At 36.8% G+C, this 234,527-nt stretch overlaps 19 protein-coding genes across 29 annotated transcripts; 11 read left to right on the forward strand and 8 right to left on the reverse strand.

Annotated features, from left to right (window-relative positions):
* Window positions 1–16,436: 16,436 nt before the first annotated feature.
* On the reverse strand, window positions 16,437–18,163 carry LOC121733286 (signal recognition particle receptor subunit beta). The gene is made up of 5 exons (XM_042123502.1): window positions 17,935–18,163; window positions 17,681–17,847; window positions 17,411–17,550; window positions 17,141–17,272; window positions 16,437–16,757 (listed from the first exon to the last, which is right to left on the reverse strand). The coding sequence occupies exons 1-5, from the start codon at window positions 18,041–18,043 to the stop codon at window positions 16,547–16,549; spliced, it is 759 nt and encodes a 252-aa protein (XP_041979436.1). The 5' UTR covers window positions 18,044–18,163; the 3' UTR covers window positions 16,437–16,546.
* A 140-nt stretch (window positions 18,164–18,303) lies between these two features.
* LOC121733284 (pyridoxine/pyridoxamine 5'-phosphate oxidase-like) lies at window positions 18,304–20,531 on the forward strand. 3 transcript variants are annotated; one of them, XM_042123499.1, is made up of 6 exons: window positions 18,304–18,350; window positions 18,767–18,807; window positions 19,015–19,171; window positions 19,332–19,431; window positions 19,621–19,880; window positions 20,238–20,531. In XM_042123499.1, exons 1-6 carry the CDS (start codon window positions 18,304–18,306, stop codon window positions 20,401–20,403), a joined length of 771 nt encoding a protein of 256 aa, XP_041979433.1. In that variant the 3' UTR covers window positions 20,404–20,531. The 3 variants fall into 3 exon arrangements, with proteins under 3 accessions (XP_041979433.1, XP_041979435.1, XP_041979434.1); XM_042123501.1 differs by lacking the exon at window positions 18,304–18,350 and adding an exon at window positions 18,377–18,444; XM_042123500.1 differs by lacking the exon at window positions 18,304–18,350 and having other exon boundaries at window positions 18,673–18,807.
* A 345-nt stretch (window positions 20,532–20,876) lies between these two features.
* On the forward strand, window positions 20,877–23,901 carry LOC121733289 (pyridoxine/pyridoxamine 5'-phosphate oxidase-like). Its single transcript, XM_042123507.1, has 5 exons — window positions 20,877–21,115; window positions 22,259–22,418; window positions 22,536–22,635; window positions 22,725–22,984; window positions 23,709–23,901. The coding sequence occupies exons 1-5, from the start codon at window positions 21,097–21,099 to the stop codon at window positions 23,872–23,874; spliced, it is 705 nt and encodes a 234-aa protein (XP_041979441.1). The 5' UTR covers window positions 20,877–21,096; the 3' UTR covers window positions 23,875–23,901.
* A 75-nt stretch (window positions 23,902–23,976) lies between these two features.
* On the reverse strand, window positions 23,977–26,232 carry LOC121733283 (histidine protein methyltransferase 1 homolog). Its single transcript, XM_042123498.1, has 4 exons — window positions 26,020–26,232; window positions 25,117–25,329; window positions 24,700–24,863; window positions 23,977–24,428 (listed from the first exon to the last, which is right to left on the reverse strand). Exons 1-4 carry the CDS (start codon window positions 26,072–26,074, stop codon window positions 24,039–24,041), a joined length of 822 nt encoding a protein of 273 aa, XP_041979432.1. The 5' UTR covers window positions 26,075–26,232; the 3' UTR covers window positions 23,977–24,038.
* A 2,082-nt stretch (window positions 26,233–28,314) lies between these two features.
* Window positions 28,315–31,537, forward strand: LOC121733287 (proteasome activator complex subunit 3). 3 transcript variants are annotated; one of them, XR_006036540.1, is made up of 6 exons: window positions 28,538–28,570; window positions 28,789–28,926; window positions 29,252–29,461; window positions 29,781–29,996; window positions 30,305–30,446; window positions 30,823–30,952. XR_006036540.1 is itself a non-coding variant. In XM_042123504.1 (5 exons), exons 1-5 carry the CDS (start codon window positions 28,470–28,472, stop codon window positions 30,964–30,966), a joined length of 729 nt encoding a protein of 242 aa, XP_041979438.1. In that variant the 5' UTR covers window positions 28,315–28,469; the 3' UTR covers window positions 30,967–31,536. The 3 variants fall into 3 exon arrangements, 2 of the variants coding, with proteins under 2 accessions (XP_041979438.1, XP_041979437.1); XM_042123504.1 differs by lacking the exons at window positions 28,538–28,570; window positions 30,305–30,446 and adding an exon at window positions 28,315–28,490 and having other exon boundaries at window positions 30,823–31,536; XM_042123503.1 differs by lacking the exon at window positions 30,305–30,446 and having other exon boundaries at window positions 30,823–31,537.
* Window positions 31,538–35,198: 3,661 nt separating this feature from the next.
* LOC121733282 (coiled-coil domain-containing protein 34-like) lies at window positions 35,199–38,248 on the forward strand. The gene is made up of 4 exons (XM_042123497.1): window positions 35,199–35,797; window positions 36,247–36,493; window positions 36,931–37,077; window positions 38,044–38,248. The coding sequence occupies exons 1-4, from the start codon at window positions 35,294–35,296 to the stop codon at window positions 38,103–38,105; spliced, it is 960 nt and encodes a 319-aa protein (XP_041979431.1). The 5' UTR covers window positions 35,199–35,293; the 3' UTR covers window positions 38,106–38,248.
* A 1,086-nt stretch (window positions 38,249–39,334) lies between these two features.
* On the reverse strand, window positions 39,335–65,295 carry LOC121733281. Of its 2 annotated transcripts, XM_042123496.1 has the most exons (19): window positions 65,232–65,295; window positions 53,246–53,406; window positions 51,720–51,851; window positions 51,228–51,407; window positions 49,896–50,270; window positions 49,113–49,809; window positions 48,710–48,843; window positions 48,327–48,485; window positions 48,036–48,214; window positions 47,811–47,943; window positions 47,611–47,725; window positions 45,347–45,421; window positions 45,144–45,271; window positions 44,844–45,053; window positions 44,159–44,363; window positions 43,857–44,008; window positions 41,664–41,873; window positions 41,105–41,312; window positions 39,335–39,346 (listed from the first exon to the last, which is right to left on the reverse strand). In XM_042123496.1, the coding sequence occupies exons 1-18, from the start codon at window positions 65,248–65,250 to the stop codon at window positions 41,133–41,135; spliced, it is 3,444 nt and encodes a 1,147-aa protein (XP_041979430.1). In that variant the 5' UTR covers window positions 65,251–65,295; the 3' UTR covers window positions 39,335–39,346; window positions 41,105–41,132. The 2 variants fall into 2 exon arrangements, with proteins under 2 accessions (XP_041979430.1, XP_041979429.1); XM_042123495.1 differs by lacking the exon at window positions 39,335–39,346 and having other exon boundaries at window positions 40,962–41,312.
* Window positions 46,063–47,503, reverse strand: LOC121733087 (arginine kinase; the record flags this gene model as incomplete). Its single annotated transcript, XM_042123191.1, has 1 exon — window positions 46,063–47,503. A coding segment is annotated over one exon (1,371 nt), but the record flags the coding sequence as incomplete, so codon positions are not given.
* A 23,592-nt stretch (window positions 65,296–88,887) lies between the features above and the next one.
* Window positions 88,888–92,342, reverse strand: LOC121733273. The gene is made up of 6 exons (XM_042123490.1): window positions 92,333–92,342; window positions 91,990–92,170; window positions 91,687–91,802; window positions 91,508–91,565; window positions 89,851–91,362; window positions 88,888–89,063 (listed from the first exon to the last, which is right to left on the reverse strand). The coding sequence occupies exons 2-6, from the start codon at window positions 92,105–92,107 to the stop codon at window positions 88,933–88,935; spliced, it is 1,935 nt and encodes a 644-aa protein (XP_041979424.1). The 5' UTR covers window positions 92,108–92,170; window positions 92,333–92,342; the 3' UTR covers window positions 88,888–88,932.
* A 241-nt stretch (window positions 92,343–92,583) lies between these two features.
* On the forward strand, window positions 92,584–97,889 carry LOC121733275. The gene is made up of 7 exons (XM_042123491.1): window positions 92,584–92,738; window positions 93,454–93,560; window positions 93,761–93,934; window positions 96,134–96,211; window positions 96,722–96,835; window positions 97,156–97,209; window positions 97,737–97,889. The coding sequence occupies exons 1-7, from the start codon at window positions 92,627–92,629 to the stop codon at window positions 97,887–97,889; spliced, it is 792 nt and encodes a 263-aa protein (XP_041979425.1). The 5' UTR covers window positions 92,584–92,626.
* Window positions 97,890–99,108: 1,219 nt separating this feature from the next.
* Window positions 99,109–101,987, forward strand: LOC121733218 (putative gustatory receptor 59f). Its single transcript, XM_042123401.1, has 4 exons — window positions 99,109–100,038; window positions 100,323–100,391; window positions 100,916–101,005; window positions 101,928–101,987. Exons 1-4 carry the CDS (start codon window positions 99,229–99,231, stop codon window positions 101,985–101,987), a joined length of 1,029 nt encoding a protein of 342 aa, XP_041979335.1. The 5' UTR covers window positions 99,109–99,228.
* A 3,662-nt stretch (window positions 101,988–105,649) lies between these two features.
* On the forward strand, window positions 105,650–111,923 carry LOC121733197 (interferon-inducible double-stranded RNA-dependent protein kinase activator A homolog). 2 transcript variants are annotated; one of them, XM_042123368.1, is made up of 8 exons: window positions 105,650–105,829; window positions 106,338–106,535; window positions 107,001–107,154; window positions 107,343–107,460; window positions 107,736–107,866; window positions 107,978–108,138; window positions 108,447–108,581; window positions 110,937–111,923. In XM_042123368.1, the coding sequence occupies exons 1-8, from the start codon at window positions 105,827–105,829 to the stop codon at window positions 111,183–111,185; spliced, it is 1,149 nt and encodes a 382-aa protein (XP_041979302.1). In that variant the 5' UTR covers window positions 105,650–105,826; the 3' UTR covers window positions 111,186–111,923. The 2 variants fall into 2 exon arrangements, with proteins under 2 accessions (XP_041979302.1, XP_041979303.1); XM_042123369.1 differs by lacking the exon at window positions 108,447–108,581.
* A 2,005-nt stretch (window positions 111,924–113,928) lies between these two features.
* Window positions 113,929–130,249, reverse strand: LOC121732930. The gene is made up of 3 exons (XM_042122960.1): window positions 130,244–130,249; window positions 116,168–116,896; window positions 113,929–114,863 (listed from the first exon to the last, which is right to left on the reverse strand). Exons 2-3 carry the CDS (start codon window positions 116,887–116,889, stop codon window positions 113,963–113,965), a joined length of 1,623 nt encoding a protein of 540 aa, XP_041978894.1. The 5' UTR covers window positions 116,890–116,896; window positions 130,244–130,249; the 3' UTR covers window positions 113,929–113,962.
* On the reverse strand, window positions 118,124–170,512 carry LOC121732929 (probable ATP-dependent DNA helicase HFM1). Its single transcript, XM_042122958.1, has 16 exons — window positions 170,443–170,512; window positions 169,577–169,706; window positions 168,010–168,181; window positions 167,113–167,285; window positions 166,180–166,330; window positions 165,166–165,300; window positions 164,827–164,947; window positions 161,682–161,755; window positions 161,254–161,355; window positions 141,531–141,762; window positions 129,542–129,684; window positions 127,831–128,015; window positions 121,231–121,328; window positions 120,741–120,970; window positions 118,764–118,999; window positions 118,124–118,371 (listed from the first exon to the last, which is right to left on the reverse strand). Exons 1-16 carry the CDS (start codon window positions 170,510–170,512, stop codon window positions 118,254–118,256), a joined length of 2,370 nt encoding a protein of 789 aa, XP_041978892.1. The 3' UTR covers window positions 118,124–118,253.
* On the forward strand, window positions 141,851–143,375 carry LOC121732931 (dynein regulatory complex subunit 2-like). Its single transcript, XM_042122961.1, has one exon. The coding sequence runs from the start codon at window positions 141,890–141,892 to the stop codon at window positions 143,255–143,257; it is 1,368 nt and encodes a 455-aa protein (XP_041978895.1). The 5' UTR covers window positions 141,851–141,889; the 3' UTR covers window positions 143,258–143,375.
* LOC121732934 (cuticle protein 10.9-like) lies at window positions 149,787–158,899 on the forward strand. Of its 2 annotated transcripts, XM_042122967.1 has the most exons (4): window positions 149,787–149,858; window positions 154,502–154,603; window positions 157,948–158,175; window positions 158,455–158,897. In XM_042122967.1, the coding sequence occupies exons 2-3, from the start codon at window positions 154,502–154,504 to the stop codon at window positions 158,161–158,163; spliced, it is 318 nt and encodes a 105-aa protein (XP_041978901.1). In that variant the 5' UTR covers window positions 149,787–149,858; the 3' UTR covers window positions 158,164–158,175; window positions 158,455–158,897. The 2 variants fall into 2 exon arrangements, with proteins under 2 accessions (XP_041978901.1, XP_041978900.1); XM_042122966.1 differs by having other exon boundaries at window positions 157,948–158,899.
* Window positions 170,513–173,954: 3,442 nt separating the features above from the next.
* LOC121732932 lies at window positions 173,955–175,853 on the forward strand. Its single transcript, XM_042122962.1, has 4 exons — window positions 173,955–174,156; window positions 174,242–174,536; window positions 174,709–175,239; window positions 175,362–175,853. Coding segments are annotated over exons 1-4 (1,134 nt in total). The 5' UTR covers window positions 173,955–174,154; the 3' UTR covers window positions 175,668–175,853.
* A 134-nt stretch (window positions 175,854–175,987) lies between these two features.
* LOC121732933 (geminin-like) lies at window positions 175,988–178,402 on the reverse strand. Of its 3 annotated transcripts, none has more exons than XM_042122965.1 (5): window positions 178,296–178,402; window positions 177,998–178,119; window positions 177,734–177,874; window positions 176,938–177,064; window positions 175,988–176,206 (listed from the first exon to the last, which is right to left on the reverse strand). In XM_042122965.1, the coding sequence occupies exons 2-5, from the start codon at window positions 178,114–178,116 to the stop codon at window positions 176,102–176,104; spliced, it is 492 nt and encodes a 163-aa protein (XP_041978899.1). In that variant the 5' UTR covers window positions 178,117–178,119; window positions 178,296–178,402; the 3' UTR covers window positions 175,988–176,101. The 3 variants fall into 3 exon arrangements, with proteins under 3 accessions (XP_041978899.1, XP_041978897.1, XP_041978898.1); XM_042122963.1 differs by having other exon boundaries at window positions 178,293–178,402; XM_042122964.1 differs by having other exon boundaries at window positions 178,264–178,402.
* Window positions 178,403–179,638: 1,236 nt separating this feature from the next.
* On the forward strand, window positions 179,639–200,637 carry LOC121733237 (inositol polyphosphate 5-phosphatase K-like). Of its 2 annotated transcripts, XM_042123432.1 has the most exons (10): window positions 179,639–179,854; window positions 179,938–180,057; window positions 180,543–180,768; window positions 183,843–184,018; window positions 188,509–188,751; window positions 191,255–191,408; window positions 196,749–196,904; window positions 198,297–198,440; window positions 199,054–199,246; window positions 199,889–200,637. In XM_042123432.1, the coding sequence occupies exons 1-10, from the start codon at window positions 179,841–179,843 to the stop codon at window positions 200,077–200,079; spliced, it is 1,617 nt and encodes a 538-aa protein (XP_041979366.1). In that variant the 5' UTR covers window positions 179,639–179,840; the 3' UTR covers window positions 200,080–200,637. The 2 variants fall into 2 exon arrangements, with proteins under 2 accessions (XP_041979366.1, XP_041979367.1); XM_042123433.1 differs by lacking the exon at window positions 196,749–196,904.
* The last annotated feature ends 33,890 nt before the right edge of the window (window positions 200,638–234,527 follow it).

Below are 234,527 nucleotides of genomic sequence, written 5' to 3' on the forward strand. Positions count from 1 at the left end.
TTCACTTTATTCTCTACCCCCAGCTTTATATTCGAAATTGTCAATACCATAATTATTTCTAGAAAACTTGGTCCTTTCATAACAAAAAGTTTGATAACCGAAAAATTATCGAAGGTGATTTAAAATTATTGTCCTCATGCTGGGCGCCTTGAAATTCAGGAAGTGGACAAGAATTCAACACATTCATTTTTTAGTAACGATATCCTGCTTTTCTTCTGACTATTTAATGTTTTGATAATTTCGGTATATTTTATAAGTTAGTTTCTTTACGTATTTATGACAAGTATTTTATATTGTTAAAGTTTTATTTGGAACTTGTTAACTCCAATATTTTAAAGTAAGGAAGAAACAAATCAATGATGAATCAGGCAGCGTCTTAGCTTCTCTACCATTAAATGAAAAAAAAAATTAAAATCGGTTTACTTTTTAAAGAACTATACTGCCACATACCTCTATTATAATATTATGAAATATTAAATGTATGTTTTTTACATGAAACCTATCGTATATAATATAGTTCCTTAGTTTATGTATACCTGTAATAATATATATGTATTATAGTTTCTTAGTTTATGTATGATTCTTTGGAGGTTTGGAGCGCTGCTCGGGTTTCTGTGAAAACTTAACGCTCTTTTTGATAATAGAGGAAGTATATGTAATTGTACCTGCAGGGTATCGTTTATAACATGTTTACACGACGTAAGGGCCCTCGTATGTGCACATTATATTGACAACGGCAATCAATCTGTCAAACACAACCGTAATTTACTTTCATTACATGTTTTAAAATCAATATTCCTTTGTTTGTTGTTTTTTAAGCATTTTGCTTTACCTTCCTTCAGATTTACATAATGTATGTTAAGATTATAATCTACAATTTCCCTTGAATATTATTACATAAAAGGGTACTTAAGTATATTTGATGGACAAAATAAATAAAATTTCAAATGTAGTTAATAACAGTAACTTTGATAAATATTATTCTATCACTTATTCCGCCCATACATCTAATTTGGGGTCTGTCCATCAATGTCGTATAAACAGTGCAAAATAGACAAAACGCCGTCATGATAATTAAAATTATAGAATTGGATTCCAAAAAGCAAGTTTAAGGACAGCATCATATTAAGCAGATACTTAACGGTCACTCTAATGCTAAGTACTCACATACGGTTTTGCTCGATAGTTTTACTCCAAATTGAGCAATAACCACCGTGTGGACCGCCAAAACTGATGGCTCGAATGCTCGCTTCGAACCGGCTCGATGGAATTAAATATGTCAAATATGTCATTTCCTTCGAGTCGGAGTAAAACTATCGAGCAAAACCATATGTGAGTACTTAGCATTTATACTGATTAAACCATAGATGACTTAGGCACTTTTGTAAACGTTTCATTACTTAACAATATGTTCGGTGAGAGTAGACAGGCAGGTCGATAACACAATATTTATTGCATTTTCACGTTTCGTGGAAATATCGCCATTATGGCCGCACTCGCGCTGGTCACATTACGAACCACGCAACTTCACACTGAAGATTTAAGCACTTATTGTATAATGATTGTTATTTATATAAAAAATAGCCCATCCATCATCATTTACACCGCATTCGACGTAGATTAAGGATCACGTTCGTCGTTTCCTGCTTTTCTTCGGCGATAATTATCTGACGGTGAACAACTTTTGACAATAAGTAATAAATCACACATTAACGACATTATAAGAACTGATAAGTGATAAACTGTTATTGGAACGTTTTTATGTTTTTCAAGAATCTATTGTTTTTGCTTAGTTGGGTATTGGCACCAAACCTAACACAGCTGTAGTACCTATCTAGTTACAAGCGTAATATCTGCCTCAAAATTTTAATGCAGCCATTTGTCGCTCCTGCAATGGAATGAATCCTATGCAGGGCATATATTTGTCAATGTATTTGTGTAAACTGCATTTCAATAACTTGTAAAGTAAAAAAATGTTTACCTGTTATGGACAGCTAGCAATGAAATAGATCTTCTGCAAAACCCATTTTTTACTTAACGGTTTCACTTATCTTTTACATTGAATGTCACTCAACTCTCTACACAGTACATATTAACGTACATATAAGTGCAGACTAAGGTTTCCCTTTATAGAAAAAACCTTTGCCACTGGCAGCTAAAAAAACAATATAACAGCAACATCATTGTAGTGGTAAACACTGAAGTTAAATTTGGAATTACAATTCGAATCCACATCCGGGGGTCGATCAGGAATTCTCATCACCTCCAAAAGCGATCACGTCCTTCGTAAAAAGGGCCTTCGAAAACTACTTTTTCCTGCCCGCATCAATGGGGAACTGAATGGATGGATGGCAAAAAGTAGATCGCCGCGTGTCGCCATTAGTATGTGCGGCGAAGGCCCAATGTGAGCATTAATTTATTGGTGGGTGTTGAATAATGCAGGCCCGGCGCACGCGCAGTCCCGGTAGCGGCCGCCAGATTTATGGGGACAGTTACATGTACAAGAATTAAAGTTACTTTAATTTGATTAAAGATATGTTATATTTTAATTGATAGCTCTGTTGGCGATATTACAGTTAAGAAGTTATGCTGATAACATTACAGTCCTTTTCAGGATTCATTAAACTTTAATGTGTAACAGTTAATATAATATTATGTCATAGGTATAGGAGATTTTTTGTTTCTGCGCTCTAAGTTAAACTAGTAGGAGAGAGCGATCATTTTTAAAAGGGGTTGCAAGATATTTTAGATCAAAGCCTTTTCAATCAAAATTTATTTTGTCACAACGCAATTTATTTTTTTATAAAAATCGAACCAACTGATTTTAGCCAGGATACGTTCTGTTTTATTGCACTAATCTGTCTTATTGCTATTGTAGAATAAATTCTGCTATACCGAAAATATAAGTACCAGGAAAATAACATCAATAAAGTTCCGAAACCACAGACCCGTTACTTCAAAATAACGTTAAAAAAGTTTACTTCATTTCATTAAAATTTCAGTAGCAGCGAGACGTGAAATTCGACCAATTTGCAATATTCGCCGACAAAAAGCTGAACGGTAAAGCCGGGTACATACAGACAGAGCCTACCGGAAAATGAAGTCTTTTTTGTGGACGAACTCAGTGTGATGAGTACGAATGTTTGTTACTAATTACTTAGATATATTACCATGAAGAAAAATGCTTAGAATGTGCATGACATCTATTAATATTGTTACGAAGGCGCTGTTTAGATAAGATACAAGTTGGAGTAATTTTTGAAGGCGAATAGCAGGACAGAATCTTACACCAACATTGAAGGAACCTTAATGTCACTTGCGATTGATCGTATTAAATCTACGGCAAAGAAAATATTACAATAAACTTAATAAAAAGTAAGACACCTTTGTTCTAGACGTTGTACTAGGAACTTACAGTATTTTTTTATGAAATAAGGGGGTAAACGAGCAAACGGGTCACCTGATGGAAAGCAACTTCCGTCGCAAGGGTAGGGGATTAGGCCTCCGGTAAACTCACTCACTCGGCGAAACACAGCGCAAGCGCTGTTTCACGCCGATTCTCCGGTCGAGCCGGCCCATTCGTGCCGAAGCATGGCTCTCCCACCTCTAAAAAGTACCTATATCTCGTAAAAGCATCCAGGTTAGGTTGCGTTCGGAAATTCTGCTGTCATTCTTTACCCTCTTAATTTAGCTCTGAGACTATTAGATTAGGGCACAGAGGAAAGTATACTCTACTTTCTATATAGGCCTCTGATTTACATTGCGCGTGGTAGCCTCAGTATGAAGCGCGCTTAAGGTACAGCGCAGCGTTGGTGCAGCGAAATTTCGATAAGCCAGGAGCCGCGGCGTGGCGTAATCAGCCCAACTGGATATTTATGTCCCTCTGGTGTGGTATTAATTAAAATACTCGCTCGCATCTCCCCACATCTCGCCCCCACATACCACAATCTGTCACCGACATTTGTAAACGGCTGGATCCGATAAAAACCGAGATATTGATTTTATAAAATATCGGCGCCGATGCTTACGCGTTGCGATAATTTTGCTGTTGGTGAAGGTTTGTTTTTCCGCAGGAGCCTTTTTGTGCGGAGTTTCGAGTAAAACATTTGATGAAAGTTTGTCATGCACAATGGACTTTCATGAGCAAACTTTTTTTTTGATGGCAGGTTGTGGTAGCCCTGACGTCACTGCGACTCATGAGGATCTATTGTGACTACGACTACGATGATGATGTTGATGATGATGATGATGATGAGCAAACATATGTAGATGGATACTCTACACATTGATAACTAAGCGATACACGTACAGCTATTGGTCCATCACTGGCCAAAGAGATGCTTTAAAGAGATTTTTCACTCACTTAAATATATACTATTAGTATCTTTTTTTTGGCGCATATACGGTATACCCTACTGCAATATACCACTTTGTCCTGCCGCCTATATAATGTTAAATGTATCTTTAAGCCGCCGGTACATAAAAATAAAACTTACAATTTGCTTCAAGACTTATTGCGCGGAACTCTTGGAACCATTAACTCGGCCACTCCACTCCTCGACCATTAATGAGTGTAAATAATAGTGATTGTGGCCCCGTGATGGACAACTGTACGGAGGGACATTAATTTTTGCACTTTCAACACTTTAATTTTCTACCATTTTTCCGCAACACGTAAACTTAATGTATTGGCACTTCGTCTTGTAACCCTCTAATTACGTTTGGCTTGAGGTGCTACTTGTTTTGGTCAAGAAAACCTTATAATCATTTTATCATACGTTGGTGATTTAACTGTATAGTGACAAAAATAAAGAGTACTTATATAATAACACCTTTATTGACTTACTGTACTTACGATATGTCAAACTTTCGAGCTAAAACTCTATATAGTTGCGTCGCTGTGCCGTAGTTGGGTCTTAAGGCGAGGTCTTATCTCAATCCAAAACGATAACCTTGCACACAACCAAAGACCAAGCGTGTACGCATCGCAATAAGATTCATTTTAGGTTAGCATAAAATTGTAGTTTCTAGGGGCGGATCTTCTCTATTTTTCATGTGTTTTTAAATATCTTTCAAAATAAATATTTAGAAAAAATATTGCTCGCTTCAGACTTAAAAAAAAAAAGATTCATTAACAATATATATATGTACTAAAATAAAATGTAAGAACTTATTTTTGTTAATACTTATACAGTGTGTAACAAAAATAAGTGATAATACTTTAGGGTGTGTACGTGTTCCTTGTAAAGAGTTCACTGGGAGTAGCAGCGCTGAAAGGCGAATTTTTTTTTTCACTTTTGTATGGGCAAGGGCCCGAGCGTCACGAGTTTCCCCATACAAAAGTGAAAAAAAAAATTTGGTCTTTTAGCGCTGGTACTTTCGAACTCTCTACAAGGAACACGTACACACCCTAAAGAATTATCACTTATTTTTGTTACACCCTGTATTTCGATGACAAAGAGTTTTGTCGGAGGTGAGTTTCAAAGTCCTGGCAAGAACATCGGACAGTATTTATCGGGAAAACGCTTATTTCGGCAACACGAATTTTCATGCAACGATGTACTTAATTGCTTGATATTTGGGTATGTAGATAGTCCCGAGGAAGAATAACAGACAGTTTTTATCGGGGAAATACTAACTTCCGCAAAATAAACGAATTTCCAAGCGAAAATTTTGATACGTGGGAGAGCCATGCTTCAGCACGAATGGGCCGGCTCGACCGGAGAAATAAGTACCACGTTCTCACAGAAAACCGGCCCAATCCCCTACCCTCCCCTATTACCCTATTCCCTCTTAAAAGGCTGGCAACGCACCTGCAGCTCTTCTGATGCTGCGAGTGTCCATGGGCGACGGAAGTTGCTTTCCATCAGGAGACCCGTTTGCTCGTTTGCTGCCCCCTTATTTCATAAAAAAAAATTAGATAGATTTTTACCAGAAATACCAAACTTACCAGACGTAAGGTATCAAAGGTCTTAGAATGGCTAGAATCAAAATAACGATGTACAGAATTTCACAATTTGCACAATCGACAAAAGTGACCAAAACTTTAGAATTAAAGTTTTGGTCACTTTTGTCGATTTGCCTTTTTCGCCATTCCTTGAGTATTTCACATGTATTTTTTTTAATGAAATAAGGGGGCAAACGAGCAAACGGGTCACCTGATGGAAAGCAACTTCCGTCGCCCATGTACACTCGCAGCATCAGAAGAGCTGCAGGTGCGTTGCCGGCCTTTTAAGAGGGAATAGAGTAATAGGGGAGGGTAGGGATGGGGAGGGAAGGGAAGGGAATAGGGGAGGGTATGGAAGGGAATAGGGTAGGGGATTGGGCCTCCGGTAAACTCACTCACTCGGCGAAACACAACGCAAGTGCTGTTTCATGCCGGTTTTCTGTGAGAACGTGGTTCTCCGGTCGAGCCGGCCCATTCGTGCCGAAGCATGGCTCTCCTACGTATATGTGTATACGTATGTATGTTTTCGTGACTGTATATAACTACTAACAAGTATATCTGGCCGGTTATAAATAAAATATGACGAACAAAGGGCCCGTTTGCATGCGACTGACTGACTGACAACGAGACCTCATTAAGTCACCGCGTATCCATACACTTGTTTAAAATAAAATTACTATTGTTCGTATCAAGGGACATTCCAATTTACCATATTCGACTGCACTTAATTTATCCGTTTCTGAAAGGTAGCGGGGCGGTGAGTTAAAAGAACTTATTTTTAAAATCAATCGTATGGAAATGGTAGGTTGTAGGCTTACGGTCTTGTAAGTATAGAATTCCAAATTTAAATAACCACGACAATTAAAAGAGCAAACACGTAATTGACCCTGATGACCTTATGTTTTTAATGTTATTCAGCAACTATTAGCCTGGAGGCAGACGTTCTTATTTCAATAACTAGATTACGCCCGAACTCCATGTCTGTTATGGCAATACAGTCTGAAAATTGTGACGCGTGAGTGACAAGAAAAATATATTTATAACTATTTTTCCTCGTATTTTCTTATGAGAGATACCTAAATGTATTACTTAACTTTAGTTTAATAAAAGGTTTGGCAGAAAATATATGCAATTTGTGCCAAATTCTTCATTCAATTAAAGTTAAATCTCTCTTAATGCGGCTGTTACTCATAAAGATCCTGTCAGATTCCGAATAGACTCGAGATCAGTGATACTCAACCATTTTTCAAACTGGCCACAAACACGTTTTGGTCTTGGTGTCGCGGGTCGCAAGTTGAATATAGCTGCTCTAGATGATGCAGCTTTACAATTCTGATTAAAAATACACCTAGACCCTATCAGTATTCTATCTGCGCTACCATGTAATTGTGGCATGGTATGTCTAAAGCTCTTCTACGAAAAACTTATCCAGGACGAGATTGCAAAAAGATTCTCCAAGGTCGTCACTATAGAATAAATATTGAAGATGAGTTGAAGAAATTGACAGTAATTACGACGACGGCTTATGTATATTCAGAAGCCGGGAGTGATAAAAACTTACCCGCCATGATAACTAGATTTTGACGACCTTAAGGGGATTCCACACCGCCATTTTTTCCATACAAACGTTGTCCCCTGTTTCCTCCCTGGATAATGCTAGTAGAGTTATAATTTTTTTCCTGAATATTTACGGCCACTAATACAATGTCCCTATGTTTTCTTTTTTTTCATAATTCAATTATTAAATAAGATATGAACGTTCAAAAACCCAAAAAAATGGCCAGATTTTCCGCTGTGTTCAAACGTCCAGAAAACAGATTTGGCTAGATTATACAAAAAAAAGCAAAACATAGGAACACAGCTCAAGCCTTTTTTTAATCTTTAATGAAAAAAGTACTTAAATCGGTTAAGTTTTGGAGAAGGAATCAGGGGACAACGAATCGTTGATTTTCTGGATTTTCTGCAGTTGTCTCTATCGCGTTCTGCGGTATAGGCTTGAGGTAAGGGAGACAGCTATAGATATTACACGTACTTTTTTTTCATTTCTTTAGCCCCTGGTGTATCCTCTTAAGCACAGAACTACAGCCCTACAGAAATATTTTGGCGCGTGGCAAAAATCACAACTAACTCATATAAATAGGGCTTTTTGGTGCGTGACCAAAGTCAGAACGCAGATATGTTTTAAAATGATGGTAGAGGCCGTTACATATCATACTCTTCTCAAGTCTCTGCGTCATTCTATTTTTTTTTCTTGTGATTGGATTATGTATTATCAAAGGTATTTTAGGTGATACCAGTTTGCATCCATGACATTCCACGAGCCAAAACATCCTTGCTTTCTTTTAACGTCGCGGATTGCACTTGTATTATATGTGAGATGAGAAATTATTTTCTGTATTATGTGAGACGAAAAAAATATTGTAATCAAAACTACGAATAATAAAAACTAAGGAAACGTAACTCCAATACTTCAATCGTTTTGAATTTGGTTCATTTTCGCACACTAAAACTAAATATGGCAATATAGCTACAAAACACTACATCCAAATTGACAAATTAAAGCCGTTGACAATAATTGTCACTTCTATAATTTTACACAAAATTTTTCTATGTATTCGGGTTACTTTTTGCATAAAGTATGCATGTATTCGGGTCACATTTTGTAGAATCGGAATTTTTTTTGACACAGTTACCCTTAGTTTTTATTATTCGTAGAATCAAAAGTATAAACGAAGAAATTTTGACAGGTATTTTCTGCAGAAACAAAAGAAAATATTTTTAGTAGGCGTAGCTCTATAATTATTGTCATTAGATTTTATCTACGAGCGCTACGCATTGGCGTAGCACCCTCTACGACTAGAACAGTTCACGTGTTATAAATTCTAATTCATGCTAATTATTTATGATGCATGCATTATTTTTTGATTATAATGTATTATTCAAGATCTTTAATATAATATAGTGTTTTACTTTCATAATTATCCGTGTATAAAAATAAAAAATAAATCGTCTCAATTTCGTAAAAAAATCGGACTTTCTTTGCTCCCGAATCCAGATGGCTGATTAGACCGGTTATTTGTCAAATGAAAATGACGATTATTGTTTGGAACTGGTACAGGCGGCGAAGTGACAATAACACATCAATAATTCATCGACCGTAGTCTGTAGGTATTGATTCGCAAGAACGTGCCTCAAATATATTGCAGGCAGATGTGCTGTTTGCTTTTTTCTAGCCAGCAATTAATAAAAATCGTATAACTCATCTTTGTTTCAAGGGTGTAGAATAACTATTAAGATACCGCTACGGGCCGTCCATTATTCACGTGAGACCTTAAATCACCAAATATCACAAAGTTGAGACTTGAGGCCCTCAAGGAAGATAAGCGTGTACGGACTACGGTGTATTTATTTCCAAAAGTAAAACACATATTACAATATTTTGATTTTACAAGTTTTACCGTTGAATTGACTATGCTAAAAGCTTATTTTTTATTTGAACTGAATAATTTAGTTCAGCCTTTCCCAAAGTGGGCAATAACGCCTTGTCTGAAGGCTTAAAGAGAGGCGATGCGGGACCCAGAAAAAAAATGAGGGCGTTCTGCAGAGGCTTGGGGGGTGATTTGTTTCATCTGGATGCATTTTAAATTGAAACAAGGGGAGCGCTAAAATACAATCTTTTCTCAAAGTGGGCAGTAAACAAAATAAGTTTGGAAACTTCTCAGAATGTATAAAAATACACGTTATCTCTCTGACTACCCGTCGCTCCCTAAACATTTACCGCATCCTCAGAAAGGTGTCATTTTTTTTAAGTTTAACGTGACTAATGGAAGGCTCCTTCCCGCGCTGTTTTTGAGGTCGTTCAGAGTTAATTTACTTTGGAGTTTCAGCAAGAACATCCTTAAATTGTCACAAAAATGACGTAAAAGTAAAACAGCATAATAATAAATTGTCTATATTATGATTTATGCATTAGAGCGACATTATTGATCATCGTATCGGTTAATTCGACTGTCTAATAAACCTCCAAGGAAAACTAAGTGCCGTTAAATCATTATGGTTTTTGTATGTGTCTGATTTAGCATAATATAATTTTTGTATACTGTGTTGTTTTACTCTACATTTTTAATACGCAGCTATCACAATAACAACTGAACCACAATCCGCAATAAACATTCTTACCGCCTTAAAATATCCGATTCAATATACAGTTGACTGGTAATAAAATATTGCAAATGACACATACAAAAACCAATGGCATACTTCTATAAGTTGGGACACAATAGGACTTGACTATAGATGACCAGCCAATGGACGAGCAGAGTAAAGGACGACCACTGTAGAGGCGGATCATACGAGTATTCACTAGTCGAAAAAAAAAACAACTTCACGATAAATGCATTCACCGAAGTTTTTTATCCAATGCCATCCATTATTGTAGGAGTTTCAGCATTTAAATATGGAACAGGTAATGGGAACAAATAAAAATTATGTTCATAACTTATGAGTTAGTGAAATACTTAAAAAACTTCAGTTTTTGTTACTTTGTTATTGTTAATCCACAATTAATTACTAAATTACTTAATTATTATATACATGTGAAAGTGTGTCTGTCTGTCTGTCTGTCTGTTACCTCTTCACGCCCAAACCACTGAACCGATTTTGCTGAAATTTGGTATGGAGATATTTCGAGTCACTGGAAATGATATAGGATACTTTTTACCCCGAAAAAATGAACGGTTCCTATGCGATTAACGGGATTGCGGGCGTCATCGAGTTTTTCATAAGTGACCTACTAATTAAGTAAGTACTTACTTACATCTTGTGGTATAATATATTATTGTTAATTAAATACTTAATAGCTATAATATAATATTTTAGGCTTTAACCGATTTTTATGTCCTTTGTGACTCCGCCCTACGCTAGAAAAACAGATTAACCCATCAACTGCCAAGTGGCCTGCGGCACCCGGGCTGACCCGGGTGTCGCATAACAATTGACAATCTATTGTGTCTGAGATTCCCACGATCGAGGTATTAATTATATTACGATACATAATTAGCATTTGCATTATAACCAACTATTTAGTAATCTGTGATATAAATGAGACTCAAAAGTTGAACCTAATTAAGTATACTTTCTTGTTATTACCATTATAAAATATTGCTTTACTTTACGAGAAGTTATAGAGTCATAGCCCATAGGTGACGATTAAACACAACATTTAAATAGTTTTATTTAGCTCTCGGATTCCTCTTATATAAAACATTACCTACTAGATTGGACAATAGTAATAATCTATTGGCATTATTAAGAAAGTAGTTAACCTACTTTAGAGAATTGCTGTATCTATATAATTCTTTGTAATATCTGTATTCCAGGGAAAAGAGACTAGGTGGAGACTCTAGTCTCTATTCCCAAGAATACGGATCTTCTGCTGTCCTAACAACGTTTTTCTCTTGAATTATGAAGTTGCCAAGCCATTACCGCGAAGTTATGGCAACTATGTAAGCAGCGAGCTATTAACTAAAAAACCTGATTTAATTAGCCGTTCATCTCGGCCGCATAAGGTTGAAAATGGCCGCATATCTCGGTAATTTATAAAATTATAAAAATATACATCAAACGAATGATTTTAACCACATGAAAGCTGCCGCGGAATGAAGGTTTGCTCCACAAAATGTCACCAGGGAGCCGACAAAGAGGCTGCGCCTGCGCCGAGAATTCGACGGCCTCTGCCATCTTGAATGATCAGTTAATTGTTGAGAGTGGGAAGATGGCCGGCGTGCTCGGGCTTAAATTAATTTGTTATTACTCCCCATAAACTGAAACTACATTCCTGCCACGCTAAGGGAGGTTTTTGTGATAAGATTTGGCTTCGCTGCAGACGTTTTTGTACCCTCGTCATAAATACTAATGGAGTATACACCAGTTTGCTAATAATGCTCGACAAACTCTGTTTTTCCATGGAAATGATAGACAAAGTGTGAATGACCATTGGCCGTCGACAGTGACGGATTAACCCTTAATCAAATTAAGTAATTGCCTAGGGCATCACATCTGAGAGGGTACCAGAAGAAGGACAAAAAACATCCGTCCTTAGGGCATCATGTCTTACCACTCTCACTTCACCAAAAACCTCACCAAAAAAAGTTTCTAAAAAATAACGAATGTTTTTAGGTGGTAAAACAGATTCTAGGGGGGGAGGGTACACAGACATGGATTGCTTAGGGCATCAAGTAGTCTTAATCTGTCACTGGCCGTCGACCACTATTAACATGATTATCTTCCTGAAAAAGAGCAAAAGTAAGTCTATGATTGGTACTTTAATTGATCTATTGGCCTTAAACAGCATTTAAATTCCATTAACATTTAAGTAGGAGCATTAAGATTTAAGTATTCTGCGCAAGGCAAGATTTAAATAATCCTCTTACTGGCTAATAAGTATAATTGAAAACACTGATCGCAAACATAAGGATGTATTTAAATGTTAATAAAAGTACTAACTTGCATAAGGAAAGCGACTTAAGCCTAAGGCATAGAACAGACAGGGTAAAAATTTAATGCTATTGTAAATTTTTTTACGGCCAGTACATTAACTATGGGATCGTCATAGAGATTTGGCACTGGAGCCTCAAACAGGTTGAGGCAAATAAGGTCAGTATTCCTCACATGAGTAAATGAGAGCAGTGGCCAGTGGCGCAGGCCACTGGCCGAACAGTCCATAGACGGCCACAATTTTATAATAAAAAAAAAAACCCCAAGGGGTTCAAATAGGTGATGAAAGTTTGTATATAATAATACTTCTTAACGCGAGCGAAGCCGCGGGCAAAAGCTCGTCGCAGATAATATGACAGAGAGTGAAGACAGAAGACTACGTTGCGCGTCGGCGGAAACAAACTGCTACAAACTCTTCCCCTATAAAAGACACATAAGATAAAGGCTCCTATCACCTATGGAAATAACTGTATCAGGTTTAGCATAGCAACCATCGATGGCAACAGCAAAGAGTATATAAACTACGTAACAGGCAACAGAAGAAATATGAAAACGAAACACTGACAGATTCTAGCGACAAACCTACATATTTTCATTGTAATTCTGTCACTTCTATGCTAAATGGTCATAAGTTGTCTATGGAAATATCGAAGCGCTAGTGTGCACTCAACCTTACTCGTGAATATTGCATATCGGCGTGCGTTCCCATTTGTTGATAAATATTGAAATTCGCGTCCCCCCCCCTGCGGCAGGACCACACACCGCGCTGTTTTACCGTTCCACCGCTCACCTGTTAATAAGGCTTATCTGCATGCGCCGATTAATTTTTAATGCTAATTACTTGTCAGATCGTACTGTGTTGTACAATATTGTTATGGGGCATCACGCGCGGCGGCGTCTTCTTAAGGATATCTCGCAATTATAGCCCATTTTTGTTTTGTTGCACCTGCTATTTCAGCAAATTACTTTGGAGTGTGCTAACTAGTATTTAAATAAGGTCGATATAGTCTGTCTTTTTGGTCTTTTACCTCTTGACGCCGACCTTAACCGCTGACTTGGATGGGCATGAACATTGGACACACTTTGTGTCATGCAAAGGATATCTATTATGATAATTTATACTGACGTAAAATGTACGATTACTGGCGAATTTCTGCATGAACTAAGTAAGTTGCGGACAACATGCACCATTATGACTATTCAGTATTCACTTTGACACAATAAAATGCTTATCACCCTACCTGACGCTAATGTTGCATTTTTACCAAATCATATTCATAGGGTCACCCCATTTTACTCCCAATGAAGCATACTTCATTAATAACAATGCATATAAATACATCTAATGACAAGTTCATGAATATGCATAAATGCACCTTGCATGCATGACTCGTGCATGCGAACACAAAATATTGTGTAACCCTTTCATCATCGAACTTCGATCAATAAAATCGATTAATGCCGAATATTGATAACAATATGCAAGTTATGAATATGCAAAAATAACAATTAAAAATATTAGCTTTGATTTTAAGATATTGCACAATCAATGTACGATCATTAATTTTTGTCGTGGGAACATAAAAGTACTGCAGAGCACCTGGGTTTTTTTGGTTTCGATCGAATGTCTTACCCTACCATTAAAATTTAAACAGCCTTTGCTCTCACTAACGATAAAGGGTGCAGACTGCAGAGCATTACTTGCAAAATACTATGTATTAGAATGAAGTAGCTAAGCAGGTAGAAATTCGTTAATAATAAATTCCTGTCGTTGCTATCGTATTTACGCTCGCGTAAGTTGCTATATCGTTCTCTCAGGCGCGGAAAAATATTTTCGTAAACGAGTGAAAGAACTTATAATTGTACTGCGACTCACGATTGTATTATGTAGATAATGTTATCTTATGGTGCGTAGCTTGTTAAGTACTATGCAATTCTATTTTGCCGAGTTTTGAAGTTAGGGTTCCCACACAAAATCGCATCGTAATTCGTATTTAATCTCATTTTAAGAGGAGTCCACACCGCCCTTTTTTCCATACAAACGGCGTCCCCTGTTTCCTCCCTGGATAATGCTAGTAGAGTTATAATTTTTTTCCTGAATATCTACGGCCACTAATACAATGTCCCTGTTTTCTTTTTTTCATAATTTAAATATTAAATAAGATATGAACGTTCAAAAGCCCAAAAAAATGACCAGATTTTTCCGAGGTGTTCAAACAACCAGAAAACATATTTGGCTAGATTATACAAAAAAAAAAATAGGAACACAGCTCAAGTCTTTTTTAATATTTAATGAAAAAAGTACTTAAATCGGTTAAGTTTTGGAGAAGGAATCAGCGGACAACGAATCGTTGATTTTCTGCAGTTGTCTCTATCGCGTTCTGTGGACTGCGGTTATATAGGCTTGAGGTAAGGGAGACAGCCATAGATATTACACGTACTTTTTTTTCATTTGTCTAGCCCCTGGTGTAGCCTCTTAATTATGAATTTTGTCGCAGATATATGCGATGCGAATTCGCAGTTATGTGTGGGAGCTCTTACGCGCATCGAATGCTCGTTTTTTCTGGTATTTTTTAACACTGAGCGTTTAAATTGTAAGAAAATAATTCTAAAACGAAGTTTTAATGACTTATTTAATCTGTACATCTACTGCATCGTAATCGAGCCGAACGCTTCGCATACACGGTCAGTACCTATTCATAAAACTCCGAATTATTTTTGACTATGAAACGCATGCAGACATTAAATCGAAGAATTCTGTTTTATAGGGGTTCAAGCCCACTTCGAGCCCCATTCCGACGAAGTGAACGATCTATCGTCAAATCTCAATTGAGGAGCGTTTTTGCAAAGCGAAATATCTACCAAAATGTTTTTTTTCAGTATGAGGTTTTTAGTGTTTATTTCTTTTTCGGGTAGGACTTAGGTAAAATTTATTCTATAGTTGTTTTAAAAATACAGGTACCTACATATGTACATGAAATAAAATACATTTTTTATACCAGGCTCTTTATTAAAATCACTAATTAAAATTACGAATTTTCACAAAAGCGAAATATCTGCATTTTTTTTCTTAACATATTTTATGCGTAACTTGTTTTTATTTTTTATTTAATGTAATAATTTTATAGCAGTGGCTCAAACTCGTCAAATTCACGTCTTATGTTCCCTTCACCTTTTTTCCTGGTTTTTCTTCCACGATTCACTTCAATCACAGGTGAATTGTATTCAATTTCCGCCATTTTTTCGATATAAGAAAGTTTAGAACACTGACCTAGCACGACAAACCAGTGTTGCCAGACGGCCAACTCGGTTTCTCCCCAAGTGTTCCCCGAAATCCCCCCAAAATTCGGGATTTCAAGAAAAATCCCCCCACAAATTATAAAAGAAAAATTTTGTTCATTATAAATGGGAATTTCACAAATGGATACGATGAATGTACACTATTTCTGCAATAGCGTCCAATCTTTATAGAATCAGCATCTTCGCGAGCTCCTTGATCATTTTTGTGGTTCCGTAAGTCGTAACCAAAGGGTAAAAACGGGCCCATAGTACTTAGATTTGGCCGTCTGTTCCCAGATTTTTTCCTCCAACAATCCCCCCAAAAAATTGTTTCCCCCAATTTTCCCCCCATCACCTAAAAAAACCCCCAAATTTGGGGGGATTCCCCCTAATCTGGCATTACTGCGACAAACGATTGACAAGTCACGACTGGTAGTTATTTCCCGCCTATTTCAAAGTATTGCCATTTTATTAAAAACAAACAGCTAATCAACTGAGCAGATATTTCGTTTTGTGAAAAATATTTACTTGTAGATATTTCACTTTGTGAAATTTCTTCATATTCGAGTAAGATTACATGAAAAGATATTACGTTTTGTTGAAATTCGCTTTTGTCAAACAATAGATCCCATATGAAAGAATGCAAAAACGTCAAAAAAAAAAGTACCAACTTTTGGTAGATATTTCACTTTGTGAAAACGCTCCTCAATTTAAAAAAACCTCTTTTTATTAGATTTTATTATAAAAAAGCTTCACAAAATAAATGCAGAATATTTGTTTTGAGTCTCATAAAACCTCTTTAGAGTAATTATACGAGAATAAGTATTACAATTTTGAGATCCACTCTTCCAGAGCTTTCATGTCTGTGGGGTTTTCATCATCTCCTGTGCTAGCCGAGCTCTCTGCTATGTCCACACGGCAGCTCAGGTGAGAAAATTCAAAGTCTCTGCCCATCTTGCCCAGGAAACTTGCGCTGCTTGACTGTGATGGATCGACTGACTCTAGTTGACTTGATTTGGTCACTCTAACCAGGTTGCTGAAATAATTGAATATTATTATTTATTACTAGAACAAACATTTAATATTTCTTTACTAAATAGTTCATTACAAATCTTTCATTTACGGTTTATCATGTTTAACACTCAGGAAATAAAAAATTATTGCATTATATAAACTATTTTCTTTAAGCTTTCTTCAACTCGAATTATTAAACACCAGGGTACCAAATTTCACCATAATCAGGTCAGCAATTTTACTATGAAGAGGTAAACCCACACTTTTACATTTGTACAACTTTTGCATTGGAGTAGACAGTAATAATGTGTGTTTGGTATAAATTGATATAAGTGACATTCATTTGATAATACAATCTTGATTGCAAAGAATTTTGTACCTACATAAATAATTTTAGAAACTTACATTTCTTTCTCCAATAAGTTCTTAATGACTTGGCTGCCTTTTGCCATGGGTTGGTCTTGCTTGTTGCACAGGATTAACAGCGGAGGACTGTTGCTTTGTACAACTGGATCAGCCAGAATTGTGTACAGATATCTAGAAATAATAGAAGGAAGTTACAGTAAAAGTAATTATGGTAAAAATAGATATTATTCAATACATATATACTGTATTATGATAGTTAAATATTGGTGCCCAAATACTTGTATTACATGGGAAAGAAGCAATACTTACTCGGCAACATCCCTTATTTCCTTTTGAATGGTGACAGAGTCCACAACATAAACAATGCCTTTTGCGCTGCTTTTATATTGATCAAAGAATTTGTTTCTCAATCTTTCTTGGCCAGGCAAATCAACAATTTTCAATGTGTTCTGTAAAAGAAGAAATGCTTATAGAAATTGTCTCTGACTTCGGCACTATGTGACTACATAAGCAGCTGTAATAATGATTGATGAAAGTTGTATGAAAATTAACAAAATTTTAAGTGAAATAAATACATACATTGGATGTAATATACTCCTCGATATTTTCCCGCATAGAAGTGAATGTTTGTCTGAATTGAGAGTATGTTAGGCGAACAAAAAGTAAAGTTTTGCCAGCATCTGAGAGCCCTGTGACTAAAACTGATCTTCTAAGATGACGACGACGCGAAAAACACCACCAAAACACTGAAAATTACAAATATAAGACTAATTTAATACACAGTATATATAAAAATTACATAGATACGTAAATCTTAACAAAATATAACTTGCCTAGGGTAAAAACGAGAACGATCACACTCAACAAGGTTATGTATCGTGGATCATTAAGTACAGGCTCCGTGTGAATTTTCTCCTTTATAACTTCTGATTCGGATTCCATAATGTAATTAACAATAAGCTTTTATCAACAAATTAAAATGAAGCGCACAAAAGGGAAGATAACAATTTTTATTGTCATCAATTTTTGGCCTCAAATCAAATAGAAGGTGATAGAAGGGTCACCTGCCAACGTCAAGCCAACGTTGCATTGACAAATGACATTTGACGCACAGCTGTTTTGACTTTTGACTATGGTTTTGACACACATCTGTTTTTACTTTTTAGTCTATGACTCAAAGTCAAAGAAGAAAAAGAAGATCAATGCAAAAAGTGAAAATAATGCTTACGAGAAGATTAATTCGGAAAATGTAAATAAGAATAATTTTAAACTATATAACATTCCGATAAATAGTTTATAATTATTGTAATTAAAAAATAAACACAGGAACACCTTAGTTAGAGGTATTAGTTAATCCAAAAATCTATGTTGTAAGGTTTTGCTTGACTTTCATGAAATATATTTTTTGTATCTCCGACCTTCGTTAAATACTAAATAGTAATTAATTCGAAACATCTAGAATATTTGTCGTGTACAGCATTAACGTGATTGCGTACAGTAGTTTTTAGATAATATTTGAAAGTTCTAAGCACTATTAATTAAAGTTACTTTATAGTATAAAATACTTGGTACTCTTGGTAGTTTCTTGACGTCTCTGTCTGCTAAAGCCCGTACAGTACGGTATTGAAATTAGGAATTTTAATTTAGTTTTAAAAACCTTCACAGAAGTTCCAGTCACTGCTGCAAAATGAGTATCGATATTGGAGGTAAACTATACAATACAGTTAATCATCTTATTTCATCTTATAAAGGCCATGACTTAAAGCTTACTTGGCATGAAAACAAACATACCAGGAAAGGGAATTCGCAGTTATTGTTGGAGTTCACCAAGCAATCTTAAAGTTTTATGGAGCCTATAGCTACAATAATAATGATGTGTTCATTCATTTATTCATTAAATCTTTTGATTACAGGTATGAGAATAAGGTACAAAGATAAAGATGAAACATTCCTAGAGAAGCATTTAGTGTCCAAGGAGCCGTTTGGGCAGTTTAAGGCATGGTTCGAAGAAGCTTGCACAAGAAAGGAAATCTTAGAACCTAATGCTATGTGTTTGGCTACAGCTACCAAGTAAGTATTGCTTGTGATGCAACATCATGCAATGTTTGTCGTTCTTATCTTCTTATCATAAAACAAATATGTTTTTCCTTGTCAATAGTAGTAATATTGTATGAATAACTGTTTTGTGCTAATTATGTATTCTAAATGAATTGTTTAAAACATTTTTCAGAGATGGAGTCCCTTCTTCAAGATTTGTTTTATTAAAAGGGTATGGTAAAGAGGGTTTCAAGTTTTATTCCAACTATGGAAGCAGAAAAGCTAGGGAAATGGTAAACTATAGTTCTATATATTTTCATAATATGCTGCTTAGGTAGAAGATACATATTATTATTTCTAATATAGAATTTTGATTAATACTATTGAAATCTATGTTATACTTGCTTTTAATGACAAAATGTCTTAAATTAATGAATATAATTATTATTTATAAGGATAACATATTTGAATTAAAATTTCAGGAAGAGAATCAAAACGTGGCAGCTACATTCTATTGGGAAGTACTTAACAGATCAATAAGAATTGAGGGTGTAGTGGAAAAAGTGTCTGAAGAGGACTCCGTCAAATACTTCCACTCTCGGCCAGTCCCGAGCCAGATTGCCGCCTGCGCCAGCTACCAAAGTACCCCAATTGAGTCCAGGGACGTACTGTGTGAGAGAGAGAAAGTCCTGGAGACCGAGTACATAATACCTGGGAAGGAAGTGCCCAAGCCAGCATATTGGTAATTAAGAACCTATATTTTTTTCTCATTTTGTGGGTAAGCATGCGGTTTCGGCGTGATCTCAATTTGCCAATAATTTGGATTGTCCAATGTAGGGCTGTGTAGAATTATTAATTAGGATGTGGCTCTTAAGCAAATTATTTTTTGCAAAAAAAATTATTAAGTTTACATAATTATTACTAACTAGCTGTCCCGGTGAACTTTGTGTCACAAAAACCTTCCCTGGACTTCTATGAATATCTTAAGACTAAAATTAGTCCAATCCGTTCAGCCGTTCTCGAGTTTTGTGCTTAGCAACACATTCAGCGACTCATTTTTATATTATAGATAATCACTTAAGTTTTTTCTTTATTCTAGGGGGGGATATATTATTCGTCCCAAAGCTGTCGAGTTCTGGCAAGGACAAAGGGACAGACTACATGACAGGATCAAGTTTAGAAAACCAAAGGATGGGGAGGTACCTGATGGGAAATTGTTACATGAGGGAGAGGATGGATGGGTTTATGAAAGACTTTCACCATAGTTTTCTCAGATGCTAAATCATTAATCACAAAACTTTTTTTGGGTACAAATTATAATTTATTATTTACATACTTGTTACTTGATAATGTAAAATGTCTTCCAAATACTTCCAATATACATTTATGGATATTACAGTTTTTAATTTTCTGTCCTCGTTATGTAATTTCATAAGTTTCAGTAGCCTTAGCCACAACTTATAAGTTATGTAATACATAATATTATGTAGAGTGTAGACATAGTAAGTACACAGCAACTTGTGATGGTAATCACAGTGTGTATTTTAATTTTATGTAACATATGAATGTAAGTTACAAAGTTAAATAACATCAGCAAACATGCATTCAGGCATGAATTCTTTACCCTAGCTTTTTTATTAGGGAAGGCAAAAGCTGAGCTCATAGCCATAAACGAAAATGTAAAAAGTTTGCTTTGACAAGATAACTTGAAGATAACCTTAAATTGACCTTAAATTCATAATAGTTTCGTCAAAATATTTGTCTTGTTTGCGGTTCTTTTTTTCTGCTAAAGTTCTAATCTTAGAGCCAAGAACTTTTTAGCTAGTTCACTTTAAATAAAGTAGCTATTATTAAATTCGCCTCGACCAAAGTGTATTCACTGTGCACTCTGCCGCCTATATTTAGCTTATGCAAATATTCCAGGGGTTTTTAAACTTTTGTCTACTGCAGATTGCAGAATGAATATCGACATTACGAGTGAGTATTTAGATTTTATTTTTATACACATACTTACCTAATAGCCCACTTATGTTATAAACTGTCTTAGATACTATATTATATAATTACTAGCTGTTGCCCGCGACTTCGTCCGCGTTAGCATAGTAGATCGCATCCCTAATAATTATTTATTGTACAAAAATATTCAATATACAGAATTGACTTTCCTACGATTTTATTATATTATATAAGTAGATGTTCCGCGCGGCTTCGCTTGCGTAATTTAGGAATTTCACGCAACCGTACATTTTGCAGCAAAAAATAGCTTATGTCCCTTCACGTGGTCTATTCTTCATGTTTGCCAAATAACATAAAAATTGTTCCAGTAGTTCATAAGATAATAAGCAATTCCATATAATTTCCCCCGTTTTTTCCACATTTTCATCTATTTCTTCGATCTTATTAGTCTAAGCGTGATAAAATATAGCCTATAGCCTTCCTCGATAAATGGGCTATCTAACACTGGAAGATTTTTTTCAAATCAGACCAGTAGTTCCTGAGATTAGCGCGTTCAAATAAGCCCTTTCATATAATTTCCCCCGTTTTTTCCACATTTTTCTCTATTTCTTAGCTCCTATTAGTCATCTTAGCCTGATAAAATATAGCCTATAGCCTACCTCGATGAATGGGCTATCTAACATTGAGAGAATTTTTCAAATCGGATAAGCAGTTCCTGAGATTAGCGCGTTCAAATAGGCCCTTTCATATAATTTCCCCCGTTTTTTACAAATGTTCCCTGTATTTCTTCGCTCCTATTAGTCTTAGCGTGATAAAATATATCTTATAACCTTCCTCGATCAATAGGATATCTAAAACTGAAAGAATTTTTCAAATCGGACCAGTAGTTCCTGAGATTAGCACGTTCAAATAAGCCCTTTCAAATAATTTCCCCCGTTTTTTCCACATTTTCCTCTATTTCTTCGCTCCTATTATACTTAGCGTGATAAAATATAGCCTATAGCCTTCCTCAATAAATGGGCTATTTAACAGTAAAAGAATTTTTCAAATCGGACCAGTAGTTCCTGAGATTAGCGCGTTCAAACAAACAAACAAACTCTTCCCAATTATAATATTAGTATAGATATAATAATCTATACCTACCTTTTAATAATTTATTTACAGCTTTGAGATCAAAAAATTATAAAAGTAGAGATGAAGCATTTTTGGAAGAGAATTTAGTGTCTAAAGAGCCATTTGGCCAATTTAAGGCATGGTTTGAAGACGCTTGCATGAGAAAAGAAATCTTAGAACCTAATGCTATGTGTTTGGCTACAGCCACAAAGTAAGTATTTCTTTAATTACATAAGTAACTAAACTAGAATCAGTAGTTCCCTCCAAATTCACGTTGCTGATCAAAATATAATTCACATTGCTGTAGAAAATATGTTTTTATCAACAGAGATGGAACTCCTTCTGCAAGATTTGTATTATTAAAGGGGTATGGGAAAGATGGACTTAAGTTTTATACAAACTATGGAAGCAGGAAAGCTAAGGAAATGGTATGTTTTTTTTTAATGACGATTATGGATAAGTAGGTACTCCTCTTGTACACAATACCATTAGTAATGAAACTTAAACTGCTTTCCAGGAGCAAAATCCAAGAGTGGCAGCTACTTTCTATTGGGAAGTCCTCAACAGATCCGTAAGAATTGAGGGTGTTGTGGAAAAAGTGTCTGAAGAAGACTCCGTCAAATACTTCCACTCTCGGCCAGTCCCGAGCCAGATTGCCGCCTGCGCCAGCTACCAAAGTACCCCAATTGAATCCAGGGATGTTCTTTGTGAGAGAGAGAAAGCCCTGGAGGCCGAGTATATGATGCCTGGGAAAGAAGTGCCTAAGCCAGCATATTGGTAACTAGTTTTTTTTAGGATAATGATTTGTATATCGTAATAGGGATGATGACAAGGTCAAAGATTAGCGAATTTTGTGAATAAAATAAATAAATCACGGTAAAAAATAAGTGTTCCCAAAATTTCAGCTTGATAGCATTTGTATTTTTTTTGTTATGCGCCTTCAAAGTTGGATATTCAAGTCGATTTTTTTTTCAGTTAAATTTCTTAATATTTGTATACAATTCGATAACGCAATTAAAAGCAACTTTTGTTATGAAACCACTTTCATAAACGCAATGTTTAATATACCTGTCGAACAAAGTTGTCTCCTCGTACAAACTACGAAAGACTGACGTCATACTTTCGTAGCACTTTGTATGGAGCGTTTCGGGCAGGTCTTTTTTATGAGATATTTGAATTGTCATATCTTGGTGAATTTTTAAACTATCAGAGTCATTCTTTCAACGATGTTTCTATTTTTTAAGTGTCTTTCAATTACCGATAAGAAAAAAAAATAGTCATCATGCCTAGACGTTCCACGCGGCTCCACCTGTGTAAACAATGTTGTTGCGGAAACCGTACATTTTCCCTCAAAAAAGTAACAAATGTCCTTCCGTGTGGATTTTGTATTAAATCACATAAGAGTTGGTCCAGTAGTTTGTGAGATTACCGCGATCAAACAAACATACCATGCAGCTTTAAGTTTTAAGTGTAGATTTGAATATAATACTGTTTGTTTCAGGGGTGGATATATTATTCGTCCCAATGCTGTTGAATTTTGGCAAGGGCAAATGAGTAGACTTAGTGATAGAATTAAATTTAGAAAACCAATGAATGGAGAGGTACCTGATGGAAAATTATTACACAAGGGTGATGATGGATGGGTTTATGAGAGACTTTCGCCGTAGCACACTTATTAAATTAAAAAAATATACTTATTTTTTAGGAATAATATAATATATTGTATTTGTTACCCAAAAGTATATAAATATTTTATATGTTCACTTATTAATATTTAAGTATTTTTGTCATTTATCACTTACTTGAATTTTATATTATACAATCACTTTTTTCATGATCTTTTACATATCTTTAATATTTCTCTTTGAATGCCACTGTCATTTTTCCAAACTACTTCACAACTTAGATTGGAATCACTAACAGCTTTCTCAAATTGTCTCACACTGCCCCCAACACCAAAATAACAAGTTTTTGCTGCTACAAGAACAATACCATTGTCACTTATTCTGTTTTCGAATAATCTAACAAGTTTTTCATAGTTGTCAACATTATAAATTGTCTCAGAAGTTAATATTATATCAAAATTGTCTTCAAGTTTTTCATTAAAACTTTCCCAATCTCCAGAGTAAAACTTGCACATGTCTATACTATATTCAGTATCTTCTTCCTCGGTGTTCAAAAGAACATTTGGTACTGTAACATTCTCAATTATTTCTTTATTCTAGAACAAAGATATCTTGTTTTAGGAGGGTCTGATAAGAAAAGGATATTATGATAAAACAGTATATATTTAGTGTATACTAGCTGTCTCGGTGAACTTTGTGTCACTTTAAAACCTTCCCGGAAAAATTAGCCCAATCTGTTCAGCCGTTTTCGAGCTTTAGCGTTACTAACACAATTGAAAATGCATTTTTATATATAATAGATTTATAACAGAATATTTACAATATAAAATAAAATTATTCCAGCAATTAAAAAAAATGTATACTTACATAATCTTGGAAAGTGACTTTCGCTCCTTTTAGTAGAGAATAGATTCCTAGTATTCCTATTCCACATCCCAAATCCAAAACCTTGGCTCCATCAAAAGAAATTTCACTGTGTTCTTCCAAATATTCAACTAAGTCATATGTACACTCCCACAGTTTTAGTCCTCCTACACAAAACCAATTAACAATTAGCTTTTAAATTGTATTTTCCAGGAGACACTGATTTTAATATGGGACAATAGATTAATAATAATATTTATTATATTATGTGTATGCAGATGGCAGATCTATGTTAGGGACCTATCAGACAGAGAGTGGTCACACATTCAAGCTGTCTGATAGGTCCCTTGGGGGTGCCTTTAAAATAGATTTCTCTGATGAAACATTTTACATTGGGACATTGAAAGCTAGTCAACAAACCTTCATATTTCCCAGGAATGAGGTCGCTGTGGCATCTTTCAGCAAAATTAACATCTTTCCCAAGAGTCTCATCTAATTTTATATTTGTTATATGACCTATTGTCACATCTCTGCACATAAATATCTTTGCATACTTAATCATTTCATCCCAACCTTCGATTTGCTTCTTTGGGATGACTTCATTGCTTTCATACCATATTGTTTTCTTGGTATCTTAAACAATATCTTTGTGTATAAAAATGCGGTTGACAAAATGCTCGCAATGGGTGTTAAATGTCTTTATATATTTAAACATTTAGAAACCAATCCTAACTCTATAAGTAAGCAACATCAAAACAATATTAAGTACCTAGTTTTAATTTTTTTTAACCCAATAATAATCTCTCTCATATAATAATCTCTATTACTTGGCAGGGAATCACCTGTTTAACGCCTCCGTGGTCTAGTGGTTAGAGCGTCAATCTGGGCTCCGGAGGTCGTGGGTTCGAATCCCGCATTGGAAACATGTTATTTCCAAGTTTGGTTAGGACAATGCAGGCTGATCACCTGATTGTCTGACAAGTAAGATGATCCATGTGTCGGATGGGCATGTAAAAAGTCGGTCCTGCGCCTGATCTCTCGCCGGTCGTGTCGGTCTTCCGTCCCACTGGGTTATGAGAGTAAAGGAATAGAGTACTGCGCACATACTTGGGCACTATAAAATCACTCCTTCGTACCTGGTCTGGTTTCAATGAAACCGGCCACCGTCACCGAAACCGGTGTGGGGAGTATTATTATTATTATTACCTGTTTAAGAGTTACTGCGACTAAAAAAGGTTGACCGGCTTCATAGGACAACGAAACTAGGTTATAAAAATACATGGGCGTGCATTGTTTTTTGTAATGTGTCGTAAGAGTATTTACCTGATGTTTCACTTTCATTATTATCACCTGCAAAATTAAATATAAAGGAAGACATTATATGAACTGAGCTGAGAGTTATTATTTACAATGTTCTTTACAAGTGCAATGGTCTCCAGAACTGTTTGTTACAACTTTGCTAGAGTGTGTAATTGAAGATGTTTGAAATTTTTACACAAAATTTCTCTTATTAATCAAAGTTTATATTAATATTCAAGTCAAATTAAAATTATTGAAATATTATAGTAAAAACGAGGTTATTGTAGAACATAAATTATAAAATGACATGTTTTTGTTTTTATGTCACTTGTTTGTTGTTAATATTCTTTTTTTTTCCTATGGTACTTCGGCTATAAAACCATGGCCAGTGTCGAGTAAATGGCGGGAAACAATGTTCTAGTATAGTTATAAAATTTTGAGCATCGTTTTCATAATTATATAGTCAGGTCTAAAGTCTAGTCAAAGTCTAAGTAAAAGTCAACACAGTCAAGGAGTCAAGTCGGTCGATTTAGTAAAGTGGTAGACGCTTTACTGAAACTTTCGATGGAGTTTTGGAGGGAACACAAAATAGCACGTGTCTGGTTATTACATCACTTTCCTACACTTGTGCATGAAAACGAATATCTAATGGTTAATATCCTACCCATATTACACATTAAAAACCCAGTTAACACAATTTTAGGAAAAAAATACAAAAACACAATAATAAACAACATCACTCTTTCACATTCCCGGTAAATCTCCTTTTCTTCTTCCTCCCGGCACGCGGCAATGAAAAATTTTGGAAAAATTGTACCAATAATGCTACGACTGCACATGTGACATGCGTCTATCGCCCGAAATCCGAATGTTATTTATATTTATGTACTAGCAATCGGTTCAGTAGTTTTAGCGCTGTTGTTTCTGATATCTAAGTTGGTAGGTGAGTTATTAACTAATAACGTGTATAACAATCGAAAGAATCGAAAAACCCGCCTTAACATCGTACCACCTCTTATAGAAATACATATGAGCAAGCGATAGCGCGATCTAGGCGACTCTTGGCGCCATCTGTTATGAGTTTTTGAAACTAACTTAATTTGAACAAAATTACCCATTTTCACCCCCTTACAACCCTTTTTTCCAGTTAAAAAGTAACCTATGTCCTTTTTAAGGCTTTAGACTATCTGTGTACAAAATTTCATAACAATCGGTTCAGTAGTTTTGGCATGAAAGCGAGACAGACAGACAGGGATACTTTCGCATTTATAATATTAGTATAGATATGGCGAAGCTGCATGCGTTTTGTACGCTGAAAACTTATCGCGATTCGTCATTCGTGATATACCAGTTGGACCGCAAATTGCGTCTTCCCTGTTTTGTAAAGTGCGAGGCTTAAACTTGGGTGGGGGTGCTGCTGATAAAAAAGAAATAGTCGTGTTCGTTTCATTTTTCAACTGCGCATGTGCAGCTTTCGCGCATGCGCAACAATAGAAATTTTCATCATCATCAATCCATCCTAGGACACAACATTTCTTTCTTCAACGTAATAATTTTATTATATTTTACATTGTTTAATACATCTAACTTCTAATACAGTCCACAAGTTTAAAGTAATAACACAAACAAATGACGGATATATCGCGCATTCGATCGCGCGATGTATCGCACCTGTCTGCGGGAGTCAATGATGAAATACTCAAAGCAGATGTTACTACCGCGCGCGTAGTGAAGATTCAAATACGGCCCAATTGGGCCGTCTGTCGTTTAGTCTGCATCGAGCGCAGTCACGAACGTGCCGCGTCTTGTCTTACCTAAATAAATTTAAAAAGGCGTCGTGCCCGTTTCGACAATGTACCAATTGTGACTCAAAAAAAAAAAACACATGGAATCTCTTACCACATGTCTTGATTGCAATAAATACCTCGATTATTTACATTTTCAATATTTTTTTCGAACAATCTGGAAAAAATCGAATTTTTGTCATGAGCTATGGCGAAGAAAGAGACAGCGATACGATTCGACGTTTAAAAATAGAACTGTCTCTTTTATGTAAATGGTTTTTCGTATCTTTTGTTTCACTTATCTGTCAAATTTGTCAATGTTTGCAATTTTGAATTTGAAAATTGTTCTGAAGAGATTTAAGCCGGAAAATAGTATGGACGTAACAGATCTGTATAATATGTAGAATATCATTGGCGGGAGCCCTTATATTCAAATAATTCATATTTCAAAGGTGGATATGTACAGTGAAGCCTAGCCCTAAGTTATTTTTTTAATGTCGAGTATTTTACGAGGAAGTAGACGAAGAAAAAAAGTAAATTAATTTCAAGAATCAAGATCAACCACAGTCCACACGAGTTGTTGATAGTTTAACAAAAGTTTTTGTGAGAAAAGTTTGCGGATTAAACCGCATACTTAACAAGAAAGTTCAAGCTAAAGAAATAAGTTATTCAATACAATTATAATACACAATGACAGACGTAGCGAAAAAAGTGAGTTTTAGATTCTAATAAGTTCTCTTGTCAAACTCCAATTCTGTGCATAATATATGAAAATGACCCTCTCGTGTGTGGTAATTATATTAAAACCAATCAATATCATATTATTTTTCGTTTAAAATTACACATTGTATCAAACGCAGCAGAATTTTTTTTAATAACGTTGACAAGTACCTACTTAACGCAAAACATAACCTCAACGAATGCGGCCATAATACTATTCGATACTTTGAAATGACAAATTAAGTGTCATCGATTCAAGATCAACGTAAAATTTAAGAAAATGTTTCAGGTCCAAGATTACAAAGACTCCCTCAAGCAGAAGGCTGAGCATTTAATAATAAAAGGATTCCCAGAAAAAATCGTCAAACTAAATGAACTCTTGGAGACGCCACATTTTCAGAACCGCGATCTTTCGGATGTCCACCAGGTAACAAGTCAATAGTTTCAGGTTTTTTGTATTAATTCCGATTGAGTTCAGTTTATACTTGTGAAATAGTGAAAGTCGCAAGAAATACAAAAGAATTATGATACAAAATGCATCTGGACATAAAAGTGTTACATTTTTAACAATCTGCTTCACAGGTGATTGTTATATTGTGCTTATATTTACATACATATTATTTGTTAAAGTCATAGCTATACTGAGTATAACTGACGAAAATTAAGTCTACTCTCAATTCTCTTGCCAATATTTTCCAAAACAGAACAAAACGCAGCTGAAGAAATAACCAGATATAACTATATATTTCCAGGACCTAAACATTCCAGTGCCTCCACCAGCACAACCTACCAATGAACCGAGTGCTAAGAGGCCTCGGGTGGATTCCACGGAGAACAACACAGTAGAGGGCACCAAAGTTTACGCCCTGCCCAATGGCACGGTGCCCTGTAATAAGCCCCTGAGTGATCTTATTCACCTTGTCAAACCTCATATTAGGGAGCTAGTTGAGGATTCCAACCTTGTAAGTACACAAATCAATAATAATAAATAAATAAAATAAAGAATCTTCATGCAAATAATTATTATTTGCATGAAGATTCTTTATTTTATTGATAATAAAGAATCTTTAAACCTAATAATACATGATTTTTGCACAGCAAATACTTTTGTTACTCACATAAGTCCATAAATAATTGCTTTAATAAAATATTCTTTTCTATGTTTCTAATTTTTTGTCGTCTTTGAAGACTGTCATACTGCAAAAGTGGACAAAGATTAGTTTGGCAATTTGTATAACAAACAGAAACTGTACCTTACACAAGTTTTTTTTTATTTTCTAGCTTAAAATGTGGATTTCATTTATGATACCAAAAATTGAAGACGGAAATAACTTTGGTGTTTCGATACAAGAGGATACCCTCGCTGAGATACAGTCGGTGGAGTCGGAGGCTGCGGCGTTCTTTGACCAAATCTCAAGATACTTTATTTCGAGGGCAAAAATTGTGTCTAAGGTTGCCAAATACCCTCATATTGATGACTACAGAAGAGCTGTGAGAGTAAGTATTAGTTTTATCAATTGTGTATTATGAAGTGGTGATTATTTATTATAACTGGAAGAAATAACAAAAATGACAATAAAATATTATGAATACCTACGCTATCACATGTTTTGGCTACATGTAATTCTGGAGTAAAACTTTAAATGATAAAGAAAAGCTTGAACATATTTAATTGATGATTAATTAAGGAAGAATGCTGATATTTCTGAAGCTATTAAATGTGAAAGCTATATAAGATGTTAAGTCTTTAAAAATTTGTTAGGCATAAAATTATTATATGTATATGTCAACACATATTATTACAGTCTACGAATCTACATCAACGAAACAATTCCGAATATTGAAATTAAAATAGGTTTGCTATCGCCAATGTCAGCCTGCATATGCTGAAAAGCTGGGCTGGACATATTGTAACCGAACTGAAAACCATATCTACAGACACTTTTGGTATGTGAAAAAATTCTACACAATATAATATTGAAAATATAATACTTCTGAAACTTCATTGACAGAATTTACCAGAAAAAGGTTTATCAGAAAAGGAGTAAATGACAAAATGAGACCCACTGAGAAAATCACATTTGTAGTCATGCCACTAATTTAGATAATAATCAAAGAAAAAATGTTTTTTTAAAACTTCTCAGTCTTACGTCTACGTCTTAGTCATTTTCTGGTAATAATGAACTTGTTTGAATAAAGTTCCAAATAAACAGAATAGTAACAGAATTTTTCCCCTGTTACATTACGAGTCGACCCTACATATTTTCAAATTTTTATACAACTTTGTACATATTTGTAATCCTTAAATTGTAATTTTTTTCAGGAACTTGACGAAAAGGAGTACCTATCTCTATGGCTTGTGATGTGTGAAATCCGTAACCGCTACTGTTCCCTACACGACATAGTGATAAAGAACCTCGAGAAGATTAAGAAGCCCCGTTCCTCGAACGCAGAGTCGTTGTATTAGATGTAAAATTTAATTTTAGGGACACAAGTATGTCTTGTGTATTTTTTAATTATAATATAAATTTTTCTGTTTCTATTCACTAGAATACACAATTCTCAAATTATTACAGATAAAAACATAGATATTATAGCCAAACATTTTGTGAATCTGAACTTAATTATATAATATATAGTTCATTTTGGGACATCGCAGATGACAGAAAAGTCTGTCGTCTGCGATCTCCCTTATGCTGTAGAAATATTACAACACTATCTTCATTAAGTAAACAATATTCTGAATCATTATTTCATAATTCGTTTTTAATAAATTGATTTTGCTTATATTGACTTTATTTTCAAGAATAGTACTCTGCAATAGCAAGTTTTGGTTTCTATTTATGCAAGCACAAATTAGGTTTTGTGAGAGTCGAAATAGTTATAAGATATTCTTTCATATATTTTAACTAGATTCAAAATCGAGTGAAGAGCAAGAAAAATTAAACGCAAAAGACATTAATCTGATAGCAGTTATATAGCAAAATGTTGAAATTATTGAATAATTAACAGGATATTATTTTTAATCATTTTAGCCAATCCAGATTATCATTATAATATTCAGTTTGTTGGTTGTTAATTTATTTTTGTAAAAGTGAACGCAGATATAGCCGCAACGCTCACGCCCACTCATACCCTTGTCGCTGCAGCCATCTTTTTACTTAGGCTCATTTTAGTATTTTGTCGACCGCACGCGAATTGTCGGCGTATGGCCCGAGATGTATGAAGCGTTTTTGAATAACGCGCAGCGGTCTGCGCTGATATTTCATACATTTCAGAGCAGTCAACGCGACGCTAAAATCGGCCTTACTGATGTATGTAGGTACTATTCGAGAAGTTGATTCAGGCCATCAGTATATAAATAAGTCTATGATTCAGGCAGATGGCGGATCTGCCGGCCGTCTGCGTAATTTGGTCGCTTTGTATCAAAGCCAGCTGACAGATTGCGACTTATTGAATTCACATAATAATGGGATCGTTGACAGACCCGTAATTTGGTTGGATTATGATAATCCAACCAAATGACGGGTCTGTCAACTGACTATGAATTAATTTGTTCGATGTTACGTACAATCAAACTTTATAATAATGAAAAAGTGCGGCTATATCTTCCTTCACCTTAAATGTACGTTAGAAATAACATCTCTACCTACTTTGCCATGTATATTCCAAGTGAGAAACAGTAATAATTTATTGCCTATGTATTAAAACAATAAAATAATAATTCCATAAATGTGTTGTTTTATTTAAATACATACTTTATAATTGAAGATTTATGATTGTTAATTGTAGTAAGTATCTACCTATACTGTACTCGGCGAAACATGGCGGTAGCGGTCATTGACTCCCTGTCAAAAACTTGTCATTTTCTTTAAGAACCATATTTTAAAGTTAATATACCTAGCGGAATAGAGCAACAATCTCGAGCTGTCAAACGTAACCGAAATTGGTTTTCATCTGTGTGAAAAATATGTGTACGTAGGTATACACTTACACAAGCATGATTGAACATGAATTCTATGAGATTAAATTGTCAACGTGCGGCACGTGCCGACTGGACGTCAAAGAGTGCTGCTGTCATGTATCACACGTCTCTTTTTACCACGCAGTGTTACTGATAGCGACATCTTGCTCATGCCTTTGTTTCTCTATTCCGCTAGGTTAATTAACTTTATGATTGACAATGAAGTGCTGAGATGTTGTCAATCGCGGCTTTGTATATTAGTACATAAAAAATTACAAGTTTTTGACAGGGAGTCAATGACCGCTACCGCCATGTTTCGCTGAGTACTGTAAAAGCAATATATTGCCGTGGTATAACAAAAATGCCGTTAAGTGACATTTGGTCGATTTTCAGGTTTTAACTGTACCTACATGAATAAGAAAAAAATTCTCTATCGACCTATTTAAGCGGTTTTTTCATAAGTTGAATAGTTTCGGAAATAATATTAATGAAAATGCCGTTATATTACCCTTTTTTGTGCATGTAATACGCTTAAATGACGTTAAGTCACATTGGGAGTCAATATAGCCGCTAATGTTCATTAACTTGTATTTTTATTATACTTTTTTCTTGTGATTGTTTCACTAGATTGCCGTTATACGGTATTTTGTACACTGTAAAGTGATTAAAGTAGGTACTTTAACTATTTTATTGTTACTCTTTTTTAATGCAGGTCTATATGTTTGCTAAACAATAATGCCGTAAAGTGAAAAAAAATAGACTTATATGTGACACTAACGAGTCTTAACGGCATTGCCAAGCCACTATAATAATTATAAAATAAAGAAAACTATTGATAAATTCACTGAATGTTGATTTAAATTACAAAATAATAATAAAACTCTTTATTGCACACCAAAATACATACACAATATGAATTATAAATTAAATAAGTTGAAGGCTTGGCTTGAATGTGATTTGAAAACCTTTTATATTGCATGGCTATGCAATATTTTGCTTGGCTTCTTTTTACATTTAATGTTTTAGTGGGATTTCATTTCTTTTTTTAAGGTTTCTTTTCTTTTCAGGTTACGTTAAAACTTTTCTGTACTTAGCTTAGCACCCATTCTCTATCTCCAGGTATATATTCTAGGTCGTAAAATTAATTGATAATAACAGGTAGGTACTTCTACAAAGTACAAATTCTATGACGATAGCCCAACAACTTTTGAACTTTCAGGAGGTTATTCGTGCATCGATGTTACTTTCGATCATAGACTTAATATATACATGCTTTCGATTGAGTATTACGACCTATTCCGTAATTTTTTTAAACCATAATAATTATACTCCGCAAACAAGCGATACTGCGATATAAAGGGAGTGCTACACCATCAGCTATCGACTCCAGTCAGTCAGCCAGTCCGACTCGCACTTGGCCAGTTTCATAATTTTTCCTTTCATTGTGGATAACGACTTACCTTGTTGGCAAATTTCAAGGTCCTAAGTCTGCTAGAAGTACCTTAGAATTTTGATGATCTGTCAGTCAGTGAGTAACAAAATGTAGTTACTTTGATCATCCGTAACTATTAAACTTTTTATCGAAATGTTATGTAATTTGGAGGTTAAGGTAGTTTTAATACTTGCTCCTAGTCACCGAAATTATAAATCCCTAGCTTTGTTAACATCGAAGATAAAGGGGGTGTGAAAAAGCCGCGAACCGCTTCGAGAAAAGTATGGTACGGCCGTGCCTTTGCTAAAAAGCTTGGCTGGAGCACTGCCGTGCTCCCAGATATACTATAGAGCTATCTAAGATGCTCAATTAAGTACATAATAAATACCGTATTGTGATTTACTAACTTGGGTTTTAATTTATTACAAAATAAGATCCCTATTTAATACTTTAACTCCGTATAGTTAAATATCACAAATGCAATATTTTTCGCTTTGTATAACGCCGTTAACATAAAAAGTAAATAGTGTAACGGCGTTTTGGCGGAACAATGAGTGGAGTTATTCATATACATTTTGTAGTTTACTAGACTTAAATGCCGTAAAATACTAATAACAGCACTAAAGACTAACATAAGTTAGTTCTGTGTTGTACTTGATATTAAGCTAAATCAGGGTTATGTACTATAACGACGTTTTAACTAAACATATGAGAAAATGTTTGTAGTGTTTTAATAGACAACGTTTTTATTAGGAATAGAAACACTTAATGCCGTTGAGGTATAAGTAACGGCATTTAAGTCAAATTATAGATGAAAGAAAGAAACATTAATGATGAACTAAAACGAAAAACGGGTTTTTTTTATTCATTAATAAATTCTAGAAGATCACATATAAATAGATAATAAGTATCTCTTTTATGTATGTTCTGGTGCTTTTTGATCTCAAATCGGTTTTGTCATTGAGGAGTTACATAGGTTTAAATTTTTTTGCTCATAACTCAAAAGTAGGTTTTGGTAGTTAACGGCATTATAGTCATACCACGGCAGTATTTATATCAACGCAATCCGCAAACGGTACTTTGGTACCTACCAATTTTTGAAAATTGACTGAAAAATCTAAAGTTCCTGATCTACGTCACAATAGACATTTCTGTCTACTCTGTCTACGTCATGCAAAGACCTTAATCTTATGTCAATGACGTCATGTCATAAATCTATGTTAAATTGAAACTTTTTTGGACAACTTTCGATTTACATTTTGTGACAATCCTGTGACATTGAACTTCAATGTTATGACGACAACTCTACATAGCAATTTCTTTACGATTTATTTCTCATTTATTAACAAATATTGATTTTTAATCGTTTAGTTTCGAAAAATATGCAATTTTATTAAAATGACCAGCGACATAGAGAACTATGGCGACAGTGCTAGGAATAGATCTACTTACGAAACAAAGAGGCGTACATCCAATCACATTTTCGACGGGGCCGGCGAAAATATACAATACTATAGCGACTCCGAGTCCTTGGATTCTCGGAAGAGTAAAACTCGATTCATCAACCCGGCTATACGCATCGAGAATGTTCTGTCATCTTCGAGTTCGGTAGATGCTTCCAGTGACGAAGTAACCCCCCATCCTCATACTTACCGGAGTAGTTCCACTCCGTTTCTCACTGGACGCATATCGAATGCCTCCTGTACGAGCGTCCAGAGGAAGTCATGCCGCTTGGACCCTGGTGAGGAGGAAACTCCTCGCTGTGAGTACGACGGAGCAGATACATTTCGATTGTCGGTCGCGTCTGTATCGACTACGACCACGGCTAGGGAGGAGCGAGAGAAGAATGAAAAAAGACGGCAGGAAGCTTTCCAGAAGTGGCTGGAAAGGAAGGAACAGGAGGTAAGATATTTTTATTGATTATGGCAAACAGGGCCACCTAAGCTCGGGATACCGTGTCTCTCTACATCAGGGGTTCCTAAACTTATTTTGTCTACTGCTCACTTTGAGAACAAATTTTGTTTTAGCGCCCCCCATTGTTTCAATTTAAAATGCACCTAAATGAAATAAATCACCCCCCCCCCAAGCCTCTACACAACGCCCCCTTTTTTTTCTGGGTCCCACACCGCCCCCCTTTAGAGCTTCAGCGCCCACTTTGGGAAAGGTGGACGTGGATCCGGTGCATGCTACGTCATTACGTTGGTATCTAAAGTCGAAAATGACCGGTAGACTATTTATGAACATAGGTTGCTTTGCCTTTGAACACATCGAGCAGTGGCAAACAGGGTACTTATTTACTTAAGCTCTTTAAGAAATGTAGGTACATTGTATATTTTTTAATATATTGTCAGAGACGTGAGAAAGCGCGCCAAGATAGGATGAAGACACGCGAAACACCAGCTACTACTCCTGAACAGAGAGAAGAGTCTTACAGGCGGTGGCTGGAAAGAAAACAAGCCCAGGCGGAGAGAAGAAAGGCAGAAGAAATACTGCAGCGTATAAAGGAAAAGGAAAGAATGGAACGAGAGAGGAAGAGCAGAGAAAATAAAGATGAGAAACTGATGGAATGGATAAAGAGGAAGGAGGAAGAAATGAAACGTAAGAAGCCAAATAATTATTAATAACATTTGCATGATTTTCGGTAGTAGGTAAGTTGGTAACCTCTTAAATGTACATAATTAAGAATAAGGTATATTGGACACCTTCATATATATATCAATAATCCTACGTAATCGTCCCAATAAGGCGACTACTTAGTCTTGGCTTACTATAAGATTGCAGGGCTGAGCCAAACCCCCCAGAGCGAAATCTATGAAGCGCCTCTTTTTCTCGAATCTAAATGTTTCAGCTTATTTTTATTTCTTAAAATTTGTTAAGTTTGACCGAAATTACATATGCCGCGGCGCCCCTATCGTCTTGGCGCCTGTGTGCCGCACACTTCGCACATAAGGGCGGCTCGGCCCTGTACGATTGTGTATTCTTGTAAATGCAATCAACTGGTTATTAAAAAAAACCGGGGACTGACTTATTTGTAGTGATGAAGACGCGAGCGGAGCGGCGGGCGGCGCGCGCGGCGATTGAAGAGGAGCGGCGGCGCGTGCAGGGGGAGCGAGCTTACCGCGACTGGCTGCGGACCAGCAGGGGCAAGCCGCTGCCCGTGCCGCTCAACCGGGGGGAGCTCAGTAAGTTTCGATTTTCAACTCTATTGCATTAGGCCAGAGCTCTATTTGCAGTGTCCCCAGTGTCCCGCAATCCGGATTTTACAATTCTAGCTGTGTTGTGTATAAGTAATTGTTGACCTTGGAATATCTTACCTACGAGCCGGATTTATATTTTTTATGAGTATAGGCCATTTTAATATTGCCGCCCCTATGCACAAACTCTGCCGCTAGGACGCTGCCACCCCTCTTGGAAGCCATAGGACGCTGCCGCCCATAGGCCATGGCCTATACTGCCTATACATAAATCCAGAGCTGCAGGTGACTCTTATCGTCCAGGCCTAGGCAGCTTGAAATATTTTTGAAATAGTCTAGCAACCTACGAGCGCGTAGCACCTCTACGGGGCGTAGCACCTCTACGGGGCGTAGCACCTCTACGGGGCGTAGCACCTCTACGGGGCGTAGCACCTCTACGGGGCGTAGCACTTCTACGGGGCGTAGCTTGCTACGCACGTTGTAGAACGATTTTTCTGATTGTTGCGCGTTTCAATTACGATAAATTCAGGTTTCGGCTCCTTTATTGGACAAAGTAGAGCTTATAGATTACCTTAGCGGGTCCCTAGACGGTCAATTTTATTGTGCAATATTATTGACCATCTAGGGTTAATGTTTAACTCGTCTGCCTTTCAATCTTGTTGTCAAATAAGTTATTCATTAAGTATTGTATTGATTGATATTGCGTAATAAAATTGATCGTCAGGCTCCTGGACTCTAGGGACCCGCTTAGGAAAGGGACGTCTTTTGTATACATAGATTTTTGTTCATGGGAGTATCACAAGATTTTAAATGCTTACACATAATGATCATATTCTATAGATGACATATGTAAGCCTTATTAAAAAATCCAAGTCAAATCATAGACAAATCATAGATATATATTTAGACATTATCATTTTTGTTACGGAAGATTGATAGATATTAATTTTCCAGGTATGCGGGGCTCAGTATCACAAATGTACGTGAACCCTATACCATGGCAGTCTCTAACGTGAAAAGTATGTGCATATTTTGTATTATCTCATTGCCAAAATTGTAGTTGTGTTTATATTAGATAACTTTATTTTTTTGTAAAAATGTATTAGCATTTTGGTAACGGAATATAAAGTAAAACAAAGTTTGTCGACTAGTTATTTATTATACCTAACTAACATTGAATGAAAAAGGGTCCCTACAAGTATAATTTACAATCACATTTTTCATTTAAACTTTCATATGCGCAAACGTTTTTAAACGGTCTTTTGGACACATCACCGTGGTAAAAAGTCCTATAGAGTTCTATATGATACAGAAAGTGAATAATCACTCAACTTTTTCAAACTTCGATTGGAGTGATAAATGATTATGCTATATTATCATACGAAGAAGTTGGAAAATATCTGGAAATAGTAGGTCTGAAAAGTTTCTACTGAATCTTAAATCAAATCGAGTCAAATAAAAAAAATAGTAGGTCTGAATAGTTCTTACTGGATTTAACCAAACAAATTCAAAAACGTTTGTGTGAATGAACATAACACTTAGCCAAGTTGCTACGGTACCATGACCATGATCGATTGTGCGACCAAATATGGAAACTGTAGCAATTTGGTAATGCTAGATTTATATCGCGCGAACGAGCGGTTTGGCTGTTAGCGCGGACGCATATGAAAGCCAGTCCAGACGGCGCGATACGTCAGCGTTGCGTCGACGCAGCGTTGCCGTTGCGTTTTTTTACGTACAAATAACAAAGGTGTTCACACGGCATGCTGCGTCGTCGCAACGCACACATGTCGGACAGCAGCCCCCGAGACGAAGCGGGAGGGGGTGTTTACGTTAAGGCCGTGTTCAAACAAAACTGACTATAAGTCGCCGAATGTGAGCAGGCTCACTGTGAGCCCTATTGTGAACGTGAAAATAAACGGTATTTTTCGTTCACAGTATGCCGATTATACGCTATAGCTGACGTAGCAACGTAGCCATTACGCGGAGCGTAGTGACGTGCTATATAATCGACCGCCAAATGTCCGCGCCTACGCCTAGCGTAATAACGCATTGTCGGTTAGGTGTGAACGAAAAATATGTATGGAAATACAATAAACTGCGTAACATTCGCTTACTTTCGGCGGCTGACAGTCAGTTTGGTTTGAACACAGCGAGACTGCTTCGTAATAACGCTGCGATGATGCAACGGCCGGCTGTGCGTCAAACGGCAGCGCTGCGTCGACGCAACGCTGACGCAACGCGTCGTGTGGACTTGCTCTAAGGCCCGGTACACATTGGGCGCTTCAAAACGTCCAATGTGTACCTGCTCTAAGCCCTCAAGCAGCCAGGGTTTGGACGGTTCCTCACATCACGCATACGAAAACTATTTATTCAAAAAACTGATGAAAAATATCTAAACAACATTTTGTTACCTCGGTACCTACTAGGTATTATTATCACAAACTATTTGTTTTTCTGTTAAAGATAAATACAAAATCCTGCAAAATGCAAAATACACTTCTAAACACAACACTGATTTTAAAAACTAACAAGTATAGCACTTTTAAACGTTGGAAAATACTGAAATTTCGTTACATAGAGTACACAATTGTCTTCTTAAAATTCAGCTTACTTACCTATATACCTATACACCTATCACAAAATCTCCCATTTTAGAGAGTCACAATATTCCTTCTTCTGACATTCTAATAAATTTCTCATATACAAGTATTTTTACTACATGATACTTACGATTTACACATATATGCTTTATATGTGTAAATCGTAAGTATTATGTAGTTTATTTTATATACATAATACTACGAATAATAAAAACATTACTTTTATATGTTATATCTTTTACGTAAAAAAAACTTAGTTTTAAGAGACTTTGTTTGTCATACTCCTTTCATTTCTTTTTTAAATATCCTTTTTTATGGTTGTCTGGTAGAGACCGCTTAAAGCGGTAAGACCGCCAATTTGCGCTCTTCCTAAAAATTGTTTCTCTTTCGCATTTTGTATTTTTTTTTATGTGCAAATAAAGAGTTCATTATTATTATTATTATTTTTATCAAAATAATTCCTGTTTTAGCTCCGAATGACTGTTCCAATAGTAAATCAACTTTTCATTTCTTTGTTCTTATCACCTCTATTTGTTAAAATCTATATATATATAAAACTCAACGGTGACTGACTGACTGATTGACATAGTGATCTATCAACGCACAGCCGAAACCACTGGACGGATCGGGCTGAAATTTGGCAAGCAGGTAGATGTTATGACGTAGGCATCCGCTAAGAAAGGATTTTGATAAATTCCAACCCCAAGGGGTTCAAATAGGGGATGAAAATTTGTATATAATAATACTTCTTAACGCGAGCGAAGCCGCGGGCAAAAGCTCGTAAATGATAATCTTTATGTCGTTATTTTTAGGTTTTCCATCTTTAGAATTGTGCGTCAATGTGTGTCTTGGTTTTTTTTATTTCTCGTAAATAATGTTCAAGACGATATTTTAAAATGGATACATAATTTCTTAGTCCGGGTTAAGATTCCATAATCTTTCATTAAGCCTCTGGACTCAAATACAATCTAATAAGGCCTCTCGGTGTTACAAAGTAAGAAATATTTCTAGAGCTAAGGGGGACATTTCCATATTATAATAATTTATGTATTGTAACCACGCAACTTACATTGACTAACTTACAAGATGTAGTCCTCCATAACTTTTTGAAAAACATCTTTAGGACCAATTTTCCAACGACTTAAATCGTTTATCGATGATAATCACCTCTCGTTCTTCCTATTGTTGAAAGATAAGGCATTATTTTTTTTAATTTTTCGATTAACGATTCCAGGCCCTTTAGCCAAGAACTTATCTTTATCCTTTTTTTTGAAAATTTCCTATCAAAATGTATGGAATTGACATAAGCGTTCGTTAATTTATGAAGTTGATGTTCAACTCGTCTACTGTTAATTCCATAAATTTTGATCGGCGATTCTATAACAAAGCGATAAAGTAAATTTCTTGGCTACAGGCTCAGACGTTGGTGAAATTAGGCACTTAATAAGCCTCCTCCTCCTCTTTTAGCCGTAGTATATCGGATTTGTTCATGAAGTAGTAGGAGGGCTGGCGACCCTTCAAGTCCTTTATGACGCGTTTAGCGCCGGCTTTGATGAGCACGTGGCTGAGGGACTCCATCTTGTCGACGCCCATCGCATAATGTAATGGCGTGCGTTCGAGCTGTAAAGATAGCTCGAGTTAGACAAGAGCACAGAGAACTTCAATAATATTTTTAGATTATCAATTATCTTAAATTGATAGGCTAAAAATATTAATGAAGTTGACAGATTTACGTTACTTTGTCGGGTTGTATCAAGTCAAAGTTGTTCATGATCTGGGCTGACCTTGACGTAATGAGACCAAAATAAGAAGGCCCACCTATAACCAATGAACCAATAATATTACTTTAATAGTGCCTAATCCATTTCGTTTCTGCTCTTCCGTTTACAGGAATAAATAGGTACTACATTGTGTCATTTGAATATCTTAGTTCTTGTAACAATTTCTTTGTTTATTCCCTTAAGTACTCACATTGTCCCCTATCGTCAGCAACTCCGGATACTTCTCAGCCAGGTAAGCAACAATTTCCTCCTTCTGTGCCAACACTGCGGTGTGCAACACGGTGCGACCGAATGTGTTTCGGGCGCGGACCAAGGTGCGTCCCCCTTCCCCTGCTACAAGGTTCTTGAGGGTACTCATGTTTCCGGAACGGGCTGCTCTGTGTACAGCGTCTCGTGTTTCCTTAAAAGATGTACCGTTTGGTTATGCTTCCACAAGGCGAGTAGCTAAGTCCTAGAATTGTTATTGAAGTCTAATTCATTGTTGGCAATATTGTTCATAAGAACAATATTATCTTAGTGGTTCATATCACATGAAAATGGATTCACAAACTATTGGTATGACAACCGCATACCAGTAATATTTAGGACATATAATAATATATTTTATTATTTATTTATTTATTTTATTGCACAAAACACATTACAATCAAAATGAAGTAAAATGATAAATACAGTTTATGACCTGGATTGTAAGGTAACACATGTGCACACTATTAAAAATATACATTGCAAACAATAACATTTGCTCAGTAACTAATACATAATAATTTACCGATCTATATAAAAAAAAAGGTGAACACTAAAAATAGATTATTTGGAACCTTCTAATGTGATATGGAGGATGTCTTTAACAATTTTTATATACGATTTTAGTTTATCAAAAATGTCTAAATTTTTATTTTGTTTTGAATAATTATTGTATTGGCGAGCCATGCGTGTTAAAGGGTTGAAATAGGATATATTATTTTTGTAGACTTGCAAGGCAAACAGGTTTATGTTATTTGCTCTACGAGCACTAAATTTTATATTGAAGTTAATATGCGAGAGTAAGTTAGGTGAATCTAATAAATTATGTATAATTTTATAGAAGTAAAGAAGATCAGCAAAGATGCGCCTATTCTCAAGAGTCTGTATTTTGAGATTAACTAGCCTATCATGATAATTTAAATTGGAACGTCCGGGGTTATAACGGTAGAAAAGAACCTTGACAAATTTCCTTTGTACACGCTCAATGTCCTCTACGTGAACTTTATAATTTGGAGACCATACCGGGCTCCCGTACTCTAAGATAGTCCTAACGAGAGTGGAGAATAGATATAGAGTACTGTTAGGTTTTTTGAAATCTTTAGTTGTCCTTAAGACAAATCCTTGAATTTGATTTGCTTTGCGTATAATGTGTTCATAATGAATACGAAAGGAAAGTTTCTCGTCAAAATACACACCCAAATCTTTAACAACTTGAACGCGGCTAAGCGCTAGACCATCAATTCTATATATCCAGTTAATTTTATTACGTTTTTGAGTGAATGAGATAACAGAGCACTTACCAACGTTCAAGTACATACGATTTGCTTTACACCAATCTGATATTTTTTCAATGTCTCGCTGAAGGGCCAAGCAATCTTCATTTTTAGCTATCAAGTTGAAAATCTTAAGGTCATCTGCGTACAATAGACAATTACAAGACAGTTCTAGTATTAAATCGTTTATAAAAATCACGAATAATAGTGGCCCTAGGTGGGAACCTTGGGGTACTCCCGATGTAACATTGGCTGGTGAGGAAATGAAACCCTTCAACGCTACCAGTTGATTCCTATTCTTTAGATAAGAGCATATCCATCTATACAGGTTCCCATGAATACCATAAGATGCTAATTTACGACAAAGTAGGTGATGATTTACTTTATCAAAGGCCTTCGTAAAATCAGTGTATACAGCATCTACTTGGCTACCAATAGAAAAAGCTTGGCAGAGGTAATTTTTATATTCCAATAAATTTGTGACTGTTGATCGACCTTGCATAAAACCGTGTTGCTTGTGTGAAAGAAGTGGTTTCATGTGACTATAAAGATGGCTATAGACTAAAGATTCAAATATTTTAGCGAAACAGGAAAGAATGCTTATAGGTCGATAATTTCTGCAATCTGTCTTATCACCACTTTTGAATATTGGGATAATATTGGGATAATATATGTCAAACATATATTATTATATGTCCTAAATATTACGACCAGTAATATTTAGGACATATAATAATACATTATGTCCTAAATATTACTGGTATGCGGTTGTCATACCAATAGTTTGTGAATCCATTTTCATGTGATATGAACCACTAAGAGGGAAAATGAGGGATTCTAGTGATTCTACAGTCTGCACTTACTTCAAACGTCGGTATGGAAGCTAGCAGGTTTCCCATCTCACTATCCCCTCTCTGCCCGATCACCTCCGCTATGGGCACTCCCTCGTCGTCCACCACGTCCAGGATATGGTCGTACCCCAGTAGCAGCAGCTCCATTATTTTATCCGTGTTCCCTAAGTAGGAAATTTAAATTAGAATTGTTTGCTTCAAATTGAAAAGTGTAGATAAAGATGCGTTTGTCGCATCGTACTCTGGATTAGGTACGTCAGTTACAATATCCTCCAGATTAATTAGTAGGAAAGTATCTTTTGCTTTTTCCTTGCCTCGAGCAGTCAACTGCAGCACGTATTTGTCGATCTGCGCGGTGTTGTCCAAGACGTTGGCCTGAATGGAGATGTCGCGGGCCGTCCGGTACAGTTCGTCCCTGAAGCCCAAGCTCACATCAGCTTCTTGCAGTATCTGGAGCAGAGCGTTGTTGCTGTGCGTTCGAGCGGCGGCGAAGTGCAACATGGATTGGCCATGTTCATCCTGAGGGAATGAAGGAAATGGAATTTTCTTTAAAAATTTAAATCATAACATCCAGATAGGGATAAGAGTGATGATTTTCAATCTTATGCTAAGTACTCACATACGGTTTTACTCGATGGAGCAATCACTTAGAGTAAAAACTACGGTTTGGGCTTTCGTCCACACATTCAGCATTACTTGATACTCGATAGTTTTACTCCAAATCGAGTAAAAATTATCGTATGGACCGCAAAACTCACTCGCTTGACTAAAGCTCGGGTTCACGTCGAGTAAGTTTGAAGGAAATTATATTTATTTAATTCCATCGAGCCGACTGTGAGTTTTGCGGTCCACACGATAATCTTTACTCGATTTGGAGTAAAACTATCTAGTAATACCGTATGTGAGTACTTAGCATTAAAGTAACTTTCATAATATCTGGACCCAAAAGAATATTCAGTTCTGTTTTGGACGAGAAACTGTTTGTATTCTTCAACTTACTCTATTGTCACTCGTAAGTGCTACTTCTGGTGCGGCAGGACTTTTCCTGACATCAGGATCTACGGCTATCACATCTATAGGTCGGTTCGGTATAGTAGCAGTTCTATTCCTTTGTTTTTGTTTTAAGTCTTCTACCATGTTGTCTTCTATTGGAGGTGGATGGTCGTTCTCAACTTCGGGTCCACCTTTCGTTACCAATATGTTTGATTCCTGACAAAAATAGGTTTCATTTAATATGTTGACATATTTTCCAGAGAAAATGTCCATAACTGATTAAAAATTAGGGCATTGAAATCTGACCTGCGTTCCGACTCGAGGCTTCTCGTGTTCAGGAAAATTGTGCAAAAACGACGCAAGAAAAGCAACTGGATCTTTCGGTTTGATATTGGCCACCTCGGTCAGACCTTTGATTAAAGGATCCCCGAGAGCTGCAAAAAGAGGATCAGATTCATCCCCGTACACATACCCCTGCCTATCCATTAAAGATTAAAAACAAAGCTTACACTTAGCGAGATATCTGCCCTCGTCGGTATGAAATATAGGAGTGGCGGTCAGGCCGTTAGTGGTTTGACTAATACCTGAAAAATTAAATATTCAATGTAACCTTCACATAGGCCTACGCATCACGTTCGGTCATAAGGGAAAATAGCCATCTGCGCAAATGAACGGTAAAACGATATGGATAAAAGTGGTGTCCTCAATAACAAATTAACTTTTTATCGATTTATTGAACGGAAGTAATTACTAATGCGGACGTGTAACGTATTTGTTTGGTGGTGGTTTATTATTGATACGGGATACTAATGGTTTCTCGGAACACAGTACTGAAATAAAAATGATGCCTTTTTTGTGGACAAAGAAACTTTATTATCATACAGCAATTTCTAATTCCCTAACAAAAAACTCATTTTTTAAAATTTCTTTGTAAGTAATGCTTAAAATTATTACCGCATCATCATGGTAGCAATATTGTAGCAATTTCGGTGACTACGCAAAGAACTATGCTTGACACACATCAGCTCAGTGTTGGAAAGACAAAGTGCCTCATGGTGATGTGTGCGTGATTTCTATTTTTTATTAAGTGAAAAAGCGTGAACGGACACACAACTTTGTTGATTGAACACGCACAATGTTTCTAATGTTGGTATAATTTAGATACTGACCTAAAATTATTTAGATATATACTTTTTCATTCAACTGGCAATTTATCTTTCCAACATTTAAAAGTACTTCATGTTAAGACCTAAACACACTAAAATACAACAGTATTAAATTAATTTATAAGCGTATTATTTCTTTTGCGATGTATTGTCCTCCGTGCCATCGATGTCTATAATGCTGCTTCTTTTTCTCTTGAAGATATTAGTAAACATCGATGCAATGTGCGCAGTATTTTGCATCGACAACTCTTTTTCCAAATGTAGAAGATTCGAAGAAGCTGTAGCAAAGTCATTAAAACAATTTGTCTCAGTCGTATTCAAGCTCTGGTAATTACTAATTCTAGCTATGTTAGGACTTAACGTCTCCCTATATTGTAGGCCTCTCATAGCGCATAGGCTCTTGATATTATCAGGATCTTTAGATAACGCCGGAAAGCTTACAATTAAACTGAATCTGATTCCTGCTCCTAAAAATGTAGGCCGACTCGACAGATGCCCAAGCTTTTCGTGCCATACGAAATCAAGTTTATCATGTAAATAAGACATAATGTAAGATATTTTGCTGAATGTCAATCCTATTTCACCAGGCGAATCGAGGGGTGTACATGTAATGACACGCAAATGATCATGTACGTTAATCCAAATAGCGACAGTCTTGTCGTCACTGACATAAACTCCACGACCATAAGGCCAATGTTTTCCGTGTAGGCGACTACTATCATCAATCTCGTCTCTGTCGCATAACGCTATCAACAAACCCGAAGATGCTAGAGTAGCACATACTTCAGATGGTTTTTCTAAGACTTCATTTAAAGTATAATAAGAACCACCTTTTTGGTCCGATTCAGGATTTATTTGTTCAATTATTTTTGCGAAATCCTCCTGTAATAGTACAGAGGTGATTATCCTTTCGACTGCCTCCAACTTTCCAATTTTTAATTTAATCGGCAATTCGAATCCATCTAAGTTCCTTGAGCATTCGATTGTGCCCGATAAAACAAATTCCTCGCTGGGATCTACATTGACTTCTATAATTGGGTCCGATACGTCTCGCAAGCGTTTGTTGTTTACAAAATCTGATGGAGGGTGGTCAGCTAGCTCAGTTTGCCCGTTGATGTTATGTAAATCTTTAATAAGAGGTAATAAAAATTCTGGAAAAACATCATATACGTAGTAATCTGGTGCTGCAACACCGCCTGGAAAATCTTCCTCCACAGTTTGTACAATATTTCTATTATCTGGTAATTTTTTTACTGCCGGCCATATGACATCAAATAAATCATGATCTAGTTTGGTCGATCTAAACCGTATATCATCGAAAACAGCTTTTTTCAGAAATCTTCCTAAGACATTTGGAGGCGTAGCTTTATTCGAAGAGGCTGAGAGAGGTGTACGCAATGGTCTAGCTGATGCTAGAAGTCTATAACATCGCTCCAGTGTTTCTAATGCTTCTGGAGTATCCAAAGTGCGCCGAGATGAAACTTGATCGTTAGGCACTGAATACAGTAATTAAAGCTATTATAAGTTATATTATATCATTTATATTATGACTTGACAAAAATGAACGTTGATTCGTGATAATCATTAAAATTTAAAACAGATTTTACCTTTATCAGAGAAAATATTTTTGGCTATTTCTTCACTTACACCAAAATCAGACAGCAATTGATTTATGGGAAGTAATGTTGGATTCTTATAATAGTCTTCTGCTGATCGCCCCATCTTTAAAATTATAATATTGGTTATTACGATTATGTCATATTGTTATTTACCGTGTTATGCACTAGCTATTTACAACTTTGCTTACATCATCCAAGTCTTTAGAATTAGCTCCTAATTGTTGAAGTAAATTATAATAATGACCATTATCAGGTAACACTGCAGCATAATGCAATGATGTGCGTCCTTCAAAATCAACTGCAGACAAGGTTTCTGGGAACCTAAAAAGTGAAAAAAAAATTGTTCCGTAATTATTCGTTTCGTTTCTAAATTTCATGCAAGATTTTTTTTTATTTTGTGTTAAACTATTTACCTGCCTCCTAAGTATTTTACTATATTTGTTTTCCCAAAAACCGTTGCTACATGTAGGGGTGTAGCGCCATTAGGTGATATAGGGTCTCGCGCAATAGCAAATTTTCTTCTATCTAATGCTGCTTGAAGGTCTTTTAGATTTCCATCTTTTGCAGCGATATGCACCTTGTTAATTTTTTTCTAGGAAAGAATATAGAATGTGTTACTTTACAATGCGAGTGAAAAGATTTAAGAATAACTCAATATTACCCATGTTATCAAAGGTTAATTTCAAATAACTTGTCGTAATTACCATATATACAGGTACATTTTCTAAAAATGCTTGCAACTCTTGATTGGCTGAATATCGACCCATTAATCTCGCGCCTTCTCCATTCAAAACTAGTGTAGCCAACATCTCCATATTCGCAGTATTTATTAAGTCAGTTACTTCGGGATCAATTTCATTGTCCTGCACAAAGAAGAATGTATGAAATATAATATTCAAAAGCATGCTTAGACATATTGCTATCTTTACAACACAAACAAAAGCTAGCAACTTAATTGAAGGGGTGTCTGAGTGTTCGTGGAATGTGCTACAAATATTCTACTATTCTATTAACACCACAATTGACTTTGATAATATGAAGGTATTACCTTTTCCACTATATGACATGTTTTAATGAATATACTTACAACGATTAAAATTTCCTCCTTTACAGATTCATTTTTTTGGGAAATGCTTGCATCTAATGTCTCTTGCTCAGCTTCACTACTTATTACACCCTCTATAAAATTTTCTTGATTATTTCGACCGCTGGTTTGGTTCCCTTAATCAGCAAAATAATCAAAAATAATGAACTCGTTAGGGACCCTTACATATTATATAAATGCTAAAATAGATTAAATGTTTATAACATGTCTTGTGTGGAACCAGAAGAGGTGTTTGTTTCCCCTCTTTTGGCACTGCTAATTGTTTGTCTTGTTGGTGTACTTGTAGTGTCTGAGTTATTGTGTTCAGGGTGAGAGCTTCCTTCAACTTGTACGTCATCATCATCTTCGTTATGATCATTATCTTTATCGTTACTACATCTATTACCTTCATCGATCGGAGAATTTGATTTGTCCTCTCCTTCCACACTGATTAAATCATTAGATAGATTCTGTTGACTTTTACTTTGATTCACTTCATTCATCCTGGCAATATCGTCTCTATTTTTAGCGCTGTGTCTCAACTCTTTGGTATGTTGACGAGCGTTTCCTTTATTTATAATTGATGAATTGTTTTCATTATCTAACGTGGATTCCTTATTTTCTTCTTCAGTTTCTTGTTTTTCATTTACATCTTTGTTGTTTTCAATTTTTTCAATAATTTTATCAGCATTTTTATGACTAGTTTTTTTATCGTGATCATGATCATGATCGTGGTCACTTAAAATTTCATTACTTTCTTCGACAGAGTTCTTAATTTCAACATTATCACTGCCATATATGTCTGACGCTTTAATTTTGTCATTATCTTCAGTTTCATTTTTAGTTAGTTCGTCAGATTCATCTACTTTATCTGCTTGTGGTTCAATTTCATTATTTTCTTCTTTTGCAATCTCTTCAGTTGTCTCTTGAGTACTGTTTTCTTCTTTAGGACTAACCTTAGATTCATTATTATTGGTATGGTCTGCGTGATTTTCTTCTTTATTTTCAGGAACGTGTTCCTTCTGCGATTGTGCATCGTCTTTATTTTCTTCGATTTCGTCAGAATTATTTTGATCTTGGTCATTTTTATCTTCATTTGCTACCTAAAATGTATAAAATATTTCATGCAAATGTTTGGAAGCGACGCAAATTAATTCTACATGCCGTGTTTAAGACATGCAATTCTCACCTGATTATTTTCATGCTCATGCTTATCATTTCCATTGGTGATGTTTGGTTTTTCGTTATCATCTAAATCTGGCAATGTGCTTATTATTTCATGAGTGCTACTACCCTTCATTCCACTTACATGTGATTCTGTATTATCAGTAGTGGTAGTATTGTTTTTCGAGGAAATATTTTCATTTGATGCTTTAATATTTTTCTTTTTATTTGTTTTCTTAGTCGCATGTAAATCAGGTACGTATTCTACGTCTAAGATTTTCCAATCCCAAGAAGCAGGGTATGCGCTTGATGGCGTTCTAGGTGCCTCAGGTAAATTTTTAAATATATTTTTATCAACTTCCGTTGTTCTATTTACATAATAGCCTGGCGTTTTGTTTTTCTAAAATAATAAATTATTTTAAAAACTATTCACAAAAACACCCGTAATGCAACATTGTTACCGCCTCTAGTCCACCGACGCATTCGCATGCGGCAGCGAAAACTGTCAGAAAACTGTCAGTAGTATGGCAGAATTTCGCATACGCTTTGTCTCACTCTAACATTAGCTTAAATAATTTAGCTGACATAATCATGCATGACAATAAAAAATAACTCACAGCTCGCGTCTGTGTAACGACGGCTTCGCAGTTCCTTGCGGAATAATACCTACAAGGACGCAACTAATTCATTTAACCCATCAATCCCCAAGCGACACCCGGCTGCCACATAACAATAGAAAATCTATTGTGTCTGCGATTCGCACGATCGATGTATTAAGCTAAAGTTAGAGAGCGAGACAAAGCGTATGCGAAATTCTGCCATACTACTGACCGTTTGCTGACAATTTTCGCTGCCGCATGCGAATGCGTCGGTGGACTAGAGGCGTCACAGAAATCAGAAATAGTACATTACGCACCTAGGGCAGGAAAATATAAATGTCTCAGATCACATATTATAATTGTTGGCCGAGGCGAAGCCGAGGTCAACAAACATGTGATCTGAGGTTTTCTTATTTACTGCCCATGGTGCGTATACTATTTTTTCTCATCGATGGAGGTGGAAAACATTGGTAAGCGTAGCGGGAAGAAAGTTGACGTTTTCCGCCCGGAGATGAGAAAAATGATATTTTTTTCCATATAATTTACTAATGACACCAAAACAATAAATTTAAATTTGAATGTACGCATGACTCCTACAAGTGCTGCAATTTGTTCGAGACTTGGGACGATGTTAATTGCGTACTATTCAACAATAATTTCGTTCCTTCGCCCATATTGCTCCTAGGAAATAGCCTAAACATCTGAGAGCTTCCAACATAGCGCATCAACTATTCCAATCCCATGTTTTCATCACTTACGTTATCAACAATACTCTCGTCAGCTCCGGCGCTGACCAGGGTGTTATAAGTATGCTGGTCATCCCTCACTGTGGCTGCGTAGTGGAGAGGGGTCTTGCCGTCATCGTCCACGTCGTTAATACCTTCAGGGAACCGCTCTATCAGGTACTTGAGTATGCCGTTATAGCCGAGACCCGCTGCCTAGAAATTGAAAAGAATATTCATGATCATGAGTAGTGTAAAATAAATTGTTTTGTAACTGGGATATACGCTCTATTTTTAATAACTTTTTGTAATTAAATTATAGATGTTTAAATAAATAAACAAAGTTGTTGTTGCATAATAAATGCGTAGATTTTTTTAATTTGAACTTCTTCGTTTGAACAATCTTGATTCACCGCAAGGTGCATTTTCAAGCATTTTCTCGGCGACAAAAAAGGGGTTCTCATAGTTTACTATGAGAACCCCTTTTTTATTAATTCGTATACACCTACGAATTAATAAAAGTGTTACCTTGTGCATAACGGTCATGTTGTGTGTGTCCCGACTGGACAGGATCTGGGGCACGACGGGGTCCCCGCTCAGCTTCATCACCCTCTCCAGGTTGTTCTGGATCACGGCCTCGTGGATGTCACGGATTGTATTCTGGAAATTACATGGTGCGAAGTTTTTGTGGAATATCATATTTTTTTTAGTTTCCAGAGTAATTGACTTGCTAATATTTTTTTGTGTAGTGCGGTATTTACTTTGTGGAAATATGCGTGGAGGCCGCATAAGAAAGATCTCTCGAGCGAGCGAGGTGCAGGTATGCTCAAGCCAAAGCCCACGTGATTGATTACTTGTATTATACAATGTGTCCCGACACCGGTGTCCGATCCGTTAATGACATGATCTATGGCATATTTTATCGACAAATTGACCCTCAAATTTTATTTCTCTCTCACGGTTCTAAAATGGCAGCCATTTTAGTTTTTCTCGGGCTTTCACACTAATTTGACAAGTTATTCTCATGTAAATATCCTATGAATATAAAAAAGGTCTCATTTCATAATTAAACTTGTGGACTACGCTTACACAGTCAATATGTTATAAATTTCGTATGTTTAATTAACAAAGAAAAACCAAAGTTTAAGAAAAAAAATTGTGTATTTTTTAATTCATGGCTTTTTGTGAAAAATCTAGCACACTAAACTGGTTCTTTTTTATTTTAAAAAGATAGAGGAGGTCTTTATCTTAAATAAATTCTTTACTTCAATGCTCTAAGTCAGATAGTTAAGAAGTTAAATAACGATTTTCCTATAAAGTATAGAGTATAGGTCAGATTAGTATGAAGCCAGAGATTATTTTTTTTTAAGTTAGAAAAAAATATATTTGAAAGCCAATTTGTCACTAAAATATGCCATAAATCATGACTTCGTTTATTTTTTCTCTAACTTTTGAAAAAAAAAATTGTTTTTTTGCTTCATAGGAAAATCGTTATAACTTCTAAACTATCTCACTTCGAGCATTGAAGTAAATAATTTATTTAAGATAAAAACCTCCTCTTTCTTTTTAAAATAAAAAAGAACCAGTTTAATGTGTTAGATTTTTCACAAAAGCCATTAATTAAAAAATACACTTTTTTTTTCTTAAACTTTGTTTTTTCTATGTTTAATTCCACGAAATTTATAACATATTGCCTGTGTAAGTGTAGTCCACAAGTTTAGCTATCAAATGAGACCTTTTATATCTTCATAGGATATTAACATGAGAAGTACTAGTCAGATTAGTGTGAAAGCTCGAGAAAAACTAAAATGGCTGCCATTTTACAACCGCGAGAGAGAGAAAAAAATTGAGAGCCAATTTGTTGATAAAATATGCCACAGATCATGACATTAAAGGATCGGACACCGGTGTCGGGACACATTGTATATTACTATACACAATATCTGTTAGAGGGCACACGTTTTATTTATCAAGTCATCTCGACCGAATCAAAACTTCTGCAAACAACCTTCATGATTACAGATTTCACACAGACAATAAACCGGTCATCTTACCATTATATAAGGCACTGCCTCCAGGAACTTCCTGACCACAGGCTGACTGGAGACCTCGCTGAGTAGCCGCCCACCCTGGCCCGTCCACACCACGCGTGCCAGCCGCCCCAGGTCACACTCGTGACACCAGATGCGGATGTTGTGGCGTTTCACCACCAGACCTGGAAGTAGAAAGGATGTGGAAAATTATCAAAAATGTATAACTGGAACTAAACTGTGTTAATGTTGATTAGTATAGTCGGAGAACTGTTTGGTCAGATTGGTCAAAAGTAGGTTTATGATTAAAACGATTATGTTATAATCCAACAAAAGTTATGAATTTACAAGTAGAATTGAACAAATCAAAGTGTGGCTTCATTGAACTATTTTATTACAGCCCTGACTGAAACTGTGTGGCTTCATCACTTCATGCACTTTTATTGCTATAAATGGATAATATCGACTCGATATTTAAACATTATATTAGCGGACCCTTAGACGAGCAATTTTGTAGTGCTCTCAGCCTATCTTGTCTCTAGCGTTTATTCACCCTACCGCTACCAGGTTTCAGAAAATCTTGACGTAATTTATCGTTCTCCATACAAATCGTGACAGAAAACGAAGCGATAGAAGTTTCATAATACCTCGTCCAAATACGTAGCGTCGTAACTCAGAAATTTGCAATTTTTGAAGTTGGATTTACTTAATTACGATATTATCAGCAAATTCATGTTATTTTTATTGCAATTATGATAATAATTGATATTTTTGTGAAAAACTCGGTTTAATTTTTTTTCATAAATATTGGGTTTTTCGTAGTTTATACATGTTAAATAAACAGTTTATAAATTATATCATCCGATAAAAGGGAATCATTATTTATTTATGAAAACTACACAAAAATATCAAGAAAATAAAAAAAATATATTTTTCACCAGCTGTCATAATATACAGAAATCCAAAATTTCAAGTTACTCCTGTTTTATCGCGAGTACCTTTGACGAGCCTACCTTAGACGAGGGGTACTGAACTTTGGTATTCTCTCAACTCACAAATTACGCTCATTTGGCTTCACTCTAAGACCGCCTTTTTGTACATAGTTTTCATAAATTGTGTTTTTAAGTTTAAGTATAGTTTTAAGATACACAAAATAAATAAACAATTTTCTGTTCTTTTCTATTCTACTTCATATTATTTTATTTATACTCAGAAAAATAATTCGTAAGAAAAAAGGTTCGTGATACATGGCGGGGTCCCGCTTCCTCTAGCTTGCTCTACCACGATACACGCGGTCATTTGAATTTGGAAATTTTTTGAAAGTTTTGTCATACAAACGATGCGATAGATATCGTTACATCTGTAAAATTAGAATACAGTGGTAGACGAAAGGCCGATAACCGCTAGAGACAGGACTGAGCGATTATAGTATAGTAATATTATTGAGGCATAGGAACAGCCCAATGATAAAATTTCCGTGCTCCTAAATATCCCTATCCTCAAATGTTTTTTCTTTTAGATATCCCTATGTTTAAAATATCTATTCCTAAATAGACTTAATTTCAAATACATCTACTCCTTGATATTTATTGTTATCAAACAATTCCACTCTGGATATTACTATTTTCAAAAGTATTTACTTTGATATGTAAACACTCCAAAACTCCTAAATACTACCACTCCTAAAAATTTGTATTGTAATTATTTGTACTGCGATTAAATCTACTCCGAAATAGATTTATTCTAGAAAAAAACTTTCTTCTAAGAAATTTCTACTCGTGTTTGGTGGGTAACGTAAGATAGGTTTTGGAATCGGAGGCTACAGGTGGTAACGGAGAATAGATGATTTTTAAATTTAGATAATTGTTTACGCGCGTTATTTAAAATTTTTTCGTTCATTTTTGTTATTATTGTGCAAATTACATTAAAAAAATATAGACTTTATTTATTGATTGTATGTATTTGTATATAATTTTAAAACGTAGCAATTTCCCGTACATAACAATAACTGCAATTAATTTTGGAGTATCAACAATACTCATGAGCCTTTTTGAGCTATTAACTGAGAAATTCTCGGTTACTCGGAACTCCTCGGTTATCTAATTTTTTCGGCATAAAAGAATCTTTCTAGGCACAATTATAGTTTTATACAATTAATTTTGGAATATTCTTAAAATTATTATTTACATAATTGATCTTAAGTCTCATTATAATTACGATGTATTTATTAATAAAAACATTGTTTACATTTTATCATTATTTTATAATTTCACTTTAATTGTAATTCCCCGATAACTAAGAAGAATAAATGTAATAAAAGAGAAAGAAAATTTTTTTAGATAAAGAAAAAATCAACTGTTACCCACCAAACACAAGAGTAGAAATTTCTTAGAAGAAAGTTTTTTTCTAGAATAAATCTATTTCGGAGTAGATTTAATCGCAGTACAAATAATTACAATACAAATTTTTAGGAGTTGTAGTATTTAGGAGTAGAAATGTTTTGGAGTGTGTATGTTACGCTCAAAGACCGAAAACGCGAAGTGAGCGAAAAAATGGCTCACAACGCGTTGTGGTAATAGTGAAACGGCCACAACGCGTTCTGGTAATCACAGAAATACCACAAAGCGAAATTCGTGTCGTGGCTGACGTGGTATTCGACCACAACGCGTTGTGGTAATCGAGTAAAACCATGACGCGTTCTGAGCATTTAAAAACAGCCACGACGCGAATTCGTGTTGTGGCCCTAATGAAAACGGCCACGACGCGTTCTGAAACCAGGCCGTGTTCCGCAGGAGTAATTTTATAGCGCCCAAGTTTATACGTGGGAGAGTCATGCTTCGGCACGAATGGGCCGGCTTGACCGGAGAAATACCATGTTCTCACAGAAAACCAGCGTGAAACAGCGCTTACGCTGTGTTTCGCCGAGTGAGTGAGTTTACCGGAGGCCCAATCTTCTACCCTATTCCCTTCCCTACCCTCCCCTATTCCCTACCCTCCCCTATTCCCTTCCCTTCCCATCCCTACCCTCCCCTATAATTACCCTATACCCTCTTAAAAGGCCGGCAACGCACCTGCAGCTAATCTGATGCTACGAGTGTCCATGGGCGACGGAAGTTGCTTTCCATCAGGTGATCCGTCTGCTCGTTTGCCCCCTTATTTCATTTAAAAAAAAATAAGTGTGTGCGCAATACACAAGAGCACTCTGGTTTCAATGAAACTAGGCCAGTTACGCAGGGGTAATTTTATAGTGCCCAAGTGTGTGCGCAATACACAAGAGCACGTTACGCAGGAGTAGTTTTATAGTGCCCAGGTGTGTGCACAATACACAAGAGCACTCTGGTTTCAATGAAACCACGCCAGTTACGCAGAAGTAATTTTATAGTGCCCACGTGTGTGCGCGTGTAAAAGTCGGTCCTGCACCTGATCTCTCGCCAGCGCTCCTGTGGTTATGAGAGTAAAGAATAGTGCTCTTGTGTATTGCGCAGACACTTGGGTACTATAAAATTACTCCTGCTTAACTGGCCTGGTTTCATTAAAACCAGAGTGTTCTTGTGTATCGCGCACACACTTGGGCACTATAAAATTACTCCTGCGTAACTGGCTTGGTTTCATTGGAACCAGAGTGCTCTTGTATATTGCGCACACACTTGGGCACTATAAAATTACTCCTGCGTAACTGGCCTGGTTTCGTTGAAACCAGAGTGCTCTTACGTATTCCGCGCACACTTGGGCACTATAAAATTACTCCTGCTTAACTGGCCTGGTTTCATTGAAACCATAGTGCTCTTGTGTATTGCGCACACACTTGGGCACTATAACATAACTCCTGCGTAACAAACAGAGTGCTCTTGTGTGTTGCGCACACACTTGGGCACTATAAAAATAACTCATGCGTACTTGGCCTGGTTTCATTGAAACCAGAGTGCTCTTGTGTATTGCACATTCACTTAGGCACTATGAAATGACTTCTGCTCAACTGGCCTGGTTTCATTGAAACCAGAGTGCTCTTGTGTATAGCGCACACACTTGGACACTTTAAAATTACTCCTGCGTAACGTGCTCTTGTGTATTGCGCACACACTTGGGCACTATAAAATTACTCCTGAGTAACTAACCTGGTTTCAGAACTCGTCGTGGCCGTTTTCATTAGGGCCGCAACACGGTTTCGCGTCGTGGCTGTTTTTAAATGCTCAGAACGCGTCATGGCTTTTCTCGATTACCACAACGCGTTGTGGTCGAATAGGACGTCAGCCACGACACGAATTTCGCTTTGTGGTATTTCTGTGATTACCAGAACGCGTCGTGGCCGTTTTACTATGACCACAACGCGTTGTGAGCCATTTTTTCGCTCACTGAGCGTTTTCGGTCTTGAGCGTAACATATACATATCAAAGTAAATACTTTTGAAATTAGTAATATCCAGAGTGGAATTGTTTGATAACAATAAATATCAAGGAGTAGATGTATTTGAAATTAAGTCTATTTAGGAATAGATATTTTAAACATAGGGATATCTAAAAGAAAAAAACATTTGAGGATAGGGATATTTAGGAGCACGGAAATTTTATCATTGGGCTGTTCCTATGCCATTATTGACCGTCTAGGGTTGATATTAAACAGCGCGCGACTTCAATCTAAGTGTCAAATAAACTGTTTAATAAAATTGAAGTGTGATATTGACAATACAATTGATCATCTAGGGGACGGCTAAGGCTGCGTTTCCACTGAAGCGGAGCGGAGCGGAGCTTAGCGGTGCCGAATTGACCGATCACCATGCTCGAAATCTTCGCTGTCAATCTGCTGGAATAGCTCGATTGGTCAATTCGGGCACCGCTAAGCTCCGCTCCGCTCCGCTTCAGTGGAAACGCAGCCTTAGACACTCCTTCTAGTGAATACCAAAGGTCTGCTTGTCTTTGTCCGACACATTGGAAACGTCACATGACAGACACAGTGACCTTTTATGCACCTTTTTTATTAATGAGGGAAGGAACAGGGTGTAACAAAACAAAGTGATAATATTTTAGGTTGTGTATGAGTCCCTTATATATAGAGTTGTGTGTTTTGTATGGGCAGGTGCGTCATGATTTTTTCAATAGAAAAGTAAAAAAGTTTGGTGGTACTTTCACAGGGACACATATTACACCCTAAAGGTGGGTACTGACTAACGTTACGAGGTGTAATGTACACACAGCGAGCATTCGTGCAGTCAGTACGGCGAGTAACGTATGCTCGCTGATACTGACTGTACGAATGCTCGCAGTGATAGTAGTAAGTTACATTAATACACCTCGTAACGTTGGTCAGTACCCACCTTTAAAGTATTATCACTTAGTTTTGCTACACCCTGTATAAACCATTACCTGTATAAAGCTCGGTTTTCTAGAAATTCATTATCTTCAGACATCGATAGTGGCACCTAATTTATAGTCCTAGATACTTTGTTACGATTGAGCCCTTGATAACTCTTTTATTTCAGTTAACACAAAGCAAAATCGATGTCGGTTCAAGGTTTTCGATTACAATCGAATAAAAAACAGCACATGCATTAATTGGAATCGATTTCCATCGCGTTGTCTATTCTCGGCCGATAATGCGTTTACAGTGGCATTCGCATTTACTTTGTAAGTTTGCATTTCATAATACCTGCATAGCTGAGTATTCTGTACTAATGTTATAATGTGGAAGTTTGTCTATCTACGTGGTAGAGCCATACTTCGGCACGAATGGGCCGGCTTGACCGGAGAAATACCACGTTCTCACAGAAAACCGGCGTGAAACAGCGCTTGCGCTGTGTTTCGCTGAGTGAGTGAGTTTACCGGAGGCCCAATCCCCTACCCTATTCCCTTCCTTACCCTCCCCTATTCCCTCTTAAAAAGCCGGCAACGCACCTGTAGCTCTTCTGATGTTGTGAGTGTCCATGGGCGACGGAAGTTGCTTTCCATCAGGTGACCCGTTTGCTCGTTTGCCCCCATATTTCTAAAAAAAATCTATCTTTGGTTAGTCTGCTTCCTCGTAACGTTTAAATAATTGATCCAATTTTAATAAAATCTGCTTTTTTAGAAGCTGATGATGATAGATTAGGTATGGCTAAAAACATTCTCGATCATGTCATCTTTTAAAGCAAAAAAAAAACTAGAACAAAATCGGTCTATCCGTTTGAACACTGCCTCTGACAGACTCATACTACACTCATACACAGACAAACAGACAGACAGACACGACAAATTTATAACTCTGTTTTCGTCTACTCGACCAAGCGAATTAGATGAATGTCAAAGCTTGCTCTCTCGCACTTACGCACGTGGCTAGCAATGCATAAGTGCGAGAGAGCATGATTTGACAGTCGTCTAGTTGGCTTGGTCGAGTAGTATATTTTAAGAGGAGTCCACACCGCCCTTTTTTTCCATACAAACGCTGTCCCCTGTTTCCTCCCTGGATAATGCTAGTAGAGTTATAATTTTTTTCCTGAATATCTACGGCCACTAATACAATGTTCCTATGTTTTCTTTTTTTTCATAATTTAATTATTAAATAAGATATGAATGTTCAAAAACCCAAAAAAATGCCCAGATTTTCCGCTGTGTTCAAACATCCAGAAAACAGATTTGGCTAGATTATACAAAAAAAAAATAGAAACACAGCTCAAGCCTTTCTTTAATCTTTAATGAAAAAAGTACTTAAATCGGTTAAGTTTTCGTTGATTTTCTGCAGTTGTCTCTATCGCGTTCTGCGGTATAGGCTTGAGGTAAGGGAGACAGCTACAGATATTACACGTACTTTTTTTTCATTTCTCTAGCCCCTGGTGTATCCTCTTAAATTCAGTTTGTAGACCAAGCCACAGCAATTCGCAAGTTTCAGTAATTTATCTTTCAGTAAATCTTCAAAGCCTTATCTTTAACTATCCCTATTACAGTTTTAAAATAACAATCCAAATCCCAAGATCACGTAAAAACATTTCACTTTAAAAATCAATTTTTCAGTTACTTTCATTTCAACTTCAGTTAAATCGATGTTATTAGGTTAATGAAAACATGGACAATCAATAACAAGTTCGTGGTTAAGGGAAGACCTTGCTGCGGACAGACAGACATTTCGTTAATGTTTAATGACAGTATCGACCGACACCCACCACCCACATATGTAGGACATACGTAGCATCAGTGTTATGTATGTTAGTATTATGACTTATGGTCTATCATATTTATTCGAAAGAGTTTTTGTCGCTTGTGTGTGTGGTATATGTATGATTTTTAATATTCAAGAAAAATAAGAACAGTGAATTCTAAAACATTATTATTGTTCTTAATTTAAAGTTTTAAGTAAGTAATAATTTAAAGTAAAAACTAAAAATAATGCTTTTTATTAATAATTTTTCCAATTAAAAAAAAATTGCATTCCCATTGGCTCTTAATACGTATGCAAAGTTTCAAATTAATTAGACTACTGGCGATAGCCAAAAACCGTGTACGAAGATTTCGTTGCATATATATACAGCCCAAGGTATTAAAAGCGTGTTAAAAATACAGTCGCGTAAACGACTTCGAAGTAAAACGGAGCGAAACGTAGCAGAGTGTAGTGTCACGTAGCGCTACGTAGCGGTTCTTAGCGTAGCGTCACGTAGCGCTTCGTAGCGCTTTGTATAGGAGCGTAGCACTACGTAGCGCTTCGTAGTGTAGCGTCACGTAGCACTTCGTAGCGCTTCGTAGTGTAGCGACACGTAGCACTTCGTAGCGCTTCGTAGAGGAGCGTAGAGACGCATAGCCCTACGTACTACGTAGCGCTTCGCTAAGAAGCGAAAAAAATCATGTTCTATTTCTTGATCCTGATAGTAGAAGATTTAAATAATTATTATTACTTACGCTCTTTCTTGGATTTTGAGTTAATGTAAATAATACAATTTTACTGATTGCTCATTTACAGGTTTTTATTTTGCACTATTCTACACCAAATTCAATAAATGTAATAAATATTAAGATCTCTAAGATGTTGCGGATATTATTTATATTTTGCAAGCAACAAGTTAGCGTGCTCAGAGCTCTCTAATTTGAGATTATCATAACACAGTCGAAACACGCGCTACCGAATTCCCTCGCACTTCAAAAGGTTTAGTAAAAGAGGGCGAGAGGTGATTTATTCACGATATTTTGGGGAGAGTGAGTAAAATTCCACTTAATAGTATAGATAAGCATCGACTTAATATTTATGTTAATAGATTCGTTGAAAGTTGCTAGTTGTCCAAATATATTTTTATTTTATTTTTTGAATTGAAATTTCTTTGGGCGCGTTAAGCCTTTTTTTATAATAGAATATCATAGGCGTTAAGAGTGAAATTTCAAGGTCATGAATGAGAGCACAATAGACATAATTCTGTCTACTCTGATGAGAGGATCGAAATAATAATATCACGTCACCTCTCCGTAACGATTTTGAACAGAAGTGTCACTTCTGATACTTGTACTGTACTGTGTACTTTGTATACACGTTTTTTTTTATATCTGAGTAATAAAAATAATGAAATTGAAAAAGTTCATCTTTTGTTTATGCTTTACTTTAATTACAAATTTTAACCCCTTTTCAAACTTCCATTGAGAGAAAAGTAAAAAAGAAAACAAAGAGTAGATAGAGTTTCTCGTGTTAAGCGAAAAAAGTCAATTTAAAAATCCAAACCCATTCAATTTGGCTGAACGTGATGGGTTGGGGTTAGATAAGCACCTAAATATATTCACGCGAACCCCACCCTAATGAGCCGCACCTATCTACTACGTTTTACATGAAAAATAGTGACCAAGTGGGAGTAGCACTTCGCGCACCGGTTCCGTACTAAATAATCAATACTAAAACATGTGTATTTCATTGAATCCTCTATTTTTTAGGGTTCCGTACCCAAAGGGTAAAAACGGGACCCTATTACTAAGACTTCGTTGTCTGTCCGTCTGTCTGTCTGTGTGTCTGTCTGTCTCCAGGCTGTAACTCAAGAACGGCTATAGGGGCCTGGCCCCTTAGATAAAGTATATTTTGTTAAAAACGATGTCGAAATTCGTTATAAAAATGTATGCGGTTTGACATAAGTCATCGCTAAATGACATTTCGCTTGCGAATACTAATGTCAAATTCCATACATTTTGATAACGAATTTCGTCATCGTTTTTAACGAAAAGGACTTTTCCAAGGGGCCAGGTCTTAGACAGACGGACAGATATAAGCAGCGGAATGTCAGCAACAATAATGTTCATAGCTATGATTACCCATCACATATTATATTTTGATATTGAATCTACGAATAATAAATTAATATATATTTTATTTCATTGACGACAATAGACAACTTCGCAATCAACAAGGAGAGAATGGTTTTTACCTATTGGTTATGAACCCTAATAAAAATGAACCATAAAGGATTGTTTACTATGAAACAAACAAAAACTTTATGGCATCGTTACATGCATACATTCCATGTATGACCATTTTTACTGTACTGGTCGTAGTGCAGTAAAATGAAAATTACGACAAAACAGGTTATTACTACGATGAACCGCAAAATAAATACATAAATTACAAACACAACTTATGTCTAGAACTAAAACACTCGTAAAGCCCATTTCTATAATATTATAATATATATGTACTAGCTGTCCCGGCAAACGTTGTTTTGCCATATAAAGTATTGCGCCCATAATATTATTTTATTGAAGTATGTCACCATGGCAACGTCCATCGCTATCCCGTCGCACAAACAATGGTCGCCGTCAGTCTCGAGTTGTAATAATTTACTATTATTTATTCAACAAATGCACATTACAATATAAAAAGTAGCCAGTAGCCGATTATCAGACCTACTGAATATGCATATAAAATTTGGTAAAAATCAGTAAAGCCGTTTCGGAGGAGTACGGTAACAAACATTGTGACACGAGAATTTTATATATAATATGATGTTTATTGATTTTATGAATTTGAAAATGAAAGTTATATTTTTTTATGATATTGTATAAGGTTTCAAAAGTAATAAGTGGTTTTTACGAAACTGTGTCTCAATTAAATTAAATAAAAAACCCTAAGGAAGGAACGCTTACATTCTTCACGGCAAAATGTAAGGTTTGTGCAAAATATTCTTCGGTAATTAATTAATTGAGACTCACTGTTACTGTTGGCTGAATTTTGTTGAAATATTTAAATATAACCATACCAATTTCCTGTTTAATTTAATAGTTAATCAGATGAATGATGATAAGGCTTTTGACTGTAAAACAAGATATTATGACGAGACGTGACACATCACACAATGATGCATAATAGCCATATAAAATTGAAATGTCAAAACATGTCCCTATCATAAAGTTAATATACCTAGCGGAATAGAGAAACAAAGGCGTGAGCAAGCGAGATGTCACTATCAGTAACACTGCGTGGTAAAAAGAGACGTGTGATACATGACAGCAGCACTCTTTTTGACGTCCAGTCGGCACGTGCCGCACGTTGACAATTTAATCTCATAGAATTCATGTTCAATCATGCTTGTGTAAGTGTATACGTACACATATTTTTCACACAGATGAAAACCAATTTCGGTTTCGTTTGACAGCTCGAGATTGTTGCTCTATTCCGCTAGGTATATTAACTTTATGGACGTGACACAATGATGCATAATAGCCATATAAAATTGAAATGTCAAAACATGTCCCTATTGCTTTATAAATGCATCGTAATAAACTGACTCTTAGGGACTATTGTTATTCCTAATCTAATATAAGCTTTTGTGTGTTTCTCGGTATTAAACTATTGTTAGTATCTTTTTATGTACTGGATACAAACAAACTGAGACTATTACGCGATGAGATTGGAAATGAGGTGGCGTTTTTTGCTTCGTGTTACATCCGTACCAGGAAAGATGAAAAGAAGTCGATTTTAATTGGCCTACTTCTATAGATCAATTACTATTAGAACCTTTTAAAAATAGGATTAAAAAAAGAGTCAACCAGTTGGAATTTATAATTGATGTTAATTTTAAAATATTATTCCCGCGAAACGACATGCGTCATTATCATTAATGACGCGTATTTTTGTATTGTAATTTAAATTGTACGACGTAGTCTACTTATAATATGCTACTTACGGAATTATATTTAAAAAATAAAAGGTTTTCGTCTTTATTAGACAGAAACTAAGTGACTAATTTTAATGAAATTTGACACAAATATAAAATGGACCACAGGGAAGGATTATTGTACCATCGAGGAAATTGATTCCTATGCAGTTGACAGACCAACGGGCAACGTCAGTTCATGTCAATTCAATGTAATTTTCAAATTTGGATGGCAGATTTTCAAAAATATCCCATAATTCTTATATTTATATATAAAAATGATGGGATATTTGACAATGAATGGGACAGCCGTTATAAGGAAAAAAAGGATCAAAATGTTTTATTCCAATTACCCCGGTTTTGCTAGAATCAATTTCTTTTCTCACTTTTTGCTATCAGATTCTGGTAGTCTATAATTGTGATCTGTCGGTTGGGTTTAACTACATAGGAATCAACTTCTCTGATAGTACTATTTTATACTTAAGTAATTATATTTCTTTATTGCGAGTATGGAGTTACGAGAAGGTCTAGTACAAAATTATAGTAGCAAAATATGAAAATGGCATTTATTTTATGACAGGTAATAAGTAATTAGTAAACTGATAAATAAATTATTGTCAGCAAGTTTACTTGAAAGTTTTAAAGTTTAAATACCTCGTAAAAACTTAGAAGTAGTCTCAAAGCTTGGCAAACTAAAACTTTTAGATTTCATTTAATTTCACTACAATAATTAACGTATCTTACATTCATTTTATCAATAGACACGTTTGGTTTTGTAGTTAAAAAAACCATTAACCATAATATATAAGTAAATTCGTCTAGTAAGAATTATTATAATTATGTACTTAGTAATCTAGCTTGATTTTTTTACAAAGATCCATACTTTGCATTATTCACAATTAATAAAAAAGTAATTAAAAAAAATACCTGTCGTCTTGGCGGCCATCGCGTCGTGTACAGGCAGCGCGAGTGACGTTCGCGCAGCGCGGTAGTGGGCTAGCGTGTGGCCCGCGCCGTCCCGCGCGCCGCGCGCCGCGCCCGCCCGCTCCAGCAGCGCCGCTGCCGCCGCCTCCGAGCGGCAGGCTGCTGTGTAGTGGAGAGGTGTGCGGCCCTCCTGAAAATGACGTAACTTGTTCTAAACTAAGCTAACCAAAACCAAAAAATTCCGCAACGAAAAACACCAGCTAACATTCGTTTAACGTCGTTTCAGCTGGGTGTGGCTGAAAATTTGGCATTTTATTTTCTACTGGAGATAAAAACTCTTTCTAAGGAGGCCATGCTTAGTATGCTTTTGGTTACGATGGAATAATGGCAAAGAAGGATCTCATGTTAAAATTGGAAGTAAAATACGAACACTCGATTAGAGAGCTCTAACTTCTATCTACTTCGTTACTGCTTATGTTACTTTGTTTAATGTTTTACCCGTTCTCCTCGGCGAGTTGGCGTTTGCTAGTTGCAAAAAGTTATAATTATTTTATTTTTTCCTTCCTTTCCGTTACACTCCGACTTTATACCCATTTTAATAATTATTTCGCCGAAATGTTTATGTAAGCCCAGGAACCTTTGACTTTCATTGGAGACGTTAAAAGTTATAACTGACCAACGCAACCTTTATATTTTTATTAAGTTTTTCAGCGTAATATATGACCGTAACGTTGCCTGTATTTCCACGATCAATCATGGCTGACATTTCAACGATTATAATTATTTAAAATAAATGACCACCCGTCGTAAAAGGCTGAGATTTTACAAGGTCACAGTAATGGCAGCGGTAATTATACCTACCTTTAACTGGTTCCCAAGAATTACACATAGACACCAACGCAAAAATATGTAACTCCTGATTTTAGTTATTTTTTTGAGAGATTTTGTTTAGATTTAGCAGTTCTGCATATTTGTGTACGAGATTTATGTTGAAGATACGTATAGAGAAAAACCTAAGTTCCTTTCTTTTGCCACTGTTGTGAGCAATCGTTCTTTGAAATTGGGAGGATTTCAGATTTTCATAAGCTGATTGGGCTGTGTTAGTTTGTTCCCTAATCTTACCAAAACTCTAGGCACTTGCACCCGCCTCGTCATTCGCATGCGTGCAGTTCTGAGTCTTATGTCGTACACATAGAGTCCACTTTACCGAGTCCCTCTGATGCACGAGGTGCGGGTAGCGGGTGACCAGGTAGTCGGCGATGTCCAGGAACTCGTAGTACACGGCCTTGTGCAGCAGCCCCGCGCCCGCCTCGTCCACGCACGCTGCTAACTTCTGGTGATTGTAGTCGCTCTCGAGGATTTCCTGGGGGAAATGTTAAAATGAATTCTTGTATAAATGAATGAATCAATGAAGGATATAAGCAGAATAGACAGAATGATAGAGTATGCCGACTTAGAACTGATGTTGACATTTTTAAATTTGACGTATTATGACGAAAATCGTCGCTAGGGTTGTTAACTTGTTACCGTACCTACGAATTTAAAACTATGACACATTAGCTGGACGTGTTCCTCTTTGGTCGTATTGTTGTTTGTGTTTTGGCACATGCGATTAAAATTGTCAGAATCCAATTTTGAAATCTTTATTTTAAATATTTAAAAATAAATTATTATCAGCCAGCGCGAGGCACATTCCGTTCATAATCCTAGTGAAACCCGACGAATTTGACAGATATTGAAACCTGTCCGTTTTTTTGCAGTCGAACTACTGGTCGTTATGTCTATTGTGATATAAGTTAGGTACTTTTAAGCCGAGCTCACACAGTCGGAATGGCATGGATTCATAATCTGAATTCCATATTAAATTCAGAATGTCCGAAACACCACAAAACAGTACAAAACAGTACGCTCCTCACACATTTGTATTGTTTCAGATTATGACAATATTCTATTACTACTTAATGTTAACAAATCTCGTAGATATGATTTAATTATAGTTTCGATAAGTCATAAGTGCTATATTAATATACAGTGTGTTATGTAGTGTAAACATCGTTATCCTTGAAACCCGTCAAAACTGAACAACTTTTTCTATGAGAACAATGCTGGGAACTCAAAAAAAGCCATCTTCATACCCATACGGTACGTGCGGTGCCCGGATCGCTAATTTGTATGGGTATGACGACGGATTTTTTTGAGTTCCCAAATCCCAGCATTGTTTTCATAGAAAAGGTTGTTCATTATAATGGGCTCAAATGATGGTTTCAAGGATAACGGTGTTTACACTAACATCTTGTATAATAATATAATATCACTCATTTAAATCTTAATGAAACGTTTGAGTTCTCAAAATGTACCAATTAGTTTTTAAAGGCAAACTCTGACTAACTCACATATCATCTTAAGTTCAGCTAAAATAAAACACTATGTTTCAGTCTAGCTTTCACTCTTTATTTGGAGAGCTTTAACTAACGAAGCATAGATCTTCAACTAACAAAACCTTGTCGTTTTAGTCCTTTTAAAAAAAAACAATCTTCTAATTTTAGAAAGTCTATTAATAGGCTCAATTTGTTTACGCTAATTAGATTCTACATAAAGTTAAGGCAATTACATAAAGGGAAACGTGACAGCTGATAAAGGTTTGTAAAAAGATCACCAATGAAAAATTAATTTATGTCAAGCATGGAAGTCCTTGAAGTCAAGTTATAATTTTCGTAATGATGTCCATTGTCCACATCTGTTCCTTAAGGTTACGTTCCCAAGACCTTTCTAGAAAAAAAAAAACAGCGTGATAAATAATTTAGGATTTTAAAATACTCAAAATACTAGACATTCCTTTTGATCTAGCTATCGTTACACTATAACCACCATAACCATAAGTGCTTATATTATGTACGTTTCTTCAATTGGTACCCGCTTTGTCAAAAAATGGTGTGGTATTTATACCTTAAGTGGAATCAAAAAACTGTGCTCTTCGACACAAGCTCTAATTTTTTAGAACATTAATATTGTTACGTGCTAGGGTTCGAGGATTTGGAGAGAAAGACCTGGTGACTCTCTTGAAGACTTTATTAACACTGCACTAAACACTAGGTCACAACACTTAGCACTAAGTCCAAACACTAATCACTAGGTCCAATCACTAAGCACTATCACTGTCCTAGGTCGTAGCCAAGTCGCAGGTTTCACTGGTTCACTCACTATTGATCACTTGATGTCGCCTCGAAGATCGCTTAGATTAAACTGACTTGCCGGACCTGCCTGCGGCTCTTTTTATATGGCGAGACGAATTCCAGAAATTTCCCGATTCACGTAAACAAGTAAACAACCGTGGGAAATTTCTAGGAAGCTCGGGCATGTACCACAATAAAACTGCCGTCCTTGCGATAAGTGCAGTAAGTTGAATTTAATTTAGACCTTATGGACTCAGTCATAAGGTCTAAATTCAAATACGCTAACAAATAAAGGGTAAGCACGTAAACAAACATTGGACCTTTTTAGAAGGTTCGAGTATGTACTCGCGCACCACGTGTCCGTATACCATGTACCGTAACACTACTCCCCTCTTAGAGATGCTCGTCCCGAGCATCATTGTTACTGCCATGGTAACGCGCCAGACGGTCTATGTGTACCACTTTGAATGTCCCTCTTGGTTGCTTTTGAATCCTGTAAGTCACGTCATTCAATCGGGTAACCACTTTGTATGGGCCGTCCCACTTGGTCTGCAACTTTGGAGATTTGCCTTTTCGGCGAGTTGGGTTATGCAGCCACACCAGTGACCCTTCTTCGAAGCCGCTTGTATTCGATTTCCGGTCGTATCTGGTCTTCATGTTCTCACTTGACTGTAACCCATTTTCCCGAACCATGGCGTGTATATAGCGCATCTTTTCCCTTAAATCGCAGACATAATCTGGTACGGTCTTTGGTTCTTCCGGTGATCCTCCTGTCAAAAGGTCTACTGGTACTCGTAGTTCTCTACCGTAATTGACATACGCCGGGGTAGCTTTTATGCTCTCATGCTCGGCGGTACGGTACGACAGAAAGAAGAGCGGTATATACTTGTCCCAGTCCTTTTGTTTGTCATCTACCAATTTCGCCAAATGCCTCTCAAGGGTCTGGTTAAATCTCTCAACCATTCCATCAGACTGTGGATGGTACGCGGTGGTCCTCGTTTTATGCATTCCCAAAATTCTGCACACTTCCTGGAAGACCTGCGATTCGAAATTCCTGCCCTGATCGGAATGGATTTCTAGAGGCACACCAAAGCGAGATATTACTTCTTCGACTAGCTTAGAAGCAACTGTTGTAGCTTCCTGGTTTGGTATGGCGAACACTTCGGGCCATTTGGTGAAGTAATCCATGACAACCATGAAATACTTGTTTCCTGATTCCGTTACAGGAAATGGCCCAGCTACGTCAACTGCGATTCGTTCCCACGGTGCGCCAACGTTATACAAGCGCAGGCTCCCACGGCTCCTTGTCTGTGGTCCCTTCACTGCAGCGCAAGTAGTGCATTTGCGGCACCAATCCTGTACATCATCTCGACAATGCAACCAGTAGAATCGTTCTCGCACTTTCGTTAACGTCCTCTTTACTCCTAGATGACCTCCTGATACGCCATCATGCATTTCACGGAGAACATCCGGTACTCTCGTTCTTGGGACAACTATCTGAAGATGGAACTCTCTGCCGTTGGTCTTCTCCCATTTCCGGTAAAGTATTCCGTTTTGAAGAATCAGACTGTCCCATTGCGCCCAGTACGCCTTAGTGACAGCGCCAGTGGGTGCAACCTCACTCCAGATTGGCTTTACGTCATCCCGTTTCTTCCATGTGATGATGTGTCGAAGGTCGTCATCTCTTTCTTGAGCCTCTCTCATACCATCATTCTCCCATGGACCCAAAGGACTTGTTTTCGTTAACTTTAATGTTACTTCATTAGATTCCTGCTTAACACAATGTTTGCAGTCTTCCGAACACGGCCTTCGCGAAAGTGCGTCGGCATTCCCATGTGCCTTTCCGCTACGGTGTTCCGTCTTGAAGTCATACTCCTGGAGTTGTTCGATCCATCGAGCTACTTGGCCTTCTGGGTTCTTGAATTGTAGTAGCCACTTCAAGGCTGCGTGATCAGTTCGCAGTAAAAAGTGTCTGCCGATGAGATACTTGCTGAAATGTTGTAGCGTCTTTACGACAGCCAAGAGTTCTCTTCTTGTCACACAGTAGTTTCTCTCTGGCTTAGATAAAGATTTGCTGAAATATGCAATTACAACTTCTCTTTCACCCTGTTTTTGAGATAACACCCCTCCAATGGCCGTGTTGCTTGCGTCCGTGTCGACTATAAACTGACCTTCAGGTTGTGGATACCCCAGGATTGGTGTTTCACACAGATGTTTCTTTAGTTTCTGAAAAGAATCTTCGGAAGTCTCGTCCCAAATAAACTGTCGTTTATCTTCTGTCAGCCGATGTAATGGCTTGGCTATCTCTGAGAATCCCTTAACAAAACGCCTGTAGTAGGAGCATAGGCCAAGAAATGCCCGCACTTCGGTTTTGTTCTTAGGGGTTGGCCAATTTTGGACTGCTTCTAGTTTCTCCGGGTCCGTCTGAATTCCATCACTGGAGATAACATGGCCGAGATAGTTCACCTTACTCCTGAATAAACGACACTTTTTCGGATTCAACTTTAACTTGGCCCCCTCTATTTTGGCGAAAACTCGTTCTAAGTTTCGCAAATGGTCCTCGAAGTCGCGGCCAACAATGATGACGTCATCCAGGTAGACTAAGCAAGCCTCTCCAACTAAGCCTGCCAGTACACACTCCATGAGTCGCTCAAATGTGGCAGGTGCGTTGCACAATCCAAAGGGCATGACGTTAAACTGCCATAGACCTTTACCGGTGGAGAACGCTGTCTTCTCCTTGTCTTTTGGATGAATTTCCACCTGCCAGTATCCAGATTTCAGGTCCAGGGTCGAGAACCATTTCATGCCACTCAAGGTATCCAGAGTGTCGTCGATTCGAGGTAATGGATAGCTGTCCTTCTTAGTGACATCATTGAGACGTCTGTAGTCCACACAAAATCTTGTGCTGCCATCTTTCTTCTTCACTAATACAACCGGTGAGCACCACGGACTTGCAGACGGTTCAATTATCTTATTCCTTCTCATGTCCTCCAAAAGGCCTTCAACTTCTTTTTCCTTTGCAATGGGTATCCGTCTTGCTCGTTGACGAATTGGGTTCTCGCTTCCGGTATCTATCCTGTGCTGAACCATCGACGTTCTTCCAAGGTCGCCTTCCTGACTGGAGAAGATATTCGCGTGGCGTTGTAAAAACTTCTTAGCTTTCATGCTCTGCGAATAAGTCAGATTACTCTTGCAGTCATCGAGTAGCTCAGTCACTATTCCATAGTTGCTGGTTTTTGCTGCGTCTGAGCCTGTGATCGAATTACACTTTCTCATCCAGACAACTTCCTCGCACTTTCCAATGACGTCACCTTTGTTCAAGCAGATCTCGCGATCACCAAGATTCAAAACTCTGACCACAGCGTTACTGCTTCCACTAACAAGGGTTCTTGCCGTCATCAATTTTTGCGCTGATGTCTTGGTAGGTGTGTCTTCGATTAACACGCATCTGTTTGACTTCTTCTTTCCAGCTGGCGGTAGTTTCACCAGCACCCGAGCTTCCGCACGTCCAGGTATTATGACTTTCTTTACACATTCAACTTTCCCGCAGGCGCCTCCAAGGATGAAAATTTCTTCTTCGCCACACTTGAACACTCCGTCGGCGACATTAATTCTGCAGTTGTGCTTCTTCATGAAATCCAAACCCAAGATGCAATCATCCATAATCTCAGCCACAATAACGTCATGAGGGTATGAGAACTCCCCCACATTCATCGTAACTGACATTTCTCCCAGGACGGGTATTGGCTGACCGGAGGCGGTAAGAAGCCGACAGTTAATTCTCCTCTTGTGCCTCCTTGCGGCTTTTATCAAATTTGGGTTCACTATTGTTCTAGAGGCTCCTGTGTCTAGAGTCATTTTGCAATCCGTCCCGTTAATAGTCCCCTGAATCACCAGACTATTCCCGCTGCTTGCTTGGGAGACAACCGTTATTGGGGCTTCCTCCGTGTCAGCCAGCACTCGCCCCTTAGTCCTGGCTTTTATTCGTTTCCCTGCTCCCGGGCAGGGGACGAAGCCCTTGCTTGCTTCTTCAGCTCCTCCATTTGTTCCTCGAGCCTTTTCATTCTTGCCATCTGGGTCTCCTTCTGCGGGCAGTTGAGCTGGAGATGGCCCCTCTCGCCGCACTTGTAGCACATGGCTCCAAAACTTTTCTTCGTGGGAGCCTTGACCTCCTTGACTTCCTCAGAGACCTCGTGGATCTTATGGGTCTGTCGTATGTCACGGCGAACAGCCTCGACTTCCAAAGCATGCGCCAATGCTTCCTTAAGCGAGGTGTGGTGACGAAGCCTCACTGCAGCTCTGACCTCTAGGTCCCTGATTCCGTCGACAAATGCTTGCACAATGTTCGTGTCGATCATCTTGGAATCGGCTCCTGGGTGTGCCTTCTTGACCAGTTTTTCTATTTCCAACGCCCATTGTTGTAGTCCTTCTCCTGGGCGTTGGACTCTGTCACGCAGTTGGGCACGGAACACGTGCTCCAGGTGTCGCTCCCCGTATCTGGATTCAAGTGCCTCCATTAGGTCTTTAAACCCATTTCCTGTATGCGCTTCTAGGACCGACAAAGCTTGCCCTCTGAGCGCAACTGTGAGAGCGGTCAGGCATTGTTCATCATTCCATCCGTTGGCAGAAGCAACCGTCTGGAATTGCTGACGATAAGCGTTCCAAGAAGTAGTACCGTCGTATGGTGGCACTTTAACTCTTGGTCCTTGTACCACTACGGAAGTTCCACTAGACGTCGCGATTCCTGTGGTTTCCACGCGCACTTTCCACTTCTGTAGTTCTGTGAGGCTAGTTTTCACATTTTCCATATCCACTCCTAACCCCGTAACTCGTTCGTCCATTACGTCGACATCTTTTCGAAGCTTAACCACCGTGTCACTGACATCCTTTATAGCTCCAAGCGCTTTTTCTTGGAGGTCCTTTTGTTGCTCTTGTGACTCCTGCAAAGCGCCGAGCTTGCGTTCTTGTAACTCTTGCAAAGCGCGAATTTCAGCTCTTTGAGAATCTTGTAAAGCGCCGAGCTTGCGGTCTTGTGACTCTTGCAAAGCGCCGAGCTTGCGGTCTTGTGACTCTTGCAAAGCGCCGAGCTTGCGGTCTTGTGACTCTTGTAAAGCGCCGAACTTGCGGTCTTGTGATTCTTGTAAAGCGCCGAACTTGCGGTCTTGTGATTCTTGCAGAGCCTGAATTAACTCAATTAGGCTTTGTAATTGGGGAGCCACTTGAGGGGCCGCAGAAGCTACGGGCGATGCATGGTGGCTGGAGCCAGTAGGCAGGGGTTGAGCAGACGGAGCTCGGTGGGCGGAGCTAGTGGTCGTGGCCTGAGTGGGCGTGGCCTGGTGGGCGGAGCCAGTGGGCGTGGCCATGCCCAAAGTGGGCGGAGCCTGAGGGGTGTGGCCGGTGGGCGTGTCCCGGTGGGCGGAGCCAGTGGGCGTGGCTTCAGCCAAAGTGGGCGGAGCCTGGTGGGCGGGGCCAGTGGGCGGGGCCTGTCCCTCAGTGGGCGGAGCTTGGTCCCCAGTGGGTGTGGCCTCCGCAACTCCTCTCTCGGAGTCAATGGCAGCAGCTCGCTGCGCCCTTGTCCTGACACTCCCCTTGAAGTCCTCTCTCGGAGTCAATGGCATCTCCAAATCGCACTTCTGACACCAGTTGTTACGTGCTAGGGTTCGAGGATTTGGAGAGAAAGACCTGGTGACTCTCTTGAAGACTTTATTAACACTGCACTAAACACTAGGTCACAACACTTAGCACTAAGTCCAAACACTAATCACTAGGTCCAATCACTAAGCACTATCACTGTCCTAGGTCGTAGCCAAGTCGCAGGTTTCACTGGTTCACTCACTATTGATCACTTGATGTCGCCTCGAAGATCGCTTAGATTAAACTGACTTGCCGGACCTGCCTGCGGCTCTTTTTATATGGCGAGACGAATTCCAGAAATTTCCCGATTCACGTAAACAAGTAAACAACCGTGGGAAATTTCTAGGAAGCTCGGGCATGTACCACAATAAAACTGCCGTCCTTGCGATAAGTGCAGTAAGTTGAATTTAATTTAGACCTTATGGACTCAGTCATAAGGTCTAAATTCAAATACGCTAACAAATAAAGGGTAAGCACGTAAACAAACATTGGACCTTTTTAGAAGGTTCGAGTATGTACTCGCGCACCACGTGTCCGTATACCATGTACCGTAACAATATTAACATCAAGAGTTCCCTCACCTTCACCTGCAGTAGTGACCCCGTCCCCACCGTGTCGTGCAGGCGCTCGTATTTGGCGATCAGCTGGTGCAGGTGTCGGGATATCGGCAGCGCCTCCGCCCGCAATCGCCGGTCCTACCCACACACCACCGCTTGCTCCAGCTTGCCCTCACCTGCACCTGCAGCAGCGACCCCGTCTCCACTGCTTCATGCAGGCGCTTGCACGTGGCGATCAGCTGGTGCAGGTGTCGGGATATAGGTAGCGCCTCCGCCCGCAGCCGCTGGCCCTGCTCCGGCAGCACCGCTCGCTCCAGCTTGTCCTCACCTTCACCTGCAGCAGCGACCCCGTCTCTACCGCTTCATGCAGGCGCTCGCACTTGGCGATCAGCTGGTGCAGGTGTCGGGATATCGGCAGCGCCTCCGCCCGCAGCCGCCGGCCTTGCCCCCGCAGCACTGCTCGCTCCAGCTTGCCCTCCTCCCCCACAAGCGCCCAGTGACGGAGCGAGCTCGCTGGGATGGCACCCAGCACTGGAAATGGATTAATAGTGATTTCAGTGGTAGTGGCTGGGTTATTGAAAACAGGCCAGCTATGTTGAAATATGTTTAGTGGCGCCCAAGTATAAGCACAGTACACGTTTCCCTTTTCTCTTTACCTACAATCAAGTTTTATAGCCCAACGGTACTGCAGATGATCAATACGATTTGCTGGTCATAACATTATGTGCGTGTGTGATCCATGCTTACATTATCATACATCATCTACCTTCTCAAAAAAGATAATCATACTGCATTGTCCTGTCCAAACTTAAAATAATTATTATTCTGACTCAATAGCCATTCCCACACGGAAATCGAACCCACGATATCCGAGTCGACACCCAAGCCTCGGTTTGAAGCCCACGCGCTAACCTCACAGTTTCTGGATTTGCAGAAAGTTGGATATTTTAGCCTCGTTACCAGAAATTATTCAAATGCTTGAACATAATATAATCTATACATCTATACATCTATTCTATACATTCTATACATATAAATAAAATTGGAGTGTCTGTTTGTAATATTGAAATAACCGTTTTTTATTACCTGCATATGAATATTTAGACGGTACTTACACCAAAATAACAATTTTTAGAATTTTTGTCTGTCTGTATGTCTGTCTGTTTGTTCCGGCTAATCTCCGAAATGGCTGGGCCGATTTTGAAGGGTACTTTTATTGGTAGATAGCTCATGTAATAAGGAGTAACTTAGGCTACTTTTTAACCGATTTCCAAAAAGTAGGAGGACATATTTTTACTTTTTTATTTTTTACCTATGTATTTTACATTTTGTTGACGCGGACGAAGTCGCGGGAAACAGCTAGTATTAAAATATGTTAAAAGTTAAACATAATAAATCATATTATGTCAATTGACCATAATAAATCATATTTCAAAATTATCACTCGGGCCCTAAACAAACAATCACAAAACATAATATTATGTATTATATTTACATTTTCGTAGCGCCTACGTCTACGGCCCGTAGCATGTCTACGAAGTTTCGTAGAGCACCTACGAACAGTCTAAACTCTGCAGCGACTTTGGAGACAAAGTTGTTCAAAGAAAAGGCAAAGAGAAATGTTACAGTTCAGGTGTAAATGTCTTTATCTGATTGTACACTTTCTGATAAGCCATAAAATCATAATACAGGTTGTTTCTAATTTCCCTTATTTATTTCACCCGCATAATTTTTACGGTCGGGTTGAGAACTGCTGATATCCAGTTTGCAATGTAAAACTAGTGAAGTAAAAGAGATGTAGTTACTTTTGAGAATATTTAATCGAAACAAAATAATATGTCGAATAGAGAAAATAATAATTTGTGTTTACATCTAGTTAACATAAAATAAATGAACTGGATTTTCTGTTACTGTATAATAATTTTAACTATTAATGTATTATAATTTGAAGTTTATAAACTCAAGATAATTGTATGCTAACAGCTTCACACGCGTTGCTACTCTTTTTTTAATAAAAAGTAGGTATAACAATATCATTCCAGCTCAATTTCTTGCCGCGTTTTTCTTGTAACATTGTTTTGTCTGAACAAAATATTGTTTTGTCTGAATCAACCTGTATATAATCGCATGAGGCTACCTAATTCGGGCGATTTTGCGATTGCGGTTCATAATGTAAGTTTATGCCGGGTTTATGCCGGGTAACAACAGGTTGGGTGTGACACTTGACCTTGGAGTGCTTGTAATTTTGTATGGCAGGGGCTTTAAAATGTTACGCCTACATTACAGGTAAAGTATTTAAAATTCGAAATTGTTTTATGTTTTTGTTACTTAATGAAGTGCTCAACAAAATCATAGACTAGTTAGTATACATTGTGTAAATCGGTGTGTGTTGTAAATATATTGTAAAACATAATATTATGATGCTTGTAAATATTGAAGCGCCTAAAGGGCATTATATACTTTAAGAAATAAAATATAAATAATCTATGGACGCTTCACACCACGTCATTCTGGCCCCGTGGTAAGTACCAGAAGGACTTGTGTTATGGGTACCAGACAACGGAAATATATTTAATGCTCTTATACTATACATATATTTAAGATTTTTATTATATGATACACATAATATTTAATACACATCCATGACCCAGGAACTTCGAAAACTTTTTGTTCCGTCGGCGGGATTCAAACCCGCGACCCCCGGCTAGAGCTACCACCAGCCCACCAACTGAGCCATACTTATCAGTTAACCAGTCTTATATTTGGTTCATTTCATTAAATATGATAATAATAATACTTGTTAATAACCCTTCTTAGCTTCTAACAAGTAGTTATAGTTTTCATTACGTAGTAACTGTTTAGTAATCTGTGGTTCAAGAAAGGGTAAATGGTTGACGAATAACAAAAACGGTTCGTGTCAAGTCGAGTTTAGGATTTCGCATGGAATGTTTATGGTAATACGTTAATTATACGCTGTAGTAGCGATCCCGTAACAATACCGTAATAGTATTGTTCAGTATTAACTACAGTCCAGTGGTCCCCAACCTTTTTTACACACGGGCCACAAACATGTTTTGATCTTAGTGTTGCGGGCCGCAACAAACATTTTTAGGGTTAAAAATAACGCTGTTCAAAATTAACGGTTTAAGAGTTGAAAAAAATTTGCCGGTGAACGTGAATTCCAAAATAGTTTAACATCACGCGGGCCACAGATAAAGTCCCGGCGGGCGACATGCTGCCCGCGGGCCGCGGGTTGGGGATAGCTGAACTACACGATACTACCATGTAAAATGACTTGATTTTACTTAACCAATTTCTTACTACTTCAAGCTAGTTGTTATAAAATGGAAAAATTCGTTTTCATCGAATAAGTTTCAGCTTAGGCTTCTCACAGAGAAACGGCACTTATCGTCGACAAGTGAAGACGGCTGCCATCGACTGCCGTCGACAAATGCCGCTTATCTGAGAAGCCTTAGACCGAATTGTATCAATAGCAGCGGCAATACGTAGGTTTCCTAGTGGATTTTATCAGATTATTATTTTATCTAGCAAAAAATAAAGGTAAATAAAAACGAAAAATAAATATTTAGTTGGCTTATGTCACAACTAGTAAAGACTTCGGCTTAAGCTTGTTAGGTTGTTTAAACCACATGGCTACTTTTGTCATTCATTAACATGAAATGTTGTGACTCTCCTCTTGGTTTGTGCCATAAATACATATAATTATATTAAACTAGCTGTCCCGGTGAACTTCGTGTCACTTTAAAACCTTCCCTGGACTTCTACGAATATTTTAAGACTAAAATTAGCCCAATTCATTCAGCCGTTTTCGAGTTTTAGCGTTACTAACATAATTGAAAATCTATTTTTATATATAAAGATTTAAAACGACCATTGCAGCAAAAGCTAATAAACAAATATTTTTCTGGTATTTAATCATAATATTATATCATTACAATACGTCTATACAAAACAATAGAACAAATCTATAACTCGATCGTACATGATGTACGGGATTAGTGTATGTAGAGCAGCCAGCAGGGGTGAAGGACCTCAGTCGATGCTGTCGATACTGTCAATTAGTAACGAGGGGCATTACAGCTGGACGTTACCCTTCGTAACAGTTAACTGATACTAGTGTCCGTCGTCTTTAATCCATACTTTACTAATATTATTGGAACGAAGTTCCTTATCGCGCGTTGCGTTGCTAGTTGTAAGTTGTAATGACACTTTTTTATTAGTACCTGCATAGTAGGGGCAGACGGTAATATATATTCCTGGGCGTCAGCTAGATGGCGTTTTTTGAGAATAAACAGCGACATCTACCGGACGTTTAAATAAGTGTCGTTAGTATTCCTAGGCGTCAACTAGATGGCGTTTTTCATAAATTCGTTCCATTCGGGTGTCCCTTGACACCTCTCAAGTTTTTTTCAAATGCAAAAGTGTGTCTGCTACCTAATTTTGAGATAATAGAGATAATTCGAGTTCCGGGAAAAGACTTAGGAATCTTAGGATACTTCTTATCCCAGAAAATGTACGGTTCCCGCGCGAGAAATACAAAAGAGTGTATGTCTGTTTGTTATCTCTTCACGCCCAAATCGCTGAACCAATATTCCTAAAATTCGGTATGGAGATACTTTGAGTCTCGGAAAAGACATAGAATACTTTTTATCCTAAAAAATGTACGGTTTCCGCGCGATAAACGAATTTTGCCGTATCGGTGTTACGGGCATCAACTAGTAATATACAAACTTCCATAGTATCCATACTAATATTATGAATGCGAAACTGTGTCTGTCTGTCTGTTACCTCTTCACGTCCAAACGGCTGAACCGATTTTGCTGAAATTTGGTATGGAGATACTTTGAATATTGCAATATTTTCGCTTTAAAATATGTATACTTACCGTATACAAGGTACAATGTACAAGGAAGAAAAAATTCTAGCACTAGGTACTTACGTTTTACAACGTTTATGATATCTTATTATAATTGACAACATTTCAAAATTTTTAAGCCTTAAAATAAAAAATACCGTTTCTTTAGTTTCTTCTCGTGATATCAAAAAAATATTAAAAAAAAATTTATATTGCTTATTTACTGAGAAAATAAATAAAAACTGAAAAATACGCTGTGACGTCATACTTACGGCATAATATCATACAGTTTGTTTGCCTGGTGTAAAATAGTTTTAAAAAGACAACATGAAGCATAAAAACAAAAACGTCACTGTCAACCACCTGTCAACACTGACATTTCTAAAAAATAACATTACCTCATTGGTTACCTATCCTCCAGGTTGACGATGACATTGACAGACGTCATAATAAACGTAACAAACTTACATTGACAGATTTTTTCTTTTGTTAAAGTGTAATGGAATTAACCGTTCAGACGTAAGTATGACGTCACTTGGCGCTTACGTCTCTTTAGAATACGAAGGATTAAAATCTATTTTTTAGGTATCATAAAAACATAATTTTGAAAAAGCAAGAAACACGTGTCGCCTTATTTTAAGTCTACTTTCATATAAAATAATAAAAAAGCCATGTTAAAATTTTGAAATGTTGTCAATTGTTGTATTATCATCATTCACATACAGACGCTTGTGGCCACGTGGTGTAGCCGCCAAAGAGCTACAACCAATGAGTTTCTAAAATACTAGAGTAGCAATGTCTTACAAAAGATTCTCAGAAATGCGTAACCACTTTTTTGTTCAAAAGACAATGTCAAGTCATATATTCTTTATGTCATTATGTATGTGAGATATGCCTGCAGGCATCTTCGAAGTGGCAACGCGTTGCTACCGTAAACTTCCAATCTAGTTACGTTAGTAACATAGAATATCATTGGCTACAACCACCGACTACCACCGTCCACCTATATCATAGATAATTACAAATTTTGACTAGATTTATTGAAATTTTAGGCCTACCTTTTCAAGTCAAACTATCCATATCCTATAATAAAACAGTAACAAAATTGCAAAGTAAATACTAGAATTGTGCAAAGCTAATACAATTTACTTTCGAGCCGTTCCTTTTGCAGAAAATAATAATTTGAGCGCTTGTTTTCTGCAATAAAACACTCAAATCACGCTAAGGTCACGTCCATACACAAAACTCGGACATTTTTATTGTGTGGGCTTATAGCGGTATTAAATTCATAATTCATACGCCGCAGAAAATTATGTCGAGGTATTTCCATGGCTCACAGCGGTCACGCCCGTAAAATGGTTTGCAACGCAACTTGACTAAATAACAAAATATAACTTTTAAAAAGTTAGATTTTGTTATTTATCCAAGCTTACAAGATTCATTTTGTGTTTTTTAAAGTGAATTCATGGTGGGTGATTATTATTAGTTATACGATCTTCTATTATTATCTAGAAACTCTATACTTAAAGTATAAGAACATCTAAAAATAATAAAATTCAAAGCAAAAAGAAAACGAATATGTACGTACTTATGAGAAACTTATGATGACAAAAATAAATTGGTCAGTCATTTTCGTCTGTTACTTGATCATAATACATTTGGAAAAAAAAGAACATATCATTTTATGCTAATTACAAATTAACATACCTAATTATTGCTTTCTTCAACTCTGATATTGTTATCGTCATATGGGGGTCATTAAAGCCCCTATCTTCATATCGAGCAAGTACAGGTTAACCCCTTATCAGCTACTGCACAGTTCAAGTGCGGGTGCACCGCATACGGATTTATTTCATCGAGACATTTGATAAAGTGGTCCGAATATTATAAATCAATAGTGAATTTATCTACTATTAGAGGGCTCTAATAGTAGATAAATTCACTATTGATTTACCCCCGCAGACTACAGACTTTAAGTCAGCCGATAGTTTGACGTAATTGGGGTTTCAGTACATATTATCGGCCGATACAAATCGTTTAGTGTGTGCACCTTCATACGTCTTCGTACTGATTAAGCTTTCGATTAAACTATCGGCCGGCTAAAAGTCTGCAGTCTGAGGGGGCTCTTAGCCTACTTTGATAAATCATAAGACGGTTTGAAATATTCTTTGGAAAAAGTAGTATCTGATTGACTGGCGCTAAAGTTTTAAAAACGTTAACGTACTTAGCTAAGTTTGTATTTCGTATTTTTCATGAAAACTAAAAGAGTGCCAATAAGGAATATACTATAGATTCAAATAAAAAGCCTGTAATCTACTATTGTCGGGAAAGGAACACTCACTAAGGTACTTTTTTGTATTTTGCATATTTTAGTAGTTATATTTAATAGTTAGGTATCTAATATACTATTTACAAAACAATAATATTAAATCTATTGTCCACGATATAATAATGTAATGGGTGTAATTTACATGCATAATGTCCGCCGCCTAACGTCTGTTCGAAGCCCATTTTTCAGGAAATGTTGTATGACATGCACGCGACTAGTACACGGCTAGTTTCGTCACTTACTTTAAGATTGGGATACACGCTTGATAACAGAAAATAATAATAAATAAATAAATATAAGGTCTTTATTTCAGGCATATAATATGTAACCATAACAGGCAGAGATTTAAAAAATCCATCGCACGTATATTAGATCTGTAGTAGTCGTCAGACATAGCCGCAACTTAAAAAACAATTATACTGAACTCTTTTACGGCTCATCGACTTTTGTTTGAAAGTTATCCAAAGCTGGCAGGTGTACAATGTACATGCCGAGGCAATACGCCTTAAAAAGTGTGGTTTTAACATCCCTGTTCAGTAAATAATTAAAAAAATACTAACCGCCGCACTCAGAAATGCATATTGATTACCTTTATTAAAATTAAATGAAGATTTTGATATGTGTCTCATATATCAAACTCTTCATTAAATCACAGTTAAGTAATTAATATTCGTTAAAGTATCTGCTTGTCATTCTTTCTGCCTATGGACGATTCCGCTAGAGACGACCCTCAACACAAATTTATAAAGTATATATGTTTAATTACTAGTAAAAGAACTTTTATGAGTAAAAATTGTAATTTGAATGATTTAGAGCATTTTGAAGTGATATCATCTAACGGCGCGAGAAAAACTGCTTATGCCACACATGATCATTTTTACTCTAAATCACTATCTCGAAGTTGAATTTCATTACATAATATTGACTGTATAACATAAGTTTCTATTTTGGTGCAAAAAAAACAACAATTTTGAAATACTTTTCAAACATTATTAAAGGAAAATTGCCATGGTTGCACCCGCGATAAAAAAAGGTACAAAAGTTTAGTTTTCTCGCTAAAATAATTTAGAACTTTGTGAAAGTAAGGAGAAATGTGAGGGAAATTAGAACTAATCATTGGAACAAACTATTTTATTATTTTTAATAAAAAAACAGAACCATTAAAGTGGTTGCGCCCGCGATCGAAGCAGTACAATTGGAAATGCAACAAATTATTTTTTGACTACATATTGTAGTGATTTTTGTCTTATTTCATATTATTAAGGTAAACAATAACGTTAGATTATATTTGTTATTAATACTTTACATGTAATTACAAGATTTATGAAAATTTGAATGGAGTCACATCGTGTTTTATATTTTTCGAAATATTTCATGTATTACTTAAGAGATGTTTCAAAATGATGATTTATATTCTTTTATTTTTAAATATTTTAGAAGAAATGCTACAAATGACAGGAAAAATCATAAGTATTTAATAATTTTCTTTGAAAAAAATATTTGTACTTATAATTCTTCCCTATTCTTTTAAATTATTAATATTAATTTTGAATTAAAGGTGTGCTGTAGTTCGTTTTTATAGCAATACATCAAAAAAGGTTTGCTTAAGTTACATTATTTAACTGTTTTTAGTGATTTAGATGAAGGGAATAGTTGAGGGTAGGGAAGGGAATAGGGTAGGGGTTAGGGGATTGGGCCTCCGGTTCACTCACTCACTCGGCAAAACACAGCGCAAGCGCTGTTTCACGCCGGTTTTCTGTGAGAACGTGGTATTTATCCGGCCGAGCCGGCCCATTCGTGCCGAAGCATGGCTCTCCCACGTATATTGCTTGCGACTTTAGCCGCATGCGGTGTAGTCGAATTGCCATTTACACGGTCGATTTTCGCCGCGCGGCGGAAATCGTGCGGCTTTAGTCACCCGTGTAAATCGGCCATTACCTCTTTAGTCTTTACCACGTCTTTACGCTTATATTAACCACAGAAGATGTTGATAATATTTGGTACGAATTTTTTTTGAGTCTCGGATGAGAACATAGCATACTTTTTATCCCGAAAATTGTACGTTTCCAGACTAACGAATTTCACCAAAATGAAGTTCCGGCTAACATAATGTAGTTATTAATTAAACAGTATCGTTCTGTTTTAAATAAACTATCATGTGTGTCAGAGGCATGAGTGTAATGGTTTTTACAGACACGCTCGTGAAACGGAGACGGCTAAGGGCCTTTACCCACGACGTATTTTTTGCGCACTGACGACGCGCGTTTCTGATGCGCTCGTCTTCTGCGCGTTTTAATCGCGTTTTGGCAGGTATAAAGTTTAAAACTTTAGGCTTCCTTGCGTTTGCTGAGCGTTCAACTTGTGTTTGTATCGATACAAACGAGCGTAAAAAAACGTCGTGTGTGGAAGGGCCCTAACACGTTTAGCGAAGGGCTTTGTAAAGTTTACTTACAAACTACTAAGTTGGCTTTACACGAGACGTCCGTCTGGAATACTATTCTTCAAAACTTCAAAACAGGTTCCTATGTGGACAGTGGAAGGTGTTTACCATTTTTGACTTTGAAGTGCGTAGTTTTTTACTTTAGACTGTAAATGCCTATTAAATTAAAGAGCTATTAAAATAAAATTAATAATTATTGGTAAACGTTATTCAGTTCCTTTGAGCCTAAAGGCACATTATAATCCGGCGGCTCAAACGTTTTTTAAGATAAACCGAAGAAAGACCGGAGAAATACCACGTCCTCACAGAAAACCGGCGTGAAACAGCGCTTCCGCTGTGTTTCGCCGAGTGAGTGAGTTTACCGGAGGCCCAATCCCCTACCCTTTTCCTTTCCCTACCCTCCCCTATTTCCTTCCGTACCCTCCCCTATTCCCTTCCGTACTCTCCCCTATTACCCCTTAAAAGGCCGGCAACGCACCTGCAGCTCTTCTGATGCTGCGAGTGTCCATGGGCGACGGAAGTTGCTTTCCATCAGGTGACCCGTTTGCTCGTTTGCCCCCTTATTTCATAAAAAAAAAAAGATCTATCGCACACTGCGATAGCAGGGGAAATGCAGCCCACCCCGCTGCGGCCCAACAATGCGTGCATATTGCGGGATTTAAATACGATATCGGTTATACGATATACCTAATACCATACAAAAGCGAAACCACCCCAGTGCTGCCTAACAATTAGCGCATCTCTTTAAGGCCATCCCCTGAGCAAACGACCTTGACCATACATTTGCCGCGTTGCCGAGATCGCACCGTAAACCTATTTATTTGCTTATCTTAGTTCAAAATTGTCCTTAAAAATTCAAACGGCAAATATGTAGTTAATGAAATAGTCGATCTATTGGCGTATGTTTCAAATAAACGTAATTTGTAAATACTTATAGGGAGATGCTGAATGTATGCTTGAATTTAAATACATTGGTAGGTATAACTTTGGAAGCTGATATCATGAGTACAAACATTGAGTACAAAACAAAAATAGGAAATTAATAACAGAGAAAGGAATGTTCATATGCTGAAGATTATTGCTGTATTTTTATTATAATAAGATAGTTTTCAAATTATGAGTTAAACTTTAAAAACGGTAAATTTTGACATCTGCGTAGGGGGGAGCACCTTAAGTGTGATATGTTTACTTACGTCTGGGCGGGCTGCAATGCACGAACAGACCATTCCTCCGCCCCTGCCGCTCCAACAGCCACTTCCTCACGCTCTCCATATTGAAGCCTCGTCGTAATCCATTGCTTTCTCACTATTACTTGACTCCACTGGCAGGTTATTTGATACGAGTAATTTATAAGGGTATGTCTGTTTTGATCACCTAGTCCTGAATAACACGTCCTTATGAACCTTTAAAGTCCCGAATGAACTCCTATTGCAATTGATAATGCTGATACATCCTTGGAATTTTCAAATATAAATGCTAGCTGTTCCTTTATACACTTGACAATTTTATACAGTTTTTATCTGATACCTATGTTCGAAATGTGGTTTAGCAGACAACCTGACAAAACATAAACATAGCTGTTACCTAATATTACGTGCGTATATCAATCTAATCTCAACAAAACACAGACACAACATAAAACATAAAGTCTATGACTTTGATATAAAGGAAAGAAATAGTGAGAAATTATATAATTTGAGAATTTTCTAGTAAAATAAATGCAGCAGGTCATCAAAACATGCTCATAGGGCAGGGGTTCCCAAAGTGTGCGCCGTGGAAGGGAAAGAGAGGCACCGTCAGTCGATCCTCCATCATTATCCGAAACCACAAATATTGAAAAATAAAATTATGATATTATTTATCTTAAGCAGGTAGATAATTAAATATTTGTTTCTTACTGCATATTTACCTGTTTATAACCTGACTATAATCATTAAAGGAATTTATTTATGTTAGTATATTTTTCTAAAAGCTAGGTAGAGTCCCTACTCTACGCCGTGACAAAATATTATGACGTGTAACTGGATCGCAGGCTGAAAAAGATTGGGAACCCCTGCTGTAGGGTATAAAATCGATATTCTAGCACTTAAGCTTGAGCTATCCTTATCAAATATTCACCGATTCGTTCTACTGACACACAACACCTAATTTTGAAATCAACGCGAATGAAACATTAAACGTAATTACTTATGCGATTTGAACAATATATGAAATATTTCTATAGTTCTATCTACTGTTTTGTGCATTTAACATACATGCAACTACCTGAAATAATAATAATTTACGAATCAAGAATACTCATAAGTGTACAAAGAAAATCCTTCTAGAGTCTATAAGTATTAATTCCTAAGATTTTAACATTTTCTGTAATGTCAGATATCTTATTATTGCAATGTTTTTAAATTAGACGGCAGCACCAGTATAGACAGTCCCCGCGTTCCATTTGATGTTAAAAACTATGAAAACGCTCAAAATTCCTTCTACTGTTAGAGTTTTGATCGTTTTTAACATCAAATGGAACGTGGGGTATATGTAAAAAGTTTTGCTCGACGTTTAACAACATTTCTGTCAATATTTTGATATGACGTGTGCAACATGTCGGATTTTGGTCGGATTATTTACTGTCATGTGCTAGTACTAGTAGCGACCTCTGCTCCAACCTTTCCGTAATATCTCCAAATGATAATTATTTTACATGGTTGTACACAAAACATAACGAAATACAGTGCTCCCAAAGTGATAATGCGCATAGAAATTTTCGTAACTTTTCGGCAACGGTCGTATTTCCCGAGCGTCGGAAGACGTCGCTGCGAGCGCTGTTTTAAACTTAAATTTAAGAAAAACAGCGCTTTGCAGCGACGCAGAGGCGCCTTACGTTGCTTGGACGTTACCATGGTAACGCCGCAACGGTTTAGCACATTGACGGACCAGCGACAGTGGACAGCCTGATATTTACTTCTACTTCCTTTGGACAAGGTGCAAAATGCAAGTGCATTGTTTGGGGCTCTTACGTTTCATAGAATATTCGGATGTTTTCGTGATTACGACAATTAGCGAAGATTTCCATGCGCGTTATTAATTTGGGAGTACTTTACTTAGTTTGTAAACAAACAACGTGTTTGTTTACAAACTAAGTATTTAAAATTATTAATTAAACAATTTGCACGTGGGAGAGCCATGCTTCGGCACGAATGGGCCGGCTCGACCGGAGAAATACCACGTCCTCACAGGAAACCTCACAGGAAGGTTTCGCCGAGTGAGTGAGTTTACCGGAGGCCCAATCCCCTACCCTATTCCCTTCCATACCCTCCCCTATTCCCTTCCCTTCCCTACCCTCTCATATTTTCCTATTCCCTATTAAAAGGCCGGCAACGCACCTGCAGGTCTTCTGATGCTGCGAGTGTCTATGGGCGGCGGAAGTTGCTTTCCATCAGGTGACCCGTTTGCTTGTTTGCCCCCTTATATCATAAAAAAAAAAAAACAACTAAAGTCTTTAAAATGTTATAAGCCTATTACACTAATAACCTTCTAATAGAAGACATAATATTGCAATCAATCAATACAGCTTATTATTAGCTTCATAACAGCTGTGATATTAAATTATAATCGTCCTTGCACATGTCACACACTCACAATATTTAACTACATGACTACATGTAACTACTTTCGACACAATTTGTATGTTGAAGAAACAGATAATATTTGTATATCGTCGACCAATATCGCGTACGAACTGACAAGGTGAAAAAAGTGTAACAATTCACACGGTAGAAGAAAATTGCGAACAATAGGTACACCCTGCACCATAGGTTTATCTATTGTAAGCATGACTGTTTAACTTATAGTTACTTAACTTTTACTAAAATTTAAACAGTTTTTTACTAAGTTGAGTTATCCATAAAATATTTCAATTTATCTAACAATCTTTAAGAACTTTGTAATTTGAAATTCTAATAATAAATAAATAATGTAACTCGCATTACTAGAGGAGTTATAAGCATATCTTATCATTGCGAGTGTTTATGCCCATAAATGGCTGCTGCTTACCATCAAGAAATCCGTCCACTCGTTTTCTGGTTAATTTCACAAAGAACATAACACTACTTACAGTTTAAAATAGCCGGCCAAGCCATTTAATTAAATAAAGTTGCACTTTACACGGTTACCCTACCTGATTCAGCATTTTCGGTGTAAATACAACATTCATACCACCTTGTGTTATTGATGAACATATTGGCTGACACATCAGACTGGCTTTCACCAATAATTAATATTATACAAACACAGCTTTAATTTTTTTTAAATAACTATCATTAAGTTTAGCTTTAGTTGTTTTAGATATTACTTTTAAGACTCCAGCACACGTTGGGGCTTGGGCATGATGGTAATGATTGTCAACATAAATGTAAAGCTTTGCATACTATCATTTCGACAGTTCATCATCATGATGGCAATCAGATTATCCATCAAAGCCCAATGTACATACGGGTGCATAGACTTTGATACGCCAATATTTTATCAGAAATCGAAATCATTTCGTGCTGCAGGTTTGATATTCGTTAACTGTATTATAATATAATTTTAAGTTTATTCAGCTTATGACTGAAGTTACTACAATAAGCTTTTATGATAAAGAAAAAGATATTCATCTCAATGAAATGTGATTGATTTATTTGTTACTCGTAAGTTTTTAAATCACAGTTCCTCGCTTTTTAGGAGTTTTTCGTCACTTTCTGATACATTTATGTCGATGTTAAGTCCTATATCCTTTTTGAGTGGTCGTAGGTTACTGGTATCATTATGTTTTCGTGCTACGCCACTTCGGTCTGAAATAGATAAAATTCCATAGACAAACTAGCAAAGTTTTTATTTTATTATTAAGCGACAAGTATTATATCTATCACAGTATAAGACGTCTCACAGACATCTTCCATACATTGTGTTAATGTTACTGTAAAAGCTCGAACTGCAATAAATCCTAAGATCTAATTCCTAATGGTAAATGTCCAAAAATGTTTTCGATACGAACTTTTACCACAATATAGTTGTTAAATCTTAGGATTTACGTTAAGGCACGGTACATGTTGACTCTTACGGCACCTGAGAATAGATAATAGTACAACTTACGGGTAGTTAGTCACCCCTGCTACCCGCGCAAAATGTTGCTACACCGTAACGTGTAAAACGTTACATTGACGTGAATTTTCACGTTACGTCAACGTACCGTGCCACGTTATCGCAACGTTTCACGTTGACGACGTCGTGACGTGGAGATGTGGATTGTTTTATTCCAACCAACATTTACCAGTCGACGAAGTAAAACCTAGCATAATATACTGCATTTCAATGGTAAATGTTTGATAAAATCGTCGTATTTTTAATAATACTTACATTTACCAACTCATGTCGGTAAATCTTAGGACATACACGTCTTGAATCTTAAGATTTACCGTAGTTCGAGCTTTTGCAGTAACATTTATATACATTAAACAAAATCCCATGGGACTTTTGAAGTCATTTTGTACTTTAACGCAGACATACTATTGCATATATTATTTCCTACTTACACATTTTATGATATTAGTATAGATTGTACAAATGTAGTTTAATTACCTTTTTGCATTTGTGTGTTCAATATCTTGTGGTACAATTCATTGAACTTCTTCTGTCTTTTCAGATTAGAGGGAGTGCGGAGCACCAGTGTAGGCAGCAATATAAAATGGTCAAGATTATGAACATCTGAATGATGTCTTACATCCGACGATTTCTTTTTTGCGACAAATCTTGGAGCCTTACTAGCCACGCTACTAGTGCTCACACCTTCAGGATATTTCTGATTTAGGGCATAGTAAATGTGAGATGATTCTGATAATTGCGAATTTCCAGCTCTATAGCAGTACATCGGTTCTTTACGAATGCTGTGGCTCGGTCCAGGAGAGTCACGTTCGTGACTGGACCTTCTTGCTAGCCTTTCTTTGCTTCTGGGTGATTTAGAAGGACTTTGACTTCCCTTATTGTCTTGAGGGTGTTGTTCTTTGGAATGCTGGCCGTGTTTATTGCTCGCTACAATAATGTCGCCGATTTTACCAAGCGCTCGAACGGTATCGTGACGATGGTTTAATTTCACGATACGATAATGCCTACGTCTTTTACGTTCAACATGAGCCACTCGCTCCCTAAGAAGACTGTCGATTAGATTCTGTAAGTCGCTCCTCCGGTCTGTGCGTTCTCTATGCTGACGAGCAAGCCTCGTATTTGGCCAGTGAGTTCGACAAACGTCCTCCCATATTATATCACTGAGTACTGCTTCACGGGATGGTGTTAGTTTGATCCCATCGTCTCGTGGTGCAAACTCCCCTTGCGCCAAGTAATGGACAGTATCCATTAGTCTGTAATCACGGACGGGGTTCAGTTTATGCCGAATCTTGTGGACTTTATCTGCTGCATGTTTCAGATCGTTTCTTTTTCCCGGAACGGAAGCAGTTTGTCGTCTCCCTCGTGCTGTTACGTTGTCGTAGAGAGTTAAGTCGCGTCCATATTTCTCTGCGTGGTGTTTTCTGCCAGTATTTTCTTGTCCCGGATTAGACTGTTGTGACTGCTTTTGAAATGCGGATGTTCCAGGGATGTGACTATACTCTATGTAACTGCAACAAGCTCGCTCGTTATAAGGCTCGTTGTCTCGTGATTCTTCCATGACACAAGAAGATTTTGCAAAACGTTTGTGAATAGAACGTAACACCATTTCTTGTTCAAATATTTTCTCTTCCAAGTAATTTATTTTCTTATAAAGATTCTGGAGTTCACTTGTCGTTGGTGATGTTTGATCATGTACTAGCTTTGCTGTGGATTCTTTATTGTCTGGATTCTGTTGATTTCTAAAAGCTTTGCAGTCCTCAATTTTTCGGAAGGTCATAATTTGCGGTGACCGTGCATAAACAGAGCATGGCTCTTTCTTACGACCCTTTTCCGTAGATACTTGTGATACTGAATCTGAATTATCTGTACTTAAAGATGTGCTCTCTACTTGCGTATTTTTATATTGATATATTTTATGTTTATCCTGTTTTACTGAGATGGAAGTAGTAGTCGTTGTACTGGTATTGTTTTTAGATTTCTTATATTCATCTGTAAAAAGAAAAAAAGATTTTATATTTTAAAAAACATAGCTTTATAGAGAATTTTAGTATACCTACATAATAAATTTGTGTTATAGTGGTTAGAATATTCATTTTTTTTATGATTTAAGTGTTCGATACATTGCAAAACTTACGTGACGTCGAAGATAAATGATCCCCAATAGCGAGTCTAGAATCGTTCGTAGATGAAATCTGTTGAATTGTTTCTATTATAATATTTTAGACAATACTTATTAACATAACATCAACTATACATTTTTAAATACAAATACTGTATATAATTATAAACGCTACATAATAATATTTTTATAACCTTTTCGCTGTCCTCTTCTGCTTTGTATAACGTTTTTACGACAGGTGGTTTCTGTTTAATGCTTATGACCAGTCTTTTTTTACCAGCCTTGACATGAATATTCCTATCGGTGTCATCTACAAGTACAATTTTTTATATTGTAAGGTTTGAGGGAAACGCATGATGTAACACTAGAGGAGGTAACATTTTACCCCTCTGGACGTTTTGCTAGTATATAAAAGAAGCGGCCATTACGTATTATCAGGTGATCCATGCGCTTGTTTCCTAAGTCATTTCATTAAAAAAACATAATACAAGCCTTACCTAGTGGTTTAACATAAATTCTTGAATGTTCTTCAAATGCTTGGTTTTCTTCTTCGCAAATCAATTTGTTATTATGTACAGATTTAAGGTGTTTCGCCGCAACATGTCTTTTTTCCATTACATATTCGTATTTGATGTTGAGGATAGTTTACACACACTACTTGTTTTACAGCTTGTATTTCTGAAAATTGAATAAATCGCACGAAAATTTACAACATGATGAATACGAAAATTCGACTGTCATTCACAAAGAAAATGTCTAGGAAGCAAGTAGTGCTCTATCTGGCTCTATTGCTCTATTTCATTTTTATTTTTTTTAGTAGATATTTTATAAGTAAGATACCTTTTGGGTAGGTGCATCTTATTAAGGCCGTAAAAGATATTGGATGACAAAAATATGGTATTCGGAAAATATTTTGGAAATAGGTACCTGTGTCCCTCAAACTCAAACTCTTCTGTTAAAAATAGAAGAATACAGTAAAAACTCTTTCGTAAAAAAAGATGACAAATTTCCAAGGAGTGACACCCTGAAAATAATTAAAGTTTTTATAGTATTATTTAATAATTTTATTGAAAAAAAGGGTTGTTAAAATTAAATAATATACTTATGGATGCGTAATAGGAGTTATATGAGAATATGGCGGACGGGCAAGAGAAAAGTCATCCTCCGGTGGTGGTAGACCAGCAGGAGACACCATTAGAGAAACATGAAACAGAACCACTTAAGGGGAAAATGTCTATAGCTCCATGTAGGTATCACACTATTATGTCTTGACTTCTTGACTTAGTTTATTGGTTTACCTAGATGAATTCATAGGTGGTCACGCGAATTTCTTTGACTGTGGCCAGTTTTAGAATCCGAGCTAGCTATACAGGAGCTATTTACACTCGAAGTGTTGTTTAAAAGTGGGAGAGCCATGCTTCGGCACGAATGGGCCGGCTCGACCGGAGAAATACCACGTTCTCACAGAAAACCGGCGTGAAACAGCGCTTGCGCTGTGTTTCGCCGAGTGAGTGAGTTTACCGGAGGCCCAATCCCCTACCCTATTCCCTTCCCTACCCTCCCCTATTCTGTTCCCTTCCCTTCCCATCCCTACCCTCCCCTATTGCCCTATTTTCTCTTAAAAGGCCGGCAACGCACCTGCAGCTCTTCTGATGCTGCGAGTGTCCATGGGCGACGGAAGTTGCTTTCCATCAGGTGACCCGTTTGCTCGTTTGCCCCCTTATTTCATTAAAAAAAAAGTGTGTGCGCATTACACTAGAGTACTTTTTCCTATAACCTATAACCTAATGGAACGGGCGACTGACCGACTGGCAAGAGGAGCAATCGTAGGGCCAACTCTACACGTGCGTCGAAAACTTTCTTGTTACATCAACAGCCAGCGAGTTACATTAGTCTAAAATTCCTAGAAATGTAAGTATAATACTTAAAAAGCAGAAGCTTGATCAAAACTTACATTTTAGCTGTGGTGTCAAATAAGCCAGACGCGAAGACGCACCACGTGAGTGTCCACCAAAGTGAGCATCGATCCGAAGCCATCGAACTTACTACTTTGCAAATGGAAAAGAAGGTAATCTAGTTAATTTAGTCTTTTTTAAAGGTATATATGGCCATATTGGTAATTAATAATTATATTCGGTATTTTAAAACTAATTATATCCACTCATAGGTTTTAAGCGCACATCTACTAAACCGAACCGATATAAGCACATACGACATAATATACACTCGAAAAATCTTATTTGACCTGAATCCTGATAAAATTTTCAGAGAGGAGTCATCATTCCCTCATCACACCCGATTCCTGCTGATGTGAAGTCGGTGCATTCTTCCGACTCCCGATTAGATCAAGACAAGAAACCGCCCAAAGGTGATGGAAAAGAAATTGATGAGAACGGATGTAAACAGAAAAATAGCAAGATAGACGAAAAGAAATCTGAGTGGGTAAGAAAATTTTATCACTACATTGACCTTATTTAGGCTGCGTTTCCACTGAAGCGGAGCGGAGCTTAGCGGTGCCGAATTGACCAATAACCATGCTCGAAATCTTCGCTGTCATTCCGCTGGAATAGCACGATTGGTCAATTCGGGCACCGCTAAGCTCCGCTCCGTTTCAGTGGAAACGCAGCCTAATGAACGTCACGCTTTAGTGAGCTTGACTTTTTTTATGAAATAAGGGGGAAAACGAGCAAACGGGTCACCTGATGGAAAGCAACTTCCATCGCCCATGGACACTCGCAGCATCAGTAGAGATGCAGTTGCGTTGCCGGCCTTTTAATAGGGAATAGGGTAATAGGGGAGGGTAGGGAAGGGAATAGGGTAGGGGATTGGGCCTCCGGTAAACTCACTCACTCGGAGAAACACAGCGCAAGCGCTGTTTCACGCCGGTTTTCTGTGAGAACGTGATATTTCTCCGGTCGAGCCGGCCCATTCGTGCCGAAGCATGGCTCTCCCACGTCTGAGAGAACGAACGCAAAAATTCGTATTTATTTTGTCTAGCCATAAGCGAAGCAGCCCGTACCTTCTTTACAGTATAATTAAACATAAAATAAACACTGTAAAATGTAATTTATATTATGGTAAGCCATCTAATGATAGTGAGCTAGTATTATTTTTTATTTATTTATTTAAATCAGGCTACGTAAGCCCATACAATATATACCTTAATGACTAACATACATAAAAATTATATAAACTTAACAACTACACATTATCACGAATTAACGGCGACGTGACGCGCGCTTCATTCCGGAGTCTCCCCCGGAACCTTCGGTAAACGGTATTATAATAATTATGAAGTCGTGCTGAACATCTGTCAGTCTTTGCTACATTCGTCGTTGCACGAACGTAGAGCCAGCGTAAAGGTTCTACAGGAAGAGTAATTAGAAGAATAATTAGTATTTTTAATGACATGGATACTTACATTTTACAGTATTTATGACAATATTAGTATATTAATTGTATATTTTGTTTGTAGTCTGACGAGGAAGCGTGCGGGCTGGGTCGCTGCGAGTCGCGCGCGTCTCGCGTCAGTCGCGCGGTGCACAAGATGTTCTGTTGCGGCGTCACGTATGAAGCGCCCTCTGATGAGGACGTGTCCTCCCCCCGCCGTCACTATGGCAACGCTATTTAATTTTTTTATACCTCGCGATCTCGGCTATAGAATATCATGAGTACAGTACAACCATATCTTAGAGTTTGTTTAAATATAAACGCGGCTATGCGTGAACCGTCCCTAAAACTGATGCAAAAGAGTTGTTTTATAGTCTGGCTAATTAAATACCAGTACCTTAGTTCTTCCACATTTTATGTTAAATTGTAAATTAATTAATACAATAATTAAAATGCATGAAACGTATTTTATTTAACGTCACAAAATTTTGCTATGTATTAAGAATGTTAGACTATTATATTCTCTATTACCTATGCGACACATATCTGGTCGCTGTCAAGGATAAGTGAGGTCCTTACCCACAATTTTTTTTTGTTGTTTTTGAATACAGTCTTGTTCTAAAATCTAAACCATCTAAAGAACATAACTGCAAGCATTCAAACACTATAATTTGAGAAACATTTTCTCTATATAATATAGTCTAGTATATTATATAGAGTATATTATACAGTGTGTAACAAAAGTAAGTGATAATACTTTAGGGTGTGTACGTGTTCCTTGTAGAGAGTTCACTGTGAAAGTAGCAGTTCTGGAAGACGAAATATTTTTTCATTTTTGTATGGGCAAGGTCCCGAGCGTCACGAGTTTCCCCATACAAAAGTGAAAAAAAAAATTGATCTTTCAGCGCCGCTACTTTCACAATAAACTCTCTACAAGGAACACGTACACACCCTAAAGTATTATCACTTATTTTTGTTACACCCTGTATAGTTCAAATTCTACAATGCATAATATACATAACGTGGGAGAGCCATGCTTCGGCACGAATGGGCCGGCTCGACCGGAGAAATACCACGTTCTCACAGAAAACCGGCGTGAAACAGCGCTTGCTATTTCCCTATTCCCTCTTAAAGGCCGGCAACGCACCTGCAGCTCTTCTGATGCTGCGAGTGTCCATGGGCGACGGAAGTTGCAGGTGACCCGTTTGCTCGTTTGCCCCCTTATTTCATAAAAAAATACTACTTTTTAAGGATGCTACATTACAAGTGGCAGAAATGAAAGAAGTTTCGTGGCACAAGCGAGGAGTAGAGGAAAACGAACTTTTCCAGGTAAGGCGGTAACATAGCATTACTACAATATTCGATAAGATCAGCAACACTGAAAATGGTACTACCAAAATATGTTTATGTCTCGCCTTTCTTATCCGTACTAATATTTGAAATGCGAAAGCTTGTCAGTCAGCACTGGTCTCACCTCTTCAAGCCCAAACCGTTGACCGATTTTGCAGTAGTTTGGAATTTTTCTTTGAGTACCAGGAAAGGATTATAGTATAATTTTTAACCCGGTAAAATGAACGGTTCCCACGCGATAGACGAGTTTCTGAGCAACGGAGTTGCGGACATCAACTAGGGGGCTAGACGGAAAAAGTTGTAACGACACGACACAAAAGTGTCGGTCTGTCGGTATATTACAACTAGAGCAAAAATACTCTCTCTTTCTCTTTTTTTGTTTTTTTTTTTGGTTTTTGAGTGTATACAAAGTTTTTTGCACATAAGAAATAACTTCGTTCCATCCGGGTGTCCCTTGACACCTCTCAAGTTTTTTTCCTTCATCTTTAGGAGGTAGATCTACCAAGCACATCGTTGACGCTGGTTCGCAAGGCGTCAGTCGGGCCGTGCAGAACCTTCGCTTCTGTTGGAGGACCTTCGGGCATCAGCATCAACATACCACGGGTAATGTTTTTTCTTGATGTCCATTTTTATGGGCATTTAAAATGTGTTTCTTGATATGAGACATTATAGAGAATAATATTATGTTTAACTGCCCTACTCAGAGACAAATATTAATTAGTGAAATGTAAATTAATAATGATTTTGACAAAAATCCCATACATTATCTGTCAAACTCTTCATTAAATTGAAGTTTAAACATCAATGTATCTGCGGCAGTTAGTGTTGCAACTTCGGAGATGCTCCAGAACCATTCCAGAACGCACAGATTTATATGGTACTAATAATAATAATTTACAAGTACATTCTATTTTATTTCACAGAAATCTTCAAAATGTATCAACAAAGTTTCAGGAATCAACGTAACTATATCAAAGGTATGGGCTTTTTAGGGTTCCGTACCCAAAGGGCAAAACTGGACCGTAATACTATGACTTCGTTGTCTGTCCGTCTGTCTGTCTGTCTGTCTCCAGGCTGTAACTTAAGAATGGCTATAGTTAGACTTGGCCTTTTGTTGCTGGTAATCAATAATGGTAACAGTTAGGCACTTGAAATTTACACAAATTCCTTAATTATATTTTTACTTTATAATTATTAGTAATTAATAATAATATTAAAATATTTAAGGGGGGCTCTCATACAAAAAAAAACTGAATTTTTTGTCTACTTTCCCTCTATACCGGTACGGAACCCTTCGTGCGCGAGTCCGTTTTGCACTTGGCCGATTATTTATTTCTTGGTCTATTAAAAGTTATGCAAAATGCAGATAATGCTTTGAAATTATTTAACTAGTTTTAGCACGCCTATCCTAGGTAGTTCATAGATGGTAATATTATAGAAGGTTTTAGTGGTTCTAATATTTTAATTACATATTAAGTTTAAATTTTTATGTTTGAATTTACAGAAGAGCCTGGCGGCATCGCTGCCTCCAAAATTTAAAGAGCAAGATGACGTCACAAGTGACGCAGAAAATACTGAGAAGAATATCAAAGGCCAACAGAAATCGGGGAATTTCCGTTTTTTGAAGTGCTTACGAGCGTTGTTTGGAAAAAAATGAAACATTTTACTTGTGATAGCTTTTTCTTTACATTTTAATTAGCTATTATATTTTTCTATTTGTATGTTGTTACATAACTATGATGAACTGTATTGTTTTAATATATTTTTAAATTCGATTTTCGGGTTAATTTTATTATATTATGTAGTTTAATATTGTAGGAACCCATAAATATTAATAGTTTGCGATAAGTAATCTTTTTATTACAGAACAAAATCTTTTTACTACCGGAAATTTATAGTGAGGTGGTGCAATAACTAGTTTTTGGCAAAGCAGCGAAAGGGTTAAAGCTTTTTTTCTACAGAGCCCTAAAAAGATAGGCATCGTAAATTAATCACTTTCAGCAGCCATTTTCTAATTGCAGCTCTTAATTACAGCGTGAGCGAAGTGAAAACCACTCGAATCAAAATTACGTCACAGAAAACGTTTAACGGCGCAGTAATTTCATACTACCCTCGCACTGCTTGTAACGTGTTAGATATTATCGAAAACAGTTGAAGACATGAGTGGATAAAGTGGGTAACTTACATTTTACAACATAAGAGCATTGTACTCGTTTTTTCCTTTATAATTTGAACAAACCTTGTAACTTACTTAATCATCTAGCTAATATATAAATAGAATACATTTTTTTATTTTAAATAATTTTCCCGGTGCTTAATAACCTCTCAAGTTTTTTTTACACAAATTGAGGCTCCATTTGTGTAAAAACAACTTGAGAGGTGTCAAGGGACACCCGAATGAAACGAAGTTACACCTATCTTATGTTCAAAAAACCTGTATACCTACATATACACTCAAAAAATATATTAAAATAAAAAACGCCTTCTATTGACGCCCAGGAATACTAACAACGCGTCGCTGTTTATTAAAAAAAAAAACGCCATCTAGATGATGCACAGGAATAGCTACTATCAACGCCCTCTGCCTCTAACATGCAGGCACTAATAAAAAACGTGTCGAGGTCAAATCAAGGTCAAATATCGTTCAGTCTAGCTTCAGATTTACGCCGAACGCGCGATAAGGAACTTCGTTCCAAAAAAAATAGTTTTCAAATTGTTAGTTACCCGCTTCATCCACTCATGTCTTTATTTATGAATAGATGTTATTGTTCAATAAGCACGAGCTTTTCAAACGGTATCACTTAACCATGCTAGTCGGTGTCGGTCTAAAAATGTTGGAGCGCTTGAAAAAGTATTTGAAGTATACTGCGACTTTAGATATACCGACTATCATCAAACCGATATACTTAGTGGCGTCCCTATGCGGCTTATTCCCTATCAGTATCAGATACCGTAAGGCGAAGAATTACTATGAATCTCTGGAGAGATCAGTCTACATGAACTCCGTGTGTGGAATATCCCATATTCTGTTAATGCTGTCATTCTTAATTTTACATATACAAGAGATCATTGAATCTAGCGAGGCGGCATCTATGACGGAAGGACTGCTGACTCAACTTAACTACATGCTAGAACTGAACACACTAATACTATTCTGCTTAGTGGCTTACTACTGCACTTTTACTAACAGAGAAGAATTCGTGTCGATGCTGAACACAGTCATTTCGACTTGGCTGGCTCTACCCACTACTGACACCAGCCAAAAGATTCTACGACGACTGAAATCCCAAATCAACGTTGTAATGTATATCCTGGCTTTAGTTTTTGTGCTCCAAATCAGCGTGAACTTCACGCGGAGCGACAGCGTATGGAAAATTATACTGGTGACGATAACTTTTGATCTGCCTCAGATGATCCAATTCGTATACCTAGCGTTCTACTTCGCTTACGTGATGCTGGTTATCGCTCTCCTCTCGAATATAAACGCGCAATGCCGTCTGCTAGCAAGCGAAAATAGCATTCTGTTCGTGCACCCAAAAACCTGCAGTATGGTGCGGAAGATGGAGCTAGTGTACATCAAAGCTATCAAGATCAAGAGTAAAATTAACAGAGCGTTCCAGGGACCGATTTTAGCGACTACCCTCCAATGTTTTCATAGTATAGTGAGTGAAGCCCACATTATATACCACGGTGTAGTCTCCAGGTCTACCACAACACACGACCTCGTCAACTGCTCCGTGTGGATCATGTATCAGATATTAAAAATCTACTCGCTGTCGTATTCTGGTAATTTGTTGAAGATGGAGGTTAGTATTTTATTATGTTGCCCTTTTGACATGTAGACTGTAGTTATGTAAGTACTTCTTTTGATAGGTATATGTAAGTAATACATACCTAATGATGATACCCTTATTCTTTGTCATTATTTTAGGTCACCAAAGTACATACTGTGAGATTTTGGTTGTGTCTCCTAAAAACAACTTAGGTACCTACTTAGGTACCTTCTGCGGTCTTATAGAAAACATACTTTTTAGAGGCTTGTGAGTTGTGTGTATTATAAAATGAGTAGATATTTTTTTTACTATTTCAGGCCCTGAAAATTGGACAAACGTTACACAGCATACCCACGGAGAAACAAGACACACGGTGCCTCGCAGAGGTAGATAAATTCTTATGACTTTACTGAGTATTCTTCACCAACAAGAAGAGCTATTGAGCGTATACTATGCGTGTAACCACAGAAATGGATCTAGTATTTCTGTGCGTGTAACTCATGTAACTGTGCGAAGAGTGGTCCTTCGCGCCAGTTAATTCTGGGCAAAGATACTTTTCGCCGCCTTCTACGAGTAGGTCGAGTACCTACATACAGAAAACCAAATAAGTCATGGGCTAGTTTTGTTGGGAGATAATATAGGAGGGAATATTTAAGTACTGTACGTAAATATTTCTACTATCCAACCTATTGTAGGTTTTCCAACTTGGGTGGTGGATGGCTAATTGCCTGATGGCTGTATGTTGGAAGATAGGAATACCTAAATAATTTTTGCCGGTCTGGGCTAATGGGCTAATCCTCGACGCGACCCCCTTTAGATCGGGCCCTCGCGCAACCGCCGCACTTATTATAATAATAATAATTTTGAGTATAAATTACGAATTTTCCACACCCTACGTAATTTCTTTCAGATCCAGCATTTCGCGACTCTGATGAATTTCCAAGGAAGTGAAATAACACTTTACGGGTACTTCCCCGTGGATGCGACCTTGATGTTTAATGTAAGAATTCAAAGTTATTTTAAGGCCGATTTTAATGATGCAGCGGGCAAAGATGTTACTGATTCTGGCGCTGAATCGGCACGGAGCATTACCTATATTGGTGATACAATGCTATCGACTATCGATTATCCAGTAGCTCTACCATCAATCATGAGTTTAAAGCTATAGTATCTATCAGTACTCGATACCGACTACGTAAATTTTTAGTATGGCAAATTTTACAGCGCCTCTAGCGGTAACTACGGAACTAAAATCGCCATCGCCAATCGCCATCGCCAAATTTAAGTATAGTTCTTGCAATCTACGACCGCGCGTAGCCTTTATTTGTAGTTGGAAATACGAATATACATTTTCGTTAGTGTGCGTACCTAACAGTCAACAGTCAGTAGCGAGCGAGCCATGTACGCGTGTATAGATAATAATATGGTCACCAATACAACTAAGGGCGCCGCGCACTCATAGATTGCAAGAACTATAGTTGGTATCGAGTATCGATAAATACTATAGCCATAAACTCATGGTAGAGCTACTGCAGTACCCATAGTTTAATATCCATAGCAGAAGCGTAGCGTGCCTTGGCGGTGCCCCATATAAAAATTTGGGGGCCCGTACTAAGGAGTAAGGTTTGCCTTTCTTGACTTTTGTCAATTAAAAAATTGAAAAGATTTCATAATTTTTTTTCTTGCGCATAATTGATACAGCATATATACGGCATATACGGTAGATACACAGATTTTAGAAATAATGTTCTGAGGGTAGATAAGTCCCTTATTTCATAGATTGTTCCAGTGTCGGAACCATTGACTTTGGCGTCCGTTATGCCAACTATAACCTTTCAATGTATAAGTAAATCAGCATAAGTATTCAAATTCAGGAATCGTGAATTTTCGTGATCAATGAATTTTGTTTCTATTTTTTTCAGATGCTAGCTTCGGCAATGATGTATATGATCATATTAGTTCAATTCGATAAAAGTGATTAAAGGCTGCTGATACCTGCAGTAGCTACTTTATCTTCTGAAATGCAACCTTTAAAACCTTCACTAAAACATGTATAGAATACACAGTACCTTTAATTTCGATTTACCTGCAACGCACTTGCGACTTCTTTGTGCTAATACTCTGATGTGGTGTACTCATTTGTGACTCTTTATTACGACGTAATGAAACCGAACCATTTTTGAAGAAGCTGATAACTGGTGATGAAAAGTGGATCACGTACCTACGTCAAGAAGTTCAAAGGCCGGTCAGGCTTTACAGACTGCGGCGAAACCCGGGTCAGCTCGCAACAAGGTGATGCTGTACTGTGGTCAGTGGCGGATTTACCAATAGGCTATAAGTAGGCTGGAGCCTAGGGCGGCAGATTTAGAGGGGCGGCAAATTTAGCCCCATTTTTTATCTTACAGAAATAAAAAATCCCACCAAAAACCTTTATTGTAAAATATTGCCGAGACACCCACAGTTAGGGTTTACGGTTTACCCTGTGAAAAAGAGCCAAGCGTCTGAAACTACACGGCCTAAGTATACTAACCCTAAGTTAAACAATTAATTCTACATACCAGTAAATATGTAAGGCTTCGCCGTTTCGCTACCGCACAGGGTGAAACCTTGTGTGGTCGTCTCAGCAAAAATTTTCAAAAAATGTTTTTGGTGGGATTGTGAACTATTATAAACTAACTTATTGAATTTCAAAGGTCAGTTATAGGGGCGGCAAAAATTGAACAGCCTCCAGGCGGCAAATTTGTAAATCCGCCACTGACTGTGGTCTGTGTGTGGTGGGATTGGAAGGGCATTATTCATTATGAGCTATTACCGCCAGGCAGGACCATCGATTCTGAACTGTACCTACTGCGAACAACTGATGAGAATAAAGCAAGAAGTTGAGAGAAAGCGGCTGGAATTAATCAACAGAAGGGGTGTGGTTTTTAACCAGCCTCCAAAAAAACGAGGAGGTTATATGTTCGGCTGTGCTTTAGCCACTCAGCAAAAGTTACGGGAGATTGGCTGGGAGGTGTTAATTAATGCATCCGCCGCCCCGTGCCGTAGGTATAGTCCTGACCTTGCACCTTCAGATTTCCACCTGTTTCAGTCGCTGCAGTCCTAAGGCAGTGTCAGGTTGACATTAATCGTTACAAGAGGACTGCCAAAACCACTTGTCGCAGTTTTTTCATCAGAAGCCCCAAAATTTTTATAGCAATGGGATCATGTCCCTACCACAAGATGGCAAAAAGTTATGGAATAAAATGGCATTTATGTCAATCAATGAGGGATTTTCCTATATTTTTAATTTGATTGTCAAACAGTTTCCATTTCAGTAACTAGATGGCGTATGGGTAGACAACTACCGGTAACGGGGCATAGATAAAGTATTATAGTACCTCAATGTACCAGGGAATACTATCAATAATTGCTATACAAAACTGGGCAAAAGAATGTAAAACTTGATACATTTCAATTTGAAAAAGACGCAATAATATTCCAATGAATAGGATAACAAAGTTATTATGACGATGTTTTAGCTAAAACTCACGGAAGAAATAGCCCTATTTACCGATATTCACACCAAATGTCACAGAAATTATACATTTTGGTTTTGACAACATCTTACCTGCACTTGTGCAAGATAACGGATATTTAATGGCTAATATTTTAACATCAAAAACCCAAATAATACAATTTGGGAAAAAATAATAAAAACCACACCAAAAATAAAAAGTAGAAGAAGTTTGAAAGTGACATGCCCGCCAAAACTCTTTCAGTTGTCAGTTTTCTGTTTGACAGGTATTAAATTATGTTAGCATGTTCCTAAACTGTTACCAGTATACTAGCCTAATAGCTTAGGTCAATGAACGCTTAGGTTTAAGATATTTTGATTTATGTCACAATTGACAGTACACTGATATTTTTTGGAAACACAATCCATATGAACCAATAGAAAATCTAGAAGTGCTTATCCTTACGCCATCTAGATATAATTGTTAAAAATAAAAATGAAAATCCCTCATTATTGTAAATAAACTTTAAAGTATAAAATGCGAAGAAACATTTTCCCCAACGTAATATTATTATTATTTATTATAAATTCTGTGTAAATGTACTGTGAGTTGTGACTTTTGGAAATAAAGTATTGGAGTGCATGTAAAAGAGTAAGATTTTTGTTGAGTTCTTGCACATTTCCTAAAACTTGTGTCGATAAAATATCGACCAAAATGTATATTTGTCATCAGCAGTGGTCGGCGTAGGTAGTGCCATTTAGGGTGAATGACCTCAATTGTATATGTTAACATGGACATACCTCCGGGATCGCGGGATAAAATCCCGCGTTCTGAATTATCGCGTATAATCAAGTATTTACTTTACAATTAATGAAAAAAAACGAGTTTTGAGTCATAATTTCGCCGGATAAAAAAGGCCTAAATAAATGAGTCACTAAACGTTTTTCTACGTCTAATATTTCTTCAGCCATGTTTTGCTTAGTTGCCAGTATGAAAAAAAAAGATTACGCGTCAAAATCGATATCTATTATTTATTAACTAAACATAACTCTTTCTTTTTAATTATAATCCATATTTATTTAATACCGCAGGAGCAAGACGTGTGCGGGGTGCGGGGTGGCCCGCACCCCGCACACAGCCAGCAGACACTCGCGAGTAGCGCATGGCTTGTTGTTCTGTGTGTAGCATTTTTTTTGCGCGTGAGTCCAAAATATCCCATCCACACATAACAGACGAAAAGAACAAAAAATGTTATATTTATTTGGATATAAGTAGTATATCGTAAAGCACTTTCAGGCTTGCCTGTGTTGCCTGCGAATGATCGCTCGGTTGTTTGCGTCGAATGTTTAACGGTGCCACTAAGCGAATTCATTATTGTTTATTGTTGTTTAAATATATTTTAAAAGAAAGTCAATATTTGATAAACATTAAATGGATTTTTATAATTTAACAATCAAATTATTTGCAGGTAACACAGGCAAGCCTGAAAGTGATCTACGATATACTACTTATATCCAAATAAATATAATCACATTTCTGTTAATTTTTTACTTATTTGTTAATATCATATAAAACTTATAATTATAATAAATAAATAAAAAACTAACAAATTATTTCTTTATTTACGTTTGTCACAATATTTGTTGTTTAAATATCAAATTCTGAATGTATTTCCGATTATATATTATTTCAATGCGAATCCCAAAATCGCGGGATTGAGAGGCATGTCCACGTTATGCCGCGATTAACGAATCCCGCGGGATGGCACTACCTACGCCGACCACTGGTCATCAGTCATCACAGTACAGTTTACAAATTACAAGCTACATAAATATTAATATGATCACTCCAGCTCTGACTCATTTATACAAGAGCGGTTAATTAGTAGTAAAACTTGTGTGTTGTTCTGTTCCCTCCGAAGTTCCTCCTCAATCAAAACTCCATTTCATCGAACGCATTTACGTTATAATTTGACTTTTACAGTTTACTAAACCACTGCACTGTAGTCTGTACACATTAGCTGCAGCCGTATCCATTAATTTAAAAAATCAAACGTCAAACCTTTGTCAAATTCATTGACTTTTATATGGTCAAATTCCTTTGAATTTTGACAACTTGACATTGACATTTTACATTTGACATCCATTTTCGGCCCTCTTGTGTGTGAGCTGATTTTCTCGTCTCTCGAATTAATTAATTTACGCTAGAAGTAATTAGCTATAAGCTTACTATTTAGATGTTAATTTCCTATTTATATAAATAGGTGTCTGTTGTTTTCACCATTATTTAGAGTTTTCGCGTAATTCACGGTGGAGAGATACAACAAAATGGTAAGTGGCGTGGTGAGTCTCCTACTTATTAGAAAAACCCGATTACGTACTTATTTCTCTTGAAATTATTTGATTTGTGTAAATGCGATTCACATTTTTGTTTTTATTATGTATTTATATTATTATGCCCTATTTATTCCTCGATTTGCCGGTGTCTCCATGCGTAGGTAGCCATCTTGAGTGAATGAACCGGCCGCCATGTCACATCACATGTTCACAGTTCAAGTTTATAAAAGTTTTATGAATTCATCATACAAATCAAAAACTGCAGTTTATTTATTAAAGCAGCATTTGCTAGTTAAACTGAAATCTAAATTATTGCTGGAATATTTATGAAATAAGTTTTGTACGATACGGTACCTACACAAAGTAATCAGTAACAACACTAACAGCTGATCAATATTTTTCCTTGTGTGTTTTTTTGTAAACAATTATTGGACATTTAAAACTATTTAATCAATTTGATATACATAGGCTTTGTTCAGGCTAATTTAAGTATTCTGTCTAGATGGATGGTGGCGTGATGCACCCACATGCGGGAGTGGTGCACGGTGGTGTTCCACCAGGTGTGGTTCACAGCATGCCTGTGCATGGAGCCGGGCCTGATGGGGAGCACCCCCAGCATGGCCCACGTCGCCGCTTTCAGAACCGCCCCAAACCACAGAACAATCTGGAGCGCCTGCCGTTGGATGAGGCTGCTAAGAGGGTATTTATTTAGCTTATTGGACAAATTATAGTAGTGCAGCTGCCCCGTAGACATTGGCAACATGCAAATACAGCATTATTTTAACAAATTAACACTTAGGGCCTGTTTCACCACTTTCTGATAAAGTGCCAAATAGGCTATTCACAACTTTTTTGACAGATTCTCCATACTTGATCTGTCAAGTTAATTGTTGGATAGCCTATTCGTCACTTATCAGGAAGTGGTGAAACAGGCCCTTATAGTAGTTAAAGTGTTAATTAAAAGAATTCCAAAATAATTTGTTAAATTGTTACAAAATAAATATCAAAGAAAACACATTATACATTTACTAAATATTTCAATAGTTAATGAGGTTGTTTTTGCTGGGGGCTGATTTTCTTATTACATTTCCACATACACAATACACCTACTAAATATTTTACCAATAATAGTCTAATAATATGTGGTATCAAAATTTTTGTTTAGGAAATGGAGTCACTGCCAATGAAGACTCCAGTGTCTGTGCTTCAAGAACTACTGGCCCGTCGTGGTACCGTGCCTAAGTATGAGCTGGTGCAGATCGAAGGCATGATACATGAGCCAACCTTCCGCTACCGTGTCACTGTGGCTGATCTAGTTGGTTAGTGTTTTCCTAATACTGTTTTCTTTGTCTGAATAGAATATTATGCTGAAAATGACATTAATGTCACTAGATATAAATAGACATTTATTTATGTATTCTAATTTTATAAAAGGTACATAGTGTTTTAAATGACTGCTTGTTTTATTTTATTAATACATCCATTTTACATTTAATTTTTTTTACAGCAATGGGCACTGGAAGATCCAAGAAAGAAGCAAAACACTCTGCGGCTAAAGCTCTGCTGGATAAACTGACAGGGGCTGCACCAGCTAATGAACCTGCCAACGGAAACATTCCTGATGCGTGAGTATTTATTATTTGTATGTACCATCAGAGAAATTTTAGGCCGAAAGTGGAATTAATTATATTTTGGTTGGGTTATGCATGTTAAGTTGATTTTAATCATATTAATATTCTGTTGGCTGAAGTTGACATAACCCAACCAAATTACATGGGGCCATCATGTGCCCAAATCAATTTCTCTCATAGTACTTTCTTTGGTTTATTATAATATAATTTTTTATTATTAATTGCTATAAATTAGTGGTAATCAAAATGATTTTTATTTTGTGTTCAAGTGCAACTGTAGTGCCTTCATTTGAAGATAAACAGATGGGCAACCCAGTGGGATGGCTGCAAGAGCTGTGCATGTCGCGCTTCTGGCCACCACCATCTTATCACGCTGAGAATGATGATAATGTTACTAGACGTAAGTAAACCTTTAAGATAATACTATGAACACATACCTTAGTATAACGAAACACCAACAATTATTTCAAATTCAAAACCTTAATGTAATAAAATATTGTTTGATTTTCAGGTTTGCCGCATGAGCGTCAATTTACCATCATCTGCACTCTGCTGAAGCGACGTGAGGTGGGCACAGGGAAATCCAAGAAGCTCGCTAAGCGGCAGGCCGCTTACAAGATGTGGCAGACGCTCCAGGACAACCCCCTGGAGACTTTCCAAAATGAGGAGGAGGTAATATTTTACTGTTATCATATTCATGAAGTCATTACCTTATAAATTTACCATTAACCCATTAATAATTTTAATAAACCAATTTAATTTTAAAGTTGTCCTCTTAACAAAAGTGATTTAATAAAAATGTGACAGTCGTTTTTGCAGTTTTCGTTTGTGATTTATTTTGTGGCTCTCCCTGTCCGATCGGTAGACTTGGCCAGGTTTTTACTATCTTTCAGTCAGCTGCGAAATTTTTTGTTTTTCTTTTATTTTTTTAATGGACAGAAGGGTAACTCGACATTGATTGGTGCGTTTGTTTGTTTTAGGGCGGTGTGGCGGCCCGTTATGCCGACCTGAAAGATAGTAAAATATCTACACTCACGACCAGCCATAGCCACAAAGTGTCGCAGTTTCACAAACATCTCAAACAATCCATCGGCCCTAACCTGGCCAAGTTACAGGTATGAAACATTCTATTTTCGCATGTGCTTATTTGTTCCCATAAACTTGGGATTCTACAATTTTATGCATTATTATTGATTTAGCTTCATTCCTTGTTTGATCCTGTCCATTTTCCTATAAAACTACAAAGTGGTAATTTCATCACATGCTAAACCAAACAAAACTGTTTACTTGACTTGAATTTCATTATTTAACGATGGCATTACTACATGATAGAAAATGGATCCAATCCATTTCCTTTCATGTAGTAAATGAGGAACGAAGATACATTAATGTTGCATTAATTAGTAGAATTGGGTTACATGTTTCCTGGAACAGCTTTGCTGTTCTATCATAGCAGCTATACAGGGTGTCCCGTAAATCGACGATAAGCCTTAAACCAGTCATAGGCCAGGTTACAACAGTTCTCAAAAAAATTAAAAAAAATGTCCAAGTAATGTGTCCCAAAAAATATCGATTCAAAATAAACATGTGGACCGGGATTCTAAACGGGAGAATCATCAGACCTTTTGAGCTGCCAGAAACCTTGAATGGCGTCATTTATTTGGACTTTTTAAGAAATCATTTACCAAATTTATTAGAAGACGTACCTCTGCACATTTACAGAGACATGTGGTTCCAGCAAGACGGCTGTCCGGCGCACTATGCCCGTCCAGTGCGAGATTATTTAGATACTGAATATCCAGAAAGGTGGATAGGGCGGTCTGGTACCATTTCGTGGCCAGCCCGCTCACCTGATTTAAATCTGCTAGATTTTTTTTACTGGGGAGCTGTGAAAGAAAAAGTGTATACAAAGCCAATTGAAAATCTAGTTGAACTGCGACAACAATTAACGCGAGCAGCTGAATTAGTTAATAACGGCAGATTTGCCCGTCTGATAAAGCGGTCTTTTTTAAAAAGATGTCGAGCTTGCATTCATGCTGGTGGGAGGCAGTTTGAACATTTGTTATAATGTAATAAAATATTTTAGGCTCCAAAAATTTGTTTCAATTAAAAGCTTCCTAAATCCTAAAACACCTTTCTTAAAGTTAAAAGTAATGAGACACTATGGCTCCCGTGGCCCGTGATATTCTTTTACTTCTTAGATTTTATCTCCCTTACACTCATTGAATGTTTCTCTCCGTCTCATACAAATCATAATATCACTTAGAAGAAAGTCCTGGGTACACTTGAATCATTTTAAGTAAGTAAGAAAAAATTGTCGAAAACTGAGTTCCTTTACAAAAATCAATATTGTCCAAAATTTAAGAAACAATCTAGCAAGTGTCATACCATTTTGGAATCCTTATTAACTGCGCCAACTTTTAAAATTACTTGCCAAACAAGCGTGGTACATTTTTTTTTCAGTACAGTCGGTTAAAGTCGAGCAAACTATTTAATTCGAATAATTGTTTTGGGCAAAAAGCCTCATTTCCTTTCAAGTCGAATTGTCGTTTGATTTAAATCTTAGGTACCAGTTTACTAAAGCATTATTCAGGATTACATACAAAAAAAAAAAACAAAAAAAGTAGAAATTTGTAGTGCCGGGAACTAAAAAACCGCCACAAGATGTCGATTTTTCGATTTTTTTTTAAAGTTTTGTATTTTTTGGGACACATTACTTGGACTTTTTTTAAAATTTATTTGAGAACTGTTGTAACCTGGCCTATCACTGGTTTAAGGCTTATCGTCGATTTACGGGACACCCTGTATAAAATGATAATTTTGTTAACAAAAGTAATGTTCTGCTACATTGCTTTTGTTAACAGAATGGTATTTTTTTCTAGAAATGGCAGTTGATATTATGCACCACTGGAAAATGTTTAATAAGGCTGTAATATAATGGCAATGCCACAATGTTTAGTACTAATAATTCAAATCCCTCAAAGTTTTCTTCCCGTAGTTGGTAGATGTCCTGATTTTTTTTTTTCAATATGGAACTTGTTGTTTATCCCACTAGAATCTAGATAAACAGTAAAATGGTCCCATGGTTTGCTAAAATGTTTGCATGAACTGTTTTACTAATACCATTATACAATATACATTATAGAGTACATAGTATCTGAAGAAAAAAACCTTTATTTGTCTTGCTTTCTAATTTTGTGAAAAGTTTTTAAAGAAAAGCTAACTTGTTTTATAATATAATCAATTTTTTTTTTCTACTTTTTATCAGTAAAATGTAATTGGCTCACATCTTAAATGTGAAGACAGATGAAACAATCCTAAATATGGCTTCAAGATTATGAGTTTATCATTTCAAATTTAGAAAATAAAATTTATTTAAAAAAAGTGAAATCATTTGCATGTATCTTTGATGTTTTTTGTAAAACTGTTATTATTTATTTATATACCTAAATATGCTTTTATTTCTGCAGGTGACGCCACTGAACAACAAGGACTTTAATTTTGTTCAATTCCTGCAAGAGATCGCTTCGGAACAAACATTTGAGGTGACCTATGTAGACATTGAAGAGAAGTCGATGACCGGTCGCAGCCAATGTCTGGTTCAGCTGTCTACTTTGCCTGTTGCGGTGTGCTACGGTTCCGGACTCACCAGCAAGGATGCTCAGTCTTCGGCTGCCCAAAACGCTTTGGAATACCTGAAGATTATGACCAAGAAGTGAATGACTCAGTATCTAGCGACATCGATTGTTGATTCCCAGTGTCCATCTATGTGGCGATAGTGAGTAATTCGCTCATCAAATTATATGGCCACTTTGAAAATTTGAACGGAGTAATTTATAGTTTCAATTAAAAAGAAAGGTAGTATACAGCAGTCAGCAAGTGAGAAGCACATCTTTTGTTGCGATATTTAAATACTATCCTTTTCTTTGGTTTTAGATGAAAGCATAGACAACACTCCACATTTACGATTGATGTCGCCAGGTTTTGACGCTGCACTTACCTTCATCACCACTTTCCATTGAATATGGCTTTTAGGCCAAAGTATAAGTAGCACTTCGGGCTATGCTGTATAATTGGCATATTTGCAGTAATTAATTTTTAGATCATATCAAGAGAATCTTCACATCACACCACTTAAATGTGGTCCTGCTGGCCTAACATGCGTACAACGAGATATCTCACTCTCGAGCGTAGTTATATTGTTGATATCGACAATATAATATCTCTTTTTCCCTAACGTGTGTACGTCTAGAGATCAATTTCGCGTTCGTAGACTAGCTTACTTGATGTCGATGTACTATATGTCGATGATGCCATTTGAGATATATAATATTTTTATTAAAATAAGGGACAGACATTGCAAGCATATTTCTTCACCTTCCAAACCATATACGACATACAGCTACTCTTCTCATAATGTCAAAATCTTAACAAAACTCGATAAAAATGTGCTGTTCATCATGTTAGGGTTTGTAGACAAAAATAGCACAGATTTAACAATAGATTTCCAAGAATCCGCGATCGAAGGATTAAAAGAAACAATTATCTCTAACTAGATGACGCCCGCAACTACGTTGCGCCAAAACTCGTTTATCGCGCGGGAACCGTACATTCTTCCGGCACAAAAAGTATCCTATATCCTTTCCCGAGACTCAAAGTATCTCCATGCCAAATTTCAGCAAAATCGGTTCAGTGGTTTGGGCGTGAAGAAGTAACAGACAGACACACTTTTGCATTTATAATATTAGTATGGATTTCGACGACAGCCACGAAAAATAGTATATCATGTTAGGGTATATAATATATATAGATGAAGAGACAAACCATAAAACATCGAGAAAACATGTAGACAAAATTTTCTCGTTGTGCGCATGCTAGGCCGGCTGTACTAATAATCACAATTCACATACAAAAATGTTTAAAAAATAACTTTCTAATTATTTAAATGATCATTTTTTATTGAAAATGTATGATATCACTTAATTTGTTGCAAAATTTTCAATCAACTTTAAGGGAAGGAGATTTTCATGACTTTACTTTTACAATCAAAACAATTGCAAATTTTATCTTTAAAGGTTTTAAAGTGTTTTTGCCTGTCTTAAAAACAAATGTTAGATTAGGAACATAAAATCATTTTGATTTATCAATCAAATGAAATCAATAATAAATAAAATTATCAAAATAAACATCTTTGATATTGATTATATGCACTTATTATTATTTTATACAATAAATATCGAAATTGAACACTATCAACAATGTTTGATTTTAAAAGTTTATGATGACGTAATAATGGTATCTTTTAGCAACAATTCATGTATATTTTTGTATGTGTTACTGCCAATATGCGAAAGTAAACAGCATAGCCCGTAAATATAAGATACAAAGTATGGAGTGGTCATATTATAACAAATACAAGCTATACTTTGCATAGAATTAGTGTAATTTTCCCAGCGTGGAAATTACTCAATAATAAAAAATGTAAAAAAAAGTATAAAAATATGAAAAAAGAAAAAAAAAGTGTGGACTATAAATTTCCAGTTTAATATTCAGCATTATTTAGTAATGTTTTTCGCGTTAATATTCAGATGAATTCAAATATTTATCCTAAAATATTAGCTTATAATGTATTGTATATCGTAATTAACATGGAATGCATAATATACCCAGTTATTTAGTTTAAGCCACTTTGTACCCATGTTGTATTGTGAGTATCAAACATGCTGAGCATTAAACGGAAAAATATTCTCAGCTAGTATTGTCTTGTTGACGAACTGCCCCGCCTTTGCTTAGAGGAAACATGTCCATATTAAACGAAGCAATGGAAGGGTTGAAACTTGTGAAAGATTTATTTCGAGAGGCAGGATGCAAAATTACTCTTTTCTTTACCAATTAACAGACTAATAGATGGGGTTTTCTTTTGAATGCATGATAGAAAACTTTGCAGGGAAGCTGAGAACTAGACGATAGAGTGAATATATCACTGGAATTAATGGTTGCGAAGTTAGGATCCCTTGCCTGTGAAAATGGGCATTATTTTAATGCAAAGTATAGAGGTTGTAACAATTTATTAGTGGAGTGTCCTCGTAGCGCCGGCCGGCTGGTGTCTACGAGGACGCTGCACGCGCCCAGTTTCTTTTAAATTGAATGGTGTGAGTTCAACCTGCCCTTCACAACGTCGCACTGTTCAACTTAGAAAAGACTAATTGGAGTAAAGGAATGGAGTTCTGTTCAACCAAGACCAACTAAATAAAAATGTCGTGAGATCGAGACACCAATACTAAAGTCACTTTTGTGTTTAGTCAGTCTTGGTTTTACTTTAAAAGTACATCTAATGTAATCAAATTAAGTAGCAATATCACTAGTGAATATTTCTCCTCGCTTAGCTGTTATTATTTAAGGCGTTTCATAAAGTGTTTCATATTTTTAATTAACTTTAATAAAAATTGGTTTTTGCTTACTTACGACTATTTATTACCTTACATAATATTTAAAATTACTTTCTAAGTTTTGGTTTACCTTCGTACTTAAATTGACTTAAATTCATCTGTGAGCAAGGTGAATAGAAGTTTTGGTTTCTAAACATACTGAGATTATTCTGAGGTATGAACTTGTTTGTGGAAGTATCATAGGAATCGTCACTTCCTTGCGACAGAGTCCATGTTTCAACATTAGAAGTAATAGCTTCTGAGTAACCAATGTCATGTGGGCTAGAGTTTGGTGTGTACGAATTTTCCGAATTTTTAGGATTAATGTTAGCCACTGGAGAGTAAGCTTCATCGCAAAACTCCATAGGGGGCGGTAGTATCACCTCGTCCTCATTTAAATTCTGAAGAACTGTTTTAGGGTTTAACATTGATAGATTCAATTCTTCACTTTCGGATTCTGTTAATACTGAGATAATATCTTCGGGTTCTAAAGGACTGTCAGGATCTATTGTTATGTTGGGATATTTTAAGGCGTCAAAAACATCCTCGTTTTTGTAATTTTCGGTTACAGTATTGTATTTTACCTCAGTAAAGTTTTGATTAAAAGGCCTCGTATTTGTATCTAGCTTCAATTTAATATCTGTATTTATTATAGCATCTAAATTAGGACTTGTTATTGTATTATTCTTATTCATTACACTATCGGAGCTTTGGTTTAATTCAGTATTGCCACATCTATGATTGCCACTGTATGTAATATTATGTAGAGACACCGTCGTTGAAGGTAATTTTGTAGCGGCATGTTTATTGGAATCATGTTTACCTTCACTAAATATTTCAGATATATTTTTCATCGTTCCATCATCTGTATTATTGATATCCTTGATTCTGTACTGCTTTTGTGATTTCACTATAGGCGTTATAGTCTTGTTTAGGTTTGGTAAGAAATGTTTCTGTTGAGTGTCGTTTCTGGAAAAAATGTGAACAAAAAATTAAAAACTAAAAAGGTTAAAGTAGGGGCATATCGCACCCACTTAAGTAGCACTTTGAGACATGTATCAAAAATGAAGGCTTGAAACGTTGAACATTTTATTGTATGTAAAAAAGTTAACGAAGGTAAGAAAAAATCGCAAAAAAACACCCTGTATTTTTATATTATTTTATAGTATTGCTAGTAAGGAATCATTTCTGAAAAGTAATCGTATATGGCAAACTTGAGGAAAGTGTTGTACTTTAGTATATTGTTTTTTAAAGAAATGTATGAGAAAACAATGAAACCTTAAAAATCGAACCTTTCCTGGATTTTACTGTATATTATAACATGTTATCACCTTGGTGAAATTGTTTATAATAATTAGCAATACTAGTGAATGGTGCAATAATACAGGTGTTTTATTTTTCCTGAAAGAAAAAAACATAATTTATTAATGAATCATTCGCTAGTATTGCTAATTAAAAACAATTTCTGAATAGTGATAGTAAACGAAAAAATCTGGCAAAGGTTCGACATTCAGCATTTTATTGTTTTCTCATAACACCTGTATTATTGCACCATACACAATTTCTCCAATACGGTTATTAGTACCTGGATGACCGAGCTTTGCTCGGTATAGCAAACGCTCATTGACTTCGTGTTACTTAATAACGCCATCTGCTGGTCGTTAAAACAATCAGTTGCTAACAAAATAGTATTATTATTCGCCAATAGATGTCAGGAAGAGTCATATATTTCAGTTTATCGATAATCGATAAAACACGAATAAAAATACATTTTCTGAAAATGATTCCTATATATATATATATATATATATACAAGAATTGCTCGTTTAAAGATATAAGATATACTTACGATAAAATGTAGGAAAGGTTAGTTTTTTTAGCTTTTTATTGTTTTCTTACACATTTCTTTAAAATATGAAATAATATAAGTACTAAAATACAATACTTTCTTCAAGTATGCCATATATACGATTATTTCCAGAAGTGATTGCTTATCGTTGTCAGCAACTCTATAAATTGATGCAATAATACAGAATGTTTTTTATTGTGATTTTTTCTTATTTTCAAGCCTAGCCCTTTCATTTGATATGTGTGGATGTGCTAAAGCTTGGGTACAGGTTCCATACAAAAATGCCCCTTGTGCTTTTTGTAATTATTACTTAGTATTTAAGTAATATAAGTATTATTTTACGGCATATTTTAAGCTAAATCTAATGTTTAAATATGAATAGATAATAATAAATAGTTAATATTCTATTTGACGCTAACTTTACCTTGCCTTATTTTTGAATTTTTCAATAATATTTTTAAAAGAGCGATTATCTTTTTTGGTTGTATTTTTATCATCATTCTGTACTTCAAGGGATGGCAGCCTAGTGGTTAAACTTTTCTTACATTCTATTTCAAAATTTGGAGTATGAGTTAATTGTTTAACAGCTCTGGCGTCTACAAGATCATCATATTGACATGTATTGTCAATTGGTTCCGAGTCGGTAAATATATTATCATATTTTTTAAGTTTACTATTCGATTCTAATTCTTCTTTATCTTGGCTTACTTTGTCCTTAGAATAAGATTCCTTGCATACTATTTGAGTAACTTTTAAATCTATTTCAAGTTTATTGACTATTCGGATTTGACTATCTCTTTTTGTTATAAGATTGATTTTTGCAGCGCTGTAAGAAAACTTGTTAACACATTCTCCTTTTTCAGAGTATTTTGCAAAATGATTTTTCTCACTTTCATATTCTTTTGAGGTTGTATACATTTGAGATTGATCGGAATCAATATTTTTATTCGAATGTGAGCCAGTTTCACTTGGGTTATTGAAATTTGGCTTGTTGTATCTTTCACATTTATTTGACTTGTTTTCAATATCTGTTTTTCGTAATAGCTGGGCATTTTCTTCGGCCAATTCATGATATTTATCGTTTGTAATCTTTGGATATATCGCTACGGGCTCGTAATAATGTTTAGCAGGGTTAACTATAGTCATATTGTTGCTACAGTCATACGTGTTTTCGAGACATTTTGGTAGATCAATGTTATTTGATATATGTATTTTATTCCAACTTTTTCCACTTACTGTTTGGAATTTTAAAGATTGATCAACAGCGACTTGATTAAAATACGAGACTAAATTGCTATTGTTACTCTCTTCTTCATTTACAGTACTGGATAGGAAATTTTGATCAGCGTTGCATTCGGCGACTACATTTACAGTTTCGTCTGTATTTTTTTCAGGTGACACCAATGAATTATTGTTATTAGTTTCTTCGATATTGATATTTAAGTATTGATCTTTACCAAACGATTGCATATTTTTGCTATCCACTATTGTTCCATCTGTCATAGAATTGAAACTGTTACTACTTGTAGCTACATTTTTAAAGTGTATATTTTCAATTGGGTTAATATCGGTAAGAATATCTTCATTATCTTCTTTTGTTGATGTTCTATGAGATTCTTCTTTTACACTATTTTTTTGTTCACTACTTCTTGGTTTTACTTTATCGCTGTTGTCTACTTGTTTAATATTATCAACAATATAATCTTGTTTTACTGACTCTTGTTTAGCCTTTCCCAAAAATTGCAATATTTGTTCTTTTACTAGATCAGGTAAACCACAATCTGGTTTTTTTATTTGTTGTTCATCTTGTTTTTCGATGGTATCCAGAAAACTAAAGTTATTTTTTGTGTTCAAACTGCGTTTACACTTAACTGTAGTGCCTTTTGTGTTACGTGGCCATCTAAATCCATCATTCACATCTTTTACATTCTGCAATTTTCGTTCATACACTTCGTTTTGGTTTTGACCTACTTTGTTGTTTACATTATTGTTATTTATTTCACTTTCTATATTATTCAAAATTGAACCTATTTCGTTCTCGTCTATATCGTAACATGAGTTTGTCAGTACAATATTGTTTTCCGGATTGCACATCATTGAACTTAATTCATTGTCGTCACAAATATCTTCACTCGGTTTAAGAATATCTTGTAGTACACAATTAGAGAGGTCTTTGGTTTTATTGAGCTCTGTTTTGATATCCTGTGTAGAATTTATAAACGACTTTTTGAGATTTTGCAACGATTCTATAAAGTTGTTTCCCCGTTTCTTTTTTTCGTTACACTGACTTACATCAGTGGCAAGTCTTCTTTTGTTACTTTTAGCAATTATTCCTTCGTGCTCCTGTGTTTCTCTGACTTTTTCGTTTAATGCACTGATTTCAAAGTCGTCTGTTACAGCCGGTATCAGACTGACAAAAGTGTGTTCGCATCGTTCATCTAGGCCAACTGAAATAATGGATTGCTTAATAATACAAAGTAACGTAAGTATAAGTTTAAAATTAATTTGTGTCAAAACATACCGAAATTTGAGCTAATACAATGTACCATAATCTTGTGTTCGTGATTGTGAAGTCGTGTTATTTCAAAGGTTATACATCCGTCGTACACACTCACTAAATCCGAGTCTCTACAACAATTTAAAAGATTTTTTATTTGATATTTTTGTGCAAGGCAACTGTTGTAAAATATTTTCAATTCTACACTTAGGTTCAGTGTACACGAAAACGAGAAGAGGCAAGACGCCGCTCGAAATTTTAATTTTGTATCGCAGTTGTACTATCAGAGAAGTTGATTCCTATGCAAATCGGGGACCTGAGTAGTTTGGTTGCGCTACGTCAAACCCAGCTGACAGATCATAATTAACATTGAATTGACATATTCGACCAAATAAACTTTGGTCTGTCAATTGCATAGGAATCAACTTCCTCGATGGTACATCGCCCTCGCGTTTCGTCTCCTAGGTCCGATTTGGCGAAAGCTACGAAACCAGTTTAATCGGTAGTAGAAATAATTTCTTACTTAAAAGTAGAGAAGTATAAGATATAGTTGTCACTGTCCCCGGCAATTATGGAGCACTTATGGTTCGCTCCAGCAGTCAAGTGGTCCAAGTTTTCTGCTAAGAATGCTGCGTTTAGTAGCATCAACTGAACTCTCACTGTCCTTGGACTGAGTGGTGACAACTTAAAGGTGTATTTTGGGAGTAACGAGACTTGTTTCCGTAGCATGTTTCCAGCAGGGGGTGCTTTGTTCATTATCTGCAAGAGAGTAGGTACCTATGGTTTGTTTTGTTAAAATACTTATGTAAAGCATTGGCGAATTTATAATTAAGTAGTTTATCTAATTGCCTGTTGGGTTTAACGCCGTTGACTAAAGACTAAAGAGCTGTTGAATAGATAAGACTAATGACAAATTCCACCTAAGAGGAATAACATTAAAAATGCCACCATGTTATAGCTATACCTACTCTGGGTAGTTATAGCTATAATCTAGGCCAGCTACCGCCAACCAACGGCCCGCGGGTCGCATGTGGCCCGCCGAGCCGGGACTTTATCTGTGGCCCGCGTAATATTAATTCAACTTTTAATTCTATTCATCAAGCCCCATATACGGTCACTGGTGACCGAGACACAATAGAAATTCTATTGTGTCTCATTTTTCCACGATCGACGGGTTGAATAGTTAATTTTGAAGAACGTTATTTTTTAACCCTAACATTTTTTTGTTGCGGCCTGCGACACCATGATTTTGATGTTTGTGGCCCGTGTGGAAAAAAAGTTGGGGATCACTGATCTAGGCAGTAGGTTCTACGAGTAAGTACCTATATAGACCCATAGAAAATAATTGGAATCCCTTCTCAGGTCACTTTAATTGCCCATCCAGTGCCCAATCATCGAATTGGTCATTTATACCTATGTTTAAGTGACCAATTAAGAATATACCTAGTTTAGTCAATAGGGAAGCGTTTGTTAAAGCTTAATTTTACGGATGTATAAACTGTAAATGGGGTTACTAGGTTCACAACCTTTCGGCTTGTTTAAACTTTAAGGCAATGTCAATACCGTTTGCGCAAAAAATATGTGTACGCGTGACTGCGATATCACAACGCTTTGCATCTCTGAGATACCATCGCTCGCATCATGATAAATGAAAATGCTCTTTGGATCCGTTGTATCAAAGTATTATGTACAGCAAATCATTCTGTAAATAGCACTAATCAGTCTTCGTTCTATGGAAATGACAGACAATTTTATAGAAAAACGGCGTTTGCCGTTATATGGTGGTTCAGTAGTTTCAACCACTTTAAAGTATTGCTCTCGACTCTGAATGATTTGGGTTCTTTGCAGCCTACTGACAATCGGCCCTGTACCTCACAGCATCTTTCCCATATACGGCGAGTATTTCCAGGTCAGTAGAGTAACAGGAAGTTATTCTTTGGAGCTCACGCACGGAGGATACAACCGGGCAATACTTTATGACTGGATTTGATGACATCTTGTCATACCTGTGGAGTCTCAACTCTCAAGATATCTACTTACCTTCTCCAAATCCCTCGGATGGCTCTCTTCTATTAGCGTAAAATTAACTTTTCCAGCGGTCGCCAGCAGCCCACTGATAGTCGGTCCTATACGTCGCAGCTGTTTGATCATACGACAAGTATTTCCAGGTCAGTAGAGTAACAGGAAGATATTCTTTGGAGCTCACGCACGAAGAATGCAACCGACACTCTAACGTAACGTACCAGCTAAGTCTCAAGATGTCTACTTACCCTCTCTAAATCCCTCGGATGACTCTCCTCTATAAGGGTGAAGTTGACCTTCCCAGCGGTCGCCAGCAGCCCACTGATAGTCGGTCTTATATGTCGCAGCTGCCTGATCATACGGCAAGTATTTCCAGGTCAGTAGAGTAACAGGAAGATATTCTTTGGAGCTCACGCACGAAGAATGCAACCGACACTCTAACGTAACTTACCAGCTAAGTCTCAAGATGTCTACTTACCCTCTCCAAATCCCTTGGATGGCTCTCTTCTATAAGGGTGAAGTTGACTTTCCCAGCGGTCGCCAGCAACCCACTGATAGTCGGCCCTATACCACGCAGCTGCTTGCTCATATACGGCGAGTGCTCCCATAGATGTGCGCATACGCACTTGCTGAGTATTAGCGAATTGAGGACAGCGGAGAAGTAGCGGCCTTTCTGGATGTCGGGGCGAGTCATGTAGGCTACTAGACCTGGAAAGAATGATATCGCACTGAATAAAGTAATAAGGCACTTCTTGTCACCCGACAACGGCGAAGCGAAAAGGAAGGCTAATATTATTATCGAGGAAATTTATTCCTAGGCAGTTGACAGACCAACGTCATTCGGTCGGATCATGTCAATTCAATATTAATTATTGTGATCTGTTGGCTGGGTTTGATTGACGTACCTAATACGACCAAACTACGTAGGTCCCCCATCTGCCTATGATGCAAGGATGTGTGTGATTTACATTTGCAAACCCTCTCTGCTATTCTTATAATTTTGGTGGCTTCTTGGTTCAGTGATGGGTCCAGTATTGGGAGACAGCCGAGTATCGCTTGAATGACGCTGAAATAAAATATTGTGTTGGTTAATGATTTTTGTAATGAAATCTAAGTCACCTGATGGAAAGCAACCTCCGTCGCCCGAGGACACTCGCAACGTCAGAAAAGCTGCAGGTGCGTTGCCGGCCTTTTAAGAGGGAATAGGGTAGGGGAGGGTAAGGAAGGGAATAGAGGAGGGTAGGGAAGGGGAATAGGGTAGGGAATTGGGCCTCCGGAAAACTCACTCACTCGGCGAAACACAGCGCAAGCGCTGTTTCACGCCGGTTTTCCAATCGAGCCGGGCTGGTCCAGCCGACCCATTCGTGCCGAAGCATGGCTCTCCCATGTAAATTATATTTTAGTAATCTGTAAGGAAACGTCTGTTCTCCTAATTGAGATGCATGTATGTTCAACCGTAGGAGGAAAGGACCGTAGGCCGTAGTTGATCCGATTTTATGATCCGATCCGATGAATGAGATTATATTATACTAGCTGTTGCCCGCGACTTCGTCCGCGTGGACTTCAGTTTATAGCGCGCGATGTCAACAAAATTGGTGTCAAAAGCTTTTATAAAAAAACCCTGGTACCCATTAAATCAATACAGCTGTGCAGTGTGCAAACAATAAGTACTTCATTTTTGTATGTTAAACTTTATATATTATGCCAAATTTTAAAGCTTATTTAGCCCCCCAATTACACAACTTTACCCATAAACATTGATAGGTTTAGCCCCAATTTCACCAACGTCTGTTAGTGTTAACAGCTTGTTAAAATATCCTGTCTTCTCTTTCATTCATATGACAAACGAAACAGCTAACGTGATACTAATTCGAGCATTAACTTTAACAGTCGTTGGTGAAATTTGGTATTAAGGTTACGTCACTGCCTGCACAGATAAAGTACTGAGTTATTTAATACCGTAGAATAGATATAACAATCGAAAAAAATCGAGACTTAAATGTAAGACTTGAGCAAGCGTCAGCGCGATGTAGAAGACGCACGGCGCCATCTATTATGAATTTTTTGAACAAATTTACGACCCTTACAACCCTTTTTTCCAGTAAAAAAGTAGCCTATGTCCTTTTTCAGGCTTTAGACTATCAGTATACAAAATTTCATTACAATCGGTTTGGTAGTTTTGGCGTTTGGCGTGAAAGCGAGACTGACAGACAGACAGACAGACAGAGATACTTTCGCATTCATAATATTAGTACAGATTATGTGCACACTGCACAGCTGCTTTTGGGTATTTTGATTAATTAAGAGGATTCCACACCGCCCTTTTTTCCATACAAACGTTGTCCCCTGTTTCCTCCCTGGATAATGCTAGTAGAGTTATATTTTTATTCCTGAATATCTACGGCCACTAATACAATGTCCCTATGTTTTTTTTTTTTTTTTTCATAATTTAATTATTAAATAAGATATGAACGTTCAAAAACCCAAAAAAATGGCCAGATTTTCCACTGTGTTCAAACGTCCAGAAAACAGATTTGGCTAGATTATACAAAAAAAGCAAAACATAGGAACACAGCTCAAGCCTTTTTTTAATCTTTAATGAAAAAAGTACTTAAATCGGTTAAGTTTTGGAGAAGGAATCAGGGGACAACGAATCGTTGATTTTCTGGATTTTCTGCAGTTGTCTCTATCGCGTTCTGCGGTATAGGCTTGAGGTAAGGGAGACAGCTATAGATATTACACGTACTTTTTTTTCATTTCTCTAGCCGCTGTTGTATCCTCTTAAGGGCCGCGCTACACCGGAATGGCAGCGGCGAGGCGAGCACTTTCAGCGCTGCCATTCCGGTGTAGCGCGCTGCGCGGCCCTAAGAGGGGTACCACTTACCAGGGTTTCAAAAAGTTTTTAAATTTGACACAAATTTTGTTGACACCGCGCGCTATAAACTAAAGTCCACGCGGACGAAGTCGCGGGCAACAGCTAGTTATGAATAAAAACAATAATATATAATAAAGTAGGTATGATTAGTTCTGTTATAATAATGAAGTAAAAAAATAAAGCGCCATCTGTTTTCATATATTAGAATTAAAATGTTGATTGCATTGATATATTTTCTGGATGGAATATAGGCCAACACAACACACTCGAACTCCTTAGAAATGCAGTAGGAGTTCTATAAGATAAGATAGATTGATTATTATTATAGCAAGTGATAACATTATTAAACATAATATTCTAACGTATTAAAAACTATAAACAAAAACATAACAACTAATAAGTATGATTAGTTCTATGTTACAACGAAGTAAAAAAAAAAAGCGCCATCTGTTGAATCGTATTAGAACTAAAATGTTCATTGCATCGCGTCGATATATTTCTGGATTTTTTATAATATTATACATAAAATATATTTAAGATTTTTGAAATATTATTTTAATACACATCCAAGACCCAGGAACATTGAAAACTTTTTGTTCCGCCTGCGGGACTCGAACCCAGGACCCCCGGGATGAGCGCTGGCCACGCGCAATGCGAAGTAATTTTCATCGATATTTTCATGGAAATAAGATATTTTCCCACATCAAAATGTCCTTTCTCAGACTCTAGAATAACTGTGTACAAAATTTCATTGCAATCTATTCAGTAGTTTTGGCGTGAAAGCGAGACAGACAGGTAGACAGACAGACAGACAGACAGAGATACTTTCGCAGTATATTTCGCAGTATTTATAAGTCGCGGGCAACAGCTAGTTATGAATAAAAACAATAATATATAATAAAGTAGGTATGATTAGTTCTGTTATAATAATGAAGTAAAAAATAAAGCGCCATCTGTTTTCATATATTAGAATTAAAATGTTGATTGCATTGATATATTTTCTGGATGGAATATAGGCCAACACAACACACTCGATCTCCTTAGAAATGCAGTAGGAGTTCTATAAGATAAGATAGATTGATTATTATTATAGCAAGTGATAATATTATTAAACATAATATTCTAACGTATTAAAAACTATAAACAAAAACATAACAACTAATAAGTATGATTAGTTCTATGTTACAACGAAGTAAAAAAAAGCGCCATCTGTTGAATCGTATTAGAACTAAAATGTTCATTGCATCGCGTCGATATATTTCTGGATTTTTTATAATATTATACATAAAATATATTTAAGATTTTTGAAATATTATTTTAATACACATCCAAGACCCAGGAACATTGAAAACTTTTTGTTCCGCCTGCGGGACTCGAACCCAGGACCCCCGGGATGAGCGCTGGCCACGCGCAATGCGAAGTAATTTTCATCGATATTTTCATGGAAATAAGATATTTTCCCACATCAAAATGTAGCCTATGTCCTTTCTCAGACTCTAGAATAACTGTGTACAAAATTTCATTGCAATCGGTTCAGTAGTTTTGGCGTGAAAGCGAGACAGACAGACAGACAGACAGACAGACAGACAGACAGACAGAGATACTTTCGCATTTATAATATTAGTATAGATTTTGTAATAATGACCCGGAAACGGGAAATCATAGTCTATACCTAGTTATAATTTGAGTAGTCAGGTTATAGCTTTTTAACTGTTGATTACTGTAAGTAACATATTGCAGGTAGGTAATCATCATTAAAAATCATGAAAACAATATTTATGATTTCAAACCTCCAGTGTTTTTGCTAGTCTATCATTACCTGCATCTAAAATGCTGATAATGATAAGAAAATATACATAGAGCCTATAGGAAGAAAACAAAGCTCATTAATATGGGCGGTTAAAGTGAAATAATGTGCTAACAATTAGAATGTCACATGTTGACTAGGAATAACGAAATACGACGGTACAAGACAGAACTTAAAAATTGTAAGTTGTTTAAATCAGAGGCTCCCAAATTCCCGTTTCCTAGACCACCTTCAAAGTTTATTCCCCTTCCCCTTCTCTGCAATACTAATCGACGGAGAGCTGGCGACCAAATCGGTCATGTGGCTTCAGCTGTATTAAAACTCCGTTAGCTAATTCCCAGTACCACCTTTTCTGATAATCTGCGTGCTGGCAGGCCGTGGCCGGTTGGTGTGGGTGTAGTGGGGTGGGGAAAAATGGAAAAAATGTAAGCTCAGCGACTTTAATTTTTTTCCAAACAGCTGTTCTGTACTTCCTGTGCACCCAAAAAAAATCGTTCGGGTGGTGGGCCAGCAATAGTTGCCAGCGTTAATTAATAGTAGAAAAATTATTATTATTTCCATGTGGGCTCAGCTGTGTTGGCTTTTTTTCTGACGCGAGATATATTAGTATGTAATACCAAAAAAAAAATAGCCAGACAAAAATATCGATGGGAAGGTACCGTAGACAATTCTTGAAAACTTTGAATTTGGATGAAAATTTGCCGTTTTCAACAACAATTGTTTTTGGCCAATATTTTAGTTCTTTACTACAAACCTTAGACCCCCACTCACGATTGTGAACCCCTACATTTTGCCAGCCCCAAGTCCCAACGTACACCCCCGTCAAGTCTCGCGTGGACCCCTCGGGGTCCACCTCGACCACTTTGGGACTGGTTTAAATTATGTTTGTATTGAATGAATGAAAATTGAAACGGAGTATACTTAATTAGACCATGTCATAATAATAGATAAGTTATCCTACAATATATTATACCATACCATGACCTACAAGCACCATTCATATTCATTCATATTGAGGTGTGCAATCAATCACCATGGATATTGGTCAGTCGAACCGATGAATCTATCATAATAATTACTATATTTATACACGAGATGCGTTTTTAATTGGCATTTTATACTATTGGAGTCACGGCCGCGAAGACGCGACGGTCAAGGTTGTGTGAAAATATTTCCAATATGCCATGTAGAGCCATTGTGCTATAATAAAATGTGCCTTTATAATAAAGAATAAACGAGGTAAAAAGTGGAGCGTGGTAAATGGTAATTTATAGTATTTGATGGACAGTGGCTATAAAGTATTTTTGGTGGGTATTTGTTACTTGTGTGTGTTGAATGTTAATATTGAACTTTCATACCACATACGGTAATGTATTCCTCTTTCATACAACAAATTAATAATTAACGGTTTTTAAAATTTTATATTGTGATTTGTATTTGGTCTTTAAATATGTGTATGATATAATAAAAATCTTAAATATATGTATAGTATAAAAGTATTAAATATATTTCCGTTGTCTGGTACCTGTAACACAAGTCCTTTAGGTACTTAGCACGGGGCCAGACTGACGTGGTGTGAAGCGTCCATAGATATTAATTATTATTAATATACCTAGCGGAATAGAGAAACAAAGGCCTGAGTAAGAGAGATGTCACTATCAGTAACACTGCGTGGTAAAAAGAGACATATTGTGATACATGACAGCAGCACTCTTTTTTTTGACGTCCAGTCGGCACGTGCCGCACTTTGACTACTTAATCTCATAGAAATCATGTTCAATCATGCTTGACGTGTAAGTGTATACGTACACATATTTTTACACACAGATGAAACCAATTTCGGTTTCGTTTGACAGCTCGAGATTGTTGCTCTATTCCGCTAGGTATATTAAGTTTATGGGTGAAACTTAGTACCTATGCTATTTAAGCATACTTATTGGAAATGATACTACCTTATGACCAGGTAGAGGTTTAAAGTGAACCATTTAATGTACAACTATTATTATTATCACCTCATAATGTGTCACATGACATCCATAAACAATTAAACTAATAAGCGAGCAAAGATACCATCTTATAATTACTTTAATTAAATTCATAGAACGAGTAACTCACATCCTTTTCATCTCACTTATAATAGTTATAATACAATGCCTAATTAATTCAAAAATGTCATAATTGTTTTCTAACGCCTTTTTAGTAGCGATGTTGCAATGATTTTATGATTAATGGGTGATCTTCTCTTGATACTGTCAATAATATTATCCGTATTCCGTGATTAATAACTATAAAATATTACAAATTAATTATATCACAAGCTCGGAGCTCCCTGTGACTTCGTTTACTCGTACTAAAAAAAGTATAATATTATATTAAATTAAAAAGATTCCTCTTATAAAAATTGCTCATTTATCAATTTTGACTAGTCCGTAAAATATAATAGTTCGCGCGGTTATGGGTTTGAATTTTGTTATATTATGGGTCTTGGCTTGGAACACGTTTAGGAGCTACACGTGTCCCATTGACAAGACATTTCTGTCAGAATTAGTGTCCCGTGACACTACTGGATCTAGTTTCAGACTAGGTACTGGGATAATATATCCCATATTATATTACACCCTGATTTAATAATCTTATTTTACCCACCGTGCACCGTCCCATTAAAATCCGGGTACAACCATCTTAAAGTGCGACAAGGCTTTAAATGAACGTGGGCGGGAGCGCTGCTGGTAAAGGAGAACTGTCAAAAATGACGTTTTTATATGATGGCAGCGTTAGTTCCTTTTTTCACCACGTTCATTTAAAGCCTTGTCGAGCTGTAGGAGCCCCTTGCAAATATAAAAATCGGTCACAGCAGAAAGAACTAAAAGTAGAAAAGAAGATTACCAGTTGGACTTCATCTGCCTCGTGCTGATCTTACCCCTCATGGGGAACCTTATGGTGGAGGCTGCCTTGTTCCTGTTCAGCAGGTTGAGGCAGCGTCTCTCGTCCACTCGCAGATGCATCTCAGAGAGCTCGTGGCTCTCGCAGACCAGCCATAGTAGCTGTTCCAGGGATTCTGAGCCGTCTATCTACAGTGTTGAAAGAAAACTAGGTGAATAAAAGTAGTTTGTATTTATAAAGCTTTACGTTAAATTTTTCAGCGTGATATGTGTGCCTTGTATAAAGTTCACTGGGAAAGTATTAGCGCTGAAAGAAAAAGGTTATCTGGAACAAACTGCTGTTAGTCAGACCGCCTAATTGTATCTACCTACATATTTTTCCTTGTATTGTGTTTTTAATTTAAAGTTTAAGTTTGTACTATCATAGAAATTGAGTTACCGATGCGGTAGACCCGTAGACCCGTCATCGGCCTGTCAATTAATTTATTCGATGTTACAAATAAAGCATGCATTTTCTATTCTATTCTAAAGTTACTTTATAAATTCACAACATATTATACTAGCTGTGTGACCGAGCTTCGCTCGGTATCCGATGAAAATGACATTTTCTAGAAATGATTCCTAGCTAGATCGATTTATCGCCCCCGAAACCCCCTATATACTAAATATATATATATATATATATATATATATATATATATATATATATATATATATATATATATATATATATATATATATATATATATATATATATATATATATATATATATATATATATATATATATATATATATATATACAAGAATTGCTCGTTTAAAGATATAAGATTAATGAAATATTTATATCACAAAATAAAACAATAAACTTTACGTATCTTTTGTTGTATTTTGTTGCCTATCAAAGACACTTGTAACGGAAGGTGTGAACTTTATAAATATTTGAGCTTAACCAGGAAGGGATTGGAATATCTTTATAAACTAGTCCAAAGGATGGTAAAGGGCTCCCAGATTGGAATCAAAACAGGAAATTGCAATTATCAACTTCCCTTCACACAAAAACAGTAGGTACGAAAGAAACAAAATGATGGCAGCGTGCCTTTGATATGACTATTTAATTATTTACCAGCACCCGTAGAATGGCTACTGTAGAAATACGAATGTATAGACAATCTGCGGAGATAAACTCTCTGTAGACTGTAGTCTATATCATTTAAAGTAGGTTTTTTTTAATTTTCAGGACTATAGTCTATGTCAAAAAGTGGCATTATATTTAATTTTTTGTCGATCGCGATTCGCGGCTAGCCGCAGTAAAGATCGGAACGGCACCTTTAGTTTATCTCCGCAGTCATTTGTCTATACTTTTGTATTTCTACTGTCGCCATGCTACGGGTGCAGTTACTTATGCAAATTGTACAATCAGAGAAATTGAATCATACTTCATAGGCAGACGGTGGAATAACGTAATTTGGTTGGGTTATGTAGTCAAGTAAAGCTGTTCATGAGTGATTGACTTGATATAACCAGACCAAATAACACCATGTATCAATTTCTCTAAAGATACAAATGTTAACAAACTGCCATTTTCTGGCCTCTATCTAGACCTTTCCTACAAAATTTTCAGGAAGTTCAAATCTTTATTATTATCGGGGTCCAATTTAAGTCCTACTTAGTTTGACACTATACTTTAATCATACACAAAAAGTGAAAACTTACCTTCATAATAAGCTTCATAGTCTCCAAGTCCAAATAGTAAACTGACATGAGGCGACCGGCATCAGTTGATTCGATGCAGCTGACCTCATCCATTGTTATGAGGCCAGCTGTGGCCAGACCGTTCATGGCTTTGACGCATAGCTCTGTGGACAAAAACATTGGGAGTCTAGTGGATGTTGGTATGATACTATGGGGACTTACGAAAGTCTAGTCTTACTACGTGTTACTACGTTCTACGTAACTCCTACATTATCCAGGTTAGGTATTTCCTTTAAAGGAGAGTTAGCCTTAGCCATGTAGAGTTAGGTAATAAATAGTAGATTAAAGAATTCTTGAAATGAGAAATGATTTCGCGATGCCGATTACCGCATTGTTCGATCCGATTTAATGTGGTCTGATTGCGCAGATCTGAATTCAGAGGCGGCGCAAGGCGTGGGCGGTGTGGGCGACCGCCCACGGCCTCGGGCCTCGTGGCCTAAGGGGCCCCTTGGACCACGAAGGTTTTTAAAGGTTTTACGAGTTGAGATACTCAAATATTCATAAATAAAAAGTTTTATAAATTAAACTTTGGGTATCAAAAATTATTTCTCTCAACAAATCCGTTCTTTAGCATCGTCCATCAGGGGGCCTCGCATAATATATTTTAGGGGGCCTCGCAAGATATTATCTTGCCCACATAAAATTTAGGTCTTGCCCCGCCACTGTCTGAATTAAAGTTAATCCTGGATTAAATGTCTGAAAACTAGATATCTCCTTCATAAATACGCAGAACAGGAAACCTAACAATATGATACAGGGTTAACCCAAAGCTTTTGTAATAAAAATGGTCAGGTAAAACGTTTTGACTCAGCCAAGATCATCTGTGGACTGTGGCCACTACAGATCACTTAACAAAGTGTGTACAATTTTAGCCAATTATGCTTTTAATAATAATAGTTGCATAATATGATGTGTATGCACGTGAGATTCGTGTGCAGGCTCATTAGGCGCTGACATTTCGCATTTATAGGTAAAGGACATGCTCAGCTCAGTTAAAAACTGCAAGCGATATTGCAAATGGAGATGTGTTTAAGTTAACACGAATATTAGCTCCTTATAGGTGCGCGCTTACGTCAATGGACTTTTATGATTCAGTTGGTATTATCGAAGTCAACTAGACTCTACATTTTGCTGGAGAAGACCGACACTGAAGAAACCGTTTCTAGGGTGACCATGCTACGTCTGCTGGTAGAGTTACGATCAACTGATCGTGTCCGAAACTTTGCCTTAAGCGGGGAGTGGGGCACCACAGGGTTTTAGTGGGTTGATCCTACGGGGAGTCCCACATACCCCGACCGATGTCACTAATCCGCCGGGGATGCGCAAAACATTTCCCCATGTGAAAAAAGGAGGCCGACCCGAGCGGTCACAAAGAGAGTCGGCTCATAGTTTAGAAAACTGAGAATTAAATTATTTTCCGATAACATTTTAGCAGCCCTGCACCTTCCGTCAGGCGAAGCTCTATATGCCGTGTCCTTGCAGTGTCAAACGTCACATCATGTCCATTAAAACCCTTTTTTATACGTAGGGCTATTTAACTTATATGAGATGAACCACTGTATTCTTAGCGTTCTGGGTTTGTAATGTAGAAAAACTAAAAGCAGCACTTAAAGCTTGAAAGTTAAGTTTCTGTTGGTTAAAAATCGACCTAAAAGGATATTCTTTGACAATAAGGCATCACCTATAAATTTTTCAATATTTATTGTAAAGGCATGGTAGTTGAGAAATTCTTACTCCTCAGAGTTTCTAAGAATATAGGAATAAATAATATAATGCCAAATACGACAAGTTCACTGTTTCATTTCAAATATTTTATCTTCACCGTTAATCAAAATCGACAAACAAAACCAGTCCTGAGAAATAATACACTTTGTTTTACAGGTTTTATTAACATAATATTAATTGTTGGCAAATTAATTAAGTATGAAACAACGTGCTAAATATTTAGAAATAATGCCTTGGATATGGCGTAATAAAATTATATACAGTACATTAGAGGCCAAAGAAAAAGTCCCACGACTATAATATTAAACTTATTTCAGACGTGTTTTTAAGACATTTAAGGACTATAATTAAAATTCTGAAAAGATCTAATAATCGCGAAATCTTTAATCAGGTTTAGGTTTATAAATCTACATCATCAAGAAAGCAATGAATAAATAGTTGAAAAATGGTTGAAAAGAGTAACTAGTTAAGAAAATACCTATGAATTCTTTAACAGGAGGATAACGTACGGTCCCCGCCTGATTTATTTTACCGTGCACGAACTTACGGACAGCAATAAATATGGTAATACAAACAATAGACTCATCTTATAGATCGACCTATCGACCTACTTGTGACCCTTATTAAAATACGCGAATTACCCAATTACCAGTTTCCACCTATTGATGCACGTCAAACGCCGTTTAATCGACGATTAACACATTCGATATCCAAAACTACAAATAAAATTGTGCCTTAAATATAGTTAGTAGAGATCAAAATTGACGGAGATTAGATACAGCATCATATCAACAGTATCTGGATATTATAAGAAGACGCAAATATAACTTTAACTTTACCTACAAAGGGTTTAATTTCGATTGATGATTAAAGAATCGGTATAATGTAATGTTCTCTTATGATACCGTGGAACAATGTTAGGGCGCGCACGCAAGGTTAACTATAAGTTAATACACAATGATATAAGTAATTATTGCACAGGATTATCCGGTTAATGGTCTATTATCATGTCATCGTCCCTCATAATGGTGACGAGTATGCATCATATCACAATCGGAAAGGTAAGTTAAACTGTTGTGGCGGTACCCACAATTCGCCTAACAATCCTGCATCGCGCTATCGAAGTTTCGGAGAACGGCAAGATATATACAACGTCTGATATGACGTCAGTGGGCTCCGGCCTGCCTACTTAGCATACGCCAACAAGATATCTCACTCTCGAGATAATTAAAAACTACTAGTCTTATAATGTCAAAATCTCGACATTATCTCGACAAAACTCTATAAAAATGTGTTATTTCGATGATAGATCTAAGCGAGAAAAAATGTTTGTCATGCTAGGGTCAATAGAGATGAAGAAACAAACCATCAAACATCGAGAAAACATATACAGTGAGATAGGTATCTCGTTGGCGTATGCTAGGCAGGCTGACCGGGCATGCTATCTCTCTCGGTCGGAAGATCTTCCTTTTCGGCCGCCACTAACAACGTTAAACTGTAAACAAAGGTTAAGGCGAGGATAAACCCCAATTTGTTATTCCGTGACTCCCGGTTTACCTAGTTCCAATATAATAACGAAGTGTTAAAAAAATTAGATATAAAGCACAATATTTAAAATACCTTAAACCATAAACATTTTAATAAACGTAATTTTTGGCTGTCATTAATTTACAAACTCACCTCCGATAAAAATCTATTTCATCGAAATATAAGTATTAACTAGGATAATTATACATTTCATTTGAATAATTGTTAGTAAATCTATATTAAAGTGTCCTTAACCGAACAACTTTGTTTCTTAATGTTTATTTCTAAAGATATTTAAAAAAACATGAAAAATAGAGAAGATCCTCCCGAGTAACTACAGTTTTATGCTAAGCTAAAATGAATCCTATTGCGATGCGTATACGCTTAGTCTTTTGGTGTTTTTTTTTAATGAAATAAGGGAGCAAACGGGTCAACAAAGCAACTTCCGTCGCCCATGGCCACTCGCAGCATCAGAAGAGCTGCAGGTGCGTTGCCGGCCTTTTAAGAGGGAATAGGGTAATAGGGGAGGGTAGGGATGGGAAGGGAATAGGAGAGGGTAGGGAAGGGAATAGGTTAGGGGATTGGGCCTCCGGTAAACTCACTCACTCGGCGTGAAACAGCGCAAGCGCTGTTTCACGCCGGTTTTCTGTGAGAGCGTGGTATTTCTCCGGTCGAGCCGGCCCATTCGTGCAGAAGCATGGCTCTCCCACGTATTGTGTGCAAGGTTATCGTTTTGGATTGAGATTAATCCCCGCCTTAAGCGACAGTTATAGATCCCGATGTAGATGGTACAACTTTGAACTTGGTTTAGACAGGTTAAGTTTATACGGCCTTTCCACGATAGCCCATGATACATGATGGTATATGATGATACATGATGGTATTATCACCAACGTAGAGAGGCATCTTAACATAGCAGCTAAGCCGAATTAGAAAAACATTTGAGAAAAATCTACACACGAAGGAAAAAATATTTGTCGATTTTTTAGCGTTGGACCGTGATGCACATGAGCCTATTTAAAAAAATCGGCCAATTGCAAGTTGGACTCGCGTAGGAAGGCTACCGTACCGAATTATATGGCTAAAGTAGGCAAAACATTGTGGCAGAAGTGGTTCTTGAGATACGCTCTAGGCACAGGCAGACAGACAGACCGGCATACGAACAAACATCGGAGTCTCAGTAAAAGGGTTCCGTTTTTACCCTTTGGGTACGGAACCCTAAAATTGACTGCTCACCTTTTATTGGTGAAATAACCACTTAACAGAAAATTATATTGCTGTAAAACTTGCATATTAAAACAATTTCACGCCTGTTTTGAGCACAGCTAAATTGAAGCAGAGCTGTTACTTGTATAATTTTATGCAATTACTTATTATAATTTTACAACATATTCAATAGCTTTTGAACATAAGAACTTGATCTTCCTCGCATTATTATACAGTAAAAATTTGCTTAATAATTCTGCTAAAGGTAATAATAGATGGCCTTCAATTATTGTAAGTCCTGAGAATTGGCGCGTTAGTTTAGTAGTAAATAAAATAGTTGGATTCAATATATCTATTGTAATATTAATATTATAGACTATTATAGAACATAATAGTGTTATTATGATCTAAATTTCAGACAAATAGAAACTGTAAGTAGATGAATAGACTTTAAAATATTCATCTATTAAACTAGCATACTTTTTAAATTGGTTTCTTTCTGACGATTGTATGTGATTCAGTTTGTGAAACTAACAGTAATGAGCAGTGGTAGGCCATTTAATTTAGTTTGTCGTCATACCTTGCTTTCTTAGTCAGAATTAACTGTAATGACTGTAGCTTCTTTTATAGTAAACGAAGTCGATAGGTACGTAAGAAAAAAAGAGTTTATATAAACTTTTATTATTATTTTATTTATTTATTATTATTATTTTATTTATTTATATACAGTTTATTTAAATATTTAAGTACATATACCTACACCATTTTTATTTTATTTTTTACATTGTAATAATACACTTCGAAACCTTCACGGGTTTTATGTCACCGTCAAATCTATCGCTTGATGATAGTTTCTTCTCTTGCTCTGAGTCAGATAGCGGCGATGAAAGCTTTTACAGTACATCTTCTAATACATTGCTTTCTACCCTTACTTCTCACCTCTCTATGAAACAGAATAACTTCAATTTAATCCATATAAATGCTCAAAGTATTCCTGCACACTACTCCGAACTCCTTAATTACTTTGATTCTCAAACCTTTTTACATGCTATCCTTGTTTCTGAATCCTGGCTTAAACCGTGTCTGTCCTCTACATCCTACTCCTTACCTGGCTATCAACTTATCAGGAACGATCGAATTGGTAGACCTGGTGGCGGTGTAGCTATATACCTCCGATCTAATATCGGCTATAAAATTCTTAAATCTTCTACACAACCACCACCTGCTGATGAGACGGAACATCTTCTTTTAGAAGTGACAAATGGTTTTTCAAAATTACTTTTAGGAGTTTTTTATAGCCCTAATCTTTCCGTAAATTACTTCCCTTCTTTCGACAACATCCTTGACGAATTTTCTCCTTTATACGAAAATGTTATCTTAATGGGAGACTTTAACACATGTCTTCTTAAAAACGACAACCGGTCAAAAAAACTAACTTCTCTAGTAAACTCTTTTAACCTTAATATCCTTCCCTTACAAGCCACTCATCACTATCCCCATTCCTCACCCTCTCTCCTAGACCTGATGATTGTGTCGTCTCCTCACCTTGTTGACACGCATGGCCAGCACCCAGCAGAAGGTTTTTCCTATCACGATTGTATCTTTCTATCGTACAAATGGCGAACACCTAAAGCTAAACCCAAGGTTATTATGCAAAGAGCATTTAAAAATATGAATTTAGGTCATCTTCGCGCGGATGCAAACTATGTAGATTGGTCTGAGATTTTCAATGCCCAGTCGATTGATAACAAAGTAAATATTTTCAATAACATTATAACTGAACTCTTTGACCACCACGCCCCCTTGCGACCAATTAAAATCAAACACTTACCTGCACCCTGGCTAACGGAAGAAATCAGAACACTAATTAATAGAAAAAACAGAGCTAAAGTTAAATTTAAAAAATCGAAATCAGATTCTGATAAGTTACTTTACAATAAACTGCGAAATCGTTGTAACACTGCTTGCAGGGATGCGCAAAGGCGCTATATTCATTCTTCTGTAGATAACGCTGACCAGGCCAAAGTTTGGAAATTTTTAAAATCGTTGGGTGTTGGGAAGGACGCAAAAGCATCGGTTCCTTCTAATTTAAATCTAGAACACTTAAATTCCCATTTTGCTAATACACCACGAAGCTTCGATGCTCACAAAAAGGCTCAAACCTTACACAATCTGACCACCTTACCTTCTCCCGATAATGCTCCTTTCTCCTTCAGAGAGCTGTCTACTACAGAAGTTAAAAGAGCTGTTATGTCAATCACATCCAGGGCTGTGGGCAGTGATTGCATAGGTCGAAACATGATTGTTCCCTTGTTAGACATTTTAGCTCCGGTCCTGGTCCATATCCTCAATTACTCACTTTCTACCGGTTCCTTTCCCTCCTCCTGGAAAAACGCTAATATAATTCCTCTCCCCAAAAAACGGAGTCCTAAAAGTTTCTCTGACTATCGTCCGATCTCTATTCTACCTTTCCTTTCTAAAATCTTAGAACGTTCTGTACAACATCAACTTCAGACCTTCCTTAACTTGCATAATTTATTAAACCCGCTACAATCTGGATTTCGTTTCGGACATAGTACCTCCACAGCCCTGGTGAAAATCACAGATGACATTCGTCTGGGGATGGATAGTCATCATTTAACTATACTCACGCTCTTAGACTTTAGCAATGCCTTCAACTCCGTAGATCACGATATACTATTACTTCTTCTCAGCTCACTCAACCTATCTCCTATCGTGCTCAACTGGTTCCGTAGTTTCCTTCAGGGACGCCGGCAGCGTATCAAAGTTGACAACACATCGTCAACTTGGTGCGATATTTTCGCCGGTGTCCCTCAAGGCAGTGTCTTATCTCCTCTCTTGTTTTCAATTTTCATTAATTCTATTTCTCGCCATATTTCCTCTTCCTATCATTTATTTGCTGACGACTTACAGATCTATATCCATGTCCTACTTCCCTTACTATCCAACGGTATTGCTCAAACAAATGCTGATTTGAATGAAATTTTGAGGTGGAGCAATGCCTATGGCTTAGTCCTAAATCCTAACAAAACACAATGTATAATCATTGGCAGCCGACAGCTAATTGCGAAGGTGGACTGGAATACCTTTCCCAATATTGTCCTTGATGGGATTACCATTTCCTACGGCTCCTCAGTGCGTAATCTTGGAGTCTATTTTGACCGCACTCTCTCTTGGAATATCCAGATCCAACAACTCCGCAAAAAGATGAACGCTGCCACTGCTTCCCTTAGACGACTGAGCAACTTTTTGCCAATCGCAACAAAAATAAAACTTGCTACTACTTTACTTTTCCCTATTCTCGACTACGCTGATGTCTGCTACTGTGACATAAATGAAAATCTTCTTTCTTCCCTTCAACGCCTTCAAAACTTATGTATTCGTTTTATTTTTGGCCTTCGAAAGTTTGACCATGTTTCTAATTATCGATCTCAGCTCGAATGGCTCCCGATCAAGTTGCGTCGAAACTCTCACATACTTCACTTACTGTACAACATCCTTTTTAGTCCTTCTACTCCTAACTACCTCAAAGTAAAATTCAATTTCCTCGGTCATGACAATCCTATACTTCGCTCTGCAAACAAACTGACTCTTGCGTTTCCTTCTCACAATACTTCATTCTACGATTCTTCTTTCACCATCTCCGCTATTCGTCTCTGGAATTCCTTGCCCGATTTTATAAAAAAATCGGAATCAATTAACATCTTTAAGAAACGTTTGAAAGCACACTACCTAGATCAGGCTCAGTCCTTGTAAAACTCTTGGTGTTTTTTGTAAAATTATTTTAATGTTCCTTTATTTATAATGTAGGTTTTTAATGTATATATGTATATATGTATGTGTGTATGTATGTATGTATGTATATTTATATATATATGTATGTGTATGTATGTATGTATGTGTGTGTGTATGTATATGTGTTGAATGTGATGTATTACACATAATATAATAAAATATATACTTAAATATATTACTATATATATTTTATAAATATATGAGGATATTTTTTTTTTTCTTTGTTTAAGTTTAGCACTTACACATTATTTTCTGCCACCATATTTTGGTTGCCTGGAAGAAACCGCTGAAAGCGGTAAGGCCGCCTATTTGCTATGTTCCTTGCCTAATGTTGTTTTTTGTTATTTTATATTGTTTATAATGCAAATAAAGAATTTATAAATAAATAAATATAAATAAATAAATAGCAAAAAAAAACGCAAACTAACCAAAGTTAAATTTTTATTGGCTCGATTTTATTTACCAGGAGTTAGGTTGGATTACTAAAAAGATAGCGAACATTTTATTACAAAGAATCTTGATAGGAAAATCTTATCTTCAAAGAAGCGACATAGGTACACCTCTACCAATTAAAGACACAATTAAATAAAGAACTACTCTACGAGTATAATTATATGTCTAATAAAAAAAACGTTTCCACACGTGACAAAGCTTTAAGTACGATTAATGATATAAAAATTTAGGTAGGTACAGAAATACAACTTTTCGTCTTTTATAACGATCCCTTAGAAAAGTTGATAAACAAAGACAAAAAGCGGGTAAAACACCACCAAAAGTTTAAAAAAATCTTCATTAAAACTTTTTAATTATTATGCTGACAAAACCTAAAGCTGTGGTAAAGCTGATAGGAGCGTATGAAGACTATGAAGTGACATTAACAAGCTGCACACTTCCGCTTCAGATGATGCATGCGACGTGAAATGTGGCTTCGTGAGCCGGGTATTGCAGTGTCCTCATAGTAATACTCGATCATGGTTATTTTACATCGGAGTTTCTATATAGAGTTCTTGTGTGCACTCACTATTATAGAAGACATAATATATTTCTATTTTAGTAATCACCGGAAAAAATAATTTATAGGCAGACTTGGCTGAGTTATCTCAAGATTTACTTACGTATAATTTGATTATTGAGGTGGCTTTCCGATCCTCGCAGCACGTGCCGGCGACCGACAAAAATTCAAGTAAAATGCCACTTTATGACCTAACTGCTATAGGTTTCATTTTGCTCTATCTCTGGCATTCGTCGCTGGACCAATGTCCTTAAAGGCAGATTATTGTAGCCCTGACGTCACTGCGACCCTTGAGGATCTATTGTGACTCCTTCCCCAACCTAATGCTGCTCATAAATTGAACGATGTGGTTGAAGTTGGTGCCACGAATTTCCTCTCTAGATGAGTATTCGTAACGACCAAGGTGGTTGTTCCTGCTCCGTAGTAGAGCAGGACAGTCAAGGAGAAGATTAATTATAACTGTCACGTCCTCCTCGCAAAATCATCTGCAAATCGTTATGCTACTAACTGGACAAATGTCGGTACAAAATGAAACCAATAGCCATCATTCTAGATTAATTTTTGTCGGTTGCGTACCGTGTGTATCGGAAAGCCAGCTTTAGACGTCAACTATTGGTGGAGTTTAATATAAGGGGACCAAATTACGTAGATCCATCATCTGTGATAGCACTATCAGAGAAGTTGATTGATAAGCAGATGACGAACCTAGAAAGCTTGGTCGAGTTATGTCAAACCCAGCTGATGCAATATTATTGACCGTCTGGGTTTGATATTGAACGATCCTTTCGATCTTATTGTCAAATTAATACTTCAATTATGCTGTTCAATAATATTGCGCAATAAAATTGATCGTCTAGGGGCCCACTTACATTGAATTGGCATAATCGAACCAAATAACATAGATTTGTCAACTGCCTATGAATCAATTTTTTCGAGGGTACATACATAACTAAGGACTAAGGAGTGATCACTGTGCCCACTTGCGGCAGTCTGGAATAAGCATTAATTATAAGTTTAGCACTGGATCAAATATTAAGTTATTTTTTAATTTTCCACAGTTTGTAAAACATCGCTAACACAGCATCTTTATGCTCATCAAATTCTTAAAAATTGTGCGTACATTTAAATGTATTTCAATTATTTATTAATAGCCAATAAATAAAGCTATAAAATGCCAGAAACTAAACGTTTTTGTATTTCTTCCACAACAAAATAATTACAGCTAATTTTAAAAAAAGATAATAATTCTGTTTATTGTTATGACATCATAAGTATAATCCCGGAAAATTATGAAAAAGTAAATAGCTACCAAATATAGGCTTATTAATGTTTTATATTTGCTTATGATGGTTTATTATTTCCTGGGGCATTATAGAAGACGAAACAAAGTGATCTATGTTATGGTTATACCATTATATTATATACCAACAATCAAAATAGCGCCAATTCAATTATTTTGTAGAAAAGTTGAAGGTATGAAGTTAATTAAAGAAACAGTTGAAATAATTAAAAAGGTATCAACATACTAAATACAAAAAATTTCAACTCCCTAGCTTTTACCGTTCTTGAGATACAGAGTGGAGACAGACAGATGGACAGACTTCGAAGTCTTAGTAATAGGGTCCCATTGTAACCCTTTGGGTACGGAACCTTAAAAAAAATAGTCAGCGCGAATAAGAATAGCAAGGGATTCGGTTTTTCTTTTTTTTTTCGAAAGGGTCTAAGCTACTGGTCTGGTTTTAAGCCACGGTAGTTTAATCGTGGCTATAACTAGTCTGTTGCTAGTTGGTTTGGAGATAAGCAATGAGGGGGCCTGGCCCCCTCCCCTAAAGTCACACGTAATCGGGCACTGTTGGGAATAGCAAGGGATTCGGTGTGAAATAAATTTTAAAAGAAGATTGTAAGCTTGACAATCCTATGCAATTCGAACTTATGTCACGCTATGGGTTATTGTAGTGGTACCGTTCGCGTTGAGTATGCCCACGCGAGTAAAAGATTCATATCATACTATTCCCAATATAACGTACGTTCGTAAGTTATTTCGCAACTCGCAAAGCGACAAGAGTTGTCTGTTACGTAAACAAACCTTCAATTTTCTCAGAAATCTGGTCTCCGAAGCACCTCTAAGGTCTAGAGTTTCTTAATACAATGAAAATGGATCTGAATCACTACTCACTGCAAGTATTTGGCTATAGGTCTCGACTTACAAAATGTAAGGATTACTGGTTTACTGCCTTCGCAGTTTTAATTATCTAGATAAAGGATTACATTTTATTCACTCTAGTGATATCAGCTTTTAGGGTATCTAGGTTAGATACTGCTACTCTTAAATATGCTCGTATAGGCTATTCGCAGATTTTGCAGAACCGTCTTAGGGTCAATTTATAAAAGCGCAGAGTCGAAGCGAAGCAAAGCGAATTCTCAAAAACTGAACACAGAAAATTCAACCTTAACTCCAGAACGTAACGCATACATTACTTCTGTGAGGCCAATCAGCGTTGGTCGGGCTCATGCGCGCGAATTCGCGCTGATGCGCGCGCCTTTTTAAATTCTCAGAAGTAATAAATTGCGTTAACGCTTTTGATATGTTCAGTTTTTATAATTCGCTTCGATGCGCTTCGACTCTGCGCTAATATAAATTGACCCTTACATAAGTCCACTTACCTTCAATTTTCTTAGAAATCTGATGCGCAGGAGCCGTGGACGGTAGACCGAGATATCTCTTGGGATCCCTAGCTGCTCGAACACTGAAGAAGGTGGAGTTAAGCCACTGCACGCACTGGGCTACGTCACAGACTGTAGACAGGGCTGCTTCGCTGTTCAGGTTCTCAGCTATGCGTTTGTGTAGGTAGCTCTGGAGAGGCTCACAACCGCCCACCAACGCTTCGTATCTGGCCTGTTGGCAAATGAAAAAAAAATAAAAAAATTTGACAATAATAAAATATGTAAGTGTCAAAAAATAATAGTCAGCCACAAGTTTTTGATATTGATAATTTATTTTGTATTTTACATTTTTTATTAAAATGGGCCGAAAGAAGAAAGCTAAATTGAGCAAAGAAGAGAAGGAACTAGTAAGGAAACAAAAGGAATTAGAAGCCAGGAAGGAGTTTAAAAGAAAGGAACTGAAACGGGAGATTGCAGCACATGCACGTAAAAAAGATGAAGTGGATAAAGGCTGGGTGAAGATGATGCTTAAAATAAAGGAACCTTTTATCAGGAATGATTTAGAGGCTACGTGGAAGACATACGACCGAGCTCTAAATAAAAGAGACCACCAAATGCGTTACTTAATGAAATTGATGGATGCTGCTGAAAATCAGATGCAATATACTGTTGCGTACTATAGTGACGTTATAGATACGATGATACGTAATTTTTTTACAGACATAGAAAAGCTTACCAAAGAAAATGAAATGCATATTAATGAATGTATAACATCTGGAAAAGGTGAATTAAATAAGATAGCAAATGATCAAAAATTGGCAGAAGATCATCTTCAATTGGCAACTTTCGATGCCCACACGAAAGCGGATACCTTAGCCTGGATGACACGAGGTATACATTTAGTAAAACAAGATGAAGAACGAAATCAGTATGAAAATGAACGAGATAGCTTACGATCACTCCTCGAAAATAGTTACAGCAACATGTGGGACGATTTCAAGGCAGTTCTCAAATCGTATATAGTCAACACAGCAGAGACTCAAAAGGAGGCACGTAAATTGCGACAAAAAGATCATGTAATGGCTGAAATAATTGGAAATCAAGCTCTTCAAATTAAAAACAGCGACGAAACATTGAAACGCTTGCAGTCAGAATTATCGGAATATGACAGTGGTACCAAACAAGCGGTTTTTCGCGACCGACGCGACAAATACAGGAACGCTTGCCAGCGACTCAAGAAAATGCTAAGTGATGACTGCGACTTAGATGACAAACAACTAGGAATACTAGTAAATGAATCCAACGACGCAATAGAGTGGCTAGAAGCTGGCTACAAAAAGGGTGATAAATTATTACGACTCGCTGCAGTATGTCGTAAATTCGAAACGCAGAGAGAGAAGATTTTACCCTTTGAAAATGCTATACCTCATGACAACGAAAGTGTTAAAACTCATTCAGAGAATTCTTTGATAAAAGGCGCTCTATCATACACCAGCGGACTGACCAGATTGTGGCAGAAAATAACAAATGCAGAGCTTTCTAAAAAAGCTTTGCTTCACGAAAAGAGGCAGTTGGAAGCGGAGAATTCTTTTCTCATCGAAACAATACAGAAAAGCGAGGAAATGACATTGGGTTTTGAACAAAATGCTTGTCCATGTAACGAAAGAGATGGTGATCCTCCAGTGGCCATAGAAGGAGATTTAGAATTACGCAAATATTATATATAAAGTTTACATGCTGCTTGAAAGCTTTTATAATTTTGTCTTTGTTGTCGGTCGTGAAGTAATCATACTGTTTAAAATTATAGTTAGATATTAATTTATTTGTCTGTAACATTTTTTTACAAAATATTTTTGTACTGTGACTTTTTTTGGTTTTGTTGTGATATTGTAAAGACTCAATTATTGTGAATCAATAAAAGAATGTGATGATGAATCTAATTGCTAGAATTAATTACCTATACAAGTTTCTAAAATGCATTATATTTGGTTAGAGCACCTAAAGCGTTTCGAAACGCATGCGACACAAGTGCCAGCGATGCCACTTTGACCTTACACATCTAAATACAGTATTTGTTTACTATTATAAAATACCACGGGTTCATAATGAACACTTGGTACATTTTTTTCTGATGATGAGCTTCGATGCGGCAATTATACGCCGCTTCCTGGACGACGATATGAGATATAATTATTGTACTTATAATTTTTTCGTTTCCTTGTGTAGTCATAATCATTTTCTTTGCATACATTTTAGGTGATCCAGCCTGCCTAGCATACGCCAACGAGATATCTCACTCTACATGTTTTCTCGATTTTTGATGGTTTGTCTCTTCACCTCTATTGACCCTAGCATGACAAACATTTTTTCTCGCGTAGATCTATCATCGAAATAACACATTTTTATAGAGTTTTGTCAAAAAAGTAGGTAGGTAATTAGAATTTGCTGTTATTTTACATTTTGTGACTTGTTCAGTGCGCGAAAACCCAGCTGCAGTGTAAGCGTGATCGATACTAACATAATTGCAAAAGTGCCTGCTTGTTTGAGTTCAATTCTATCCCGAAAAAATGCAATGCCGAAAAAATTTTGCGTCATAAAATTATTCCGCAAGCGTCTCGATTTAAGGCGAAGCGACGTCTTCTTGTAACAATAATATATTTAAGGTGCAACATAAATTCTAATCAATTGATATGTTATGCAGAACGACGTTTCCGCGAAAGCTCTCAGAATTTCACAACTCCATATTGTAATTATAGCGCGCCGGCATCACGACAGTCGCTTGAGATGAGTCGAGCTTAAAACAATGAAATTACTGCATTCTGCAGTGATGCAAAGTAAATAGTCTCCTTTTATAATGGCTGTATTATGTTGAATGCCTGTTAAAACTTTGCGAAAATCCTTTCAAAATACTAATAAGTTTTGTTATCTTGTGTTTACTGTTTACTAATGGAATCACTAGATACAAGTACTTTTCACTAACTACTTACTAATTGGTTCAGCCGCTGAAGCGTGAAGAGGTCATCGAGATCGTCATCAACAGTCGAGAGGACGAAATTGACATTCGCGTTAAAAATGCCATGCGATGCAGCGCAGCTCTTCAAAAGGTGCTTGTCTCCAAGCTTCTCAGCAAAAATACAAAAATCCGAATCTATAATACGATTATATGGCCTATATTAATGTATGGCTGTGAGGCTTGGACGCTGACACAAAAGGAGGAGAACAAATTTCTAGTAGCTGAAAGGAAAGTCCTCAGAAAAATCCTGGGCCCGGCCAAAACAAACGGCGGCTGTTGGCGACTCCGGAAGAATGCCGAAATTGAAGAACTGGTGGCCCAACCCAATATGATCGGAGAAACAAAGGCTCACCGACTCCGCTGGCTGAGCCACGCGTAAAGAATGGGAGAGGATCGCGGGGTAAAAAAAAGAGCGTATAAGGGCCGTCCAATTACAGGATGTCGTCCTGTTGGATGCCCCAGGTATCGCTGGAGAGATGCTGTTGAGGCTGACCTGCGTGACTTTCAAGTCAGTAACTTGCAGGAGGTAGCGCAGGACAGGGCTCAATGGCGGAAGCTCATTTCGGAGGCCAAGATCCACTTCGGGTCGCTGAGCCAGCGGAGTTAGTTAATTATTTAGTTTGCAAAACCTAGAGTCTAGAGTCTAGACAATCTTAAAAAATTGTAAATACAGGCCTACATGATAATATTTTTCTATCATTTTCTGGATATTGAATCATATAAGCTTTTTATAGCCAAAAGCTCTCAAAATAACACGTACTTTAACAAGCGCCAAAGTAGGTACGTATGACATTATTTTAACATTACATACAAAGTATTTACATATAAAAGCTGCTTTACATCGAAAAGTTGTAGGCCCACTTAAACTAATCTGGATTATTACTCAGTTATCACTGATCGTTAGTTCATTTCTCAAAATATATCTTTCTCTAAATTATAAATATTACCTTTAAATTACAAATCTTTTAAATAAGCAAAAAATAATTTTCCATTTTGTTAGTCTCTCTAAAATATAAAGAATGGCTGAACCGAATTGGCTAATTTTAGACTTTATACAGCCGTGGAAGTCTAGGGACCTTCCCTATGATGAGAAACTTTAACTCCTTCCGTCAAGTAATACGAACTCAACGGGTTATCTAGTTAAGTTTAAATATAAGTTCTCTTCAATAAATGACCAAATAACTAAAATATCGTCGTTGACATTTTTATTACCTACGTATTCGCACAAAATACAAAATAATATACGGTACTAAATGGATATCTTATTGGCAAGCTAACAATGATATTTAATTTAAGATTTACTTCAAATGCTCCAGTGCTAGTGGGTCTTATTAGTGCAACACATTAAAGCCTAATGATAACCCTCAGACTTATACTTAACTGAGTCAGAACTCAGACTGCTTTATATCAAACAAATATACGTGAATTGGCAATATACCAAATAATGTAATCATAGTACTTAATACTTAACCTTTTCCTCCTCGTCTATGAAAGCAAAGCGTTCAGTCATCATTTTCGCTCAGGGAAGTGACTAAGTATTATGTCCTAGGGCTTATATCATGTTCTAGTGTTTGCTGACAGGTTTCATACATTATAAGCTAGGTTATAAAAGGATACCTAACAAAGACTGGATTTAAGTAGGCCAGCTCTTAGCGTATTGGCTAACGCTTGCAAATTGTTTAAAGCTTTAACATCAGTTAATTATTTTTTACCATTACTATGTTCTCACATCAGTTTTTTTAATTAAATTTAATGTGGGGTTAATTATTAGATTTACATAATTACTAATTATTAACCCAATCAAGTGGGTCTTAGACATCAGCTCTTAGCGCTTCGGAACATTCAACAGCTTAATTTTATATTCGAAATGTCATGGTATATCTACATTTAATTATTAATTTCTTAATCAATTTTACCAAGCTCATGGCTGGCGACACCATTCAGTATTGGGACGATGATGATAATTTAATTGATGCTTTTTATTCACGGATAATAACGAATAAAAGGTTCACGGTCAGAACTTAATCGCTTGATAACCGAAACGCATATATTATGAAATAATCGGTACGTCTGTATGGTTACGAAAAACTTTTGTGTGACACATACGTTCTATGAAATTAAGAGCTTTTGTTGGACCCTGTAGCCTTTATTGTAAAGAATACGCTATAATTTACGGAGTTTTCATATAAAAAGCCTAATTGATTTCTAGATTAAGCATTATTACTTTACTTTAATATCATTGACTGCTAACAATCCCAAGGCTTTCGATTTCTCCTAGAACCTAAAAATTGTTTTTAAATACCCAAGCTTCAATATTTCCACTCTAGAGTCTAGAGCAAAAGAAAGGGCCAGAAACTAATGATAAAGAAGTTTAGGACAAGGAAAGCTGATTGCCTGATTGTTGAACAAAAAAAAAGATGAATGCGTCTGATGGGCATGTTCATTGCTCTACGATCTCTACGTAAGCCCCAAGGCCTCTAAGCCCCAAAGTATCACACGTTTAGATACAATGTCTGAGAATAAACCCTAATTGACGTTATGGGTTCAAATGTCTTCTAGCGTTTGGAATTGAAACTTGAATGGAACCAGGAAGCGGTGTCTGCTAATGCTCTCCGTTGTCATGTGTGAATTGTGATTCCCATTTATGTCCAACTAGATGACGCCCGCCACTCTATTGCGCCAAAATTCGTTTATCGTCCCGGAACCATACATTTTTCCGGGTTAAAAAGTATCTTGTGTCCTTTCCCGTGACTCAAAGTATCTCCATACCAAGAGCAAAATCGGTTCAGAGGTTTAGGCGTGAAGATGTAACAGACAGACAGTTAGACACAGACAGACATACTTTCGCATTTATAATATTAGTATGGATCGTAATGGTCCAACTAATGATTTGGCCCAGTAGTTCTGGGTTCGATACCTTAGGACAGATAATATAGCAGGATTAGTTGTCAAATCTGGTTAGGTTATTTATTATAATGTGGCTTAGCGCCTACTTAGCGCTAAGCTCTCGGGATTCGAAGGACGTGGCCCATGGGTTTGATTCCCGTGGTGGGACAGGTAAGTACAATGTTGTTTCAAAGTTCGGATAATGCAGGCTTATTATTATTTGCTCGTCTAATTCTGGTAAGAAAAAAGATCCATGCGTCGGATGAGCATGTAAAAATTCGCCTGAATTCTCGCCAGTCATGTAGGTTATTCGTCCCATTGGATTCCAAGAATAAATACATTAAAAAAATACATACAGCCAGTATTACCTCCTCCTTTTTGGAAGTCGGTCAAAAAGTGGGCGTGCTCTTGCGAACTGGACACACACTAGGGCACTATAATATAACCCTTGCGTAGCTTTTTTTTATGAAATAAGGGGGCAAACGAGCAAACGGGTCACCTGATGGAAAGCAACTTCCGTCGCCCATGGACACTCGTACCATCAGAAGAGCTGCAGGTGCGTTGCCGGCCTATTAAGAGGGAATAGGGTAATAGGGGAGGGTAGGGAGGGTAGGGATGGGAAGGGAAGGGAATAGGGGAGGGTAGGGAAGGGATTAGGGTAGGGGATTGGGCCTCCGGTAAACTCACTCACTCGGCGAAATACAGCGCGAGCGCTGTTTCACGCCGGTTTTCTGTGAGAACGTGGTATTTCTCCGGTCGAGCCGGCCCATTCGTGCCAAAGCATGACTCTCCCATGTAGCTTGCCTTCTAATGAAACCGACCACCATCACCGAAACCGGCGTGGGAGGTTTGTTATTTATATTATTTACCTTACTGTACAAGAAATGTGAATTGTTGTTATTCTTGTTTTTTTGTTTTAATTTAATCAAAAATAAATTATTTATTTTATTGCTAAAATCGATGGCTGAGAGATTATGTTTCACCTGCAGTGAGACACCAGAAAAACGCTGTGACTTCAAATGTTATATTAAGAAACTTTTATTGAAATTGATGTATCTAATTTATTAAGTATATTATAAAATAAATAATATATTTATTTGGTATTTTAATAACGGCTTAAAATTAACGGCTTAAAAACTGGTTGGAACAGAACTGTTAATAAAGAACCAAAGAAATATCAAAGACACACCAAAATACAACAGATGCAACTTTCTTATTGAATACGCAAACCATTAAAAATATTCTACATAGGTAAAGCACGTATAGAAATATGGTATCTTAAGCTTTAGCATAATATTATCAAGGTACTAACCTTAGTCCTATTGAGCCATCTTTAGGGCATCAACTCTAAATACAAGGAAAAATTGTAACACCGGACATGACTTTTAGCGCTTAATGGTTTTTCTCTTAAACAAGGTGCTGAAAGTTCTTTTTAACCGAAAAGAGTGATTTCTGCAGATTTTTATGAGAAGAAGAATGTTCCGTCTGACGGTAAACGACTACCGACCATAGACACGCTCAACACCAGGAAACCTCAAAATCCCCAACATCCTTTAGATAATAATTTAATCCATTTCGAGACTGAACGGAATCGAAATACTCTTGAATATAAGTAACCTTTTCTATTAAGTATTTATCCTAAAAAAAATGCTGATTCATTCTGAAGTATCAACACGGCCGCGGCAAAAGCACCTTAGCATATTTGTGTGTAACAGCAGATTTTTTCACATAAAATTTCTAGCATACAAATAATTGCTGACATAAAAAATGTAGGCTATTCAGGAGTTCATCCATATTCCGAAGTCTCGAAACGGAATAATTACCCTTTATTACAACTTTGAACTTGGAACCAAAGTCTTAATTTACCAAACCTACAAACCCAAATTTTTCACGTCAAAGAGTTGCTTATATTCAGTATTCATTCCGCAATAATCACCCTATATTACTTAGCTTGGTACCTAAATTCTAACCTACCAACTTTATAATTTTCCTAACCTGCCAAACCTACAAATCCAATTTTTATGGCAAAATTTGTATTCTCAATATTCATTCTGCAATAATCACCCTGTATTACTTAGCTTGATACCTAAATTCTAACCTACCAACCTTATAATTTTCCTAACCTGCCAAACCTACAAACCCAATTTTTATGTCATTTGTATACTCAGTATTCATTCTGCAATAATCACCCTGTATCATCATTCTGTACCCACCTAAATCCTAACAGCTTTAAGTACTCAGTATACCATTCTGAAAAGTCCCGTCAATAATCACCCTACATCACCTAGCTTTCTAAGACCTAACCTAGCAACCCTAGGTGTTATAGGGCGACGTTACAGCATCCTCGAGGTCTCGCGGGTCTATATATACGTGCGAGGCCAGGACGCTCTACCAGTCGACTTAGCTCTGTGTGTTGTACTTGTGTCACGGTGAGTGCTTCGTGAAAAATATATTTATTGTACTTGAAATTTATGTGTGGATTGAGTGGATTTTTATTTTAATACAGCTAGTAAGATTGAATTTAGGATAACATTCTGAAAGGGGTAGTGTTAGGTAATATTTTTTTAACAACAGATTCACTACATTTTTTGAATAAAATTTTTGGGATGAAATTTCATATTTATTTTTAAATAATTTTGTATTCTCATTTACTAATATTTTATTACTATAATCGATAACCAATGGCTGCAAAAGGGGTAAAAAAATTTAGATGAGCTTTTAAAGCTTTTCAGGAACTGTATATGCGCCGTGAAACCTCAAAAAGCTAAAGATAACCGCAGATTTTTTGAAAATAATATGAATAATAATTTGTTAGCAGCTTTAATTTTAAGCACGAGAGCTTTTAATATTTAAACTGAAAATACGCGTAGAGTTGTCACTTTATTAGAATCCTTTGTCATTATTTCGCACACCCATATTATTAGAAATACTTTGATTATTGTCTGTATTGTATACAACAATAATGCATTTTTAATAACATGAGACCAATATTTTAAATGATTGGGGTAAATGAATGATATTTTATGTTTATAGGTATGTTTTTTTATTCATTTAATTTTTAAAAGCTCACCGGTCACACAGCACACTATACGTAAAATTGTAGCTTTTTGCACTCGGCTTCGCCTGTCTGAATAAGGTGGTATTCAGAGCCCCCGTAAGGGCTACTGGCGCCTGTGTGCAAAATAAGGATTTCAATGGCGACCCTTTAGCGCCTTGGCGCCCCTAGAGGATGGCGCCCGTGTGCATTGCACACATTGCACATATGGTAGCGGGGGCCCTGGTGGTATTTGATCAGGGGGTCAAAAGAAAAGGGAAAAAGGGGTCTTAGCGTCATAAATTTTTAAAAAACAATCTTAGCGAAAGGTAAGATTTCTAGTTCTAACGGCCGCACTCAAAAACATTTAATGGGGATTAAAGTTCAATTTAATGAAGAGTTTTACGGATAAATGATAATGTATGGGGACTTATGGGGCTAATTCAATTAATTCCATTTATGTAATTAATATTCATCTCATTGCGGCAGTAAGGGCCTGTGCGTTGTTCTATTACTCGATCAGCTTTTATAGTGTGTTTTATTAATCTGTATAATTCGTCATTAAAATTGCACAAATCAGCGACACCGGTAATTATGCGGTGCGACAAAAATGTGAGAACCCGCGCCGTAACGAGATCATTTCCCGCGTTCACTGACATTGACATTGCCATTCTATTGTTTTTAATTTTATTTTTCAATTTTTACTGAGTGATAATTTGCAAGTGTTTTTTTACAGTAATACAAGGTAACAAAACTAAGTGATAATACTTTAAAGTTTAGGGTGTATAGTGTTTCTTTGATAGAGCTCACTGTGAAAGAAGCAGCACTGAAAGAGCAAAATTTTTTTTTGTATGGGCAAGTGCCTGCGCGTTATTCAGTTTTCCATACAAAGATAAAAAACTTACTCTTTCAGAGCTGCACTTTTACAGCGAAACCATACACACCCTAAAATAATATCACTTAGTTTTTAGGGTTCCGTACCTAAAAAGGAAAAAACGGAACCCTTATAGGATCACTTTGTTGTCCGTCTGTCCGTCCGTCCGTCTGTCAAGACCCTTTTTCTCAGGAACGCGTGGAGGTATGAAGCTGAAATTTATATCAATTACTCAGGTCTACTGTCCCTTGAAGCTGTGAAAAAATCAAACTTCTAAGCCAACGCAATCAAAAGATACAGCCGTTTATGCCGCAAATTTTCGACACTTGCAAGGGAATCAAAACCTACAGGGTGCTTCCCGTGAACTCAGAATCTTGAAATTTGGTACGAAGCAACGTCTTATAGCATAGATAAAGGAAAAATTACGAAAACCATAAATTTTTAGTTACATCACATAATATATTTTTTTTAAATAATTTTAAACTTACTACCCATTTCCTCATAAACGCGTAGAGGTATTAAATTGAAATTCATACCAAATACTCAGGTCTATAATACCTTTAAGCTGTAACAAAATCAAACTTCTATGTCAACGCAATCAAAAGAAACAGCAATTTAAGCTGCATATTTTGAAACTCGCAAGTACTCGCAAGGGAATCAAAACCTAAAGGGTACTTCCAGTCGACGTAGAATCTTGAAATTTGGCATGAAGCAACGTTTTATAGCACACATAAAGGAAAAATTCCGAAAACCTTAAATTTTTAGTTACATTACAAAAATTACTTAAACGATAAAGAGATCTTTGTCTTAAATTTATGCTCCTCCATCTTTCCCCATTGTAATGTTATGAATTTCATTTTGCAATAAAAATACCATAGTTATGACTCGATTGTCGTAATGAACGAACTTTGTAAACCTTGCAGGTTTGTACGGAACCCTCGGTGCGCGAGTCCGACTCGCACTTGGCCGGTTTTTTTTTACATCCTGTATATCTTTTGCATTTTTGCCAACAATTATTAAAATACGATATGGATAAATTATGACGATTTTATCGATATCAATTTAAAGTAACTTTAGTTCTAAATATGTACAAATTGCTACTTTTCAAAATACCTCTAAATTCGTGGCTCTCAGGCATAGCCATTAGCTAGGATATCTCATCGTGTAGCAATCATAATAATGGGATATTATACAATAGAGGTATACTCCTTTTACTCTGACTCGGATGGTTCAAGTAACACCTAATGTTCCATAGTCAAGTTCATAATATTCATTACTTTATGGTGCATACCAGATCAGATGACCGTTCTACAGGGTGTAACAAAAATAAGTGATAATACTTTAGGGTGTGTACGTGTTTCTTGTACGAAGTTCACTGTGAAAATAGCAGCGCTGAAAGACCAAAATTTTTTTTCACTTTTGTATGGGGAATCTCGTGACGCTCGGGCCCTTGCCCATATAAAAGTGAAAAAAAATTTTCGTCTTTCAGCGCTGCTACTTTCACAGTGAACTATCTACAAGGAACTCGTACACACCCTAAAGTATTATCACTTATTTTTGTTACACACTGTATAATTTGCAATCATAAAATGACTCGTAAGTCGTAACAGGTCACAGGTGATATGACACGCGGAACGCAACGGAAACAATCGGTTACACATATTAATAAAGAAATGAAGTGTAATTCGCTCAAAAAACGCTCAATTAGGTTTGCAATATCGATTGCGGGCGAGACAAAGCGAATTTTCCCGCAGGAGTCAATCACGCGAGGTCGAATGTTATGCAGTAACCTCAGACCTCAATACAAATATTCATAGGCCATAGCCGATGGCCCGTGTCGGCTGCCTTTGAGAGATGATAAAAATATTCTTCATCAATCATCATAGACTAGGTGAGGCCCGCAACTCCGATACGTGCGGGAACCGTACATTTTACGGGATAAAAAGTATCCTATGTCTTTACTCGGAACTCAAAATATCTCCATGCGTTTATCAGTTTAGCGGTTTAAGCGTGAAGAGGTAACAAACAGACAGACACACTTTCGCATTTATAATAGATATATTTATCAGCTAGTAGGTACATAATACCTCTCTGGGTTAATTAAGTATGGATAGAATGGATCAATATTCGGCCTAGGGCTAACCTCTTTGGACTCCAGTATACTCAACATCTTGGAAAAGCATTTGATTCTGAAAACCTTGCATGTCTTTTATCAATAGAAATTATAAAAGTTAGTGAATAATTTGGTTAGATTATACGTACAATTATAGCTTTGTCTACATTTAATACAGATGCAAAGCCTAGTGTTAAAAATTAACATTTTATTTTTATTTTATGAATAATAATTTATTATTCTCGCGTAGCTAGGTGCTATACACGGAATAAAAATATTATTCGAGACATTCAAGACTGATTTAATAGACTAGACAGGTCTTACATTGAAGGTGAATGAATAATGATATGTAGAGGAAATGAGGAAGACACTGCCTATCATTATTGTGAAAATGTGAATCACAGCATTTCTGCTGAGGTCACATAATTAGTAATGTGTAAGGCAATCATCACTTAACTGTTCATGAAAGTAAACGTATCACAGAAATCGATATTTATTATTAGCAAAATAAATCTTTTAATACCTAATAAATAATAATATTTTATGAAAACCCATCAAACAATCGACTAAACTACTCTAATGATTGATATTTGACTAGATGACGCCCGCAACTCCGTTGCACCAAAATTCGTTTATCGCGGGAACCGTCCATTTTTTCGGGATAAAAAGTATCCTATATCCTTTCCCGGGACTTAAAGTATCTCCATACCAAATTTCAGCTGAATCGGTTCAGCGCTTTGGGCGTGAAGAGTTAACAGACAGACAGACAGACACACTTTCGCATTTATAATATTAGTAAAGCATGGAAGTATAGATGATGACCTTCCTAATAAGTTACCCATCCATTCATTAAGAGTCAATGGTCTCTTTTTAACCGACTTCCAAAAAGGAGGAGGTTATAATATGTTCGGCTGTGGAGATATTATTTTTGTATGTTCAACGATTACTCCGCCGTTTGTGAACCGATTTTCAAAATTTTTTGGTACTAAGATGTCACAAAACGTATGAAACATCAATGGTACACTTTTCTAACTGGACTTTTCTATCACAGATGTCTCCAATCAAGTGTATCGTCCTGCTAGTAGCATGCATCAGCGTGCGACAGACACTGTCAGCCCCGGCGCCGCAAGAGCAGGAGTATCCACCGATGCCGGTAAGTCCAAAAAAACCTTCGAACTGTCAGGCCATGACTAATGATGAGCAAGCTGATGATGATGAAAAGCTAGGAAAACTATTATCGCCCGGTGTGTTCAAGCCAAGCGAGGAGAATTTTGAAGCATTTCAGTATTTATTTCAAAATAAATAATAATAATAGCTCCCACACCGGTGTCGGTGACGGTGGCCGGTTTCATTGAAACCAGGCCAGCTACGCAGGAGTAATTTTATAGTGCCCAAGCGTGTGCGCAGTGCACAAGAGCACCCTCTATTTATTTACTCTCATAACCCAGTGGGACGGAAGACCGACACGACTGGCGAGAGATCAGGCACAGGATCGAATTTTTACATGCCCATCCGACGCATGGATCATCTAACTTGTCAGACAATCAGGTGATCAGCCTTCACTGTCCTAACCAAACTTGGAAATAGCATGTTTCCAAAAAATGTGGGAATCGAGCCTACGACCTCCGAGTCAAGAGCCGCGCTCTATACCACTAGACCACGGAGGCGTTTTCTTTTCAAAATATAATAATAAGAAATACCATTAAATCGGAAGACAAAGCTTTGAGAAAAAAAAATTGAAAGACAAAATCATCCTATTCAGTTTTGTACGAGATACAGAACCCTGAATGCTATGTTATTAAATTGTTTGGGTCGATGGTAGATAATTTTCAAGTTTTTTATGAATAAACTTAAGACAACCAAATATAAGGATATTATTAGTAGACAGCAAACGCACAAAATATGCATTTGAGATTAGAATCAAAGAATTACACGAGATGTTATCCTCCAGTCGAGTTTACGATTTGATTCTGGGTTTTCGGGTTTAGTACTGTTAACATCTTAAAAAATCTAGATTTTACCTCACGATATAACTAATTTTATTCAAAACAGAACACTGTTATCAAAAGAATCTTGACGTGTAAAAAAACTAAAAGAAAACATACAGGCGAAGCCACAACCTACATGTTATAAGTTACCGTTGAAATCAGAGGAGGATATTTTTTTCTTTTGCATGTATCTTTATAATTGATTGTCCTGTCTTAACTGTGAAACCAGAAAGTAATAAATCGCATTTTAAACATGTGTTCGCATCAATATTTCTGATGCATATCTTACTGTCACACTAAATAGTCATTAACATGATTTGTATCGAAAGCCGTTCAAAAGTCTGTTTTTTGCTAATAGTCTACATTTGCATTAAATTCAGATTATGGTATCTTTTATGCTTTTATAATTTTTTTATTTATAATTTTAGGTTGTTTATTACTCTTTTCAAACGTTAAATAAAGTCAGTTTGATGCTATTAGGCATTATTTATTCCAATTCTAAAAATATTTGTTTTCAAAATAATATTAGTACTCCACCTATTTTTAAACTACAATAAGCCATATTTTACTTTCTAATGGTAATATTAATTCCTACGCATAATTAACGATCACGTTTAATTCATTATTTTTAAAATTTATCATTTTCAACTTCTACATCATCACGTGCATGCTCTATTGTTTATTTTATATATTTTACAGGTAAATCTAGCGCTACATAATTACAGTTATTGTTAGGCTCGGGTAGAGCACTAATCGCTGGCATTTTTAATCCCCTATCAGATACATATTCTACCATTATACTAATACTAACGATGTGAACCTGAGCCCACTAATTGACGCAATCGCGTTTACTCTGGCCTGCTCTTTACTCGTTACTTTGATCTCTATCAGCGTCTCCAGCACAATGAAAAACGTAATTCAATTGCATTGTTTTATATAAAACTTGTTGAAGGATTAAAGGCTAAGCTAAATTATTATAAAATAATTATTATCGCCTACTATTATTATCATTGGTTTAATTAATAGGTATCATAATCGTTAAGTGTTTGTTTGAGTTACGTTTATCTAGGTTTAATAGTGATTTTATTACCGCAAATACACATAAAGTCTAATTAAATATCAGTAGTTTAGACTACATAGGGCTTCCTCAGGGATACCTTCTAGGTCCCAAAAGTTGCAAAACTTTTTTAATTATATTATGCCCTCACAATCTTACAAAAAATAGTTTCACTACAAAAGTTTCCGTTATTTTATTACATGTACAATTGAATAAAGCCAATAGGTATCGTCTCGTCCTTCATACAACGTAGGGTCAAAAGTCCTGTACTCAATCTTCATGCATGTCTGTTGTAACCGTTATTATAATTTATGCTAACTTTATATTATCATTCTGGCATTGCTAATACCTCTTTATTTTGTATTATTAGACAAATGAATGAATTTTATTGCCATATTGAAACTGTATGAAAATTCATACGGTTTGATATCAAGTGTAAAGGGGTAGCAAAGATCTATGATAAACAAATCCGTCCACAATAATTACGTCAACACGTTTTTGTTACTAAGGAATCCTGAAAAATATTTATATGAATTGGAATAAGGTTGATTATCATACAATACGATGATATAATATGATCGTAAATTGGCGAGTATTTTTAAAATCCGTAGTAAATGCGAACATAAAATCAAAATCTTCAAGGTAGACAAGGATTTTTTCAGTTGAAGAGCAAACGCGGAAGATGTTTAACAATAATTAACCTGAGATTTCAGAATTAAATACAACAATTGAGAAGATGTCTGTGGAATGTTTATTGTCTTTGAATTTAGTACAGTTATAATAACAGGTTTACTGAACTACTGTGACTTAATTAATACCAATGGTAAAATATTTACTCCGATACTACAAGTTAGATTCTCTTTAGAGAAAAGTTTTAGTTTAACATTTGCATAACTATTTCTACATAATATTATGTATAGTTAACAAGATGAGGTGCGCAACTCCAATGCGCCAAAATTAGTTTATTGTGTGCGAACCGTTCACTTTTCCGTGATAAAAAGTATCCTATATCCTTTCGCGGGACTTTAGCTAAATCGGTTCATTCAGCTGTTTGTCTGCTGCTGCATTCTGAAGTCAGTCACACTTTCGCATTTATAATATGACGAGCTTTTTCCTGCGGCTTCGCTCGCATTAAGAAGTATTATTATATACAAACTTTCATCCAATATTTTAACCCCTTGGGGGTAGAATTGATCAAAAATCTTTCTTAGCGGATGCCTACGTCATAACATCTACCTGCATGCCAAATTTCAGCCCGATCGGTCCAATGGTTTAGGCTGTGCGTTGATAGATCACCATGTCAGTCAGTCACCTTTGAGTTTTATATTATAGATTGTGGATAGTTTAAACACTGTAAGGTTTTGACCAGCTAGAATTTAAATCTTGAAACTACGTTTTAATGGAATAAATATAGTAGCTACAGTTACTAACTCCCAACACTTTCTATTACAGTATGAATACAAATACGACGTGGAGGACCCGGAGAAGACTCTGTACTTCGGTGCCAACGAATCAGGAGATGCTGCCGGTAAAGTGATAGGAGGATACAAAGTACTACTGCCTGATGGTAGACTCATGACAGTAGAATACACAGTGGAGGGAGACAGTGGATTCGTACCTAAGATCACTTTCGAGGAGAACGCTAACCCCTTCGGTAAAGGCAAATAAGTGAGATGTAATATAAGAGTAGTGTCCAACCGAAGGTCGATTATTGGCTAATGCCCAAGGCTTACAATCTGCAAGAAATATTATTCAACTTGCCTTATATATTTAATTCAAATAATTATGAATGTTTTTAATAATATTTTCTGTCAAGAATATATAAATGTATAAAATATTGGAAAAGTGATAACAACAATTCGATAATTCAATAAATTCAAAATTTTATTTCTAAAAAAATAATCGTCCTTGTATGATTATTTCCGCCGATGGCAGCCAAAGTCGAAGCTGCGGTTGGACACTAGATATAAGTGAACATGACAAATCAGATACTAGCCAAAAACGTAGGGAACCATTGGAATTAATAGACTTTGAAGATAATTTGCAACGAGGAATCAAATTACAGAGCAGTTGTAACGTAAGGTCAATTGTTTGTTAAGAGTTTTGTATATTTCAGTCTTTATCTTAATTACATCTAGAGTTATCTCAGTAATTATCTTAGTGCTTATTGTGATTAATGTGGACTAACTTGTTTCTAAAAAATTAATAGATTAAGTAAGTCAAAATCTGCCATATGTTACGAACAATTTCGGTTTTGTAAACTTTACCCAAATCTTTACAGTCAAGTTACCACCTCTGTGATACAGTTAATAAGTTCACAATTTGTCATATCTTAGGGTTAAAATTAGGTTACTTTATCAGATAAGGTTATATAACTTTTGTATGCAATATTTTGTAAAAATAAAGAATATTTTTCAACAACTTTAATTTATTTTATACTAAAATTACCCGATCACTAATGGCCGCCGGCTATACAAAAGGCCTGAACTCAACTAAAATAAATTGTACAGGAACAGATTATCTCTAATCTTATTTGACTTTAGCCTAAGTATCTGGAAAAAAAACATTGGACTAAAATGTAAATTATCAGAGACTAGCGACCCGCCCCGGCGTCGCACGGGTATAAAATATATAGCCACTGAAAAAAATATTAAAATCGATAGCCTATGCTCCTTCAAGTAGTCTACTTCTTATCTGTGCCAAATAACATAAAAATTGCTCCAGTAGTTCGCGAGATAAGCCCTTTCAAATAATTTCCCCCGTTTTTTCCACATTTTCCTATTAGTCTTAGTGTGATAAAATATAGCCTTATAGTCTTGCTCAATAAATGGGTTATCTGACACTGAAATAATTTTTCAAATCGGACCAGTAGTTCCTGTGATTAGCGCGTTCAAGTTAGCCCTTTCAAATAATTTTCCCCGTTTTTTTCCACATTTTCATCTATTTCTTCGCTCCTATTAGTCTTAACGTGATAAAATATATCCTATAGCCTTCCTCGATAAATGGGCTATCTAACACTGAAAGAATCATCAAAATCCGTTGCGTAGTTTTAAAGAGTAAAGGGAACAAAGGGACATGAGGGAAAAAAAAGCGACTTTGTTTTATAATATTATGTATGGAGATGCATAAAGAAGGCTGTATAGCTTTGATATGAAGTCAAAGCAGATACATACGAGGGCTGCTATTTATGTATCCGGAATTAAAAAAAGAAACAAACATATATCATTTAATATGGTTTTATTGCTTTTCAAAATATTCGCCGCGATGATCGACACACTTTTGCATACGCTGGAACCAATTTTCATAGCACTTTTTCCATTCTGATTGAGGTATCTCCAAAACGTGCATTTTGAACGCATCAACAGCCTCTTCGCGGCTCGAAAAACGTTGACCACGTAATTTGTTCTTCGCGTATGGAAATAAAAAGAAATCGTTAGGTGCCAAATCAGGGCTGTACGGCGGATGACCAGTCAATTCGATCTTTTGACCCTCCAAAAACTGAGTTGTTTCAGCTGAGGTGTGACAGCTAGCATTGTCGTGATGTAATATGATTCTGCGTTGTCGGTTGTCCTTTCTTATTTCTTCAAAGACTTCTGGTAAACAAATGGTCGTATACCATTCAGAATTAACCGTTTTACGATTCTCTAATGGCACTGTAGCCACATGTCCATTAATTCCAAAAAAACAGGCGACCATTTGCTTCAAAGTACTTTTTGCACGAGTAACTTTTGTTGGTTTCGGCTCATCTTGGAACACCCACACCGTTGACTGTTGTTTAGTTTCGGGGTCATATGCATAGATCCAAGATTCATCACCTGTGTAGATATTATAAACGGCTTTTGACGTACCACGGTTGTATTTTTTTATCATTTTTTTGCACCAATCGACACGAGCCCGTTTTTGATCGATTGTCAAGTTGTGCGGAATCCAACGCGAACATATTTTTTTTACAGCCAAATGTTCGTGTAATATCTTATGTATGCTCGTCATACTTATGCCTAAGGACGCCTCTATCTCGCGATATGTAACATGACGATCACGCATTATTAGTTCCCGCACAGCATCTATATTTTGTGGGACAACAGCTGTTTTTGGGCGACCTTCTTTATTTTCATCCGTGAGCATAGACCGCCCACGATTAAACTCACTGTACCAGTGATAAACAGTGGTTTTTGATGGTGCTTCATCTCCAAAAGTTGCGGTGAGTTGAATAAAGCACTGTTGTTGATTTAGCCCACGCCGAAAATCGTAGTAAATCATTGCACGAAAATGTTCACGCGTTAAATCCATGGCAAATGAAGACACGCAATTTTCAAAATGACGCCACAATGGAAAAATAATTGACAGTCACATGAAACAAAATGTATTCTTCAACCAAAGAGTTCTATTTTCAAATGTTGTAATTACTTTTTAAATATTGTTCTTGTAAGTGGCCAGTTCCGGATACATAAATAGCAGCCCTCGTAATAACAACTGACTGAAACTTATTTGCTATGAATGATGGATCGTTTTAATCAATCGAAATTAATTTGAGTAAACTAGTTTGTTGAGCGTGATGAGCGTTTTTTTACGCTTTCGCCAGTTGTTCAAAACGATACGTAGCAAATAAGTGGCCCTACGTAGAGAAAAAACCGGTGGTAGGCAACGTAGTTTCTTCGTTCGACTTTCAAAAAGTGTATCATGATACCCATTTTGAATAAAAAGATATTTTATTTTATTTTAATAAGCTGAAATAACCGATAATAATTAGGCACTTACCTTATCTGCAAGTCTGGTCATAATGACAGCAGTTGCTTCTGTGTCGAATTGTGGTCTGCCAGCTCTTCCCACCATCTGAAGTATAGTGCTGATACTATATTCCTAAAGTAACAAAAGAGCAATTAAAGTGACTTAGCCCAAGAGGCGAAGGCATGTTTAAGTAAGAAAAGCAAACAAAAGTGCAAATTAGGTAAATCTTTGGCTTGTTAAACGCATTCGATTAGTAGCATCTTACTTAAAGTTTAATTAAATTTAATTACAGACGTTTGTTTACCGTAAAATGTTTAAACCTTTTAAAAGTATACTTTATATAAATAATTTAAAAAGATTGCACATATAAAAGAAATCATAAATCTTCCAATAAGGAATCATTAGGAACTTAATGTTATCTTACAAAAATGTCAAGATGCATTAGCTGTTTCTTTTACCTGGTAAGTTCCATTGACGTATTGCTGGGTGTTCTTTACGATAACGAGATGTGCTGGCAAATTCACGCCCATTGCTGAAAGCATAAAACATTGTCACACTTATATATAAATCAAACAATAATGGTCCCAGAATAAATCCTTGGGGAACACCCATTGTTATGGTGGCAGAAACTAAATTCATAGGTATATAAATTGAGACGTAAGTAAAACTTAATATCGACCTCAATTATACAAGTAAAGCAAGTTATTCACTTCAAGAATGTATTTTAGGGATACACAACTACATTTTTAATGAGTCCCATCATGCCAAAAATCTACGTCCTTAAAGTATGCAATTTAGCTGTTCGCTGTGTTATAAGACAATAATATCCAGATGTTCCATTATAAAAACCACGATAAATTAGTCTCTCGTGCACAAAAGAAACTCAAGTAAAAAGATAAAATCTGATAAAGTTAAAATAAGATCATGTTTCAAAGACGTGTGATAATGAGACATAACTTAGGAAAAAGGAACGGATACATCCCAAATAACTGTCTGTCTCAAATCTGGTTTAGAAATAAGAGAATTAGCTAAATAATTTGCGACTATATCTTTATTAGTGTAATTTATTACGGTTTCTGTTAACTTATTTTATCCTCATTATAATATTATGTATCTTGTAAAATATTACACTTTTAAAATATTATTACTTATATTTCTAAAAATCTGGATTTTAATTTAATCGCTTTTTATTTTATTAAAATGTATATTTTTAAAATAGTTCATATTACAATATATATCAATGGACTAAACTATTTAAAAAAAGTACTTACTACTTTTATTGTTACTCCTAGAAAAAGAACTAAGGAAATAGAAGGCTCATAAAATTTTATTGCTACCTAAAACGACCTGCACTCAAACCAAACTTGCAAAAGGTACGAGATGAAGGGTGATGGGAAGGTAAAGTTTTTGATCTGTGAAAGTGTCACGTACAATACCAAATACAGAAGCTTATTTCTGGGCACATCAGCGAGCTGTTCCGTACCTGGATGCACGTTTTTAGTATGAGATAAGGGAGAATATATTATTGCGAGTGTATGGGGACTATGGATTACCCTATGTTCGCCTTTAAAGTTCAAAGTATAAAATATCTCAGAAATAAACCTACTGTAGTTTGACATGAATTGTGCCCAAAGACGATGAATGGATGGAGGAATGAAAAGAATTTACATATCAAATCATGTATTTACTAAGTTGATTTTGATGTTGTATTCAGGTTTTTAGGCAACTGTAAAGCAATGAAGTATTTAGTAAAACTTGTGGAAAAATTAGGATAGGATTCAGGATTTATGAGTCAAAGAAAGGGACGTGCCTCTTTTGAGGAGTCATAACCTGGCATATACTAGATTTGAACACATTTTTCTCGTAATCAAAAGCTCAGGTCAATCAGGTAAGTTCCAAAGTTTAACTAAATACTATAATATTAATATGTGTATGTAGGTAAGCTTAGTTATGTATCTTTACTATCACCTTTTTAAAACAAAATGCTCATAATATCGATGCGTTATCTTAAAGGTGTGCCACATGAGATAGAAAGGAGTAAGGAGTTCTGGGAAGTATGTGAATCGACTTATGTAAGATATTCGTCATTCCGAATAGGATGTGTGTAGCCGTGACACTCATAAGAGACGGTATGAACTTAGGCTTTTAAAGATACAAGATTAAACATAAATGTGAAACTTATTTATGCCTATTGCCTGCTATAATACCTACCTAGTCGCGTAATACTAAGTACTCACATACGGTTTTGCTCGATAGTTTTACTCCAAATCGAGCAATAGCCAATAATCACCGTGTGGACCGTCAAACTGACAGCTCGAAGGCACGCTTCGAGCCGGCTCGATGGAATTAAATATGTCAGTCATTTCCTTCGATTCGGAGTAAAACTATCGAGCAAAACCGTATGTGAGTACTTAGAATAAGACCTAATACTGAGTCGCGTATATAACATTATGTAGATTATTCATACTAATATTATAAATGCGAAAGTGTGTATGTCAGTCTGTTACCTCTTCACGCCCAAGCCGCTGAATTTGACTTAAAGGCATGTAGATACTTTGAGTCCCGGGAAAGGACATAGGATACTTTTTATCCCGGAAAATGTACGGTTCCCGCGCGATAAACTAATTTTGTCGCAACAGAGTTGCGGGCGTCATCTAGTTATAAATCTATACTAATATTATAAAGCGGAAGAGTTTGTTTGTTTGTTTGAACGCGCTAATCTCAGGAACGATCAGGTCCAGAACTAATCCGATTTGAAAAATTCTTTCAGTGTTAGATAGCCTATTTATCGAGGAAGGCTATAGGCTATATTTTGTCACGCTAAGACTAATAGGAGCGAAGTCATAGAGGAAAATGTGAAAAAAGCGGGGGGAAATTATTTGATAGGGCTTATTTGAACGCGCTAATCTCAGGAACTACTGATCCGATTTGAAAAATTCTTTCAGCCGAAACCTTGGTTGGGACGAAACACCAGAGTACTCGATCGGATGGCAGTTCATATGTTTCTGATCAGAAATTTCGGACAATTTGCGGCCGGCCCTAATCTCATAGAAATCATGTTCAATCATGCTTGTGTAAGTGTATACGTACACATATTTTTCACACAGATGAAAACCAATTTCGGTTACGTTTGATAGCTCGAGATTGTTGCTCTATTCCGCTAGGTATATTTACTTTATGTATAAGTACATCTTATCCCTCTCGTAATATAATATCTTTATCCCACTCGTAACTGTCTTTTTTTCTGTTTCAGAAATTTTTATTTCATAATAGTAGGTGTTTTTTTATGAATTATGAGGGCAAACGAGCAAACGGGTCACCTGATGGAAAGCAACTTCCGTCGCCCATAGACACTCGCAACATCAGAAGAGCTGCAGGTGCGTTGCCGGCCTTTTAAAAGGGAATAGGGTAATAGGGAAGGGTAGGGAAGGGAATAGGGGAGTGTAGGGAAGGAAATAGGAGAGGGTAGGGAAGGGAGGGTAGGGGATTGGGCCTCCGGTAAACTCACTCACTAGGCGAAACACAGCAACAAGTTTTCTGTGAGAACGCGGTATTTCTCCGGTCGAGCCAAGCATCTTCCACGACTGTTTTTACAATACTTACCAAGGGTAGTGGTAGTAATAAGTATGGGTAGTTTTCTATTGCGGAAAGCGTCTTCTATGGTCTGTCTCTCTTCATACAGCAGGCCGGCGTGATGGCACCCAACTCCGGCCAGTATTAACGACTAGAATACAATCCATACTAACATTACAAATGTGAAAGTGTGTCTGTCAGTCTGCCTATTACCTCTTCACGCCCAAAGACATAGGAGACTTTTTATCCCGGAAAAATGTACGGTTTCGTGCGACAAACGAGTTTTGGCGCAACGGAGTTGCAGGCGTCATCTAGTAACTCAATAAAACTAATACAATTAATTCATGGGTTTAGTAATTTGTGTTTTACCTGTATCTTCTTCGTTTTGATCCTTGAAGCAATTTCCATGAGCTTGGCCTTTTGTTCCTGACTGAAGCTGACTGTTAGTTCTTTAGACAGCGTTTCGGCAGTTAGAAGAACACTCTTACGGGTGTTGCAGAATATCTAGAAATAAAAGTAAGTATTTAAAACTACTAGCTGTCGCGGCAAACGTTGTTTTGCCATAAAATGATTTTCCCTTTTTTCCTGCTTTTCTCTTGAAGTTTTTTCTGATTTTTTTTTCTATAGACCTCACGGAGCCCGAGACCTTTCCAACGAATGCAAAACCGTGGAAATCGGTTCGTGCATTCCAGAGTTATAGCGTCAGGAAGGAAAACCCGACTTATTTTTATATATTAGATAACCTAACTACGTAAATTGTATAGTGCTGTAAATAAAATTGTGTTTAGGCGTTACGATGGAACAAACTGACAAACTATATAATTCTGACTCTAATAACTTTAAGATTACTCAGTGAAACTGAGGCAGTGTAGGCGATCAGCGCACATGTATATGTATATATTATCTATCTGGGAGAGCCGTGCTTCGGCACGAATGGGCCGGCTCGACCGGAGAAATACCACGTTCTCACAAAAACCGGCGTGAAACAGCGCTTGCGCTGCGTTTCGCCGAGTGAGTGAGTTCACCGGAGGCCCAATCCCCTACCATATTCCCTTCCCTCCCCTATTTCCTTCCCTTCCCATCCCTACCCTCCCCTATTACCCTATTCCCTCGTAAAAGGCCGGCAACGCACCTGCAGCTCTTCTGATGCTGCGAGTGTCCATGGGCGACGGAAGTTGCTTTCCATCAGGTGACCCGGTTGCTCGTTTGCATTTCATTAAAAAAAAAAAAAACAGCAATAACGTGTCATCATTTGATCGCGTTCCACCAAATACTAAAACAACCTATAAATCGGACACTGCGCCTTCCCCTTATAATTTTGCCGGTATATCTTAAAATTGTGCGCGGCCTATAGTATTCATACATAACGCATTATATTCTTACCAGCGTAGGTTTTCCATTGTGATACCTCTGTATGATGGGCCATATTTTGTAGTTGAGTATGATGTCGAACTTGAATATGCTGGCCCCTGCGGGACAGGGATAGCCTTCTACTATCCGTCTCAGTCGCACTGGACGACATTCATCACCAAATCTGCAAGAAAAAATAGATATTTTACTGATATACAGTAGCGACGTTAGTGTAGGGCGACGCTGGGCACCCGCCCAGGGCGCCGAATAATAAGTGGCGCCGAAGGCCTGCGGTGCTACCAGCTCCCGGGCAGTGGGCGTCGAAGAAATCGCGCCCAGGGCGCTGGTAGTACTAAAACCAGCACTGCTGATGTAGATGGTGCTCTCAGAAATTACACTTTATTCGCGCGCTCTCATTAATCTACACTTATTTCGGAGATTGAGCTGCCATTTTAAATTTACGGGTCACAACTATATTCGTATTTTGGTCCACCACATATTACGATCAATGAAACCCATATTATGCCAACAAAATCGACAGTGGTAATCAACCACGAGAACCCTTTGATAATATAATATATTATCTCAGGGAGCCCGAGGGACATGCTATAAGTGCTGCCGTTAACTATCTTTGAGCCCGCAACAAAACATTCCATGCTTTGTTTTTAGGGTTCCGTACCCAAGGGATAAAAACGGGATCCTATTACTGAGACTCCGTCTGTCTGTCTGCTAGACTTCCGAAATTTTCAGATTGTGTATTTCTGTTGCTGATATTATAACAACAATTATTACTATATAAAAACAAAATAAAATTAATATTTAAGGGAGACTATCAAATGTGATTTTTTGAAATTGAAAAAAAAAACACATCTTTTCGCCAACTTTCGCTCTATAACGGTACGGAACCCTTTATGCGTGAGTCCAATTCGCACTTGGCCGATTTTTATGGTCACAATATTTCCTTACTTATAAAACACAGCCGGTCTTTCCCTAGTCCCCAACCACGTGGCCACATCATCGGGGTTGCTGACCGTGGCCGACACCGCCACGAACCGGATAGGCGGTGGTGATGACGTGATGATGTGACCTTCCTGCTGCCGCTGGAGCTGTTCTATACGGTGGGACGATTGGGCTGATGCCTGGAAAAGAAGAAAAGGAGAAGGTCTAACTTACAAGTCTAGGCAATAAAGATTTGATTGATATAGTATTCCAGAGTGGAAGACGTTGGGAGCTGTGTCACCATGGGCGTAGCGAGGTACAGGCAGGGGGGGGCGGCGGCCCCCCCCTACAAGACCGATCGGTCGTTAATGCTCACGAGTTTCATACCTAAACGTGGAGCGGAGAGAGTTGCGAGGTGAGAGGGGAGTTAAAAATCACGAATTCGAAGTATAGGATTTTCTTAATCTGCCCATGGGCCGGTTTTAGCACCACCAGCGCCCTGGGCTAGATTTCCTCGGCGCCCAGGGTGCTGATAGTGTTGAAAAAATTTGGCGCCCCTTTTGTTTGCCTTCACCGCCTCTTTCGGAGTCAGGTATGCCCCCCCCCCCCCCCCATTTATAGAATCCTGGCTACGCCCATGTGTGTCACAGTTTTAACTAGTACAGCTCCCAACGATGACAACTGAATTTGTGTTGTGATTATCTTAAATATGGTAATATGATAATATTATAGTTAAATGAACTCTGTAAGTGGCCACGTGGCCAAATTTGAAATAATAATGGTGGTTATAATTTTAGATGTAAAATTGCAAATTTGTGACGTCACTCTAGGGAGGGGAGGGGTCACAATTGCGACCACCTGTGACGGGGAGGCTGGAGGGGTCTACAAATTTTGAAAATGGTGTGTTTATAGATGGTCCCTTACCTCAACAGTTTTCATTCTGCTAACAACAGCCTCTAACACCGGGCCCCGTGTCTCGTCGTTCAGGATATGCACCTCATCTATGAGGAATAGTTTTATCATCTCGACTAAGGCTCTGTGGTCCTTCCACCTGCGAGTGAGCATGTCCCATTTCTCGGGGGTTGTTATTATTATTCTGTGAATTAAATATATTCTACTTATTTATACATTACGGCTACATTTTATCCCGGCATTACCACGGAAACGGGAATAACCGCTGTAAACTGAAGTCCGTTTTATACGTGGGAGAGAACACACCGGCGTGAAACAGCGCTTGCGCTATGTTTCGCCGAGTGAGTGAGTTTACCGGAGGCCCAATCCCCTATCCTATTCCCTTCCCTACCCTCCCCTATTCCCTTCCCTTCTCTACCCTCCCCTATTACCCTATTCCCTCTTAAAAGGCCGGCAACGCACCTGCAGCTCCTCTGATGCTGCGAGTGTCCATGGGCGACGGAAGTTGCTTTCCATCAGGTGACCCGTTTGCTCGTTTGCCCTCTTATTTCATTTAAAAAAAAAGTCCGCGCGGAAGGAGTCGCGGGCAACAGTTAATTTATTATAAATGCGAAAGTTTGCCTGTCTGTCTATCCAACAGCTGTAAGAATGTCTGCCTCATGCCTGCTACTGCAGCTGTCTTCACCAGTTTTGATGGGTATGGAAATAAGTCCCGGGAAAGGATAAGTATAAAATGTTTTATCCCGAAAAATTATAGTTTTCCGCGCTACAATATCTTACAGCTTCATCATCCCACTTTGAAAGTTTTATATCTCCTGCAATTATTGTATTGCAACAAATATTTTTTGATGCATTGCTATAATATCTATTTATTACTGAGTTAAACTTTAAACTTTGTTAGCAACGATCATGTTTGTTTCAATTCCTAGAACGCTGCCGTCCATAGGTACGTGACGTGGTAGAGCCATGCTTCTTCACGAATGGGCCGGCCCAACCGGATAAATACCACGGGCTCACAGATAATCGGCGTGAAACAGCGCTTGCGCTGTGTTTCGTTGAGTGAGTGAGTTTACCGGAGGCCCAATCCCCTATCCTATTCCCTTCCTTGCCCTTACCCTCTTCTGATGTTGCGAGTGTCCATTGGCGACGGAAGTTGCTTTCCATTAGGTGACCGTTTGCTCGTTTGCCCCCTTATTTTATAAAAAAAAGGCCATAGGCCATGGCCTATACTGCCTATACACAGGGCCCGATCTAAGGGGGGGGGCGAGCCGGGCATTTGCCCAGAGCGGCAAAAATGAGGGGCGGCAAAATTGACTTATTCCTATCTTCCAACCTAGCCATCCACCACTTAAGTTTGAGAATTTTACCAGCTAACCTACCTTAAGTTTGCTAGTGGAAATATTTGAGTATTTTACTTAAATATTCCTCCCATTCCTCCCCCAACAAATATGTTTCCTGTAAGTATATGTAAAGGGCGGCGAAAATGATTTTTGCCTGGAACGGCTAACTGGCTAGATCGGGTCCTGCCTATACATAAATCCAGAGCTGAATAGTATGCAATATAAATCAAACTATATACCTATACGGCTTTAACTGTGGGAAGTCAACATCGGTGTCCCCGGTCACTTCTATACAGAGCAGGCCGAGCCGCGTAAACTTCGGGTACCACTCCGCCAGCCGCTCTGAACACAGCGCTTTCACTGGGGCCACTGAAAGGACAAACTTGGCTTTTTTTTGCTAGGTAACTTCGCTTTTAACCCACTTAAAAATAAGAGCGTCCTCAATATGACATACAGAATAAAGGACGCTGTTAATTCGTGTACTAACCCACAAAAAATTACGTATTGAGTTCTGAATGCAGTTATGTTCTTTAGATGATTTAAAACAAGCCTTTATTCAAAATTTAACAACCAAAAAAATTGTGGGTTAGGACTTACGACACTACGCTTAACAGTGACCTAGCTATGTAACATAATATTTTATTTCATTGGTTAGAAAGAAGTGATGATCTAATAACTCATAATCCAATGAGATCGAAATTTTTAAAAATACTCTTAGCTATATTCTTATCTAGGATCAAGTATGCTCACTCTTATCTTTAACTATTAGGTACTATAACTCCACTCGGGTTAACTTATCGCTAGCGGTCATTGACTCCCTGTCAAAAGCTTGTAATTTTCCATATAAACCGCGATTGACAATGAAGTGTCAGATATTGTCAATCGTGGTTTAATATGGAAAATGACAAGTTTTTGACAGGGAGTCAATGACCGCTAGCGACAAGTTAGCCCGAGTGGAGTATATAATATTTTATCGCGCTAATATTAAGTCCCTGTAAAAAAACAATAGCAATTTACATTCTTGCGGTAGGCAACGAATGGTCAACACTCAACAATCGACACACGATTGGTTTAATTTAGCCAATAAATAAGTAGAAATACGTACTGTATATAATTTTATAGTCTCCGGTGTAGTTGTTCTCTTCAATTTCCGTCAGTAGCTGAACTATGGCCATTTCGAATACAACGGTCTTCCCCGAACCAGTAGGCGCACAGACAACCATAGACTTTGCTGCAATATATCATACTTTATCTGGTACTTATTAGTCAAAAATTGTAAATTAATTAAGTCGAGTAGGACAAGGGTTCTTATTATTACGAGTTGGTATACAGTAACATAAAAGCCATAAAAAGTGTAGACCATATTATTAGTCTGTCAAAAAAGTGAAGAAATTAAAAAGTGGCAACATCGTAGTATTATCCCTTTTTTGTTAGATTGATTTGAAAGGGATGACACTATGATGTTGCCACTTTTTAATTTCTTCATTTTTTAACAGACTTGTAAATAAAATGTAATTACCTGAATATAGAGCATCGTCGATTAGTTTTGATTGTACCAAATTGAAGTATGGATAAGTAAAGACAGTTCGATACTTTGAATCTGAAAGTAATTACTAATAAATTACAAGATAAGCTAAAATTTTAAGTATAATACATAGTTAGATACCTCTTTAAATATTTCTTGTAAGTATTCATTAATTTCACTTTAATTTCATACTTAAATTCTCAAAACTTACCGATTTCATCCGTGCACCGCAAATCACCCTTTTGCCCATACCCTTTGGGTGGCCGAATACGATCAGCTTCTAAAGCAATATTATTTTCAACATCTTGCTGCGACTCATGTGAGGAGGGAAGTGATAAGGGTTGAGAACTTAGCAAATCGTCGTTAAAAAAATCTGTGAACTTCGATCTAAAAATCAAAAAAATATGTAAAATGTTTTATTTGATCAGACACAATAATAATTATTATAAAAGGACATACAGTTTATTACTTTCTGGTGTCATCTTGTGATAAATCAACTTTCCACTTTAAAAATTAAATAAATATTGTAATGTTAAGTAATTGCAGTTTTCTTACAAAAGTTTCAAAGATTATGTTCTATTCTATTTAAAATTTAGCGCCAAGATGATGGGGCGAAGTATTTTTTTTATTAAAATTTTAGCAACAACTAAGTACCAATCGTTCAGTTCATTGAGATCATTATAATATATTAAGTGTATGATTGAGATCATAAACCTATAATACGACAGTATATATTAAGTCTATGATTGAGATACTATTATTAAGAGAGAGCCTTATATCGGTGTATAAGCGTCAAAAGCGTGTAATGTTATGTCCTACCTACTAGGACATAACAAAGGATTCGGTCTGTATATTTCATGTAATAAAAGTGTTACTGCCGATCCACACTCGCGCGCAACAGCGCGCCGCGGACCGCGGCGCGGAAAACGTACATTTTTTCGCAACAAAATAGCTTATCTCTCTTCACGTAGTCTACTCTGTATCTGTGCCAAATAACATACAAAATTGCTTTAGTAGTTCGCGAGATAAAGCCTTCCTAATAATTTTCCGTTTTATCTTTTAACCACATTTCCTCTGTTTCTTTGGTCCTATTAGTTTAAGCGTGATAAAATAGCCTATAGCCTTCTTTGATAAATGAGCTATCTAACACATTTTTTTTATCGGATCAATAGTTCCTGAGATTAGCGTGATCAATCAAACAAACAAATATTTTTTAAATCGCTTGACAAAATCGAATCTTGATCTAAATGACTATGAAAAGTCCCAATGGGTCATAATAGTCTCATAATCATGGGATGCATATAACTTATAAGGTATAATATTATGGTAGTGATGATGAATGTAATTTCAAATTTGCATTGTAGCATATGCTTTCCGTTCTTAAAGCAATGCAAAGGAGTTCTCTCAGCACCTTCCCAATCTAATCATGGTATATCTTGGTGCAAAATCTTACTTGTTGATTGCACATGCTTAGACTACTTCCCACGAAACCGAAGTCACCACATTTTTCCATATCAATTTTAAGGAGTTCCCTCGATTAGCCATGGCTCCCAGCATCAGATCATCAGTTTTTGTGAGTATAGTACCAAATTGGGATGATACTCTGTACGCCAAAAGAAAAATTTTGAAAATAGGTTCACAGACGGCGGAGTAATCGTTGAATATAAAAAAACAAACATAACACCTCCCCCATTTTGAAAGTCAGTTAAAATTGTAGCCTATGTGTTACTCTGATGTATAAGCTATATTATTGTAAAGTTTCATTAAGATACATTCAGTAGTTTTTGCGTGAAAGAGTAACAAACATCCATACATCCAAACAAACTTTCGCCTGTATAATATTATAAAGTAAATAAAGTATATAAAGTATAAAGTAATAAAGTATATAAGGTATAAAGTAATAAAGTATAAAGTAGGATTAATTATATTCTGTTCACTAAACAATGCTGGCATGTCTTGTATGGCAAAAGCCCTTATTAAAATAAAGATTTAAAAAAATCGCTTTGTCGGTTTTCTGTCCCGCAGAAATAGGGGAACAGGCCGCGAAGTGTGAAATATATGCGAATCGGATCTCTCACTCACGCTTCGCAGGAATTTCGCGGCGCCGCGGTGTCGAGCACGGTTCGCGCGCGAGTGTGGATGATGTCGGGGAACCAGCCGCGAAGTGCGAAAAATATGCGAATCCACTCACGTTTTGCGGAAATTCCGCTGCGTCGCGCGCGGTTCGCGCGCGTTTGGGGATGGGGCCTTAAGGTTTTTAGTGAACATTTAATATTAGATATTGTTGATTTTTGTGGTTCCGTTAAATAATAAACCATAAGAATGGCCAAAGAATGCCTCAAACACGTGGATTTAACATTAAATACGTAAATTTTGAACAACGTTTTTTGAGCTTTTTAAACGGTATTTTTGTAAGCTAAAAAGAATAATTAATAAGTTTAATTATTCCCTTATTCGTGCTATATAAGGCATTAGTGCTAAAAATGTCATATCAATTAATAATTTGGCTACAAAAATTGCATAGCTTTTGTGTGTTTACGGATTCTCAATACTTGAACTATAGTTTAACCATAACATGAACTAAATGACTATCTTTGCTGTATTATAATGTGCTTCAAAATGATCAACAAATAGAAATATTCAAGAAAATAAACGCACACTACTTGTATGAAAATAAGCACAAAATGACCACGAGATGACGGGCTAAGATTATATTTAAACTATAATACTTTATCTATGGTTCAGTTATTAGCCGCGTTCGATTCATTTTTTTTGCAGTTTGGCAGCTGACTGTCAAAGTGTCATGTTCAATAAAATACTCTGACTCTGACAGAAATTGTTAGTATTTTACATGTATTTTATTGAACACAATGATTCTTCTTAAGGAAACAGAACATGACACTCAATGATGAAGTTGACAGTCAGCTGCCAAACTGCGAAAAAATTAAACGAACACGGCTTAAAAGTTAAAAGTCAGAAGGAACCATGGAACAATCATGCCTTGATTTTCCATTTAAGAAAAGTGCCTGACAGTGTCAAGTGTCAACTGTCAATTTGGCAGTGTCATTTGTTCTATTTTGATTTATTTTGAAGTTTTCCTGTACAAGGTGTTGCATTTCCTCTTGGGTTTTCTCAGAATTTAGCAATGGAAATAATGTCCATATAATATATTGAATGTAATTAAATCCAAAATGGTGATAGAAATTAAATGCCGTTCATTTTAATTATAATGTTAAACTAATAGTACTTACAGTTTCTTTGTGTTTGTGTGAAATACTCTTATAAGAACAAAATGTAAGATAAAAATATTTTGAGTATGTTTCGGAAATATCATAACTTATTCCGTGTTATAAATATAAAACAACACTTTTATTTATAGGAACTACAATGAATTAGAGCCTGACTTCTACAACTCCGACACTATAAGCATAAGCACACTTGCTCTTGAAGAAGATTTAAAACAGGAAAGAACGCAAGAAATATCCGAGTTGGTAGATTTAAGCAAAAAAGTTAGTTTTCTACACACAAGCCTCCTGTACTACAGGAATGCTAAATCCAACATGGGTACAATTTGTTATGATGCATGGAAAATGGTTGTGAAGAAAGTTGGTGGAGCACCAAATACTTGGCAGGACTTTGGATGCTATTTAGGCATATCTCAGGAAGACCTAGATGTAAGTTTAAACTTGTTACCCCTACAGTGAAATTACAATTGGAATTTCAATTACTAAAGTAAATAACAGTATGACATTTCTGATAAATATTACATAGTACTTAACATACCTTTGTCATATTTTTGTTAAATAAGTTTAAAATAAAATTAATAATTTATATTGTATTTTCCAGTATATAACCAACTCTATAAAAGATGATCCAGCTGATTTAATACTGAAAGTCTTTATGCAAAATGAAAATGCCACAATAGACAAAATAGTTGATGCATTGTTAAAAATGAAGAGATATGATATACTAAAATCAATTGAAGTACCTCTTTGCAATCTTGTACAGTGTTTCAATAAAGATGACAGTGGATATCACAGTGGAAGTAAAAATTCAGGGTCCCGGGAAGTAGTTTCCTTCACAAAGAATCTGAAGTGCGATCTTCCATTAGCTTTAAAGAAGAAATTAACAAAAGATGACAAAAAACCCAACACACCCTCAATAAGGCCACCTCTAAAGACTGTACCTGAAAAACAAGCAGACGACACAGTTATGTTATTTTTAACTTATGCAGAAGATGGGCTAGATACAGCATTGAATATCCAGCAATATGTTGACAATTGGGACTCCCCTAGAGTAACAATATTAATGCTAAATGATAGAAGGGAAGAGGTGTACCAAAATCCTGAAAAGTTCATTCGAGAGAACTTTGAAAAGGTACTCACTACTTACTCGAGGGCTATATTTATTAATATAATTGTTAATTAATAAGAATGGGCTTTAGTTTTAACTTTATTGGTTAATAAATAATTAATCAATGCAATTTTTTTTTGTTTCAGGCTGATTTCATAGTCCCAATAATCACAACAGGATATATAAATAGAATTAACTCCAACACACCTCAGACGCCATGTACAACAGATAATTTAGATTATAAGTATGTAAACTTTATTTACAACCTAATCATTAACCACTACATCTATGTGACTGGGTGTTTAAATGAAAAGGCTCGGAGCGTGTTACCTCACAATGCACATGCCAATGTCTTGTCTGAAGTTGCATCATACCCTGCCTTACTGCCATGGACATACGAAACATATTTCGATGAAATGTTTAAAGCCTTTTTGAAGAAAGATTCATATTGAGATTGATTGATTACAATGGAGTTAAGACTTATGTAATTATTTTGTTTTAGATTTTTTTCTAGTAGTAACTCCTAAGTATTATAATATTATTTTATACCCATTTATTAAGAGTATTATAGTATAAAGCAAAAATAATATTTTTGTATATTTACACCTACAAGTATTGTTATTTAGGGCAAATAATAAAAAAATATTATAATTAAAAGTTTTATTTTTAAGAATACATTAGGTAAGTCTTTGAAACTTGAAACATTAGCATATACTTAGTTCCTTAATAAAATACTATTTTATTAAGGAACTACTATACTTAATAATTGAACAGAAAGGCAGCTAATAAATAAAACTAATGAAAAATAACTAAATCATAATTGAGATAAAAGTTAAAACAACTTGCAACCAGCTCCGGAAACTATAATTTTTTACTTATTTTGGCATTAATCTTTGGAACTTTCAGTAGTTAGATTCTCTTCTTCAGTTTCATCAGCGGTGCTGACATCATTTACATCAATCCCAGTGTCATCGTCTTTGTTTAGGTTCTCCTGAAAGTAGATTTTTGTCATGAAGTGGTCGAAAAACTATACAAATTAAAAGATCATAACAAAACAAATGTTGTGTTAATGTCAAATTACTGTAATTTACTCATACCAGAGATGGTGGCAAAATCTTTGCAGTCTTTTATGTGGTTGCAATCTTATATAAATGAAAATAAATTTAGAGTCTTGTTTGTCTTGCTAAAACTCATGAAGAGCTGAACCGATTTGGCTAAATATGTTTGTGGAAGTGCAAGAAAGGATCATGTCAATTCAATGTTAATTGTGGACCCGCGACTCCCGGGTTTGTGATAAAGCAATCAAATTAGGTAGGTCCACCGTCTGCCTATGAATAATTTTCTCTTATTTTTTTTTAATGAAATAAGGGGGCAAACGAGCAAACAAAAAAGGTCACCTGATGGAAAGCAACTTCCGTCGCCCATGGACACTTGCAGCATCAGAAGAGCTGCAGGTGCATTGCCGGCCTTTTAAGAGGGAATGAGGGAGGGTAGGGATGGGAAGGGAAGGGAATAGGGGAGGGTAGGGCAGGGAATAGGGTAGGGGATTGGGCCTCCGGTAAACTCACTTACTTGGCGAAACACAGTGCAAGCGCTGTTTCACGACGGTTTTCTGTGAGAATGTGTTATTTCTCTGGTCGAGCCGGCCCATTCGTGCCGAAGCATGGCTCACCCACGTGTAGATACTACATACTACAAAAAATGACAAACAAAACAAATTACCTTAACAACTTCAATAAAGCTGTTGGCCTCCTCCAACATCTGCTTCATTTCACCATTTTCTTTCTTTAGCTCTTCAATTAATTGGCGTAATGTTTCATTTTCATCTAACGCCTCCTGTAGAGCAACCCTAAAATATAATGCAATATTATATTAATACCTCGATCGTGGGAATTGCAGACACAATAGATTTTCAATTGTTATGCGGCAGCTGGGTGTCACTTGGGGATTGATGGGTTAGTTACAATTTTTTTACATCATTACATATACACATAAGTTTATACAGATCCCCACACTAGGTGTAGCCTATCCTGTGGGGCCTCAAAAACATTTTCCTCAAAATTCTAATAAGACATTAAAGTATTATGAAGTAATGTACAGAATCATAAACTACAAAATGAATATTGCTACTCGGAGCTGTTTAGATTTAGCTCAAATTTAACTACAATTACATACAGTAACTTTTTAGGTACCTACATCAATAATTTTCATGATAGAAATGCACCAATAAATATATCCTCATTTGAGTGCAAGCTAAGTCTCATGTTTGAAATTAGTTTCAGTTTCCCTTTAATATTGAATTGCATGATACTATACACATAAATATATGAAAATACTAGCTGTCCCGGCAAACGTTGTTTTGTCATATAAATAATTTTTGGTATGAAAAATAGATGTTGGCCGATTGTCAGACCTACTCAATATGCTCACAAAATTTCATGAGAATCGGTCAAGCCGTTTCGGAGGAGTACGGGAATGAACATTGTGACACGAGAATTTTATATATAAGATTACTCACTGACGCTTTTCAGCAAGAAGTTTCCAATATGTTTCTGAAGCTTTTTCCGGATTTGTAAGGTCGTCTACAGATACTTTGTTCTGTAAGTTTACTTGAATTTCTTTAGAGGAGATGTTCTTTCTTTTCACTTCTACATCAGCTCTGGAATTTAAAATTTGTTTTTAGCCTAAATTTTATGATAATTTGGAAAATAAACATTTTTTTTTAGATTCTGAAGGTTATGATTTGTAATCATAGCAGTTACATATACATTTTTTAACTTACACAACGGTTTCCTGGCTCAGTTGATGCTTTAGGCTTTTTGATGGTCTACCCACCAAGTTCTCTGTATCTGAAGCAGCATGTTGTAGAGTTTTAAGTGATTTACGGGTAGTTCTAGGCATTTTCTGCAAATAAAATAGAACTAATTCATATGTAATCTCATTTTATTGGTAAAATCTTTAGCTAGAAACAATTTTATTTTAACTTTCTAACAAACTGAAAAACTACATGACCGGAAAACATTTTGTTTTGGACAACATGGTACCTACCTAATGAATACACGAATCACGATACTTACAATAATTTAATAATGATACTTGAAGGAAATTGTAAAGAAAGTTATGTTTTCTACCATGAAGATATTTATTTTTAGATTTATTTTCTAAATTGACATTCTACTCGCGTCACAACAAAAATTTTACCGCCAATTGTTTATATTTTTTTTATGCCAAAAAGATGCCAAAAGCAAAGACAACCTTTCCATCTCCTTCTCTACTAAATAACTTTTGGGGTTCCGTACCCAAAGGGTAAAAACTGGACTATATTACTATTTTCTAAGACTTCGTTGTCTGTCCGTTTGTCTGTCTGTCTATCTGTCTGTCTCCAGGCCAGTTGTAACTCAAGAACGGTAACGGCTAGAGAGTTAAAATTTTCACACATTATTAATTATTATCTGTTGCCACTATGACAATAAATAAAGTGCTCCAAGGCTTTAAATGAACGTGGACGGGGCGCTACTGGTAAAGGAGAACTGTCAAAATGACGTTTTTGTTTGATAAAAGCATTAGTTCCCTTTCTCGCCAGTCACCACGTTCATTTAAAGCCTTGTCGAGCTGTACTTGGAACAAAATAAAATTAGTATTTAAGGGGGGCTCCCAATTCCCATTCAACAAATGTAATTTTTTTGGCCTTTTTTGCTCTATGTAATATATCATTAATGCCATAAGGCAGCTATAGTCTGTCAAGAAAGTGAAGAAATTAAATAGTGGCATCGTCGTAGTGTCATCCCTTTCAAATCAATCTAAGAAAAAAGGAATGACACTATGATGTTGCCAATTTTTAATTTCTTCACTTTCTAGACGGACAATACTTGAATTTTTCTTAAAGTCCTTCTTTATATTACGATGTGTTCTTAATTTCTTATCTATATATGTATATAAAACTCAAGGGTGACTGACTGACATGGTGATCTATCAACACACAGCCCAAACCACTGGACGGATCGGGCTGAAATTTGGCATGCAGTTAGAAGTTATGACGTAGGCATCCGCTAAAAAGGGATTTTGATAAATTCCAACCCCAAGGGATTAAAATAGGGGATGAAAGTTTGTATATAATATAATACTTCTTAACGCAAGCGAAGCCGCGGGCAAAAGCTCGTTTGATAATAATATTTAAAGAACACATAATATAAAAAAAATAAAAAACACAATAAAAATCCCATACAAAAAAAAAACACAATTTTTAGAATAATTTTCATCTATTTTTGGTTCTTGACATATCGATTTTTGGTTGATTGACAGATTGAAACAGTTTACTTTACTTCTTTCTACTAAAATTAAAACGTAATGTTGTCAACGTCAAATAATGAAATGACATTGACAAGTGACAAGACTGGCAAGTGGCAAGTGGTAACTGGCAACAACATTTTTTTTTTAGTAAAAAATCAGTAACTGTGAGCGAAACTTGCGTTGCAGAAAATATGAAGTCCTTTGAGTGCTTTTTCTTTTCTTATCTTATCAACTAATAAGCGTATATAGAAATTATCTTAAGATTTTTTGTAAATTATATAAATAGAATTAGTGCATAGTGTTCTTAGTGTCTAGTGAGTTTCATTCATAAAACCATGGATACTCTCAGGTAATGTAACTTTATCATTATATCGTGTGCTTTAATAACTGGATTGGCCTCATTTCTGTTTTAAATTAATCTTGCGTTCACAGGTTTTACTTCGTGACCTGGAACGTAGCTACCAAGAATCCAGGTCAAGATTTGAACTCACTCCTGGATTTTCCATCACAGTTTAATAAAAATAAGCCTTTACCTGATTTTTATGTGATTGGGTAAGTTCACAGATATATTTCTCCATCTACAAAGTGTAGGTTAATAACTAGCTCTTTTGATAATAATTAATCAGTCCTTTTATTTAAGATAGCTATAATATGACATTTTTTCTAAAGATTTCTTGTATATTTTTCTTTGGTTTTCCCTTACCTATGGTCTTTGAACTATTTTTCAATGTTAAGCTTATTATCAATATTAATTTTCATAATACACTGCTTTGCACTTTCAAAACAGAGTAATGAAATATTAACATTGACCTATGTTAAAAGGGAAATGATAGATGCCTAAAAGTGAAGTAATAGGTATGCACCTATTATTACAAAATTCTTGCATCACCATGCTTACAAAGTATTGTACACTATAATTAGCGCATACATGTGCTAAAATATACTAAAATGTATAAAGAATTTTACCATTTCTGAGTCAACAATTTTTATAACTGCTTAAAGCGATTCTATATTAACATAGTATTAAACTTTTTTAGCCTACAAGAAGTTAAATCACAGCCTCAGAACATGCTGATGGACACACTATTTAGTGATCAGTGGACATCTATGTTCAACAAAATACTGTGTAGACAAGGCTTCATCATAGCCAAGAGCATAAGACTACAGGGTATTATCCTGCTTGTGTACACGCAGATGAAACATGTGACACATCTCAGAGAGATTGAGGCTCAGTACACGAAAACTGGCTTAGGGGGATTATGGGTAAGTCATTTATGTATTTAAAATATTAAACCTATTATTAATAAAAGGATTCACACTGTTCATGTCCTTAAGTGTCAAGTAATTTTAGACAGATACATTTAACCCGTTGATCATGGAAAAACGAGACACAATAGAATTTCTATTGTGTCTCGGTCACTGGTGACTGTATGGAGCTTGATGAATTAAAAGTCTTATAAGACTAGAATAAAAAGTTGTGTAATGTTTTACAACCAATCCCTAAGAAGTGACTTAACAGGCAGTGTGATCATTTTACTAGAAAGGGGGTTTGTATACCTAAAAATCTATTACCCCTTTATTCTTGAACTTAATTAATTTAGAGAGACAAATTACAATGTCATGTATTATAGTATGATGGTCCTGTCTTTACTTAATTTATTGATTATTGATGTTGTTTAGCATTTGAGATTTAAATAACACAGACATCTTTGGCAGTAACAGTAACATCTAATAAGTAGTTTAGTGATAAAATACTTCTGATTGGATATAATTGGCAGATGCAAAGGTCAATAACATACATTAATTGAGATTTAAATGGTTGCCATAGTCTGGTCACATCATAAAGAGAAATTATAGAAAAAAAAACTCTAGATGCCAATAATTGTCACCTCTTTACTTGTCCTTATTTTCTAAAAAAAAAAATTGACTAGGTAGGTATAAGAATCAAGGAGGACACAATTTATTTATCATGCACACATACTATGTATATGTTACGCTCAAAGACCGACATCGCTCAATGAGCGAAAAAATAGCTCACAACGCGTTGTGGTTACAGTGAAACAGCCACGACGCGTTCTGGCAATCACAAAAAGACCATAACGCGAAATTCGTGTCGTGGCTGATATGATATACGTTTTTCTTGATTTGTTCTTGATTGATTAATCGTCTATAAGTATGGAAGATTATATTTGAATTAAGTACTACGCGTACTACAAAATATTTTTTCTTTTACTAAATCCCTGCATAACGTGTTTAACATTATTATTTATAAAATATCTACTAAAATATCCATAGTTCCATACATTTCGTACTAATATTATTACTGTCTGTCTGTCTGTCTGTCTGTCTGGCGCAACGCAGTTTTTTTAATTAAGATCAGATTACGTCTTTAAATTAAAAAAAAAAAACAACATCAAATAATAACACGTTTCGCCAGACAGACAGACAGTCATAATATCAGTATGAATAGTATGGAACTATGGATATTTTATAAATAATAATGATAAACAAGTAATGCAGTGATTTAGTAAAAGAAAAAATATTATGTAGTACGCGTGGTAATTCAAATATAATCTTCCATACCTATGGACGATTAATCAATCAAGAACAAATAAAAAAAAAACGAATAGCATATCAGCCATGTAACGGATTTCGCGTTATGGTCTTTTTGTGATTGCCAGAACGCGTCGTGGCCGTTTCCATTGACCACAACGCGTTGTGAGCTATTTTTTCGCTCACTGAGCGATTTCGGTCTTTGAGCGTAACATATACACTTTTATTATTCAAAGAACACATGTGAAGGTTAATGTTTAAATATGTAATAAAAATAATAGTCTAAAACCACCTACTTAATGTTAATTAATACTAATGAGATAAAAAAAATACAAATATTTATTTGTGTAAATAAACTACAATCCTGTTGATTTGTTTAGTACTTTTTACAGTTTTAATTGTCAAAAGGGTACAATGTTACATGCTTAATTTAGCAGTGTATTAATGAACACTTGCAGCTGGGCAATATGGAAATACCCTTAGCCCCATAAAGTTAATACACCTAGTGGAATAGAGCAACAATCTCGAGCAGTCAAACGAAACCGAAATTGGTTTTCATCTGTGTAAAACATATGTGTAGGTATACACTTACACAAGCATGACTGAACATGAATTCTATGAGATTAAATTGTCAACGTGCATCACTTGCCGACTGGACGTCAAAAAAAGAGTGCTGCTGTCATGTATCACACGTCTCTTTTTACCATGCAGTGTTACTGATAGTGACATTTCTCTTGCTCAGGCCTTTGTTTCTCTATTTACTTTATGCTTAGATATAAGTCCACTCCAACAAAGCTCTCTGTATAATATAATATCAAATATTAAAGTTAGTTTCTTAATCACCTAACATTTTCATTACTCATTACAATTATTATTAATTGCTTTTCCTTGTTTCCCAAGACTGTTTTCAATTCTCTAATAACAATAGATTTAATTATCCCCCACGTATAAATAATGAATACGTGGGAGAGCCATGCTTCGGCGCGAATGGGCCGGCTCGACCGGAGAAATACCACGTTCTCACAGAAAACCGGCGTGAAACAGCGCTTGCGCTGTGTTTCGACTTTCGCCGAGTAAGTGAGTTTACCGGAGGCTCAATCCCCTACCCTATTCCCTTCCCTACCCTCCCCTATTACCCTATTCCCTCTTAAAAGGTTAGATACGCACCTGCAGCTCTTCTGATGCTGCGAGTGTCCATGGGCGACGGAAGTTGCTTTCCATCAGGTGACCCGTTTGCTCGTTTGCCCCCATATTTCGTAAAAAAATATAAAAAAATTAAGTTTCGTAATAGATAACTTATTTGACAGATTCTCCATACTCTATCTGTCAACTTAAGTGGATAGCCTATGCGGAACTTATCAGAAAGTGGTGAAACAGGCCCATTTGTTCTCCATACTCTACTGTCAACTTAAGTGGATAGCCTATGCGGAACTTATCAGAAAGTGGTGAAACAGGCCCATTTGTTCTGTAAGGACGCTTACAGACGACGGGCACACGTCGACGCGGTAGCCGTCGACACTTCTCGATGGCAGTCGACTGCCGTCGACAAGTACTGTTCGTCTGTTAGAAGCCTTATGCTTATAAAAGGCTCTTAATTCCTTGTAACTACCAAGCGGAATAACCAGAAATAGTTACATACTCATGAAATAACGAAATACGACAGTTATACTTTCATGTATGAGTGTCTTGCTGTTGTTGGCTTTAAATTTAAAAATGCCACCCATTCGATCGAGTTAAGTAAACTACCCTTGACTTACGCAATTACAATATAAGTCTTATTCCAGGGTAACAAGGGCGCTGTTAGCGTGCGCTTCAACATCTACGGCTGTTCGGTCTGCCTGGTGAACTGTCATCTGGCGGCGCACGAACACCTACTGGCGGAGAGGATCAGCGACTACAACACCATCATCAAGGATCACGCGTACCACATCAGTGAAACCTCAAATATATTGTACCATGAGTAAGTTGCATGTAGCCAATTTTAAAGGTGATCGTACAATTATCAGTAGTTTCAGCACGCACCCGCCGAACGCACCGCAATAATGAATGCGTTGTATGAAACGATGTGAAACCTCGCACACTCGTCCGCACCGTACGCGCTGCATTTCATGTGCTACGTACGCGTCGAACGCGCTGCAAAGCGTTAGACGCGTACGGCGCGTACGGCGCGTACGGTGCTGACAAATGAGCGATCAGCGTAAAACTAACGCTGGTGACAGAGGCGGCGTAAGGCGTGGGCGGTGTGGGCGACCGCCCACGGCCTCGCGGTCCTAGGGGCCCCGCGCCCCTTGGACAGCGCGTCTTTTTTTTTTATAAAATCCGTCTTTTTGCATCATCCATCAGGGGGCCTCGCAAAATATATTTTGCCCCATAAAATTTATGTCTTGCGCCGCCACTGGCTGGCGACATTTTATAGACCGCTGCTTTGCATCCTCATTGTCATCGACGCGTTAATGACGCATGATTCGTGTCCATCTGTAATTAGTTTTCATTTGAAATTTAATTATAATTTTATTTAATAAACCAGCCAAAAGATGTTAGCGCGACGCGACAAGCGTAGCGCGCCATCTAAGCACAGTTCCAGTAAACTTATTTTGAAAATTTTGTCGTCCGAAAACTTCTAATAGTTTCTACTGTCTTATTCTTTTTAACGGTATTCACCCAGTAACTATTTGTAGCAATGTTATTATTTCAGTTGCTTTTGTGACTGATAAGGATACGCAAGTTTGATATTTGCTAAGCGTAGGGTTTCGCAAGAACGACGAATTGTCGTGTGGGCGATGGCAGGCCCTTTGCCCTAATTGTATTAAAAATGAGCCTTGTTATTGACAATCGTTGTTCAATCAATGTTTGCGTCTTGAGTCTTCACTCAACACTGATACTGGTTTTTCCTCAAGAATTTTTTTAAAGAAGAGTCTTGACTCCTGACACCTAAAGCAGAACCGAACCCATTAGCTAACTTGTGCCTCTGTCTCTTTCGTTCATATATCTATCTCATTTCTATACCACATTCGTAATGCGATAGCAATCGTTTCGTGCACGAATATAAGAGACAGGTGGCACTGGGTGAATGGCCGAATTTCAATGTGATTCGCGTTCCGACTGTAGCAAGTTTTGGTTATATTTTAACCGACTTCAAAAGAGGAGGTTATTGTTAAATTAATTCAATAAAATGTTCAATAATTTTACAGTGTATGTAATGTACTGATCACCTATCCATACTTCCATACTAATATTATAAGTGCGAAAGTGTGTCTGTCTGTCACCTCTTCACGCTCAAACCGCTGAACCGATTTACTACCGGAGATACTTTGATTTCCGGGAAAGGAGTAAGGACATAGGATACTTTTTATCCCGGAAAAAATTAACTTTAGCCGCGCGGTAAATGAATTTCTACGCAACGGCAAGTCAGGCGTCAACTAGTTCTAAATAAAGTGATACTGATTCTGTAATATGAATATCAAATGGCACTGTATTTAAACCATGATCCGTATAATTACAGGTTGTAAGCTGTTGACCTTTGGTTGATGTTACAACCTTTTGAGGTCTTTTACGTCGAACTCAAGTTTACAGAAAATAATTGCACAGAAGTCATAATAATTAAATATATTATATATAAGTCAAATTTCATTAAAATGTTTGGTGGATAGTTTTAGAAGTTATTAGATAAACGTTTATAACGAATAATTTACTCCGGCTTAGAAGTACATTAAAGTTTTCCTTATAACTTATTTAAATTATTACACACATATTTTCATATAACTATTATACTTTATAAGATAAAATATAAAATTTAATGAATAAGTACATGTTAAAAGTGTTTACAGCAACAAAACAAAAAACAAATAAAATAAGTATATTTTGTGTTATAAACCGGATGGGTTAGCCACAGATTAAAGAAATATGAAGATGTGTCAAATAAAGTGCATAATAATATTTTTCAAATAAAATCAATCAAAAGAACGTTTTGATCGTTTTTAACGCTAAATGGAACGCGGGCATGACAACTTTTTGAGAGGTACGATCAAGTGGGGCCATTGTCAATAATAATTGTCAAACAATAGTGAGTAGTGACGTCATACAGACTATAGATCCGTTTTGGGGCCAACATTTAAATTGACAATTTTAACCACATTTTTTCAGTAAATTCCAGTGTTTAATTTTTTTTTATATACTTGTGGTCTATTCTACATGGAGTTCTTTAAAATAAACACAAAAATAAAAATATCGCATCATCCCTATTGTCCCTCAAGTGCCATATCTAGGAGGCCGTGAATGTGAACTCTGTGGTTCACATTGAGACTACTAAAATGTAAATAAAAACTAGTTATTCCATAAAAACTGGCAACGTAACTAAATCGATTAAAGTGTAATACGATTGTACTATGTTAATAAGCCGCTTAGAGTGTTGTAGGGCTGTGATGATACAAGGGCCTTGGGAAAACTTAGAGCCTAATATGGAAATAGCTGATGTAATTATGTAATTTGTCAATGTTGTGCCATTTTGATGTGTTTTTTTTTTAATTTTTTTCTCATCAAGTGTTCCGTTATATCGCGTTTTGCGGTGCGTCACCGCAGCAGCGTTGCTGCGCTTCGTTTTCGGATGCGGTGTTGTCTGTGAGATGATGTGGTGATATGAAGTAATTCACTTACAACTTGTAAGTACATTTTATCGGAATCCAAACATTTCTATGTTCTTGCCCGGGACTCAAAGTATCTACATACTTCAAAATCGATTCAGCACCTTTATTATTTATGATTTATGAATAATAATGACTCCCAAATCTATTTCGGTGATGGTGGCCGATTTCATTGAAATCAGGCCAGTTACGCAGGTGTAATTTTATAGTGCCCAAGTGTGTGCGCAGTACACAAGAGCACTCTCTATTCCTTTACTCTCATAACCCAGTGGGACGGAAGACCGACACGACTGGCGAGAGATCAGGCACAGGACCGACTTTTTACATGCCCATCCGACGCATGGATCATCTTACTTGTCAAACAATCAGGTGATCAGCCTGCATTGTCCTAACCAAACTTGGAAATAACATGTTTCTAACGCGGGAATCGAACCCACGACCTCCGAGTCAAGAGCCGCGCTCTATACCACTGGAACATGGAGGCGTATTTATGAAGAAGTAACAGAAATACACACTTTCTCATTGTTTTGTATAGAGTTAGGCATCCATTACACGATTTACACGGTAGGTTTTGCTGTCAGATTTACCACAGTTATGGCCGTAACTGATGGATAACCTACCGTGTAAGAGCGTGACAGACGGTTGCATGAAGATGATTGACGAAAATATGGATATCTTGATTTTTGCTTCATGCCACCATCAGTCAAGAATTTTGAGTGAGTGTTGTCTGAAATCTGACAAAATAGGAAAAAAAATTAGAAACGTACAAGTACCTTTGAAAATTTTGGCGTCGACTGGCATAAAACTGAAGAAAATTGAGTGACCGTCTAATACCAGTTGTCAGTCCATCAGTCACCATCAATCAAACATAATTCATGATTGACGGAATTGACTGTCGTTTGCATGAGCGTGTAATGGATGCCTAATGCTAAGTACTCACATACGGTTTTGCTTGATAGTTTTACTCCGAATCGAGGGAAATGACATATTTGACATATTTATTTTTATTGGAGCCGGCTCGAAGCGAACCTTCGAGCTGTCAGTTTTGTAATATGTCAAATATGTCATTTCCTTCGATTCGGAGTAAAACTATCGAGCAAAACCGTATGTGAGTACTTAGCATAAGACGTCTCAACATTTTACTCCATAGACAATGTTAACGCAATGAAGCTCATAACACAATTAAGAGCACAATATCGAGTCTCTGAAGTCTGAAGTGGCAATTGATTTTCCTTATCGTCACCATGTGAACCCCAGCCCAGCGGAAATCGAATTATTTGCTCTAGATATAGTTCTATTGAATTTCGTTATCGTTCCGCTATCTATGAGTATCTCTGTTATCAGTTATCGGCTGTATTAGTTGCATATATTTTTACACACCTACATCTTTATTGGCACTTATAGGATTGATCATAACGTTATATATTATATTAATAGAAAAAAGTTCAACCTAATACCTAAAACCTTTACTGGAATGAGGGTCCTTCACACGCTGGCCCATTATTCTCACTATGATTACATTATCTAAATAATGTTTTTCTTTATTTGTCCATCATGGGCTAACGTGGAGAGGCCGCATCATTTTAACTATTAGATACATCCAAATAATGTTTTTCTTTGTTTGTTCATCATGGGCCAACGTGGAGAGGCCGCATCACTTTAACTATTAGACGAATCATATTATTATAATACCTTTTGAAGCTTATACATTTAAAGCAAAAGTCGTTCACCATTCCAGAGTCCCAAATATAAGTGGCTCAACAATTACTACCAGCTTTTTCAGACGCTCTAAACTTCTATTGTTTTCCAGCTATGTGTTCTGGATCGGCGACCTCAACTTCCGCACCGACCATCCTGCCGGCAGCATATCCTCAGAGGAGATAGTGACAGCCCTGGGTAAAGTGGAGAAGGACAAGTACGCGGCGCTGCTGAAACACGACCAGCTTCTGGCGGTGATGGACAGCGGCGACGCCTTCTCCGAGTTCTCCGAGCCCGAGATCCGCTTCCCGCCTACTTACAAGTTCAACATTGGCACTGATGATTATGATGTAAAGTGAGTATGCAGATGCGCAAAATTTTATTAGAGGATAAGGTGGGATTTTGCCAACCCTGGATAAGGTGGGATTTTGCCAACTCTGGACGAGCTGGTATCGTGGCAAGGTTTCTACTGCCAACTTTGGGAAAGGTGAGATAGTGGCAAGGTGGGATTTTGCCAGCTCTGGACAAGTTGGGATCGTGGCAAGGTGGAATATCGCCAACTTTGGGAAAGGTGAGATGCCTTGGGCAAGGTGGAGAAAGACAACTACACTTGGAACTGATGATTATGATGTCAAGTGAGTACTTTAAGGCCCGTATTTTTAGTCGGTACTCAAGATGCATCTCGGTCTCAAGACACGGTTCAGGCTCTGTGATTCGTTGGCTGTCAAAATTTGGACCAATCACAGAGCCGAACCGCGTCTTGAGAGCGGGTCGCATCTTAAGTACTGACGAAAAATACGGGCTTAAGACTCCTTAGTGGTAGCTTCGAGGCATTATATAAAGTGTTTCTGGATTATGTGAGTAGGTACATACTCTGTATAGGATGTACATAATACGAGTATAAACAGTGTTAGTAGACTTGTTAAGTTCCACGGTCATAGTCTTGTTTAATCTGGACGCATGCTTAGAAATATTGCGGGGAATATGAGGTATTTTGCTATAGTCTAGTGAGGTCCCCCTACCGCCTACTTGACTCTTCGGTCCCTGATTTCTGAGAACTCATGTGCATCTATGTCTTAGCCCTTAGGTGCTAATTTATTGGAAACTGCACTAGACAGAAAACGTGTTTACGTAAAATTATTGGATGCCAAACGATATAGTGCTAGTTCAGCGCTTGAATCCGATGATATTGAAGCCTATGATTGACTTACTATCCTATTATATCACTGACAAGATGTTCAGTAACATTATTTCACAATACGTGTCTTCGAAGACAACTTATAAACTCTGCACTAAGTGCTGACGTCAGAGGCAGCATCCGTAAAAAACCAAACACGTAACACCAACGCGAGTTCAATGTCGACGGTAAGAAATCGATTCGATGAAGGTTGTTTGTTCGACTGGCTCGTTCCAAAGGGTTCGATTGGTTGGTACTTGGTGCATATAATAATAATCAATATATAATCCTAAGGGCCTGTTTCACCACTTTCTGATAAAGTGCCGAATAGGCTATTCACAACTTTTTGACAGATTCTCCATACTTGGGGCCTGTTTCGCCACTTCCTGATAAGGCTATTCACCAATTAACTTGACAGATCAAGTATGGAGAATCTGTCAAAAAAGTTGTAAATAGCCTATTAGGCACTTCATCAGAAAGTGGTGAAACAGGCCCTTGATCTGTCAAGTTAATTGTGGGATAGCCTATTCGTCACTTATCAGGATGTGGTGAAACATGCCCTAAATCTACTAGTTGATGCCACAAACTTCCTTTCGTCGGAATTCCTGTAACGCGTATTAACTGTTCATTTTCCGGGATAGGAACTATCCTATATCCTTTCTTGGGTCTCAAAATATTTTTCTACCAAACGTCAAAATTGGTTTGTCGGTTTTTGTGAAGAGGTAATAAGAAACAATAATTTTGGTCTCGACATTTTAATGTTATATTTTGCTTTTAAATTTCGAGAAAAACTCACTCAAATTATTATAATTAAATGAGGATGACCGGTGAAGTCATATTTTATAATAATAAAGTATTACAAATAACAATATTTAAATATGATTTATGGTACGATTTTCTTATGTTTAATGAAAAATTAATTTATTAGGTATCTTTTAATTTTGTAATGTTTATGTATCTTATCTCTAAACTTTGGATATAAAATATTAATTGTGATTACAGCTTATCTTTGTAAATATTAGATTTACTAAAACAAATTATATTGCCGTACGATTTACCTAAATCGATAGTATGTATACTTCTTACTAATCACACCACTTAAAACCTCTGTAGGATTTTACAATTAAAAAAAATCATTTTTAAACCGCAAAACGATTTCTGCTTAGCTTTTAAAAATAATCAGTAATACCTGTGTTATGCCTTGGATCTTAACATATTCTCTCTCTCTCTCTTATTGGAATTCCTACCTGCTTAGGAGCTACTGACTTATTATATTAAAATATTAATGCGATACCTGCCTGTCCTTACCTGGCTAAACTTTATTAACACATTTAGCATAGTAACCAAAAAAGTGTCCTTCTGAGAGTTCAGCCGAAGTATACACAATTTAAGAGATTGAAAAAGTTACCAAAAATATTTCTATTACTTCGCATTTCTAACTGTTCTTAAGCGGACCTCTAGATGATCAATTTTATTGTGCAATATCACGTATTGCGCCATATTGACCGTCTAGGGTTGATATTAAACATCGCGCGCCTTCAATCTAATTGTCAAATAAACTGTTCAATAAAATTGAAGCGTTATATTGCACAATACAATTGATCGTCTAGGGGCCCGCTAAGCTAAGCCTGATGTGTCGCCTAGATTTATATACCTAACTAATTTCACACTCTCCTTCCAGACGTAAACCCTCATGGACGGACAGGATATTATACAAGGTGATAGCGAACAACTACGAGAATATAACTCTACGGGCAGACCTGGTCTCGTACAACCACATCCCGCACTACACAGTCAGCGATCACAAACCGGTGGTCGCCCAGTTTAATATTAAGGTTGGTTTAATTGTAATTTTTGGGCCAGCTTGCTTATAGTTTGTGCGTTCTAAGATGATATGGGTGACAGTTTTCATGTTCCTTGCTACGGGTTTTTTTTACAAGAAAACAAAAAATATCAAAATGTAATAAATTATATTCCATCTACAAAAACAAATGTTTCCTATAATTGTAAATTAATAAAAATGAAAAGATGCTAAGTGCTAACTTATTAATAAAAATTATAAATATTAACTGTGAAATAGGAGTATAAAATTATTGTTACGAAAACATTTGAAAAATGTCATATGCATGAAACGGAACTTATGTCAATAGAGATTGACTTTGTTGAATCGAAATCAAATCGATAAAAAAGGGCGGCCATCTTAAACCGCCGGCACCACTGAAACGTCAGTACGAAATCGATAATTTCGATTGCAATTCCTTTACGAAGTGATTCGATATTTTTAAACTATCGATTAATTTTTGTTAGGTAACTTCCCTACTATTGGCAATTATAATGTGTCACACATATCATCATAAAACGCACTAACTATAATTTGTCGATAAATCTTCTCTTTCATACAAAAGAAGATTTTATATACAACTAGCTGTCCCGGCAAACGTTTCTTTGCCATATAAAGTATTTCGCCCGTATTATTTTATTGAAGTAACTAAATAAGTATGTCACCATGGCAACGTCCATCGCTATCCCGTCGCACAAACAATGGTCGCCGTCAGTCCCGAGTTGTAATAATTTACTATTATTTATTCAACAAATGCACTTATCAATATAATAAGTACCCAGAAGCAGATTCCCAGACATCAGTAAAGCCGTTTTGGAGGAGTACGCGGCCTAACATTGTGACACGAGAATTTTATATATAAGATATAGGAAATATTACCGCAATGTTTTTTCACGTTAGAGGCAGCGCCACAGAATATATAATATGGCAGCGCCAGCATAGACAGTAAACAAACTTTTGTTCGACGTTGATAACGTTTCTGTATCGGAAAATATTGTGAGCTGTGTGCAACATGTCGGATTCTGGTCGGATTATTTACTGTGTGTACTAGTAGCGCCCTCTGTTCCGACCTTTGCCTAAAGTAGACTTTACCAAATTGAGTTGTTAGCGGGTAGCTGATACTAGCTAAACTTTAGCCTCTGAAGTATAACTTAATTCATGAAGCCCTAAGCGGCCGCATCCGGCCGCATACGGCCGCGATAACAATAGATAAGCTATTGTGTCTCGTTATTCCACGATCGATGGGTTAAAATCAACTTGATAAGGTAGTTTATCTTTCATCATTATTTATGTCACACATTTCGACTAAAATTCTAATACCTAATTGGGATTAAGGTAGAACTTTACAACTCAGGTGCAGTAAAAAACGCAGGTAGGTCATTTAAAGTCAACTCTACAATAAACTAAAGAGTAGACTAAAAAGTAAAAAAAAAAAACAAATTAAAAAAAAATTAATTGCTAAAAATTTTGCATAAAATGTATCGTGAAAATATGTCACTTCAAAAAGTAAGTACATATTTCTTTTTTCTACTTGTCTTTGAAAAAGAAAATTCTAATTCTTGCCAAGATCTTAATAAAACTTAATGTAGAGTTCGTTTTAAATGACCTTATGTGCTAACACGCATGCAATGTTAGAATGTACTAATAAATTGTTGTGGTCTATAATTAGAAGTTATGTACGAAATTAATAATATGAGCATGAAATTTTACGGAATTTACACAACCCCGCAACTAAGTTGAACGTATATTGACTGCTTTGATATTATGAAATTACCTACACTAATTATATTTAAATAATCGGCCAAGTGCGAGTCGGACTCGCGCACGAAGGGTACCGTTATAGAGGAACAATAGGCCAAAAATCGTGTTTTTGTATAGGTGCCCTTAAAATTTTAATTTATTTTAATATTATTATTAAATATTAAAGTACACATATAATAAAGGACTTTGTGAAAAATTCAAGTACCTTTTTTGCTCTATGGCAACAGGTAGGCTGTTGCCATAGAGCAAAAAAGGTCGAAAAAATCACGTTTGTTGCATACAACATAAATAAAGTTAATATTTGAGAGGGGCTGCCACAGGAGCCCCTCTCATATATTAACTTTATTTTGTTTTCAGTATTTGTTGTTGTAGCGGCAACAAATATACACAATCTGTGAAAATTTCAGAAGTCTAGCTATAGCGATTCTTGAGATACAACCTGGAGACAGACAGACAGACGGATATACAGATGGACAGACAGACGGCCAGACAGACGGACAGACATCGAAGTCTCAGTAATAGGGTCCCGTTTTTTCCCCTTTGGGTACGGAACCCTAAAAACGACTACGGCAAAAAGAAAGATTTTGGCGGTCATAACTCATAAGGCGCACAAACTATACTAACCTGATCATGACAATTTTTATGAATTGCTTGCTTCTCGATCGTTATGTATATTATAATTTATAATTTATACAATATACATATACAAATAATATATATAAATAATAGCTTCCTCAATAATATCAAAATCTTTATAATATAATATCAAAGTCTTCGTCCAGCTTTAGTCGTTTATTAATGACAAAAAATTAAGTTTTTTTTGCAAACCCTCAACCTTTTAAGTCTTATTTCCAAGTATGCGGTCATAAAACCTTTATTTTTATTTGCCTAAATGTATATCGCGTACATAAAAACATAATTAACATTACAACCACCTCAGATCTAATCCATAGTTATTTTTAACGAGAAATATAATTATTTAAATTAAGAAGCGCGTTTTCTTGTTAATTATAGTTGTAATTCGTCAAAATGTCACTGTAACAATAATGGTTTTACGTCATCTGCATTCATTATCATTTATATTATTATGACGTCACAATTTTGCCCGGAATCATAATCAATTCAAGTTATATTTTTATCCGACTTCCACAAAGGAGGACGTTTCAGGAGGCTTATGCCCGGTTCTGAGGATTTTGACAGGAGTTTATTATGTATAGATGTTCCGCACGGCTTCGCCCGCGAAATTTAGAAATTTCACGGAAACCGTAAATTTTTCCGCAAATAATAGCCTAATCATTTGTAATATAATAATAGCCTTTCACGTGGTATATTCTTCAAGCGTGCCAAATAACATAAAAATTGCTCCAGTAGATTTAAGGATAATAAACAATTTGAAATAATTTCCCCCGTAGAAAGAATTTTTCAAATCGGACTAGTGGTTCCTGAGATTAGTGCGTTCAAACAAACAAACAAACTCTTCCGCTTTATAATATTAGTGTAGTAGTAAAAGTATTCAATATATTTCCGTTGTCTGGTACCTGTAACACAAGTCCCTTAGGTACTTAGCACGGGGCCAGACTGACGTGGTGTGAAGCGTCCATAGATATTATTATTATTAATCTTATTACTAGAGTAACTAAATTGTAGTTGCCATCAGTTTAGTACTTACTAAATTTGAACTTGCTACTTGCTACTAAATTTTGTGTTTTATTATATGCAATTAACAACTTAAAATTAAGTTAAAATTTAGTTAACTACTTATCAACTCAATACGTGTAAACCAGCCATAAGTCGTCGTCTGTCGGCTGGTTTTGACATAACGCGACCAAAATACGTAGGTCCGGCATCTGCCTATGAATCAACTTCTCTGATAGTACCATCATAATTACACTTTCTTTTCTAAACCACACACTGAAAAGATTAAATGCGTTGATTTGTAGATAACAATAGTTTGTTTTCGTTTTCATTATAATTTTCAACGTTAGCGATTTCATTGTTTTGTTCCCCTGCCCTAGTTTCACACTGTTGCCGCTCTGTGAATACGCTATACAATAACAAAGCAATAAAAATATATGTATTTATTTATATTATGTTGTTTGCTTTATGTGAAACAGCTTTTAAATTAAAATATTTCGGCTTTGTTTAAATTCTGATAAATTTTTTTGATGGCCAAATTCAAATGTAGTAGTTACAGTATACCTGCAGTGAACGAGTATAGTATGATATTAGGATAGATAGTTATACAAGATGTTAGAGTAAACACCGTTATCCTTGAAACCATCAAATGAGCCCGTCAAAATGAACAACTTTTTCTATGAGATTGTTCTCATGCTGGGAACTCAAAAAAATCCGTCTTCATACCCATACAAATTGCCGATCCGGGCATCCGTATGGGTATGAAGACAGCAGTTTTTTTGAGTTCCCAGCATTGTTCTCATAGAAAAAGTTGTTCATTTTGACGGGTTCATTTGATGGTTTCAAGGATAACGGTGTTTACACTAACGCACTGTAGATGGCGCCACTAGACATTAATTTAGATAACACTATACTTAGCTTATTCGCTAAAAAAGCGCTGGTGAACATGTAGAGACGCACATTCGTCTATGATTGACCGTGTTCGACGTCGCTTGTGCCAATGCCTACTGTAGACTGCTACGCAATATCTAATAGCTTTGTCCACACTGTGCCTTTTTCTGTTCGTCAAGGGCATGCGTTATAGCGCAGTCAACAGCGAACGTGAGGCATGCCCGCCACGCATGCCCTCTGACCGTATCCAAAACTTTAAAAATGACAATATTGGCGTTGCGTTCCTTGACGCATTCAATAATTATTGAATGCGCCAATATGAAAGTTGATGACGAAAATTGAAGATGAAAGTGCACAGTGTGGACATATCTATTATGGTTCATTATAATACCTTAACGCGAACAGACCATAGCATATACAAGGTGTAATAAAACCCAGTTAGGGTTTGTATGTGTGAGGTGTCCCTTATGTAGAGTTCACTGTGAAAGTAGCAGCGCTGAAATAGTTTTTTTTCACCTTTCTATGGAAAAATTCATGACGCGGGGGCTCCTGCCCATAGAAATCTCAAATCAAATTTTCTCTTTCAGCGCTGCTACTTTCACAGTGAACTCTATTTATGGGACACTTACACACCCTAAATTATTATCACTTAGTTTTGTTACATGTAGATAGCATGTATACCACTGACCTCCATTATACAAGTATGCTGGACTTATGATACCCTTTGAAATGACAGCTATTTTTTGTGCCTGTTTGAAGCGGAATCAGCGCCCCCAATGCGGGGGAAGAGAACTAAAAATGACGTTTGAAAGTCGTCATATTGGCGCTGATAGCAATAGTGAGAGTACTTGGAACTAATACTAGTGATGACAACCAATAACGATTAAGCGGCCATTTGCAAGTTACGTCAGATTTAGTTCTCTTCCCCCGCATTGGGGGCGCTGATTCTGCTTCAAATAGGCACAAAAAGCATGTGGGTATAAGTCCAGCGTACTTGTATAATGGAGGTCAGTGATGTATACCTAACAGCTTACTAACTGCATGGTAGATACGCAATGGATTCACGCGCGCCGTCACAGAAACGAAGGCCCCGCGTTCCGGCATACGCATGCGATCGGCGTTAGTCGCGCCGGTTGTGGCAGAGGCCGCGGTAGATGAAGCCAGCAGCTCAGTAGAACAACCTAGTTATACTGATGCGAACGAGGTGAGTGGCTTGTTTAGATATAGAAGTAGACTTTGCGGGAAGAAAGGGGTGCCTTAAGTTCTGAGCATAATTTTGTCGACAAGAAAATAAGTCAATTATGACCTAAAGGTGCCGGTTACAACCGGCACGAAGCAACCGCAGACGACGTGTCGTCGCGACACTACTGGTTTCTATGTATTTCTATGAAATACCCTGCGCTGCAGCTAGCGACACATTTAGAAATACATAGAAATGACGTGTCGCGACGAAACATCGTCTGCGTCGTCTGCTGCGACTTCATGTAGCCGGCTTCCAACTTGTGTACCTTAAATCTAAGGTGCTCCATCTTGCCACATCGTCCCAAATGATTGGTAGCCCGGTCACCGAACATCACGAAATTCAGCACTTGACTTATCGCTACTTGTTTCTTTTACTCACGCACGAAAATTTTGCGTCTCGCTTCCACAGGTATTACAGCGCGATAGCACAAAACAAGTGGAGATAGATCAATGGCTAAATATTAAGGCTTCGACCAAACCTACGCGTCAGTAACGCGGGACGGGAGCGTCTGCAACGCGAAACTGGTGTGCACACCAGAGGGCCTAGACAAGCGGCAAGCGGTTATCGTAAACGCCAACGCCACAAAATGTATGGGATTTGACATTAGTATTCGCTAGCGAAGCGATGACTTATGTCAAATCGCATGCATTTTGTTAGCGTTTACGATAATCGCTTGCCACTTGTCTACTAAGGCTGCGCGACTACGGTGCGAAACCGTAGAATGTAGATTATTCCCGCTCTCTTCGCAGTCGCTTTGGTCGCGTAGGTTTGGCCGAAGCTTTAGTGTTCGCTGACCGAGTTATAGTAGAGTTTTAATATCATATTGTTTTATTGCAACATAATGTTATGATTGTTACACTGTACCAAGCTTATGCTCAATTTCACCAACGACTGTTAAAGTTAACGCTCAGATTAGTATCACGTTACTTCTTTTGTTTTTCATACGAATGAAGACATGACATTTTAACAAGCGGTTAACACTAACAGACGTTGGTGAAATTGGGCCTTAAGGTGTTATATTAGTAAGGTACTAACACAAAGCATGAACTGACTAACCAATTTATTTTACAAAACTTAAGGGGAACTTAAAATTCTTATATTCATAATCATAAATGACTTAGAAAAAAAAGAGACAATTCCTGTCTACCCACATTAAACCTTAAGCTCGTCTAATATTATTTACAATGCCGTGGTAGGCACCAGTATAGTAGGTACATACGTTCAGCGAACATATTTTCAACAACAAAAAAATGAGTTTGAGTTTGAAAAATACTTTTTTCTACCTGTTTCAGACATCCATGAAGACAGTCTACCCTCTTTCTTTTATTCTAATATTACTGTGTTCTTTTCCAGGCATTCTCAAACTACACAGTGAAGACGGTGGAGTTTGCGCCGGTCACGCGCGTCTGGTATATCGGCGACGCGGACTTCAGGACGCAGTGTACGCTGTCACCCGATGTGGAGGTTAACGCTAATGACTGGATCGGGATATACGATGTGAGTGTTGTAGATGGTGACAGATCTGGCGACCAATAGTCTTGAGTCGAATATCTCTTCGCATATGCACATGTGTGCGCACGACATTGAAATCATGAGAATAAGTCACCAGCGGGGTGGTTTAGGGTGAAGCCAAACGAGCGTAATTTGTGAGTTCTGAGTCGCAGAATTTCGGTCGCGTAATACAAATCTTTTCATACAAATCATGACTCACAAAATTACGCTCGTGTGAATCAAACAGGAATTTTGTATGAAACTGAATGCAGCAGAATTTCTGCCAGCCGAAATTCTGCGACTCACAACTCACAAATTACGCTCGTTTGGCTTCACCCTTAGAATTTCAAAATAAGGGTCCTGAGGACTGGTACAGACAGACAAATGTAAATTGAAACAGATGTATTCATTATTATTAATATTCCATTATTATTATCTAAATCCATACCGGATATTATATCATATTTATATGATCTGGATAGACAGATTTTTTTAATTAATTTTTTATTCGATACTATTAGTGAAGACGTGTCATTAGCTCTTTCTTTTCTAAAGCTTTAAGTTATTGTTGTATATTAGCATTAGTTGCAAGCTTATAAAATAAATTAAATTCTTCCAGGCCAACTTCCACAATCTGGACGACTACATAGCGTACGAGTACCTGTCTAAGGTCCAAGTACAACCGCCGACTGCGGCAGGCCAGCCAAGAACCATCACGCTGAGCTTCCCAGTTGGTAGCGGTGTACGGACGCCCGGGTTCTACCGGTTCATATACTTCAGCCAACCGAATAACGACGTTAGGAGTGTGCTAGGTGAGTTCAAATTCCCTTATCTTATTTGGCCTGTTATGATTTTGTTGTCATTCCCTGACATGTGACTATCGACGGCCTGAGTGTGAACATTTGTTACTTCTCACCGTGCGGACGTAAACTAAGCTGCGTTACCACTGAAGCGAAGCGGGGCTTAGCGGTGCCGAATTGACCAATCACCATGCTCGAAATCTTCGCTGTCATTCCGCTGGAATAGCACGATTGGTCAATTCGGGCATCGCTAAGCTCGGCTCCACTTCAGTAGAAACGCAGCCCCTTTAACACAATTCGTGGGTATCACAGATACAACTGATTTACAATTGCTATGCGGCAGCCGGCTGCCGCATGGGGGTTGATGGGTTAATAAAGTCAAATCAGCGCCCTTGGCGGGAAAAAAGCAACCTAAGTCAACGCCATACAAATTTTCGCTAATGTAGTAATGTAAAAAAAAACATAGGTAGAAAACGACAAAAACTCATACTCAACACTCTAAAGGGGCTTAAATGCGACTGGGCGAATCACACTTCTGATTGATTGAATGATAATAATTATTATTGATGATGATGATTTGCAAAGGTAACGCTAAGTGATGACAGTGGCGCATATTGTGTACATTCCATTACTAATCCAAAACTCTCCTTTCAGGCATATCAGAGCCTTTCGAAGTCAGCAGTAAAGAGGACAAGCTAGTCGCCTTAGACGTAGGAGTGGAGCCGTCAACGAGCGCTGGACCTTCCAAGCCGAGTACGGCCACGTCAGACATATTCACAGACTTCACAGGCTTAGATGTGGCCAAGCTGTCCCGCCATTTCTCCAACGATCTCAGCATTGACTGACTAAGGGGATACCTGCCCGGTTCACCGGCGACACGACGGAAAGAGACGTAAGATCCATTAGAGAGAGATGCAATATTCAGTGTAACAGTGTAAGTGGTATAAAGAGATGCACATTTCAATGAGACGTACTTCAGTTAACTAGAAAGAGACGCAACTTTTGAGACGTAAGAGTTCAGTAATTAGAAATACGCAAATTGACGTAATGGGAAAGTGTTTTATTTAATGTGTGACAAAATATTAAAGTGAGATTCGACAAAGTATAAAAAGGTAATATAGTTAGTAACTTAACAGTAATAAAAATGTTTATACAGCTTGTAACATAGCTGTCCTAGTCTGTCAATAGTGTATTTCAAATTAAAAGACAAGGACAGCTAGTGAACTATCCGTTGTACCCACCACTCATCTGTATGAGTAAGGCTTCTTACAGACGAACGACACTTCTTGTCGACGGCACGCGTCGACGACTGCCGTTCGTCTGTAGTGCTCTAACGCCTCTAGTACATCGACGCTGCAAACTGCGAAACAGCGGCGAATCTGCGAAACAGGAATAGAGCGAGATGCAATATAAGCCATTGACATGTGCCGGATGAGACAGTAAATCGGTTCGCCGCTGTTTCGCAGTTCGCAGCGTCTGTGTACTAGAGGCGGAGAAGTTAAATAACATTGAAGTATGATATTGACACATTCCATCACTAGATTTGGCGGTTTATTCTACGTTAATCGTTTATTTTAAAAATATTTTTGATATTGTACTTTCAGAGAAATTAATTTACAGGCCGATATCAGACCTGTGTTATTTGGTTAGGTTATATCAAGCAGCGGATAGACGTGTTTTGACATTGACATGATATGATGCGACCAAATAACGTTGATCCGCCTTTGAATCAATTATTGCTTTGATAGTATTTTGTTTAGGCTCCATATAACACGTAACATTTTGGTGAGTGAAGACATTTAAAGTCGTGCATTTTGCATAAGCATCGGACGTATCTAGTATACCAATATATCTTTGATAATAATTAGGTACTATCAGAGAAGTTGATTGCTATGCAGATGGCGGGCCTAAGTAATTTGGTTGCGTTAAGGGGGCGACTAACCCAAAATTTACGATTTTATAATTCATTTTATACTTGAAAATAAGCCCCGAATTGTTTCATTTTCTAAAATTAGATACTACATTATATTTCCAAGAATTCGATCTGAGCAAAAACACGATATCTGAAAATTTTCTCGATAGAAAAAAATCACAAAGATGCATAGCTAATTTTCACTATTGCCATAACCGTGCATTGAACAAAGTTAATATTTTAACACATTGCATAAAATTCTATCATTGAGAATCCGACCTAGCGGATTTTTAAAATATTTTATATTTATCGAGTTATTGAGAAAAAACTAATTTGGCGATGAATCCGCGTCGTCCTTTTTCACCTGGCATATGAAAGACGGGCGTCAGTGTCACAATAGACATATCTGTCTACTCTGTCAGTGTGAAGAGACGATGATTGATTTTTGGGTTAGTCGCCCTCTTAAGTCAAACTCAACCGACCGATCACAGCTAACTTTGAATTGACATAAGCCGACCAAACGACGTAGGTCCGTCAACTGTATAGGAATCAATTTCCTCGGGTAGATATAATTTATGCAATGGCAATATAGAATATAGATGGATAGAAGTATTGGTGATAGAAATATAGCATTACCGTTAGCTGTTACAATAGTATAGATTTATTTTTATATGTTCGTTTTGTATTGGTGAGATTTGTTTCTATTTTTTTTTGTGTCACAATACCTATTTTTATAGTAGTTATTTCATAACAATGAGATGGATTTTATTTTAGCGGAAATATTTCTAATGATGATGTTTTAACTATTTTTGTTAGCATTATTAACTTTAATTGTAGTTAATTAGATTGTAAATAAAGGGGCTTTTTAGGGATTAAAAATGTGTAAATATACACTGTGGTATATTATTATTTCATTATAATGCTTATTTTTGGCTTTAACATCACAACCAACTACATTCTGTTTCTATCGCGTGATAAAAAAGAAAAGCTATATAAATAAACTTCTAGCCCACACCCTCGTCTATGGCTACCTTATGTTTTTTTTTTCTAATTTATTGATGTAGGTGCAAAGCAAAAATATTATAGGCATAGACAATAAATCCTGCTATTGTTGTGATTATCATTTTGTGATTGTATGGTACAATTTTGTTTTACGTATAGGTATTGATTTGTGAATACAATTGTTTATGGCTTTTTGACCAATGCAATAATAGCCATAGACAACATTCATATTTTTTTTAATTGACAAATTAATTTGTATTGTCAGTTTTTCCATATTTGCTTTTTCGCAGTAGGTTAAAACTAGCCTTGACTGTATAGTGACTCTGTACATAGTTTTGTAATATTTTAGGATTCTAAAACATAATTTATATTATATCTACTATAATAGATATAGATATTTCTAAACTGCATAATATAACTCTGTTTTAATTAATTTGGATCTAAATAAAAACTGAGCGTGATCAGATATACCAATTTAAATGTCATGCATCAGAACGTAATAAGGCAGACTTTTCGAAGAATTGAAACTAAGTAAGCATATTAAAATATTTCTAAGGTCACAATTAATATTATACTAAGCCCGGGCGCGCACTAGCGGCCAAGCCGCGGCGACCATCGAATGTATGGTGTGGCCGCTGACCGCCGTGCGGCCAGGTGCGCGTGGTCTATGGCGGTTTCATACTAAGGTGATTATCTCGATGGCCGCCGCGCCCGGGCTAAGGGTTCTAAGGCATTTGCGATACTAGAATAGCAATATAAACGTTAGTTCCAAAATATTTTTACATGCATATATATTATCAGTAGGTAGTCTATGGTACTTTATACTCTATAGCATGGTCGTGGAACATGTAGAAATTCAACCTATCGAATATCGATAATTGTCTCCTTCTCCCACGCACGGAAATTTAGGGTCAATTTATAATAGCGCAGAGTCGAAGCGAATCGAAGCGAATTCTCAAAAACTGAACACAGAAAATTCAACCTTAACTCCAAAACATAACATATACATTACTCCTGCGAGGCCAATCAGCGTTGGTCGGGCGCATTCACGCGAATTCGCGCGATTGCGCGCGCATTTTTAAATTCTCAGAAGTAATAAAGCGCCTTAACGCTTTGGAGTTAAGGTTGAATTTGTAATGTGCAGTTTTAATAATTCGCTGCGATGCGCTTCGACTCTGCGCTAGTATAAATTGACTCATAGTGTCTGTAGAAGCTTATTCGTGCGCAAATAAAAAAGATTAGTAACATTAGGTTAATAGCAGAATATCTACTTTTTCCGTGACCGGGCTTATAGCCCTAATAATATTTTTAGGAAACTTGTTGTAGTTATAATAATTATTGATAAACTCTTTTAACAAAACGTATATTATTCTTGTGGCCTACCTTTGTTAACCCATCGATCGTGGAATAACGAGACACAATAGCTTATCTATTGTTATCGCGGCCGGATGCGGCCGCTTAGGGCTTCATGAATAAAATAGAAATGTTATTTTTGTTCCCGGATTACTAGACAATATTATCATATTTTATAGTATGTTACTATTTTAGAATATAGTGCAAAATCATTTATAGCGACATCTGAAAAAGATAAAGTGACTACATATTTATATTAGCCGATCGTCTTTAACTTGTAACTTGTAACGACAAACAGGACACATCCTGTTTGTCGTTACAAAATATGATGTCGTAATAAACCGTTTTCACTATTTTAAGCCCGTACTTAGTATTTTCTGTTGTATTCTGGTTGTTAATTGTTAAAATATTTTTACCTCGCGCTTGCCATGTCATAATGTACATATTATTATTTGTTGCAATGTTCGTTGCTTAATTTTCGTAAGTGTTTAGATGGCCTAATAGTGAGGAATAATATATTATTTACAATAAGTATTGTAGTACTTAAAAATTATAATATTGTGTGCAATCTTACAAGGGTGTTTTGGCCATCTTGTAAAGTGTCACTTGAGATTGCTGTTTCACTACCACGTCCTATTGTAAGGCGAGAGCGGCGCGATAGCGGCGCGTTCCAATGTAAAGATTTATATGGAAGTGGCTTCGAAGACAGCGGCGCGCCTCAAACTAGGCGGCAACTCGCGACCACCGCTCCCGCTCCGCTGCCCGCTAATTTCGAGGCTAAGGCCTCAATGTCATCCTAGCCTCATTAATTTTTTATGTAATCCAAAGTATAAATAATCGGTAGTTTCATTTGGGCCATGACAATGCCATCCAGGTGCGAAAACATCCATTAAGGCCTGTTACTTTGAATCGACATTGGCGCCATTTAGCCATATGCACCATTTCTCTGAGCAAACTTCAAGTATCACTGTATCACATGATCACATCTAAGGAATTCTCTTTTTACTTTTTTCTTACAAACAATGCTTAAAATATATTATGACAATAACTTATGTGTCAAAGTTATTCCATCCAGGTTTTTATACCTTACCCAAATAGCTCAAGTAAGCGATCATTAATTATTGTAGAAATTCACCTTTGAATAACTTAAAATGAACCCTTTTATATTTAATAATTTTTTTAATCTCTAGAGTTTATGAAATTGTTTCTAGCTTGCCGGGGGTTGCCATGTTTTTGTTACAAATGTTTTTAAAGAATATTTGTTATTTTAGTAAATATTGTAATAGAATTAGTGCAGAGCACTGGGTAAATTGTTTTAGTACAAATGATTTGTGTCACAATATTTATGATGCAATATATTATGCAATGGAATAAGTATGTTTTATTTACCTTGGCAATTTAATAAGAGAAATTGATCATAGGCTCACTCAGTCACCCCGCGTTCCATTTGATGTTAAAAACGATCAAATTGCTCAATATAGGAGACATTTTAAGCGTTGCAGTTGTGATCGTTTTTAACATCAAATGGAACGCGTGGTCAGTCGACGGATGGAGGTTGGGTAAAGGGTCCCACACTAACAGTCCGCCTGCAGGCTCTGGTCGGCAGGCTGCCTGACAGTCATTGACCGTCGATACAAAATTACAAAATCGTCAGGGAAACTGTGAGGCTGTGTTCTTTTCCGATTAACGGCCAGGCGACGGCCTGCCGGCGAACTGTTAATGTGTGTAAGTTTATTGCGGATATTCTCTAAATTACTAATAATATATTAAAACATCCACGGTTTTGTAACTAAAATACTTTATTGCATTTATTCGTACGGAAAAATGAAAATACATAGGAAACATTCTTACAGCAAAAGTAAATGTCAACGTGTCATAGAGAAAAACAATAATTCAAAAACATAATAAAACTCCTTATAAAATCCACTACAAGGTTGACATAATCCGACCAAATGACGAAGGTCCGTCAACTGCCTATAAATCAATTTCTTCAATTATCATAGATTTCTTGGTCGGGCTATGAGTTATGACAAAAAAATTCGTCATCTGTTCACGTAGCTCGACCATATGATTTTAATCTTTTTTAATCATCTATATCAGCCTTTTTCTAAGTGGGCGATAACGCCCTCTTGTGGGCGCTGCAGGTCTAAAGAGGGGACGTGTGGGACCCAGAAAAAATGGGACCGTTGTGTAGAGGCTTGGGGGGTGATTTGTAATTTCATTTGGATGCATTTTATTTTTTGTTCTCAAAGTGGGCAGTAGACAAAATAAGTTTTGGAACATTAATCTACATTATAAATTAAAGTAATGGTGCTACTTCGACTTAGAGTTTAGACCAGTCTTTCCCAAAGTGGGCGATAACGCCCCCTTATGGGCGCTGAAGGTCTAAAGGGGGCGATGTGGGACCCAGAAAAAATGGGGGCGTTGTGTAGAGGCTTGTCGGGTGATTTCATCTGGATACGCTTTAAATTGAAACAATGGGGGCGCTAAAACATAATTTGTTTTCAAAGTGGGCAGCAGTCAAAATAAGTTTGGGAACCACTGACTTAGACGGAAGCTGTTGAAACTAAGCCCGGCCGCACATTTTGTTGTAAACCCCGCACACTATCAAAATTTCTTACGTGTCAAAATGTATGAGCGGGGCGGGGCGTCCGAATTTTTCTGATCAGAAATTCGGGCGGCAGGGCTAATAAAATTTTTAGAAGCGCCATCTGTAAAAATTTTCAGGAATAAAGCTTCAGCCACGATAGGTGTGTAAAGTTGCAAGCAGATGGCAGCACAGAAAACTTTCCAAATAAAAAAAGTTTTTCAAACACATTGATACAATGAATAAGCTTTTGTATTTCCACTCGACAAGAGCCTTAAGCTGAGTGTTGATCAGCATTTAGAAAACGAGGGGCTGATTATTATTAGATATCATTTCTATTTTCCCCACCGTATCGCGTTTTGAGCTAGTTACTATACCAGGGTTGCCATTCTCAAACTTCAAAGTGTGTTCCGCCGAGCCCGAGGCTTCGCAAAGGGCAAAGGCCCCGTAGGAGCTCCGCGTGCGATACGTAAATGGTTTTTAGGAATGTGATCGGACACCAGATGCAGCATGGAGACAATTCATTCAAACACACAATATCCTTTCTTGGCGTCCATAAAAAATGTCTCGTAAAAAGGGTTGGGCTACCAGAAAAGTTTGAAAACCGCTGCGCTAGGGGTTGCGTCTTATTTCTGTAGAGTGTAGGCTATACGGTTGATAGGCTGCTAATAAACGCTTCCGTGGGCTAGTGGTATAGAGCGTGGCTCTTGACTCCAAGGTCGTGGGTTCGGTTCCCGCGTTAGAAACATGTTATTTCCAAGTTTGGTTAGGACAATGCTGGCTGATCACCTGAATCAGGTGACCTGATTGTCTGACAAGTAAGATGATCTATGCGTCGGATGGGCATGTAAAAGGTCTGTCCTGCGCCTGATCTCTCGCCAGTCGTGTCGGTCTTCTGTCCCACACTGGGTTATGAGAGTAAAGGAATAGAGAGTGCTCTTGTGTATTGCGCACACAGTTGGGCATTATAAAATTACTCCTGCGTAGCTGGCCTGGTTTCACTGAAACCGGCCACCGTCACCGAAACCGGTGTGGGAGCTATTATTATTAATAGGCTGTTTAGTTACGTTTGGTGGCTGTTTTAAACGTGATTTTTAAATCCTAGTTGCCAACACATTTGTTTAGTTAGCTACTTTGTAAAACTTAGGTAAGTATGCATATTAATAAATAAAAAAAAATTATCCACAGCCAAACATAATATAACCTCCTCGTTTTTTGAAAGTCGGTTAGTTAGATATATTTTACGCGTCTTCTGACGAAACGAGATTTATTTGTAACACCGTACTTGTGCCATCTACAAAATATTATATCGACGTTATTAGATAGTTATGTCGCCGCAATATAGATTGGGAAAGATTTATACATAACTTAAAATATCACTATAACCTGACTAATTAATAAATTTCAATAGGTACAGTTGAAATCTATATATTAATAGGTACGTACAACGATATCAAAATACTTAGATACGACGTATGCCGTCAAAACTGTAGCAATGTTTTTGCATGAAAAATGTGTACCTATCGAGAAAATATTGTCGTCCTTTTTTGTCTTACAGTAATAGCATATACTACTTTCTCTTTCGCTCATTTTACGCTTTAATCGAATTGAGAAAATATTGTCGTCCTTTTTTGTCTTACAGTAATATCATATACTACTTTCTCTTTCGCTTATTTTACGCTTCGCTTTGATTTTTCTCTTAAAATGGAAGACAATAATTTAAATATTAATAAAATCTTAGTAATTACGTGTGAAATATTACACCTTTGGCTTTATTTGTATTCCTCGTTTTGTTCTGCACTGTCGGAAGGCACATGACGGCATTCTGGAGCGAAATGTAGCGAAAAACAACGCGGTAATTAATGAATTAAACACGTCCGGCTGTTACCGCGTCCTAAGGCACACTGCTCTCAGATGAGTGAGCTCACTCATTTCGAGGGTGACACATTTTCGCGCTGACGATTGTATGGAATGCCTTTTCTAACGTTCTAATTCTATGAATACGTGAGCCAAAAACTTTGTAACCCTTTTGGCGAAAAATGGGGAAACGTAGGTGAATGAAATTTTGCACAGTTATGATTTATATGGTGAAGGAGTGCATCGAGCTAATATTATCTTGAAATTATGCTTTTATCATACATTTTTTTAACAAATAAAACATTACACACACACTAAGAAAAATGACAGATTTTTGAGTGACAAGCCTATACATACGAATTATACTATTTTATTTATGGTTGAAGTCTGTTGAAGGTGACAAATTGAAAATGGACAATGAATAAGGAAACAGATGGAAGCGACATAACCACAATAAAGTGTGGCCGGCGCCATATTGCCAAGAACTAAACATGGCGGTCTATAGTGATGGGACACTCGGTTGATATTTGTCGAGGATATCGATAAGTAAGATGTTATAAGTGAGCTACTAAGGTTAAAATCTTTTAAATTAATGATCAGATTCTTCACCTTATATTTTTTAAATTCGATGAAAAAGTACATCACTAAACGTCAAATCTACTAATTTCTAAGTTGATTAAATATCGAAAATCAAGCCATGTTATATTCTATTCTATCACAAATCTTATTTTCTGTCTAATTATTAACTAAATTAGCACATACGAAGTCAAGCCATCGGTAAAATAACAAAAATTTTAGTAAAAATATAAACGTACCGATCCAAGGACAAACTTTTTTAAATTTCTTCACTTTTTTGACGGACTAAAAATTAATTAAAAAAAAACAAATTGGTCGAAAAATTTGACCGATATATCGATATTTTTTTCGCGATGTATCGAGACCGATATTGATATTTTTTCAAATATCGATTTATCGATATATCAATATTTTCTTTCAATTTCGACATCCCTATAATACGACACTTTGACAGTTTATGTACCTCGGAGAACCGGAACATAAAATGGCGGACCGGCCACAGTATTTTGATTTGGTAGAGACCATTATGCCGCGTCCACTTATAAAAGTCAATGAAAATGGATTATAGTTTTTTTTATTGACTCTGAGATACTATTAGACAATGCTTACACGGCCAGTCTGAGATCAGCTGAGTCCCAGATAGGAGACAAGAGTTGAAAAAAATATGATAAAGTCAATATTTTTTACAAAATATAGGTAGTAGGTAGTCCTAATGTCGGTGGAACTAAGGTCGAATTTCGACCATTGGGCGATCTCTAGTTATAATTATTATGAGACTTGAAGAGCTGAAGCGACAATTAAGAAGACATAACAGCGGGATGTGTGTCAACTGGCAACTTTAGTCTTTAATTCCATTCATCACAACCCACCCTCGATCTAAAGAAAAGAGGTTTATTTATAGCATTCCAGCACGAGAGCTTTGAGAATTGAGCATGTCTGTATCATTCAGCTTATTAAATAGGTCGTCACCGAGTGGGACAGACATGTAGGTCATCATTTGGCAATGACTATGGGCGTGCCCAGGTAGGAGCAGGAGGGGGGGGGGGGGGGGCAGGCCCCCTCTAGAAGATAAAATAAACGTCAATTTTCCTGGCAAGTGGGAATTAAAAACGTCGTGTTACCTATAACTCTGCGCAAAATAAAGTGTTGGAAACAAAATATCTTTTCAGTCATGTGAGTAGTCAAAAGGGCCATGTTTGGGACTGTAATACAAACCTCATTGTGTATAATTTACAGAGATAAGTTTGATTTTTTCAACGCTACGGTAGCGTAGAAATAAAAATTTACTACCATTTTAGTATGTACAGTAGCGTAGACACTTTTTCTTGTAGTAGAAGTATCTACGCTACCAACGCAATAATTTAGTGCCAAATTAGTAAAAATTGGCGGCCTCACCCATAAATAATACTAGCTATTTGACCGAGCTTTGCTCGGTATTCGATAAAACACGAATAAAATTACATTTTCTAAAAATGATTCCTAGATAGATCGATTAATCGCCCCCGAAACCCCCTGTAAGTATACTAAATTTCATAAAAATCGTTGGAGCCGATTCCGAGATTCCAATTATATATATATATATATATATATATATATATATATATATATATATATATATATATATATATATATATATATATATATATATATATATATATATATATATATATATATATTTAAATCGCCGAAGACTTGTTGCGTCTTTTCAAAGTCGAACCCTATGGCGTCTACCATTTCCAATGACTTTTTAATTGTTATTCGTGCGAATATAGTTACATTGCTGTCATGTGAATTCTATTGTCGACGAGAAATTTTGTTTACGTACGAAAATTAGATATTCAATTTGAAATAATTCTCGCTGGTTCTTTGCTTCCGTTCTCGATGGAAATCATGTGACACATTGTATATTTTTGTATTCGTTCCATGCATTTAATCGTTTTTCCTACATCCATTTAAATGTATGGTTATATTGATACCGTATATTGTACTATATTAATTCCATGCATTCTACTAATTAAATGACTCCTTACTATATTTGAGATTATATCGGTACCGTATATTATTTTTGTATGTACGCCATAAACTGTTGAGTTTGTTGCTTCCTCCTAACCTTATATGTTATATCGATACATACATAGGTACCTATATAATAGATCCCAATAAATTCATAGCGTGATGTGGTCTCTGTCTACCCCAATGAGGGACAGGAGTGACGATATGTATGTATAAATAGAGAATCATCCCTCTTTATGAAGTCGATTAAAATGAAATACTTATTTCTATAACTTGGAGTACATAACAGACATTAAAAACAAGTTATCCCTATATTACATAGATTAATTAAATTTTAAATTATAATTAGGTAAGTCCGCTAGGCTAACTAAAAATATTAAGGATAATTATGATAGATATGATCATTTTATTTATGTGAGCGTGTTTCTTCTGAACTTAAGTATGAACACAAAATAAAACAATTGTTTCGGAAGTAGGTATTTTTAAGTTTTATTGTTTAAAATCAAGTAGGTGCTATAATAAACCCATAGTCATAATAATCAAAGTGTCGGACAAATCAAATACACCGAAATAGGAACATAAAAGTAATTTAAGAAATTAACAATTTTAAGAACGACCAGTTGAGAGGCTAATTTACTGTGAAATTGACTATAGTTAACTTGTGTATGTAAGCAATACTAGTTTTCAATCGTGGCTTTGCCCACGTGACAAGTTGATAAAATTTAACAAATTGAAATTCGTTATTAGCCGTTTAGGCGTTAAAAAAATAAAACAAAAATGCTTAGAAAAATATTAACCTGAAGAATCACATATCAGACATACCTATCAGTACAAAGTCTCAAAAAAAGGCCCTTTAGGCGTCGAAAAGAAAAATAAAAACGTTTAAAAAATTATTAACGTACCTATCAAAAATAAGATAAAACAGTCCAAAATCTCAAAAAATTACACAACTACACAAAAATTACACAACAATATGTATACTTTGTTTGTAAATTTAAATTATGGTTATTATCTATAATAGTACCTATTATTTCTGTTTATTTGTTTTGTACAAAAAGAGGACGGTATTTGATTATAATACAAGTTCACAATAATAATAAATTTTTTCGTAAGTAGTAGGTTAACGCGCGCGCGTAAACAAACACGACGCGACTCATGGTTGTCGTGATTGATGTAGATCGTTTCGATCGTTTTTTGTATTGTTTATTGTATCTTCTTCTTCCTAGTCGTATCCTCATGGCTGAGGGACATGACCACCAAAATTTGCTTTTTGGGATAGGGCTCTCCACTTGTCTCTATTTTTTGCCTGATGAAATGCCTCCTGGAACGTGCAGTCAGCAGCCTTGACAATCGCGTCTGTCCATCGTGTAGCCACTCTGCCGCTGCCTCTTTTCCCCTCTAATTGCCCAGCTAGTATGAGACTCTCAAGATTATTAGGCTCCCGGCGGGCTATGTGGCCAAAAAAGGCAAGTGATCGTTGTAGACAAAGCGTGGACAGGCGGGTGGTAATTTTGAGTTGCTAAAGTATAGACGTGTTGGTCCGGTGTGCGGTCCAAGGGATGCCGAGCATTTTACGCCAGCACCACATTTCAAAAGCGTCAATCTTAGCTCGAGTACGTGCTTTTAGTGTCCATGTCTCGGAGGCATATAAAAATATTGAAAAGATTAGGGAACGCATTAGTGTTATTTTTGTGCTACGATAGATGTTCTTATTCTTCCATATCTTTTCTAAGCGCCCAACCGCAGATTTAGCCATCTGAGCCCGTCGGACAACCTCCCTCTCGCAGTTACCATTGTTGCTAATCAACGATCCCATGTAGACAAACTCCTCTACGGGTTGGAGATCTTGTAGTAAGGATGTCTTTTGTATTTGGTTCAGCTTATCGACGTACATCAGTTTGGTTTTATTGCGATTGATTTGGAGGCCAAAGTCTCGACTAATCTTTTCGAGCCGCGCTAGAAGTTCAGCAAGTTTCACTTCGCAAGTACTTATAAGCGTGGTGTCGTCAGCGAACCTTAGGTTGTTGAGAAGGTATCCGTTAATTTTAATACCATCCTCCCAATCTTCCAACACTCGACGCATTATATATTCGCCTACGAGGTTCAACAGCTGTGGAGAGAGGATGCAACCCTGTCTGACACCACGCTCTGTAGCAAACGGCTCTGACAGATCATTGTCTAATCGCACCCTTGATCGACCTTCCAGATAGAGGTTTTGTACCAAAAATATGAGATGATCGGGGACGCCCAACTCTCTCATCACCTCCAGCATTTTGGACCAGACGATGCAGTCAAAGGCCTTAGCGTAATCCACAAAACAGAGTACTATTGGGACATTTGGGGCTAATTCTCTGCTCTTTTCTATCAGCTGACGGATGTTTAGGATTTGTTCTCGGGTACCCCTGCCCTTTACGAATCCCGCCTGCTCTTTGGATATCTGTCTAGTTATATAGTGTGCCAATCTGTTGTTTATAACATGGAGAAGAATCTTACTGGCGTGTGAAATTAGTGAGATGGTCCGATAATTTCCACACTTTTTAGTCGACTCTTTCTTATGTAGTGGTATCACGAGAGATTTTGTCCAATCGTCTGGCCACTGTCCTGTTCTCCATACTTTAAGACATATTGAATGCATTACTCTGATTCCAGACTTACCCAAGCTCTTAAGCACTTGTGCCTGTATACCATCTCCACCGCAAGCTTTTGTTTTGAGCTTATTTATAGCTGCTTCTACTTCATGGAGAACGATGTCGGGTTCTTTATCTGTAAAATCTAATCTAGTGTCAGGTTCATCAGCGTCATATTTGTACAGGTCTTGGCAGTAGTTCCTCCATCTTGTCATCACTTGGTTCTTGTCTAAAATCAGGTTACCCTTTTCATCTTCTATGTTCCAAGATTTTGATTTTCGTTCCCGTGTGAGAATTTTTACCTTTTGGAACATGTCTCTTGGATGTAGGGTATCAGAGTGTGTTTGTATATCTCTACATATGGAATTGATATATGCATTCTTGTCATGTCTACAGAGACGCTGTACTAGTGAGTCAAGTTCAGAGTATCGCTGTTGTTCTTCCTTTGAACGAATTCCTCCAGTCTTTAGAGCCTTTTTTTGTGCGATTGCCTCCCAAGTGGTCATCCACTCAGATCTAGGGTGTTTTACTTTCCGTCCATTTGTGATTGTTCTAGTTGTCTCTTCTAATGCGGCCTTAAGCTGATTCCATGATGTATTGGCTGAGTCAAATGGGCAATACGTTTCACTGTCCAGTCGAGTTTGTAGTGTGTCCTCAAAAGCTTTCGCTTCTTGTGTTAGAAGAATATTTTTGGATGGTGGAGGCTTTGAAACTACTTTGAGGCGGACTCTGTATTGAGCTATTAACAGCTGATGGTCGCTGCCACAATCTGCACCCGGAAAAGTCTTTGAGAGAGTTATGCACGACTTCCATCTGCTGCTGATTAATATGAAGTCAATCTGATTTTTATGACCTGTTGGCGATCGCCATGTCCATAAGCGTCTTGGATGTTGTTTATATGCCGTGTTAGTTACGAATAGTCCTTTTTCAATGCAAAACTCTAACAACATCTCACCTCGACTGTTGCGGGCTCCTAAGCCGTATTCCCCAATAACATTCCTTAGGTGTTGATCATTATCAGTGTGCCCTATCTTAGCATTAAAGTCTCCCAGGATGATAGTACATTCCTTCTTTGGTAACGCTTTGCAGGTTAATTCTAGCTCGTGGTAAAATTCCTCCATCTCTTCTTCGGTGGCTGCAGTGGTCGGCGCATAGACCTGTACAAAGTTAATTGGGTGTGGCTGGGCTGAAATTTTTAAGGATATAATTCTATTGTTGATGGTATTATACCCCAATACCTTGTCTCGTAGCCAGCTAGCAACTATGAAGCCCACACCACTAAAACTATTGTCTTGCCTGTCAGAGTAGATTACCATATTTCCTTCAGGTGTGATGTGGTATCCGTTATCTTTGACATGGGTCTCACTCAATCCTAGTATAGCCAGATTATAGCGCTCCATCTCCGCTTCAACAACTTCGATTTTTCCTGGCCTTAAAAGTCCACGGACATTCCAGGTTCCTATTGTTATTGCCCTTCCCTTGGGTGTTAGTTTGCTAGAGTAAGATGTTATGTTTCCAACAGTAGCAGAGTTTCTGCAAGCAGCCTGCTGGTTAACTGACCTGCAGCCGGTAGCCAATTTCACACCAGTCGGCCCGAAACCAAGCTGGCGCCGAGCGTTAGTTGGGTCGCATGACATCATATTATCTCTGGTGGATTTTAAGAACGCTTAATCATGGTGGTTTTCTTGGGATTATAGTCGCGGTAGTTTCCCGTTGCTTTCCGCGCTAGACTTTTTGAGGGTATTTAGTCTTCAAGGCCACTACTGCCTAGGAGTCAGGTTATCATATCCGCCGCCTGAGACTCGGCGTTGTTACTCGTTTAGCACCACCCGGGGGACACGTGTAGGGTAGTAAAAGGTAATTCCTACGGACGCGAGTAACCACCGCCCCCGTTTATTGTATCAAGTTTGATTAATTTTAAACATTGATTTGATTTGTAATCTAATTTTAATTGCCTGAAATGTAAAATCAGCGATATGCGATCAGTAGTTGGAAAAGGGTCCGGTGGCTTTAACACAGGTTATACTGTAACCTAGCTAAGCTGCCGGTTGCGATCTTAACATTCTAATATAAAAAACCATTGAAAATAAAATAATTTGCATGTTGTAATTGTCTAGATTAAGGTTTTTATGTTATCGAGCTGAATAAAAGTACATTATTATTATTATAAGTATGCCATCACAGTTACTATAAATCTTGTCAAGGGTGTCGATTTATGAATGAAGAAAGTCAAGATTAAAAAAAAATCTCATAACACTGTACAGTGTACAGCCTAGCCCATGACCCGGTAACCACTTGACGTTGAGTTTCGATGCACTTGTTTGGGCTATTTTCTCATTACCGTGGCTTTCTAATAGCGAAAGAATTATTTAAATTGGTTCAGTAGTCTCGTAACTCGTAAGTTAAATAGTAATAAGCAAACGATTAAATATTTTGTCTCTACAATATTAGTAAGTATAGATATTTAAAAATACATTAGTCCCAACCCAATTCGCAGTCTAAACTCAGTCACTGATGGGCTTTTGTTTAAAATATACAATAGGTAAGTACTTATCAAAGAAAATCATATACGTAGGTATGTAGGTAGGGACATAGTAGTTAATACAATCGATCCAAAATACTTTTGGACAGGTAAGTATATAAACAGTTCAACAACAAACAGGACACTGGACGTCAGGATAATGATCGTAAATTGCATATTTATTTGTAAATAAATATGCTGCACCAGAAAAATGAAGATTTATAAAGCGATTTTATGTTCTTTCGTTTCATAGGTAGAACAAAATGATTTGTAATAATATTGATATTATTCTTGGTCGTTGCACCACAATTGAAAAATTTTTTTTGTATTACAAAATGGGTCGACGGCCAAGGCCATTTTATTTTGTCTTTAAAATAGTTTTTAAAATCACTTCTTTTAAAAAAAACGATCTACATCAATCACGACAACCATTGACACGACAATCTAACACTGAAAGAATTTTTCAAATCGGACCAGTAGTTCCTGAGATAAGCGCGTTCAAATAAGCCCTTTCAAATAATTTCCCTCCGTTTTTTCCACATTTTCCTCTATTTATTCGCTCCTATTATTCTTAGCGTGATAAAATATTGCTTATAGCCTTTCTCGATAAATGGGCTATCTAACACTGAAATAATTTTTCAAATCGGACTAGTAGTTCCTGAGATTAACGCGTTCAAACAAACAAACAACCTCTCCTGCTTTATAATATTGAAGTGTAGATAACATTTTTGCTACTTTTCTTACTATTCTACTACTATTTTTCGAAAATGTGTCAAATAACTACCTAATTGTAATATCGACATTGCATCGATTCGATATATTTGTCCCTGTTTTCCTGAAATACAGTTACAGATTTGATCATTATTCTGAATGATCGTCATTATGTTTTTAGGGCTATTCAGAAAAAAGATATTCAGGAAAATGAGGAATTCACTAAATTCGTTTATAATTAAGTATTGATATAAAAAAAATTATTAAGAACTTAGAAATGTTGCGGGCCTTTATAACTTGGTATAAAAAAAGTTGTGAAAAACAGACAAATGTTGGCACACATCGAGAAATGTAAATGACGTCTTATTTGGAAATTTTTGTAGAACGTATTTCAAAGAGAGAGAGAGAGCATAAAACGAAGACCTCTATCCACACCAAAGCACTGCGATCAAATAAAGTGAGCCAGCAGATTTTATCGCAAAATAGGTTTCAACCCGTCACGTTGAGTATATCGGCAAGGCATTCAAAACAAACAATGCGCAGGACAATGACGCGAATTTTATGAACATTTTAAAAATATAATTTTTAGTTATTTAATGTAAGTTGATGTGTTATTTGTTGGTATCGGATTCTTCTCTTCTTTATCTTCAAATTAACATTAAATTTTTAATCCTTTCTAGCTCATTTTTTTTATAACTAATAAATTGTAAGCGGCAGTATCGAAACGACACGCAAAAAATTCATAATTTGGTACTTTTTTTTATAATAACTTTTGAAATATTAACTCTACTTTCAAATAGTTTTAGCAGCATTTTTGTAAGTTAATTAGACATTGAAATGTGTAATGTTACATCAAATTTACGAAGGCGTTGTGAACCCAACTTTGAAGACATGAATTTAGTCTCTCTCAAATATTCGCCCCACTACACAATATTTATACCACAAGCGTCATTACGTCCGCGCTGGCCGGCAAAAAATATAAACAAAAACATGCCCTTGCATGTCGCGTGCGCACTCCGCCCCCTCGCCTCTGTCACCCCCGCGTCTCCTCTGGGACGATGTCGTTTTGTGGGACGTAATTAAATCACACATTAGAATTGATAAAAACTTTATTATATACAGGAATCCACATTATCGGCGTGTTATACGTAAACAAAGTATCGAATATACGCCACCGATATACGGCGCACAGTAGCGACCTCCAAAATTCGCGCGCCAAATAGCGGAACTAAGAAATACGCCGAAAAGCACTCCGGTGACAAAACAACGTCCATGCCAATATTTCACCCAGCCATTGTACTAACCTAAACACTACTTCTGGCTGAATTTGAGAGATGGTCAATCTTGCGTCCGTATACAGGATGCAACAAGTCAGTCGGACGCAATATCATCGGTAAAAACCGCCATGTAGGACGTAATATCAACTCCGGGGTGGAAATATATATATATATATATATATATATATATATATATATATATATATATATATATATATATATATATATATATATATATATATATATATATATATATATATATATACCTCACCCATAAATAATACTAGCTATTTGACCGAGCTTTGCTCGGTATTCGATAAAACACGAATAAAATTACATTTTCTAAAAATGATTCCTAGATAGATCGATTAATCGCCCCCGAAACCCCCTGTAAGTATACTAAATTTCATAAAAATCGTTGGAGCCGATTCCGAGATTCCAATTATATATATATATATATATATATATATATATATATATATATATATATATATATATATATATATATTTCCACCCCGGAGTTGATATTACGTCCTACATGGCGGTTTTTACCGATGATATTGCGTCCGACTGACTTGTTACATCCTGTATACGGACGCAAGATTGACCATCTCTCAAATTCAGCCAGAAGTAGTGTTAAGGTTAGTACAATGGCTGGGTGAAATATTGGCATGGACGTTGTTTTGTCACCGGAGTGCTTTTCGGCGTATTTCTTAGTTCCGCTATTTGGCGCGCGAATTTTGGAGGTCGCTACTGTGCGCCGTATATCGGTGGCGTATATTCGATACTTTGTTTACGTATAACACGCCGATAATGTGGATTCCTGTATATAATAAAGTTTTTATCAATTCTAATGTGTGATTTAATTACGTCCCACAAAACGACATCGTCCCAGAGGAGACGCGGGGGTGACAGAGGCGAGGGGGCGGAGTTCGCACGCGACATGCAAGGGCATGTTTTTGTTTATATTTTTTGCCGGCCAGCGCGGACGTAATGACGCTTGTGGTATAAATATTGTGTAGTGGGGCGAATATTTGAGAGAGACTAAATTCATGTCTTCAAAGTTGGGTTCACAACGCCTTCGTAAATTTGATGTAACATTACACATTTCAATGTCTAATTAACTTACAAAAATGCTGCTAAAACTATTTGAAAGTAGAGTTAATATTTCAAAAGTTATTATAAAAAAAAGTACCAAATTATGAAATTTTTGCGTGTCGTTTCGATACTGCCGCTTACAATTTATTATTTATAAAAAAAATGAGCTAGAAAGGATTAAAAATTTAATGTTAATTTGAAGATAAAGAAGAGAAGAATCCGATACCAACAAATAACACATCAACTTACATTAAATAACTAAAAATTATATTTTTAAAATGTTCATAAAATTCGCGTCATTGTCCTGCGCATTGTTTGTTTTGAATGCCTTGCCGATATACTCAACGTGACGGGTTGAAACCTATTTTGCGATAAAATCTGCTGGCTCACTTTATTTGATCGCAGTGCTTTGGTGTGGATAGAGGTCTTCGTTTTATGCTCTCTCTCTCTCTTTGAAATACGTTCTACAAAAATTTCCAAATAAGACGTCATTTACATTTCTCGACTGTGCCAACATTTTTCTGTTTTTCACTACTTTTTTTATACCAAGTTATAAAGGCCCGCAACATTTCTAAGTTCTTAATAATTTTCTTTATATCAATACTTAATTATAAACGAATTTAGTGAATTCCTCATTTTCCTGAACGTCTTTTTCCTGAATAGCCCTAAAAACATAATGAAGATCATTCAGAATAATGATTAAATCTGTAACTGTATTTCAGGAAAACAGGAACAAATATATCGAATCGATGCAATGTCGATATTACAATTAGGTAGTTATTTGACACATTTTCGAAAAATAGTAGTAGAATAGTAAGAAAAGTAGTAAAAATGTTATCTACACTTCAATATTATAAAGCAGGAGAGGTTGTTTGTTTGTTTGAACGCGTTAATCTCAGGAACTACTAGTCCGATTTGAAAAATTCTTTCAGTGTTAGATAGCCCATTTATCGAGGAAGGCTATAAGCAATATTTTATCACGCTAAGAATAATAGAAGCGAAGAAATAGAAGAAAATGTGGAAAAAACGGAGGGAAATTATTTGAAAGGGCTTATTTGAACGCGCTTATCTCAGGAACTACTGGTCCGATTTGAAAAATTCTTTCAGTGTTAGATTGTCGTGTCAATGGTTGTCGTGATTGATGTAGATCGTTTTTTTTAAAAGAAGTGATTTTAAAAACTATTTTAAAGACAAAATAAAATGGCCTTGGCCGTCGACCCATTTTGTAATACAAAAAAAATGTTTTAATTGTGGTGCAACGACCAAGAATAATATCAATATTATTACAAATAATTTTGTTCTACCTATGAAACGAAAGAACATAAAATCGCTTTATAAATCTTCATTTTTCTGGTGCAGCATATTTATTTACAAATAAATATGCAATTTACGATCATTATCCTGACGTCCAATGTCCTGTTTGTTGTTGAACTGTTTATATACTTACCTGTCTAAAAGTATTTTGGATCGATTGTATTAACTACTATGTCCCTACCTACATACCTACGTATATGATTTTCTTTGATAAGTACTTACCTATTGTATATTTTAAACAAAAGCCCATCAGTGAGTGAGTTTAGACTGCGAATTGGGTTGGGACTAATGTATTTTTAAATATCTATACTTACTAATATTGTAGAGACGAAATATTTAATCGTTTGCTTATTACTATTTAACTTACGAGTTACGAGACTACTGAACCAATTTAAATAATTCTTTCGCTATTAGAAAGCCACGGTAATGAGAAAATAGCCCAAAGTGCATCGAAACTCAACGTCAAGTGGTTACCGGGTCATGGGCTAGGCTGTACACTGTACAGTGTTCTGAGATTTTTTTTAAATCTTGACTTTGTTCATTCATAAATCGACACCCTTGACAAGATTTATAGTAACTGTGATGGCATACTTATAATAATAATAATGTACTTTTATTCAGCTCGATAACATAAAAACCTTAATCTAGACAATTACAACACGCAAATAATTTAATTTTCAATGGTTTTTTTATATTAGAATGTTAAGGCAGCTTAGCTAGGTTACAGTATAACCTGTGTTAAAGCCACCGGACCCTTTCCCAACTACTGATCGCATATCGCTGATTTTACATTTCAGGCAATTAAAATTAGATTACAAATCAAATCAATGTTTAAAATTAATCAAACTTGATACAATAAACGGGGGCGGTGGTTACTCGCGTCCGTAGGAATTACCTTTTACTACCCTACACGTGTCCCCCGGGTGGTGCTAAACGAGTAACAACGCCGAGTCTCAGGCGGCGGATATGATAACCTGACTCCTAGGCAGTAGTGGCCTTGAGGACTAAATACCCTCAAAAAGTCTAGCGCGGAAAGCAACGGGAAACTACCGCGACTATAATCCCAAGAAAACCACCATGATTAAGAACGCCACCAGAGATAATATAATGTCATGCGACCCGACTAACGCTCGGCGCCAGCTTGGTTCCGGGCCGACTGGTGTGAAATTGGCTACCGGCTGCAGTTGGAAACATAACATCTTACTCTAGCAAACTAACACCCAAGGGAAGGGCAATAACAATAGGAACCTGGAATGTCCGTGGACTTTTAAGGCCAGGAAAAATCGAAGTTGTTGAAGCGGAGATGGAGCGCTATAATCTGGCTATACTAGGATTGAGTGAGACCCATGTCAAAGATAACGGATACCACATCACACCTGAAGGAAATATGGTAATCTACTCTGACAGGCAAGACAATAGTTTTAGTGGTGTGGGCTTCATAGTTGCTAGCTGGCTACGAGACAAGGTATTGGGGTATAATACCATCAACAATAGAATTATATCCTTAAAAATTTCAGCCCATCCACACCCAATTAACTTTGTACAGGTCTATGCGCCGACCACTGCAGCCACCGAAGAAGAGATGGAGGAATTTTACCACGAGCTAGAATTAACCTGCAAAGCGTTACCAAAGAAGGAATGTACTATCATCCTGGGAGACTTTAATGCTAAGATAGGGCACACTGATAATGATCAACACCTAAGGAATGTTATTGGGGAATACGGCTTAGGAGCCCGCAACAGTCGAGGTGAGATGTTGTTAGAGTTTTGCATTGAAAAAGGACTATTCGTAACTAACACGGCATATAAACAACATCCAAGACGCTTATGGACATGGCGATCGCCAACAGGTCATAAAAATCAGATTGACTTCATATTAATCAGCAGCAGATGGAAGTCGTGCATAACTCTCTCAAAGACTTTTCCGGGTGCAGATTGTGGCAGCGACCATCAGCTGTTAATAGCTCAATACAGAGTCCGCCTCAAAGTAGTTTCAAAGCCTCCACCATCCAAAAATATTCTTCTAACACAAGAAGCGAAAGCTTTTGAGGACACACTACAAACTCGACTGGACAGTGAAACGTATTGCCCATTTGACTCAGCCAATACATCATGGAATCAGCTTAAGGCCGCATTAGAAGAGACAACTAGAACAATCACAAATGGACGGAAAGTAAAACACCCTAGATCTGAGTGGATGACCACTTGGGAGGCAATCGCACAAAGAAAGGCTCTAAAGACTGGAGGAATTCGTTCAAAGGAAGAACAACAGCGATACTCTGAACTTGACTCACTAGTACAGCGTCTCTGTAGACATGACAAGAATGCATATATCAATTCTATATGTAGAGATATACAAACACACTCTGATACCCTTCATCCAAGAGACATGTTCCAAAAGGTAAAAATTCTCACACGGGAACGAAAATCAAAATCTTGGAACATAGAAGATGAAAAGGGTAACCTGATTTTAGACAAGAACCAAGTGATGACAAGATGGAGGAACTACTGCCAAGACTTGTACAAATATGACGCTGATGAACCTGACACTAGATTAGATTTTACAGATAAAGAACCCGACATCGTTCTCCATGAAGTAGAAGCAGCTATAAATAAGCTAAAAACAAAAGCTTGCGGTGGAGATGGTATACAGGCACAAGTGCTTAAGAGCTTGGGTAAGTGTGGAATCAGAGTAATGCATTCAATATATCTTAAAGTATGGAGAACAGGACAGTGGCCAGACGATTGGACAGAATCTCTCGTGATACCACTACATAAGAAAGGGTCGACTAAAAAGTGTGGAAATTATCGGACCATCTCACTAATTTCACACGCCAGTAAGATTCTTCTCCATGTTATAAACAACAGATTGGCACACTATATAACTAGACAGATATCCAAAGAGCAGGCGGGATTCGTAAAGGGCAGGGGTACCCGAGAACAAATCTTAAACATCCGTCAGCTGATAGAAAAGAGCAGAGAATTCAATGTCCCAATAGTACTCTGTTTTGTGAATTACGCTAAGGCCTTTGACTGCATCGTCTGGTCCAAAATGCTGGAGGTGATGAGAGAGTTGGGCGTCCCCGATCATCTCATATTTTTGGTACAAAACCTCTATCTGGAAGGTCGATCAAGGGTGCGATTAGACAATGATCTGTCAGAGCCGTTTGCTACAGAGCGTGGTGTCAGACAGGGTTGCATCCTCTCTCCACAGCTGTTGAACCTCGTAGGCGAATATATAATGCGTCGAGTGTTGGAAGATTGGGAGGATGGTATTAAAATTAACGGATACCTTCTCAACAACCTAAGGTTCGCTGACGACACCACGCTTATAAGTACTTGCGAAGTGAAACTTGCTGAACTTCTAGCGCGGCTCGAAAAGATTAGTCGAGACTTTGGCCTCCAAATCAATCGCAATAAAACCAAACTGATGTACGTCGATAAGCTGAACCAAATACAAAAGACATCCTTACTACAAGATCTCCAACCCGTAGAGGAGTTTGTCTACCTGGGATCGTTGATTAGCAACAATGGTAACTGCGAGAGGGAGGTTGTCCGACGGGCTCAGATGGCTAAATCTGCGGTTGGGCGCTTAGAAAAGATATGGAAGAATAAGAACATCTATCGTAGCACAAAAATAACACTAATGCGTTCCCTAATCTTTTCAATATTTTTATATGCCTCCGAGACATGGACACTAAAAGCACGTACTCGAGCTAAGATTGACGCTTTTGAAATGTGGTGCTGGCGTAAAATGCTCGGCATCCCTTGGACCGCACACCGGACCAACACGTCTATACTTCAGCAACTCAAAATTACCACCCGCCTGTCCACGCTTTGTCTACAACGATCACTTGCCTTTTTTGGCCACATAGCCCGCCGGGAGCCTAATAATCTTGAGAGTCTCATACTAGCTGGGCAATTAGAGGGGAAAAGAGGCAGAGGCAGAGTGGCTACACGATGGACAGACGCGATTGTCAAGGCTGCTGACTGCACGTTCCAGGAGGCATTTCATCAGGCCAAAAATAGAGACAAGTGGAGAGCCCTATCCCAAAAAGCAAATTTTGGTGGTCACGTCCCTCAGCCATGAGGATACGACTAGGAAGAAGAAGATACAATAAACAATACAAAAAACGATCGAAACGATCTACATCAATCACGACAACCATGATTGACTATGACTATCACAGCACAGAACGCAACGTCGCGTCGTGTTTGCTTACGCGCGCGCGTTAACCAACTACTTACGAAAAAATTTATTATTATTGTGAACTTGTATTATAATCAAATACCGTCCTCTTTTTGTACAAAACAAATAAACAGAAATAATAGGTACTATTATAGATAATAACCATAATTTAAATTTACAAACAAAGTATATATATTGTTGTGTAATTTTTGTGTAGTTGTGTAATTTTTTGAGATTTTGGACTGTTTTATCTTATTTTTGATAGGTACGTTAATAATTTTTTAAACGTTTTTATTTTTCTTTTCGACGCCTAAAGGGCCTTTTTTTGAGACTTTGTACTGATAGGTATGTCTGATATGTGATTCTTCAGGTTAATATTTTTCTAAGCATTTTCGTTTTATTTTTTTAACGCCTAAACGGCTAATAACGAATTTCAATTTGTTAAATTTTATCAACTTGTCACGTGGGCAGAGCCACGATTGAAAACTAGTATTGCTTACATACACAAGTTAACTATAGTCAATGTCACAGTAAATTAGCCTCTCAACTGGTCGTTCTTAAAATTGTTAATTTCTTAAATTACTTTTATGTTCCTATTTCGGTGTATTTGATTTGTCTGACACTTTGATTATTATGACTATGGGTTTATTATTGTACCTACTTGATTTTAAACAATAAAACTTAAAAATACCTACTACCGAAACAATTGTTTTATTTTGTGTTCATACTTAAGTTCAGAAGAAACACGCTCACATAAATAAAATGATCATATCTATCATAATTATTCTTAATATTTTTTAGTTAGCCTAGCGGACTTACCTAATTATAATTTAAAATTTAATTAATCTATGTAATATAGGGATAACTTGTTTTTAATGTCTGTTATGTACTCCAAGTTATAGAAATAAGTATTTCATTTTAATCGACTTCATAAAGAGGGATGATTCTCTATTTATACATACATATCGTCACTCCTGTCCCTCATTGGGGTAGACAGAGACCACATCACGCAATGAATTTATTGGGATCTATTATATAGGTACCTATGTATGTATCGATATAACATATAAGGTTAGGAGGAAGCAACAAACTCAACAGTTTATGGCGTACATAAAAAAATAATATACGGTACCGATATAATCTCAAATATAGTAAGGAGTCATTTAATTAGTAGAATGCATGGAATTAATATAGTACAATATACGGTATCAATATAACCATACATTTAAATGGATGTAGGAAAAACGATTAAATGCATGGAACGAATACAAAAATATACAATGTGTCACATGATTTCCATCGAGAACGGAAGCAAAAAACCAGCGAGAATTATTTGAAATTGAATATCTAATTTTCGTACGTAAACAAAATTTCTCGTCGACAATAGAATTCACATGACAGCAATGTAACTATATTCGCACGAATAACAATTAAAAAGTCATTGGAAATGGTAGACGCCATAGGGTTCGACTTTGAAAAGACGCAACAAGTCTTCGGCGATTTAAATATATATATATATATATATATATATATATATATATATATATATATATATATATATATATATATATATATATATATATATATATATATATATATATATATATATATATATATATATATATATATATATATATATATATATATATATATATTTCCACCCCGGAGTTGATATTGCGTCCTACATGGCGGTTTTTACCGATGATATTGCGTCCGACTGACTTGTTGCATCCGGTATACGGACGCAAGATTGACCATCTCTCAAATTCAGCCAGAAGTAGTGTTAAGGTTAGTACAATGGCTGGGTGAAATATTGGCATGGACGTTGTTTTGTCACCGGAGTGCTTTTCGGCGTATTTCTTAGTTCCGCTATTTGGCGCGCGAATTTTGGAGGTCGCTACTGTGCGCCGTATATCGGTGGCGTATATTCGATACTTTGTTTACGTATAACACGCCGATAATGTGGATTCCTGTATACAATAAAGTTTTTATCAATTCTAATGTGTGATTTAATTACGTCCCACAAAACGACATCGTCCCAGAGGAGACGCGGGGGTGACAGAGGCGAGGGGGCGGAGTTCGCACGCGACATGCAAGGGCATGTTTTTGTTTATATTTTTTGCCGGCCAGCGCGGACGTAATGACGCTTGTGGTATAAATATTGTGTAGTGGGGCGAATATTTGAGAGAGACTAAATTCATGTCTTCAAAGTTGGGTTCACAACGCCTTCGTAAATTTGATGTAACATTACACATTTCAATGTCTAATTAACTTACAAAAATGCTGCTAAAACTATTTGAAAGTAGAGTTAATATTTCAAAAGTTATTATAAAAAAAAGTACCAAATTATGAAATTTTTGCGTGTCGTTTCGATACTGCCGCTTACAATTTATTATTTATAAAAAAAAATGAGCTAGAAAGGATTAAAAATTTAATGTTAATTTGAAGATAAAGAAGAGAAGAATCCGATACCAACAAATAACATATCAACTTACATTAAATAACTAAAAATTATATTTTTAAAATGTTCATAAAATTCGCGTCATTGTCCTGCGCATTGTTTGTTTTGAATGCCTTGCCGATATACTCAACGTGACGGGTTGAAACCTATTTTGCGATAAAATCTGCTGGCTCACTTTATTTGATCGCAGTGCTTTGGTGTGGATAGAGGTCTTCATTTTATGCTCTCTCTCTCTCTCTTTGAAATACGTTCTACAAAAATTTCCAAATAAGACGTCATTTACATTTCTCGATGTGTGCCAACATTTGTCTGTTTTTCACTACTTTTTTATACCAAGTTATAAAGGCCCGCAACATTTCTAAGTTCTTAATAATTTTCTTTATATCAATACTTAATTATAAACGAATTTAGTGAATTCCTCATTTTCCTGAACGTCTTTTTCCTGAATAGCCCTAAAAACGTAATGACGATCATTCAGAATAATGATCAAATCTGTAACTGTATTTCAGGAAAACAGGAACAAATATATCGAATCGATGCAATGTCGATATTACAATTAGGTAGTTATTTGACACATTTTCGAAAAATAGTAGTAGAATAGTAAGAAAAGTAGTAAAAATGTTATCTACACTTCAATATTATAAAGCAGGAGAGGTTGTTTGTTTGTTTGAACGCGTTAATCTCAGGAACTACTAGTCCGATTTGAAAAATTCTTTCAGTGTTAGATAGCCCATTTATCGAGGAAGGCTATAAGCAATATTTTATCACGCTAAGAATAATAGAAGCGAAGAAATAGAGGAAAATGTGGAAAAAACGGAGGGAAATTATTTGAAAGGGCTTATTTGAACGCGCTTATCTCAGGAACTACTGGTCCGATTTGAAAAATTCTTTCAGTGTTAGATTATCGTGTCAATGGTTGTCGTGATTGATGTAGATCGTTTTTTTTTTAAAGAAGTGATTTTAAAAACTATTTTAAAGACAAAATAAAATGGCCTTGGCCGTTGACCCATTTTGTATTACAAAAAAAATGTTTTAATTGTGGTGCAACGACCAAGAATAATATCAATATTATTACAAATAATTTTGTTCTACCTATGAAACGAAAGAACATAAAATCGCTTTATAAATCTTCATTTTTCTGGTGCAGCATATTTATTTACAAATAAATATGCAATTTACGATCATTATCCTGACGTCCAGTGTCCTGTTTGTTGTTGAACTGTTTATATACTTACCTGTCTAAAAGTATTTTGGATCGATTGTATTAACTACTATGTCCCTACCTACATACCTACGTATATGATTTTCTTTGATAAGTACTTACCTATTGTATATTTTAAACAAAAGCCCATCAGTGACTGAGTTTAGACTGCGAATTGGGTTGGGACTAATGTATTTTTAAATATCTATACTTACTAATATTGTAGAGACGAAATATTTAATCGTTTGCTTATTACTATTTAACTTACGAGTTACGAGACTACTGAACCAACTTAAATAATTCTTTCGCTATTAGAAAGCCACGGTAATGAGAAAATAGCCCAAACAAGTGCATCGAAACTCAACGTCAAGTGGTTACCGGGTCATGGGCTAGGCTGTACACTGTACAGTGTTCTGAGATTTTTTTTTAATCTTGACTTTCTTCATTCATAAATCGACACCCTTGACAAGATTTATAGTAACTGTGATGGCATACTTATAATAATAATAATGTACTTTTATTCAGCTCGATAACATAAAAACCTTAATCTAGAGTCTAGACAATTACAACATGCAAATTATTTTATTTTCAATGGTTTTTTTATATTAGAATGTTAAGATCGCAACCGGCAGCTTAGCTAGGTTACAGTATAACCTGTGTTAAAGCCACCGGACCCTTTCCCAACTACTGATCGCATATCGCTGATTTTACATTTCAGGCAATTAAAATTAGATTACAAATCAAATCAATGTTTAAAATTAATCAAACTTGATACAATAAACGGGGGCGGTGGTTACTCGCGTCCGTAGGAATTACCTTTTACTACCCTACACGTGTCCCCCGGGTGGTGCTAAACGAGTAACAACGCCGAGTCTCAGGCGGCGGATATGATAACCTGACTCCTAGGCAGTAGTGGCCTTGAGGACTAAATACCCTCAAAAAGTCTAGCGCGGAAAGCAATGGGAAACTACCGCGACTATAATCCCAAGAAAACCACCATGATTAAGAACGCCACCAGAGATAATATGATGTCATGCGACCCGACTAACGCTCGGCGCCAGCTTGGTTCCGGGCCGACTGGTGTGAAATTGGCTACCGGCTGCAGTTGGAAACATAACATCTTACTCTAGCAAACTAACACCCAAGGGAAGGGCAATAACAATAGGAACCTGGAATGTCCGTGGACTTTTAAGGCCAGGAAAAATCGAAGTTGTTGAAGCGGAGATGGAGCGCTATAATCTGGCTATACTAGGATTGAGTGAGACCCATGTCAAAGATAACGGATACCACATCACACCTGAAGGAAATATGGTAATCTACTCTGACAGGCAAGACAATAGTTTTAGTGGTGTGGGCTTCATAGTTGCTAGCTGGCTACGAGACAAGGTATTGGGGTATAATACCATCAACAATAGAATTATATCCTTAAAAATTTCAGCCCATCCACACCCAATTAACTTTGTACAGGTCTATGCGCCGACCACTGCAGCCACCGAAGAAGAGATGGAGGAATTTTACCACGAGCTAGAATTAACCTGCAAAGCGTTACCAAAGAAGGAATGTACTATCATCCTGGGAGACTTTAATGCTAAGATAGGGCACACTGATAATGATCAACACCTAAGGAATGTTATTGGGGAATACGGCTTAGGAGCCCGCAACAGTCGAGGTGAGATGTTGTTAGAGTTTTGCATTGAAAAAGGACTATTCGTAACTAACACGGCATATAAACAACATCCAAGACGCTTATGGACATGGCGATCGCCAACAGGTCATAAAAATCAGATTTACTTCATATTAATCAGCAGCAGATGGAAGTCGTGCATAACTCTCTCAAAGACTTTTCCGGGTGCAGATTGTGGCAGCGACCATCAGCTGTTAATAGCTCAATACAGAGTCCGCCTCAAAGTAGTTTCAAAGCCTCCACCATCCAAAAATATTCTTCTAACACAAGAAGCGAAAGCTTTTGAGGACACACTACAAACTCGACTGGACAGTGAAACGTATTGCCCATTTGACTCAGCCAATACATCACGGAATCAGCTTAAGGCCGCATTAGAAGAGACAACTAGAACAATCACAAATGGACGGAAAGTAAAACACCCTAGATCTGAGTGGATGACCACTTGAGAGGCAATCGCACAAAGAAAGGCTCTAAAGACTGGAGGAATTCGTTCAAAGGAAGAACAGCGATACTCTGAACTTGACTCACTAGTACAGCGTCTCTGTAGACATGACAAGAATGCATATATCAATAATATATGTAGAGATATACAAACACACTCTGATACCCTACATCCAAGAGACATGTTCCAAAAGGTAAAAATTCTCACACGGGAACGAAAATCAAAATCTTGGAACATAGAAGATGAAAAGGGTACCTGATTTTAGACAAGAACCAAGTGATGACAAGATGGAGGAACTACTGCCAAGACCTGTACAAATATGACGCTGATGAACCTGACACTAGATTAGATTTTACAGATAAAGAACCCGACATCGTTCTCCATGAAGTAGAAGCAGCTATAAATAAGCTCAAAACAAAAGCTTGCGGTGGAGATGGTATACAGGCACAAGTGCTTAAGAGCTTGGGTAAGTGTGGAATCAGAGTAATGCATTCAATATGTCTTAAAGTATGGAGAACAGGACAGTAGCCAGACGATTGGACAGAATCTCTCGTGATACCACTACATAAGAAAGGGTCGACTAAAAAGTGTGGAAATTATCGGACCATCTCACTAATTTCACACGCCAGTAAGATTCTTCTCCATGTTATAAACAACAGATTGGCACACTATATAACTAGACAGATATCCAAAGAGCAGGCGGGATTCGTAAAGGGCAGGGGTACCCGAGAACAAATCCTAAACATCCGTCAGCTGATAGAAAAGAGCAGAGAATTCAATGTCCCAATAGTACTCTGTTTTGTGAATTACGCTAAGGCCTTTGACTGCATCGTCTGGTCCAAAATGCTGGAGGTGATGAGAGAGTTGGGCGTCCCCGATCATCTCATATTTTTGGTACAAAACCTCTATCTGGAAGGTCGATCAAGGGTGCGATTAGACAATGATCTGTCAGAGCCGTTTGCTACAGAGCGTGGTGTCAGACAGGGTTGCATCCTCTCTCCACAGCTGTTCAACCTCGTAGGCGAATATATAATGCGTCGAGTGTTGGAAGATTGGGAGGATGGTATTAAAATTAACGGATACTTTCTCAACAACCTAAGGTTCGCTGACGACACCACGCTTATAAGTACTTGCGAAGTGAAACTTGCTGAACTTCTAGCGCGGCTCGAAAAGATTAGTCGAGACTTTGGCCTCCAAATCAATCGCAATAAAACCATACTGATGTACGTCGATAAGCTGAACCAAATACAAAAGACATCCTTACTACAAGATCTCCAACCCGTAGAGGAGTTTGTCTACCTGGGATCGTTGATTAGCAACAATGGTAACTGCGAGAGGGAGGTTGTCCGACGGGCTCAGATGGCTAAATCTGCGGTTGGGCGCTTAGAAAAGATATGGAAGAATAAGAACATCTATCGTAGCACAAAAATAACACTAATGCGTTCCCTAATCTTTTCAATATTTTTATATGCCTCCGAGACATGGACACTAAAAGCACGTACTCGAGCTAAGATTGACGCTTTTGAAATGTGGTGCTGGCGTAAAATGCTCGGCATCCCTTGGACCGCACACCGGACCAACACGTCTATACTTCAGCAACTCAAAATTACCACCCGCCTGTCCACGCTTTGTCTACAACGATCACTTGCCTTTTTTGGCCACATAGCCCGCCGGGAGCCTAATAATCTTGAGAGTCTCATACTAGCTGGGCAATTAGAGGGGAAAAGAGGCAGAGGCAGAGTGGCTACACGATGGACAGACGCGATTGTCAAGGCTGCTGACTGCACGTTCCAGGAGGCATTTCATCAGGCCAAAAATAGAGACAAGTGGAGAGCCCTATCCCAAAAAGCAAATTTTGGTGGTCACGTCCCTCAGCCATGAGGATACGACTAGGAAGAAGAAGATACAATAAACAATACAAAAAACGATCGAAACGATCTACATCAATCACGACAACCATGATTGACTATGACTATCACAGCACAGAACGCAACGTCGCGTCGTGTTTGCTTACGCGCGCGCGTTAACCAACTACTTACGAAAAAATTTATTATTATTGTGAACTTGTATTATAATCAAATACCGTCCTCTTTTTGTACAAAACAAATAAACAGAAATAATAGGTACCATTATAGATAATAACCATAATTTAAATTTACAAACAAAGTATATATATTGTTGTGTAATTTTTGTGTAGTTGTGTAATTTTTTGAGATTTTGGACTGTTTTATCTTATTTTTGATAGGTACGTTAATAATTTTTTAAACGTTTTTATTTTTCTTTTCGACGCCTAAAGGGCCTTTTTTTGAGACTTTGTACTGATAGGTATGTCTGATATGTGATTCTTCAGGTTAATATTTTTCTAAGCATTTTTGTTTTATTTTTTTAACGCCTAAACGGCTAATAACGAATTTCAATTTGTTAAATTTTATCAACTTGTCACGTGGGCAGAGCCACGATTGAAAACTAGTATTGCTTACATACACAAGTTAACTATAGTCAATGTCGCAGTAAATTAGCCTCTCAACTGGTCGTTCTTAAAATTCTTAATTTCTTAAATTACTTTTATGTTCCTATTTCGGTGTATTTGATTTGTCCGACACTTTGATTATTATGACTATGGGTTTAATATTGTACCTACTTGATTTTAAACAATAAAACTTAAAAATACCTACTTAAAAATACCGAAACAATTGTTTTATTTTGTGTTCATACTTAAGTTTAGAAGAAACACGCTCACATAAATAAAATGCTCCCACATCATATCTATCATAATTATCCTTAATATTTTTTAGTTAGCCTAGCGGACTTACCTAATTATAATTTTAAATTTAATTAATCTATGTAATATAGGGATAACTTATTTTTAATGTCTGTTATGTACTCCAAGTTATAGAAATAAGTATTTCATTTTAATCGACTTCATAAAGAGGGATGATTCTCTATTCATACATACATATCGTCACTCCTGTCCCTCATTGGGGTAGACAGAGACCACATCACGCAATGAATTTATTGGGATCTATTATATAGGTACCTATGTATATATCGATTTATCATATAAGGTTAGGAGGAAGCAACAAACTCAACAGTTTATGGCGTACATACAAAAATAATATACGGTACCGATATAATCTCAAATATAGTAAGGAGTCATTTAATTAGTAGAATGCATGGAATTAATATAGTACAATATACGGTATCAATATATCCATACATTTAAATGGATGTAGGAAAAACGATTAAATGCATGGAACGAATACAAAAATATACAATGTGTCACATGATTTCCATCGAGAACGGAAGCAAAAAACCAGCGAGAATTATTTCAAATTGAATATCTAATTTTCGTACGTAAACAAAATTTCTCGTCGACAATAGAATTCACATGACAGCAATGTAACTATATTCGCACGAATAACAATTAAAAAGTTATTGGAAATGGGAGACGCCATAGGGTTCGACTTTGAAAAGACGCAACAAGTCTTCGGCGATTTAAATATATATATATATATATATATATATATATATATATATATATATATATATATATATATATATTTGTCGCAGCCGACTGGTTGAAATAGCTGTTCAATCAAACAGCTAGCCCTTTGACTGAACAACGCCATTCAATCACACGGCTATACGTCGTTTAGCCGACTTGTTGACTACAACGTTCAACACTACAGCTAGACGACGCTTAGCCAACTGGTTTAATGGCAAATTAACTAGGGCGACCATTAGCTTAATATGTAATTTGGGTGAATAGGAAAACTTTTTGTATTTTATTGAAAAATTATTCTCGGATTAAGTTTAAGGGGTGACCAAAAGTTTAATGCAATAAGTAAAAATAAAAAAATCTGAGGCGTGTTTTGTGACGGTCGCCAGCTGCTGTCGCAGCACAGTCACAGTTCTAACCTAACCTACTTTTGGAATTTCTGGTTTGTGTTTGTTTTTGTTTTGGCGGGGGGCTGCGCCCCCCGAGCCCCCCTTTTGTTTGACAACGGTCGCCGGCTGCTGCCGCAGCACGCTCGCTGCGCTCGCTCGGCTGCGACATATACAAGAATTGCTCGTTTAAAGATATAAGATTTCTGAGCTCACCGGGACCTCTTAGACCGGGGCCCTCTTGGGTCGGGTGCCCGTCGGATATTTTGCCCTGCCATCCTATTGATACGGCACTGATTACTAATCATCATAAATTTCGAAGAAGGGCTCTAGTCTATCTTCTTCTTTGGATTACAATAGGTATAACAATATCTTCAATAACAATATTTAATTAAAGAAATCGAAAGATAAAAGAAATAAAAACTGAAGGAATCAAAGACATTATCTTAAACATACGAAACTTTTATAATTTTCAACAGTTTTTCTGACCTTCACAAGTCACAACAGAATACTTAATACTGCCATATTCAAACAATTTTTTTTCAAACAAAACATTTTACTTTTGTTAAAGTAGACGTATGAA

Source organism: Aricia agestis, chromosome 13 (genome assembly GCF_905147365.1).
Source record: "Aricia agestis chromosome 13, ilAriAges1.1, whole genome shotgun sequence".
Lineage (NCBI taxonomy): Eukaryota > Metazoa > Arthropoda > Insecta > Lepidoptera > Lycaenidae > Aricia > Aricia agestis.

What these genes read in the sequence shown, in the direction of transcription:
- LOC121733273 (XM_042123490.1), bottom strand. Translation starts at nt 92,107, where the DNA reads ATGGAAAAAAGACATGTTGCGGCGAAACACCTTAAATCTGTACATAAT. An exon ending in AATTTATGTTAAACCACTAG is followed by an intron (nt 91,803 to 91,989) that starts GTAAGGCTTGTA and finishes TTGTACTTGTAG; the next exon opens with ATGACACCGATAGGAATATT. An exon ending in CAGAAGAGGACAGCGAAAAG is followed by an intron (nt 91,566 to 91,686) that starts GTTATAAAAATA and finishes ACAATTCAACAG; the next exon opens with ATTTCATCTACGAACGATTC.
- LOC121732934 (XM_042122966.1), top strand. Translation starts at nt 154,502, where the DNA reads ATGTCTCCAATCAAGTGTATCGTCCTGCTAGTAGCATGCATCAGCGTG. An exon ending in AGGAGTATCCACCGATGCCG is followed by an intron (nt 154,604 to 157,947) that starts GTAAGTCCAAAA and finishes TTTCTATTACAG; the next exon opens with TATGAATACAAATACGACGT.
- LOC121732933 (XM_042122965.1), bottom strand. Translation starts at nt 178,116, where the DNA reads ATGCCTAGAACTACCCGTAAATCACTTAAAACTCTACAACATGCTGCT. An exon ending in CTTCTTGCTGAAAAGCGTCA is followed by an intron (nt 177,065 to 177,733) that starts GTGAGTAATCTT and finishes ATTATATTTTAG; the next exon opens with GGTTGCTCTACAGGAGGCGT. An exon ending in GCTTTATTGAAGTTGTTAAG is followed by an intron (nt 176,207 to 176,937) that starts GTAATTTGTTTT and finishes ATCTACTTTCAG; the next exon opens with GAGAACCTAAACAAAGACGA.
- LOC121732929 (XM_042122958.1), bottom strand. Translation starts at nt 170,512, where the DNA reads ATGGCCATAGTTCAGCTACTGACGGAAATTGAAGAGAACAACTACACC. An exon ending in ACAATGGAAAACCTACGCTG is followed by an intron (nt 165,301 to 166,179) that starts GTAAGAATATAA and finishes TTTTATTTCTAG; the next exon opens with ATATTCTGCAACACCCGTAA. An exon ending in CTATGAAGCTTATTATGAAG is followed by an intron (nt 128,016 to 129,541) that starts GTAAGTTTTCAC and finishes TCAACACTGTAG; the next exon opens with ATAGACGGCTCAGAATCCCT.
- LOC121733289 (XM_042123507.1), top strand. An exon ending in GCAGGAAAGCTAAGGAAATG is followed by an intron (nt 22,636 to 22,724) that starts GTATGTTTTTTT and finishes ACTGCTTTCCAG; the next exon opens with GAGCAAAATCCAAGAGTGGC. An exon ending in GTGCCTAAGCCAGCATATTG is followed by an intron (nt 22,985 to 23,708) that starts GTAACTAGTTTT and finishes TGTTTGTTTCAG; the next exon opens with GGGTGGATATATTATTCGTC.
- LOC121733282 (XM_042123497.1), top strand. Translation starts at nt 35,294, where the DNA reads ATGACCAGCGACATAGAGAACTATGGCGACAGTGCTAGGAATAGATCT. An exon ending in GAAGGAGGAAGAAATGAAAC is followed by an intron (nt 36,494 to 36,930) that starts GTAAGAAGCCAA and finishes ACTTATTTGTAG; the next exon opens with TGATGAAGACGCGAGCGGAG. An exon ending in GCTCAACCGGGGGGAGCTCA is followed by an intron (nt 37,078 to 38,043) that starts GTAAGTTTCGAT and finishes TTAATTTTCCAG; the next exon opens with GTATGCGGGGCTCAGTATCA.
- LOC121733275 (XM_042123491.1), top strand. Translation starts at nt 92,627, where the DNA reads ATGGCGGACGGGCAAGAGAAAAGTCATCCTCCGGTGGTGGTAGACCAG. An exon ending in AGGAAAACGAACTTTTCCAG is followed by an intron (nt 96,212 to 96,721) that starts GTAAGGCGGTAA and finishes CTTCATCTTTAG; the next exon opens with GAGGTAGATCTACCAAGCAC. An exon ending in TCAACGTAACTATATCAAAG is followed by an intron (nt 97,210 to 97,736) that starts GTATGGGCTTTT and finishes TTGAATTTACAG; the next exon opens with AAGAGCCTGGCGGCATCGCT.
- LOC121733237 (XM_042123432.1), top strand. An exon ending in GTTATACTGATGCGAACGAG is followed by an intron (nt 196,905 to 198,296) that starts GTGAGTGGCTTG and finishes GTTCTTTTCCAG; the next exon opens with GCATTCTCAAACTACACAGT. An exon ending in ACTGGATCGGGATATACGAT is followed by an intron (nt 198,441 to 199,053) that starts GTGAGTGTTGTA and finishes AAATTCTTCCAG; the next exon opens with GCCAACTTCCACAATCTGGA.
- LOC121733287 (XM_042123503.1), top strand. Translation starts at nt 28,547, where the DNA reads ATGAAAATGACCCTCTCGTGTGTG. An exon ending in AAATGACCCTCTCGTGTGTG is followed by an intron (nt 28,571 to 28,788) that starts GTAATTATATTA and finishes AAAATGTTTCAG; the next exon opens with GTCCAAGATTACAAAGACTC. An exon ending in TAGTTGAGGATTCCAACCTT is followed by an intron (nt 29,462 to 29,780) that starts GTAAGTACACAA and finishes TTTATTTTCTAG; the next exon opens with CTTAAAATGTGGATTTCATT.
- LOC121733283 (XM_042123498.1), bottom strand. Translation starts at nt 26,074, where the DNA reads ATGTCTTCCTTTATATTTAATTTTGCAGGTGATAATAATGAAAGTGAA. An exon ending in CATTCCTGGGAAATATGAAG is followed by an intron (nt 24,864 to 25,116) that starts GTTTGTTGACTA and finishes GGTTTTGTGTAG; the next exon opens with GAGGACTAAAACTGTGGGAG. An exon ending in AAGTCACTTTCCAAGATTAT is followed by an intron (nt 24,429 to 24,699) that starts GTAAGTATACAT and finishes TCTTTGTTCTAG; the next exon opens with AATAAAGAAATAATTGAGAA.
- LOC121733284 (XM_042123499.1), top strand. Translation starts at nt 18,304, where the DNA reads ATGCAAAAAGTGAAAATAATGCTTACGAGAAGATTAATTCGGAAAAT. An exon ending in AATGAGTATCGATATTGGAG is followed by an intron (nt 18,808 to 19,014) that starts GTAAACTATACA and finishes TTTTGATTACAG; the next exon opens with GTATGAGAATAAGGTACAAA. An exon ending in TGTTTGGCTACAGCTACCAA is followed by an intron (nt 19,172 to 19,331) that starts GTAAGTATTGCT and finishes AACATTTTTCAG; the next exon opens with AGATGGAGTCCCTTCTTCAA.
- LOC121732930 (XM_042122960.1), bottom strand. Translation starts at nt 116,889, where the DNA reads ATGACTATAGTTAACCCTGCTAAACATTATTACGAGCCCGTAGCGATA. An exon ending in AAATTCAAAAATAAGGCAAG is followed by an intron (nt 114,864 to 116,167) that starts GTAAAGTTAGCG and finishes CATTTTTTCCAG; the next exon opens with AAACGACACTCAACAGAAAC.
- LOC121733281 (XM_042123496.1), bottom strand. An exon ending in AGCCTCGAGTCGGAACGCAG is followed by an intron (nt 45,054 to 45,143) that starts GTCAGATTTCAA and finishes TATTTTTGTCAG; the next exon opens with GAATCAAACATATTGGTAAC. An exon ending in CACTTACGAGTGACAATAGA is followed by an intron (nt 44,364 to 44,843) that starts GTAAGTTGAAGA and finishes TCATTCCCTCAG; the next exon opens with GATGAACATGGCCAATCCAT.
- LOC121732931 (XM_042122961.1), top strand. Translation starts at nt 141,890, where the DNA reads ATGGGCCGAAAGAAGAAAGCTAAATTGAGCAAAGAAGAGAAGGAACTA.
- LOC121733218 (XM_042123401.1), top strand. Translation starts at nt 99,229, where the DNA reads ATGAACTCCGTGTGTGGAATATCCCATATTCTGTTAATGCTGTCATTC. An exon ending in GTAATTTGTTGAAGATGGAG is followed by an intron (nt 100,039 to 100,322) that starts GTTAGTATTTTA and finishes TTACTATTTCAG; the next exon opens with GCCCTGAAAATTGGACAAAC. An exon ending in ATGCGACCTTGATGTTTAAT is followed by an intron (nt 101,006 to 101,927) that starts GTAAGAATTCAA and finishes TATTTTTTTCAG; the next exon opens with ATGCTAGCTTCGGCAATGAT.
- LOC121733197 (XM_042123368.1), top strand. An exon ending in TGGATGAGGCTGCTAAGAGG is followed by an intron (nt 106,536 to 107,000) that starts GTATTTATTTAG and finishes ATTTTTGTTTAG; the next exon opens with GAAATGGAGTCACTGCCAAT. An exon ending in CTTTCCAAAATGAGGAGGAG is followed by an intron (nt 108,139 to 108,446) that starts GTAATATTTTAC and finishes TGTTTGTTTTAG; the next exon opens with GGCGGTGTGGCGGCCCGTTA.
- LOC121732932 (XM_042122962.1), top strand. An exon ending in TATCTCAGGAAGACCTAGAT is followed by an intron (nt 174,537 to 174,708) that starts GTAAGTTTAAAC and finishes TGTATTTTCCAG; the next exon opens with TATATAACCAACTCTATAAA. An exon ending in TTCGAGAGAACTTTGAAAAG is followed by an intron (nt 175,240 to 175,361) that starts GTACTCACTACT and finishes TTTTTGTTTCAG; the next exon opens with GCTGATTTCATAGTCCCAAT.
- LOC121733286 (XM_042123502.1), bottom strand. Translation starts at nt 18,043, where the DNA reads ATGGAATCCGAATCAGAAGTTATAAAGGAGAAAATTCACACGGAGCCT. An exon ending in CGTTCTCGTTTTTACCCTAG is followed by an intron (nt 17,848 to 17,934) that starts GCAAGTTATATT and finishes TGTAATTTTCAG; the next exon opens with TGTTTTGGTGGTGTTTTTCG. An exon ending in AACTTATTGGAGAAAGAAAT is followed by an intron (nt 16,758 to 17,140) that starts GTAAGTTTCTAA and finishes CAATTATTTCAG; the next exon opens with CAACCTGGTTAGAGTGACCA.